Source organism: Thunnus thynnus, chromosome 2, assembly GCF_963924715.1.
Source record: "Thunnus thynnus chromosome 2, fThuThy2.1, whole genome shotgun sequence".
Taxonomy (NCBI): Eukaryota; Metazoa; Chordata; class Actinopteri; order Scombriformes; family Scombridae; genus Thunnus; species Thunnus thynnus.
The window spans coordinates 31994237-32206876 of record NC_089518.1 but is presented as its reverse complement, the minus strand read 5'-3'; the positions used below and the strand labels follow the sequence as shown (position 1 = coordinate 32206876).

The following is a 212640-nucleotide window of genomic DNA, read 5'->3' as shown; positions in this document are numbered from 1 at the left end:
AGTTAATTGCAGTTCATTAGACTTAATTGTAGTTATTTAGTTTCACCTTGCATTCACCTTGTTCACAACCGTCCCTGGCTCGAATGAAAACCAGCAGGACTCCGGAGTCCAAGGATCAAGGCTGAAATCCCCTGTTTTCACACTTCTGAAACTGAAACAAAGAAACCAATAATATTTATTAGAAGAGGGAAATACAGCATTACAAACATTTATTGTTGAGCAGTTTTAAAAAGGTATGTAGAATAAAGTTTTACTGTAAATGAACTGAAACTTAACACGTATTTGGCAATTTATATACTTTATTTAATCAGGAAGTCACATTGAGATTGAGATCTCATTTGCAAATGAGACCTGAGTACATAATTTTAAAAAATATATATAAAATAAAAATATTATAAAATAAATATATTGATAATGGTAATGACATAGCACTATAAAATATTAATAAAATAGCATAGATTTAAATATACATTCATATAGACAACATCATGACAAATTATAAATAAGTGCATTCTAAAATAACCTTGGTGTTGGTATAAAAAGGAATAAAAATACAAGCATATTATGAAAAACAGTCAAAAAAAATCAATCGACCCTCTAACCAAATGTTTTAATTGCCCTATCAATTTCATTGTGTCAAGTTTCAGTCTACAGTAAATTATTCCAGACAAATGGGATAAAATATCTGAAGGCTGTCTTTCCAAAGTTAGTATTTACCGCAGGAACATATAGTGTCAGCCAGTCCTGAGAACAAGTGGAATGTCTTGGACACTGGAGAGACAATAAATAAGGTGGTAGTTTTTGAAGTAGTCCTTTATAAATGAATAGATAAAAGCATTGATTTTGCCTTACAGAGAGGGAGGGCCAGCCCACCTTCTGATACAAGACACAATGATGGGTGCCATATGGGTCATGAGTAATAAATCTAAGAGCTGAGTGATAAACAGCATCCAGATGTTTAAGATTAGAGATAGGAGCATGTCTATAAATACATATGTTAGATATGGACATAGATATAGACATGCTACAATATGTTAGATTATATCAGATAATGAGTAAGCAGGTATATTATTTACGTCATTAGCAAATAATGGTTTGATTAAATACTGGATTCTGAGTTCTGACTCACATTGTTTAATAAAATGACTTTCACACAGCATGAGCTGTTGAGACACAGTAAATCTTTGAAAAGATACTAAAACACAGTTAAAACACAAAACACAGAGGAGACATTGTGTTCTATGACATTGCACAGCTTACTGAGCCTCAGGTGAACACCAACAGCAATTATTTTGCAGAGGGCTTCTGAATTATGTGAGACGAAGCAGTGAAGAGCCTCACAGCTAATGACAAGTTTGACCTTTTGGGGTGAGGAAAAAAGACCCGAGTTGTCGTTTTTGCAGGCAGTATTTTGAAGTCAGGCAGGAGCAGATGGGAACATGCAAAAATACGCAGGCACACACACACACACACACACACACACACACACACACACACACACAAAGTCAGTGTTTAACTTTAATTATCTACATTAAGATGGAAAGATGAGGCTATTAAATTGAGCTTTCTGTTTGGACTGCCGGGTGCAGGGATGCTGGTGGAATGAAAATGGAAGTGGCCCTGCTCATGCTATCAAGAAAGAGCATTCGAAATATGATGTTAATGTGGAACATTCACTATATAATGGCATTAGCCAGTTCACATTGTCTAAATAATTTGCATTGTTGTTGTTTTCTCACAGAGATTCTAACATATTTATAGAAGTGCATGAGCCATTATGGCTGTTTGCTATGACCATATCCATTTTTGAAGACTATTGCAACACAAAACAGAAATTCATACCCGCATTAGTTTGGAGGAAGTTTTTACAGAACTAATTTAAAGTTCTATGGATCAATAGCACCAATGGGCTCATAATCTGACTTATAGATTATGAATTTGAAATTGTTTGCCATTCCCATGGAACCCATTATTGTGCTTCACTGGAATTCAGAAAGGCAATTTCAACATCTAATGCAGTAAAGTTCTCAACCTCTAATAGGTTAAAACAGAGTTATAGGGGCCATAATGTATCTGGCCATTTTGTGTTCATGGTAACAGTCTCAGGAGGATGATTTGAACAGATGTTTTAAGACCAGGTGAGCACCTTGATCTCACTAGTCATCTGAGACCACAGTGCCAAAAACGTTTCCTTCCTAAATTTTCATCATGTCCAGCGATTTCACATGCCAGAGGATTTCACAGTCATTGTTCAGACTATTGCTTTTGGATTTGTGAAGAAACACTTTGAAGGGCTCAAGAGGCAGACAAATTGTACAAAGGCTCACTTTAAAAACATTTACCCGAAAGGTTGTCGTTTTTAGAGTTCAAATTTTAAGTTTGACAATTCTTGTTGACATGTACATGTTCATTTTTTTAATCAGTAAAAAGTCTGTTGTATTTAATGTGGCTGCCACAGCTCAGCTCTTAGACTGTGGTAAGGATGGGATACACACAGGTAACCTGAAAAATTAAATAAAAGAGTTTACAATAAATTAGTCGCAAAATAATACAAAGTGATAGGAAGGTTTCATCTCTAAGCATCACACAGTGGCCAATATCCTGAAAGTCTGGTCATTTATTTGATAATAAACCATTCAGAATGATTTGTATCAGTTTGAGATCAACTGTGTGAGATTAAGAGGATGATATTTTTTTTCTGATTTTTGCATTTAGAATTTTTGTACTGTTTTGCTATTAAAAATATTTTGTTATACGTTTCTGTATTTCAGGATAGAAACAGTCTATTCTTGGAGTTTTTGGTATAGTCTGAAAACAGACCTCTGTAGTTGCGAAGTATAAAAGGAACAATGGGTCCTTTTCATGATATTTTCATGTCACGGTCAGAAAAGCACAGGTGTAAACAATTAAATTAATGATGGTTTAATTCTATTGAGTTGCTTCAGTTTCAGGGTCCTGGTATTGTGCTTGCGGGCCCACTGTAACAACATGATTGCTTACTGGGACACTTGAATACAACAGAGCTATTGTTAATGATATTAGTAACACTTGTGCTTTTCTCACTATAACAAGTACAAAATTTCTGCAATGAAATGTCCTAAATGTGTCAAGGGCGACTCTCCTGTTGATTGATAATTGAATCACACCTGTGGCAGGCGATTTGTCAGTTAAATGTGTCACTTGCTTGCTGTGCAGTCTGAAGGTTAGTTGGATCAAAATGTTACAATGACAACTGAGGATTTTGGAGAATTTCCTCATAGCACTATAAACTGTGTTACCCTGTTAAAACTGTTGAATAAATTTAATAGTCAATGGATTGGTTCCTTGGTTTCGGTTAGGATTTACAACACACTCCATGAACTAAATCACACAGAGAGAAATCTCTAACAGATATTTTCTTAATACAATGCTACAGTTTCCAGATTAAATCTTTTTAAAGTGAATTGGCTGTAAAATATAGAGAATTGGTTGTTTCAAATTCACAGAATTCTGCTATATATTTGGATTCATACTGAAAAACTAAAAAATTCAGAAATGTCAAGAGGAGTACAGTAAAATATGACATAGTTTGGATAAAAAACTTCCCACATCTAAAACACTACAAACTCTTACATACCACCCACAGACATTTCAGGGCTGACACCACGCAGGCAACCGTTATCATCTTCAACAGTCTGTTGTCAAGCTGAGAAACAAGAAACAAAGTGGAGCTCATCTTTGTCTATAATGATTTTGCCCAGTGACCTTGACAGAGTGCAAACAGTACATTTTCATGTGCAGTGTTGCCCTTGGCTCTTTTCAATCTTCTGGCTTTGGCTCTGCAGTGTTGACCCTTTTAGCTGTGCTCAATTTCTTGGTTACAAGATGGTTTCAATACCAACAAAGAGTGGGTGTTTTCTTTTCAAGTGAGAGATTTTGCATGAAATGCCCTGGCTGTCTTTCTGCCTTGCACTGGTCCACTGGTCTTTACAGATTTTCAGTTTCACCCAGGAGCTACAGGGGGAATCAACACTGATGTTATGTTTGGGATCACATCAAAAAGAGCGCTCTCTCCACATCATAGCCGTTGGGAAACTGCTGGCCTCTTCTTGCATATGTTCAGACCTTCTCATTTTATCACCATTTTGCCTGCACTGCCCACTTCATTTTGAATTCTCCAGCACTGCTACAAAAGCAGTAAAGCTGATAACTTCTGAGACCCTAACTCTCATGCTGAGGAGAAAATGTATTACATCTCTGAAAGCTGATAGTGTCAAAAATGATTCCTCTTACCTTATGCCAACTGGGAGTTTCCCACTTGTTTTACTAAAATTATTTTTTAGGTCTTTTGGGAAGTGACTCTTGGATAAATAGGACTGCACAGGCATTTTGCAATTTTGTCAATTGTACAAATGAAACAAAAACTATAGGTATTTGAAATATTTTTTTTATTAAAGTTTTGTTCTGGGAAAGAAATATTTAAAAAAAAAAGATCAACTCAGGAACAGTAAATTCATCTTTTTGGACATCTGCCAAATAATGTTGGGTTTTGCACCTGTTGCACTCATGCATACAGGATGTGGATGTGAACTATGTTGCCCACATAACTGTTATTTGCTGAAGTGGCCATGCATGCAAATAAAAGACTTAACACACCAACACACCCGCATTTAATTCTTTGTGCTTGTGCACAGTTGGGGATACAAAACAGCGACTATTACAACCATGGTATTATTCTTGACTATCAAGTCAGGCAAGTAAGACTCACTGCTCAAACAGTATTATCAAAAAAAAAAAAAAAAAAAACTGGTAAAAAGTTTCCGGACAGAAACCGTCAAATAACAGTGATTGACCGTACCACAAAGTTACATGTAATAAATTGTAAAAATACAGAGCAAATTTTACAGTCAAAATGAATTAAATCAGAGTATATTATTGTTGATAGATGTGCATTAAACTGCTGGAAAACTGACATATTGTCAAAAAGCCCCTCCTACTCTGCTGTATGGGCATATGTGACAGTCTTTGAAAAGTATGATAAACATTTTTCAAAAATGACACTCACAGTGTAATCATACCAGTGTCAGTATGTTATCTTGAAAAAATTGTAAAAAACAAAAACCCAAGCTTTCTGTCACATTTACACTATTAGACATTTTAAGAATTTCAACATTTTTTACACATTTGTTGTTTAAATATAGGCTTGAAGACGTACAAATGTCACAAATTACTGCAAAAATCCATCCAAAGTAATTCATACAAACTGCAAATCTCTATTTACACCATTCAGCTTTCATTTTGAAAATGTCAAGATGCTCAAGAACTCAAACTACATTACAAGTTGCCTTATAAAGCAAATCACATTTAGTGTTGAGCTGACATTTGAAGGGTTTACATCATATATGTTCCTAATATTTTTTCCACTCCATTAACATACATAAGGGCAGCAAAATATTAGGAACACTTTTCAATATATAAACATGAAGTATAATTATCACCTTTCTAACAAACAAAACAAACAAAAACTGAAAATGTATAAGCTTCGTAAAAGTCAAATTTATGTCAGAGCTGTTGGACTGCATTAGATTGCACAGGTGTACCTACTGGAGTGGCCATTGAGTGTACATAAGTGTTAAAAAACTAAATAGTAAAATTATAATACAGTTGACTACTGTAAAGAATCATTTTCTATAACGTTTTAGTACATGTTTAACCACACATCACATATGTCAGACTCAGGGAGGTGTTACTCTATTTTTTTCGTGGCATAGTGGTGATGTACTTTAAAGGATAAGGCCAGTGTACATTTATACTTATGGCCTATGACAAGCGCAAAACCTACATATTACTACTACTGCATTTCAGCTATGGCCTAAATAGCTACCATCAGAAATGCCTCATATTATGTAACTAATTGAACTCTGTATCTAACTCTGTATCTGTAACTGTATTCCAGAAGCCTCTGAAAACAAGTCACAGACCTATATTTTTTCTTTATTCTGCATAATTTTTCATTACACTTTTCTGGAAAACAAATTCATGAAGTGTCATTGTAATGAGAAATTATGCAGACCAAAGCAAAACTGCAAGTCTGTGACTTGTTTTAATTTTACAATAACATGGAGTTCATTACATGATATGAGGTATTTCTGGTGGTGGCTAGATGGACCTTAGTTGCTAGTAGTAGAAAAGCATTGCGGTTTTTGCTCTTTTCACAGGCTATGTTTACTATAGGTAAAATACAAAATTACACCGGCTTTATCCTTTAAAGTGATATTGAATCTTATAATAATGGATATTATTTGATACCAGAGATATTTTTTCCCACTCTCAGAGCAATCGTATGGTGTCAGAAGACTTATTCATCTATGACTATGCCAAACTCAGATTAAAAACAGTCCACTCTTTCCATACCTTGATTGCCATGGTCATCTGCTGTAGATCTCCACAAGCACAGTCTTTCTACATGACCTGAAAGCACAAAATAAATAATATATATGTATAAATACTAAGGAAAGGTGCTACATTGTTTCCTTACCTATCTCCTTTGGCATACAATACACAGGACCATCCTTTACAAGAGGAAATAAGATATTGTTGTCCCACAATTCTTCGCTCAAAAAATATTTATAAAGATGACAGCAGTTACACCTGACATTGCATACCATTAGTTTAAGGAGCGCAGAACAATTTCCCCACCAGCTCTGGAGGGCAAATTGCACACATTTATGTGCAAATCAGTTTTCACTTCTTGTGGATGTTGTATGTGGTGTTCTGTTTGAATACACAATAAAACACATAATATTATAAATATCAGTTGATAATGTCATCTCTTTTTTGTAAATGATCTCTTCATATGCTTATAACACAACAAGCCATCAGTCCCTGCATTCAGTTGGTTTCTTGTAAAATTATTCTAACATACTAGAGCAAATTGATGAATGAAATAATAGAATAAATAGAATAAAAAACTCATTCCAAATCTACAAAACACTTTGAATCCCCATCTCATGTGGGATATAATTTATTTACAACATATTTGACAAAATATATACATTTTTTGTTATATATATGATTTGTTATATATATATGATCTAAAAATACTACTAAAAGTACTACTTTAAGCTCATACTTCACTTTGTACAAAATGTGTTATATCCAGATTTTTAATACCAAATATTAATAATTAGGTTATGTAGGTAATAGATATCCCAACCAGCACCGTAGTCCAGAAGACGGCAGTAATGCACCCCAACACTGTAAATTCTAACATGTTCAGTTTACTTGAAAAAAGTTTGGAAACCAATTGCCTCACTTTTACCCAGCAAACTTCAAAGCCAAATTAAAGTTAAATTAATAACCAACTAAAAGTTAGTTGGACATATTGTTTTCGAGTAGGTTTACTCTTAGATTTCATGTAAGATTATTGAATGATTGCAAGTAAGTTTAGGACCTTAATTTTGGACCTTAAGTTATCTCCACCTACTGTTCATTATTTCAAGTGATAACTTAGACTCTCAGAGTAAGTTCATTTGAATAATAGTATTTCTGTGAACTAGTGCCACCTCTATTTTCACAACAATTAACCACTGAAAGTAAACTCAACGTTTTGTTCAAAATCTAGTAAACTTGCCATGTTATTTCTAGTAAGGCATACTATTTGCTTTTACATTGCAGCATTTAAAAACTCTCTACTCAATAAACGTGTCATTGCTAAAATAATTTTGTTTACCGCTAGTATTTGTACTGTTTGGATTGAAGGAAATCATTTTGTTTGCGACAACTGGGTGATCAATTCACCAAAGTGAATAGGGGATGATAGCTCTAAAACATAGCTCTTCACTGAAATACCTGTGTGAAGTGATTGCATGAAAGCTTGGTTGAATTATTACTGATTACATGGCTTTGTGCACCTCTATGAGCTAGTAGTTGTTTTTTTTTAACCATGACAACAATTGTGCCCCAACCTTAACCACATGGTTATTGTAACCATGATGATGATGGTCCGCTACTCTTAAAGGAGCAGTAATTTTAATTCTAATCAAATCTTAAAGGATAAGGCTGCCAATTTGGTCCATATTCTTCTTATTGTCATCAAATCTCATATGCAGAGCCAAACCAACAATTAACTGATCTACTTACAAGTATTGATAGTGTATCCAAAGCCTGATACATCTTACTCTGTGCTAAAAACTATCTAAAAACACCTAAAAACTATTAAAAACATGTCAGTGAGCTGCACCACTGTACTGGGTGACATGTTCCTGTGCCACAAAGAGTATGGGCACATTAGTTTGTTTGGAAACGGCTCCAAAGACAAGTAACAACGATCACGTTTTCATTCTCTGGAGATTAGTTCTGTGTAAGAACTACTCTGGGTAGCGTACAGCTTCCTAGCTTGTTGTGCTACATATCACAACCTGTTGACGTACTACAATTTTAATTTCTCTTTTAACCATTTCTAAACAAACTACTGTAACTGTAATCTTTATGGCGAAGGAACATGTCACCCAGTGCAACAGTGTGGCTCATTGACATGTTTTTGGACAACAACAATGAAAAATATAGAAAATCCTTTAACCATATCGTATCACATCATAAAACATTTATTGTTCAACAGGGATTTGTAACTTTTTTTGAAAGCACAGACAAATAATGTGGTCCTGTTGATTGGGGTGTAAGATCAGAAAACTCATCTGTTGTTGATGGGGGTGTATGGGCCATTTTGGTGGACTTGTTGGTTTGGACTTTCATGCAGATGACACACTCTTTTACCTTTCTGTTCGCTTGATGATCCCTGTGCTGCTGACATCCCTGGTAGTTGCAGTTAGATATTATAGAGTTGTCTACTGTTGGATAAGGATAAAGCAGAGATTATGGTTGTTGGGGAAAGGGCCATGGGAAGAAACTCATCTCATATATTAACTGCACATTTTCAAAATACTACATCAATTAAACCCCCTCAAGAAATGAAGCATAACAACCCTTTTCATCAGCTCCTTCTTCAAGTACTCCTTTTGTTCATTTTTCTTCTTTTTCTACTGTAGTTGTCCCTCTTCTCAATCTTGTATTTTACTTTGTGCTTTTCTACTTGTGCTTTTTTCCTGATGCTTCTTTGTCTTCTTTTTCCTGCTTCGTTTTTGTTCTTATTCTTTTTTTTCTCTGTAACATTTAAATGTCTTATGTTTATTAATTTCATTTTCTATATTTACCTGCTTATTTTCATGTTTAACTTTTTAGCTTCTATGCCTCTTTCTATGTCCCTTTCATTTCCTTTGTGCATCGCCACCAAAAGTACGAAGAGACAACTTTAGATGAAGACTTAGATTTAAACAGGAAATGTCTGCAGCTAAAGACAGTTTTGCATCTATCATTTTGAGATATATGACTACCCATCAGCTTGTAAATGCAAGAGAAATCATGAGTTTATTCGATTTTTTCCAGATTTGTCAGGTTTATTGCTCGAGGCAGATGTACCACACTCTCACTACACGTTCATTCTATATACTTATCAATGTCAAATTGCATTACAAACTGAAGAGACTGAAAGGACAGATGGCCTCTTTAATGTATATCTTACATCTAATGTAGATCTGCTTTCAAACCTATCCCATGATCTAGCCTCTAGCTGCTTCCCTCAAAATGTACTGGAGGGGGGGTCTAGCAATAGCTCAAAGAGTGTAACAAATACGGCATGATTCCTTATGCTAAGAATTTATCTAGCAAGTACAAAAAGGATAACTTTAACAAAAATTGCAAAGTTAAGAGAAAGTCAGTCCATTCTGGAATGTAGGATCAGGATGTGGGTTTATGTCATTGTGAAGTTTTTTTTTTTTACGGTTTAAGACTTAAGTGCTGTTTTCAACATAATGTAGTCTTCTTTCAGAAAATATGCATTACAACTGTTGCCAGATGAGCTGTCCTTCATTTACGAAATGCTTCTTGTCTGAAACTGTAACTTTTTGAACTAAGCTTTTTTCTTCTTGAAGTATATTGAATTCCAGATTCAGTAAATTATGTTCCATGGGCAATTAGGCATATTATTGCACCTATTATGGTACATACAAGCTTCCAAAAAGCACTGTGCAAGCAAATAATTGTTCATAAAGCACAGACTGAATGTTTCAGCTCCAGAAACTAATCCATCAAAACTGACATTCTTGTACCCTGAAGCTCCTAGGATAAAGAAAGATTTGTCAACATCTTACAAAGTTGGCAAGTTTACTAGATTTTAAATTGAAGTGCATATGGCTGTTTTCCACTCTCCCACACAGCCCATGTTGATGAAGAAGAGGTGCGAGGAAGACAATCTTAGTGTCAAGGTAAAAAAAAAAAAAATTGCAGAATGTTTAACTTTTGCGTAATGTCTTTTAGTTATTGTTCAATTCATTGTATATTGCTGCATTCATGTTAGCTAGCTAACATTAGCTACGTTACGTTATCGACGTTACTCAGGCCTCGACCACTGCCATTTTCATTTAGCAGGCTAAGCGTGTTTCTTCAGTGCTCCAAGAGTTTTTCCTAATTAGAGAATTTCAAGGCAACCGACTCTGTCAATTTCCAGATCGCCTTCGTCAAAATCAGGGTCTCCACAGATTCTTAAAACATCTTAAAATATATGTCAAGTAAATTGAACATGTTAGAATTTACAGTGTGTTAAATAAACAAATAAGGAGAAAGATGATGGAAAAATATTTAATTAAGTTGCCATAGAAACAAAAGATTGTGCACTTGACATAAACCGAAACATGACTATTTAGATATCTTTAAGTTGTGTTAATTAAAACAACAAGAAACAAATACATATAAATATAGTCACAAGACAAGACATACCTGTACTGTAGTATGTCATGATGTGTAAAATTGAGTCATCATACATTCACCATATGCTTTAACTCCTGCTGTGATAATGCCAGTGCTTCCTCTAAATGTATGATAAATACAGTCAAATCCTCAGCTCAAGGGATGAATGTGCCACTGTATAATTTCTCAATCCGGTAAATGGCTGTTGCTTCAACAGGCTGACAGAATGGAGAACACCACTCTGAAAAGACGACTGAAATCTAAGAGATGTGAATTATGGTTGTTGTGTAGATTACATCTCAGGTTTGCAGGCACAAAAAACATGCAAACAAAACATCTCCTACAGCTCCATATACATGCTGTACACACATACACACACACACATACACACACACACATGCATTCAACTCTGTTATTTCTTCAACATGAAAAAAGGCTAAGGGTCCACAGACAAACGGGAAGATGTATAAAAAGAAACCAATGTTGTTCTAACCAGGGAGTCTTAACTCTGGGCAATGTGCGATGTAACAGGGCTAAGCAGGGGCTTTGCACAGTGATCCTCATGGTGTGTGGCTTTATGAGAGGGCAGATGGTACCACTCAAGCAGGAAGTGATTGACATAATGACATGGCCTTCCGTGGAAACTGGGTGTATGTGCGTACTGAGTGAGTGTATGTCTGCCTGTGTCTAAAGATACATCTTTAAAGTGCATTCAACAGAAATATCGCTTCTCTTTTTCATTAAACCCTGTTACTCATGTGTGTGTGTGTGTGTGTGTGCATATTCAGGAATTGCTCTCTGTTTTGTCTGCATGTCAACACATCAAGTGGTAGCTGAGGCAAAGGCCAGTCTCGTCGCACTGATCACGCATGAATAACCGCGTACACTTTGAACTTCAGCAGGTTTTATCTCACCATACAGATAAATAACTTGAGCCCTCACCTCAGTTCTGCTAGCAGGCTCCATATCTAACCACCTAAATGTCTGTGCGTCATCTGAAAGATAACAGAGGAAACAAAAGCAGGGCTTCTCCACTACCATCTCTTTCAGCCAGTTATGAAAAATGAAGGTAATTATTTTCTTCTATTCTGGGGAGAACCTTAAAAACTGCTGGGGAAAAAACCCTCATTTAGAGGTCTCATGCAGAGAAGCACGGCTATAATGTCTACAGTGACGTGATTTGTTATGATGTCGGTACCGAAGTGGGGTAGACACAGTAGTGGAGAGGTGAGCCAATTTTCATACGTGATCACATCAAGAGGGAGGCTGGGGTTACACAGGGTGGCCTGCAACCATACAGTCACGTGTTTAATCTCGGCAATGAACAAAGTGTGTCCATCGGCATCTACATTTATCCTGTGCAAGTGCACTTGAGCATGATTGAGAATCTCCTCGCTCACTCACAGTGAACCATTCTGGAAAAGAGCATCAGTTTAATGTCTAAAATTCACATCTGAAGGGTGAGACACGCTTTGCTCTTGTAATCTGGTTATAATTATCTGTTAAATATAGTAATTGTCTGTGGATCCTGCTTAAATAAAGAGCATATTAGATGTGCATATTAGCACATTAGAGTAACATGTATTCTTATGTATTTGTTTCTTTAAAAATATATTTCAAACTATAAGAGCATGTAAGAGCCCATTCTATAGCTAAAGCTGCTATGTAATGTTGACGAGCAAGTGCCACGATAGTAAAATAACACTGAATACGATGACAACTGAGGTTTTGTCTTTTGATTTGTTAAAAAAGTTGGAAAAATACGAACAAGATCTTTCTGGACTTAAGTTATTTATTCTTTTTAACTTTTTGTAAGTGGCTTGCAACAACGCTACTACTTATTCAGTCACATCTATTAACATAGCGGCTTTTTAAAAAGTCTTAGCATGTATCAACACCTAACAAGCAACAAGTGAGAAGAGAAAAAAAAACATCACATTTGCAAAACAAAGAATCTTTACAAAAAGAAATACTTCTGAATGAGTTTTAAGTGGAATTTCTTGTCCAGTTTGTTGCATAGTATGAGGAGAGTGGATGCAGGAGGAGGGTGTGTTTCTATTGTCCTTCTTTGTCACCAAGATAAGAGCTAAACTAATCTAGTAGCTGATCTCAACCAGTCAGCCCAACAAAGACACAACCCGCAAGCAGAGTGGTCAGATCATGTGTGTCAAATGCTGCGTTGAGCTCTAAATTAATTAAAAATACACAATAACCTGCAGATCCTATTTGAAGGGGGCCATTGGGACCCTCAGGAGAGCAATGCTGGGAGTTGTGAAACATAAAAGACATTGTTCTTGTGGTGCAAGTGTTCAGAAATGCTTCAAATCTAACCAAAAAAAAAAAAAGAAAGAAAAAACTATTAAATGTTCCTGCTTCTTGAAAGGCTAAGAAAATATGTCATTCCATTGCATCTCTGTTGCGAAATAAGTTTAAAACTAAAGTTTTATTTAAGAAACAATTCTCCTCGCTTGAAAGACAGAGAAAAGATGGGTTTGAAGCCTCTTTCTTTAACACTTTGATTTCTGATCTTGAAGCCATTACCTTTGTAACATGAAACCTTATGGATAAAGACTTAAAATCACTAATTCATCATTTTACATCATGCGCCAGAGTTGGCATCTTTTCTCTCTCTCCTCCAGCACACTGTGAATGGTGCAGTTTAATTTATAAGTCATTTTATTCATAAATTCTTGGTCAGTTTGCTTCCTTTCTTTGCCGTCTCACAATTTAAAAGTCTGGTAGAACTGCCTTTTTACTTGTTCCTATTGAGTGCATACAGCGGGTCAGAGTCGAATAAAAGAGCTGTTATGTACTTTCCTCCTTCTATTTGGAGCTTCCTGCATAATTATTTAAAGTGGGATCACAAGGGGTCACAATTTAAAAACCTTGTAAAGGCAAACCCTTAATAAATGGTGTCTTCTTTTGTGCTATAGGCTATTGGTTTCATTTAGAATGTGTAATGTTTATCTGCACTTGGTCTTTTCATCTCATTGGGATTCCTGGATACATGAAGGCTGAGTAATAAAATAATAAAAATTCAATTATAATCTCTAAAGAGGCTATAGCAGTTTGATTACATTTGTGCTTGGCCTCTGTATATTGTCATTTCATGGTCTTCTGATGCTCGTTTACCTACCTATCAATATTGGCAAGAATTTTAGAGCAGGAATCATTCTCATAAAAAAGTGTCAAGCGTGTTTTCTTTTATTTTTACTGTTCGGTATGCGTTTGTAAGAGTTGCATTTGCAGTCAAAACTTCCTCAGCCTTTCCATCACAGAGCAGTGCTCGAATATTTAACATCCCGATTAATCCGACTTTCCTGCAGGTTCACGAAGATGTAACCCATATGCTTAGCAGTGACACGTTTCTATTCTATCACCTTGCGTTTCCCCTTCCCTCCCTCTGAAGGCCTACAGTAGGCTCTAGGAGGAGTGGGGATGTGAGGAGAGTCGGCTGTTGCATGCTGAGTGATGACGATACCGACATAACTAAACCCACCTACAGTTCATTTAAATGCCCGCGCACGGCTCTCTCCCAGCTCGTCACTGTGTCTCCCATTGCTCTGTATTTATAAGGCGCCCCGGTGCGCAGAAAGGCACAAGCATGCCTCGTCTCTAGAGAGGCAGAGCGCGTCGCTGTGACTTGGAGACGTTTTTTTTTTTGGATGAAAGACTTGTGCAGCCGCTGCTGAGGAAGAGACGCGGGGAGCGCAGGAGTTTTATCCCAAGTTCACTGCAGCAGGTCGTTTTGACAGCGACCTCGTTCTCAGGGGTGAGTTTCTTATCCGTTTTTTGATTCACTATGCTCCCTTTTCTTTCTCATTTATTTCTGTGGGAAATTAGGCTGCGCATTCCGCTGGTGGATGGACATGTAGAACAGCTGAGAATGGATGGAGCGATGCTGAACTAATGTACAAACCTGTGGCTAAAACAGGATATATATTTTATTTAAAAATGAAAACTCGTTTGCACACAAAGATAGGAGTTTACAGCCTTATTGGCGATGTTCTTATTTTTATTTTTGCCAAAAAAGTGTCTCCAGAACTTGTTGCTGTGGGAAATACCCATTCAATTCAAGCTCGGCAGGAACATCTTGTGCATTTTTGTCGAGTACATTGATGCTCAAAGAAAGCAGAACAGTAAAACGACGTAAAATTACTTGTACTTGCGTGCGTGTTTGTTAAGTCATATTGGTTCTTTAAATGTGGACATTTATCGTGTAATTCAAAAAAGTATTTGTATTTTTTTTGTTAAATGTATGTTCTAATTGTTTTAAAGGATTGGTAACGCGTAGTTCTGCTGCTACTTATTCATTCGCTATTTGTGGACTTCTCAAGGAAATTCTTGTTCTCAGTCAGGGATTTAATGCAAAAATGTGTCACCATTTGGTTGATCTGTGTGAATTTCGTTGCCGTAGTGGAGGTGGAGATTTGAAAGCTGTTCTCCAAATCCGTTTTGTTGATGTTGCATACTGAGTGATGACGATAGTCGATATCCACCTGTTTGTTTTCTTGTTGGCCGGATTAACCAGTCAGTGGGACCAGTAAACCTGTTAAAATTTGACCCATTGACTGTCCATCTTCATCTCCTGCCTCTTGTTTTCTGTGCGTCGTGTATATACGCTGTCGCCCCCAAGTTCCCATAAGGGCACAAAGACTATACATGTTTCATAATGATGTATGAATAGCAATCAGCTGGAATAATCCTACTTGGCCCTGAGCTGGTTTGTGGTAGTTTTATTAAACTTAATATAGAAATAATTTGCAATGTGATCACAATGTAAACTATAAAAATGAAGCTCTTAAAACTAGATTTTGACTCAGGGCCCCTCTACAAAAATACATCATATCCAACGTAAGATTTAGTGCTTTGACATGCAGCTAACGTGAGACTTTTAGGGCCCCTGGGGGGGATCTGAGGTCCCTGGACATTTGCCCACTTTGTCTGGTTGATAATCCAGAATTTCATGTTATATTCTTATCCTCAGTACAGAAATATGTGTCTGAGTTTTGCATCCACAGAAAGGACCAGTTGAACTGGAAGAAACCAAATGTTTTAAAATGAATGCAAATTACAAGCTCTGTGCACAAACATTTAGAAAAACTTAAAAATGTGTCAAAACTTAACAAAAAGAGAAAAAAGGAACAAATCAGAAAATAAACTGCTAATCAATGGATAGGTAACAAGGAGTTTCTGACGACTGGTAGACGAACACATTTCTAATGATTACTGATGATGATGAGTATCTGCACTGCACTTGCTTGATAAATAGTTCGTTAAGCTCTTATTCAGGTGCGAAATGGTAGCCTATATAAACAATAACCGATTACTTTATATGGTTTGCAGTTATAATTTATAATATAACAACACGATAATGAATCATTCCACCCAAGTGACAAGTATCTGCTGAGTCTTTACTGGGATTGCAGCATTTGTTCATGAATGACACAAGCCAGACACTGCAGCATTCTCAAAAAAAAAGTTTTAATCTACATATTCAGCATATTTACATCAATATTCAAATCGGTTATTGGTAATTTCTTACCTTAGTAGGGTGCAGCTACAAAGGGTGAGGATTAAAGGGCCGCCCATTTAAGTTATTCCTGTGCCCCAGGACAGTTCAGTCAATATTTATGAACAAGCGTCACTCTTTTCCTACAGCCATAAAGACCTGAATGTGTGATTTCACTGATATGCAAAATAAGGGAATGCATTGAAAGTGAATGTGGAGTTAAATTGGTTTACCTATAAGACTTTTATGCTTGTGCCCAATACAAGAATATGTACATTTACTACAGTTTACAAAGTGAGCGCTTTACTTATTGGGCTCTGGAGGAACTTATACGTCCAAGTTACATTATACGTTCAAGGGCATTCCCGATGATTTCTGGAAGTTGTAAAGAATGGTGAGAGTTTAAAGAAAACATTCACTGAAGTGCTGCAAAGCAACAGAAATAACAAAAAGCGGAGAGTGAAGGCAGGCAGCATTAAGAGCCTGTTGTAAAGACGGAGCGCTGACCTTGGTGCTGAATTATTCCCGCTATACACCGCGTGCCTGCCCTCGCGTACTGACTGCAGGGCACGAGCACAGCAGCTTCATACACTGTACATTGCAGGCGACGTCACCCACGCGACCACTTGCAACGATTTCAAAGTAACAAGCTCGTTGTAGCTTTGCATCAAAGGAAGCCAAACGCATTGTTGAGCGTCTGGCAGACGTGACCGGAGCGCTTCCTTTTGTTCGCGAAGTTCATATGAAGTGCAGAGACAAAATCACAGGGTGATTGAACGAGATTCAAGCAACACGCGGAGAGAGAAGGGTCGGCTTTATACACACGCCCTCTTCTTTTTCCACTCAAAAGTTGAATTAAGACCAATGGTGGAAGAAGTATTCAGATCAATAAAAGTACCAATACAGCAATATAAAAATACTTCATTACAAGTAAAAGTCCTGCATGACAAATCCTACTTAAGTAAAAGTACACGAGTATTAGCAGCAAAATGTACTTAAAGTATCAAAGTAAAAGTACTCATTTCGTCTCTCTGACTGATATATTATTATATATGACATCTTAAGATTATTAAAATACTGAAGCATCAATTTATAAGCAGCATGTTACTGTTGTTGCTGCTGGACGTCAAAAGCCAAAAAGGTTGGAAATCACTGGTTCAATCTTTAACAATGTGTTGTATTTTAAAAGCTTGTTATATTATGCATTGTGTCAAATCTTCATCTGAAAAGTAGCTAAAACTATCAAATAAATGTAGTGGAGTAGAAAGTACAATATTTCCATCTGAAATGTAGTGGAGTGGAGGTATTAAGTAGCATAAAATGGAACTACTCAAGTAAAGTACAAGTACCTCAAAATTGTACTTAAAGCTGGAGAACGGGACTTATGTCTCCCCCTTCTGGCACTGAGAGAAATTACAAAAACACTGCAGACAGGTGCTTACGTCATAGGCTCTGCCATAGCTTACTGTGCTGCTACTGTAGCGGCTGTAAAACAGTGGATAAAATGTTGTGAGTGTCACACAACCCCCACAAAATGATGCGTTTCACTGTCAGAATTTGATCTATTCAGTCTGATAACATTCGGAAAGTCTAAAAGAGCTGCACGATTAAATTATTTTATCTCCATTCAAGTTAGCAGAGAGTTAACTGGAAGTCTTTAGTGCGTATGCCCTTCCCATAGAGCATGTGTAGTATGCGTTTTTCCGGCCAGCTTGGGAATGTCAAGCCCGACACCAGATTAAAGACTCCAGTACACTGTGAAATACAGATAAATTTATCTGGTGGTGATAGGTTTAATCATCATTGTGTGAACTCGTTTGGCAAGGGCTTGAAAGCAATGGATGTTCATTTATATGCAAAAGTTCCACACTGCAGGTTTAAGTACACTTGAGTAAATGTACTTATTTACTTTCCACCATTGGCAAAGACACATGCAAACATAATTTGTGCATTGCATACATACAAAGAGCACTTCAACACTTAAACTGAAAGTGTTGACATTTCTTCTGAGTGCACCTCAGCATTGCGTTCATATGAAATATTCAGTGTCTGCTCTTATAAGCCCTGTTTATGCTAAATGTAACAAGCAAATCTGCATCATCTCTGTGCACACTATTTATGGAAAAAACAGTGAAGGGAGTATTACTGATCCTGTAGCTTAGTCAAAATAGTAATGCCACACTATAAAAATACTCCATTACAAGTAAAAGTCCTGCTTCAAAATATAGTTTAAGTAAAAGTACCCCTGTGAATGATATGTTATTGCATTATTGGATCATTGTTAGTGATGCACTGACATGTAAGCATGCAGTGTTAACAACTGTTGGGGAGTTATCATATTTCCTAAATTAGTCACATGTGATTTCTACGTAGAATCTTATTTTTAAAAGTCACCACTGCAGTCAAATACATGTAGTGGAGTAAAAACTATAACAATTTCCTCTTAGATGTAGTTAAGTGAACATGTAAAGTAGCTTAAAATTGAAATACGACAAAATGTACCATAAACTTTTCCAAATGCAGTGTACCTGCTCACAATAACTGTCATCATGTACTAGCTAATGCGGTATTTGCCTTTGCCAAATATTACAGTTAGAATTTGTTTGAAGTTGTATTTAGTTTATGATACAAGACTAGGATCACGGAGGTACAAGCAGCTCTGATCAGTTGGATAATAGATTTTTCATGTCCATGACAAAATTTTGCATCAATAGCTCAATAGAACTTAACGACCTGTGTAATATTACCTTCTAAAAACACTCTGCTTTAATGACTCATGTACCCTCTTTGACTTACGTTAAATCAACACACTGTAAACAAATAATGCAGTCAAGGTAATTTCCTCCAAAACTGATAGAACCTCTGTTTCCCCTCCTCCCTCTTCTTTTCTTGCTTTGCAGAAACATCCCTGGGGACACACATACACGCACAGTCACACGCAAGCACAGTCACACACAGGCACCATGCAGGAGTCAGAGCCTACAGTGTGCCAGCTGCAGCCCAACATCATCTCAGTACGTCTTTTCAAGAGGAAGGTTGGTGGTTTGGGTTTTCTGGTGAAGCAGAGGGTGTCCAAGCCGCCTGTCATCGTGTCAGACCTCATCCGTGGCGGCGCAGCTGAGGAGTGTGGCCTGGTGCAAGTTGGAGACATTGTCTTGGCTGTCAACAACAAGCCCCTGGTGGACCTGTCCTACGAAAGGGCCCTTGAGACGCTGAAGAACGTGTCACCTGAGAGCCATGCTGTGCTCATCCTCCGTGGGCCTGAGGGTTTCACCACCCACTTGGAGACCACCCTGTCTGGAGATGGCCGTCAACGCACAGTGAGGGTCACACGACCCGCCTTCCCACCTTCAAAGTCCTATGAGCACTGCTCCCCTCTCAGCCCATTTAGCCATGGGCAGCAGCAGCAGGTCAACAAGGAGCCCCAGCTTAGGGCCATTGAGAACCTGTCCTCTCCGTCCATCACCCAGTCCCTCCTGCAGAGGGGAGGCATGCAGGCCCAGGACCCCCTGCTGATGAGGGACGGGGGCCGTGGAGCTCTCCTGTGCAATGGGCTTGAGGAGAACAATGAGCTGCTGAAGGAGATCGAACCAGTGCTGCGCCTCATCAAAAATAGCAAAAAGGAGATCAATGGAGAAGGCCAGAGGAATGTGGGAAGAAGGGATGCAGAGATTCAAGTGGCCTGGTAATTTGTGATGTGATACTCCCTTATTGATCCCCTAGTTAAAGTGTCTTTGTTCCCCTCCTTAGTGCAGCTCTGCGTTAGAGCCCAGGTAGAATTAGAATCAGGATTTAGGTCAAGGACTCTTCAGCAAGGTGGTTATTGGCTAATATAAGAGCTTGCACCTGGCCCTCTGATTGAAAGACAGTCTCCCTACTCACTTTACCATCCTGCTGTCCCTAAACTACCTGGCCCAGCTGTGTTTCATTGGCTGTTAGAGACAGGCTCTCATCCATCTAATATGACTCAGTATACAGTGCCAAGTAATTTCTGTCTGCACGCTGGTCTCTACCAAAGCTTAATTAAGGATGATATCACTCACAACATTCGTCACAACCATTTCATTTGCTATTGTTTGATTACTTGAACAGATACTTTATATTTTTGTGTAACTTCTTAATTTAAGGACATTTTGCTACACTTCAAACGTAAATACTTAATAATAAATAGTGCTGCATCAGTTTATATATTACTGCGACATAGAAGACCAAATTACCATACTGCAACACTGTATAGGAATATTTTTATTGTCTTTCGAGAAAGCAAAAGGTCTTCCAATTAGTTCCTCTTGATTGAAGAGGAGTGTGAAATACCTCTGTATCCTTAAAGCTCCTTTTGAACATTTAATGAAATGTTTACCTCAGACTGCTTTTAATTTGTTTTAAGTGTTTAATCTGGACGAGTTTTTCATAAGGCTACACAGTCCAAGCCAATATTCTATCCCTGACTCTGTCTAAATGGTCTGCACAGTGTACTGTTGATATTGGCGTCTCTGTTATCTTCTATTGTACTCCCATGACCAATTGAAATCAAATTGAGGCTACAGTCTCTTTGAATCAATATCTCATTCTTGACCAATCCATGCACATCCTCCTCTCTTTCATAATACTGTTTGAGTTATTCATTACTTTCTAGGGAGATGTGTGCTTAAAAAAAAACCCTCAAAGCATACGAATGGTGAAGTCTTGCCATTATGGCTCCACTTAATGGGGCCACCCATGTACCCAGGAATGGAGTTTTAGATATATTTTAGTCTATAGACCATCTAAAAACATGCTGACATTTGGTCAGCACTGGGAAAGAGTCTGCTAACTTAATTTTATCTTCTGTTTTAGCTATGGAGGAAGGCTTTCTGGAGCATTCTAAATAGAAAATAATGAAAAAGGTTATTGTGAAAAGAATGGCCAATAATATCTTTTATCTCTGGGCACATATGCGCAATAACATCTCTCAAATTCTGTCTTGATGACTATTTGCTTGAAATAGAATGGCACATTAAAAAGGATTGCTTGTTTGCAGAGCAGAATCGGTTACATACAATTTCACAATTTAGCATGAGGCTGATGATGCTCCACGTCAGAATCTGAGTTAATGACAAATGACACATGCAACTTCTGCTGTTTTTTCTGCGTATCTGAACTCTACCTCATGCAAATTGTGGAATTGTAGAGATACAGTGTGAAAGGGAGAAGGGATGCCTGTGAGGATTTGCAATTAGCATGGACACGTGCTCATGAGAAAGATGGGGGGGTAGTGTGAATGGTAGTGCGATATGTGTGTGGGCGTTTTCAATTGGGGGAATGCAAACTTGAAATCACACGCCGATGAGTTTGCCGTATTTATTCATGTCTCATGTGGTTTGCCACAGCAGCAGCACAGGGATCTCCCCTCCCCCCTTCTCATTTAGTCTCTCAAGATCGAATAAATGTGGAAGGTGGAAGAGCAGGAATTTCTTGCTCCCAACAAGCCAGAACTTCAGTAATCTTGATTCATCATTTGTTTGCACAACCACAACTGTTTGTTTTAAGTATCAAACCATATGTTCTTACTTTTGAGATAAGGCCAAACAAGTCATCTTGTGACAAGAAACCTAAATGTAGTTCAATTTCCTGGATGAACGGAGAACATAGTACTGTAGCATTTATTTGCAGAGAATGTAAACCCAGTGTGTAAAATGTGGTTATGGAAGTAATAAATTATGGCTGCTACAAACCAATTTATCTGACAAATAAATCAAAAAAATAAAACCAACTGCACCTCTTCTCAGAACGATTATGTGGTGAGAATTTGCAAACCTACATGTAGGAATGTAAGTTGCACAACTGCAAAACTGCATCAGGTACAAGGAATTGACTGGTAAGCCACAGTAATGTTAGCTAAGATCTGTTTATTCACATACACAATGTCCTGCACAGAGAATATGCCTACTTGGGTGTGTCGCGCATGAATACCTGTTGGGCAAATCTGTGTTTAATTTTATCTGCATAGAAGGAGGAAAGGCATCTTGTGTGTGCATGATTTAGCTGGGATTTCAAAGTGAAAGGAAAGAGTAGTTTTGGACCAGATTTACTTACACACCTGACAGAAAATTGTGTATGATTTCTAGGGACCTTGGCGTGGGAAACGGCACAGCCCCCCAGCTGGCATCAGATAACGACAGCACGCTGGAAAACATGCCGCTGGAGCTCCACAATGCTGACGCTTACAAGGTAAAATGAAGCAAATGCTCAACCCTATTCATAACTTAGAGAGATCTTTTTGTTACTCTTACTCTCCTAAAGATCCTTAATCCTTTTTTCTGTTGGTGTATGTCAGTTTACAAGCAGGCCTCTGAAGTGAATTTCTGCAGCTGTGTAATGCATGTACATCCATGGCTGCCTTTGTGTCTTTTTATCTTTACCCTTGTACCATAATCCCACACTATTGGCCCATTCCATGCTTTCAGAAACTGAGCACGCACATTTGTGTTGCTTCTTTGCTCATAGTAATACAGCTTTTGCTTACGATCCTATCACCTAGGCATTAGATCCTTCCGGGAGCAAGCTGTATTAAATCCAGCTTATGCCTTCCACATAGAAGGGCCTGATCACAGGTCTGAGTGTCTGTGACATGGATTGCGTTGTAATCTGCACATGGTCTGCGTTATCCACCCACTTGTGACGTAGCTTGAGTCTCCATCAATGGGACCGGATGGGGCAAAATAATTCCAGGAGGCCGAATGAATGCATGCAGCTGCTGATCCCTCTCTCCATCAAATGTGGCCCCTCTTGAAATGATCCAGCCCCTCAGACCTGCAGGGAAGAGAGTGTTAATGTGCACGCTTGTGAGAACGTCTGTGTAAGTGTGTTGGAAAGAGGGAGGGACGGGGGATGTGGATGAGGCATGCTTGACGGCATTTAGAGAAGCTATACTATATATGTATGATGTGATAAGAAGCCAGCCATATGTCCTTCTTGGAAGTGTGTGCCCAGACTATGGAAGCCTGTGTGTCTATGTGCTTCTGAGAAGGTGTGTTTGGGAAGTGGAATCACTATCTGTGTCCAGTATGAATGTGCACTGACTCATGCAGCAGGAAGTTCCCTCGCTAAGTGCTAATGCTAACTTTGATGGCTCATTGCTAAGTGTTTAATTTGATTAACTCAAGCCAGACGCTCAAGTTCTTTTTTTTATTTTTAAATGTACGAGTGAAAAGGTTTCAGAAATTTTTAGATCGCTTAATACAGGAATTTCAAGTGACAAGTCTATGGCCTGAAAATTAGTTTTCTCGTTTTGGTGAAGGATTGTCCATGTCCCTCCAGCTTGAGCTTCTGCTCCTGCTTGATTTAATGTTTAATAAGCCCGTTGCAAAGGAGAGGTGGCAGAATGTTCTGTCAAATTTCACTAGCTCATAAGTTCTGGAGACACCTTTGATGATCCATTGAAAGCAGAGAATTCTTTTTTACACGCTATGGCTTAATCATCACTGAATAAGGCACCGATTGTCAGACCATAAATTTACTTGTCTTAAAATCCATGACTAAACCATATAAATATTTAATGAATAACATCTCTTTCCATTTCTCAGGCTGTCATTCTCACTTTGTTCTTTTTCTTTTTTCCTCACTTACCCCCCTGTCTTACTCTCATCATCTCTATTTCCCATCAGAAGTTTTAATTGATGGATGAATGAGAGACTTCATTGCATAACTGCATTTACCAGAAAGACTTTGGTGATTAAGCCTCGTTATGAAATTATCTTCATCAGATTAGCTCAATTATCTTTGTCTGTAGCTTCATGGATGCTCTCTTCTGTTACATCCACACCTTATTCTTGACATTGGGGCCTGGAGATTGACATGTGATGGGATTTACACATGCTGTGAATTGTTTATGTGGTCCAGCAGCTTGCCTGGGTAACATGCAGAGCATGGGCAAGGACTGTCCCATTAAAACAGGCTGGATTTACGTTGTGCACAAGCAAACAAAGTAACAAAGAACAGCTATAGACCTCCTCCTGTATTAGCTGAAGATTATTTTTATGCTCTCTGATGACCATCATGAATAAATTAGTCCCCCTAGAAATCATAGAAAAAAGATGCTCCATATAACTACAGAATTATCCTGATTATTGTTACATTTTTTAGGTTTCTTCAGTATCAAAGTAATCCAGTGATTATTGTCTGTACATTGTTGGGTACACTGCAAACAGGAACTTCTAATATCTAATTCAGCATACTTTTAATGGGGCCATTTGCCAGAAATGTAAACAGATGTAGGCTGAAAAACAAGGTTCAAATTGCCCATAGATAACAAACTGAAAAGGATTTTTTTTTTTTTTACCTTTATCTAAACATATGGTGCAACCACAGGATATACTGTTGAATATCACTTTGTTCCAAGGATGCTTGGATTTTGGTTTTATGTTATTTACATTATTACAGGCTAAAAGTTCTGGTTTTACTTCCTAAATTTACTAAATTGGTCATGCAAAGTCTGACCTGGTCTTTATGTAAAATGTTTAATGGGCAGAAAAGATGTTCAAGTCCGACATTTAAAATTTACATTAGTGCACATGTATAAAACATTTACAGGTTGTTCATATAAAAGGCTTTCTCTGAAACCAGCTTGTGGCATTCAAGTTACTTTCTTAAATGTAAATACCAAAGCTATAGCTTCCAGCCAGTGAGCAATAAGCATAATATTCAAATAATACACAATTGCTCTGATTTTTATGTCAACAAGCCTTGATTCTCTGCATCTGATTTTCTTTGCCTGTTCAACTGAGAGTCTCTTTATGCTACAATGATCTTTCTTCCTGTCCACAACATTTATTTGAAAGAGGTGATTGAACCAGAGTTGCAAAACATCAGGTAAAAAGGACTGGAATGACCTACATGGAGCTGAATTTGCATCTACAGTATCAACAGATATGTACATATGTGAATAAGGGAATGAACTGCAACAATCAACTATATGACAAAGAAATGGGGAGTTTGTTTAGTAGTTTTGTTGTGAATGTTGATATATATTGATTATGAAATTGAGTTAAAATGAATCTGAATTTCAGTTGTTCAGTAATAAGTAGGCCCTTTAGAAGCAAATGGATTAGTGGCCATAGGAAGACTATGAATTATGATGGGAGATGGCGTGGCTTCAAGTTTCAGCTGTATCTGTGATTTTGCAATGGGGGTGAAATGCGTATGCATGTGTGTGTGTGTATGAGAGTGTCTTTGTGGCTGTATCTTATTGTGTGTATATGTGTTTATATGAGTTAAGTTGTTTTTTTCTGTTGTTCTTGTGATAGCTCTGAAAGTGATGAAATACATATTTTATGTTGATCAAAGAAAATTTATGATGCAAAGAAATTCCACATCACTGAAAAAGGGATTAAGAATAGTTCATTTGAATATTTGGAGTTCAAGAAATAAAACACAGGACATTTCAGAAATTCTTATCGAACAGAATGTACATACACATAAAGAAACACATTTAGATTCAACAATAAACAGTTCTTTATTGAACATAGCTGGGTGTAATACTTACAGACAAGATAGGAATGCAAATGGAGGTGGAGTAGCAATTTATGTTCAGAGCCAAATACCAGTAAGAGTTAGGGGGGATCTAAGAAGTATAGATTTGAAGTAATCTGCCTACAAATTCAACTGCCTCATCTAAAGCCAGTATTTATTGGGTGCTGTTATAGACCACCAAATGCAATGATAATGTATCTGGATCAAATATGTGAAATGTTAGATAGAGTATGTGATATAAATAATGAGATTTACTTACTGGGAATTCAAGGTGTTGTGGTCTTGTAATTTGTCACAAGTTATTACCAAGCCAACAAGAATATATTGCAGAGCTGATGGTTCACAATCATTGACTTGCATTGATCTAATTTTTACAAATGTTGGGTTGTGCTCAAAAGCAATCATAATAATCATAATCTAATTGCAATTGGAAGGAGGACTAAAGTTCCAAAATCTGGTCAGGAAATAATATTAAAGAGGATGTTTGAATATTTTAACGAAAATGATTACTATGATGAAGTAAGAAATATTGAATTTGAAAAAGTTTGCATGGGTGCAATAGAGAAATTATTATGAATGAGTAAGGAAAAGCCTTCAGATGTTGATAGCCATGATGTGAAGCCACTGAAACCGGTAGCAGCATTGATTGCTCTGCTTACTTCTTACATCATTACTTTAAGTTTAGAAAAATGTGTTTGTCCTTGGAAATGGAAATGTAAAATAGCCAAGATTGTTCCACTAGCCAAGAATGGCGCAGAACCATTCTCAGGTAAAAATAGTCAACCAATAAGCCTACTTCCCGTTTTGAGGAAAATTAAAGAAAGAACAGTATATGAACAAATCCAAAAGTATTTCTTTAAAAAATTTAAATACGGTGTATTAGCATGTGTATAAAAAGGGGCACTCTACGAATACGGTATTAACTCAGATGACTGGATGAAAGAAACTGATAAGAAAAAAGTTGTTGGTGCTATATTCTTGGTTTTGAGTGCAGCATTTGACATACTTGATCATGAAATTGTTATTGAATAAGTTGAACTGTTATGGCTTTGACACATCTGCTGCTGAATGGATCAAAAGTTATCTCATCAACAGGAAATATACTGTAATATAATGGTAGTTATTCTGGGGTAAGAGCAGTGAGTTGTGGAGTGCCTCAAGGAGGTTATTTAGGGCCGCTTTTGTTTTCCATTTTTACAAATGATTTACCTTTAATTTTGAATTATGGCACCATTGCGATGTATGCAGATGATTCCACAATATACAAATCAACACAGACATCTGGAGAACTTGGTAGGGTTTTAAATGAGGAATTAAAGTTAATAGAAGAATGGGTAGTGGAAAATAAATGGGTTTTTAATGTAGAAAAGACAAAATGTATGGTATTTATTTCAAAATATGCATTAAAAGTTGCACCAATTTCATACTTAACTATATGAAATATAGTTACTGAACAAGTAACAGACGTTAAGTTATTAGGGATCACTGTTGATAGTAAAACGTCTTGGAACAGCCAAATTGATCAAATGGGTGGTGAAAAACACTGTAGAAAATTCTAGCTATTTAACCAAATGATTAGTGCAAACATTAGTGTTATCACAGTTAGATTATTGTTCAGTGATTTAGTCCAACACAACAGAAAGTAATTTGAACAGGTTACATGTAGCTCAAAACACAGCAACTCACATCGCTATTGACTGCCCATATCAAACAAGAGTAAGTACAATGAATAATAATTTGGCTTGGTTAAGTGTAAAAAGCAGTTTGCATTATTCTCTAGTGTGTTTTATAAGAAATATCATCATAACTAAAACCCCAGAAATACTTAAGTGACCTATCATTTTTTTCAGATGGACATCATTATTCTACTCGGCAGTCATCAGAGGGTCATTTTCTGTTGTCTCAGTGTAGTACAAGTTTAAAACAGAGAACAGTCAATTATCAAGCAATGGTGGCATGGAATTCATTACCAAGATTTTTGACTCCAGAAAGTAATACAACATGTTTTAACAAAAAGTTTTGATTGTATTTGTTTACACAAGGAATAGAGTAGAACATTATATGACCTTTTGTTTTTCTGTTCTGAAAGATGTGATATGGATGTTGAAAAATGTCCATTCCACTTTTATTTGAGATTTAGTGGATTAAGTTGTTAAATGATTTCTTTTTTCAATTATTTAAGAGATGAAATTATTATATAGAACTACTGTATGTATTACACAGGCTTTGAGTTGGTGTTTGTTGTTGTGTGTCTTAGTGGTTGCGTTATGTATTTTGAGTCTTATTGTGACTATGAATGTTACAGATGTGTATTGATGTATCTTTTTTTTGTTGAAGTATTGTTAAAAAAAAATACTAAAGGGGACCACAGAAGGAGTAGCTACTGTTACAATACAGTAGCTAATGGGGTTTTAAACAAACAAATAATCCTCAGTGATAACAATGTGTCATATCTGAGCCGCACAGTGGGGATTACTGCTGTTGGAGCATGAACACACCGGATCTAAGCTCTTTACTTTTTGTGTGTACCAAGTCAATTTCAATTCAAACCCCCCCAATCCTCTGTACTGTTTGAGAGGAAAGGAAATGACAATGTGACTCAACTGCCTTGACACTGTTGGTATTCATTTTTCTAGAGAGCATGATGATTGTGTCACTGTTGTTCAAAAGCTGCTCCACCCCACGATTAACAATACCGTGGGAGATGATGAAAGAGCCTTCAAGGTGTGGGATTGATTACTCTGATCTTTGGCAATCACTTGGTGCCTCTCTCTTGGAACGCTTACAGTTAGCTGTGGGGTTAAATTGCAGGCATTCATGAGTCAATAGCTACAGTATTGGAAAACCCAGTGAGCCAAGAGCTAGCTTGCCATCAACCTGCTGTTAAATGCTGATTGCCTTTATTATGGAGTGAGAAATTAAACAAAAATTAAGGAAGAAGAGAATATGTGTGGTTTCTGTGCAGAAGTCTGTGTAAGAGGGACTTAAGCACAATGGCAACTGATTTGCAGTGAGAAGAAAGAGCTAGGAGTTCACAATGGTTGTAAAAGTGCCGCTAAAATGCTTCCAGATATTTCTGATGTTATTTCTTTCCTAAGCGTTGCCAATCAATTTCTATCATGGCACTCAAATCCACTTCCCCCAGTTAGAGGGCTGCATCTCTTTTCATCTTACCACAGTGTGACTTCCAGTCATAAACAACTTGAGAGAGAGCTTGAGTCAATGATGGCTCAGGGGTCAGAAACCATTAGCAGATACAGCACAGTGCCCCGAAGTCATGACTCATGTTTAAATGTCCCTGTACTCTTTTCAGCCCCCAGCCAAGGGCAGGACCTCACCCACCAAGTCACTGCAGAATGGAAGCCCCTCCAAATGCCCCCGCTTCATAAAGATCAAGAACTGGGAGACTGGCACTGTCTACAGCGATGTACTCCACCACAGTTCTGGCAAGGTAAGGCATATCAAAATCTGTCCAATTAATGGATGGATAAAGAGGTCTGCTGCAGCATTAACATTTGTCGCTGAGGCAACCATTCTGACAAGGGTTGTGAAAGATTTTTATGTCGTGACTCAAGTCAGAAAATAACCAGGGCTCCTATGCCAGTGTTGAATCTGTAAGAAGGCAATGAGGTGCTATTGTTTCTTCATGTCATCGCACCCCTTACTAAATTGGACAGGATTAAAACTACTGGCACCAAGTGACCAGAAGAATAGAAACACCTGCATGATGCAATTGTAATGCAATGCAATACAACAGCCCTGCAATAAATAAATAAAACTTTTTTAGAAAAACCTTAAAATTCAGTTTAGACTGCTTTAGTTATTTGTGTGTTGACTCAATTCTATGATGAGTTTTGAGGCTGCAATTACAAGATTCACTACAAGATAAGAAACTACAACCTCAAATCAGATCATAGGGTACAAAAAAAAACATGTAAAAACAACAATTCATTGTTTTACTTGGGGTTATGTGCCAAACTATTTCTTGGCTGGGACCAGTTGCCAGGCAACCAGTGGATATTCCAGGAAGTTACTGGTCCTAGCCAGTAAGAGGAAGAAATAGTCCGTCACATAACCCTACATAACCGTACATTTTTTTTGTACTGAGATGAGATTAAATGTGTCAATTTGTGAGCTTTACAAATAGTTTTGTTGCTGCCGGACAGAGCCAGACTAGCTGTTTCCTCCAGTTTCCAGTCTTTATGCTAAGCTAAGCTAACTGGCTGCTGGCTGTAGCTTCATATTTAATACACAGATATAAGCGTGTCGATCTTGATCTCATCTAATCTTCCGCTAGAAAGTGAAAAAGAGTATTTCCTAAAATGTCGAACAATTCCTTTAATATTTAAAAATGGCTGTAAACCATTTAGAGATTTAAAACTAGGTTTACACCAAGACCAAGCAGAAAAGTACAAAGAATTTGACCTGGTTAAGTTGTTGTTGACGTATTATAGAGTAAATAATCTAAATGTTGTACCAGATAGCCAAAGTAGATGCGTCACAATAAAAGTCAGTAGTCACTGATATATACATACTACACAGGTTAACTAACACATTTGACAGATATTATATCTGCAGCTTTAATAGTATCTTAAAGCCACTGATGAACATAAAATTCAGTGTATTGATTGACTGAACAAACATTTAGCCTGCAGACTTACCAACAGATAATTTGCAAGTCAATTAGATTGAAGAATAATAGCGCAGCATGGTGTGCTTTCTCTCTGCTTCTTACAAGCTACGCATACTGTACATTAGAGAGCTTTTGCCTGAACTGTTAGTGATTCAGCTTGTTACTATTTAGCCAGTAAGCAGGGGGTCCGGAAATCTCGGTAAAGCTAATAAAAATAAAAAAATAAAGTAATCCTCAGAAATAAAACAACAGATCACTGATTTTCTGTGTGGGGACAGGTCACATACAATGACTCAACATTTTCAGTAAACTCAAAGGTGATGTTTGGTGGATATTTTTATCTAAATTGCCTGATATTAATGAGTTCATACATCTATAGAATGACTTGCTCAACAAAAGTGAAGTTACTAATCCTTTTATTCTGTCCTCTAGCTGTCAGGACTCAAAAATGTCCTGGAAGCTAAATAGGATAATTTCCTAATTCTTTGTTTAAAAGACCAGACAGACACAATCACATGCAAAGATTCAGCTGCTCTGCCCTTGCAGTTTTACATGTTCATGCAGCCAAATTTTCCTACTCTAGCCAGTAAGCTGGTCTACCGAGCACAAGGTAAGCCTCACTGTTTAAGCATTCATCCCCCAAAACACTGCAGCCATTCGTTAGCACCAAACAGCAGCCTAATTGCTTTGGTGACTTATCGGACAGGCTGTTGTGCGCATCCCAATGAATGGCCTGTAATAGCATCTTCAGATTTATTATATATCACACACGCTGCTGTATTCAAGGATGATCTGTCTTTTTCGAAAAGGACAGCTGGCTGGCATGAATGCCCAGAGCGGTATGATGAGCGGACGTGCTGGAGCACGAGTGATTCCTTTGTTTTATTTTTAACACTCTCTGCTCTACTCATCCATTTCCCCCCTTTTTAGTCATCACGTCTCACTCCCCTTGTTTTTCTGTCTCATCTTTGTTGCTCTCTCTTGTTGTCAATCCATTTTCTCTGTAATGACCCTTTTATTTTTAACTTTGTTTTCTTGAGCATTTTCTCATGTTCTCAATTTCGTTTTCCATTTTTACTTTGTTTTGACTGGCTGTGATAGCATGTTTGTTGTCTAGCTCAACAGATTTTTTTTTTTTTTTGTCAAGTTAGGGTTGAATGGGCTGGAAGGGACACGGAGGGAAGTTTATTTTGGATGCTGTCGGTCCACGCCTGAGTGTTTGGACAGTGAGCAAGTGGGTGGTTCAGTGTAACAAGCCAATTTTAGCAGCGCTGGGGTCATTGTCAAATTTCCTCCTTGACTGCACGCTTGCGCTATCGTTTCTGTCTTCCTCTCTTGCTCACTCATTCGATCTCTCTAAGCTGGTGAAGGCATATACGACAAACCAAAGTGACAGCTGACATCAACTCTAATCACATTAAACTGACCACACAAGGTTCAGCTATGAGCAATTTTCTCTTTGCATCTGTCTGTTTTCTTGTTTTCTGTCTTTCCTCCTCGCTCTTTCTGTCTTCCTGTTTCACTTAATGGAAGGATACCAATCTGTGACTCACTGACTTACTCATTCATTAACATGCATGCCAGCCATGTGTGAGCAATATAATGAAAGGAATTGTGAAATAGTCGTGATCTTTAGTATGCATTTAAGGTCTGGAAATTATAATAGAAGTTGACCTTTTACTTGAACCAAGTACAACATATTATGATATAAATGGAACATTGAGTTGGTATATTTGGAAACCAAAATTGGATCAATTGCCTTTTCGCCTTGCAGATTGAAAGATGGGGTTCCAATGGGCAAAAGAAATGTAGTTTACAGAAAAGTTGAAGTTAAAAGAGGATGAAAAACAAGTGTAAAAAATTGATTGGAAAAAGGGTTTTCCTTTAAAATATTCAATTTGTGTAATGTATCATTTAAGCATTTCCTAGGTCTTTTTCAAACAGATCCAAGGCAGTCAGTCTAAAAAATGAATAGAAGATGTGATAGCTCTTCCCATTGTAAATTAAAAGAATGCCATGCTTCTCTCATATCACAGTCAATCAACACCGTGATGGATGCAAAAACTCTCTGTCTCTCCTGAGTGAACAGGAGTCCTGTAGCCCAGTAAATATGTTGAAGAATTCTTTGTCCAGTAAAACAAATGAACACCTTTGTTCTGTGCTGTCCAAGGAGCTCACATGGTACTTTCTATTGTGTCATTCATTGCTCAAAACTACATTTTGTGGATGTTTGCAGAGAACTCTACCATATGCCACAATCTCCTGGTTCTCCAATTGCATTTTGGCACTGGAGAAAAAAAAACAACGAGCAGAAAACCCTACCTCATCTGTCATTTTATTTGTATTTTCAGATGCCAATCTGCACCGAAAACGTGTGCATTGGCTCTGTGATGGTGCCCAACCAGCATGCCCGCAAGCCAGATGAGGTGAGAACCAAAGAGGAGCTTCTTCCACTGGCCACTGACTTCATAGACCAGTACTACACCTCCATCAAAAGGTAAGCACAGCCTGCTGCGTCCTCCAACACCTGCAGAATGAGTTAAACCTTAATGGGTAGACCTAAAAAACAACATGTTTTTGGCTGGGTAACAGTAGGCTGCCTGCAGTGAAACAGAAAAGGGTAAAGAAAATGGAGATCATTTTAGTATTATTGGTGTCACATTATTAGATATGAGCCACATAGCCTTTGTAGCTCTCGCCACTGACTGAACCTTTTGGATTAGCATTAGGTTAGCTACTTAGCCTGCTGCTCCACTGGCTCATCTATCTTATTTGCTAAAGGTAGCTTGCTTGAAAAGTTAAAAAGCTCAACAAGTCTTCCTGAATAAGTTAAACAAGTCATAGAAATTTAAAATATCTCTTATTTTAACAGCATTTAGCAGCCCTCTGTTAACTAACATTTCTTCTGACCAAAATGTAGCTTTTTGTCTAAAGTAAAATTTTCTTATGGCAGACATTGACTAATAACATAGATATGATTCTTTTCCATCTAATGTGTCATTAAGCCATGCCTCTTAGTGCTAGCATGCACATCACCAGGGCTCTGGCACCTGGACATGCAAACAGGATGTAGTTTATTAGTTAGTTATTAGTTATACCTGTGTATAACAGCACAGGTGTATCCTGTTAATATTTGTTGTGAAAAAGGAGTACAAGTTCATTTTAACCTTCATGTAGCGTATTTACTTATTTTCTGCAGTTGATATTAGTTGATTAAGGGCAGCTGCATGAAAATTAGGTGGTACAAAATTTTTGTCCTTACAAAATGGCACTACTTACATATAACACCTCTTGTACTGTGCTTTTCTGAATGTCATCTTATTCTCTTGTTCTTCTGTACCTGTCCTGCCCACAGGTATGGCTCTAAAGCCCATGTGGACAGACTGGAGGAAGTGACCAAGGAGATTGAAGCTTCAGGAACTTACCAACTGAAAGACACAGAACTGATTTATGGAGCCAAACATGCCTGGAGGAATGCTGCCCGATGTGTAGGGAGGATCCAGTGGTCCAAACTACAGGTAATAAACAGAATACCTAAAATCGCTGCATGCTGCTGTTAATGCCACTGTTTATGTGCTGTTTTTGACAATTTGGAAAGTAATGTTGATGGGTGTCAAACTGGATTCTGCAATTCTTAACTGCATTTCATTTGTTACAGTCCTATGTCAGCTTAAACAAAGATAGACATATTTATTTTATTTAATACACTTCACCTTGCATGAAAATGGCTCTGAGTTTTCATTTTCACATTTGTTTTCTAGGTTTTTGATGCTAGAGACTGCACAACAGCTCATGGAATGTACAACTATATCTGTAACCACATCAAGTACGCCACCAACAAAGGCAACCTGAGGTAAAAACAAACAAACAAACAAACAAACACCCACACTGCTCAATTCTTTACACAAGACTTCTTTTGTTTTGCGTTTTTTTCCATTTGTTCAATTCTACTCATGTTCCTCTTACTACACTTGTTCCATCCCCCATCTGTCACTGTATCTCATCACCCCTCTCCATCTCTTACTACCCTGACTTGACCCACTGTCCCATCTGTCAGTGCGTGCTCCGTCTCTTAACGCTGTATCTGACACTATCTGCAGCCTGTGTATCTGTCAGTGTCTCAGCACCAATCATTGCCCCATTGGAGAGGCGGCAGACCTTGCTAACAAGCAGTCATTTGTCAGACCTGCACAGTGCTCGCTCACTCTCTACCAAGTCTTAATCACATGTGACACTTCATATTTACTTCATGGATAGCCTCTGACTCATTACTAGTCTTTGACTGGCCTTCTGAAGGACAGCTCAGACGCACATGTTGATAAGAGCTCTTCAAGTTTGGCTTGCTTGAACATTAATAAACATGCAGCGCTATTTGTGACATGGTGCAGTAGTTTTGGAAAGGTTTTGCTTATTCAGAATCACGTCAGCTTTTCTGAATGTTCCCAAAATATAAATGTAATTCGAGAGAAGCTCAAAATTAAACTAAGAGACCATGAGTCAGTTGTTTTGTTTTGTGGTGGATTTCGTGGGAAAAATGATGTTATGTCTACAGTACAGTAAATATTTGTTACAACTGAGAGATCATGTAAAAAAAAAGGTATATTTTTATTATATTTTCCTTTAAATGGGTTGCAAGTGAAATAAAAGACCATTCATTTTGTAAATTGTTAGATATTATAATATCACAGTACTTTCTTACTTTCTTTTAACACACTTTTTATAAAGAGTTATCACTTCATCAACAATTGATTAATGCTTTATAGATAGTTTTAAGTGATTAATAAGAAGATAAGTTGGGTTGTGAAAAATCTCTCTGGTTGGTGCTTTTCCTGTCTGTTTGGTAATTCTGCAGTTGTAAATGTTAATAAAGGGTTTAATCATCAAGTTCACAGTCAGAAGTGTTAGTAAGTTGTTGATAAATGTCTTTTTTTTTTCCAGATCGTCTGCAGCCCTTTTCTAGAAATAAATGGTCAAGCAATATAACTAGTCAAAGGGAGTAACCCATACTTAACAATGACTTATAACTGAAAAATAAAGCATTAGTAAATGATTAATTTACTATTAACAAAGCCATTACATCTTATAACTCCTTTTTAAAGGATGCCATATTGGAAAGTGGCATCAATATCACACTACTGCTGTACAAGAATGTGAATTATCAGTTATGATTTAATAAACATTTTAATATTGTTCAGTAAAATATAATAACTTACATCCTTTGCTATTCACTTTCTCATGTTTGAATCAGCACACGTTGCCTGTCATCATACATCGTTGGTCAAAAATATTTGACTTGAAGATGGTTGACGTAACAAAGTGATGTAACTGCTTCAGGGTTATCTGGACATGTATTCTATTTTGATTTACTGAGTATAACATTTTCTATTTTTCTTGACATTGATTACCCCAGTCACCAGTTATCACATGATACGTTACCCTAAAGAGCACAACTTAAAGTGAAACTTGTCATTTCTTGTACATACAGTCAAGTTTGATTGTAGAGACTGTGATTATTGATTTCACTATTTACACTAGTTTCCAAAGCCGAGCTGAGAGATTGACTCCCGCAGATGTAGACTGCTAGCACAACTGGCCCAGATTCACACCAGCTGCTCTCCCTCCTCAGCGACTTACAACCAGCTTAGCAGTATTAACACTTTTGCTCGGTCATAGCATTAAAACACTACTAGGATGTAGAGCAGACCAAAGGTAGATAAGCTGCGGCCATGCTATGAGTCCTTTGACATAACATAATTAAAAATGCCTTGGAGCAAAATTACACGCACAGTGCTAACCATCTGTAAGCAATCGTTGCTATTGATATAAAAATTTCCGTGGCACAGTTCAGATATCTAACAGTGTTTTCACCAATGTGTTGCAACATGAGATTATTCCTAAAATGATTGCTGCTGTGCTCTGCTGCTCTAAATGATACATTATTGACATACTAACCCATTTTTTCGTTTGTTTGTTTTTTGCAGGTCAGCCATTACCATATTTCCTCAGAGGACAGATGGCAAACATGACTTTCGAGTGTGGAACTGTCAGCTGATTCGTTATGCAGGCTACAAACAGCCTGATGGACAGATCCTGGGAGACCCTGCTAATGTTGAGTTTACTGAGGTACACATGAAGATCTGAAAAAATATACTTTGGAAGAAACGTCTTATTTGCACTCAGCTCACATGTTGCTTTTGGTTACTAGATTTGCATGCAGCTGGGGTGGAAGGCTCCGAAGGGTCGTTTTGATGTCCTGCCCCTCCTGCTGCAAGCCAATGGAAATGACCCTGAGCTGTTTGAGATCCCTGAAGACCTCATCCTGGAGGTGCCGATCACACACCCAAAGTGAGTTATGCCTTCCTACTTAAGCGTGCATAAAATACAGTGAATCTGGCAAAACAAGAACAGTGGGGGCTGCAAAAAAAACAACAAAAAAAAAAACCATCCACCTACCCACACATCTCTTAACAACACTTTTTAAACAATGGGGTACTTTTAAGCTAAGAAGTCTGATTGGGTTACCATCACATTCCAACTGCGCTGATTATTCCCATAAAGCACAGCTAGCCATGTTTTATCTGTTGCTATGCCAGCTTTTGTGGTAACTATGGGGCTCGTTAGTGAGGTTTCAAGCTTTCTCCTGTTTTTTTTTTTTTTTACTCTTATGTGTTTGCTTTACTTTTAAGAAAACTTTTCAGACAATATTCTTACATCTGTATACACTGTACAAAAGCCATAATGCCCTTGAGATCTTGAGCATTAAGCTGCTGAATCACTGTAAAACCCATAATCACATTAAAGAACTGGGTATTACCGCTACACTATTTTTCACACATACAGACACAGATGCACACACAGAGCTATCACTCCATCACTACACATTACAGAGAGCATTTCAGAATCCCTCGACAAACTGATCTCCCTGCCAGACACCCCCAAAACTGGCATCTCTTGCTCCAGACACTACATCAACTGGCCCTCAGCTCTGGTAGCAACTTGGCACAGTCCGCGGCCGCCGACTGTGCCTCATCATTACATGAGATTAGGCTCAGCTCTGCAAATAATACACCAAAAGCAATGTTATCAGTCCCAATAGGGGGTGTGGTGGGAGGTAGATTGAGGTCCTGCCTGCTCTGTCCAGAAGTAAATAGCTGTTAAAAGTGGTTTATTTGTGTTAATGTTGATTTTGGCCGCACTCCTTTTTTACAATATGTGTTTCATGGATTAATACCTCTACTCCTAAAGACAGCAACAAATTGTTTATACTTTATGATTGTGTAAATTGCCAATGGTGGAAATTTACATGACCTCAGTGGGATGCTGACATCATTTCCCTGTGTGCTCTGCCCAGGTATGAGTGGTTTAAGGACCTGGACCTGAAGTGGTACGGTCTCCCCGCGGTCTCTAGCATGCTGCTGGAGATTGGTGGCTTGGAGTTCACTGGCTGCCCCTTCAGTGGCTGGTACATGGGCACCGAGATTGGCGTGAGGGACTTCTGCGACAGCTCACGCTACAATATTCTGGAGGTTAGTGTTTTGTGCCAAAGCACAGAGTCATGCTCCACTGGGAAAACGGGAAAAAAAATCAGAGGCACAGACTGTCTGAAGCCTTGCAGAGCAGAGAGGAGCATGTGTTGTGTCACCAAATGACCTAATCAGAATGCTATTCTTCTTCTAATTGTAAACACAGAGGAGAACGCTGATTAACAGCACTTATCAAGAAATGAAGTGTCATTGTGCCTTGTCACAAGCTAACATTAATTAAACAGTGCCAATTTTAATATTTGCATAAATATGTATTTGTTCATGAATTTAGAAGGGCGAATGAAATCGTGAGCTCTTCTGTAGCACCTAACGCCTAAATCTCAAAATTCTGTTTGAGCAAATAAAGTCCTTCATAACTTGCCATATAACTAGGTCATTCAGACCAATTGCCACCTTTGCATGCATCATGTTCAGACAAGTAAAATCTCAGCTAAAACCAGAGGTCCTATTATGAAGAGCACTTCAGGACACATGCGTGCCAGCTTTGATGGATTTGTCTTACAACTGAAGTACAGACACTGCACTTGCAGTTGATGATGAGGGCTATTTGCTTGTGCACTGTTCTTTGGGCTTTGTTCCGTAACATAATTGCATGAATCATAGCTCTTAACTTGAGCCACTGAGGCACAAAAATGACAACTTCATTGGATGAAAGACTGAAAGTACCGAGGGTAAACTTTAAGATATGCTGCCACAGAGGTTTAAGATCATATTGGTGCACTTTTAACAAATTTAAGTTTTTTTTCTTTTTAAAACAATTAACTACTACTATGAGTTAGCACCTGTTGAAAGCATAAAACACACTGTACTTGAATGTCACACTTGATTTGGAAACATCAGTTCATTCTGGGTTTTTTTTACATTTGGCATTACCTCAGTTGTAAAATAACCGAAGCCCAGAATATATGATGGAGGCATTTTCATCATATTGCGTTTTAAAATATACTTCTCAAGTTCAAGATGTTAAAAAAAAAAATCTGTTTGAGTCCATATTTAGTCACAAGTCAAAATTAGGACTGGAGTTGGATTTAATCAGGTATGGTGACATACTGACACATAGTTTCCTATTGACACTGTCATAATTTATTTATTTATTTATCTATATTATATAGGAGGTTGCAATCAAGATGTCCTTAGACACCAGGAAGACCTCCTCCCTATGGAAAGACCAGGCATTGGTGGAGATTAACATTGCCGTTCTCTACAGCTTCCAGGTAGGTGCATATTTATGCATATTCTTCAAGTAAAGGAATACAGCACCAAAAACAGTTATTTTGAATATCAAACTTTTTGAATAGCAAACACAGATTTTAACGCTATGTAGTGGTGGGGGTGGTGAACAATTGGTTGGTTGTTACTTCTGAGGATGGCAGCAGATTGACAGCGGTTACAAGTGACCAAGTTTCACTCCATAGAAACATGTGAGATCATTTCTGTGGCTTAGTATGCTTCTCCTCTGTTCATTTGTGTGCTCACTATATTACAAATATTACTTTTTTCCCAAAACTTGGCTAAATTCACATGCTTATGTTTGGGTCTACCACAGTTAGCTGTTTTCTTTTTGCCACTCATGAGACACAACCAATGTAAGCATAGATAGATTTCAGTGCAGTAGCCTAAACCTACTGTAGAAACCTGCAATTTGTAGTGCCTTCATATTTTTCTGTTGGTGCCCCCCTATTTTAGACGTGCAAAGTGACCATAGTAGACCATCACTCAGCCACAGAGTCCTTCATGAAACACATGGAGAATGAGTATCGGGTGCGAGGAGGCTGTCCTGGGGACTGGGTGTGGATTGTGCCTCCCATGTCGGGAAGTATCACTCCGGTTTTCCACCAAGAAATGCTCAACTACCGCCTAACCCCATCCTTTGAGTACCAGGTATATGTATATGGGATGCTGTGTTTTTTTAGACGTGCACTCGTGTTTACAAACTGTTTGGATGCCAAGTTATGTTGAGGATGTCATTGAGGGAAATTAAAAATACTTGTGGTTGAAATAGACAAGACAGGAAAGTGTGTACAGCAAGTAGTGATTTGCAGCTTCTCCATACTGTACCGATTAACTCCTGTAATGCGCTGAATATCACAGATAATATCTCAGTATCTTGGAGTGGATTTAAACCTTAAACAAAGACAACCTCTGAACTCTAATTTCTTTTCTCATATGCAAAAGCCTGATCCTTGGAATACCCATGTGTGGAAAGGAGTCAATGGGACGCCCACAAAGAAAAGAGCCATCGGATTCAAGAAGCTTGCCAAGTGAGTGTGCACTCATACAGATATATTACGTGAAAACACAGCGCTTTGTTCTGATAAACGAGTTTCTTTTTTTCTTCTCCCTGCACTGATAGATTCAAGGGTAAATTATGGCCTTAAATGTCAAGGATAACATAGGGTGTGTATATGATAATCTAGAGCCAAACAAGTAATCAGTTTTCTGACAAAAGTTAGACAAATGGGAATAAAGCTAGTGTGCTCTGCAGTGAAATTCATCCAATCAACCCCTCAGGGAGTAATCAGAGCCTTGTCAGTGTTTTGCTTTTGTAAGCATGCATTTGTACGCGTGTGTGTTCTGCTATTAATGTAATTGCCTCGAGGATATGACAAGCTAGGTAATCACAATTGTCATCCATCCGCTACCTTGGCATAATGTGGGCTGCCTGCTGAAGTGAACCATGCTACCCTTCATTGCTTGTTTAAGTGGCTCCATAACAGATATTTTATCAGACAGACGTGTCGGCATGAGGGAGTCTTCCAGTCATGGCAGGGAACTGGAGGTTGCGAGCTGTGCCCTCAAATCACTAGTCCTTGATTGATTCAATTTCTTGTGTTTTTCTGTGCATCTTACTCTCCCTGCCCCTCTCTTCCAATTTGCAGGGCTGTGAAGTTTTCAGCCAAGCTCATGGGCCAAGCCATGGCGAAGAGGGTAAAAGCCACCATACTGTTTGCCACGGAGACAGGCAAATCGCAAGATTACGCCAAAACTCTGTGTGAAATCTTCAAGCACGCCTTCGATGCAAAGGTACGCTTGCTCCTACCTTGCATCATCTTATCCTAAAGTTGAACACAAGCTTATGTGTCAGTGTATCAACGTCTAGCGAAAAGGAATTCACAGACATCCTTCCTATATCACCCCTTTCTTGTTCCCTGGCTGACAAAGCCAAAGCAGATGCCAGCTGAGTATAGGCGACAAGAGGGTTGAAGAGAAAAGTGTGTCCTTTGTCACATTTTCTTCTTCTCTCATGCAGTAAAGTGCCGTGGGTCAGAGGCAAGATTTAACCACTGAAGCGTTGAGCAGTGCGGTAGTTTAAGACAAGATCCTGAAGCACCCCTGGCTGTGCAAATCTGTTAAGAAAAAAAAAAGACAGAAGAAAACACGCTGCTCTCAATCATACACTGTGTGCTTTTCCTCTAGGACATGTCTTATTTTCCCTTCCTGTTTTCCCTGTGTGATCAATCATACAAGAAGAGATTCATGCATGCAAGTGTGTGGATGTGTGTGCCATCGAGAGTGGGTGTGTGTAGATGGATCGCAGGGCAGATGCAAACACCCGGGGCAAATCTTCGTTGTCGTGGGGCTAAAGCCTGTTTTCTCTTCACGCCTTTGGTTGTGTGTCTTTGTGCGTGTGTGTGTATGTGAAATGCAACTGCAACCCGTGGCAGACAAACACCATCATGTTGAGTGGTATGCATCATGAATGCTCGTTGTGTGGCAGCAGCATATTATCATCTCGTTAGAGGCGAGGACAGAGTGGTCATTACAACCTCCTTCTCTGCCAACGGCTGTGTGTTCAGCCTTAATTTACACGCTCAAGTCAGTTGTCGTGTGGAGTGTGTGTCTAGGAAACAAGAGCGAGATAAAGACTACACCATGTCAGTGGAGGCTAAGATTCACTCAGCGTAATGCTGTTTTTTCCCCCTGATATCTGCAGGTCATGTCCATGGACGAATATGATGTGGTGGACCTGGAGCATGAGACACTGGTGTTAGTGGTGACCAGCACATTTGGCAACGGTGATCCACCTGAAAATGGAGAGGTATACACCTTATATATCAACAACTTATTGAGCACAGGACAGATGCACAGATTACTAAACGCACTTCTTACTTACTGTAGAAATTTGGAGCTGCCTTAATGGAGATGCGCCACCCAACATCCAACACAGAAGATAGAAAGTGAGTTTAGTCTTTTGCATGTCAGTTTCCATCTTTTTCATTCGCGTCTATATGTCACCTTTCTAATCTCCCTGCTTACATTTGCTTTCCAGGAGCTACAAGGTCCGTTTCAACAGCGTGTCGTCCTACTCTGACACTCGCAAGTCCTCAAGCGACGAGCCAGAGGCAAAGGTCAACTTTGAGAGCACCGGACCTCTCGCCAATGTCAGGTACACAAAACCAAACCAGATCAAATCAAATAGTCAGAAGAGGAGATTCTGAGATTATGTTTGTTTGTCTAACAATGCCAAAAAAGTATCTCATTAAGCAATGATTGGAGGATTTGCAGGTTAGAAGAGGTCTAGATGTCAACATGTCAACAAAATCAACATGTAGTTAGGACCTTCTTTACATTGAGTCAAAGTTATTATAGTCATTACAGTAATGCTACTGAAACAATGGTTATATGTCATCTTAATGTCTGAAAAACATTCCAAATTAAGCTGTTTTAACCAAGACATCTGTCATATGTCTTTTAATTTGAAAATCACAAAAATCAATGTCTACTGGGACAAAAACATCTCACCAGTCAGTCACATATAATTTTAGTGTTGAAGTATTGGATAATGAATCATAAAAATGGATATATAGACATAGGAGACATAGGAGACTACAGATGGGGTACAATAATAATTCGAGTACTCAAATGTAAGTCATGTAGATTCTCAGATTACTTTTTTTTGTGGTCTTTGAGTTTCTTATATATTGTTACATTTTTGGCACAGTGACAGAAAAAAAGCCTGCCCACCTATAAAGTTTGCTTGATATAAATGTGATTGTTTCGAAAAACAGAGCCTTGCCTTGCCTTGCATTTGGAAGCAGTTATCGACAAAACACTTGGCAGCTCAAGCCATATTTCAACAGCTTCGTACGTGGGCAACAAAAGTAATTACACAAGTCTGCAGTTGTAGAGTAAGTTTTTGCAACTAGTGCAAAAAGGTGGATGGCAAAGTAAGGTAACACGTTTTATAAGTAACTTTACCTGCATAACTATCATCACTGATTAAAGACTGTAAACATTTCCCAAGTAGTCTTTCCTGATCTTATTTCTTACAAAAACAATGATTTAAAATGCAATAGATGTCAACTTTTATTGATCCTTTCACAAGCCTTATATCATGCTATCATCATACTATTTTCTTTTTAATCTTCTCACAGTACCTCCACTGTAGGAAAGTGGAATCAACTGCTTATAAAACTCAGTTGGGATGACAAATCTTACTGCAGTGGACAGTTTGTTGATCTGTTGAAGAAGAAGAGAGCACAGAGATTTTGCTCATACTTAAACCTGATGTGGGTTGACTGCTTCACAGCGAAACAGTGGAAGGATGACTTGTCTGCTCTTAGAAAAGTGATCTATTTCATGTTTACACCTATCTAAAAGTATTCGTAAAACCCGTCGACTGTTTTTGAATGTTTGGAGCTTTTTGAGAGGGAGGAAAGGCCAAGGTTCTGATGTGGGCTTTGGTGACTGTGGTCTGTGAATGTGTATGTTTATGTTTATCTTTTTTAACACTACCTGCCTTTCTATCTCTGTCTCTCTCTCTCTCAAATGCGTGTCTCTGTTTAGGTTCTCAGTGTTTGGCCTTGGCTCCAGGGCCTACCCACACTTCTGCGCCTTTGCCCACGCTGTGGACACGCTTTTTGAAGAGCTGGGGGGGGAGCGCATCCTACGCATGGGAGAAGGAGATGAGCTGTGTGGCCAGGAGGAGTCCTTCAGAACTTGGGCCAAGAAGGTTTTTAAGGTCGGTTTCTTTGAGCTCGGTTTTAATTCATTTTGTTGGTCATAATGGTATGGTGTGCTGTGAATGTCATCAAGTGTTTGGTCTCTTCTTCGCTGTGAAACCACAACAACATGAATTAAATCAGAAAACCATCTTACCCCTTTCATTCAACATTCAAACATTCAAGGTAAAAAGGCATTTTTCTACACATGACCTTAAGATGGTGGAGGCAATCCTACTTAGAGTATATAGGGTCCTTTCTCAGATCCTTAGTTATTCCTGTCCAATGCTCAACTGCTGTTGTAGGTGTGGAGGGAGGTTTTGAATAATGGTTGTGATCTTTCCCATGGCTGTGTTGTTACATGTCAAGGCTGCCTGTGACGTGTTCTGCGTTGGCGATGATGTGAACATTGAGAAGGCCAACGACTCCTTGATCAGCAATGACCGTAGCTGGAAAAAGAGCAAGTTCCGCTTGACATACACGGCTGAGGCCCCGGCCCTCACAGAAGGTAAACAATGATCCTGTAGAAACTGAGCGACAAACTATCAATGGTGTGGTATTCAGGAGGCAATAAGTACTAATATAGCAGCAGAGGGATTGTAAAGTTATTGATGATGATGAGTGACTCATCCATCACTTCACCTGCTGCTTCGTTTTCTTGAGTCTGAAGTGGACAAATGTCTCTCTTACCTGATGTGCATAAATCAATGTGATAAATTATAACACACATGAAAGGCACAATTTGTGATCGAAACAGAAAAAAGGGTCTCTAAACTCTCTCAGTTTCTAAAAGTACATGGAACCAAGCACAACAATTCATAGAGAGCGGAGGAACAAACCCCTTTGCTGGGTTAGTTCTGGACTTTTATACATCTAACATATGTGTTGTTGTCTGTATTTTTCATCTATACAAACAAAATGTTTTTAACAGTCAAATGCACTGATCACTGCATAGGACAGTGATCTCGTTAGAGATGCAAGATAGGTTTTAAAAGCAGTTTTGACTTCATTTTTCTATTAGTTATAGGATATGGAATGAACTATTTTTAAAAAAGATACACAGTAGTAAATAATTTAGGAAATATGTTATTTGCTTTCTGGCAGAGAGTTAGATGAAAAGATCAATACCATTCTGAGTATGGAGCAAGAGATGGGAGAGGATTAGCTTAGCTTAGCATGAAGACTGGAAGCAGAGGCAAACAGCTAGTTCTATTCAAAATTAAAAAATCTGTCTACCAGCACCTCTGAAGCTCGCTAGTTCAGATGATGTATCTTGTTTTGTTTCATTCATACACAAACAAAAATGTAAAAACAACAAACTGTGGTTTTAGAGGGAACCGCATCCATCTGCTCAGTGCTTCTATGTAGCGTCTCTTCTGGTTGCCTGGCAACCTCACTGTGATAACAAGACTCTGGGAAGTCATTTTACCTGGATGTTGTACACAAGAAATAGTTACACCTTGTAACTCCCCCTAAAACTGCGAAACCATCCAATGTTTCCTCCTGTCTCCTGTCACTAGCGACTGGCATCGATCTTTTCATCTAATTCTCCAAAAGAAAGCGAATTAGCGTATTTCCCCAAAAATGTCAGACTGAAACTACTATTTCAGACCATTCCCAAAATAATGTAAATCTATTTATGATATGTATGTAAAGTAATTTTGTATGTGTCTGCCAACAGCATTATATAGCATTCACAAGAAGAGGGTTTATGGAGCAAAGATGCTAGAATCTCAAAACTTACAAAGTCCCAAATCCAAGTAAGTATGTACTGACACACGAAAATTTTGTCACACATTTTTCTGTTTTGGTTTACTTGTGAGATAATATTAAAATGATCACAACTCCTTCACTCTATTTACTGTGTGAACTAACTGGAACAGGCTGAAAATGGTGCAGCATTGTTCCCTAAATCTCTGATTTATTTTACAGTCGCTCCACCATATTTGTGCGGCTCCACACAAACAACCACGACAGCCTGAGCTACCAGCCTGGTGACCATCTGGGCATCTTCCCTGGCAACCACGAGGACCTGGTGACAGCTCTCATAGATAAACTGGAGGATGCTCCACCTGTCAATCAAATTGTTAAAGTGGAGTTCCTGGAGGAGAGGAACACTGCCCTGGGTGGGTGATGCAATTAGCGACGTCATGCTACTTTACGAATACAGTAGGCGTATGATCAGGAGCTTTGCAGGCTGAAGTCTGGGCAGGATGTCAGAATCAAAACATGAATTAGAAACAGTCTCTCTTGCCTCAGCAACCATGAAGTAACACTTTAGCGAGGTGTCTTTGCCCAGAAATTGTTCAGTGAAGCCACATATTGGCAAACAGTTATGGTGACACTGGATGACTTGAGTGTGATTTTCCACAGTGAAAGTTGTTTCTTAAACACAGTATGTGTGCTCAGTCAAAATTTACCATGACATACTGGATAATGGCTTATTAAACTCCGTGCCTACCTCTGGAAAATGCTTTCTCCTGCTATCATACCAGATCATCTACATGGATAATCTTTTATGTTTTCATATTCTGCTCTTTTATACTGACCTTTGACCTTTTGTTTTGGTTTTCCTGACAAAACAGTGTTCCACTATGTTCACCAGCTGGTCACTAGCTTTATCTGTCTGCCATATGTTGCTGGGTAGGTCACATACAGTAGAATTATTTCTCTTTATTTCTCTTTATTTAAACTGGAAAATCATTGAGGGCAAAGCTCTCATTTACAATGATGTCAAGCGAGAAAGATGACAATCAATAAAACAAACATATAAATACAATTAATAAATGGAGTAACAACAAAATCAGTTAAAAACAGGTATAAGAAGAAGTTAAAAGGTTTGAAGTATTTTGCTGCTCTAGTGGCGTCAGAAACCAGGGTTGATAAAAAACCAAAAAATTAGCTAAAAGATGCTTAAACACTCCTTTGAGCTGAGGGGAACTGCAGAGTCAGGTGATAATTATCTGTAAGCTTTATCTGCAATTTCTTTGAAGTTCCACATAGTCAGTTGCTCCATTGTTAATTTTTAAAAATAGATTAATGGAGCTTTGACCTTCCTCTCTACTGCAGGTGTCATCAGTAACTGGACAGATGAGACTCGTATCCCTCCCTGCACCATCTTCCAGATCTTCCAGTACTTCCTGGACATCACCACCCCACCGAGCCCTGTGCTACTGCAGCAGTTTGCTGCTCTGGCAACCAATGACAAACACAAAAAGAAACTAGAGATCCTCAGTAAGGTAAATTCACTTCGGCATTACCATTAACTCTGACCTTTAGAATTATTGAGCTGCTGCTGCACTGAGCGCTTAGCATGGTCCGTGACCAGATGCATAAGAGATATGCGGTTTGATGTGCGTGGGCTATGTCCAAAAATATGCTCTCTTTTTTTTCTTTTGAGAGCCAAACGTATGTAGACATTTTTTTTCACTATTTATTAGGACACTGTTCATAGCACAGTTCTATAAAAAGTCACATTGTGTTTAAGGCATAACAGTAACATACACATTCATCTTTAATCAAAATACGGTGGATAGTTTTCTCTGTCTGAAAGCCCAGCTGATGCACTTTGCACTGATGGAAATATGTACAGTAGGAGTAAACTGGCGCCAAATTAGAGCCGTTGATCGCTCTAACCCAGAGCCATTCCCCCTTGCAGTGCCTCCCACAATTCACTCTCCATTTTTGTCAATGTGTGGAAAAGGCTGGCTGAGGCCAGGCAGTGACTCATATGCTTATACATCGAATCATTGTCACTGAAGCAAGAGGGAAAAGATGGAAGCCTTCTGAATTCAGAAAAGGAAACGTTACTGTAGAATCAGCACTGCAGTACTGGATCAATTTTTATTTTTATATGAACCAAATCTGAAGCTCCTTTTAGTGCTAAAGCCAGTTTTTTTTCAAGATTCTCATGAAAAGCATTAGAGACCAGTCAAGCTGTCATGTCTGTTTGTTTAATGCATTCTGTTTTTCAAAAGCATGAAAGAAGAAACTGATTAAACAAAAATGACGGTATTACAAACGTGTATTTATTAACAATATCTCAAGCAAACTAATGATACATGTCTTTAAAAAGTCCCACAACCCCATCTGTATATCAAGGTCAAACAACCGTAGGCCAAAGTGCTCTTGCTGTTAAAATTTTGCTAATTGTACATGAGGGGCTTCAAACAGTGCCTCAGGCTCAGAAAGGAGACCACACCAGGTTCCTTAATGGGCACAGTGTCGCTCATTAGCAGCTTGAGAACAAAGCAAAAGTTGGGAACATATCAAAGTTTTTTTTTTTAGCATGGTGGCAGTGCTCTAAATTAATCACATCCAAATGTCAGTGATGACACACTAAAACAGTTGGGCAGTGAATGGCGAATGGCTCTGCTTGTGGCTACCTCCTGCTCTCGAGTCAGAATTGTTTACAGATCTAAAAAAGGAAACCATCCACTATTTTCTTCTGTTATTGTGGCAGTTACTTCCATTTCTCAATTAGCACAGCAACAATTCTACAACTTCCCAAGTCGAAATTTAAATCCAACAAACATCCACCTGTACATTTATCCTAAACATTCCTCTCCGACCTTCTAGGGCTTGCAGGAGTATGAGGAGTGGAAGTGGTACAATAATCCCACGATGGTGGAGGTGCTGGAGGAATTCCCCTCAATCCAGATGCCCTCCACTTTGCTGCTCACCCAGCTGCCCCTGCTGCAGCCTCGTTACTACTCCATCAGCTCCTCCCCAGAGCTGTACCCAGGAGAGATCCACCTCACCGTGGCTGTGGTCTCTTACCGTGCCAGAGGTAAGGACCTGCTCATTTGGTGATCTTTTTCAGTTCAAGAACTGCTCCAGCCACGCTGAGCAAGAGCTAGTATCTCTTTAAGGATTTACAGGGAGTTTAGGTGTAGCTGCAGTATCACAATCATCTCTGCTATCTGGAAGAAAAAACCTTAAGTGCTCCCATTAGGCTTATTCTGGCAATTCTGTTTGGTTTAAATAGCAATTTTCTTGACATTTCAATAAAAAAAATGCTAAATAAACTCAATCACATCCAGAGGTTTCTAATAAAATGTATTTGGATCATAAGTTAGTTCTCAAAAAAGTACAAATTCTGTGTATATATTTTCTTTTAGTTCAATGCATGTTATGGATGAAAGGCACTGTGCTGCAGCTCTTTCAAGGTTGCTGCAAAGACTCGAGAAGTCAAATGACTCAGCGTCTCTGAAAACCCTCCGATGGCTCAAAGAAAATTGATTGGAAGTTATCTTGGAAAGCCGGTCTGCTTCACAAGGCAGCTGGACCACGACTGTAATTACAAGAAACATAGATTTAGAAACACCTCAGGAAGACTCTGTGTCTCTCAACTGATTCTATTTAGAGATATGGATACAAACACAAATGAGAGGAAATATTACAAGCATATCTAGGTGACAGTATATAAAACGCAGTAGCAATTCAGGTTTTAGTGTTAATTGTGGTACATGTGTAGTACGCTCTTATATCTCCGCCTTCGCAATTAGCATACATACTCCCACCTTCTCAAGTATTTAGCAAGCATTACCAAATGCCTCGCACTACCTCTTCTCTCTCACATGTGTAATGCGTACTTGAGCAAATATGTTACTATGAGTCTATATAAGCAACAGTCGAATTACAGTAATTTTTCTTTACAGAGAGAGAGAGGGAAATGGCCTTAGAATTGGAAAACATGTTAGAGCCACTCGTCTCCTGTTTGTTTTTGCACTTAAAGAGAGTGGGAGGAGGAGGAGAGGAGAGAAAAAGGTAAAGTGCTTGCTTGGTAATCACCCCTTTCAGATGGAGAGGGACCTATCCACCATGGAGTGTGTTCATCGTGGCTCAACAGGATAGAGAAGGGGGAGATGGTGCCATGTTTTGTCCGAAGGTGAATATCACAATGTTTCTCCAAGGAATTTTGTAGGAGATGAATCTCTGCTGTGGCATGCAAATGATTAATTGTAGGATATTTTTTACTTCATTTATACTTCTTAATTTATTTTCTATTGCATTGTTTTAGTGCACCATCATTCCAGCTTCCCAAAGACCACCATGCACCTTGTATCCTGGTGGGTCCAGGTACAGGTATCGCCCCGTTCAGAAGCTTCTGGCAAAAGAGACTATATGACCTTGAACACAAAGGTTGGTATGTGTTTTTTATAACAAGGTTTGGGCTTTGCAGTGAATTTTCACTGCTGCACATGAACCTGCAGACAGAATCCTCAATTTGCTGATCATCAGAAGATCTAGGACAAGCTGATGCACTTATCCTCCCCTTAAATTGCTGTCATATGCTTTTCTCAGTAATGATGGAATTTGGATCTAATCCATGTCAGATTTGGATAATAAATTTAGATAATAAATCTGGTGTACGAGTGTGTGTGTGAGCATTAGAAACATTGTAATGCGCTTTTGATAAAAAAAGAGTGCTGTATTGCTCCAGATGAGCAGGTTGGCTCCTTGCATGGCAGCCTCTGCTATCAGTGTATGAATGTGTGTGTGAATGGGTGAAAGCGCTATATAAATGCAGTCTATTCAATAGACAAAACAGCAGCCCACAACTTCTACATCTGTAAAATAACTCTGCCTGTCTCCTTCAGGGATCGAGTCATGGCCCATGATCCTGGTATTTGGCTGTCGGCAGTCTGAGATGGACCACATCTACAAGGAGGAGACCATCCAGGCCAAGAACAAACAAGTGTTCAAGGAGCTCTACACGGCCTATTCCCGAGAACCCGGCAAACCAAAGGTACAAGCAAACTAAACCGTTCATAACTCTGGATGACTCAGCTTGTCACAACTCTCTTTGGACTGCTGTGTGGGTTTGAAATGAAATTACAGCACAGAAAGGGCTGAATAAAAACTGCTGTGGTTATATTCTGAAATGTACACTCACTCCAACTGATGTGAGGACTTTATACTGTAGTTTTTTTTAGGTAATACTGTATGTATTACATTTACTGTTTTACAGTCTCGTAACATTTATGTATCTGCTTCGTTTGCTGTTCTGAATGATTCTTGTATTATGATTGATTGTATTACCTTTGCAATGATGCTTAATAACTTAGTCTATAAAGAACAGAATGTAGAAAATATGATTTTCCATTCTTGATTTTTATTTAGTCCTTTGGCACAACAGATTTTAAGCCTGCAGTTTGCAGATTCTACTTCATTTTATTATCAATAATCTCCTTTCCCACATTGTTTCCTTTTCGCACATTTGACTTCTTCATGCACATCCTCATCATTCTTCCTGTGCCTTTATTTCAGAAATATGTACAGGATGTACTGCGTGAGCAGCTGTCAGAGACGGTGTACCAGTGCCTGAGAGAGGAGGGAGGACACATCTACGTGTGTGGGGATGTTACAATGGCCGGAGATGTTCTCAAGACTGTCCAGCAAATTATCAAGCAGCAGGGCAACATGAGCCTGGAGGATGCTGGCTTCTTCATCAGCAAGCTTCGGGTAAGGAAGAGGAGCAAGCAGTGTAATTCACTGTCCAAGATTGTCACCATTATGTTCCTCTAAACCCCACTGAACAGCTTGGAGTGACGGTAGTGTCAGGGAAGTGAAAGTCACTTGTTTGAGCCCTAGATGAGTTGTGAAAATGGCAGTGCCCTTGAGAGATACAGTCAACCCTAGTCGAACACGTAAAGCTCTTCAGCGACCAACAGCAGAAGACTTTGGTTCTACTGAGCAGCTTCTTCACATGCATGTGTCTAACTGAGTGCTGAGCATGAAGCTGTTGAAAAACAGAAGGCAATGTTGAGTCAGCGTTTCCTGAAATACAGTAATAAAGGTTAAAAAAACACCGCCCACTGGCTTATTTTCATCCGTGAACTCAATGGTAAAAGGCTAAAAAATAATGAAACACGACACCAAGCACACTATTAACACACTTACCTTTGTAGTGTACAAATGGACTGGATGGATGTTTTTAAAAACTGTTTGTTGCAGACATGGACTGTCAGTATATCTAAGACGTCACAATGCAAAATCTCAGCATGCAGCAGTACACAAAGAAAATGAATATGACAAAAAATGAAAATACATTTTTAATCCTGCATATCATGTGATGATATTAGTTGGTATGCAGCATATACAGGGTTTGTACAGAGGAATGAGCCTAAGAAGGGAAGCTCTAAAGACAGTTGAAACATACAGAGAAAAGTGATCTATTAGCAGCGTAATTAGAAGTTTCTAAAGACCTTCTAGTAAGACCTCTGCTGTGAACTAAGAGTCCTTGATTTGTTTCTGTTTCATTCACTGTTAGACATGATCCATCTCACATATATTCTCTCCCTTCTCTCCTTCTCTTTTTAACTCTCACCGTTTTGCTGTTACCAGGATGAGAATCGCTACCATGAGGACATCTTTGGTGTCACCCTGCGCACCTATGAGGTCACCAACCGGCTTCGTTCAGAGTCCATCGCCTACATTGAGGAGAGCAAAAAGGACTCAGATGAGTAAGTGTTTTGTGTCTCCAGTTTCCAGCATTTTCCAATCAGTAGGAAATGCATTTTCAAGAGCACCATACCTCCACGGTGAAAGGGGTTATAAAAGCGCCGAAGCCTTTTTTTTTTTCCCAAGGCCAATTTGTTCTGGCGGTATAAAAATTCTTTCTGGTCGAGCTTTTAAAGTGTCAGTCAGAGGGATACAGTTGCCTGTTGTTTATCCTACAGGCAATGTGCACTCAGTAAATTTCATGACAATTTGTTTTTACCAGGTTATGAGATTTCTTATGTACAGTGTGGACATTTTGACTTCTGGGTGGCACAAAAAGAAATCAGAGTGTCATGAATTGCGCATGTTTCTCTTCCGGAAAGTAAGAATGAAAGCTACCCAGTAAATTAAGACATTTCTGCATAGAAATTGATATTTTGGCCTGATGATGGTGGTAAAAGAAAGGTCAAGAGGTCACCAGACACCTTTAAATTCAGTATTATTAGTTGTTGGGACACAATATCTACAGAAAAATTCACATCTGGTCAGTAGTTCTTTGCTTAAATGTTTAGATGGGCTGACTGACAGATTGAATAGCACCTCATGCATCCGATGAATGCAGAAAATACTTACATTCATTTATTCTTTCCTTCATTCATACATCTTTTTTTTCTCCCTCTCTTTCATTGGTGCATTCATTCACTCGTTCATTGTCTGTCTTTGAGTGGATTTTTATGAGGCATGGCTTCTACACACAATACACAAAAACAGGATCATTCAGTTGTCTCGTCTGCAACATCGCTGAACTGTGTGGGATGCTTAAGATCTATGATGTGTTTTCTTGTTTATTCATCTTTTTTTTTTTTATACCAGAGATCCCTCTTTGCCACTCAAATCTCAAATTTGCCAGCTGGTTAGCTCATGTTTTAGTAAAAAAAAAAAAAAGGAAGTGCACAGCCCATTGATATTTATCTTAACCGTCAGAGCAGCTCAATCTCCAAAAGACATTTGTATAAATCCGACTCCAATCTGCAACCTGTAGTTGTTGGCGACGACAATGTGTTATCGACCCTAGTTTCAGATGAAAACAGAGTGGGTAACCATAGAAACCCATAGAGAAGGGGCCTTTAAACTAACAGGATTAGAGTGAAAGCGAGTGGCTCTGCTCCATTTCTGTTTTTGTTTCCGTCGTTATTTGTGCATATTCAAGATTAGACACTTCATATACCCTTGCCATGAGAGCAAAACAAGGGCCCTACATAGCCACTATGGCTCATTAAGCACCAACATAATGCATCACAGACGATGGTTCCTGTGTGGATTGTCACTTGAATTTCACATTTGGCCATCAAAGCCGCTGCTCGCTGGATGAGTAATGACTGTAACATCTCTGTTTCTATGTCTCTGTCGCTCTGTCTGTCTGTCTGTCTTTCTGTCTCTCCCTCTGTCTTCTCTCTCAGGGTTTTTTGCTCATAGGTCTATGAACCAGTCTGGAGGACACAGCAACGCTGGTTAAAGAATACTGTGCCAATTTTTGTACTGTAAAAAAAAAAAAATGTGTTTCTTTCTTCTTCTTTTTTTTTTTATACCACTTTAATGTTTCTGTTGGGCTCTGCGATTTGTCTGTAGCAAGTTGGAAATGTTCTGTTCTCTGAGAATCTGTTTTGCTTGTTGATGATACTTCCAAAAATTATAATTGACCATTTTGATTCATAATGTGTGCACCTAGTGTAATGACCTGCCTCATTGTGAATGCATGACCAAGACAAGAATATACTCAAGAAATATAATATACTCTGTGTTATTGTTACAGTTAAAAGGCTTTTATTGAGGTTTTATATTTGCAAAGAAAACGAGTGGCATTGATAACAAACTCACAGACCTTTACGATGAATGAAATGAGTTGACGGTATTGTTTCAGAGAGAGAATCAGGCCTGGTCAAATCTGTTCGGGCTGTCTTTTTAGCGATATGAAAGGCTGTAGTTTCAGACAAAGTTAGAAAAGGAGCGAGAAGTAAAAGATGTACAGGCATGCAGATAGAAAAAAACTGAAAGACACATTCGCTGCCGTGTTGACGGATCGCCCTGAATTATGAAAACAGCGATTCTGTCACAGCCTCAATAAACATATTATCTAGCTGTTCACTGGCAATCCATCAAAATGTATCAGCCTTTGTGCCAGCTCTCTTTTTTAGTGGCCTGTCCATTCTCTCATATCATTATAATCATGTGTGTTCCAGCTGGAGCTTGCCTGGCCCAAAACAGCTGCATAGGAATGTGGAGAACAGTTAATAAATGGGGAAATCTCCACCTGAGTCAGTACCTGGTAAAATGATTTCTATTCATTAGCTAATAAAAACAGCGTGGCTCTTACACTTAATATTCAATTATAGATGTGTTGACTATAATCAAAGAAAACTGATTTGTGTTTGATGCCTAAATCATATAATCATGGTGGAGGGGAATTGTTTTGTACGATGATTTTTTTTTTTTAACTAGAAATTTAAATGATTAATGGTTAACAAGTTAAAGGAATAGTTCAACATTTTGGGAAATATGCTTATTTGCTTTCTTGCTGAGAGTATACTCAGAGAATACAATACAATACAAGAATACTAATTTCATGTTTTAACAGTAAATATGAAGCTTTAGTTTAGCATAAAGACTGAGAACAAGAGGATCAACAGTTTCTTGGCCAGGAGCAAGAAGTCCAGTTATGCTAAACTAAGCTAAACTAAGCTAAGCTGGCTGTAGCTTCATATTTCACATTGGAGTGCTATCAATGTTCTTTCTTTTGGCAAGAAAATGGATAAACGTTTTCCCCAAAATGTCAAACTAATACTTTAAAAATGAAGCAAGTATCTCTGTAACAAAATATTGTTTAATGGAAGCAAAAAAACCTGTTGCTGCCCAAATCCAATTTGATGGCTGTCACCAACTTGGCCCAATCATATCAATTATCATAACTTCTCCACCTCTTGCCTTACATTAACTCTGCCTCTACCTACATACATTCAGTCTCTCATGTGTCTCTGCATGACTCTGTGCAACCCCGCGGCTCACACGCCACCCTTTCACTGTGACCTGACAACAGTTTGTGTAGCATCAGTGTGCAAGCATGCATGTGCCATAGAAATCATAAATGTGTTCATCTCTATGTGAGTGGGCGTAAACATGCATGTGCTCAGGTGTGCTCTGCACAGTGGCTAAATAGGTTTTTAATCTGCCTGTCATCTGTTACCTTTCGAACTTGTCAGGTTTTAAAAATAAGCATGAATTTGTTGCTCTATGAGTCACACAAGCCTGCAAATTCAATATTACAGATGATGTTTTGGTGACAGAAAACTGCCCACATGGCTTTTAGTTTTGCAGCAGTTCAGTTCTACTGTTATGTTGTAGTGAATTTTTTTTTTTTTTTTTTTTTTTTTCAAATTCAAAGACAAGATGCAATCACGCTGCCGTTGTGGTCATTCGCTGCTTTCCAATGAGTCAAGGTTGTAATTTGAATTTTGGTGCAGGGGTCACATATGTTTGTTGATCAACCACTCTGCAGTAAGCTGTGGCTTTTTCTTGTCAGCTTCTGAGTCTTGTTTGTTCCCTTTCTTCGTCTTTGATTCAAATTAAAGATAAATGTCAGCATGATTAACAGATTTCAATGTGATTTTCAAACGTCCCTAACAGCTGCCGAGAACCTTTTTTGTTTGTTTCTTTCTTTGTTTTCTTTGTTTATGTTTTGTTTTTTTCTGAGTCAACTGTTTCTTACTGCCGGGAGAAAATGGGCGATTCCCATTGTCCCCATTGTTATTCATTCTGGATGAATGTCTCCTCTGTACAATTTGTTTAAACAGATTTCGTTTAATTGGAATGAGAGCCGTCAAGAAAAATGTCTGTGATGTAATATGTGCAACAGGAAAACAATTGATACAAGATATAGCTTCTATATATAGCTTCTATATATATATATATTCAAAGACAAAGTATAAAATATAAAGAGTACCACTTGGATCTTTTCTAAGAATGTATTTTGATTATGTAAATGAGCACTATGATTCTGCTTGATTTAAAAAGAACAAAAAAAGGCCTACTCTGTGGTGTCTCTCATATCCTTTAGGTATGGGGATGAAAACAGCAGCATTAAATAAATGCATGGTGATCTCCTGTCTCCTGTTCATATTTAAAAAGCTCTGTCTATTTACCAGCACTGTGTCAGTCAGTGAGACTGTATTGTGAGGTTGTCCAGCCATTTTCACGGGGCTTCGGATGGTAAAAGAAAAAAAAAAACATTCTTGAGGGTTTCTTTTTCTGTGTTTGCATATCGCTGCTGCTATGAACAACTTTGATCCAATCAGCCTCTGCTATAATGACCTTTGTTGTGTAATTGATTGAGGATATTCCATTTTAATGCATCAACTGCAAGGACTTTGCATTTACTTACAAATAAAGAGAAGCATTTACAGAATATGTCAACACTGTTGCTTGGTTGTTTTTCTTTATATGAGAGAGAAGAATGACTGGAAAGGTTTTTTTCTTGCAGCAGGAGTTGTTAAATGTCGAAGCATTTTAGTTTGAGGGTCAGGTTTAGCTGTTGATATAGCTTTTCCCCTGAAAAACAGTCGCAGCAAACAAGCCTTTTTGCTTCCTCTCTTCTTCCTGCTTGTGTAAGTGCTGGTCGTCATGACTCTGAGAGCCGGCACTCCTACTGAGATGTCTCTCGGCACCATGGCAACCTGTCAACAAAACAAGCCATCCAAACTTTACACAAGGACTCTGATTGGTGACTGGCTGTTGTGTAGTGGAGCAGTGGCCTCTCCAATTAGCCTTAAGACACGATCCTCATTGTTGAAGTTTGACCCTCCTATCGAGCAAGATCGGTTGCACAAATATACCTGCCGGTCAAATGCAGTGCTGTGATTTCACTCACAGCTTTAATAGTCTACCAATCGCCTTGGATTTGAAAACTAACAAAGGCGAAATTAGAGTGTACTTTCTGCATCAAGACAAGAACAATATCACATTACTCAGCTGGATACATGGTATTGAAGCAATGGTTCATGGGAAGAAGTTGGCCAAGGAGACGCTGCTGCCTTCTGTGCTGGAAGACGATGACGCAGAGACAGAAAATGAGAAGCTGCAGCTGGGGGAGGTAGGAGGTCGACCATCCAGCCAACTCTGAAAACTCTTTAGCAAGGAAAGCGTGAACAACCAGGTAGGAGAGGGGGAGACATGCAGGAAGGAAATTTTTATGGAGCCTGAATTTAAATGAGACATAGGAGAGGGAGCTTTTTTAAGACCAGCAGGGCTTTATTTGGCTTCAGAAATGAGGCTCTTAACCACAACATCACCTCTACGCACGTCTGAGCACCTTCCTTGCTCAGGGCAATGCAATACAGGCTCAAAAAATACAGGTTAAAGACCTGCTATTTCCTTTTTATGGATTGCTCTTTTGACCTGTGTACTCTTGAATTTATTTAACGGAGGATTACTGAGATTCTCACCCTGAAAGTGAGTTTTAATTACACTTTAATGTAGTGTAATCACAGGGTTGCGTGCTCTATGGCAAGTGTGAGGAATAAAGTGTAAAAGCAGCACAGATTCATATACAAAAAACACAAAAAAACTCTACGGATGCAACTTGTCCATATAAAAAGTGCCCTGGAACATGTTTAATTCCACTCAAATGTCAAATAACAGTATTTTAAAGGGGTCTGATCTGTCCTGAAAATAACAATATATTTGTATGGTAAGCGTGACTGAGACATGTGGTGAATAAGCCTTGAGATACAGGGTGAGAAAGACAAGCGAAAAACAGCCTCCGGGACAAGAGGTTAAAGGGAGGTGGGAAGAAAGGAGTGGGAGGGAAGTGAAGAAGTTGCAAAGACTAGAAAGACAGAAAGATAAGTTAAAATAGTCTATTCACATTAATAGACTCAGTTAAAGGTATCAGCTTTATTCTCCTGGAAGCAAACCCATCAAATCTCCTCACTCGGTCTGCCAGCAACAGCCAGCTTCGACTGGTCATGATGTCTTACTTTCTCATTCTCCATCCAGCAAAGAGCAAACCTGACAGAGGTTGACATGCGTGGGCTAAAGGACCAACGCCGCAGCCCTGACGGGAACGTGCTAGACGGAGGTGAAAAAGAGGTTGAAGAGGAGGAAGAGACCGAAGAGGAGGAGCTGGGAAGAGAGGAGTGTGTGATCTCTGATGAAGACTATGACACAGATTTGGAGCTCGGAGGTATAGTTGTTTTTAGATAGAAAAGCAGAGAGGAATAGGGTGGGAAAGTCATTACATGTTATTATAAAAGGTGTGATGTTCCCTCTTATACGGGGAAATGGCTTGGTTTGAAATAATCCATTTCATCCTCTGTAATTATCTGTCTAAAATTTTATAGGCTTCAACGGCACAAAGTCGTTTAATTTGAATCTTAATTTGATCAGAACATGCATTGATCAGGCAAAGCCTCCTCCTGTCACCCCCGTCTGTTAATCTGTTTTCCCTTTTGCCTTCTTCCATCTTCTCAGGCTCTAAATGATTTCAGAAAAGAAAAAAAAAAAAAGAAAAAAAGCAAAACAGAAACTCCTACACGCACCCGCCCACACATGTGGAGCCCTGTTCTGCATCTTAATGATTCCATCTCAGTCTTTGTGTCAGGCTTCCTTTTCACCACAAGTGAAAACCATCTGGTATGAATGAGCTCCCCTGACAGGGCGAAATCAGCCACGAGGGACTTTTCAATATCACACTCAAAAGGTCCTCCTTCGGGGGAAAGTACCACATGTCTCCTTTCTCAAAGAGGTATTGATAGAGAACAATTCCAGCAGACACCATAGTGTCTTTATTTATGTTGCAGATAAGGAGGAGGCATATGACCCCACAGGGCAGACGAGCTACGTGGAGGCGTGTGAAATGTTACAGGTGGTGCCTGCCTCTTACTTCCTGCAGCACATGCAAAACAGCGAGTTGTCCATGATGCATCGAGGTCTGGGGCCTCAGGTACTGTAATCATAAGTTAGACTGTGTGTCTCGGCTTTCTCGGCTGATTTAATAGTGTGCAAGAACAGTGCTTCTCTTCACTTCTTTCACTTGTTAGATCAGTGCTCACCTGGGGGAAAGTACTCAAATTGAACCTGCCTTCCTGCAAAAAAGATCTGCAAATGTTTGAACATCTCTGTGGAAATGTGCTCACACTGGCTACCACATGCGATTTAAAGTTCCATATGAGTCTGAGCAAAAGTTAAACATGTTTCTCAATAATATTAGACCCTAATGCTGTTTCAGATCAGCCCAGACCTTTGCTCACTAAATGACTTATTAATTCAAAGTCACATTCTCCTCAAGGGGAAGTAGGTGGATCATGAGAAAGTCTGAGTATAGCTGTGTTAAGTCCAACGCAGCTGAGCTTCAAGGAGTTTTCAGTCCTCTCCTAGAAAATAGAGCATGTATGTACATACCTATGCAGTACACGTAACATATAAAAATGCATGAGACAATCTTCTTACTAGTATGTGTTCAAGTGGAGAGCCTTTCACGTCTTTAAATAGAAGAAAGGTTGCTGGTATTGATTTACACTTATGAAAGAGTTCAATATGTTGCCAATGTATTCAGTAAATATGTTTTTTTTTTTACAGCTTTAATTAGGTTTAATTATTTGGTTCTACTGAGCTTCAGACACAATGTCAATATTGTGGCTACATGTTTGAGCTCTCATATAATCCAAAATGTACATATATATAAGCTAAGATGCTTAGTGCAGGTTAAACTAAGGCTTCAAGTAATATGTACCTTATTAAAAGGTGCAATATGTAAGAATCAGAAAATTCCTTCTCATTAATGACACTGGTGGCCGTTAAGTGAGCTGCAGTTGGCATCCTGTTGCTTGCACTCACATGTGTACTTGCACTCTGTCAGCGTGAGCTAGCAGCAGTGCTAACATTAGCCAGCTAAAACCACAATATGTCACATACTTTGCATGTTGGCAGGTATGTGTTATAGGCAACCTTTCCAAGAAAGTCGGAAAGGTCTAATTTTTTAAGTTACCATACAATCCGTTCACTCATTGGCAAGAGAAAGCGATTAATACATGTAAATTGTTTTGCGATTCTTACATGTAGCACCTTTAAGTTCATAATTTCAGTATAATGCTTTATTTACTTTTACTATACAGTATACCCCAGAAAAACACAAATGAGACATATGTTAACATGGATATCTCTTACACTTTCACACTTAAACATTGCAGCTTAATTGTAGGCCAGCAGTCAATAACAATTTTTTTTAACAGTTAATCGATGTAAAATCGCTGAAAGTACATCCTCTTCAAATGTGAAAATGCATGGCCCGGAGCTCTTATCAACGCAGTTTGTCATTTGTACAGGCTTCCACTGTTCCATAAACGCTGTAAATAAGAGTTGTAAAAGTAAATCCATTCCTTAACAAGCCATTTCCTGAGGTTTCGGCTTCAGTAATGTCATTCAGACAGACTGAATTGGATTTTAAATAAGTTGTCATCTGTTGATCACAGAGAGTAGAGTAGTGAAGTAATTAAGTGTAGCTGCTGAAGGTTATTTATTTAATGTCCTGCAGACTGATAGGCTTCCTCCAATCTTACTGAAAGATACCATGCTTGCAATTAAACACACACACACACACACACACACAAAGAGGAGAGCAACCCCATCATAGGTTGCTCTCCTCTTTTTTTTTTTAAAGACCAAGTTAACATAAGGCTTCATGCACTCAACTTTCTCATTACCTGTGCTAGAAACTATAATTTTCATGTTCTGTGAGCTTCATTTCTGACCCACGCCTCCACACAGCTCCATTCTGCTTCATTTGTCTCAAACAGGTTTAATATTCCTCTCTCTCTGCCTCTCTCTCTCTCTCTCTCTCTCTCTCTCTCTATCTGCCCATCCGCATCAGTACATCTACTCTTTTAACTGGAATGCAGATAAGAAAATACACTGCAGTGAACAAACAGAAGAATTTCACTTTGTGGGTGGGGGGGGTTGGAGGGTTGTGTGTTTGCAGGGCACCAAAGCACTGGCGGTTCCCCTGGTAACCAACACTTCAATACTGAGGCTGAATCTGCGAGATAATTGGATGGAAGGAATGGGCGGAGCTGCTATCGCTGAGATGTTAAAGGAAAATTGTTACATTACAGGTGGTTTTACGGGCACTCAAGCATGCACACATTTTCTTTTCCTCTTCCTTCGCTCCGTCTCACGTCCTTTCTAGCAAAAGTGCCACCCCCCCCCGCTCCCACTCATACGCCACTCTCACCCCAATTATATGCCACAGCGCATGGTTTAACATCTGTTAAATATTTGTTAAATGTCAGGCATATGTGCAGTTCAGGAACCTATGGGAAGATCTATGGAGAATGAGTCCTGTGAGTCATGTCGGCTCTTTTGGGCTGACATTATTTTTAACATCCTTTGTTATGCACCACTATTCAACTTTCAGTGGTAATCCAATTTTATGAATATATAACAGATTAGTTGCCAATGTAGCAGCAGACATTAGCCAACACAAAATTTTAAAAGGAGAATAAACACACAACAAATGAGAACTCTAAAAGGTTTGAATTTAGTTATTTTTTTATATCATTAAAACAAGAGTGGTTAGTAACTTGACAATATTCAAGATAATAAACTAAAATAGAAATAATGTGATAATAACAAATAGTTAAAATTCCAAAGATGTATTATTCAAGAGTCAAAAAGCCTCGGGGAAAGAACTTTTGAACTGCTCAGGTTTGCAATTAAGTTGTCTATGTTTTACCTCAGAGTGCATTTGCTCAAAAAGGGGAGATGGTGCGTGACAGTTATCTCAACAATATTCAGAGTCTTTTGATACTTCTGAACTTTAGATTGAAGGAAGAAGGGGAGGGAGGGATTGACTCTTTCAATCACTAAAACAACCTCTTCCACAGTCAGGATACCAAATGTTTCAAATCAAATATTTGGACTCTGTTTGAAATACACCTGCATATTGTACTTTTGACAGGTTTCTTTTCCACCATGCACCACCGTTGACCCATTGTATATTTGTGTGTTCATCCCAGAGGTGGACCTATCAGACAACAGGCTTGGGGATTATGGCGCCAAAGCCATAGCCGGGATGCTTAAGGAGAACAGCACCCTGGTTAGCCTCAACCTATCAGGAAATCATTTCACAGACCAGGCTGCTGAGCACCTCAGTCCAGCCCTCATCACCAACACCAAGCTACGGTGTCTCGACCTCAGCTACAACGCTCTGGGAGAGCGTGCAGGTAGAACAGCAATTAGCTCTACATAGCAAAGGTCTAATACTCTCTGTAAGGCCTTTGCCTTTTGAAGAATTACACAGTGTCTATGGCTTCCATTTTTATTAAGTTGATATTAAAGATTTACACTGATACATATTTTCACACGTTTTCCATTAGTAGTGCCAGATAACTGAACTTCAGGACCCAGGTATTATATGTCGCGCCCACTAAAGTAATGTGAGGAATGAGAACATTAGTTTGTCCAGTGTCTCACTTGATGCTTTACGACAGGCAGTTTGCTTTGCTTTGCCCTTCAATTTCATTTTGGCGATGTGAAAAATAAAGTCCTGCGGATGATGTCAAACTTCTGATAGTGGTTTTTCTCCCATTCAGCCACAGGAGCTTTAGTGAGATCAGCGATTGATGTTGAGCGATAAGGTCTCGCTCATAGTTAGTGTCCCAATTCATCCCAGAGGTGTTGAATGGGGTTGAGGTCAAGGCTCCAAACTGGGAAAACCATTCCTTAATGTGCATTGGGAACAAAAAGGGACAAAGTTGGAAGCTCACTATTATCTAAAATATAATTGTGTGCTGTAGCATCAAAATTTTCCTTGGAACTAAAGAACCTATAGCCCAAACTATGAAAAACAGCACTAGAACAATAACACAAATACGACATAAAGAAACTGTCCACATACTTTTGGCCATATGGTATAAATTAGAGTGTGAATAAAGTAATTTCCAAAGAACTCACACTCGTTTTTTTTTAACTTAACTTTAACTCATACAGTAAACTACTTCCAAATTTGAGATTAGAGTCATCAGTTAATTGTCATGACATCATTGCTTAAAACCAAAACTATAGTTCTTTTTAGCATGTGAATAAATGACCATTTTAAACCTACATAATAGTCGTTAAAAGCAGCAGTAAGTGTGAATGCAAAGTCATCTTTCCTGCCTGGTTAAATAATATAAAAATAATAAATAAATGAATATAAAGCCCTATAAAATGACCAATTAGTCTGGAGAGTGCAGATATGGTTAACATTATGATTATATGAAATTACTGGTATCAACTATTATTAGATTTTTTTGGACCTATACCATAAAATCCATTCTGATAAAACCAGTAACAGTTTGCTTTATTGTTGTAGTCTTATTTCTAAGCAAAGGACAGCAGCCAGCAGCAGACTGTGGCATTCAAAGGTCAAGAACATTCACCTTCATTAAAACCTCTTTCAATTATCATGTGGATGAGCTCTGTGACAGGCACCTTGTGGAAGAATGGCAGATCAGGATGCACTGAGCATATGATATAGGTAATTGAAAATAAATCTGTCTGTGGAAACGGGGACACCGCCGTGTCTCAGTGCCATGCGCGTGGCTATAATTCATCCCCGCATATTCGATTCTGTTTTCTCCCCTGCTGAAATATCAAAGGACATCCTCGTGATTTTGAGTGCACTCTTCCGTATAGTAGATCCCTGAGAGAAAGTATACCAGTCAAACACTGACATTCATGCTTTGGTGTTATTGCTTTTTCACCCAAGCACAGTTAAAGTGTCTTTTTCTATGATTACGACGTACCGCTGAGTGCCACACACTTCCTTATCCTCGTGATAAAGTGGGTGAGATGATGATGGGGATCTTTCTCTAGAGTCCTTACTCACTAATGCTTTTAGGTCATGAAAACCAACAAAAATACATTTCTATGCAAGTTGAGACAGATGAGATGACTTTATGCGTTTGATTTTTTTAAAAAAAGTTTCACAAAAACTCTCCAACTCTTACAAAATGATGATAATAATGATTTATAGAGGTTTTAAATAAATCGTGGTAAATGTTATATTGATGATTGGTTTTATAAACGATCAAAAATGGAATAATAACTTTTATTTGACAGGCTGCCATGACATTTTCTTTTTTTTTTTACCCATCCTAAGGGCGAATCCTCGGGGAGTCTGTGTCAGAAAACACAGGGTTGCGATCATTAAGTCTGGCCTGGAACTGCATTCGAGGTAGAGGAGCTGCGATGTTGGCCAACGGTCTCGGGGTAATACACCTGGAAATCAATATTTGAATACTATATTCATTTTTAACTCATGCAAGACAAAAGAAGATCTAGATAATACAGCAAAGGGTTATTAGGCCAGGACACTTCTTAGCTCTTGGTATCATATTAAGCCTTGAGATGAAGAACCACAACATTGAATTTGTGCATAAAATCATAAATCAGTTATACAGTAATCAGTGAGGTTGGATGTTGGGTGATAAGGCTTGTATAAGACCAGTTCATCTGACAAGTATTAGACCAGTCACGTCCTTTCACGCCATCCTGGAAAAACCACTTCTTTATGGACCCTCCTTTTTGCATCATCATGTTCTCAATGTTCTTAATGTCACTCATTTGTTTTTTTATCTTTTCAATGTGAAGCTCTTTGAGCTGTGTTCTTTTTTTGTATAAAAGGTACTTTACAAATAAAGCTATTATTATTATTATTATTATTATTATTATTATTATGTTGAAAGAGGAAAGGGACTTTTCTCAAACTGCTGCCACAAAGTTGGAAGGATGCTGTTGTTTTTGAAATATACTTGCATGTTACCTACAAACATTTAATAAATGGTTTATAACACACCACAATGTCTAGAAATAGATAATGAATGACAATAGAGTAAATTACAGTTGTAATAATATAAAAGATGTTTTCATATTAATAAACACTGACTTATCACTGCTTTATAGTGTGTTATAAACCATTTTTAAATGTCTGTATACTGCTTATATATGCTAAATAGGGGGACTTAAAATGCTACCAGACTTAGTACACTATAGTACATGAACACATACTTTTGGCCATATAGTATACATAGCACTAACTGGCTATGTTCAACATTTGGAACAAGCCAGAAGGATTTCAGAAACCATTATTGGAAAGTTAGCATTGTGACTATAAAAACAAAATAATGATATATTCCACTGATGCAGTTTTGAATGTGAAAACAAAACCTGTAGATCCAATTTAAGAATCCAGCTATGCAGGCTGATAACTGTTGATAGAAGAAGATATTTCATAACCCTTGCTAACTTGCTTATCCTGTTTAGAGAAGCAGCCCCCTGGTCTGGTATTCATCAAGCATCTCACAGCAGCACAGACGCACAGACGGTGCAGCAGCAGTTTTTCTTTCCATATCTTAATGACCAAGATGGTCAAGGGGACCCTGATCAGTAAGATGCACTGACAGGTTTGATTGATTCAGGTCCTGAGAAGCTTATTACCTCAGGATCTACACTGCTCTCTCACTTTAAATGAAGGTGTTCTTTTGGTCCCGACTTGATCTCGTTAGAGAACTTGTTGAAGTTTGACTTGTTATTGCATTTGAGATAGTTAAGCATCTGTTTCTAAATCTTGCTTTTGCCAAAGATACATTTATTTTTGTGTGTTTTTTTTTTTTTTTTGTAGGGAAACATTTTCCTTAGAAGTGTGGATCTTTCATATAACGGCTTTGGGAAAGATGGAGCCATTGCTTTAGGACAGGCTCTTAAAGAGAACAATACTTTGGAGGAGTTGAATGTGAGGTATGTGATGTTATCTTGGTATCTGATAATCAGGTTAGTTTACAGTAAATGAGTTAAAAGGGGGGCAGAGTTCGGTTTAGATCATTCTCTCATGAATTAGACACTGCTTTTTTCCTTGTTTGGTAATCCTGTGAGGCAATATAATAAAAGAAAAACATTCTTATATGATTCCCGGAGAGATTAAATTGCACTACCAGATTTGTAGCTTTACCAATAAATCTTAAGAAGTGGTAATTTTTTCTTTAAAGGGAGGCCGCCGGTATGAAGTTCAAGGGAGCCGGTTTTATCTGCCTCTTGTTTAGGCAAAAAAACGCTCGCCTCACAAATTCCAAGACATTTGTGCTACATGGATGAATAATGCCATTTAAAAAATAACACTTTATGATTGCTTCCCTCACACTCCAACACACTTTTTTTTTTTTTTTTTGTTTTCTGCTTTTGTGTCTCGCCACAGTAACAATCGAATACCCCCTGATGGAGCCATCCGCCTCGCCACGGGCCTCAAAGTAAACAAGACAATCAAATCCCTGAATGTAAGCTGTTGAAAAGAGATTGGTTCTAACTTCAGAAACAATGGGGGGGCATCAGTGGATAAAATGGGATAAATAAATGGATCACTGTACTTTGTTTTAATGTCAAAGCCCAAGCATAGCTCTGAGGGACTCCTCTCAACTGAGAGAAAAAAAAAAGTTACTGATTGAAAAAAACTTCTGATGAAGACGCTAAATTAATTTTTGAGCATTTGATTTTGATTACATGTGTAGACCTGAGCTGAAAATGTGGTTCGGGTGTGTGTGATTGGATATGCAAGTTTGAAATCTTAAGGATCCCCTCCAGACATGTATTAAGACATATATTACCATTTTTACAATGTTAATTATATTTTTTTCCACAAAAAAGTATAATTACCACTTTAAAAACTTTTCAATGGCATCAACTTCTTCTCCTTCCTTAAAAACTCCAGAATCTATGAATATGCAAATCATTTCAAGATGTCTCCTACTTCACTGTAAAGTCCATACTCAGTGTATGTGCACTGGAAGCTTCAAGATTCCCCGTCACACTCATGTAAGTTGAATGTTGGACCGAGATTGGCTTTCAAACTAGCTGTGATGTTACAAATCCTGCTCATAGGCTCACCCCTTCGAATAAGATTTCCAATGAGCGCAGAGAAAATTTCCACTTTCAGCAGATGAATTAGAAAACAGCCTCCAACTGTCAAACCTCATTCTGCACAGTCAAGCTCAAACATTCAACTGTAGGAACGAGAAGAAAAATATACTTTTGAGTGGAGGGGGACTTTAATATGGGCAAATTATCCCAAATGATCAGTTAATAACAATAAAAGTTCCAAGATTTAACCTCCTACCTTATTTTATTACAAGCAAAGCCAAAAATACAACAAAGAACACTCTGTGGTATTATTGCCATATCTCTCATTACTCATTTGTCTTTGGCCAGATGGGTAGGAACCCTATCCAGAATGCTGGGTGCTACGGGATCCTCAAGTCTGTACAGGAAAACCCAGATTCAGCCATGGAGGAATTAAACTTTTCTGTGAGTCACACATGTTCCACCTCTATGAGAATTACAAAAATCTTCTCCTTTATACATGGAGGCAAATTTACTCACCTGCTTCTCTGTGTATAAATCTCTCTAGGACATCACAGTGAACCAGGATTTTGAAGACTTGTATTCGACGGTGAAAGAAATATTCCCCGCACTTACAGTAAATCACGGGGGCAGAATTGGCACATTCAGAAAAGCAAAAGCCTGAAAAGTGTTACTGTAATTGCTGTACTTTTATGCCAGAGAAGATGGAAGAAGTCTTGTCAAAGCCCTGTGGACGTCTTCATCGACGGATATTTTTTTTTAAAAGATGTCATCAAAAAATGAGAGCATATGCCCTGGAATGACATGTATTTAGAAGAAATGCAACTTGTTAAATACCCAATCAATTGAAAATAAAGATAATTCAGAGGGAGACTGTTCATCTCCAAAGGAAACAGTACACAGCATGTGTGCGGCGCTTGAAATATGGTGTTGCTGGAGTCATTAAATACAGGCATACAATACAGGTATTGAGTATGATTCTTTTAGGTATGATCTGATTTGATGTTATATAATGTCAGTGGGTAGAATGATGGAGAGGATCAGAGAGCACTGCATTGTGTATGAAAAGAAGTGAAAGTGGGTTGCACAAAAAGCATTTAAGTACTGCATGACTAGTCTAATAGAAAAACCAGCTTCTAAAGAATGGCCCACTATTAGATAAGAGACGTGTTTACAGTAGCAGGTTTAAATAAGTTCCAGACCTGTACAGTACACACCAAAATATCACCTCCACCCCATTTTACTTTATTTTACTTATTGCAACACCAAGATATCCCTGCAATACAGATTTATAACTTTGTTGTGGTATTTGTATAGCATCTTACATTTTATGACTTGGTTACTAAGTCAAGTCAGACTAATTTTATTTACAGTATATTGCCCAGAATCACAAACCACTAATTTGCCTTGAAGGGCTTTATAATCTATATAGGATACACTCTATCTATCTTTAGACCCTTAATTTATGATATTTATGTAACTGATTTATTGTAATTTATTCAAGTACTGTATTTAAGTACAATGTTTAGGTGCTTTCTTAGAATATTTAAGTTTTTGTGAAACTTTTTATGTCAAAAGAAGGGTTTTCAGGGGAAAATATTCTACTTTTCTTTGACCAACTTCCTTTATCTGATGCCTGTAGTTGCTATTTTCTTTGTGGACAAAAATTTTAATATTATAATTTAATGAGCAGCTGGACCAGCTGCTACACTATAATTACACGTTAATGTGATAATTTGATTAATAATTGAGTTCAGTAATCTAATTTAACTGTAAAAGCTAAATGTGTCAGTCCACATTATGACTACTTTTATATTTTGCTCTTAATTAGGCTATTACATTATTTTAAGTAAATAAAGTTCTTCTAAAATATTGAATACACGACTGAGAACACTATAAACTCAAATTGAAACAGTTTTTAAAGCAGGACCAGTCATGCAGTCATGAGTGACCTGGTGCCTGTTGGTTTATGATGCTTTAATTGTGTTATTTTTTGTAAAGTGTTTGTGTATTGTGAGTACTTTCTTGTTGAGTTTTGTGCTTTAATATACATATACGTATTGTTGAGTTTTGAGCTTCAATGTACGCATATGTATTGTTGATGTTTGTGTTGTGTGCTTTAATGTAGCCTATGTATATGTATTGTTGAGTCTTGTGCAGTTTCATTTGTATTTTGCTGTTGGGTTTTGTATATTTTACAGGTCCATCTAGGGACAGGCATTACAAACTAGCTTAAACTATAAATGCTATGGTATGTGGCATTAGTTCATGCTATATACTGGTGCCTATACAAATAAACATTAAACAAATTAAAATAAATAAATACAGGTATTTTTTTGGTAGAAGAGATCAAATAAAAGGTAATCAACACGACACTCAATCAAGTGTTTGTTTTAGGCACACTCAACTAATCAGGTCTGATCGATTGCGCGTATTGATCACTGCGTATACGTGCTGCGTCACTGAGTCACGTGTGTTTTTTTAAATATCCGGCGGGCCAAGCTGGTGTAATGAGATAAGCAACTTCACAGATAACTGAGCTAAACATTAACCACCAGACCAGTATAATAACGTGTCGAAAGACGTTTTCACTATACAGAGAAACATGGCGACGACAAGCTCCGTGTGGCCCAAAGGACAGATGTTGTACAGGTGTTCTGTGAACCTGCAACAAGCGACCAGGTAAGGACGTGTTTTTGTTTTTTTGCTGTGTGACGTTACATGATTTACCTGAAAGCTTCAGTGAGTTGCCAGTTGAACATTTTGACATCTAACAGTAGCTCATTTTCCCAAACGTTGACATATAATTGAGCCTACTTAGTTCAATTAAACTCCCAGATTACGACATAACTTTTCACGTTTGCTAAGGTTAAATGAAACTTTCCCCACTTTTTAACTGTTGTTTTTCCTCCAGCATTTTGTTTACTTGGTGTCTTTGTGTGTTCTCCTTTTTCTACTCAAAATATGGCTAATTATATTCGCCAAATTTCAACTCAACTCAATTTGTGTGTGTGTGTGTGTGTATTAGGCTACATTATGTTTTATATATAATACATATTGTTTTGCAATACCTTTATGTACAGTAAGAGACTGTACAGTCATTATTAACAAAACAATAAAGCAGTTTTACACACCTGCTATAATCATTTGCTGGACTACTGAACTTTGTCCTGTGAAGCTATACTAAATGTAACTACAACTTGTTAACAATTTATCGGTGCCTTCACAATGTAGGGGAGAACGGGGTAACATGAACCACTTTTTACATTTGATGATTTTACTGCAAAATGAAAGTGTATTTGTTTCAAATAATAGTTAATATATATATATACCTCAGGTTGTTGTGTGGCCATGGAAATTAAAACAAGTTATCTAGCCTAATTATTATGGTTTTAGAACAATGACCCATCATAAAAAAGTTAGTCCTATGGCACAATTTACTCCAAGGTAGGGGTAAAATGAGCATGGGGATGGGGTAAATTGAGCGCTCTATGGGTAAATAGTGTTACCATTAAATACTGATATATAAAAATTACACAAAATCAAACAAATTTGAGATCATTTTGAACTTTATTAATACCATCAATTTAACAAAGGCAAAATTATATGTTTGTGTCCTGTTGTTCAACATGTTTCCTAAACACTTTCAGTAAAGATTAAACTGTGATCTTTGTGTGTTAGCCACAGAAAGAATGTGTGTGTAAATGTGCTTTTATGTATACAGACAGGTGACAAATTAAAGGAAAAACTGGTCCAGGTCTGAATGCTTGACCCCTACAGTGATGGGTTCTGGTGGCTCTGTTATGCTTTGGGGGGCATTTTGCTGGCATGGTTTGGGTCCACTTGGCCCCTTACGGGGAAGGGTCACTGCTAATCAATACAAAGTTGTTGTGAGTGATCACCTTTATCCTATGATCAAACATTTCTACCTTGATGGGAGTGGTCTCTTCCAGGATGACTGTAATGGAAATTTAAGATGAATTCACAGAGAGCAAGTTGTCTTTCAGAGTTTTATTGCAATATCCAGAATACATATTTGCAAGTCCAGATCTCCCAGTTTGCTAGGCTGAAGAGATATTGAATCAAGTTCAGTGTTAGTACTTGCATATACAGCCACATGCATCACAATCATCACCCTATCAGTCACCCTATCAGTTTTTAATTAGTTTTAATTAGTTTCTTTCGGTCTCTGCTGAGAATTAAGAGTTGAAGGCCAAATCCCTATTTGCCTTTCCTCCCTGGACATTCCCTCTAAAGTTACAGTGACCGAGTCCCACACCTCACCTTTGATAGTACCTGTTAGGAACATTTTCACACGGGAAGCAGAGATCATAAAGTCTTACAATGAGCTTTTGACTATAAGGCAGTGTAACATAATCTTAAGACAATAACATAAGTGTAGCCTATATATTTCCATTTCAATGACAATGCCCCCATTCAACGGGCACGAGGGGGTCACTGAATGGTTTGATGAGTATGAAAATGATGTGAATCATATACTATGGCCTTCACAGTCACCAGATCTCAACCTATTTGAACACCTATCGGAGATTTTGAACTGATGTGTTAGACAGCGCTCTCCACCACCATCATCAAAACACCAAATGAGGGAATATCTTTTGGATGAATGGTGTTCATCCCTCTAAAAGAGTTCAGAGACTTGTAGAATCAATGCCAAGGTGTATTGATGCTGTTCTGGTGACCCAACACCTTACTAAGATACTTTATGTTGGCTTTTCCTTTAATTTGCCACCTGTCTGTGTTATGGAATTTTCCATCTTTCGAGGTTACAAATTGGGTTACATTGGGTCAAGCTTGGCTTTGAGGTCACACTGTAATTCTTAATCAGAGATTAAGATATCTTCTCTTTGAGACTTCAGCTGTCTGTGATGTTTTGGGGAAGGTAGAAACCTCTCTGATAGAGAGTATATCAGCATGTCCATGGTTACCAAGGTCAGAGGAGACTTCCCTAAACAACACATATAGGTGGAAGACGCAGTCAGAAGCTTAAACCAAAACTGCTGAAATTACATGCAATGTGACTTAAACAGTCACGGGTAAAGTGCAGTCCCTTGTTTAGAAACTAGTGAACCAATCAGACCAATTTTGTAATACTTGTATTAATGATCAAACATTAACATGAACAGGGTCTCTAGTCTCTAGAATATAAGAAAATAATTTTGGGGGGTAAATTGAGCTATTGACTGAACTTGCCCCAACGTCACTGGCACGTTTTACCCCACTACCTCCATTTTGACAAAACTGTTTCACACAGTGGCTCAGATCCACAGTTATGCGAAGTTTATAACCTTGTTTTATAGCTCACACTGACTTAAATTAACATGTAATAATGTCCAAAACGTACAACTTTTTTTAATTGAGATACAAGTATGATAACTTTAGTAACATGATGAATTCACTTGGCATGACAAATGTTCTTGAGTCCAAGATGGATCGAGTAATGTGAACTATACTTTCTTAATTTGTGATCACATGATTACTTTTGCTTATATTTACCTATATAAAGGGGGGTGGCTCATTTTACCCACTGGCTCTATTTACCCTGTTCTCCCCTACTTTATGCATCTCCTGTGTGGCTGTGTTCAAAAACAAGTTTTTTGGTTTGAAAACTGCTTGTTTGTTTTTTGAGAGGGTACCAGGGGAAAAGTTTTTCTAATTATAGTTCCCAATTAAAGCCACTGGCCCATGAGGTTATTAAAAGAGAGTCCCCACTGACCTTGAAAGTTTCTGGGTTTAAGAATAATAAAAGAAAGCCTTTGGAACTTTGAATTAACATATGGCAGTGAAAGTACTTAACTTTAAGAAAATAAGTGTGATAGCAGTATAGCTCTTTTATCCATAAGTGCGTCTATACCTGCCCGTCTAATACTGTGAAAAAATAATTTTGACATTAAAGAGGTTTTAAATGGTTTCAGCAGGATTTGTTTTGACTTGACAATATTATGATTTATAAAAATCTATGCATGGCTTTCAAATGTCCTTGAATTTGAATTTGATGTCCTGCTGAGTGTAGGAGCCCTGTTTAACACTGCATATTATGAATAGACATATACATTTGCAGTTTTTATGTCTTAAAAAAATGTCTTAAAATGCAATAGTTTGCATTTGTCTTTTTCACTCATGTTTTTTTAAGACATGCTTTTTTTTAATTTATTGAAATAGCAATAACACTTTTGGCATGTTTTTTTTTTTGTTTGTTTTTTAAATTTCGAGCCATAAGTAGGGCTACAACCAACAAGTATTTTCATTATCGATTAATCTGCCAATTATTTTCTCAATTAATCAATTAGTTGCTTGGCCTATAAAATGTCCAAAAATGGTGAAAAATGGTGTCATTGTTTCCTAAAGCCCAAGATGCAACCTTAAATGTCTTTTTTTTTTTGTACCGACCAACAGTCAACAGCTCAAAGATATTCAGATTACTATCATAAAAGACTTAATAAAACAGAAAATATTCAAATTTAAGAAGTTGTAACCTGAAATATTAACATTTTTTTCTTAAAAAATGACTCAAAACAATTAATCTATTAGTGAAGTACTTGGTGATTAATTTTCTGTAAATCGACTAATTGATTTCTTGACTAATCCTTCCAGCTCTAAGTCAGTTTTACCTTAATGTGGTAGGATTATCATTTGGAATAGTCCATGTTTGCTTTTATGCTATTATTACAGTCTTACCCAGTTTATTTTCCTTGGAAGAGCTCCAGAAAGTGCAGCCTGAACATATTCAAGTCTCATTTCTGTGCTCTTTGATTTTGAGAGACAGTTATTCGTGTTCAAATACTGATTGGATCATCTTAGATTGTAACAATAGTTCTTAAAGTGAGTGATATCCCCCTTTTATCCACTCCAGAGTGGGTGAAAGGAGGTTTGATGCCACGGCATTCAGCCCCCTCACTCATACAGTATGCATGTTTTTCATATCAAAGGATATTAGCATGACTATCTTTTAGCCCATATGTCACGAACATCTCCGTGTTCCTTTTAAGTTTTTCTTTTTTTACATCGACAACTTCTCTGTCTTATGTTGTTGCTTTGAGCCTTTGTGAAACTTTCTTTCATCTCGTTTCTGTGTAGGAGGTTTTCAGAGAGCGGTGACAAAGGCTGGTTCCGTTCCTTATTTGTGCACAAAGACGATGCCAGGAAAGATGCCCACTCCAACCTGCTGTCAAAGAAAGAGACCAGCAACCTGTATAAAATTCAATGTAGGCATAAGGCTTTTTACTTACTCACAAATGAAGATTTATTTCCTTTTGAGCACAGGGTCAAATCCAAGTGGATATGATACAGTTACAGCACATTATAATTAAATGGCTGAATCTCAACAGTACATCATCCAGAAAAAGAGTTAAACAAATCATGTTGATCAAATTAAATCCACACTGACCTCAGTGGCTGCAGAGAAAACTGACAGTAACATGAGAGGCAAGCCCAGCACTGAGCTGTTTTCAAGTCATTTTATATCATACATGCACCACATTTAGGCAGCAACAAGTTACTCTGAGATATTATAATGTTTAAAGTCTTCAAAGTTCTGTAAGCGACATCCAAACAATTTGTCTGGTATTCTTTGAGTGTCTGCTGATAACTGTGTCTGTCTCTTGTAGTGAAATCTATCATTTTCCGCAGCTTTGATCTTTTTTTTTTGTGGCGTACATCACACCATGTAGGGATTTCAATTTGAACACTCTATCAGCCGTAGCCTATAACCTATTGAAAGCAAATCAGTTTTGTGTATAGAAGTCTTTGCTGAATCGGAGTGTGAAATTACTTTGTTGAAAAATTTGATTGTTGCTTGTATTTTAAAAAAAAACATCAATTTCTGATAAGTATGCTTCTCTTTTTCAGTTCACAACGTCAAACCGGAGTGCCTGGAAGCATACAACAGTCTGGAGTGAGTGTCTCCTCTGCACTGCTATTTTCACTGCTTTGAAAACATCCCCTGCTTTTACCTAAGCCAATCAGGGGGACGTTTCATTCCTTTTTCATGTTTGATTGGAATATATTTCCATTAAATGTGGTGGACAGATAAGATATGCTCTGAGTCAAGGAGCAGCTAATTAGATTTTGTTGATGATACTGTTCTGGGATTTCCCCCCCATTAACAAGATGGACTTTGTTCCAGATTGTAATGGTACTCTCGCAGAATCATAAGATTAATTTTGCGTAAAATTGAATAGGAATAATGTCTTTGGATGTATTAGAAAGTTGGATAAGTGGGCTTTATGATCTCTGGGTGCCCTCTAGTTGGTCTTGTTGGTGTAGAGAGAGGATATAATAAGTGTAGGCACTTGCATAGAATCAGTGTTAATGTGAAGTGTTTGTCTTTTCCTTTGTGCTGACTTTAGGGCAGAGGTGCAAAACAAGCTTCATCGTGACCAGGACTACCCATGTGAGGTTGTAGGAAGCTGGAATACCTGGTATGGAGAACAGGATCAAGCAGGTACAGTATGCAGCAGTGCATCAGCAAACAGAAAATATGATGAGAAGATGATGAAAAGAGAACTGTGTGAGGGGGACTGGAGTCATTTTTCTGTCTCAAGGCCTCACGAACGACACAACTTCATTTGATTGGCTGCAGTTCGGCTGTAAATTCTTTGGCAGATGATCATAGAAAAATGTACAGACACTATCACCTGATTCATCACCAACACATCTCCTTCTACATATGATAATGTACAGTGTATAGCACTCATTTAAAGCATCAAGTGACAGAAAAAAGTAATCACAGGGTGACGGAGATACTGTATCTCTTGGTTGTGTGGGTGGCATCAGTCCTTACGTGGTGCTAAAGTGACATCTGCTGTTCTGTTTTTGCAGTGCATCTATGGCGATACAGAGGAGGCTACCCAGCCTTGACTGAATGCCTGCAAAAGTTGAACAATAACAAGGTACGTTCTTTCTAAATATTTTTCGTCATCATATAGGAAAATCAAAACAATAGAAAGACCAAAGAAAAAGCTGATATTTAAAATGCAACTTGTACTGATCTGAGTTTCATCTCGTTGTTGTACAGTCAAGAGCAGTAGTACAGCACTGTTTAGCATGTTTTTGCGAATTCTTTATACATTATCATGTTTTTTCATCCTAACATTTTTTTTTCTCTCTTCAGGAATATTTAGAGTTTCGAAAAGAGAGAGCAAAGATGTTGGTTTCAAGGCGGAATCAACTTCTCCTAGAGTTCAGTTTCTGGAATGAACCTCTGCCCAGACAAGGGCCAAACATCTATGAAATGCGCAGCTATTACCTCAAGGTAGCTACAATTCACGTCATAAAATTACTTTCTTGCACATATTTAGATTTTACTCCATAGATGTCGATGAGTTCTAAGAGACTTTACACAGTCAGTCAGCCTTGATCCTTCCGCTCTTTGAACAGGCTGAATTCCTGGAGCTTGTTGTTGTAACGCTCTGAATGGATTTTTGTCAGTTGGATAATATCACTGTTAGTACAGTGTTGGTGATACGGTTACATACGCATCACTTCCATTTTATTTATTTTCAAAATGTCATGTATTTGCATACTTTTGGGTTGCCTGTTGACACTAACAAGTAAAGCAGTTTTCCTTATCTCTCTTTATCAACAAGATATTTTAGCTGTTAGATGAGCCACTGACAGGATGCATTTTTGACTGATGTATTTATGGGAAACAGTATTGTGCAGTGCACAGTAATGCCAAGAGGTTAGCTATTGTGTCTGGTACAATCATACCATTTAAAAGGCACTTATATCACACATGTTGCAAGTTTTATTATTTTGCCCCTCCTAAAACTGTCGGTGTGATTTACACTTCCTCACTTCACAGTTGACTTGTTGTGTTGTGAGCTGTTTGTAAATTCAAAGGTTTACCTAATAAAATGGTACAACCATAGCTATGATAAGATCTGTGTGCAACCAACACCAAAGTTCTTCCCGCATGCGGGTTCATGTGGCACATTGAGTTGTGTTAAATAAACAGCTTTTAAATTTGTAGTAAAACCGGTTTAACTGTGCTGGTTCATAACGTAGCTCTTACACTGATAAGGCTGTTTGTACATGCAAAAGATGTTTCTTGTGTGAGGAGGTAATGGAGCTATTTAGAGTCATGTTTTAGGTTGAAACTGTGTTAATGATTTACCTTCTCACATCTATCTCAGCCAGGAACCATGATCGAATGGGGCAATCACTGGTAAGGCTTGACGAGCTTAATTTACTTGAAATATACCTAAATCATATCAGTGGTCAAAAAGATTCCCACAAACAGGACAAGCATCAAGTATTACATGTGTTCATTATATCCGTGAAAATAACATCTCTTAAAACAGGGCGAGGGCAATCGAATACAGACAGGAAAACAACGAGGCAGTGGGCGGGTTCTTCTCACAGATTGGTGACCTGTATGTGGTTCATCACTTGTGGGGTGAGTATATACATATGTACCGTACATCATGTCAAAGATATTGTTTGTTGGTTTTTTTTTTGGAAATGGGCAAGGGGAATCTTCAGTACCTTTCTTAAGCAGAATAGTAGGTAAACAAGTTCAGACAGCATATGTATTTGTGAAAAATGGGATCATTATAACCTGAAACATATATACTATATTGCTGAGTTTTGTGCTTTAATGTATGAATATGTATGGTTGTGTTTTGTGCAGTTGCATGATGTATTTTATTGTTGAGCTTTATGTATTTTAAAGACCCATCAAGGAATGGGCATTGCAAACCTTAGGCAATAGATGCTATGGTATGTGGCATTAGTTCATGCTATATACTTTTCCATATACAAATACATAAATAAAATTGGTGGATAGTGAAGTTATGTGAGGCCTTATTTAAAATGCATGTAATGTGTTAGGAGGTTGACCATTAGAAGGATGTGAAGGAGAAACACAGCATTTATTTTCCCCTCAGGTTAGTGACTACAGGTTTCCATGTTGCAGGAATTCACTTTCTCAGAAAAGTAAATGTGAAACCCAAACGAGACCATTCATTGTTGTTTAGCAATATGCAGTCATGTAAATCTGAGTTTCAGTGATGTCCTAATCAAGTCTAGAGGGCAACATGGTGAATTTTTTGTTCCATTATTTGGAGTATATCACAAGGTACATTTATCTAAATTTACCTACCTCTGAAAGATGTAGATGTTGACATATGGTACAGGATCGGCAGAATGACTAGCCTTAAACAATAGCCCCTGACCCACAAAATATGCATATTAAATATCCCTTGTATAGTGAAATAACAATATAAAGCCTTACCAGTTAGATGTAGATGGTTGAATTTAATCACTGTAATTTTGAGGGAATTTATATAACCTTTTTAAACTATTGAGAAAAATCACAGCTGTTAAACGAAGACAGCCTGTGGTGGAGTTAGCGTCACAAAAGGTAAAAAGAGGTAAAAATCGCAGTAGTCAGAATAATTGTTGCTATGTCTTTAACCCAGTAAGATTGTTTCTGTTTACAGTGACCTTACCTCTGAATTATTTATACCCTTTCATTCTTTCTAAATATTTTTTTTTTCCTTATTTTTTGGAGACTGACACAAATTTATCCACAAATAATGTCATGTGTGGTTTGGTTACTTGTGTTTATAGCTTACGAAAACCTCAAGTCCCGGGATCAAACGAGGAATTCTGCATGGCTGAAGGACGGATGGGCTGTAAATGTGCATCATACAGGTAGGAGAGACGCACACACACACATATTCCCAAGTAAAATTCTAGTCATAGCTTTAGCCAATTTAGCAAATAGGTGCTGCATACCTCACAAAATGTCAACTGCAAGCATCCTATAAAATACAGGAGTTCCTCTCAAAGGTTATGCAGGTGATAGTCCAAGAGAGTGATCTGTAACTGATCTGGTTGCAGTGCTAAAACAATTTCTAATCTTAAAATAATTTCTTCTAAAATAGATAGCGAAGTAGAAATTTAGATAATAGTAAATGACAGCCTTAATTTTAACCACATTTTCTCCAACGATTATGGTAATGTCCCTGTGTTTGTGCTACATTTCCATAAGTTACAAATTGTGCACTTTTTTATTAATGCAAAGGTTTTGTCAGTTTTTTCATACACTGAAATTTGAGTGGCATAGCGAGGGAGTATGTTTTTCACTTAAAAACTTTAAGTTACACATTTTACCAAACTTACCAACATGTGAAAGTAAAGTACAACATACTTTTAAAATTCTGATAAGAAACAGTGCAGACAGGCAACGTGTGAGCTTAAAATATGAGGTTTATTGTCTTAACACTCCCTGTGAAGTCTATTAAGCAACAGTTGAGAGCACAGGGAGCAATCATTACAGATCCCCCCTCAGGGATTGTAGAGAACAGAGTCCACAGGTGGATACTGAGGAGGTGGAGGGAGCAAACAAAAATGCATTCAGCAAGAGCAATGATGCGGCAGCAGAGTGAGCAGGTAAGAACAGGGATATATACATTATGAGTTAGCTTATTAGAAAGGAGCTTATATATCCAAGAAATGGTGTTGCAGTGCCATCCATGTTTTTATTTATTGAGTTTTATTCTGGACTCAGTTTCAGCTCATAACAATATATTTATGGATAGAAAAATGTTTAGGCAACGTGAAGGTTTTTATCTGAGACTGTAAAAGATGGTAAGTTTAATGAAAACTGTGAACCTGATGAAAATGGATAATTGATTAATTTAATCGTACATGATAGAGACCTTTACAAATCATATCTTAATTGGGTAAAGTTACAAGTTATGTTTATTTCCTTTTTAACGAGGAAAGGTTAATGTTCAACTTTGTTTTTCTCTGTCTGTCCTCAGTGCCTTTGATCAGAAGCATGGAGTCTAGGATAATGATTCCCACCAAGAGTTCACCATTACAATGAGAAGATGACTGAAACTGTGAACATCTGAATGACCAGAACTCATTCACCTACTGCCAAGAAAAACATGGAATGAAGATTGGTCTTACTGATTGTAGATTTTTGTATCTGCTGGATGATCTTGTACCACCAAGTATGTAAACAAAAACATTCAGATTCTATATTTGCACAGCAGCCAGTCAGTCAAAGGTCAAATATGTGGGAAGAAAAGACTAAGTAAGACAATGAAAAGCAAAATGATATGTAGTATTACACTATAGAGTGAAATGTACATTATGATTTTGAAGAGCTGAGTGCGGAATGTTTCATGCTTTTTGTTTTTTATCATGAATTACGGTAAGAGACTGTTTATTTGTTTTTTCACAATGAAGAGATAGTCTCCACCCAGCTTTTTTATGATTGTACTTTTATGCCTGGATATGAATCACACTGAAGGTGATCACACTGAGCTTCACATCTGTGAATGTGAAACAACTGTTTAATGAAATAAAGCTTGTCAGGCTAACCCAGGCTTTGTAGTCCACAATCATTACAATTTCTCATCATTTCACTGATTAAAATGTACAGTAAGCTGAGTCAATAGCCAACCAAGAGTAAATTTGAAACTTCCAGTATGAAGTGGTCAGTCATTTAAAAATAAAAGTTGAATAATACACATCATCATAATCATTGCAATGTTTGGCATATACATATAATTACAACTAAAGCAAGGGAAGTTGTTTAGTGGGTAAAAAGGTTTTGAGCCTTCCACGTGATAGTCAAACTGTGAAGTGCTCAAACTGATAACAACAAGAAAATATGATAAACGTCATAGGACATTCATTTGACTGACTAGAACAAGTGGTATGTGGGAAGTGCAGTTTAGGTCTGTGTGTCCTTCAAAGACAAGAAAACACATGCAACATGAGCTGAGATTCTGTTTTATATCTGTTCTGTGTAAATATGTTCGCGTCGAAACATTAAACCCAAATTTCTGAACGTCTCATGACAAAACCGTGCGCTTTAATATACTGCTATAAAAGCTTCTGGGAATATTTTCCACATTATTTTGGAACCTGGCTGCAGGGATTTCTTCCAATTCATCTACATGAGCATCAGAGGTCAGGCACTGATGTAGAGTGATAAGGCCTGGCTTGAAGTTCATCCCAAAGCTGCTGGTTGAGGTCGAGATCAAGGCCCTGTGCAGGTCAGTCAAGTTCTTCCACATCATACTGGGAAAACATTTTTTTATTGTTGTCATGTTGAAACAGGAAAGGGCCTTCCCCAAACTGTTTCCAAAAAGTTTGAAGCTCACTATTGTCTAAAACTGTGGTTCCCAACCCGGAGGGCAGGACCCCCACAAGGGATAAAATTAGTCTTCAAATGTTTCCCTTTTTCTAGTTAAATGTTGCATAATTTTACTTTTCAGCCTAAAAAAAACTGTTCACAACTCAGATTTTATCCCTGTGTCAATGGGTTGCAAGTAGACATACAAATATAGCTCCAACATATCATTGTATGTTATTTATAGCATCAAAAGTTGAACAAGTGGTACCATGAGAGCTTCAAACCATTCAGTCATTCTTTTGTCTGACTTTCATTTGTTCGGTGTTACACTATATTTGGTGACCCATCGGATTCTGTGACCTGCAGTGTTGGAAGAAGTACTCAGATCCTTTTACCTAAGTAAAAATATCAATACTACAATGTAAAAACACTTAATTACAGGAAAAAACCCTGCATTTAAAATCCTACGTGAGTAAAGGTACAGAAGTATTACCAGCTAAATTTACTTAAAGTACTAATGTAAAAGTACTAATTTTATAATAATATATCAGTACTTTTTACATAATACTTTAGTTAGGATCTTAAATGCAGGAATTTTACTTATAATGGAGTATTTTTACATTGTGGTATTGATGCTTTTACTTAAATAAAGGATCTGAGTACTTCCTCCAACACTACAGGTCAGTGATGGGTCACCAAATACGGTGCAACACCGGAACTTGATTTTTTTTTTTTTTTTTTGCTTGCTGGCGCCTTTACACCTCACCACCACAACCACATGTATGAGACATTTAACATCATACGCCTGTAGCTTTAAGAGGGGGAGGCGTGTCATTTTCTGAGGCTGTCCCTTTTTATTTGAATATACAGTGGTTCAGCAAGACCGGAGTCGGATTGCGTCGGATGTTTTTCGTTTTGCGAGACGAGCACGGCGGGACGCGGTTGTTTGTGTCGTCTGTAATGCTCATCATCCAAGCCTATAATTAACATTTGAATGCAATCACTCAGCTAGGAAGGCGTTTTCTCCACCGCATGCACATACACAGGAGACTGCACGGCTCGCAACCGAGAATATGGACTTGCACATATTGGACCACAGGCTACGGGTCACCAGCATATCCAAGAATGGGCTGGTGAATTTCACACACCCCCTGATAAAACTGATATTCCTCCGGAACAGGACACGGTAAGAAACCTCATTGGTCCGGGTCAGATGTTTGTCTTGCTCGGTATGAATCAGTCGGATGTATGAGATTACCTACAGCGCCTCTTCATTCACTGGGTGGTTGAGCCACTATTTGGTTGTTTGCCTGTGCATGCCCGACTCTGCCACCATGAATTAAAGGCAATGTATGTAGCTGAAAGGAATTAAAGTAGTTTATGACAGATATTAAAACATCAGGGAATCTGCATATGAGTCTAAATGCTTGGGGAATACAATCAAACAATGAAGATATGATTGCATCCATTATGTTTCCCAATAAACTAGGTTGCACAAAAATCTGCAGCAGTTTAGTCAGCACAGTCTATATGTTCAAATGCGTTTGTTTTGTAGTCAGGAAAATGTATGCATGCTGCTTCCATCATCAAACAGGATCAGGTCAGCATTAATCAAAAAGCTTATAAAGTATGAAGTGCCCTTTCACTCTTTTCTCCAGCACAAACTTGCCCTCTTCCATCCAAAGCAAACATCTAGCTTGCAAGTTGACCGGATTTCATGTCGGAATTTAGTACCAGATTTCAGTTAATCCCTGGATATCCTCCTATTGTTATGTAATTGTTTATTGCTCTCTGGCTGCCCCACATATGCATGGCTAGAAGAAGAGCTCAACATCTGTCTTCAAGCTGCCCCGTGATGAAGGCCCGGGCAGTGGCTCAGCTACTGCTACCATGTCAAGTTAGAAATAAGTTGTAAGCAAATATCAGGGGAGATTTTCCTCCTCCTGATCGCCTTTGTGCTCTGTGACGTCTGAAGCACAGATATCACGCTGTGTCCTCGAGGATTTGCTTATCGTAAGCATCCTACATGTATCAGCTACAGAGCAGCCCTTCAATAATCAGTTTACCAGGCAGCAGCACTTGCCCCATGTCTGCATGCGTGGGCCGTGACCCTGGAAAACACGTCCGTATTTTGTCACTTAAAACTGACAAAATGATTTAAATATATGTTCTTCTGTCAGATGCTTCACATCTGTTCACACCTAGCCGCACCTATCAGCACTCATCTGTCTCACAGCATTGGGCAATACAGTATTTTTACATGTCCATACCGGTTACACGGTGTCATGATGACTTACACCACCTTAGACACCACTAAGTAAACAACTTGTCACCGTGAATAATACACAATTGCATCAGTACCTATAGTACAGGCTGACAGGTTCATAATGAGTAATCCTCAATGATCGCAAAACTGTCTCCAGATCCACAGTCAGTCTGTAATTTATTTCATTTCAAAGGTATGAGCCTACATGATAATTCTAACAGGCTCTGTTAAGCGTGCAGCGTCTGAAAAGAAAATAGGCTGAACCCAGAACGAACTAGAAAAAGCATGCAGGCTGCACTTCTCGGATTAGCAGGCCTGTCTGTTTTTCAGCGTGTTCTCGTGCATGCTTTGGAGTTGTGTTATCATACTGTGGCGTGGACGTGTTTTGCTTAGTTTTTCCTGTTCTTTTTCTGTAGCAGGGATTGGTCAAACTATAGGCGATGCAGAATGGGGAGTGGTGCAGAAGTTTGAGTTCATGGCAACCCAAAACAATCGTGGAGCAAAAACAAGCCCGATTGCCTGGGTTGGTTTTAGCCATCTCCCCCCCTTTTCAGGCCCCAGCTATTCATTAGAGAACAACTCCCAGAGAATGAGCACAAAGTGATTCAAAAGCAATCCTGAGCAGAATTTTAAGGAGGTAATCACTTTTTTAGAAGCCAGGGTTATCCCAAATTGTTAAAAGGTAGATTTTCCTCCAACATCATCAATACAACTAAAGTAATAAGCGTGAGACATCTGTGTCTCAGAGGAAGACAGTGCTCAGAAGACTGTCTTCGCCTTATCAGGAAATGAAGACCTTTCTTTGATGAGGCACAGCATGCCTACTGTTAGCTACACTGTTAATCTGTAAAGGTCAGCAGTGTTGGTCCGTATTCAGACTAAAGGTCATCTAAATGTAAAGCTATGAGAAAAGTCAAATATTCTCAAAAGTGAGGACATTTGATTCAGGGTCAGGACTTGTATCTTCAGTAGATGTGTCACACTAAACCCGAGGATGAAAATATATCATCACACGATGGGCTGAAAAATACTGATAGATGTTAGGAGTTTCTAGTCTTGTGCTGTTGTTTGCAGTCTGTGGGTGTGGTAACGATCAAAGCCCAGTATCAGCCCGATATATCAGTCCCACTGTACCGTGGATGCAACCCTGCAGGCTCCACACAGTCCTCTTTTTTTTTTTTTTTTTCTCCTCAGCGGCTCACTAACGAGAGCATGGGTTGGAACAATGCCTCAACTGAGCCAGAAACCCAGTAGGGAGTTTTCCACTTGTCTGCCTCAGTGATCTGTCAAGGTTGGGGCTCTCGCTCCCCTCGTTTATACAAGGCTGCCCCCTTCTTCTAATAACAAGCTGGGATTTGAATAAAAAAAAGAAAAACCCTTCCCCATTGTTCTGAAAAAAGAGGCGCCTGTGAGAAAGCTATAGGTCGGTTTGTAGCAAGCTGCGAAGGTAGCAGACAGTTTGTTCGTCTACTGACGATGGTCCCAAGATCGCTCGAGGCTCACTGCTCACACTTGCAACAACATCACTTTGCTTCGCTCTTATCATGTTTCCTCAGCTGGAGCATCAGTTGCAGACACTCCACCACCACCACCACCACCACCCCTCACTGCCGCTACCACCCGTTGCTTTGTCCAGCTGGATCAAAGTCCAGACTTCTGTGTGCTTGGTTTTCATCTCTCCCCCCCCCTCCCCCCTCCACTGCTTCCTCACTACCTGTTGCTTCTCTTTTGGTTATTTTCCAACTCCTTCTCTTCATGTTCCTTCATGCTTCAATAGAAGGAGCTTGTTTTTCTTTATCGCCAGTGATAACACAGGCTAGGCCGTTGTTAAAAAAGTGCTGTACAAACATGTAAGGCTGCCACTATTGATTCATATTTGATTACTCAATGAATCATTCAGTAAATAAAATGTTGGACAGTATAGAAAAATGCCCTTGGCAAGTTCCCAGAGCCCAAGGTAGTGTCTTCAAATTACTTGTTTTGCTCATCTAACAGTCCAAAACTGAAGATTTGAGGGAAGATATTTAACTTACAGTGATATAAAATCACATTAGAGAAGCTGTAGCTGGTGAATGTTCTGTAATTGTGCTTGATAAAATGTTGATTCAATGATTATGAAGGATGTTGTCAGTTTAATTTTCTGTTGACCGTCGTGTGGAGTAGGGGCGAGGAAAAAATCCAGGACTCTTCCAAGTTCAAGTTCAGCTGAAACTAATATGAGGCTTGTGGATTTTGTGGATACCCAACAGTATGAAGAAGAGGAATGATTACAGCAACCAATAACTACATATGGCATGTTTGCATTGTGGCATGTTATTCATATAGACTTGGATAAAAAACTGTCCTTAAAACCTTTTATCTGCATTTACTCTACTTAGTCGTGCATCTCAGTGTGTTGTTTTTGTTACAAGAGAAGACTACACTCATTTAATTTCCGGTAAAGGAAGTAAATTGATTTTGCATTTCTGCAGTTAGACGTATCAAGTTTTAGTTTCTGTTCATTTCATAAAAAAATCCAGGGGTGTAGCAGTTGTAGGTAAAAGCAATCTTCTTTAGCCTGTTAGAGTTATGAAGTGGGCTGAATAGCATTTGCAAAGAGAATATTTGGCAAATGAATTTTCTTTTGTGCTTGTCAGTATTTAAAATGAACTGATACTTCGATGAGGCCTCTTTTCTGTCTTATATGTAGCTCACAAACAGGAAATCAAACAAGTACAGTTCTCTGACAGTTGCATTTCCCTCAAGCTGCTTGACAGCATACAACCAATGTGGTGGTTTACTTGCAGGTGTAACAAAACCTAAGCCTGCACTGTCCTCTCCACAAACACACCATATGCGATAAAAAGCTCCAAGCTCCGAGATAAAGCACCTGGTCGTTCTCACTTGCAAGATAGATGCTTGGCATGCACTACCTGCAGGAAACTGCAAGCAAGGGAAGGTGAAAGGTCAACGGGAAATGAGGGGGGTATTATAACACAATGGGGTGGCTGAGCTTGCTAGCACAGCTGGTTGCTGGTGTTACAGTGTTCTCTCTTTGTCTCTCTGTGGGGTGATTGTCCCATCCCATGGCAGGGATTACATTTTGCTGAGTCAAGAGTTTGGCGGTCTCACTCAGGCTTCTACTGTAATAGCCTCAGCTGACTGATAAGCAGAGGAAGAGGAAGGTGTACCTCCAGTGAGACATTTTAAGAAAACAGGAATATGTTGTACTTCCTTTTTAGGGATTCAAAGAAAACAAGGAGAGGTCATCCATGTAGCAATGGAGTTATCTGAACTTGAACAAGTTTACTGCAAGTCAGATGTTTTCTTTTTTTGCTTTAAGCAACAAATGTAGGTAGTTTGCAAGATGCTTGCACACAATACTTGGTGGACATCCCCTCTGAAAGCTTTAATTCCGTCTTTTACGACTTTACTGAGATGGATATCCAAAGAAAAGTCAGATATTTGCCTTTGAAGCTGCACTAGGCTCTGAATATTACAGTACCCTACACATGATGAACCCCAGCCACTACTGCCATGGTGGATCAGAGCTTGCTCCCAATGTGGGCCATAGTTGCTAAATTTAGGGCTGGGCGATATGACGAAAATCTCATATCCTGATATAGCCTAGGTCATTTCATACCCTGATAAAGACACCTATCCCAGTATAGCACATTTTAATTCAATGAATAAATACTTGCTCCGTGTCCAGAGTTGACGACGACTAAACTCGTTATATTTCCGTAATTGCAATAAAAGCTTTGAGTAATTTATCAATGTAATCCACGCAAAAGATGGACAGAATCCAAATGACAAAAAATATTGCCGTAAAGAGTGTGATTTGCGTCACGATATAAACAATAGAGCATAATATGAAATGATAGACATTTTCTCTCGTCACACGATATATATCATCATATCGCACAGCCCTAGCTAAATTCATCCAGAATTCAACCAGAATCCTAAAGTGAACCTCTTTTAAACTTCTAAATGTTTTATTAGGTTTCTACAAAGTGTAATCTTTAGCTTCAGCTTGTTGATAGCAACACACAATAGAATTTTAATGTCAGCAGTTGAATGCTTCTTACCAAAGTGCTCCTTGGGAGTTGCAGTTTACTTTTCTCCCTATGTTTTTATAGGCTATATGCAGGCTTGTATGTTTGAATTTTTATCAAAGAACACAGTTGCTCATCCTTTATACTGATGCCTAAACTGTGAGAATTTCATGCCCATCCAAGTCTTGGAAGTACTCCCATCATCTAGCATCAACTTCAAACTTCCAGCTATATTATACGCTAACAAGAGTCTTGACAGTGGTAGGAAACCTGCTTAGAAAGTGACAGAGCAAGTCTGGCTCCTGGTTTACACAGTAATCTGCAGCTCACCTAATATATCAATATATTCCAGCTGCCTTGTTTTTGCTGTTACACTACTAAAGATATATCTTTGGATGTAAAACAAGAAGAATTTTCATGTCCAGAAACTTGGACATAGTATTGAAGTGTGTTGGCCTCAAAAGCTGATATGATAAATGAAAATCTGTGCTTCACTGCCCGGTTCTCTCCTCAAACCATACCAAATCCCATGGGCCTATTTACTTTTTTTTCCCTTTTTACCCCTGCTGTCCTGCTACCCTTTTTCAACATTTCACAAAGGCAACATTCAATGGAACTGAACACTGCTGCCAGACCGAGAAACAGCCTTTGAAAGAAAATGCTTTTGGCTCCAAGCCTGATGAAGATGCAAATATAACAACTATCCAAAGAGAGAAAGTACAGTAAATTATAATAATCTGATATAAGGGTTCTGTTTTGTAGAGAGAAATTCTGAGATCCAATTAAGAAGGGTGATCTTTCCCTCTGTTATCTTTGTAAATTTTTAACCCCAAAGGTACATATCAGCTGGCAAAAACTGCCCTTTTCAAATATTTAACCCAAGTAGCTCTCTTTTTAGAACAAGTTAGAGGAAAACCACGAAAGGTAACATTTTAAAGATCACAGACTCAAAGCCTGCAAAATGCAGACCACAGTAGTATCTGTGCATAGACATGTGAGCAAGTTATAAACTTGTTTTTCATTATAGATGAAAATGCCCATCCAAGGGAATTCAGGGGCTCATGTCTCATCACATTTAGAGTGGTGTTGCCCGGTTTTCCTAACTGAAGCAGTGCCCCACTTTGGTTTGTTACCCACCATTTGCTATAGACAAAGGATAGATGCTGGCATAATGCTGAGCTTGTGCTTGTGGTAATTGAGTGACAGCCAGCACGGAACCCTGTGCACATTTCAGAGAACCCCCGTTTACTTGATTCCTGGTAGCTGTTATTATGAAAATCTGAACCTTTTTGTTGAATGCAAATGAATAACCGTGTTCTTCCTCTCTCTTTCTCCTTCCTCTCTCTTCCTTATCTCCTGCTTTCATGTTCTCTCATTTGCCAACCACATGCCTCCCTCCATCTGTGCTTCCTCTCCTGTTTTCAGATGCAAGTTTTTCAGCTTGACAGAGACGCCAGAGAACTACACAGTCGTCCTTGATGAGGAAGGATTCAAAGGTAAAACACCCATGTGCACACATATCTTTCATCACTGTTATCAGGCAGGGGTTTGTCCTCCCAAACTGTGATTGCCATCACAACACTATGTCCATGTCCCAACTGGCCACTGTACACTGCAAAGTGTACACTATGTATGAATCTTCATAGTAAACTGTGTGGCAACATGTATACAATTTTGTACGAACAGAAAATCATGCAATATGTTATTGTTGTGGGAATTTTCTTTCAGAAAGAGGCACATGGAGACATAAAGAAAGCATTAAACATTGTTACTTGTTGAAGCAGTTGTAGACACTGTATAATCCATCACATCATCAGTAACAATTATACAAATGTCCAAACACAAACAAAAATACAATCATCTTGTATTTTTGGAGAAAAAGTATGTTGTTCAGCTGGCCCTTTCTCTAAAGATTGTGAAACCGAACTAGACAGCTTTATACCTCTCTAGAAGCAAAGCTAAAAACAGTCTGGTCCCTAAATGGACACTTCCACAAACCGCTACACCTTCTTACAAACAAGTATGGTCTCTAAAACAGTAGGCTTAAGACAAAGATATCTCTAGCTAACCCCAGAGGTCAGCAAGCAATCCTCAGATAGAAACAGGGTCAAGAGTTCAACTAGCCTAGGAGTAGGATTTCTTCACCGACATGTATCCCCAAAATGACAATGACATTGACTCTTTAGTTTGAAAACATTTGTAACATATATACAAAAGATTTATAAAATGATAACCTATTATTCAGTTTTCTTTCACATTATCAAACCACAACTTTGTTCACCCAGTCATTTTTCTGTGTGAACACACTATTGTACATACTCAAAACATGGTTAAAACTAGTCTTGAATTGGGTAACAGGATGGGACAGACTATTGTTAACTTAATTTCTTCCTCTTTCCCCTCACAGACCTCATGAGGTAGGATGGGTGTACACACACAGGCGAGGGCACTGAAAGCTTTGAATCACTCCTCAATGAGAGATTTAACCTGTTTGATTAAATTACTTCTGGTGTTTTTCTGGTGATATACATGGGAAACTGGAAATTACTCTTTAACACCAGTGAGTGAGCATTCTGTCCAAAGAAAACTGGACTCACCTTAGGACTGGGCAGTATATCGATATTATATTGATAGATTTTGATATGTCATAAGTGTTGTCTTTTCCTGATTTTAAAGGCTGCATTACAGTAAAGTGATGTCATTTTCTGAACTTACCAGACTGTTCTAGCTGTTTTTTATTATTTGCATTTACCCAATGAGTCATTATATCCACATTACTGATGATTATTTATAAGAAATCTCATTGTGTAAATAGTTTGTAAAAGCACCAATGGTCATCCCTAAAGTATTGTCGCAATTGAGGTATTTGGTCAAAAATATTGTGTTATTTGATTTTGTCCATACTGCCTAGCCCTAACTCACCATTAGACCTGTTATCCCTCTCATCCCTTTGATGTAAAATATCACAGACAGAGGAAGGTGGTGGATATGAGTGCTATCTGTATGCAGTTTAGCTCATGCTGCTATTCAGGTCCTCCAACTTATAAAGGTCAAGTGCAGATTTTAGGGAAAACAGTTTCGCTTCTTTTCTTTTGTGTAGAAAGTTCAAGTTGCACTTGTGGTTAAAAAACTTAATTAAACAATTTATAAGGACTTGAGTGCACAAGATAGTGTCAAATCACAAATATACGTAAGCAGTGCTAGGACATCATGCTTTGGAAGGCTGAAAGTCAGCAATGGTTGGGGCGGCTGAGATTGTCACTGAAAACTAAAATGAGAACAGCTGGTCTACCTTAAATGGTAAATTGCTGCCTATATAGCGCTTTTATCCAAAGTGCTTTACAATGTTTCTGCTGCTCACTCACCCATTCATACACACACTCACACACTGATGGTGGCAAGCTACCACGCAGAGTGCTGGCACAACTATCAGGAGCAATTTGGGGTTCAGTAACTTGCCCGAAGACACTTCGACATGTGGACAGGAGGAGTCGGGGATCGAAACATTAGCGTTTGTTTAGTGGACACCGCTCTACCTCATGAGCCACAGCCGCCACTTAATTGTCAGTCCGCCTTAAATGAGCCTGGTCAGGTTGACGCTAACTTCGGGGCTACATGACGTGTTGCTGTCTTTTCAACCGCTGAACTGCTGACAGGCGTTTTCATTATTTTAACTTAAACAGTATGCAGTGTAGGGTGCCCAATAGCCAGCAGTAAATTTAGATAAGGCTTAGCCTGTTCGCCAGTAGTTGCTGACCAAAAAAAAAATGTTTTTGTTGAAGGTTCAACTTTTTCAGTGATAATTTTGGGAAAACTAAGCTTCCCCAAGCCTCTTAATAGTGCCGCCTAGGCAAAAAACAGCACTTTGGATATTTGCCAATATTTTTGAAATTGTTAGTATATTGTGAACAATCAGACCAGTCAGAAAGATAATGGATCGATTATTTAATGATTGAAATATTTGTTAGTTTCTATCAGTGTTGCCTGTAGAACTCACCCTTCTCTCCCCCTTTACACTCTTGGGACAGTCAGCAATCTATCCATCTGTGTACATTTTATAGTCTCATCCTTTTACCATCCAGCCATTTTCATCTAGTCCTTTTACACAGATGTAGTTGTTAAAGGCATATATTGCCTCTGGGTGCTCCGTTTCTCTCTCTGTCTCCTTCACTCTCCTTCTAACTGAGTGCCTATTTTAAGAGGTGAAAGCTGGTGTAGCAAAGCCACAAGGGGCTTCTGTGACAAATTGTGCCAACCAGAACAGTGGCCTTTTGAAGGGGAGTAAAGCAAAAGAAAAAGAAGTATTCACTGCAGAAGGAAGACACCATTTGGTAATGTTTTTAGTTCATGGAATGGACCATAACAAAAAGTTTTGTGTCTCCTCTGAAGGTTTCCAAGACTTTAAATGAAGATGCATCTCAACCGAACAAGGGAACCTTTCCCTCCTACTCAATATTTAGAAGTTCTTCGCTCTGCAGTCGAGCAGTGTATGAAGAGCTAGGAAGCTATTAATGTATCTATCATTTAGACTTGTTATGTAAGAGTAAGGCTGTGACGGTATGGATTTTTTCTTACTACACTGAAAAAGCAACATATTCCAGCAGTTTGGCAGGGAGAACATTTAGTTTCTCTAGATACCATCAGTTGCAGTCGCAGACTGTTTTGTGCACGATGCATTTGAGCTATGCATTACTTTTCGTGGTGAGATTGTGGTATGTTTTCAATGTTGTGTTATAGAATTTGGGGAACTCTGAAACATGGCAACCAAGATCAAAGTTGAAATAATTTGAACTTTGAGTGGTATGCCACGCCAAGGAAAGTACATCCACCTACCTGGGGGCCACCACTCTCCCCATAAGAAAACAATGGCACAGCCAGCACAGAGCGGTTTTATTGCAGATCATGCGTGGGCACCTTTTAGACGATCAGAGGCAGAGCGATGGGCCCATCCACACTCAAGCCTTGTTTCTACTCACATGAGACACCACGTGCACAGGGGTGTTTATGTTCAACGCATTGTACGTTGCAGTATTCTCCAAAACTCCAGGGGGCGTACAAACAAAATATTCTGTGAATAGGCAAGAAGTCAACGAGTGTTACCGGAACTCAGTGGTGCCACTTGTGCGCATCCCGTCCCATCATCCTTTTAATAAAGAAAACTGTAATTATAATGAGGCTGCCCCATAAAACACCATATGATAAGGCAAACAAAGCACACTGCCAGTTACTCTGGTTTGTAACAATTGATTAACCCCCGCAGAACAAAGTCAAACCAAAACCAGAAATGATAATGAATATAAAACTGTGAATACACCATGTTAGTGAAATGAGTAATGGTAACTGATATAAAACAGTGAATGCGTCATGATTGTGAAACGAATACTGATATGGCACTCATTCTACTAATTCTAAGCAGTAGATATGATACTGTATATATAGTATGGAAGTGAGATAAAGCTCCACTAAATAAATGGCATCTTCTTTGTTACCATTTCCAGTCTTTGTTTACTTTCTCGGTCTGTCGTCCTTTGAACATGTCCATCTTGAAATGAAAAATGCAGCACACATCTAGTTAAGCTAGGTTTATGCTCAACGCACTGTCCCTGGCACGACGGTGCGCACGCCAAAAGTGATACCTTTGAATCTTTTGTGTCGAATGCAAAGGCTTCACAAGTTGTCGTGGCACTCTGTCGTGCACCTCTGAATGTCTGTAACTAGGCACGTGCTGCCAGTTAGGACGAATGCAGAGACCCAATGCCAGCTACTGTGAATATCACGCAACCGGCGACTGTGGCGGGTTCACTGACCTTTCCGTTTCCTGTAACTTTCACCAACAACAAAAAAAATTGAAATACAAATATTTTGCGGTGATGACGGTAACGAGCTCAGCCCTGCGGTAGGCATCACATGACTGCGGTGTCGCAGTAATGTAGTTATTGTCACAGTCCTCTGTAAGGGACACTGATAAAATTTTCTGGTGTCTCTAAGTTATCACCCTAGTATCACATCCTTCCAGCTTCTTGTTTACTTCCTGGATAGACACCTGTTTCCAAGGTAGCTGCCAGCTTCAACCCGGGTCTTGTTTTGGGACGAAGAGTGAAATATCCTGCTTTTCCATTTTGGCTCAGAGACTCAGGATGTTACCACCATGTCTGACCACTGTATGAACTTTGACTTTTAACCCCCCCACCCTTACCACCTACTAGGAGCCACGCGTATGTGTGTGCGCACACTAATGCACCGCTATCAGGTCACACTCCACGTCCTGGCACGTTGTGGTGGTGTAGGTGCTGTAGGACTCTCCTGGGCATAACTTTTACCCGTGACACTGTGCGATATAAATAGCAGGGACGTTTTAGGTCTCCACGCCAAAGGAAGAAACAGGGGCTGGGGCGAGAGGAAGTGAGTGTGCGTTATACTGAGCAGTAAACAACAGGAAGCAGTCACTTAAAGCTGCCTTATAGTTTACACCTTTATCAACATGAAGGTACATCACACTTATATCACAATACATTACCTATAAAGTTCTGATTAGGTGCAGGTGTTAAACAAAACATTGTAAACACTTCATGAAAAGGGGCTTTGACTTTGAAGTTACATAATCAGTTTAAAAGCTCCTTTTGCTTTGAACCAGTAGTGTGGCAATGTGACAGCCCCCTTTATACGGTGCATCTGTCACATCTTGGTTGATTTCAGCTTCCTCTTCACTTGTGCGGTTTTGTCTGTGTTTAACAAATTCTGTCAGGCTTTTATCAAGGGCGTTCCGCTTGATAAATGTATAAAGATATAAATTAATCATTTTGCAATTTTTTATTTTATTTTTTTAACCTTTGACACTGCAATTCTGGCACTGATGATTTGGCTTCTTTGCAGTTCTGTTGTCTTGTTTGGCATTGATACTCGCATAATGTAAACTTGCTACCGGCAATGTACGTAGTGTTGATTTTTAAAGTCTTTTTTTCATTCATTAATTCCTTTTCATTTCATTATTTATTTTTTCAATCAGTGTACCCTTCCGACACAAAATATAATCTGCAAATGCACTGTACACATTCTATCATTAAAACAGAGCAGGGAGAAGCCAAATCTTCTTTATTAGCTGCCTTCCATTTTCTCAAAACAAGTAATATAAATGTTCTACCAGAGATGCATCTGCCAACACTTCCAACCAAATGACCAATAGCAGAAGACTTAAAACATGAACACTGCTCGCTAAGCTCATATTGTCCAATGACTTGGTCTGTATACATTTTCTTAAAATGAACAAGAGTCCATAGTAATATATGAATTTTGAAATGATTCCCCATCCACAGTTTTGACTCCACACACTGAAATTACACAACTGCTTGAATGTAGTACGTGCATACTAAGTTTTAAAAGGAAATTTCCTTGTGATCATAATCAACTGTTTGTTAAACAAACCAGTCTTGTATATTTACAGGCAATAATCTGCTTTTGGCTGTATACATAACTAACAAAGTTTTATATTCAACAAAATATTTCAGTTTCATTACTCTTGTCTTGATAAACAGTCTTTTGGTTTGTTCCCTTGAATCATTCCACCTTATTTATAATATATATAAGCTGCTCCACACCTCTTCACAAATACAACATTTGAAGTGCCTTATAATCCAACATATACTTTGCTTTGTTTGGCCACTTTTGTCTTTTTTATAAGCTACGTGAGGTTTCCAAGAAAGCTTACAGTCTATGATTCTACTCCAAATATAGATTTCAGATACTGGATGGATTCTGTATAAACTCCATCTGTAGGTATTATGACATCATCCTCCTTTTTTGATTCCCAAAAACCATAAATTTGGTTTTACTCAAAGTGAACAATTTATTTGCATCAAACTACATTTTAAGTTTAACCAACAATGTAATACATATTTTTTACATCCTCATGTATTTAGCAGTTTCAGGTATTCTGTATCAATCAATACAGTGAGCTCCTCCTCATGGGGATATCCCTTTGTTTTCTGAAGTGCTTATTTTATTATGTGAGGCAGATGGAATAAATGTATCCAGCAACTACTGATTTGGTGATTTGCACGTCAAACAACATCTGGACCTCTAAGATAAAGGGTTACCCCAACGAAATAGTTGCACTTCCATAAAATTATGAGACTTGCGAGAGATACATAAAAAAAGGCCACTATATCCTGACTTTTAGTCCCTGACCTCCATGTCTGTAAAATGCCCCATCTATGAAACTTCATTGCTTCAGTTTACAAAGCAGGTTTTCTGTCAAATATTTGAAATCTCAAGTCACAACACAAGATGACCCTGATGACATTTTGGGGTTATTTTCTCAGACTTTGGAAAGCTCCTTCCAGAGTCACAGAGGACATTATGTTGCGTTTTTTGGATACTGAGTAGTACAGGCCATGAAGAGTAAACTGGCTTCTAAGTGCAAAAAAATGGAGTGGATTGCCCCTTTAAAACTGGGCTAAATTTAGTTAAAAAGTTAAGACATCTAGGTTACATATAACCGTTCCTTCAACAGTATCTAAATGACTACATTTTGCATCTGCACATTGAAATGCAGTCACTGAAATGTCACTTTTCAAATCAAGTCAAACATTTACCCCAGCTCTAATACAGACACCCAGACATTTTTTTTTTTTCACATAAGCATATAGACATGCATACTGTGCATATGCTGACTGACTGACTGACCATCCTTCCTCTTCCTGACCCCATCCAGAGCTCCAGCCCTCCGAGCACCTCCAGGTAGAAAGCTCCATCTGGCTGCCCCTCAATGTCGTCTCCAACGGCAACGCCTCCAGCAGCTCACAGGCTGTGGGCGTAACCAAGATCGCAAAGTCGGTCATCGCCCCGCTGGCTCAGCAACATGTCTCTGTCTTTATGCTCTCCACTTATCAAACCGACTTCATCCTGGTGAGTCCCATCTATTTTATGGATTTTACTTTTTAGAACACTTTATTCCACTCCGGTCTAATCAGTACTGACAAGTATCTTTATAAAAATGGAGGAGGCACTCTAAACTATTCACTGTTGTATAATTAAGAGATATATGGAGCAATTTCTCAAACTCTCTAAATGTAGTAAAACTCTTGAACTCTAATCTCACAAAGAAGCCTTTTACCCACTGAGCACTGCCAGACAAAGGAAGCCACACTCTCTGCGTTTTGTCCACTCACCAATTTTGTAGATAAGGAATTAATACCCGACAGAGCTGAGAGCACTAAAAGTTAGTTGATGTATTACATGGAAAAGTGTTAAGTGGGCAAAAATAAATAACACCTTGACAGACGTTTGTGTCAGCAAGTATATTAATGGTCGGCATGTTGTGTGAGTTCCAGTATGAAAAAGTAAGCAGTCTTCCCATCAATACTTATGTCCCACTTTTTGTGTGTGTGTGCGTAGGTGAGAGAGAAAGACTTGTCTATAGTCGTGACCACTCTGGAAGAGGAGTTTAATATCTACAGAGAGGTGGGAGGAGAGTCTGTCCCAGTGCACTGTCAGGATGTTGCCAATGGCCTCCAGAAGAACGGCAAAGAAGGTAGAGGTCACAGTCCTGTTCAGTATGAATTCACTTACGTCTTTTGGTATTTTTGGTAAATCTTACACATTTAAAATAACATCATGTGGCTTAAATTAGACTTGTGACAGTGTGTAGAGGTGAGATGACGTACATTGAAAACAACTCAAGTAAATGTGCAAAAACAGCTCATCTGAAGACAAAAGTAAAAAAAAAAACATTTTCTTGAGAAATTTGTCACGCATACATCCCACCTTACGCAATAAGAGACCTGACAGTTTTAGATGCTGTCATTTCTCATAAAGAATATGAGTCATTTTCCTGTAGATGACTGGCACTGTGCCTAAAAAGGTAGGGGTTACCTTTCTGTAACACTACACAGCTCAATTTTGAATATAAGGCACCAACATCATGGCTTAAATATGAATATTTTGTGTATACATTTATTAAATAATACAGTATTAGATGCACAACTGCTGCTGCCTTCTTAAAGGTACCCTGTGGAGTTTTTGACCACTTGTAGCGCTATGGGGCAATTTTTTTCATGAATTGGTCCCTGTTGTCTGTCTTGTGTGCACGTGAGGACATGGCTGATGCAATACATATTCTTGCCAATGCTTTCGCTCTGTTTCACTAATCTACATGTAGTGGTTACGCAACTGTTTTATGAGGAATAAATGCACATTTGTTAGACCTTAAGGATACACAGTGGGTTTTGGTGAGTGACACTGAATGTAAACAGAAAGTTTGTTTACAAGAAAAGTCCACAGGGCACCATTAAGTCAGCATTGTGATAAGATTCACATTTAATTATCATTTCAAATGCACAAGAAAATAAAAGCTGTTTAATAAACCACTTTAGAAACGAAACTGTGCATGAGACAGTTTTAAGTTGTAAGAAACATTACTGCCACATCAGGTAAGCATGTGTTTTTTCCCACAGAAAGTATGATTCTACATGCAGCAAGCAAACTAAATCCCATTCATCAAAACGTCAGTCAAGTCCCCCCAAATTTCAAATTCACCTGCTTTAAGATAAAAAAAAAAAACCCAATCAAAACGCATGTCGCAAAAAGTGAACAGCATGTGAGCAGCTAGGGAAAGCTATGCTATGCTTCGCATTCTGTGTAAAATAAGCAGCAGCATTCTGTCGCCTCAACTCATGCTCTGTAATCAAGCTGCAGACATAAACAAGAGATTCAGCCTATTGATTCATTAATGCAGCTTGTGTGAGCGCTGAGAACACTGTTCTTCTTTGATGTTACTGTTTTCCAACTCAGCAGTGCTGCCACAGTGTTGCAGTATGTAAGAAATAAGAGGCCATCGGGAACAGTTATTAGGCCTATCTGTCAAAAGTTGACATGAAACTTGGAAGACTTAAGTGCCTTTTTTTCAGAGTAACCCTGATAAGAGAAAAGAGGTTCAAAGCAAACTTTAATGCAGTCTCAAAGTCTACAAAATATACCTGCGTAACATAGAATTACTGATGTTAAATAACCAAAACGTACCAAGTACATAAAAAGTATAAAGTTACTTTAACAACTGTGCCTGTAAGTGGTTAATTAATATTTCAGCTCGGCTTTTTCCAACAATCAGCCCTGACGGGCATAATGAAGAGTGAAATGAAATATGTATTTATAGCAAGAGGAACCACTGGACAAGGACACCTGCTGTACTTAACAAAGCCAGTGTTTGCCTACTTAAACAAACTTTGCAATGCATGACATATAATGAAATAATGAAACAATGAAACAGGCCGGGTCCACAGAAGCTTTCAAACATAAACAAATGTTTAAACTGCAGTTAGTTTGTCCTTTTACAGGAAGTTATTTTTACATCACCACGAAGTACAGAACATGCTGTACAATGAGAGCGGTACTTTCAATCATCCTGCAAAGTGTGTCCACCCTTTCAGAGTCTTCCATATCTCTGCATCTCCAACATGACATGTGGGCACAGTTGTGACCTAAATGCAACACAGGTTTCACTAGTTTCATCTGCAAGACTGAAGATTTAAAATAAAGTTGCATAAACTTGGAAGACAACAATAGAGCAGGAGGGGTATTATCAGTGAGAATATGGTACAAACCATGCTAATTGAACCTCTTTTTAAGAGCCAATGATTCATTTAATCATGAAACATGGATATTAATTGTCAAATGCAATTTAAATGCACTGACTAGACTTTTATTTACAATTTAACTAGCCAAATTCAACCACAAAATATGCTTTACATAAAACTTAACTTGTAAAACTGTGCAGTCAGTTAAAATGCGAGGAGATTCACAAATATGAGTAAATTTACATAAAAAATTGTTCAGTTTCAAGATTTCAGCTTTACTTTAAAACCATCATAGGTAAAGCCAAAAGCTTGCAACTGCAACAATGCCTCTGTCCTTTTTTAAAGGATAGGTTCACAGTTACTCAGGTCTGTCCTAAAACAATAGTCAGGTGCCCAAATGAACTTTGACACATGTTTTTTCTTGCTGTAATCCTGTTGTACTGACCATTAAGAGATCCCTTCATAATGCACTTTCAATGTATAAGAGGTGGGGGACAAAATCCATATCCCTCCATCTGTGCAAAAATGTATTTAAAACTTTATTTGAAGGTATAAGGCTTCAGCCATCCAAATTAATCAAATCAGGTCAATATCTTCTCAAGTTACTCTTTTTAGAGCCACATTTCCTCTTTTGTTAAGGTCCTTCCGCTGCAGCTGTACAGGAGAACACTGTCCATTGAGACACAAAGAGGGATTTTTTTTAACTAACTAACTAACAACTGTGGAACATATCCATTTTATTTGACTAACTAACACTGCTGAAGTCTCATATTATCTTCAGATAAACTTTAAATACCTGACTATTGTTTTAAGACAAAAAAAACTGAACCTATCCTTTAAAGTAAAGTAAAGTTCTCCTGTATGAGTTAAATTGGGCACATGACTTGTAATATCAGAAAATATGGGGATCTTCATCTGCACTAAGAAGTACATCTGGGCGGTACATTTTTAGAAATGCCTGAAAAGATATTTTTTTAATAGAAAAATACAAGAAAAATGTAGTGTTATAACATATGTACAGTACTTCTATTTGTTTTTTATGGTAGTTCAGCTGTTCCCACAAACCAACACTGTCCTTTCTCCTCCCAGCCATCCAGCCTACAGTTCACCCAGTGCTGATCCCCCAGAACCAATTCTGTGTCATGTCTCTGGACCCGGACACCCTGCCATCTATCGCCACCACACTAATTGACGTCCTCTTCTATTCCAGCAGGTGACGTTTCCTCGCACCACTGCAGTTCTTGTTTGAAACACAAGATGGCAGCACATGACCCAGACTAAACAGCAGCTCACTTGCTTGTGATGGTTTTTACACGGCAGATATCAACACAGGAAATTATTACACATCAGTTGATCTGCACTAATACGATTTAATATGATGTTTTTCATTATTGATACTATTTTTAAATTCACAAAATTACACTTATAAGCTCCACATGGAAGTGGAAGTGTGAAAATTGCGCTTTAAATTCTCAGTTCTAGTTCCTATTCTCAAGAATTATTCTTGAGTCTTACCGAATGTGTTTCTGTCTCTCTAGTCCCAAAGAGGATGTGCAGTCATCTCCTAGCCAGGACCTGGACTGCGTCAAGTTTTTCTCCTTCTCCCTCATCGATGGTTACATCTCACTGGTGATGGACACCGAGGCTCAGAGACAGTAAGGATTCTAACCGACTTTCTCACACTGACCCAGACCACATCTGACACATTAGTGAAGATGCTTATATGTGAAGGATGTACTGTATCTATTTCAGATAACTCGTTATCTCCCATGGTAGAGTGAATGTTGTAATCCAGCCTTTATCCTGGATCAGTATCAGGGCAAATCAAGTGTGCGAGTGATGACAAATATCCAGAAAAGAACTTCCTGTGCATTAAGGATGTCTGAGTAAAAAAAAAAAAAAAAAGCGAATGCTTGATACCACAGATTGTAGTGGCATGACTGTAGCGCCACAAGATGATGCCACAGTTAATTGTATTTAGCCATAATAATCATAACATTACCAAACGCATGGTTTTTGGCATTATCAGGTGTTAGTTTACGAAGATTGATTTAGCAAAGCAAGTTGTGTGAACCATAATAAACCTAAGTAGCTGTTACTGAAGCTAGTTTTGGAAGTTGGAAGATTGTAAAAACACATGATCATAATCAGGTGTATGATCACTGAACTGTTCAGCTCCATGTCAAAAGCAGTACAGAGTTGAAAACTTTTTTTTTTTTTTTAAGTTCTATTTAAACAGAATAGTTTTACATTTACTACAATTGACTAAAATTAACTTTCATCCTGTTTTTGGTGGGTTAGTGCTTTGTGGGGGTCATGCTGTTCCATCATCTTTGCATTTGCAGGCTTATGCAAATACTGTAAGAGGGTTTTCCCCTGTCTGTCACATACGGTTGTGAACGGGTGCACTCGGTTGCTTGGAAATCAGGGGTTGATCTTTGTGTTTTAGGTTTCCTGCTGATCTTCTCTTCACCAGCTCCTCTGGAGAGCTGTGGAGGATGGTGCGGATAGGGGGTCAACCACTGGGCTTTGGTAAGACCACTTCCTTTTAAAGGCCTCAAAATGTGGTAGTTTACTCTATATACTGTACGGGGGTCGTACTTCTGTTCGGGTCCTTTGATGTCAGACTGGTGCCACTAATCAGATCAGAAATCTTTATAGGTTAACTTCTGGTGACACAAAACAGATTCAGAGTCTTCTTCAGCGCCTATTTATCATCTATAAACCCTTGATGTGATTAACCGTCTTCGTGAGATTAAAACGGGCAGACCAGCAGTTTGAAACACTGTAACGCTATGTGAAATCAAATTCCTCAATGTGTCAGTTGGACTTCAAAAAGCCTCTAAAAATATAGTTTTACAAGTTTCAATTTTTCTGCGATGTAATTGCAGTTGTATTTATTTTTTTGTGATTTTTTTTTTTTTTTTTGTCGCAGTACAAGCAAAAAAATGTTTCATAGTCATTTCAATTTTCTTACTTTTTTGTAGTTTATAGCATAGTTAATTCACATGCATGTTGACTCTTGAATTGATGCAGAGTTATATAAAAGGCGGAACACAAGATGAGCAAATGATTGTGATTCTTGATTCAGAGGTGTGTGTGTAATTTCAGTGTATTTCTCCTCCACTCTTTCTTTGTTCAGATGAATGTGGGATTGTTGCCCAGATATCTCAGCCTCTCGCCGACAGTGACATTTCCGCCTATTACATAAGCACCTTCAGCTTCGACCATGCTCTGGTGAGTCTCACATCTTCATGACATTGCACTTGTAGATAACCGGCGGCTATCAGTGGAATAGTGACGCATCCTAACGTCAGTGCACCAAAATTAAAATTAGTCTAAACTTGCAACTCGATGCGTATATTTGTGACTCTAAAATGTATTACACCTAACTCAGATATTTATCTCAGACTTTATCTGCCTAAAATTAACTCCCACATGAGGTTAAGACAGAGTTTATGTCACATCAGCAGCACTCCTCTGAGGTTTATTCAGCAAGAATGTCAAAGCAGGGGATTGAAATTCATTTTAAGGGTGTTTTTACTGATCCGAGTTTGTCTGTAGATTTGATACAAATAGTATAAGGCGTACGTTATGAATGCATAACTGTGCAAGTATGTGATTTTAATAATCATATGATGCAGGTATGAATTTATACAGCATTTATGACTACACCCTGATATCTTGACCTGACAAGATTATTTTTTAAAAAAGCATTTCTATCAATGTGTTTTGACTCTTTGTCTAAAACATTCTTGTTTGAGTTTCAAATTTGCCCAAACAAATTCTGAAAGTCATACATTTGCCCTTTAATTTGATGTCCAAATCGGTGTGTAACCCTTCTGTTGATGTGTCAAGATACATTTGTCATTTGTAATCTGGTTATTACAATGTTTTTACAGAATAGAGAAGATTTGTTCAAAAGCTTAGGCAAAAATGAAGACTTCTTCATCGTAGTCTTCTCCCAGATGTTATTATGTATTAGGTTAGTATAAGCATTTTAAAAACATAGGCTAAGAGAAGCAATTAAACTAACTTGGTAAAGCCATGTCAGTGTTTTTGTGGTGTGCAAAAATTTACAAATTTACAACATATGTGATACTGAAACACAGCAGTTTTTGTGTGGTTTTATTATCTTAGTATTGGTTGGTACTTCCTATTTAGCACAAAATGACTGTTTTGATAAATATATCTGTATCTGTATCTCTCTGCCAACTTAGTCAGTAACCCCTGCCATGTGTGTTATCTTGAAAATTACCAAGAAATGTTTATATAGGTAATGTGTTCGCTGTTACCCAGAAACTTATCATAGACTATCTGATCTCCATCTCTTTGCATCACAATGTGACGTATTGGAATAACCTTATAGTCTGATTATAGTCTGTTCAATCCGTCCTCATCACCAGACACTGAGTAAAGATGAATAAAATAAAAGATGAACAAAGTTAAATTTAGTCATGATGTTGAATCATTGGGTATTTCACATCCATTCATTCATCCGTTTTTTTGTTTTGTTTTGGTTGGGTTTTTTTTTACACTACTGCTTTTTTGGGCAACTGTCTAAATGTTTCGGAGATGAATGTGTAACTCACTTTCATAATTGTATTACACCACCCAGGATGTCATTAAAGGGGCCATATTATACCCCTTTTCCACACGTTAACACAGTTCCATGGAGTTTTAATAAAAATGTATCAGATATGCTTTGGTCAAGATACCACAAGGATCAAACACCACAGCAGCCTTCTCATCCTGTCTAAACAGCCCTGTTCAGAACAGCAGGTTTGAGTGTAAATAAACATAGATTATGCTGTGATTCAATTGCAATAAATGGATCAAAAGGATGCCGAAATAACTACATCATAATGTCGATTTGTAAAAAGTCTGAATTCATCCTTTGTCAGGTCTGTCCGCAAGACATATATATATATATATCTACTCACTGTGTAACTTTAAAATTATATAAACTCACTGGCATTTAAGATGTTTAATATTGACAGCAGCTGAGGCGGTGTGTGACTCGGGTGTTAGCTAGGTAGCTAGGAAGCGAAATTGAAGATGAATCCACTTAATCTCAAAACTTTACAAAACAAACTCCTACTGCCGTTAAACTGCTCCGGATCAGAGCAGAATCGGGTGTTTTATTCTTCCAGAGCTCGCCGGGGAGCTCGCCGGGGCTCAGCAACCGTCTGTCAGCAAGCTAGCAGTGGCTCTGTCCCCCAGTCCAGCCCCGTGATACGCACAAATTTTCCCCCTTAAGCTTAGTATAGTTGTAAACTGCCTACATTTAACCACAGAGAGGCCTGATAATAACAACCACCATTGATAAAAATTAAATCATCGTTGTGCTTCTGCTTTCGCAGTTCTGAGAAATACATTTAAACTTTAAGTTAAATTTAAAAATAAGTTAAATTTAAACATAAGTTTTTGGGACAAACTTGCACAGCTAAAAGAGGAAGAATGAAAAGTCATTTACAAAGGGCTTGACTCAGTAGTCATAATAACAGAAATAGTTGAGGACATTTTCTCACACAGCAGAACAAAGCTATGTCACTACAACATGTGAAAGAACATGTGCATATGGGATGATGGGAAGCCAATGACATGTTCATATTCCCAGGAATTAGTCAGAACCGTTTTATTTTCAGTCAAGTTGGGTGTAAATTCCAGTTAAAACCAATGGATTTCCTAGAAACTACTGTTTGTAGGATACTGTTCCTTCTACACAAAACAGAACTGTATTTATTTTAAATAGTGAGATTTTGGCAGTCGGAAATCAGTATTTTATTGTTTTGAGTGTGTTGGTTTATCGGATTTTTGACTTATGCTTCACATTCAACTTGAACGGACAAACAGGTGTACAGCAGTTACCTGATCTTGCAACGTTCTAACAAAGACTATCAGTTCTTAAGCCGCACAACAAACAAGTTGCGAAAACTTTCGACTGCATTCAAATCTCAGAAAAAGGAAAAAAATGATGGACGTGTAAATAGGCAACTGTTTGCTAACACGTTCATAACACTGTTTGCATACTGTTTGTCCATATTAACTATATAAGGCCATAATATGTTAGTTTTGTGTTTAGAACTTGATCTGCTTACCACAAGTGGCCAAAAATCAATGAATACTGCTTTAACTTTTGCTTCTGTACTATTTTCTAGGTCCCTGAGGAGGATATAGTGAGTGTGACAGACATGCTTCAGCATCAGAGGAAAGAACCAGCCACCAGTTGATATCTGAAGTCCCATCTGAGCTGGATGAGCAGCTCAATATGGCCCCCCCTCCCCGCCCCCCTCCTTCACTCCAGCTCCAGTGGCCAGGGGTGGCAAGGCAGCAGGAAGGGAGGCTAACTCTGTGCCTAGACTAGCACTGCATCGCCAGCAGTATTAACTAATACGAACTTGCCATGAACACCAGAAGCGCTTCCCTACGGTGTGCACAAACAGTTTGTCTGTGAGGCCTCCTGTCTTACCTATCCAAGGCAGGATGCACTGAGTCCTAGGGGGCCCGCAGGCTCACACGTGCACATCCAAATGCACAATCACTCCTTAACGCAAACGCACACATACACACACACACACACACACACACACACACACACACTTGCACATTCGAATTCACAAGCACAAAGTCGGACTAATTTTGTGGTGTATGGCCAAAAGTTGAGTTGTTTGTAACATGATTTTGCTACATACAGCAGAACATATTCATACATTTCACCAGTACTATAAACACACAGTCTTCCAGTAATGTTTATGTCATAACGTGTCTGATCAGCCCTTTCACATCAAAGGCCGTTCGTAAGAATTCTAATTTTACTTTTTGTGAAACTGAAGGTGTGAAGTTTAAAATGTGAGGCAGGTTTTAGTTTTCACGCAAAAGGCGACTGATTGCAACTTATTTTTTGACAATAGGGCTCACACATTTTGGTTTGAAAAGAATGTGCAGGTAGTATATTAAAACTACTACAAATGCTGTCAAGCATAACAGTAGGCTTGATAAGTGTTGTTTGAAAGGTCAGCATTTTGTAACCATAACATTACCCAAGGTCAATAACACTATGTCTTATTTTTTTTTTGTTATTTGCACAATAAACTTTTACTTTAGCTATTAGCTTATCACGTAGATGTTTTCTTTGGTACAACTACATTTTGTACAATTTGAAGTAAAAGTATGCTGTAAACATTTGTAATTTTTGTGCTGCTTCATTCAATAAAAAGTATTGAAAATACGGGCTTTTTGTTGACTGGTTGGCATGACTGAGTTGGATTATTCAAACAAATGTTGACTACCTCGGGAAAGGCAAAATTACGTCTTGAAATCAGTCATATCTCACTCATGACTCAAATACATGAAGTTAGGATGACTATTTCTGGCTTTGACAGCAAGGAACAAATGATTGATGATGATTATCATTTTAATACCATTGATTTTCCAAGAGCCATCCACCCACCTCAAAGTTGTGGGTTAGGGTGGGGCATAACAAGCACTGTTTAAATGGAAGTAATAGTAATTCTCTCCACCCCAGAAAGAGATAAAAGGGGGCTTATGTCATAAGTTATTCCTTAAATCTGGAAACTTTGGCCTGGCCAAAAATAATAACTTGATTTCTTTGGGTGGATTCAACTGAAGATTTAACAAACCTGTCACATTTCTTCAGCATCATCTGTCAGCAGCAAAACAAAAGGGGAACCAGAATGGGACCTTGGGGTACATGAGGAAAACTGTGCACCTGATCTGGAAAAACTCCTGTCAGAAAGGTAAGAAAAAACCCAATCCAGTGTTTACAACTCAAAAATTAACAGTGTCAGAGTGCATTCACCTGTTTGAAGATTGACCAATGAAATTTTTAAGCAGAAGCTAGCAGAATGTTGAGGAGAATAGTGGACTGTTTCAAACTTGCCACCGCATCAGCAACTTTTGGAAATAAATTTAAAAAGGACGTCAGAAGAACCAAAGGTTTTCCAGTGTAACTGGCAGCGGATACTGTAGGCGAGATTTTGAGGGGATCGTCAGTGAAAGAGAATATTTTATAATTGTGGTCGGGTGGAAAATGATGATGGTATCACAAATGACGAAGAGGTGATAATGTACCCGATAATATCAAACCCACTCATTCATATTAGTGTTTCCCCCCATGTTTGAAAGATACAAGGTTTATAGTGAAATTATAATTTAATGTTTTATACTTTATCTTTGTATTTTGCACTGGTGGGTGACTTCTTTTAATCTGTGTTTGTTGTTCGTAAACCTTATTAGCAAGATATTATCTTCAGTTTGCATTTTGTGCTGACACTGCAGATGCTCATTAAGCATTTAAGTCACACCTCTGCCGAAAGACTTTAAAAAAAAAAAAGACACTCATAACATGAATGATGCAAAAAGAAGTCATTGTGGAATGTTGTTCCTTGTTGTGTCAGTGTGGGTGGGTATAGCAAAATAGTATATATGGGCCAGTTCACCAGTAAAGGTGCAACTTGCAGTTTTTACGCGGTTTGTTCATCAAGAACCACTGAGAGTAAAGTGTATCGGTTAGTGTCGCTATGGATTACAAACTCAACGGACTACTAAAGTGCTATGGTAAATATTTTTTGGAATATTTAGCAATACATTCAAAAAATTGTCATAACTGTACTGTTATTTGATGTATCTCTTACAGCATCTTTTTACTCATCAGCTTAGTTAGAATTTCCACTAAGTTATACCACATCTAATAACAAATCAAATTTTACCATCTCTTTGTGAATGATTGTTACAGGCAAGTTTTTGCACACGTGCATTTATTTCTTTTAGCAGTAGTGGTAATGTGCAGGCCTTTATATCTGCATACCAGTGGAAGGAAGGTTCTCCTCAGCTGAATGTTGACCTGTACGTTTTCCAGCATAACCTTTACACTAGGAGTTAACTAAGCCTGGCCTACCTTATACCCTTAAGAGTAGCTTTGTCTAAGGAATTCTTTCTGAAAATACTTCCAGTGATGTTTCAGATTCACTGGGAATACAGACAGAGTTAAGACAAGCAAGCTGAATTATTGTTATTTTAAGTAATATTGCTCTTTCTGTTTTATGTTTTGATTGACAACTTGACAAACCAATGAATTTACACCAGATTGGTGATTTAAGCTCTCCCCTATCTAAGACAAAGGTTCCCAACAAAGTAATGTCTGCTTGTGACCTCTAGTCACAGATAGCATTTCTTTTTTTTTTTTTTTTTTTTTTTTTTTTTTTTTTACCAGCTGTGATAAGTGTAACCATATCCTTCTTTAATTTGAATCAATTTTTGAGGTAAAATTGTCTAGGAATTCACAGGAAAAAGTCAAAGATTAGAGGAAAATCTGAAAAATTAAACATAATTTGGTGCATCGTGAATCTTGACAGTTATTAACTATCCATATGTTCTTTTCTTAGTGCTTTTCTTGGTCTCGATGCTCCAGTGGAGGTCAGTATTTCCTGCTCCTACTCCCAGCAGCTGTGGGGACTTCGAAAACACAAAGGGTCTTACAAACCTACTGAAACTTGAAGCAAAGGAACTACTGGATGAATATGTAAGTATCACACAGTGATTCTGTCATGTTTCTTGGTATGATATATTTCCTGTACGACTTGTTGCATAGTTTGCTTTAATCATCTACAACACTTATATTTTATTGTAGCTGGTGCAGACTTATTCAGAATACATATTTCAAGTTTAAAGTGTCTAAGTGTTTAATACCACACGGCTAGGCTGGTGGGGGGGGAAAAAAGAGAAGAAGTCATACTTCTATTTCTGGAAAATTAATTTACGATCCTCTTTTTCTTACAGACAAAAAAATTTTTTGACAACACGAATGTGTCGGTTCCAGACGACGCTCCTGATGCCTCAATATCTGGCACAAACATTCCTGAGAAGCTGCAGGACGTCTACATCAAGACCATCAGTTTTTATCTGCACATTTCCAAGGTAGAGGAATACCAGAAAAATGTTTGGCTTAATCCAGAACCTGTTGGAACCTCCCTGAGACTAGTCAAGCTCAGACTCCCCCACTATGTAGAAAAAATAACGACTTTACTCCAAACCATCGAGCCGGAAGTCCCTCTGCCCCCAACACCAACCCCACCGCAGCTGTCCCACGGTCACGACTATCCAAAAAAAGTGTATGGATATGGTGTCATAGTCAGACTGAACGAGTGGCTTATTCAAGTGTCGCCGGTGCTGGAGGAGGTAAAGGGAATGTGTAACAAATAGACAGCAAGGATTCAACGCATTGAAAAGTGGGCACTCAACCTCTTGTACGTATGAAGATTGTCAGTTTACTGGTCACAAGGACATCAATTCAATTGTTATTGGTTTATTTATATATTTATTGAATATGTATTTATATATGTATGTATGTATTTACTTTATTTAAAGTGAGTGCATTTTATTTATACATTTTATACATTTTATTTATACAACGTACAGTGAACATGTCAGGAAAACATGAAAGCATGAAAAATGAAAGCTTGTGAGGAGACTGGTTCCCTCCATTCTCGCTGGGCCTTGTTTCCCAAAACCAACATGTATTTTTGTGTTTGTTATATTATTTATTTCAGTCCACTGTTAATTTAATACGTTTTTAAGTTCATCTGTTAATTATTTATACAAGTACCATTGCAGTTTCATTTCAGTTTCACAAAGTAATCATCTGTTAAAAGGTGTTAGCCTCACTCTGATGATGATGATGATGTGTGTGTGTGTGTGTGTGTGTGTTTAGTTTAGTTTTTTGTAGTAACAGTTGTTTTCACCATCGTCTGCAAAATGAGTAATAGAGAGAGCAGTATTAGGTCCTCTAGACATTCAAGACACCAGACGCATTAAGCAACATTTTGGTAAATGTGGTGCACTCCTGGATGTGTGTGTAAAGAAATTTCACACCAATTCTTTGTTTATTATTTTGTATTGTTTGATGCTTTTTTATTATTATTTATTTATATGTGAAAGATTTGCTTTTTTATTTACATGTTTACATTTATATTAATTTACATTTATGATGTTGAAACATGCTCAAAAAAGACCGACAGCAATGGAAGTGTGACTTATAATGACTCTGTCGTACATCCAGTTGGACACTATAAAGTATTTGAAACAATGACCTCAGCCTCTGTTGTGAAGTCTGTTTTTTGTCAGTTCAACTAATACTTCTAAAGACTAATGTATGATACTGTGCTAAACTTAATAACGTGATTTAGATTGTGTAATATTCTGTTTTATTTTTATTTCCTTTGTTAGAAAAAGCCAAAAGTTGTCATGGTGACAACAAAAGCAAAGTCTTTATTGAACTTTTATGCAATAGATAACTGGTTTTGAAACTTACTGCATTCTTATTATGTAATATAGAGTCAATCAAACCAGTTAGAAGGGATTTTTGGAGGCTTAAACTGGATTGAACCAGGTTGGCGGTAAGGATATTCTCAATATGTGATTTGCGTCACACAGGAAGTATTGCAACAAGGGTAATCAGAGAGGGAGTGAATCATAACGTAAATATGTCATGACACCAATGTGTGATAAATAATTGTAGTATATTAAAGAACGTTATTTGTCAGTAAAAGTTTAACCTGAAATTATGTGGAAATGAGATGGTTCATCTTCGGTGTTGGGTGTAGAGTATCACTCATACAAAATACAAAACCACTGTTATATGACCCATGTCTCCTCTATCTACAAACCAAAATCAGTCTTCAAATCAAAGCTCCTACTATATGGGATCATTTGCTTTCAATTATTTGCAGAATGTCTTTTAAGAATGTGTCGGAAAAGTATTCAAACGCACAAAAGTCAACCCTCAGAACAGTCAAGTTAAACACACATAATCTTCATCAGTAATTCGTGCGCATTTCCTTACATGAAAGTGACAAGCAAGGTGCTGACCTGTCAAAGAAACCTCAATCTTGTTTTTTTCATCAAAGGATATAGCTAAGTTAGAGATAGAAGTTTCACACGCCCCTTTGAGAAGTATGCAAATATAAAAATGATCTTGGTGCGATTAGGATTACATTACGATGAGAATCTGTCCTTGTGTCGTATTTGAGAACTTGAGCGGAGTCACATTTCAGAATGAAACACAGGGCAGGTAGAGTATATCACACAACTCACTTTCTTCATTCATTATTCGTCACTGTGTGTCAGAAGCCATTTCAAGTTCATTTGAATCATATATGTAAAAAGTTGTAACTATGCACTTGCATTTGCAGGTTTTCTGAAACTGGGATGTGCCTGGATGATGATTTTACTGCAAAGCTCGAATGCGGTACATGCACCAAAGAAACAAGCTGTCACTCATTCATCATGCAGGCTGAAAGAGTTGACAGCCCTCACCAAAAAAGAAGTTGAAGACAGCCTGACAAGCTTTGTAAGTAATTTAACATTGTGTGTCTGTATAGTATGTCTAAAGGTAGTTTGTGTGTTGCAGTCAAAGTCCTCATCACACCTGAGTTTCTGCTTCAGATTTAGAAATTTTCAGTGTCAGTACAAGTGCAGAATGATCAGCTCAGAGAATGCTTTCTCTCAAAGCCACTTCTGTGAGGCAGCTCTCAATTACTGTGCAGATATACCAGCAGTGGAGGAAGGAGTCTTTTTTCAGTCAAAAGCAGCACAATGTAAAAGCACTATTTGAGAATTAATAGTCCATGAAATGCTTAAGCAGAAGCACCTCTTTAGTTACTTTCTACCACTGTATGCAGGACTGGATTGCTTGTCTTGGACAGACCTTGCATAACGTTGTGTTCACTGAAAACCATGTATTTCTTCATTAGCTGATTTTAAAATTACAATTAGACAAACTGAAGAATTAAGTAGTCCTTAATGTGTTAAGAAAATTCTTCTGATTCTTAAGCAAAATAAACAATAAAAACCCATTGGATTTTCTGAAAAGTCATTGTCACGTTGCTGTTTTTCTTAGTGAAGAGCTACAAAGATACATGATTTTCACACAAGGCAACAATAAATATTAAAGTTATGATTGGTGTAATTGCAGTGTTACTGATAGCAGTTGTACGACCTAATTTGTGGTGTAATAATTTGGTGCACTGCTGAGTTAAATTGTTGCCAGTGGATTTAATATTTATTGAATATTGTGTAACTGACATTATCTTTTCGCACCTACTCCCCAAATTTGTCTTGGTGTCAATGACACATGGACATGCACCACATCCTAGTACACATTTATTGGGTGTGGTTGTAGATGCACTATGAGATCACCCTTCAGAGAAAGAGTTTGACAAATTTGTAATGCAGTGAGATTACAGACAGCTTGTTATTGATGAATGTTATGAGGAAAGGAAATCTTTCAGTTAAGTTCACTATTTCCTCCCTTCCAGGACCAAGCCAATGGGAAGCACCTTGGCACTTGGTCCTCAGGATTCCCTGAGCTTCAGGTCCACCATAACTCCCCTGCCCATTGGGCAAAAGTTCAGTGCAGCCTCCTCTTCATGGCCCAAGCCCTGGAGAAGCTCCTGGAAGACCAGCGGGACAACCTGAATCCCAATGATTTATCACTTCACAAGAAGCTCAAGGACACCATCTCCAGAGTCAACATGCTCACAGCTTGTGTGAAGGAATTTCACGGAGGGGAATGCTCCCAGAAGCCCTCTCCACCCGAACTGCCCGAGCATGCGTTTAAAAGGAAGCAGTGGGGTCACACTCTTTTGGTGGCATCCAGGGATTATCTGAAATGGCTTGAGCATCAGATCGGGGTCCAAATTTCAAAGGTAAAAGGAACAAATAAGATAAACCATAAGTTCCTTAAGGCAGGGTCTCAGAAATACTTGGAGGGGATTGGACACGTCCTGTAATTCATCTCAGATGGTGATGCAGTTCATGGCAGCTTTTTTTAATTGTTAAATGTTTTTTCAAGACAGGTAAATGCTTATTTGTAATGTATAATAGTTGATTAAATCACTTTATAAATCACTTAAATTAATTTTTCAACTGTTTATGTTAGGCATTTTGGAAAATATGATTAAGAGATAGATGAGAAGATTCACTTTCATATTTTTCTGGTAAATGTTGGGCTACCAGCAGCTGGTTAGCTTTAGCCTAGCATGAAGACTGAAAACAGGTGGAAAGAGTTAGTCTGGCTCTGTCCAAATTTAACATGTTATATCTTGTTTGTTTAAATGAATGTGCCTCATTATTTGTATAATATATTGTATAATGTGTTTATTCGTAATAGTGAGCTTAAGAGGTGCTGGTAAGCAGCTAAGAGCCAAGCTGGCTGTTTCCCTATTTCCACTCTTTATGCTAAGCTAAGCTAACTATGTGTAGCCTCTACCATACAAATATGAGAGTAATATCAATCTTCTCATTTAACTCACGGCATGAAAGTGAATGAGAGAATTTCCCAAAATGTCGAACTATTCCTTTAAAGGCTTTATCAGAAAATGGCTTTGTTTAATTTAACTCGATACTTTGAAGCAACTGACATTGTTCCCATGTGACAGCAATTAATCAACTTGCCAAAGAGGCAAATGAGAAGGGGTTCTAATACATTTCCTAATTACGACAGTTTTGTTTTCTCAGCCTTCAGAATGATTAATTGTTTTGCTCTGGCCATCTATCCCATGTGAGCGAGCTACGTTGCCCGAGGTAGAAAGAAAAGCTGATAAGAATCACCTCCACAGACTCACCAGTCTGGACTCCAATCACTGTGGACAGATGGACAGTGCACAGTAAGGCAGATAAGTCTGTCAGACTCCCATCAAAGTAATGCAGGAGGACAACAACACTGTACCAAGATTAATGTGGGCCTGTCCTTCCCAAATTAAGTTATTTATTCTACTAGATATGAGTTTGAAATTAGTCTTCATAACGTTGGAAATCAGCAAAGTTCCTGAGAGTTTGTATACTTTGGAAGATGTGGATGTTTTCTAATAATTATAGGACTTCCTACAGACTGTTACAGACATGTTGAAATTCATTATCAAACTTTTTTTTTTCTGACAAAATACAACTCTTTGAATGCTTTCATTGGGTCTTCTGCTCATGCATTATTGCATAGATATAATGTAATGCACATTTGCTCATTTTAAATAATAAAATGGTTGCTGATTTAAAGTTCATTTTGCTTGACCATATTGTACCATTTCCCTTTTCTCTTGTTCATTAAACCAATTGATTTTCTTCCACATGCTTTAAAATACATAGTCTTCTTTTGGCCTTTGGCGACTTTAAAAATTTTAGCATGCTTATACCGCCTTGCTTTGGACACAAACGTAATACAACCTTTCAAAAAAATAAAGGCACTATTAAACCAACTCCAAATGTTCCCAATCTTTAAGTTATGAGCCATTTCATTTCACAGTCACTTTTATTAAATAGCCATTTCATATGCATGCACTAACACAAAAGTTATGACACATTCTTTGCTGTTTTAAAATATTCAACAAAACATAAAACAGCTGTTACCTTCTTAAATCAGGTTTAAAATGAAGCCTATTTTATGGTATGAACTGGTTTGAAATGAATCCTGATGGATGAGCTGCCTGCTATGTGGACCTGATGATCATCATGGATGAATGTATGAAATGTTCTAATGCACTTATGAAGTGTAAATAATCAAATCATATACAGCATTTGTCCATTCTGAGGTTGGTCTGGTGTCTTGAATGTCTCCATCTCTTTGCCATTATAATGCAAACATGTCCAAGACAACAGTTCATTTGCAAAGTCTCTTCTCCAAGCACGATAAGGTTGTCCAAACAGGGAGCCTTTATTGGCCCGCTGCTGTTCTGGTACTTCCTAAACTGGGGATGAAAGTCAAATGCTTATACAGGTAGGAGCTCTGGAGGACTCTCCCCGTAGCAGTACTTTGCTTGAGGGTTTCGGTAGGTGTTCTCATGTTGAACACTCTGCAAGAGAGAGAGAGAGAAAAATAAAAAAACAAGTTAATAAATTCAATCATTTTTTTGTTAAAACGCAAATGTAGTTTTTGCTGCTGACTGGACGTATTAAACGTATTTACATAGAAAATGAATGTGAAGCTTTTCTCACCTCAAGGGAAATGAAAACATTGATTTAGCTCAAGAAACCATGAAACACTAAATACATATATGCCTGATACTCTTATTGAAAGCAATCAACAGTAAAACGTTTTGATTCTGAGATAATATTGTCAGTTATTATCTGAGAAATCAAAGGTCAAAGCCAGTGCAGAATGAAGATCAACATATTTTCTTATCTCCTGCGAATTCACATATAACAGAAAACTAAAATGATTCATCAAGAGAAAGTCCTGCTTTTGCTGTTGTTGGGTTTTTGACATTCAGGAAATCTACAAGACAATGAGTCATTGTGATGCATAAAAGGAAACGGTGCATATCACCAGGACATCTGAATGAAATATACATAGATGAATATTATATGAGGGAAATGTTTATACTGATTGACATACTTGTGAAGAGGTCCTACACTTGGCCAGGCACAGTTCAAAATGATCCTCCACAGCGGTGAAGAGATTCTGAAAGCCTTCGGCTGCACGATTCAGGAAGCGCTCAAGGAGAGGTTGCTAGAGAGGTGAACGTAGATAAGAGGAAGCATTTGTAAAACATACAAATGCAGATTTCAATTGGTTAAACCTGGTCTTTTTTCCCGCTCATGGTCACTGTTATGTACAGACTGCAATATCAAGATTCAACTCTGAGATGTATGGTATCTGAATTCTTGCATTTCAAGATGCATCCGTTAAAATGTATGCAAGCAGAGAAGATGCAGCATGTTGACAGTTGAGCTACTTCTGATAATAATAAACCAAACCCCTAAACATCCTTGATTTGACTGATTACCTTATCAGGCTGGAGGCAGCAAGACACGCAATACTCATAGATGCTACAGCAGCCGTTGGCCAGGCAGCTTTTACAAATGTACTGTCTGGCGCTGGGAGCATTGACGTTACAGCAACCATTAACCAGCAAGTCTTTTCTCTCACAGACATAACCTGTAAGACATTAACACAGAGAAGGGGTATACAGTGATTAAAGACTACGTAACAGTATCGTAGCTGTCTGGTTTTCATCACGTCACGGTGGTGAGTAATGGCTGCATTACTCACCGAGTTCGTCTGTGATCAGTGTCTTGCCCTGGATGGAGTTTCTACACTGAGTGATCTGTCGGCTGCTGTTGCCAAGGTTAAAACGGACTTTCCAGGGGATGCGATGGTCTGAATCTCTAACCTCCAAAAGCGTGCGGTCCCTTATGGTGCGCTCTTCCTGTAAAGTCCACACAATAGCAGGTCATGAAACACTAATAAGAGCAACTTTTTAAACAGCTTTCAGAACAGGGTCGGGCAATATCATGACATATTAAGTTTACAATAGAGAAGGGCTGATTTTCCATTGATATTTTCCATTATTAGTGCTGATACAGATATTAGTGCTTAACAAAAGAAGACAAATTTCCCATGTTACATGTCGTCTTAACAAAGTAGATGTGCGTGAACTTTGCCGAAATAAAGTCTAAAAGTCTGGCAACTTTTAAATGACATTTAAATCAGGTAGAGCTGGAAAGATTAGTTGATTATTTCATAAGCTGATGGATGAAAACAATTTTGGCAGTATTGATAATTGACTGATCATTTAAAGACTTTTCAAGGCAAACAGTTCACTAGTTCCAACTTATGAAATGTGAATATTTGATGGTTTCTCTATGATAGAAAAGTCAACACATTTGGGTTTTTGGACTGTTGATTGGACAAAAGACATTTCAATAGGTCAATACGGACAGACATGTTTTTAAACTATTTTATGACGTTTTATAGACCAATCTTATTCTTAATCTTAATCTTAGTTGCGGGAACCATCACTATTCAATGCCAGCATTTGGGACCAGAGAGTTTATGATACTGTATACAGGTTTCAATCTGTGTCAAAAAAAAAAGGTTTGACACCCCATCCAACAACAAATTTTTTGCTATATCATTTCTATGACAGTAGGTACCCCTTTTTGAGCCATTTATTGGAAATACTGAAAGTAAAGGAGTACTACTGCTTTGTGACAATAACCGGATTTACAGTTTTTTTTGCAACGCTATAATAAAGTACCTTGATTTGACAGGTGATATATTGCATCAACCAATAACAGACATCACCATTTGGTTATCTGTAAATGGTCTCTTGAATTTCCAAACAACTGAAACTCTTTTGCAATAAAATGTAAGATTTTATCCATATTGCCCACCCCTGGTTCAGAAGATATTACCCTTGCCTTAGTGGACTGAGTTTCTGTACCTGTTTGAGTGTGCTGGTGAGAAAGTAGATAAGAGACAGTCCAAAGACTACTCCCAGCACCCAGCGCTTTCTCAATAACCGCCGGAGCACCATCATGGCATGGCTTTCTAGAGGAGATGCCGGGGGGGACGGTGACAGTCCAAAACATCAAACCTCCACGGGTCTCAATTCCCTGACTGACGTATTAGTCAACAATATGAAATGATGTCTTTAAGATGATAAGTGACTCAAAAAAAATGTAGTTTTTCGCTTTGTAAACTAACACTGACTGACGTTAGCTGTGTCAAAACACAAATAACGTTACACAACTACAAACTACTAGAGACGTTTTATTCTCAGAGTCCAGACAGCCACACTAGCTAACCCATGTTGCAGGCTTAAAAAACAAACAATTAAGCAAAACAGACAATGGCAATTATAACAGTCGATATGAATATTGCTCTCACACAGCTGGAAGCAGTTTACAGATGTGCATACGGGCTAACGGTGTCTCATTATAAAAGCCTGCTTTGTTAGCCTGCTAGCTGGCTGACGTTAGCATTAGCAAGCTGTCTTAGGCTAACACTCATTATTTAAAAAATAACTACTACAATTATGTCATCGCAAAGACGTATGTGATGACGCAGTTTCGTCCTCCTTTCAACAAAACGATTCGGTAATAGCCGACGTTCCGTTTAATAACATGCAGCTGCGGTTATTTCTCCAAGGAAATCTGACATCCACCAGCAAAACAAAACTCCAACACGGATGTGGTAAGGTGGAGAGGACGCTGATTGGTCAGGCGTGACGTCACACCGGAAGTTTTTACGAGTAGGACCGCAGGAGCGTCTTTTAACAGCAACAGCAAAACAGCTCAAGCTAGCTAACCTTAAACAAAAAAAATGAAACACGCCGAAGGAGAATTCACTGAACTAATTCAGGTAAAGTCGTCTGCACGGTTATGTAGTTGAAACGCACAAAACACACATGGAGCAGAGTAGCTAAAAGATGTGAGCTATATATATATATATATGTATAAGCCCGGCGTCTCTGACAGTCAGACACTGAGGTTGGTGATGTGTGTTTGCAGGTCTGAACCATGTGGTGATGAGCGGTATGCCATGCAGAGGAGACACAGCAGCAACACGGATGGCATGCCCTCTGAAAGGTGGGGAAAAGGAGCTTTCAGAAACTGCCTTCGAAAGCCTTTTATTAGTGCATTGTTTTCATATACTGCATGGTGAAATGTATGTCGGCTCCCTTGTCTTCAAACATACACTCTGGGGCTGTTTGTATGGTTTTTGCAAGGCCCTTTAATTTCGGTCAAAAACAAATCTTAAAGCCCAACTGAAATTAAATTGCATTTTTTTTTCTCCTACAGTATAAATATCTGCACTGTTCTATTCTCATTTGAGAGAAAAAACCCCAAACCACACCAAAAAAACCAAAAGATATACATTTATAAGTTTTTGGTTTTATGACAGCGCCCCCTTATTTTGCATTCACTTGATGGTTAGATACCCATCTATGTGGCCAACGACTTTATTTCGATTCAGCAAAATTAAATCTTGCATAAAGCGATAATGTGTTGTTCTGTCATCGAGCATCCTGCTACACAACACAAGAGCCACAGACACTGAACAACAGCACACTTGAGCTTTCCTGCTTAAGTCTCCTTATCTCACTTAGAAGCATGAACACACTTTTTGTCCTGACCTAACAAACATTCACTGGTGAAAAGTGCACGGCTAATATCAGTGTGCAGGGTAGATGGCATAGAAGCTGCTCAGCACATTAGTACATTAAACAGCATGTAAACATACCTGCAAATGTACAGCATACAGTTATATTAAGACAGTAGTGTCCTTCTAACATTGTGGCAGTTTTGGGGAAGCCCTATCCTGTTTAAACTGGACAATGACCTTGTGCACCAAGCCAGACTCATAAACAATTTGATTTCCCAGTTTGGTGTAGATGAACTTGATTGGCCTGCATAGAGCCTTGACCTCATCCAACACCGTTTGGATGATGCTCTTGTGGCTGAATGGGAGCAAATCCCTTTTGCCAGGTTCTAAAATCTGATGGAAAGCCTTTCCAGAGGAGTGGAGGCTGTCCCATATAGAGAAATAAATAAAGCATAGCCATCTTCCGGACAAATGATCCTCTCTCTTTTCTTCCCAATCAGGAGCCGTAGCCAAACTCTGGGATCGGAGAGCAGCTTGGATGAAGGTGGTGTGTTTGACTGCCTGAAGCCCGACTCGCCCGCTTCACCCCAGCAGCTCTTCTCCGGCTTAGTGGGTGTCCCCTCTGGTTCTGTCTCCTCTGCCCAGTTCCAGGCAGCCGGCTTAGTCCTGGGCTCTCCCCCTGAAGTTTTTATCCAGATGACGGCATCATCCAGGGAAGAAGGTGGCCCCCACCGCTCGGAGGGTGGACCCTTCCTCCCTCGCCCGCCTCAGCACCACCATCACCACCACCACCACTTCCACCACCAGCCCCTGCAGCACAGGACCTCCTCTCTGCTCCAGCAGGCCACGACAGCAGCTGGCTCGGAGAGGCACGGCTCCAGGGAGGAGGCTCAGGAGGACCCGTCCACCCCGGCCCCCGCTCTGTCTGAGCTGAAGGCAGTAGTCACCTGGCTACAGAGGGGCTTCCCCTTCATACTCATTCTGTTGGCTAAAGTCTGCTTCCAGCATAAACTTGGTAAACCAGCTTGTGTAGCAACGGTTAAGGACATATGAAACAATTATTATTAAGGTGTGGTGTACTGATGATGTCGCATCTCTCTCTGTGGCAGGTATTGCTGTGTGTGTGGGGATGGCCAGCACATTTGCCTATGCCAATTCCACGTTCAGGCACCAAGTTTCATTACGGGTAAACGACTATATGAACTTACACGGACTGAATGGATGAAGACAACATTGTACCGCACTATTAGACACTAATTGAGACATGCAAAACAGAAGCACAGACATAAAAAACACGTACACCAGATAAAATACATCAATCACTGACACAAAAGACATGCATGCAAGAAAGCAAGTGGTGACAGTGGACAGAAAGGTACACAGCACACAAGAAAACCAGTTCAAATGATCTGATTCCAGCTTCTCAAATGTGAATAATGTCTGTTTTTTTTAGTCTTCTATGATAATTAATTGAATATCTTTGGACTGTTGGTCAGGACCAAAGAAGACATTTGAGGATGTCACCTTGATCTTTGGGAATCAAGGAAATAATCCATCCAATAATTTATTATCATATACTGATGGCAATCGCTGAAAAAATGTGATATAATAAATAATTCTAGGCCATATCATGAAAATATATCGTGAAATTATTAAATGCCCCAGAGTGTAACTGTGACTATGGCATGTACACACAAGCTCAGAGTCAGACAGACTAATAATGCTTCATATTCTATTTATTTTCTGGTTTTATATAAAAAAAAAACTGTATTATTTTATTATTGTAATGATGCTTAAATAGTACTGAGCGTGTGTGCGTTATGTCTCCAGGAGGATCGCTCTGTATTCGTCGCTCTGTGGATCGTCATGTTCCTCGCAGGGAACATCGTGTACATCTACTACACATTCAATCACGAGGAGCTGCACAACAGGTAGAGTACCAGCAGGTATCTGTATAGTAGCTGTGTGTTTCTGTGGCTGCCATCCTTTTATGCTGGATTTACTTTGAATTATTTTTCCATTTCATTTTGTGTTGTGTAAGCCATTTTATTTTTTTTTTTACTTCCATTTCCTGTAGGGAGTGTTCCTGTTCTTGTCTGGTCTTGTCCTGTGAGTATTTTTTGTTGTTTTTGTTTTTATTCCACAGAGCTTTTTTTTTTATATTATGTTATACATTTGCCTGGCTGTTCTTTCTCATTCTGCCAATTCTCAGTGATAGCACCTGAGCTAACACAACAACAGGTCATCTTGATATATATATATATTTTTTTTCTTCCTCTTCTAGCCTCATATTTGCCAAGCCCAACCTCAACAGCTTTGACTTCTTTGATCTAATCTGGGCGGTTGGCATCACAGACTTTGTCCTTAAATACTTCACCATCGGGCTGAAATGCTTTGTCCTCTTTCTGCCTAAGATTCTCCTGGCCTTCAAATCCAGGGTAAGAAATCCACATTTGTGTCTCTGACCTGTGTTAAATGTACAGAAAACGTGACTTTTATCAATATCCCCATTTTTGACATCTTTTTTCAAGGGGTACACTTTAAGTGAGTGTAAGTCTAATAGTGTATACAGCTCTATGAACCACACATTTAATGATCTAGACATACAGTTATAATGGCTTGGTAATTGATTATGTAAAAAGGAACTTTCCAAACCTCATTTAATCTATATTAGGATAACTCCTGTGACAGTAACTCTTCAACTTCTTGCAGCTGCTTCACAGTAAAAGCTTTTAACACTATAAAAGCCTGCAGGGTTGGATTTGTCCTTTTAAACACATCAGCGTGTAGACCAGAAACATGTTGTACGGCATGCTCGAGAGGTGTCTAATCTGACTTTTTTATAAAGTGCTATATGAATGCTTATCCCTAATATGTTGTAAACAATGAATGAGTTACAGAAAGTTCACGTTCAAAGTTAAGAAACTTGATTAATCATTAACAAAAAAAAAAAAAAAAAAGCATTTGCCAAACTATGATGAAATATTCCACTGAGTGAAGAAAGTGCTAAAGGGTCACAGTGTGAAACTGTTTTGTATTCATAAGGTTTTAAACGGTACTCCTTAGGTGAACATGCGCATGTGGGTGTCTGCGTGCTCGGTTGGTCTAGCCCTAGGCAGCAGAATATAACTGCAGACACACATACACACACACACACACACTTCCATTTCCATACAGGTGCAGCTCATATTCCTGGTATGTGTTTGTGTGTTAGACGCAGGGGGGGGACAGAGGTTACAAAGTATTAGGATTAAATTTTCCACTGATAAACAGACCTGCAGGCCTATCAGAACCACGGCAGCCAGCAACTGAGCTCATTTGCCCTCGAGGGAGATGGAAGGATGAGGTCATCTCTCCCTGGAGCTGGACCATTACCTGTACCCTCCGCTCACTCTCACACACACACACACACACACACACACACACACTAACATACACAAATACGCTACATGTACATACAGAATTCGACAGCTTTGATTGGGATCCTCCAGATCATATCATCTTCTTCTCTTAGTTCACAGAGGCCAAACAGTCCTCTTTATTCTGAACTCTATGAATTTACATATGATAATCAACCCATCGAGTTCATTGCACTAATGAACCAACATAATCACTGCAGTCGGTGCAAGTCTGCACTAGTGATTGCAGGCATGTACACAGAAGTTGAGCAACGGTTTCATTTTGAAGGCTTAGACTGCTAATGTCTTCTGTCTGTGTGTGTGTGTGTGTGTGTGTATTGTCATCCTTGCGTGCGAAGTGTGTATGTATTTTCATTGTTGTGTAAGAGATGTGTTTTGGAAAATGGAGTAGTTCCTAAATTTGGTTTTCTCAATATGAAATCTGTGGTTTATTTTTTGCCCTGCTGGTGTAGCTCTACGTGTCTGTTGGGTTTGCGTCAAGAGAGATTTAATATAAAAAAAGCACGAGACGCATGAGTCAAAAGTCAAGAAAAACTGCAAGTAATGGTTGGTCAATTTGTATTTTGTTGTTTTGGAACTTTGACCCTGTTTAACATAGACATCTGGCATCATAACAGTATAAAAAGAACAAAAAAAATCACCAAAAGCATGATATGTCCCCCTATTTTTTATTAAAGAAAATGATTTTAAAGATGTCACAGCACTGACCACACTGAACGACAAGTCATTTCTGGGTTGAGCAGCAATTGAAAACCAAAGATATCCGCCATCCACCTGTCCTCAAAGTAAATAAATAGTGAGATTGTGTTTATATATGTCTGTTTCTCTGTTCAGTGCTGAATAAACAGATCAGACAAAAAAAAATAGAAACCATATAAGCCGGAAACTGTTGAAACAGGGCCTGCAGTGACGCTTACTCAAACTCCTTGGCTTGTGTCCAAAACCTGAGATTTGACAGTTTTTGCGTGGGCGTGATGGGCACTGTGGGATACGAGGCTGAGGGGACAATAGGGAAGATGAATTAGCCGCTAGCAGAGGTCTTCCTCCCCTACCAACTTGGCTGCTTGTGGCTCTTTACCCACAGTCATCAATCTTTGTCAGCTAACATCCAGGAAGTCATTATGCAAGCTGGGATGCCACGGGGGCCATCGAGGAATCGAGTTCGCCTTCATTTCAATCGCCTCTGTTTTTTTTTAACCGTCCCCAGTTCACCTAACACACTTGGTGGCAGTCAGGACTTGTTTAGAGTTTCATTTCTTCTCTGTGATTACTGAGGAGAGGTGAGGTCTTTTTTAAAAGGAAGCTAGCAAGCCCCCGTAGGGCTGGGCTTAATGTGGGCACTGGGTAGCAGGTGGAAAGAGCTGCTGCCACTTTCTCTTGCAGTGTGGGGGAAATTGCCTGTACCGCTGTGAAACTGTGGAGCTCTGGACACTGGCCATGTTTGTGCTGGAGGCATGCTGTTTTAAGCTTTTAATACCGCACTGCTCTTGACTAGATAGAAGAGTGCCCTGAAGCTCTTGAGCTCTTTCTGCTTTTTTGGACAAGTTTGGACATACTGTCTCAATTTAGTTATTTTTTTTTCCCTTTCAATTCAAACTTGGATCCTTTCTGTCGCTTCCTCCTCAAAAGCGCTGCTATTATAAATATAAAAATATTGATTTCTTACTCATAGTCGCTGCCATCTGCATATGGGTTTAGACAAAAAATGTAAATCTTCTCCCTAACTGGTGTCTTGATTTTGTGTGTTTGTCCAGGGAAAGTTCTACCTGCTGATTGAGGAGCTCAGCCAGCTGTTTCGGGCTCTGGTGCCCATCCAGCTGTGGTACAAGTACATCATGGGAGAAGACCCCTCTAACAGTTACTTCTTGGGTGCCACACTCATAATCATCTACAGCCTCTGCAAGGTAATTATTGTATAGTTGCAAAACATTTAGTTTTATTCTTACATTTTAGTTGAACTTCCTATCCAGAACAACTTACCATCAGTGTAGATGTACTAGGTTTCAGTTCCTACATCAGTAACATTGCAAACAACCATCAAAAAAAGGCTTAAAATCTGAATAATAGTGCTACTGAAAGCTTGAAGCCTCACCTCAGGCTGTTGTTCATTGTTTCCTTCATATAAAAGGGTCGGATGTATAATCAGATCATATAAAAGTGGCGGATAACAACATATTCTTAAGGCATCAAGTGTACACCAACAGAAGGGGGTTCAGGGGGCTGCGTCCAATAATTTCTGTGTACAATGAGTACAACACTATAAATGCGTTCCAAGAAAGACTGTCTGAAAATGTCTACTGTTAAATAATTAATCACTTCTCACCCCTCGCTTTGACGGCCAGCTTTTCACCCTGTTTTAAGTGTGGCCTGTTGAACAACTATAAACGCTTTTACCTTCCAACGTGGTAGTATGACACATCGTACAAACTAGTTGTTTTTTTTAGCATACCCCAGCCCCAGTCCTCCACTAGTGACCAAAGGTCTCTCAAGAGGAAAGTTCATTGAGTGTGAGTTGGCGTCCTGTTTAGCTCAAATCACAGAGGTGCCTAAGAATAGCGTCACAGAGCTGCTAGCATGGCTGTAGACTAGTCTCGTCATTTTGTAAATTCCCTCCAAATTAATTTTGTTTAGTATTTTTAGGTTGGGAAATGCCCTTTCTTGGCCATAGGGCGTTGTATTGCTTTATAGCGGGGACTTTTATCTGAACTGGTCTCTGAGTGTACAGATGGTGCGTTGAGAGGAAGAGCGAAGGGGATGAGGAACCCAACAATTAAGAGTTCACGGCGAGGTCGGTTACCGAGCAGTGAAATGAAGGAACTTGAAAAGTTTTTGACTCATTTTTGTTTTGAGCCATGATTATTTCTCGAGTCAGTCATGATTTCGAGTGGGGAGCTGAAATAGTAAAACCGATAGATGATGCAATTATGAATTACATTTACACAATAAGGTGGTCACCGTCATGTGTTCTGCACTGCGAGTTGACAGTTACAGTCTCAACTTCTTTTAACACACCAATGATTCACCGGATGTAGAAGATGTCAACGATGAGTTTGTTCAGCTGAATTGGGTGGACAGTTTCCTGGGTGTGCGTGGCAAGATGCAGTACTATAGTGCTGATGTACGTCAGTTGTTGATTCATTGTTGATTCATTGTTGTCATGCTGTTTTATCACACAAGAGGACAGACAAAGGTTAGCGAAACAGACTTGTTGCAGTTTGAATCTTCAAAACAGGAAGCTTTACGATAGCTTTATTCCAATTGAAATCAACAGGTGACAGATTACATGCATTGATGTGTCCTGTTTTCCAGTTTATTATTTGGTTTTATGATACATTTTGATTAAATTTCCATTTAAAATTTGCTACACAAAAATTCTGTCCAGTCTAGTTTTTAGCCATGCATGGGTGAAGGGATGGCGATGTTGGTCGATCCACCACTTAGGTACAGACAGAAATATCTCAATGACTATTGGATATGTAACTATTATATTTTGTACAGACATTTATGGTCCCCAATGGATGAATCCAATGGACTTTGATGATGAGGTTTCCTCTAGCACCATCATATGATTATTTGTGGTTTTGTTTGAATTGTCTCCACAACTATCGGATGTATTGCTTTCAGATTTGGTGAAGCTTTTCATGTTCCCCTCGGGATGAATTGTAATAACTTTGTGATCACCTAATTTTTCCTCAAGCGCCATATTCCAGTCAGGCTTTTATTTGCTCCAATACTTTGGTTTATGACCACATACGTGCAAAACTAATGACATTCCCATCAGCCTCAGCTTTACTTTGTCTCTAGTGCTAATTACCAAATGTTGACATGCTAAACTAAGAAGGAGAGCATGGTAAACATTAAACCTGCTAAACATCAGCATGTTAGCGTTGTCACTGCGGGCATGCTAGCATGCTGATGTTAGCATTTAGCTCAAAGCAACACTGTGCCTAACAGCAGCCTCATAGACAGCCTTAGTCTTGTCAAAAGATCAGATCTAAGAGAACTGACAGACTAAACACATGAGAAGCACGCCAGATAAAGTCAGAACAGCTAAATAAGAAGTCTGGTAGGCAGTTGTTATTGTCAATATCATAAAAAGCTAATTGTACTGGGTTGTTTTCTTATTGCAGTCCTTCGACATCTGTGGACGTGTGTCTGCCATACGCAAGGCCCTGGTCATGTTCTGCAGCTCCCAGGTCAGATTCACACCAATCCTACTTGTTTCACTTTTCAGTAAAACACACACAGATATGCTCAGCTTTGAGTTTTTTTCATGCACGACTTAGAATACATTTAATCATTTTGACTGTCATTCTTTTTGTCTCCTCCAGAGTTATGGAGTGAGGGCAGGCAGTCAGCAGTGCAGCGAGGCGGGCGATGTCTGTGCTATTTGTCAGGCTGATTTCAGAGACCCCATAGCCCTTCTCTGTCAGGTAAGGACTCAGTCAACTAGTCAGAAGAGTAAAGAGTAACTAGGTTGAAAAGCAGTGTTTCACTGCCCTCTCTAGTTGAAAATGAAAAAATAGAAGGAAGTGTGTTGCAGCTGTAACCACACCCAACAGTGATGTCACAGTGCACTGATACGCCCAAAGTACGCTTCAACATCACTGCAGTGAGGTGAGAAGTTAATCCACCGGAAGTTGGTTAAAAACAAGGATTTTCAACTGATTTTAACTTGCTTAAGTTTTAAGTATAAACAGGAAAGGAAACCACTGTTTAAACAGTTTGCTGTTTACTTGCCTTTTCTTTACTACTGCTGTTATTATTTGAAAATATCATACCTAAGTCGTCCTTTTTAAGGGAGGTAAAAGATCTACATCAGTTACTGAACAACACCCTTTGACACAGGAAACTCTTGCAGGATGGAAAGTGTAAACATCAAGAATCCAGATCTCAGGGAGATAGGTTAGTTGTTCATGTATTGCTTCTCTGCCTGCAATTGATAACGATGACGTTATGTTCTTCTGCAGCACGTGTTCTGCGAGGACTGCCTGTGTTTGTGGTTTGACCGGGAGAGAACGTGCCCCCTGTGTCGTTCTACCGTCATCGAGACCCTGCGCTGCTGGAAGGACGGCACCACCTCAGCTCACTTCCAGATCTACTAAACTGACATTTCAAACACCACCCAGGAAGATGTGGTCGTGCTGTAATGCAAGTTAGACGATAGCGTGTGTCTTTCTCTCTTTATATCAAGTGTGGTAGTGCTATAAGTCAGGGTGAGTCTAATTTATTGCAGCAGCAAACGGTTTGTGGCAAGCGTTTGAAAAGACCAGAACAGAACATCTCTTAATCACATTTCAATCGGCCGCGGTAGCCACATGCTGTACATCAACCAAATTATAGACACCTAATAGAACTTTAGATGATCCAATAAGATTGATCCTCACAGTCATGACAATAGTCTCGATATTGTGTATATGTAGACTTTTAGGCACTGTTGTAAACTGTGAACAACACATCATTTTTCACTTGACACTGGGTCAAAAAAAAGCCCCTTTGATTTAGTTTGATAATGTAAATAATAACAGCACTCGCACTGTATCTGTGGGAAATTTTGCACCAAATTATGATTTGAGCAGGTCTGTATGTTCTCTATGTACTTTTTAGTCTGAGGTTGGTATGTGGTTTAATTTTATCTGATATTTTAAAATTTGCAATATTTGAAATTGAAATGAAACTTAATGAAAGTGAAAACTGTAACTGAAAAAAATCAAATCAAGCATTTGTACTTTCTGTCGGTAACAGTTCCTGGTTGGCGAATTATAAGGTTATTTGCATATTGAGTAATGAACATATGGTGTGTGATTTTCTTTTTTTTTTTTTTTTTTTTTTTTTAAATTTAATTTCTTTAGAATGTAAACAGTACATAAAACAAGTGTTTCGGGCTCCAGGGAGTAACATTTTATGGATTTGTATCGTGTGGACAGTAACTGTGGTGTGGATCATGAATGGCAGGAGCTCAAATCTGATAGTCCATGTTGCAAATTTGATTTCATTGTCATTCCTTGTGAATATTGTTTATATAAGTAATTAATTCTTGAGTTGCATAATAGACAGTATGACTTTCATGCAAAATGCACAGTGCAGAGCAGAAATTTTTCCGTTTCAAATTAAAGCACTTTAGCTGACTTTATCAAGCAGTTTGTCTTTATTTCAGAAAAAGCTTTTCATTCTTTTTTACCTCTAAAAATCCATATGAAATATTGAAGTATAAATAAAACACATATTATAAAAGACAGTCTCAGTATTTCCGCTCACAGTACACAATATCAGAGAAAGCTTATTTCCAGAAGTCACAGACAGCATAACAGCATAGCTTCCTATGCACAGGTCCTTTATCTTGTTTATGATGAAAGCCACTTAACACTGCCCGAACAGATAACGCCAAAGCACAGGGAAGTGTGTAAACATCATCTAAACACTGTAAAAAAAAAACATCTATAAAAACATTCATCCTCTCATTATGTACATTACAGTTACAGTATAGCTTATGTAAAGAAAAGTACAGTGCATTATGAAACCCCAAACCGGTATATCTCAAGATTGCTGCACAAATTACAGCCTAGATACATTTGATTTGAAGGTTTGATCAGTTTAACCCCTTTGTCAGTGATGCGTTCATTCCGTGGGAGGTGAGGATTCAAATGAGTCCTATTAGTAAGCTTTTCCCTCCACTGTATCAGGGGAGGATTACATCACCGTTTTGTTAGTGGCATGACAGAATCAGAGAGTCACGCAGGGGCAGGACGGGCTGCTGGGTTTCAGTGTGTCAGCTCGTTTGGAGACTCGGTAGTGCATCCACATTTGGGCCTTAGTAAGTCTTTGTGACACATGGAGTTAGTCAGACAAACAGTTCCGACCGGGAAAAAAACACATTTAACCCCTCTTCCTTCGGTCTTTCACTCGTTGCACAATTTATCCGCAGCATCCGACTCTCCTGCATCCACTGCTTTTTAGTGCAAATGATGTGAGCCCGTCTCTTTTCTTCACACACGGTCCTAAAGGCACCATCTAAATCAGATAGAAATATGCAGATGAGGTTTCATAAAAGTAACAGATTTATAAAAAAAATCATGACCGCAATTAATAATGTGTAATCAGCACTCTCAGAGTCTAAAAAAAATACATCATTGTCCACATAGTTTCTATACTGTTAATGTAGTTAACTGCGTGCATTAAGCATCCACCTCACTCATTCAAATATATATGTATATTTTTTTTATCCCAAACGTTTTAACCAGGAAATCATGCGTCTCTTATGCAACAGAAACCATGGCCAATGTATAGATTTAGAACATTTTAAGATAAACAGAACAGCAAAGAAAAAAGACAGGAGTTACAGATGAAAACCACAACATTGGCCACTCCAAACTTCCTCATGAAATATTTATTGAATGTGATTGATCGCCATAGTAGAGTCATTTAAAACTTTGGGAAGTGAAAAGTAGTCGAGTATCAAACTATAGGTAATTGAAGGGAAAAATGTAGTTTGCAGGCTGCATAACATGTTTCATAACAAATAAAACAAAATAAGTGGTTACATTAACAACTGTTGGGCACCTGGAGTTCATGTTGTGTTGAATTAAATGTATATGAAACACTCTTTTAAAACACATTTACATTTTTTGCCAGTTTTTCCAAAAAAGGACAAACAACATAAAACTCACAGATGGGCGCCGAAGAAAAAACTTGTGTCTAAAGTACCTGCAGGGTTAACAGGTGAATCTGCAATTCTATTTAAAATTGTCGTATAAAATTAATCCCGCGCTTTCTGGTGTTCAAAGTTATTTTAACACGGCGCAGGAAATATATGTAACTGCTATTTGATCAGCATTGGGCAATTTCCCTTATAAAAGTATGCGGTCATAGCTAACTCACATCAATAACACTACGCTCGCGCAGGTGACGTGACACTATTTACTCACCTGTTGCTGCTGTTGCCGCTTCGCGCCCTACAAGTGTCTCCTCGTGACGAAGAGCACGAGCACGGTGAGGCGGATTGCGGTGCACAGGAAGCTCTTAAAGTGACCTCTCGCGGTCACCACCACCGACCCCCTGTCCCCGCAGCTGTAACCGCCGTCCGTCTCCCCGGCCGACCAGCTGCTCTCCAGCTGGTCCCCGATCCTCCGCAGACGCGACGCGAGCACCTGAGTCACGGAGCACGGCGAGGGTCTGCGGGCGCTGCAGCTGGAGTCTCCCGGCAGGAGCAGAGGCTGCTCTATCGGCAGCCAACACATCTTCTCTCACTCAACGACCAGCTGTGTGTTCTTGACTCTTTTCTCTTGAAGTCTTGGGGATATATGACCCTCCTTCTCTTCCCTCATCAAACCTTAAGTGTGTTTGCCCTCCCTCTCTTTCCCTCTCTCCCTCTCTCGCTACTGTATTATTCATCACAGTGTCACATGGTGTGGGGTTTACATCATCTTTTCCCAAAAGAGAGATGCAATTGTTAACTGAATCTCTCATGTCTGGTTTGATCTGAGGAGTCTTTTGTTGTTCTGGCACATTGTGTTCTTTTGTCTGTTTTTAAATTTTTATTTTGTATTATTATCAAATATGACAATCCCATCGACATGGAACATTACGTGTCTTTCTTAATAGTCACAACAATTACCAATAGTGGTCGCAAAAACTGAGAACTGCCGCGTCCATAATAAAACTGCGGAATTAAAAACATGCGGAACTTATGTACCGCAGCGTCGTGTCCCTCCTCGGACTGTTTATAGAGGAGGACGTTGTGCTTGTTTTGCGCCGGTGCCGAACTGTGGCTTCCCTCGATAGTTTTACACAAGAAAAACATGCAAGATACACCGCTTTCTAACACTGTCATGTTGTATTTTGTCAGCGATGTTTGAAAAAATATGGCCGACGAACTTGCTGCGTTCAGGGAGTGTTGGAAACGAGAATTAACGAGTAAAAAAGAGGAGCAGCGACTTGTTTCTGCTGCTTCCCCCTCCAGGAGTACTCCTGGTCAGTCTGGTCACAGAGACTCGAAAAATAGATATTTTGAAGACTTAAAAAATCCCAGCAAAGGGCAGAGTGAGGCCTGCAGTCCTTCAAAATCAGCTGGTTGCACTGAGGATGAGGGACGTGTTGGTGGAGGAAGTGGGGAGGCTGAAGCAGAGTCAGAGGATCAACCTGAGTATGTGTCCATTGCACGTAGTTTGCTGGATGGGAGGACTAGTCCATTGCTGGACAGGATTCAGGAAGAGAGGAGCAGGAGGAAGAGACAGTATCATAATATGACAGATGTCTGCAGGGCGTCCCTGCAACAGCAACAGCAGCCTCAGAGAAAGGCCAAGAAAGACAAGGAGCTGGTGGAGCAACTCATTCAGGATCTGGTATGATAATGATAATGATAATGATGAAGAGGATGGACAGTAGATATTATCGGCTGATATCGGCCTATCACAGATATAGTGATATTGGTGTGGATGTTGTCCGATATGTGCCGATATTTTTTTTATATTATATAGGCAGCATTTTATGTATGTTTGATCCTTTTTCTTAACTCAGGTTTAATATATATTTACATATGTTTTTTTGTTGTATGTTTTTAATTAAAAGTTATTTGTAATTACTAAATTCCCAGGGAAGTTTACTTTTTTAGTTCACTGATTTCATTTTCCCATTTCATGTCTCCATTAAGTGTTTTTTAATAACCACATTTGAGGTATCATTGCAAAAAATGTGTGTTTATGTATAAGATTATCGGCCGATAGCCTATATCAATATGGGAATTTTTTTACTCCCTAATCTTGGTATCGGCATCAGCTCCAAAAATCCAGTATCGGTCAGGCCTTAGACGGTACCATCATCATAATCAGCTCAATGAATGATGTCTGTTTTTTATTATCATCTCTGTTGCAGAATGAGGTGAATGACATTCCCTTCTTTGATATTGAGTTGCCATATGAGTTGGCCCTGAAGATATTCCAGTATCTCAACTGTACCGAGCTAGGTCGATGTGCCCAGGTAAGTGGATGTGGTAAAACTACTCTAGTGTGTCTGCAAAAAGCAAAGAATAAGCCTCACCTCAAATCGATTGCCATAGATTCACCTTATTTTGTACATGATAAGGTATTAAACTAACAGCTCTAGATCAGCGGTTCCCAACTTTGCAGCGGTGTGGGGGGGGGGGGGGGGGGGGGGGGTGATTTATGAGTAAAAGTAAAAAGTAGGTAAAAGTAATTTTGCAAACTTTTCCCTATTATCTGTTTTTTCTTCTAAAATACTGGATCTTTCTAACTCTTCAGCCCTCTAGAAGTTGTCAGATATTTTCTTGATTAATTGTTTGGTCTTTAGGATAACTCACAATTTCCAAAAGCCCCAGTCAACATCTTCAGATCGCTTGTTTTTTTCCTTTCAATAGTCTAAAGTTCAAAGATATTAAATTTGCTATCACATAAAATAAGAAAAGCGGCAAATCCTCACATTTGAGAAGCTGGAACCAGACAATGTTTGGCATTTTTGCTTGAAAAATTACATCAATAATTAACTGTTGGAACCACTGCTTTAGACCAACAGTTTCAGGCTGCACAAATGAGTTTTGATAGAAATATTCTTGTGCAAATTAAACGACAAATAAAAACTCCTAAATAGCAGAAAACCTGCACTACAGCAATAAAAAAATACTTTTATTGTCTCTCTTATCCCTTTAGTATCCTTTCCTGTAAAGTGATCACACTGTGTGCAGCTTGCTGATAATCATGTTTGAGAGTTCTTTTGTAGTGAAGTCCTTTAAATTTAATTTACCACACATTTCCCCCCGACATGCAGAATTGCTTAGAGCAGCTTTAATACCAAATGTAATCTTAAACTGGTATAGATTAATAAATGACATTCTGTGCGGCAGACTTACTGCACATGTTGCACGGAGTCCATTTGGCAGCCAGCCGGGCTCGTTAAGCACAAACAAATTAAGTGATGCAAGCTTGTAATGTATGCTGACTCAATCCTCACAGTTACACTGTCCAATCTCCTCCCAGGTGAGCAGGGCATGGAGAGTCCTTGCAGAGGACAGCGTTCTGTGGTTCAAGATGTGTGTGGGGGAAGGCTACCATCAGGATGCCAGCGTGGCTGACTCCCCCTGCTGGAAGAGCACGCTGAGAGACTGCAGGAACTCGGCCAAAACTGTGCGCTCCAACTGGAAGGTGGGCATGATCGGTGATGTGACTGTGGTGAATCAGAATCACTAAGTTCCCTAAAATACAGTGCCTGTATATCAGGTTTTTCTGGGTAAAAATTGGTGCAGTACAATGGAAAAACAAAATTGGATCTTAACATAATGGCAGGTCTAAATTCTCACAATGGAAAATGCTATCTTCTTCTTATCAAATTAGTGATCTGCCTGCCAGTTGTAAGGTAACATATTTGTAATATGGGTTAAACACTTATTTTCCGTCTAGAATCGAGTGGGATCCATCAGTCAGCTGCAGTTCGAGCTGGGGAAGGTGTTGTGTGACGTCAGCTCCTGTGACAACTTTGTCTTGGCCGGGTGAGTTTTCTGACATCTGATGTTTACTGAATGAAGCTGTTAACTGCTATCGTCCTCTGAATTCATCTGTTTTCTGTGTCATTCTTTGGTTTTATGTCTCCTGATAATAAATGTCGGCATATTAATAACACTTGTGATTGATGACTAGATGTTTAATGAAAAATATGTCACATTTATATATATATCCATGACAACCACAAGGTAGGTTGTTCTGAGAAAGTATGAATTTTAAGTTTCTAGCAGCTGCAAAAGTGGTAATAATTGATAAAAAAAAAGTTAGTGTAGAAGCATTTGGATCAACACACAAAGAAAATTGCAGCAGCTGCAGAAATACATCTATCAACACAAAGTTGAGAGGAAAACCTTCGGGTCTCGTGCAAGAAGCGCTTGTACAAACAGATTTGTTCTAAAAACGGAGGTATGAGTGATTTAAGAACATTAAGAATTTTTTTCTTAACTACGAACGAAATTTACGACCACGAGTCATGAATAGATCATCTCTGCCTTTCTTCTCTGGGGAGAAACACTTGTTTGACTTACAATTAAAACGTCCTAATCTGAATTATTTTGAGTTTAAATATGATACCAAAATTAACAAAAATGTAACATATAAATAACACAAACTTGATGCAAAATTTATGTTCCGTTAACCATATTTTCATCATCATGGCTGCCAATTTATTTAAAAGGTTTTTAGATTTGTCATATTTTGTTGCAGTGTTTTTACTCTTTGGGATCTTTGCAGAACTTGGAGCCTTATATGGTAATTCTAAGGGTGTGGAATACGCTACTGATCACATCTCATGAGCACCGTTAAGAGAGTTTGTTGAATTCCACCTTGTCTTATTTGTGCAAGAACAAATATAAGAGAAGAAAAAAAACATTGATGCACGAGGCCCATTCATTCGGTACAGTGTCCAGTGTTTGATTCACACACATTATTATTTTAAACAGAGTTTCTTGAATATTCCTTCCAAGGGATAAAATATGCAAAAATCCTGTTTCCAAGTTTTTTTACTTAAAAAAAAACAACTTCTATTATAGGGTTTAATGAAACACTGTTGTCCTAAATAATCTGTTAAATTGGAAAAAGTATTGAATTGAAAAAAATATTTTTGACAGGCAGATCTTTATTTCTCAAAAAGTAAGATTGTCAGGTAAGGATAGAGCGATATTTGTGAACATGGTCATGAGTAACCTTCTCCAAACACCTTATTTGGTTACAAACCCCAATTTAAACATTTCCAGATGTCTGGAGAAGGACAGTTTTTTAAGCTATAAGCTTGTCAACGTTTTCAGGCAACAGTTGAGACATCAGAAAGTGTCAGTAGATGACGGTTGTCTGGTTTTTTTTATGCAAACAAAAGTTAGCACCTTATGGGAGTCCACAATGTATACGGTCACATTTTACTCTCCCACAACATATTGTTACACCCTTACTAAAGGCAACAGTTGGTGAGGGAGGGGTATAGAGATGTGCTGTATGCGCTCTGAAACGACAGAGCTGAGACAGTGATAGATTGTGAGGGCCCAGACCGACCTGATGGACCGCCCGTGAGGAGGTGTGCAGGGTCTCTAGGGGAATACTGTGATTAGATTCCCATCAGTCCCGCTGCGTCTCACTGGAGACAACGGTGTGTTTGTATGTTTTCATGTGAGCAGACGTAGGACACATTGTGCCAAAACAGTCTAGAGATGAAATAAAGCACTTTGCAACATGTGAGCATACTCTTAAATCCTTCTTTTTATATATATATATATACCATAGCTATTAACAAATTTACAACATCAATACTTTTCCCATTATTGGTTCTTTAGGGGTAATTCAGCTAAGTGAAAGTATTTGGATTTGTTTAACTAGAAAAGAATCAATAGCAATTAAGAGAAATCAAGAATGATTCAATTGCATCCACAAAATCTTATTAGAAAACAACTGGAATGAGATTTTGGCTCATGGGAGGCAACAGGAGACATTGTCTCATTAACCCGACATGTCTTGGAGTCGCACGGTTGACATACAGGCCGAGTCTGGTGAGACCTCGCATGAAGATCGCAGTAATCAGTGCACAAAAGTTTTCTGTACGCAAAAGTTTGAACAAATTACTTGGATGAGATTCAGCATCATCATCCTGTCGATAGTTGGCACTGAGGAGATGTACTAATTAAGTGAAAGTGCGTATTTCTATTGTTTACTTCCTGCCAAACCCTGCTATGGCAAACACACACACACACACACACACACACACACACACACACACACACACACAGGCACAAGCACATGTACACCCTCTGTCACACTCACTGTCACTGTGTCACACACTCTCGCTGCGAGGCGGATACTTGCTCAGACATGATGGTATCTGTGGAGGTGGTAACGCTAGCAGTTTGTCGTCTCCTGCAGCGAGAGCTCACTGACTCGGGCGAAGAAGAGCAAAGGGAAAGAGAGAGGGGGGGCGGGGGGGAGGTCGAGAACAGAACAGAAGCCTGTTGAGTTCAAGGGGGTGACTTTGTTGTTACTTGTGTCTGGGAGATAAAGACAGTGTTTTCTCACTAAAGGGGGAAAAAACACAGGATGAGGTGATGTTATACCAGAGCAGGAGAAGGTCACGGTCTAGCCTGCTGAATGGTGCAGGATACAATTTGATTGTGAGGGTGCAACATGTAGTATTTTTAAGATTGATCACATATTTTATGAGGCAATCATATAATTAATGCAAACTTGAAGAGACTGGTGACCTCTGTTGACCTCTGTTGACCTCTGCTGGTTTGCCGCGTTGTAAAAGAGTCTGTTGGTTTGCTTGAAGGCAGAGAAAGCGGCTGCTCTGTGGCCATCAGGTGAACAGTTCAGCTCACACAAATGAAAACAGAGTAAAAACGTTTTGTTTTTTGTAATATCAAGTCGAGGAAAAGAGCGAGGCTGATGGAAGAATCCCAGTTCTTTTAAGCTTTATCTTCATTTTAAAGAGAGAGAGAGAAAAACAATGTCTAAAGAAGCAATGATTGTCTTTGCAACAAGAGTAAAGCTGCAACTAATGTGATTATATTCATTATCGATTATCTGCTGATTATGTTCCCGATTGATCGACTGATTGTTTTGTCTGTAAAACGTCACAGTTCTCCAGGGCCGAAGGTGACGTCTTCAAATGTCTTGTTTTGTCCGACCAACAGTCCAGAACCAAAAGATATTCAGTTAACTATCATGTATGACGAAGAAACATATTAAATCATCACCTTTTTAGAAGCTGAAACCAGCAAAGTTTTTGCGTTTTAGTTTAAAATATGACCGAAACGATTATTCATTTATCAAAATAGCTGCCGATTAATTTTCTGTTAATCAAGTAATCAATTAATCGACCAATACTTTCAGCTCAAGACAGGACTTTTGAGAAACAAGGCTATTAATGTGAGGTAGAAGGTTCCAGTTGTCTAAACTTCTGCTGAAACCGATTGTCGATTACTCAGTTTGTCAATCGACAGGAAATTAATTTGTCGTTGTCATGCAAAATGCACACGTTCCCTGGTTACAGCTTCTCAAACCTGATAGTTTGCTACATTTCTCTGTTTTATATTATTGCAAATTTGGACTGTTGGTTAAACAAAACAACATGCTATAACATGAATACCTCACATTGACTTTTAGGAAATTGTGAGTGGCTTTTTTTAAAACTTTTATTTAACTTTTGATTAACCAATATGGCAATAATTATCAGTTACAGACCTGATCTCAACTATGGTCTTAACTGTTAACAGTAATAATACCAAGGTGGTATATATTCATGTGTAAAGCTGCTAAATGTTGCAACATTAAAGAAAATGAAAAATCCCTGCATTAAGTTACCGTTCTGTCATCTGTATAATTCATATAATTTCCTCTAAAAACATCTTTGTAATTGAGTGAATGAAGTCATACACTCAATATTTTATAACTGTACAGGAGTTCCCAGAACTGTAGAGATTTAAAGTGGGTGCATTGATGGGATAACCTTCACTTCCTGCCGTAGATCACTGTCCCTACAAGCCACTGATAGTAAAGGGTAAAATATTCACCCCTGTAATCCTCAAAAGATCATGTAACAAAGATATTAGCGAATAAAATAACAACAAGTCAGCAAAGGATGAAAGTGTGAGAGGGAGAAATGATTCAGCAGGGAGAGGGTGACACCTGACAGATTTCTCAGCCTGTGATGGAAAATGGACAACAATTCTGCTATTAAATTTGAAAGCCTTTTATTTCTTCTATGTGTGTAAATGTGACCTGTGCTTGTATGTACATCAGGTACACATCTGGTGATGTCAGGCTGTGGGATACGCTGCATTGGGACTCGGCAGCCTCCTACCTGAAGGCCAACGGTCTGTCGGCTAACACGAACCCCAGACCTCATGTTACTCATGTCCAAGTCAACAGCACAGTGGCTGCGGCTGCTTATGAAGATGGTAGGTGTGTGCACTTTCTGATGATAGAAAGGCATCAGAGTCATAAACATATTCATTATATTTCCTTATGTTATAGCCATGTTAGTGTCAGTCTGGACTAAAATATCTCATGACTATTTGATGGATTGCTGTGACATTCATGATCCTCAGAGGATGATTCTTATTGACTTTGGTGATCCTCTGACTTTTCCTCTAGCGCATCCAGCAGGTTGACATTTTTGGCTTTTAGTGAAATGTCTTCAGAAATATTGGACTATTCATCCAGTGCCATCATCTGGTCTAAATTTAATTTTTTCCAATACTGTGTGTTATGACCAAAACTAACGACATTCCCAACTGTACTTCGTTAGCATGCTAAGGTTAGCATTTAGCTCAAAACACCACCGTGCCCAAGTACAGCCTCACAGAACTGCTAGCATAGCTGTGTGTCTTGTTAAATAATCAAAATATGAATGTGGGTAATATCTAGTCTCTGAAATGATCTGAATAAAGCCTGCCTAGCTGGTTAGATGCACAACTACATCTTTTCCTCTGCTCTGCATTCTGAGTAGGGATTAAATCAGTACAGGTATTAAGGACTCAGTTACTGTGTTTCACTGTCATGGGTATAGGCTGTGTGGACCTGTGGAGCACAGAGACAGGCGGAGAGCCCATCCACCACTACCAGATTCCAGGGAGGATCCAGGCCCTGGCCCTGAGCCCCGACAGTCCCGTCCTGGGCTCTGCTGCTGGGTCAGATGTTCGACTCGACCGCGCCGATGATCGCGGCTACTGGAGGACGCTCTGCCAGGTTCAGCTACCCAAGACTGTAAGTCAGACAGTTTGATTCCTGTTGTGACGTTATAGGTTCTGGCTAGAAAGTGTACTAGGATATTCCTACTATTTAAGTAAAGTAAAGTGTGCCTCCATCTGTTCTGTATGACAGGTAGAGAGCCTGGTTTTGGTGCCAGGCAGGAAGCAGCAGTGCCCGCTGGCGGTCCTGGCAGCAGGAGAGGCCGTGTACCTGTTGGACCCTCTGGAGGAGGAGCCAAGGACGCTTCACTCAGTCTACGATCATCCCGTCACCTGTCTGGATGCTTCCGACTCCAATGTTGCATTCGGGGTGAAGCGCACTGGCTGGGCCATGCACGACGGAGGCAACAAGGTGGGTTTAGTTTCTCTGTACCGTTTCTATGAAATATTAACATGTGAGTGTTTTATCGACGTCTATTAGTGTTCAGAAAATTGCAGTGACATTGATAGACTTGTCCTCATACACAAGAGCATGTTAATTGGCTTCTCTTGACCCATCTCCTGCAGTAGAGTAAGACTTTTATATATTATAACGGTGTTTCTCAAACTTTTCTGGCCTGTTGCACCGTTTTGATCCCTTTCTTATAATCCTAGCAAATAGAGAATTGTCAGGTTGTCTTGTGAATTTGTACATTTCCTTTTATAAAAACAAATTAGTCTTGGGGGGGAAAAAAAAAAATTCGAGCCCTCACGTTTCTCTTTGTGCACCTCAAGGTTTAAGAACTCTGAATTAAACCTCTGGAAGTCCAGAAAACAAAATATTTGTGTCCACGACAACAAATAAAACTTGCAAAGAAGGGCACGCCCCGGTAGCTAACTGGTTAAAATACATGCCATATAACTAAAACGTCCGTGGTTCGAATCCAGCTGCAGATCTTTGTTGCACGTCACCCTCCATCACTCCCTTCAATTCCTGTCATCTCTGCACTGTCCCTATAATAAAGGCATAAAATGCCCCCAAAAATATATGAAATAAAATAGATTCGTAAAAAGGAGACGCAAATTGTTATGATGCACAGTGTAATAATAATAATAATAATACCCATGTAATGTTAATATTACTCTCATCTGCTAATTTATGCAGTAATTTAAGCTGAAAGTCTAAACCATATTTTTTACCATAGCTAGGAAACTAGCAATGTTATTTGAATGCTAATTGAACCACATGCTGCCATCCATTCACATATTGTGATGATGATGATCTATTCTATCTAGTCTATTGTGAATAGCACTCTAGTATGTTTACGAAATAACTATCTAGTGTTTGCGTGTTAATGGAATTGATGGAGCTGTATCAAGGCCTCTTTTGTGCTCAGTGTCATTGAAGCATCCGAGGATGACAAACAAATCTAAACAAAACCTCCTTGAATGCTGACAAACTAGACTGTAAAACCCTGGAAGTCTCTTCTAGTCGTATTGTAAGAGAAACGCTACCAACACCTTCCAAAATTGAAATGGAAGGTTTCCAATAGAGTTAACGAGGTCACTTGTACTCTCAACAGGTGCATAATGAAGAAATGGGAGATTATACAAGGTGAATAATGTGGTTTTCTCAAATGAAATGAAACATGTTTTCTTTTAGGAATACAATTGATTGAGGGGAGAGAAGCGAGAACAGAGTTTTTGATTTACAGCTGAAATACTCGTCTTACCTGTTGTCCTTGAAATGGAATAAAACTTTTTGGAGAACAGACGTCTCCTGCCTTTTAGTGTGTTTAGTTTGAATTTTAGATGCATCGCAAACAAAGATTGTTCTCGGTGTAAAAGTAAACTGGTTCTCTCGGCAGTGTGATCACTATTACTCTCTGTCCCTCTAGACCCTTGAGACCCATCAGAAATGAAAAGTATGTGTCTGTAGGGGATTTATTTATAGTAGAAATAGCTAGCCTAAATAGCGACAAGTCCTCGGTGGGCTCTGCCCTTAATTACTATAGTCTCTATGTGTACTTTGATCAACTGTTGGTCCCCAAGATGCATCTGTTTGCTTCTAATAATACTACGTTTCTAAGGCCCCTGTGCGCCTAATTGACTCTTAGACTTTACTTACAAAGTCCAAACAGCCATGAGACAAAGTATTCTGTCGGGATCAGCAAGCACCTACAGAGCAGTCATCACACTTTTCAAGTGAACTTTGTCAACTTGGCTTTCACCGATGTGCAAAGATAAAACAGAAAGCTGCATAAAAAAGTAATTATATATTTTTTTAACATAAAAAACTGATGTGGTTTACCTTTTAGAGACCGGACAAGTGGTAGCTTCAGAGCAGCAAAGTAGCACCTGAGCAGGCTTTGTGTCTGTGCAGCAATCTGTGATTGAAAGGTCTTTGGCAAAGCTGCTCCACTGACATCACCCCTATTAGAAAAGCACAGATGATACACTTTTAGCACGGCTCTCACCAACTCAGTGGCAGCACTAAAGCACCACACAGTGGAGCAAGGAGAGAGTAGCAGGGAGGGATGTCAGCCTTACCGCATCATAACACAAAGATGTTGCAATGCAAAGGCAAAAAAAAAAGGCGAGTTAGTTAATCTGTATCTGCTGTGGAATATTTCTTGTTCATAAACAATATTAGGGAAATAAATAGGTATTCCATATAAAAAAGTTTTAATAAAATATAATAATAAAAACATGTGAAAAGTAGCAGTTTTGTGATGTTTATATGAATAAATTTAAGATGAAACACAGCTCATCTTCCAGCTGAAATAATATTGTTTGTCTCCATCATTTAACAGCCGTGTCTTTCCTAGTCATTTTAAATTGGATTCATTTTAATTGCAGCACAGACGCACCAAAAGTCTCTCTAACTTTCCTGTTTCCATAGCGAGCTCAGTCCAAACTCCCCGTCTAAATTATGCCAACTCATGATTAGCATACCTCTCTCGGTAATTAAAAAATATTTTACAAATTTAATTAATCTGTCTGTCACTCTCGTCACGCTTCGAACAGCAATTTCATACTGTGAAGAAGTCAAAACATGAATCGGCTGCAACAGTTAGTGATGCCAAACATGTTTTAAGAAAACATATGCTTCATTAAAAATCTGTCACAAATGCATGGAGGTGGCATCCGAGGAAGTCTACTCAAACTTCTCACTCTGCAGAGGAGTGAAACATTTTTCATTTGCGGCATTTTAATTAAGATGAACTCAACCGCATTACCGTGTTTTTTTTGTCTACTTGAGTTAGACTCTGTAGTGATCACTGAGTTTGCTGCAGTTTTGTCACAAAGTCTGATAACTTAAAAGCACAAAAGCCGTTTTGTGTCCATGATATAGAAGATTCTGTCTCATATTTTGGCATTTGATATCGTTCAGCTCGTGGATTTGTCTTTTTAGCCTTACCCGTTTTTGTCAGTGTCGTCAGTGGGGCCTGTGTGTAATTGTGTGGTCGAAGCCAGTCTCCAGATCCTCATTACTACTCGTCTCCTTCTTGCCAGTGGACCAGGGGCACCCAGGCATCCACCCAGCTTGTGGTTGGGCATTCAACATAAGCTGGCATCTCCACTGGCAAGCTATCCATCCATTGCAGTGGACCCACCACAGAGCACAAGTGCTGTCAGAAAACCTGTCAGCCTCTCATTGCGTTAGGTTCAGAGGGCTGGATGGTTGCATGCAAAGATGAATTAATGGTTTGATGTATGTATGTATTGATGTATGTATGAAAAACGAAGGATGGTTTGAAGTATTGCCGTGGATCAAGATCAGGGTGTCAGTAACATAATGTAAAACAACCCTTTCTGGGTCAGCAATATTATCCAGATAACTCCTCTTTGAACAAGACTCAGCAGGTAGTTTCAGTCATGCAGCTCATATGGGAGGGAATATTATGTGAGTAAGTAGCAAGGTCAACACAGCAGTGATCGGGGAGTGATGATGTTAAAATCACTCCCATGTGAACGTAGAGTCAAAGCCTACAGGGGGTGGACATGGGGTTATTAAACGCTGGGAGAACGCTACATAAACCACAGCAGCAGTCGTAGCAGCAAGCGATCACTGCGGTTAAAGTGGAGTTTTCAGGTGAACAGTGCAGCCTCAATGCACGTCCCTCTTGCTAAGGATGAGTTGAATATATGTATGAATGACTGGAATTATTGTCTCAGTCAGTCCATCCATTCATGGACGGATGTAAAATGACTTGTTTTGTATTTTACTCAACCATATAATCAAGATATCTCAGTAAAATCAATTATTTTAATGTCGCAGCAACCAGCAAGTCTGTCACATGCGAGTGCAGCAGTGACTGACTGCACAAGGTCGCACGTTTTGTTACTTTTTCAGCCGCGTGGCACAGAACGTTATATGAATAGTTGATATTTGGCGTCAACAGAAGGTTCTGACCTTGTCACTCCCTTCAAGCACACAAAGCACAGCAGAGACTGCAGAGTGATGACAAAAACATCCCCCGAAAACCACATTAAATACAAAGCCTAACACCAGCCGTTAGGTAGAATCTATTATTTGTGGGTATCTCCTTGGGGCCGTTCCCCTGCTAGGCACCTAATTATACCACAAGACTGCCTCCGATCCAGAATGCAACACTCTCAAACACTTATCATAGCATCTTAAACATCCAGATAATGCTGTTCAGGAAGTTAAAATACCGATACATGGTTTCAGAGTTTTAGTTGTATCAGTGGATGATTACTTGAATTACTTAAATTGGTTTATTAGTTTGGTCAACAGCTTCTAACCACAAACCACTAATGAGCAAAGAAACACAACTTAACTGGTGTTTGTGACTAGTTTTGCTTCTTTTTCGTTCACGGAGATCCCTGTACAGCTCTACAAATACATGTCATAATACAAGGGCGGTATATTTGAAAATGAAAGTAGTATGTATAGGTGTTAGAAAGTGTTTTCTGAAGTGTGGGAAGCAACCGTAAATAAGCATCTCAGTGGAGTTATTGTAAGAAAGTTTGACACTCTGTTCTGCCCTGTTGGATTAGTCAGAAATATCAAACACCATCAAACCACAAAGCCGCCATTATTGTGCATCTGGTCGGCTAATCTCTGTTTGCTCACATGGTGTCTCCAACCAAATGTAGCTATGAATCCATATTTGTTTCAAATGTGGGTGTTTGTGAATGAAAAGACTGGGGAATTGGCCAACAGTTTGTAAGATTTCATTCAAACTAATCCCAAACAGGTGATTTACCCTCCTGCAGACAGTTGGCCCCGCATGGCACATGGTCTCCCATTCCTAGTCTATGATATGACATTCAAGATTAATCAAAAACCAAACCAGATTCAGCCAAATGTGTTCCACCGTAAGGGTAATGGCAACATAAAATATTTTCTCAAAAGTGCTGCAATAATTGCCAATTTTTTTAATCTTTTTAAAAGCTATAAATTAAATTAACCTTCCCAGTACGAGCCACCATTAGAGGTTCCTTTTGTCTGCGAGTCTCAGCGGGTCTCCAGCGAGTGCATTAACTTAACAACTCCTCTACAGTCCCGCTCATGATTATTCCTGCTCAAAACACACTGCTGAACTCTCTAAACAGACCCTAACATCATCACAGAACGGCTCATTTGCCTCCCTCAGCGATATTTCTTCATTTTAGTGGGCGAGGTAGACAGATATTTATTAAAAAAATATCTTCCTGAAACTGTAATGATTCATCGAGAACAGCAGGCTGAACCTAATTTCTGTGCCATCCTCCCTCTTTCTACACTCGTCCCCCCCCCCCTCTCTCTCTCTCCTCCATTGTCCAAATCCTATCAAGCTGTCATTTCAAAGTCCGGTGTGATTTGGGCTTTGCCCCGGGGTGGTGCACAATTAAAGCTCTGCTTGGCCCAAATAAGGGACACACAAAAACTGCTGGCAGCCTCTCAAGGCTTACATCATTCAGCTCTTTTTTTTTTCCTTCAAACTTTATCTTTGTGGCTCTCTCTCTCTCTCTCTCTCTCTCTCTCTCTCTTTCTCTCCCTCTCCCTCCTTGGTTTAATTTCTTTATCGTTTTAATTATTCAAAGAAAATTGTGCGTGGCAGTTATCCTGTTTGTTCTCATTTGGATGAGAAAACACCAGCTACTAATTGACCAATTAGGCCAGCTCCAGATGACATCATCGTAACTTGTATGAAGAAAGTTTGCTGCAGCCACCGAGCCTGAGGCAGTGGTGTGCATCTTGGTCATGTAGTATGTAGTATGCCCATAGGTTGATTTATTTATGTTTTTTCCCCTCCAGCTTTAACATTTAAGTGCTGCTATGATTTTAATTAACTGGCATGGCTGCAGCTAGTTGTGTTTGTCTATTATACAATTATTATATATTAATTAATATCAAATTCAATTTCCTGAAATTGTCCTCATACTTTCTTACTGCACTTTGCATCATACTACACCAAACTAATGAACTAAAGTGTAGTGTGTTCAATATTTCATAACATGGATGCATATGTGTTATGTTATGTTATCACGTTTCAGATCCACGTCTACAGCGTAGAGACGGGAAAACCGACAGTTTGCGTCGGCAACTCACCGGGAGATTTCACTTGCATCAATCTGAGAGACAGCCCCCCTCACCTGCTGGTGTGTGGCAACAAAGATAGGAGGTAGGACGCACTTTCACACACATATTGTGCATAAGAACAGAATCACCCAATGCTGACGCTCTCGATTTATTTGAACATCACAATTTTATGTCTTTGGCTCCATCGCTTGAAACTGAGCAAATAACTGAAAGGAGAGCCTGTTACTTAGTTTTCCCACAATGACACTTGATGAAGAATGCAACACTGAGGCTATTTGCACTGGGAACCAGGTGTTAAGAAAGTGTGTGACTCCATTCAATAAAAGCTTGATGAAAAGAGAAGATAGAGGCATTGAAATACTTCTATTCTTTGTCTTAAATAGAGATGTTGTCTGTCTCTCTCCTCCATTACCTGAGATGGTAAAGAAGAAGAAGAGAATCTCTCCTTCTTTATCCCATCCATCCATACATGTACTCACACATGGGCGTACACACACACTTCCCACATCGCTAACCTGGCTCTCCAGATGAGGAAAAAGACACACAAAAGAGCCATTCTCATCTATTCTCCACTTGTTAGCGGGTGCTGCGGTGCATGAGCTGGCAGGAAACGAAAAATCCCTGGCGCGTCCTCATCCAAAGCTGCCCCCGCTGTTTCTATTCAGCACCAATCCATCTGGCTGTTAAGTAGTTGGCTTAAATCGAATGACAGACCACATCATATTGTTTATGTCCTGTTGTTTTCTCTTTTTACTAGTGATGAATCGTAGCAACCGTACAAAAAAACCCCAAAATGCTCAGTTTTTGTCAAGTGCCAAAAGAAAATGTTCAACATTGTTTTGTTTCTGAAAGAAATAATTCAACAGCAGCTTTTGAATGAAGCATTCAAATGCTTGTTTTCTTGCCAAAGCATTGGTAAGAGTCTTTATCCAATTCTTTTCTGCTTTACTTTTGGTCTTTGCTTTCTGGTAGATGTGTAGTTTTGTTCAGACACACACACACACACATACCCCCCAGCTTGGCTCTTCCACTTTGGCCCCAGCTGATGCAGCGCACAGTAGAGAACAAATGGAAATGGGGGAGACTGAGGGACAGTCCGCAATCTTGGCTCTAAAACAGAGTGGCTGAAGGCCAAAGCCTAATGCATCCCTTCTTTTCCTCCAAATGAGTTTTGTCCTTCTGTTTTTTGCGAGATCCAGGGAGCAAATGAGGGGTCTTGGTAAGGGCTGTCTGGAAGAATGCCACATCTGTACAAATGGGAAAAACGTGGGCAAAGAGCAAAACTGGATAGAGTAAGAGTGAGGGAAGAAACAGTGAGTGCCATACCTGTGGCTATTGGTCACTTTGCATTACGCAGGGCTACACTTTTTGAGTCCAGCCTCAAGACCACTTTGCTGACATTACTTGACTTTTACCTGCTTATTTAAAAACTTCAAGCGTGTTCAAGGTGATTTGTAGCCATGCTATAGCGGTGTGGCTCTAGGGACGGCAGTGATGGTCAGTCAGATGGTTGGTTGTCTGTCTGCCACTGTTCGATGGATTGCCATGGGATTTTGTATATATATTAATGGTCCCCAGAGGATGATTCTCTGAATTTTCCTCTAGTGCCACCACAACAGTTTTGGTTTTTAGTGAAATGTCTCAACCAACTGGATGGATTGCCAGGAAATTGAGTACAGATATCCATGGTGCCCAGTGGATGAATTCTTATAATTTTGACTTTTCATCTAGTGCCTTCAGCAGGTTGAATTTTTCACGTCTACAGAGAAATATCTCAATATGGATGGCACTAAATTTGTTACAGATGTTCATGGTTCCCAGATGATGAATCCCACCTGACTTTTGAGATTGATATTTGTGATTTTGAGTGAAATGTCTTGACAACTATTGGATTGATTGCAGTGAAATTTGGTACAGACATTAATGTCCCCCTCAGGATGAATTATTTGTTGTTGATGAATTGATCCCTTAACTTTTCACCTAGCATCATCGTGTTAAAATTAATGTGAGGATGTCATTTGTGGACTTCAGTTCTGCATTTAATACAGTCATCCCCCATAAACCGGTCAGTAAACTGAACACTCTGGGCCTTGGTTCCTCTCTGTGCTCATGGGTCATGAACTTCCTTAGAGATCAACCACAGCAAGTCAGAGTTAGTAAGCACGTCTCCACCCATCATCCACAAAAACAAAAGAGATGATCATAGACTACGGAAGAACTAAGGACAGAGTACACCTTCCCCTTCACATACATGGAGAAGTAGTGGAAAGTGTGTAAAACCTTAAGTTCCTTGGAGTCACCACATCAAAACAACAAAGACTCTTCTTCCTCAGGAAGCTGAAAGAGGCCAAACTCACACAGAAACTGCTGCTGAACTTCTACAGTTGCACAGTTGAAACCATCCTGACAAACTGTGCCACAGTGCGGTAAGCCAGCTGCACAGCTGCTGAGCAAATAGAACCTGCATAACGCGGTGAAGGCAGCCCAGCGCGTTGTCGGGATGGCGCTCCCATGACTGGACACCATCTATGCCAGCAGACTTGGAAAGAAGGCAAGCAGCATAATCAGAGACACCACACTCCCCGGCCACTCCCTGCTTGACCCACTGCCGTCCGGCAAACGGTTCAGGACAATAAAAACCAGAACAGACTGAGGAACAGCTTTTACCCCAGAGATGTGGCTTTCATCACAACCCTCCCACACAACAGTGAAAAAGACACACACACATGCACACACACATACCCAAAGACTAACAAACCTGCACTAAAGTCACTTTTGCACTGCTGCTAGATCCTGGTGCTGCTTTTATTTATTAATTTGTTGTGTTATTTGTTGTTAGTTAATTGTCTTGCTTTTTCTTATTTAATTACCAGAGATAAGCCAGAGTTTTATCGTACTTCATTCATTCATTCATTAAAATTTGTTCAATAGTTTGGTTTACTTTCTCATCAGACTTAGCTGTATTTTGTGTCTAGTGCTACTTAGCTAATTTTAGCATGCTAACGCGCAAATATCAGCAAGTTAGTGTTGCCATGTGATGCATGTTAGCATTTAGCTCAACCCACCACTTTTTTTTATCCTTTTCATGTACACTGTTTTTACATCTGTTGTGGGATTTTTTTCTGGCTTCATGGTTTTATCTTCGCCTTATTTGCAATAGAGAAATATACAGTTAGTCTGAAGTGTCTGTAGAGCAGAAAACCTAGAACAAAACATAACACTCTTGTCATAGTGTGCTGAATTGGTCAAAATGTATTATTCTCAACCCTTAATGTGTCCATTAGTCTGAAAAATCAAACTTCAATCAAGCTGAAGACCACTTGTGATCATCAAATCACTGGTTTGCACCAAACATCCTCCTCTGTCTATAATGAGTAATGTCTTGTCTAACCCTCAGAAGCTAACTCTTCAGGAGTTTTCCAAGCCTCCCCCACACTTCTCTTATTAGGCAGAGCTCCTCCTGATTAATGAAGAGGAGTCTGGCTACTGACAGCTCACTGAAGACAGAGCTACCTCCAACATTAGATTTATGGTTCCCTACGGTCGACCAGTAATGTTCAGTCCTCATTGTTAAAACGTGTGCTCCCATCACGTAATGCCACTAAACAGGCAAAACTAACTGCAGACAACAAGTCCACTGTGCCAAATTACACATTTAACTCTGATTCTTTTAAAAAAAAAAAAATTGGAAGTGGAAATGAAATCTGTCTGAGTCCCTAAAGTAAATTTGATTATGGTAATGAAGTCTTGGAGGAAGGTTGAGTCTGGATGGAGTCATGTGCTGGATGCTTTCAGCTGCAATAAAGCCACAATGACAACAGATGGAGCTGAGGGTCCCTTGGGCTCGTGATGCTCATGAAACCCACCAAGCAAAAATCCTGCTCATATTGCCTCTTATTTGCAAAAAAAATACTGGTATAATATTAATAATAATGAATGAGAGCATTAATACTCATATCAAAGTAGGATTTATAAATCACTTTAACACAAAAATAAATCTCTGAGTACAAATAATTAACACATAGATTATAAATAATGATACAGTGAAACAAACCTACACATTAGATTGAGAGGTGGGCAAACTCAAAAACAGTACATCAAATTAAGTCTTTACTTGATTGACTGTATTAAAAAAAAAAAAGTCAGTTTTGTGCCACTTTGTGAATTATATGAAGATAGTTTCTGTCTATTTTCATGTAAGTTCTTTTGTGGAGGTACGACTAATGTTCTGTACTACACAACAACATTTACATTGCTTCTTTTTATAACTCACATACATAATATACATAACAATGTGTTTTGTATGTATGTATATCTACAGCTCTAAAGTTATAGTGAGCAAGTTAAATAGCTCAGACACTTTGGATGTTCTGCATTATTATCATAGCTTTATCATAGCGCATACAGTGCTATTTTTAATACTGTTTAAATTCATTTTGTCTGTCACAGTATGTTTGCTTACCTGTTGTTATCATTCATATTTATATTCTTCGGTGTTTAAAATAACCTGATTTATCTGCTCTAATTTATAATCTATTGTACAGGTTTTGTTTTTTTTCCTTTTCTTCGTATCTGCTGGTATAAAAAAAAACAATTGAGCCGTCATCAAATTATCTAATACACCAAAGGTTCCACATTTAATTGGTTTTGGGTTTGTATTTGTTACATTTATATTGTTACCACACCTAAACATTTTCCTTTATTATCAATTTATGTATTACTTAAATGATAAACTTTGCCTAGTGTTTGATAGTAGAAATAATGTTGGTTGAGCCCGGGGCAAATAAAGCAGGAACTAAAGCACGCGACGGCAACATCTGCGTCAGTTTTTATTTATCTTTGGTCTCTCGGCTGGATGTAGAAAAGTTCTCTTTTTCTTGAAAGTTGTGAATAGTGTCCTTTTTGTCTGTAAATGAATGCACTCTTTCATGTACTCTCTCTTGTGTGGTCTTGGTATGAGTCCTACGTCTCTGTTAGCAGGAAGTGAAATCCAGATTTACCATGCTCCGCTGGAAATAAGTGATGCTATTGTATTGGCTTCAGTTATTATTCTAAGTCACTCTGGAGTGTTGGATAAATCCACAAAAAGGATATTCAAATTTAAAACTTAAAATCACCTTGTTACATTAAAACAAACATGTTTCTTTGTCGACCAACCTAATTAATATGAAGCGAGACTTTCTCAATTACTTTCTTAGTGTAATAACAACATTTGTTGTTCTCTGATTCAGGGTGAGGGTGTTTGACCTACGAAGCGGCTCCTCTGTGGCATCTCTGTACGCCCACCACTTGGGCGTCACCTCGGTGCAGGCGGACGATTGGAAGATCGTGAGCGGCGGAGAGGAAGGATTAGTGTGCGTGTGGGAGACAAGGATGGGAGCTAAACTGTGGGAGATGCACAACAGGTGGGAGGATATACAAACTGTCAGCAACACTTCAAAAAGTTGCATGTCTGTTGTCTATCAGATTTCAAAGATGGCACATCTTTTTTGTTTTTTTTTGTCGCTGGGCTCCCGCTGTTTGTTAGTAACACATGTGGTATGTGTCTCTGAGATGAGTGTTAATTAAATTATTGAAAGTCCCAAAGATAAGACAGGTGAATGATGTGTTTATTTCATCACAACACTGAGAAAGTTCTCCCATTTTGTAATTACAAATGTGTTTTTTTAAATCTTTACATGGACTTCAAGAACTATTTGTAGAGAAAGACTGACACACACAAGTAAAAAATATGCGAGTAACAATGTAACTTATGTTTATGTGTATGTTTTTATATGTAAAGGGTTGTTTTCTGTCTTGGTTGCAGGCATCCTGTAAGGCATATACATTTCAACACCAGCACCCTGGTAACGGCCAACATCCCTGATGACAAGTCGCCGCGGGGGGCCTGCATCACAGACGATGACCTTACAGCTCACCGCAGGTCACTTAACTCCCTCCCACACTCTTCTTCTTCTTCTTTTTTTTGACCTGGATCACTCCTCCACACCCAACCCCGCCAAGCTTAGAGAGTCTCTGACTCAGAAATAAGATGGTTTCATACAAGCAAATTCAACCTTGTAATATTGTCAAAAGGAAATATATCATTGCTATTGTTAAAATAATTAGATAATAGCCTTGTTCTTACAAATTGGATAGTTGTTACGACATCTCATGCTACTTATATCACTTATCTCCCTGACAACTTGTTGCATGTGCACCCTTAATGGTTACAGGCTGCTTTGTAGGTGCAAATAAAAATTCCAAATAAATGGATTAATTCAGGAAGTTTTTAAATAATCCCACTTCCTATGTTAGATAAAGGTGCATTATGCTTTTCAACTGATTTAGAATGATCCATCTGTGCTTCATCCCCCACTCTTGCATCCAATGTAAACATTTGCTCAGTAAAGTGAAATAAGCAAGATGCTGACATGAATGTTTTCTTACTTCAGACACAGGGGAGTCATCTGCCATTACGACTTCTCTGAGGACGCGTCCTCCCAAGATCACATCCTGCCCATTTGCCGGTCTGATTACACCGAGTCTTACGGCTACAACTACAACATCGGCCTAACGGTGCCGTACGACCGGCTGTCCGGTTCCCATCCATCCCACTGAGGTGAAGTTTCCCATGCTGCAATTAGATACAGCGTATAGCTGAATGGACAGTAGAAACTTTTCACCCTTGATAAGTTTGATTCTCCAAACGGTGTCCTTTTATTTAATCATTTTATTCTCTTAGTTTCAAATCAACCTTTTTGTAAATGTAATATATGTAGGCAGTACATTATCTGCAGCTGTTGTATAGATTTTTTAATTTACAACGTTGAATTCAGCTGCCCAGATGTTACACAGACTGTAAAGATTAATGACTTTTTTAAATTGATGTTTGGCTTCCTGGATTTGAATCAGTGTCGCTGTGCAACACCACAGCAATAAAACATGTCATATTTCTACCTCATTTATGAAATGTTTTCTGTTTCTCTATAAAAAAAACAAACATCTTAAACATGCAATTGTTTTATCATAATGACTTCAATTTATTTTGTTCATTAATATAATTCAGTGCAAAGTCTGTAATAATTCATCTTTGGGAAAGTATTTATATACTTGCAGTCAAAAGAGAGTTCATCATTCTTGGTGGCTGACTTTTCAGAGTAGAACAACAGTATTTGATTACACAAAGTCTCAGAGGAACAGATAAATTAAACCTGCAACTATTCTGGAGCTGCAGAGGAATGGTATGTGCCTGTAATCTCATGCTTTGGATGTTGGCCATAACAGATGACCCATAAATGCCAGAGCAGTCACTGAGCATGACTGACTTCAAATCATCTGTCAACCTTCTGGACCAAAAGCACAAAGAAACCTTTACATTACACGCTGATTATATACAGATTTGTAAAACAGCTTAGTTTTAGAAGACAGAAAATCAGATAGAGGTAGTGTGTTAGTTTTAAATATGATAAAAAATTAATAGTACTGTGACAAAAGAGAGGGGAAATTAATCTCTTTGGAATGTGTTTGAAAAATGAATTAACTACAGAAGTGACTCAAGTATTAGAACACCTCCACTGTCTTTCAAAGCCTTGAACTGCAGGAGCAGCAGGCGGTCTTTGTAAGTTGTATAAAAATGTACATATATGACTATTTCTCATTCTCTGTCCAAAAATATTAGTGCATACCCAATATCAAAAGGGGCTCCATTCCATTTAAGGACTGGAAAGGTTCTGCTAAAAACAGCAGCAACATAAAACATTTCTTCAAAAGAACTCCTTCATGAGCTTGATTTCCCACAACGCATTGTTATAGTGTCTACATCCAAGAAGCGGATATGCATCCTGGTCTCCATCTCAAGGCCTTTTAAAATCTGTGGGCAGAAAAACATAATTGTGTCAAGCATTTGTAAAATTTGGGGGGGGGGGGGGGGGGAGTGTTTCAAATATTTTTTTTTGGTAAACATAAAGTTGGAATGGTGCAAACCTCTTCAAAATGCTCAAATGTAATTCCTTCATAAATTTCATCCGGGCCCTGAAATGATAAAGAGATCAATTAATCTGTTACTTTGCGGTGGATTTGCAGATCTGTGAGAATTCATTTTAACAGTTTAGTTGTTGTTAAGTTCTATTACCATGTGAGGCACATTTGTGCTCGCCACTTCCAACATGGCAGCGTCTGCTATCGCCCTGGCAGCTTCTTGCCCGATGGCTCCGCTTTTTGACAGAAGCTCCGTCACCACCTTGGATGAGAACAACATTTTCACTCATTGGGGTTTTAACAGCATAAATCTTAAAGCCACACAAGACAACTTCACAGGGTGACAGTTCCAGATAACATCTGGGAATTTAGGTTTATTTTTCTTACCTCTGGCTGTTAAGTAAGGTAACTCCAGTGAACTACTGCATGCACAGTATATCATGTGCATTTTTAGCTACTGAACTGGTTTTGATAATTTGATACTAAAGGTTATCAAGAAAACCTGTAATAGAGTTCTCACTCACTATTTAGAAAACCATTTCATTCAGTCTTTGTGAAAGGAAAAATTACTTTAAACTCTTGTTTTACCTAATTTTTCATCAGTCATTATGATTACATAATTCTTTACTAGTATAAAAGCCAATAAAATCTAACATGTGATCTATCCAACTTGACCAGACATCTAATAAAACTGCATCCGAAAAAAAACAGAAAAAGAAAATGCTGTTGGTTTAAACCTGAATAATCTCTGTCTGCATTATGTTGCAACATTCTCTTTCAAATGGAAAAACTAATTTTGAGGAAGCAAGATGCTCTATTTTTAAACCAAGATGTTCTAAAATCTAAGTTCATCGGAAACTTTCATGACTGACACACCTTAAGAGTTACTCATGTGTCTCATATTGACATGCTCCATGTGATGTTTCCATTAGTGCACTACAAAGGGCAAACCAGCTCACTAAGCGGTATTAATTTGGGCTTACTTTACTGTAAATGGGTGGGCTAACTTTATGCATTTCACATTCACAGAACAACAAAACATAGAGCATATCAGCTTATTATTGTATGTGTATTGTCAGTCAACTGCTGGTAATACATCTGGATAACATTTAAAGCCCCTGCATCCCCATGATCCAACCACACGTATGTCTTCGCTTATTTTGGCTGATTCCTCAGGACTGTATGGGCATGTACAGACTGTTGATGATGTCATTCCCAGAATAGCTCCGCCATACATCATCCTGAGCAACATGATCAGTAAGAATAACTGGAAATGTGTGGGTGTACAAGGCCTTTAAAAGTTATTGCTTATAGTACATATAGTACATGTGCCGTTTGTACTGTATGTATGTTTGTACTGTATCTTTTGTTTGTAATAAGGTCCAGTCATTTGATGCATTAAAAGAAAATGTTATGTGGAAATTAAGTATGATGAAATGTGAGGTGAATTTGCTTCACTTCAACACCAAAATTCCTAACTCAAGGTTGCTTACCAGCTTTTTCTGGAGCTCCAACTGCTGAGAAGGACCATAAGATGCAGTTGAAGGCTCTGAAAAAAAGCCAGTAAGTGGACCTTGAGTTGAGATGTTTTTGTCAAACTGCCGTTTTCAAGGTCAAGAATTAACTTTAATTTGCATACATTTCAAATTTGATTATATTTTCAGTTGTCATTTTCTGTGGGTGCAGAACTGAAGCAGACAGCAGGGCTTCATTTGGGCAAACAAGATGTGTCTAAATCAAAGGAAGGGCATAGCAACCTTCTCACTTTTGCAATTTTGTAATACTGGTAGATAAATATAATACTTTCAGATAAAACTCCTGCCATGTGCAGCTTTAAATAAATGAGTGCATATCCCATACTACAAAAAAAACATCATCTATACTCCACATTGAGGCCTTCATGGTTATGCCGTCTTACCTTCCTGTACTCCTCCAGAGTGATGATGCCATCATTGTCTGTGTCATGCATGTTGAATAGAACTGGGAAAACAGAGGAGAGGAAGTTAGTGTTTGGTCGAATCTCTAAGAAACTCTCCATCATCAGCTCTAAGAACACACACTTACTAACACACCAGAGGAAGCTATGATTAGGGGAATGTTTGCCCAGATGTAGAGATAAGAGAGAGTTATATAGGACATAATGGCGGCTCACTTTCAGGCCCTATCAGCCACTGCTGAATGTTAACACTGAGGCAAGGAAACACCCTTACAATGCCACCACTTTCATTTACAGGATTCAGTCTCATGACAATCCTTTATGTCCTGCAGCAGCAACAATAAAAAAAAAAAAAATCACTTTCTTAGGCAATGTGCAAAGACATTTTGACTATATTGCTTCAATGTCCAATGTCCCTCAAGAGTAAATAGAATGTCAGCTTTAATGTCAAACTGTCTTGGAAATGGCTCATTTTTTTTCTCTTCTCTTTCTTCAATTCATCAGTATGACAGGAGGGACAGCTGTGTTGACATATGGTTACCCAAAATAATAACAACAACAACAACAAAAAAAAAATCAAATATGTGGGAAAACAACATTGTGACACAACAGGTGACAACTGAGACACACAGCTCAGATAAATGGTTTGTTGTGAAGCCGAGCAGGATTGGCCATGATCAATCCTTAGAAAGGAGACAGATATGGTTGTAGTGTCGTTTGGTAATTGTCTCCTGTAAAAAAATAAATAAATAAATGAATAAAAAAACTTGTGCTTTGGGGTTTTGTGCCACAATGTTTTTCTACAGAGAAAATAAATTCAAATTCGCACAATGTCTATACAAAATTTCATGGTCATCTATCCAGCAGTCGTTGAGAGATTACACAAAAAAAGCAAAACACAAATGTGAACCTCGTGTTGGCGCTACACAGAAAATTCCTCCACTAAAAGACTAGAATCCAAATCAGCTTAAGATATTTTACATTTTTAAGACGGGCCATGGCTACGATTACAGACACACCCTCGTGTTCATAAGTTATCTGGCTACATAGTTACTACACATGGCTGGATTAACCTGCTAGGAGGCCTCGAGACAAATTGTGCACTCAAGGGAGCTACTGAAGTGAAAGTGATAGTGACTAAATAATAAATAATGCAGGGCTCCTCTTCAGGCTCCTGTCATTCCAATTATTGATCATTAATGATGATGCCGTGCTTAAATGGTGTATTTTCGCTGATCGGATTTTAAACCAAGTGCCTTAAGTGACTCTCTTGGGTACCAGGTCCTGTGTCAATTGTTTATTTGCCCAGTTGTAAATCCAGCCTCTCTAACAAGTGTTTCCCTTGGAAGTGCACTTTGGCATGAAAGCGGCACTCTTTCCCTAGGGTTTGTAAAATGAATTCTGGGAAATGTAAGAAATCACAAATCATACAAGGCAGGTTGAGGAGAAGAAGAAAATGTAAATTATTGGGTCATGATTTTGTGGTTTCAAATGTTTCCATACTTGTGACAGTTCAGAGTTTTGAAGCTTCTGTTCTGGACGCGTTCCCAACTAAGCCATGAATACCTACGAGCCTCTCCAATACCTCTCCAAGCTGACATTCGGTGAGGAATCCAGCACTCACTTATGCAGCTATGCATCACCACACTGTTTCTGGCATGTTGGTGGCGACTGAAATGAGATACTCACCAATTGGATACCTAGACTGGGTGGTGCACCTCTTTCCTGGTGTTTTGTAATCGTAACACATAAAAAGGACGACGCAGGAGAGAGTAAAGCTTCGGTGGTGGTGATCCTAGACTAACAGTTTCCTGACTTGTAATATTATTATTAAAATGGATTGCAGTTTCTTACAGTGAAGCTTCTCCTTTCTCATAGCTTCCCTCTCCTCGTCCGTCGTCTTCAGGGTCGGAGGGCGGAAGTGGGACATGACCATGAGGAACTGCTCGAAGCTAATCTCCATGAGGGAGCCCTCCTCCGCCTCCTCCTTATGCTGGTTCCTGAGTTGCAGGCAGAAGAAATCAAAATTTAGGCGTTAAAATTCAACCAATTTTGCTTTTTGCCTGCTTAAAAATCTGACATTTTGATCATGGGATTCTATGGGTGCATTCACGATTACGGTTAGATTTTCTTGAGTCCGAAAAGTGGAAGTGACCACTAATATATTTTTGCATATGGTCCCTTTATGTTGACACTGTGTACATGACTTGTGTGCTTGAGGACAACAGTCACATGGACTCACAGATAGCTTGTTTACTGGACAGTCTACATTGTGGTTTGCCCTTTTAAATGCTATCCAAAGCAGGAACTGCAGCTTTTAAAACATCAACAAATGTTTATTAGCTCATAACCACAAGATCTTGATTTTTATGTTCTTTCCTTTAGCTAATTGATGGATGGCTGATTTTGTTTTTACAAACTGCACCACAGACCTAAATAGATGATATCAGCAATTGATGCATCCAAGTTAATTTCAACCTCCCATGTTTGACTGGCATTGTTTTCATCTGACTAAACAAACAGAAGTAAAGCAGTAGAAACACAAGTTTGATTAAACTACTCTAAACATTCCTAAGATTAATGCATCTCTACGTTTGTAATGTTAATAAAATCCTTTGAAATTCAGTAACAGTGCCTGACTGCACATAGTAAATGGAAGAAGACAGCCATATTTAATGCCTTAAAATGAGGATTTAACTTATTAGGCATCATAATTTGACAAATTATAAAACTGAACACAAAATATGGGAAGTGAATTTCATTGCTGCTCATTACAGCCTGTGTTTATGCAGCTGTGGTCAGGAAAGAACCTCCATCATATCAACAGCAAATACAGGACGATATCTAATGTTTGATGGAATAGCTCAACATTTTGGGAAATATGCATATTTACTTTCGTGCTGGGGGTCAGACAAGAAAATTGATACCATTCATGTCTGTATGGAAAATATCAAGATACAAGCAGAAGCCGGTTAGCTTAGCAGAAAGACTGAAAATGTGGAAACAGCTAGCCTACTAGCCTAGCTCTGTCCAATGGTAACAAAATCCTTCTATCAGCACCTCTAAAGCTCATTAATTAACATGTAATGTCTTGTTTAATATGCACAAAAACTGAAGTGTAATAAGTTTTTACTAAAACATTAAGTACTTGTTAGCTAGCAGTGCCTGGCCTTAAAGCATTTGTTTATGCACTTTGGTCAGGAAGGAATCTCCATCATACCAGTTAAAAGCTGACACACATCTTGGATAATTATGGATGTTTGAAGACTTACTTTTCACAAATCATATAATAGAGGTTTGCTTTTGAGAGTGTCTTGAATATATTCAAAATCATACCAAGATAGTGCTGATAAAAGCAACTGAAATGACCATTTACCAGCAGTTTGAGGTGTAATTTAACTGTTCCCACCTTTTATCGAAGAAGGCTTCAATAATTTGCTTTCTTATTGGATTGTTGGCGAGCGCTGGTATGCTGTCCAAGTTCTCTCTGCTGCAGTGCGACAAGAGAAATACCATTATCATTAAACAGACACTACAGTACCAGCATGCTTTAATGACACTGAATGTGAATTGTGGGAAGTAACAGAATCTCTCTCAGAAGGTAAACTGTCAGGAAAAATACCTGCCATGTGCAGCATTTGTACCTTGTTCCTTTTTTAAAGGAAAGGAACTTGTGACCTATCACTGCCAACGTGCCACTTTGGCAGTTTTGTGTGTGTGTTTATACATGAATGAATGTGTGTATGTGTACAGTATGTGTGCCTGAATGCGTCGACATATTGTATTTGCCTAATGCTTGCGGGTGTGCATTAGTTCAGCCTGCGTATGTCACCATATGTGCTTGTTTATGCCTGTGCCAAAGATACCACAAATACCCACAATTCAACATTCATAGTAGACATGTAGGTACTATTTCATTTTCAGCTGTGACCAACTGAAAAGGCTGAATGGTTTCCATTCAAACCAAATGCAGTTTCACAGCAAAGATTTGCCATTTTTAACATTTTACCTTATCGTCTCTTCGTTTTTACTCAGTTGCTGGAATCTTTTGTGAAGGTTCTGAATCTGCTCCAAAGAAACTACAAATGAAAAAACACCAACAACATGAAAGTATGTTCATCACAGCTAATCACAGCTTCCTCTGGTATGCATACACCCATAATCACACCACACCTATCAACACGTCTCTTGCACTCCTTTGATTGACTATAAGGCATATCTAACATGCAGTTAAATGATAATAAACAGAAGTTTACAATCACTGCCTTTCTTTATTTTCTTTTAATTGTAACATACTGGATTATGATTAAACTGTGAAACTTGCAGCTCTACTATCAGTCTAATGGCTAAGCAAACAATGGGATTGTCTTTTCATGCCATTTCAAAAGGGTTCCTTGAATCATTAACTCACTGTGTGGACTACTGGCCACACAATGAAAGGTTTAAACATGATTATCCGGCTCTGCCTAGTCCCATATCTGCACAGGCTTTGCATTTTCAATTGTTTCCGTAAACACTTGTGTTTATTTTGACCACTATTTCCTCTCCTCCTGTAGCTGCTGAATGGGATGTTTGCAGTAGCAGCTGAGTGTGAAGTGAAGAAAAAGGTGACAGTCTTATGCAGGAACAAGTTTGTTGGTTGTCATGGGCGGTGTGACAATTACGTGAAAACACAACGGGCAATTGGTTTTCAGTAAGTTCAATAGATGCAGATGGAACACACAATTAACTATAATTACATGGGCCAATTAGCCAATTACAAAAGAAAAAAACAACAGAAAGCTGATGTCAATGCAATACCAGCAAGTGTATAGGACCTGTTAGTGCAATTAAAGATTTCATCATAGGATCCAGAACATAGGAGTCCATAAAATCTCCCACTCAGCCCAGAGAGAAGGGGGTCAAAGCCCCACCTTGGGGAAGTGAAGGCAATAAAACAGTTCAAAGTCTCACCAACACAGTAACAATAAATTTGCGCTCTGAATGGGATGCAACCCTTATCCCTACTGCTCTGACTGTGCATGCCACTGCATGCAAAGGTTACACATTAGGAGATCTACACACTTCTGTTTGTTTCATTTCTGTATTGAACTTAGTATCCTTTGTGAGGAAGGAAAGAATGGGGGGGTTATCACAACGGATAAGGACAAGTGTGTTCAGATTATATCACACCAGTTGGACCAGTATAACACTTAGGAATCCAACCTGTTTGACAAATATAAACACAAAATAAATGCGGACACAAAATCAGATCAGTTATAGGAAAGGTTGCTTGTGTGATTTATGAAGTTAGTCGTACTATCCAGGCTATATATTCAGGATTAATAAAAAACGAGTGAATACGCTAAATCATGAATGCTCACATTTGAAGCTGTATTTGTTCAACAGGCGACGTCTTGCGTGATTGTTTGTTACTTCCTTGTTTACTGATCTCAACAGCATTGGCTATGTAAATATGTATTAATACGCATAGAAACTTTGGACACATGGAAATCTGATCATCGCACCAGTCATGTAAATCTCCTTTTATTCCCGTCATGACCCTAATTTGTCGCCACTTGTACACCTGATTTCACACTAACACTGCCGCATCCAAAAACAACTTTTATTATTATTTTTTTTTTTACGTTCTTATATTTCAGTTTTTACATTTAAAAAAAAACTACTCACATCCTGTTTTATCCGCCAGGTCCTGGTATTTATGCCTGGTGTGCGTCTTGGTTTGTGAAGCTCCCATCGCTGCTGTTCCACCGTGCGTCAGAGCGCAAAATCTGGTTCGACTGGCTCAACTTTTGAGAGCTGCTGCTGCTTTATCGCGGTATCGGCAGGTCAATGCAACTGTAGTCTACTGGCGTCTTAAGACACATCTGGCATCCTCAAGGTCCTAAATCCGCACAGCCTACGGATAAATAACCTGCTGTCTTCTTGTTTCTTGTCGGTTTCCTGCAGTAAATCACGGTTAGTATTATGCATCACATCATTCTGAGTAAAAATAGTCAGAGAGAAGCTAGAAAAAAACTTGAAGCGCTTTATTTTGTTAAGTTTCCTCAAAGCTCAGAGTTTCAAGTGTCCTTATTGGTTCCTCTTTTGTTTTTTTTTTCCATTAACAGCTCATCAACACCGATGAACCAATGACATCCTACATGTTTCACTTGTAAATATACAGAAAAAAAAAAATTAAGATACTCTAGAAATCTGAAAGTTAAACTTTCAAGTGCATCAAACTTGAATAAAAGATAGGGAAGGTAAAAGTAAAGTCAATTTACAACATATTTTTTTTCTTCATAGTCTTTTGTGTGGCACGGTAACTGTGGGAGCAGGCTATATGCTGGGGGGCTTGTTTGACTGGTGCTGGGAGCGAGGAGGTGTGGACAGGAGTTAGGGAGCATTCCTTGGTTTTTAGGTGAGGGGAGATTTACAGCACCTGGATACCCATCCTTAATTTACTCCTCCACTTAATCGTTTACTTCATTTTTGTTGAATTTCCATACTTTTTTCCAAACTCAACTTCATTACCAGAGAGAAGATTTTTGTCCCCATGTCGTCCAAGTGATGCATTTCACTCCATAGATTGCACTAGATAGTAATACTATACTAACACTATACATTGTAGTATTTAAACATGTGTGGTCATGATGATTATTGGTACAACAGTACCAAAATGTCTCTTTTTCCTCACAATCTTATGGACCTGGAAATATTAAAATACATTTTCCAGATGCGTGTGGAACATGACTGAATTGCTACACAAGTGATCGGTTATTTTTGGAAATACTGTAAACTTGCTGTCTTTTACAAAAAACCTTCACTTGTAACACATGTCCTAACACTGAGTATGTGAAGTAAAACAACAGATAAGTGGACTGTGAATTGAGAATGGGTGACCAGTAATGGTTTTAACCCAAGTCGGCAGGGTATTTGGACACAGCATCTTTGCTACATGGGCATGGCTTGGTGGTTGTTTTGGTCTGTGGCAGGAGCCTGGTCTTGGTTCCCAGAGCCAGGTGTCAGTCTGTGATAAAGCTCCTGCACCGTGCCGAGAGTTTCGGCCATGTCTTCGGGGTATCGTGTCTGCAGTTCTTCGTTGGCAATGTAGTGGGTGTCGGCGAACTCGGAGAAATAGCGACCCACTTCCGGGTGGCCGATCTCCAGGGGGGCTGAGTGGGGCTCCAGGTTCTCTGGGGGACAACAGTGAAGTAGTGTGACATTCTAATAAGAGATACATGTACTGTAAATTTAAATGTATGAACTGAAGTGGGAAAAAAGAAGAGGAAATTAACCCAGAACAGTGCCAGCCATAATCAATATATTATCAGGTCAAACACACGTATAGACATGTTTAGTTTATTAAGAAGTTATCATTTATAGCTTCACAGCTTCATGTCTTATCACTTCCTGTAAAGCATGTTGAGCAACAGATGCGAGCGATCGATACAAATCCTCCTCGGGGATCATTATAGAGTAGAGCCTGCAGGTGAATGTTAAGGTGGTGAAAGGAGCAACATTAATGCATACCAACAATGAAAGCAGTGTAGCATCAGCACTCTGAGCAACATGGTGAGCAGGTTAGACACAAGGTAATAAATATATAAGTCTGTCTATTAGCCAGAAGCTTTCATGAGCCAGAACATTTTCTGCCAAAAACAATGATGCAGCACCACTTCAGCTGTCTGCCTGATGAACTACCTTGTAGGCTTTGCTTAATTTATGGTAATTATGACATTAATCAGTACATCTGTGTGTGTAATATTCTTTATTTTAAAATCAAGATCATCTTTTAAAAGAGAGAACAAATGATTTTTACTTACCCTTTTACTTGTTTTAGTAGGCAATATTAAATTCTCCAAAATCAAAAAAAGATCCAAAGGAACTAAATTTCAGACCTGTTGCGCTTACCTTGTACTTGTAATGAATAATTTTGAATTTTAAAAGATAAAGTTGTCTCCCTAATTGATGGCAAACTAGACCCCCTGTAGTTTGCTTTTCAAGCTGGTAAAAGGTGTGGAGGATGCAAAACTCTTCATCCTCACAGAGTGTATAAACACCTTGAGACACACAAATCTTAAATCTGTATTTTTTTTAACAGACAGAATCCAGCAGGTTTTAGTGAATCAACATATATCCAATGCCAGGGTTTCAAATACGGGCTCACCCCAAGGTTGTGTCCTGGTCCACCTGCTTTTTATTATGTGCACAGATAGCTGCAGGACTTCTCAAGAGGGCAGCTATCTTGTGAAATTCTCTGATGACACCACCGTATTGTCTCTCCCTAAGGACTCGGAGTCAGATCATGGTTGTGCCCTGCCTGCCTTTGTTAAATGGCGTGATGATAACTTCCTTAACATGTCAAAAACTAAAGGAACTAATCATTGATTTTAGGAAAAATAGTGACAAACCAAAAGCTTGCATTATACATGGCGAGGATGTTAAAATCGTGTTCGACTCTCAACTCAAATTTGACGTGAACACAGAGTCCGTTCATTCATTGAAAGTCTTGTAACTTTCTAATTTATTTGCTAGTTTAATGGGTTATCTGTGAAGGACAAGAATAGCCTAAACAGTATTGTTAAGGTCTGCTCAAAGATAATTGGAGTCCAGCAAATAGACATGTGCTCCCTTTGGGAGAAATATGTGGCCCAGAAAGTAAAAGGAATTATCAACTGATCTAACCATGTCCTGTCCAGTCACTGTAACGCCCTCAGGCTGACATTATAATGTGCCCCTTAGGAAAACAAAGTGCTCCTTTAAGTCCTTCCTTCCTTCTGCTATCAGGCTGCTAAATGCCGCCAGTCATTTGAAATGAATGACACATTGTTTTTAACTTATGTGAACTTTAACAGGTAAGCCTGCGTTTACAGGGCGAGCTGAGTGTGCCAGACTGTTGCTGGATATACTTCATTCCTGAAACTTATGTTTATTACTTTGTTTTGTTTGCTTTTTGTCTGGTTCCTCGTCTGAGCCTGCATATGCAGGACAAACCAAGGGTGCCAGAGTGTGTTCGCTGCTCCTGTTCCTTGTAACCCATGTGCTGATCTGTTGTCTCTGACAGGTTGCTGCTTGCCTCTGAGTTTATCTTGTGTGTGGTCTGGATAGGCTGTAGAACTGAATTGCCCTTCTGGGATAAATAAATTTGCCTGAATCTGAAATATGTTCAGATTTTATACAATTTCTGCAATTCAAATTAAAGAGACACAACATATTTGGCATTAAATATAAACTACAAAAAAAAAAAAAAAAAAAGAAAGGGGGCATTGCTCGTTGTAGTGAAGATGGTGAACTTCAACAACAAATATGATTGATTCATTTTTCTGTATTGGGCCATTTCGCTTGATGCATTCCTAGTCATTGCCTAGAGGGTGCAATGATACATTCTTTCTCAATGTCATTTATAAAAAAGATTTAACATATTTATGATGAACTTTTTTTATTATTATTTTTTTTAATTTCATGTCATCTCACAACCTCTAAACACCCATTCAGCGGAAAGACATTTATCATCACAATGCTGGTGTGTGTGTGATCCATACCCTGTGCTGCGTAGCGACATGTTCCGTCCTGAACAAGGACGTTGTAGAAGGGCTGGTTGGCACCGTTGGACAGCTGGTGGACCCTCATGGTGGTGATCCACTCCTGGCTCATGGTGCACTTAGGGTCCCAGCCGTAGATCACACAGTTATAACCTGACCTGTTGAAGGAAATGGAACAGGACGGACACACTTGTGTAATCTTAAAATACAGAAAGATTGCAGAGGGATGCCTTCAAGCTGGAGTGTTTGTGTCCCTCTTCTGGCAGTGAGAGTAAAGGGGGGCGCTTGGCTGTGATTGCCTGACAGAGGCATGCAGCGCAGTCTCATGTGCACCCAGAATGACAGGCACACAGAGAGGGCCAGTAAAAACAGATATGTTTAGACCATCCAGCCCAAAAACATATTTTTTGATGGTCCACTGGCCCATCGGGATTTGTCGCAGTATGCCCGATGGCCAGTACTGGCTGTAACCGACTGTTGCTGCTGTTAAACAGTGGATAAATTGTTTTGAGTGTCAAATAACCCCTGTGAAATGACTCATTTCACTATGAGAATTTGATCCATTCAGTCCTATAACATTTGGAAAATCTGGAAGAGCTGCACAATGGCCCAATGGCCAGCTACTGTGAAATACAAAGAGATTTATCTGGTGGTGATAGGCTTAATCAGCAATGTGTGAACTCATTTGATAAGGGCTTGAATGTAACAGACATTCATTTATATGTAAAAGTTCCGCACTGCAGGTTTAAGTTAATAGAGAAGATATTATGGAGGAGCATTGGTGTACCGCATGTTAGTATGACCCACCTCTTGTGTTTCATGATGAGGCCAACTGAATACTGGACCTCCAGGTGTTCTGGAGCGCTACGCCTCTTCACTTCAGGTGCCACAGGATGTTTCTTATGTTGGATATGCTCCAGCGTGTGCTGCACCAAGTAACCCACTGCCCCGTGCTGGGAGGGATCCAACGCCTGAATGTGCTGCAGGATGTCTAGCACCTGGGACAGAAGATAAATATCAGTAGATGAAAATTTTGAGTATCTCTGATCTGGACAACAACACAATGTGTTACAGATTTAACTACTGAGCAAGGGCTGAATAATGTGTTTTGTATGGAATGATTAAAAAGGTCCAATAAATGAAACTGAGCCTCACTGGATGTCAACAAACAACTATTTGCTATATAAAGATAAAGCGGAGTAATGGCGACCTGAGCAGTGAATGAAGTCACAGTGTTCTTTGTTCTGGTGGCCACACCGGCCGCACGCACATGTTAGTGCATGTGCGTGTGTGTGTTAGTGCATGCGAGTCCCTCCATGTGCTCCACATCCGTTTCCAAGATGGTAGCCATGTCACAAACTCTCAAATTAGAGCTAAAAAGTACGCTAAAATATATTTCTGAAAACATCTGAGGCGAGAAATAGGCAATACACTAACAGAATCTTGATCCATATTTGATCAGCATTGCCTAGTTTGACAGTTTGATCTGAGTTTCGTGAGTGGTTGGCTCCGTTTCTTTTTTTTTTTTCCTTCTTTCAACTTTATTGATTAAAAGACATGTTTGTTTTGGTCTGAGATGTTGGTGCTATAGTGCGACATCTAGTGGCTGAATGTCATGTATTGCAACTTTAACACTTTGTGAATTGACTTCTATTAGAGTATTAGAAAAGAGCATCAGGCTGTGAGTCTTGACCTTTTCTGGCCAGATGCCCAGGTGGAAGTAGAGGCGTGCCTGCAGCAGCAGGTACTGCACGTTGTCTGGGTTGATAGTGAGGTAGAGGTCCAGCGAGTCTCTCAGCAGCTGATAAGATTTTTCATTGCCCTCCCTTAAAAGAAACCACACAGTGCAGGTAAAGTGATTGAAATAGAACATTATACTGATTTAATTCCAGTATCCATCCATCTATCCCTCACCAACCTCTCCAGTGGAAAATACTCTGTTGTAACAGTTTCTCTTACCCTCTTTTTCCGATGTTAAGCAGGTTTCCCACCATCCTGAGCAGCACCTCCATGGTGCTGATGGCACTGTAGTAATCTGCCGTCACCTGGTGGCCAATGAGGTACTCGCACTCCTTGGCAGTCAGCTGTTTGCCTTTACCAAAGGCATCAATGTAGACAAAGTCATATATGTCCTCGCTCCTGCAGGAAGTAAGTTTAATAAATCTAAAATGAAAATATACTTAACAGACACACATCACAAAGGTTTGGCTTCTTGTTTTGAACCCACTAACTACCTTCAAAAACCAAATAAATCCAGAATTAATAGTTTGTAAGTCATTGACTGAGGATGTGTAGGAGACTTGTGCCATGCTATATCATTTTTTAAATAGCAAATAAATTGAACAATCAAATAATTTGAGTGGTTGGTCCAAGTATGGTTAACTTATTATTCAAGCTTGGCTCAGGTACATGATGTTTAGAGGGATTTGAGACATATTCACCCTCTTGGTTTCTGGCACCAGCGCAGCAGGAAGTGATTGGGGAAGTTGACAGGTTCCAGCTGAACACCCAGCTTCCGGGCCAATGTCATATAGAGGACAGAGAGACTTATGGGGATACCTGTATGGCGTAGTAGCACCTAAATGGAAAACAAAAAGTCAATAAAGTGACATTTTCTAAAATGTCTAAATGTTTTAGAGGATTTATTTTTTTAATTTTAAAGAAAATCTGGAAAAACTTGTGATGTAAAATACACAAATTTGAGAGAAGATCCACCTGGTGGATGTAAGAGTTGAGAGGGTTGTAGTAGTCAAACTCATTGCCTTTGTACTGAAGCTGCTCATACAAGACAGAGTTTAGGGCACAGACCACCTGCCTCTGGAGCTCAAAGTCCTCCACCACAAAACAGTCACCTACAACATACACAAGAAATAGAGCTTCATAAGAATTTTGGCTCAAAGGAAAAATAAAACACTACCAGTCACACAACTTCCCATTCACTTGAATGAGACAGTGTGTGCAAACTTTTGACTGGTGCTGTAGATCTTGTGCAACTGACATCTTTGCTCAAATAAATGTACTTGTATTGTGTTTTTTTCTTGATACACTGGGAATGGGCCTAAAATGTCTAGTGCTGATGCATTTTGGAGGGGAAAAAACAAAATTCCCACAAAGACAACTCTTCACTCCAAGTTTTGCTCGTTTTGAAAGCTCACCCTGAGCGATACGTAGGCTGGGGTGAGAGGGGTTCTTGATTCGCAACATCTTCTTTACTTTTTCTGTGATCTCATCCAGCTGGGCTGAAATACTGTCCAGTGTGACATCAGCCAACGGGTTACAATACTGATCCACCAGGACAGCACCTAGAGGGGCAGGCGAGAGGAAGAAAGGGGAAGACATAAAGGTAGAGTTGCTTATTGCACAATGTATCAACTTTGAAAATAAAATTTAATTAAAAAAAAAAAAAAAATCTATCAAGTCATGCAAAATGCTGTTGACTGTAACAATAAACTATACATGGAGACATCGAGGGTTGTGGTTCCCAAAGAGGGTGGAGCAAAATTTATTCCCATATTTATTACTGTACATTTCTAAATATGCTTCACCACATACAAAAAAAGTGACATTTACACTATACTTTAATATTACTTTTTCCCCAAACGTGTCAAACATAAAGAAACAAGACGATAACAGCTGACAGTCGGCACAGTGACACAACATGCTGTTCAGCTTGTGAGTTTTCCAGGTGTACAGCAGTCAGAAATTACAACTGTCAGCGTGATTGAAGGATTTGTCACTATAACAGAGCTCAGAGAAACACTAATACATCTCAGCTCAGCGCAGGCTAAGACGACTGAACGTGAACTGACCGAAAGCTGCCTGTCCGACAGAGATATGTCACATCTGCTGGGGAAGCTCATCTTGAGACAAAAACACCCCTTCTTAGCCCAAAAAGATGTTGAATATGAAAGATTCAGTGAATGAAAACACATTTAACCAATCACCATGAAAAAAAAAACCCTACTATGAGGGGTTGCTGTGGTTTAAATAAGTTTGGGAATCACTGGTCTGAGGTAAACAGATTTAAAGTTATAGTAACATGGCACACTGCAACATGAGTTGATTGAGGTGCTTCACCTTCTAGAGCCGACTGCTGCTCAACAGGCTGTTCCAGGAAAGTCTTCAAACTCCTCAAGATGTTCTGCTGTCTCAGGAAGTAAAGGATTTTTTTTGCATAGTACTTCAAGGTCAAGCTTTTCCTAATGATGGGCAGAGAACGGGAGGGAGACATTAACGGTGCAAGGGTGAGAGACTGCGCAACACAACAAGAGCTTTTGTAATTACATCAGTCTCAGAGCGGATTAACATGATCAACAAACAATCACGTTAATGATTGCAAAACCCAGCGTGTTGCAAGTAGAGAAGTCTTACTGCGGGCGCGGCGTCGCTCTCACCTCTTATCCGAGTTGAGTATGAAGAGGAGCTCGTCTTCGCAGAAGTGCTCTGGCATCCCGAGTGACTCGATCTCTGCAAAGCTGTCTCCCAGAACCTGGCCAACGCAAGGCTGAGTTACAGATCTCTGGGTTAGTTTGGAACGCAGCGAGCTCATGTTTACTTGCACAAACATGCACCCACACAGACCAAACACTGATCCAACTAACACAAAATGCTTTCACCAGTCTCTCATATCTATAGAGCTGCAACGATTAGTCAATTCATCGATTAGTTGCCAACTTTTAAATTAATCGCCAATTATATTGATAATCGTTTTGAGTCAGTTTTGAGTCAAAAAAAAAAAATCCAAATTCTCTGATTCCAGCTTCTCATATGTGAATATTTTCTGGTTTCTTTAGGCTTCTACAGTATGAAAGTAAGCCAAATATCTTTGGGTTTTGGACTGTTGTGGACAAACCAAGACATTTGAAGACGTCACCTTGGGCTCTGAGAATCAGTGATTGATATTTTTCACCATTTCCTGACATTTTATGAACCAAACAACTAATCGATTAATCAAGAAAATAATCATTTGTTGCAGCCCTACACATCTATTTAGCCACGTCTACTAAAATAACATCTTAATAAAGTATTCCTGACAAAATTACTTACAACCTCTGTGAAGAATCTTTTGGAGATTGATTCCACAGTCCTTCTTATTTGTATACCAACTCTATGGCGTGTTTTGTATTCTTTGACCCAGTCACAGCTCTCATTCTGACGGTAAAACCTCTGCAGTCTTGGCCATCTGTTGATGAAAGCAGTCAGATAGTTATTTCAGCATCACTTTTGAGCACGCATAGAATTAGTCTGGAGGTACCTCAAGCAGCATATGACATGTTACAGTCTATGAAACAGTTTATCATCCTACTGCAGACACGGTTTTTTTCTCTTTGCAAAAAAGAAAAGCAATCATCAGAGTAATGTAGCGCTCACAGCCAAGTCAGTCCAGAGGAGGGCTTAGCTTTTGGCAAGAGCTGCACTCTCCTGCAGTTCACAGGCTTACATGTAGCACTCAAGGTCACGCAATTTCATTTTCGGCTGTTCTGGGTAAACTCGGGATTAATTTGCAACTTTTAAAGGATGTGAAGGCTAAGATTTACACGCTTTTCAGTTATCTACAGAGTAGAGGCTTGCCGTCGGCCTTGCGTGAGGATGAATATGGTGCATCAGCAGAATATCAGCCGTTGACAGCTGACTGTGAGTTCGCAGTAAACGAACCCACCTTTAAGTAGACGTGGAGCGATTTAGGGCTCTAAGCAAGGCAATGAGCAAACAGACAAGGGAAGCTCGTTTCTGTAGAAAGTGGTGAAAATACACCAGAGGCTAAAACTCCGAAGGAATACCATAGAAAAAGATGACAGCACCTGAGTTTGTACTGGTTTCCCCAGACCTTTCCCCTTCCATGGCAAACGTCGTGTAGCCGCTTGCAGCAGCATGACACGTTACAAATGTCGGCGTGCTTGAGGGCAGGGAAGCACAGGATGTGTTCGAGCAACTCGGTCGGCAGGTCGGTCAGTTTTTTAGTTTGGTGCTCGGAAATAATCCCATTTAGACTTGGATGCCCCTCTCCAGCTACAGGCGTCGCCATCTTTAATGTTTACCCCGATTACCTCATCGCTCAGGCACCGCCCCTTTATGGCGCAGGGGGCGGGGCGCATGTGGGGTAGTGCAGTGTGATTGGTTGTTTGGTCAGGAGTAAAGGGGAAGCTGTGCTGCCTTCATGTTCCCCGGAAACTTTCGTGTTGTTAAAGAAACGTACTGTACAGTTTACATTAGCCCAAATTCACAAAGAGGATTATAAATTATTCAACGGTCAAAAGAAACTCTTCATTGAAGGTACTTGACTTATTTCACATATCTAATATGGAATAAATTGTCGTAAATATTTGTTTTAGAAAAAATAGAAAACGTAACATAATATGTGCTAATCAAAATAAAATAATAATAATAATAAAAAATCCCAACACAGTTTTCAAGGATATAATGACCACATAAGATGCAGAGAAGCAGAAAATTCTCACAACTTAGAAGCTGGAACTAGGGAGTGTTTGGAATTTTTGCTTAAATCATCATCATCATCATCATCATCATCATCGTCATCATCATCATCATCGTCATCATCATCATCAGAACAGTTGCAGTTTAATATTCTACCAATTGGCTAATCGAGTAATCTTTTCAGCTCTAAATATACATCTGTCAACAAGGAGAAACTTGATTAATTTTATCTTTACTTTTTAATACGTTGTTTTATTTTGGTATCAAGTGGCCTCATCTTTAGGTTGCAGTTACAAATTAAAGTAAAGGAAGTGTACGCAAATAACGGCATGCTGTCAAAACTCAAGAGATTTTATCGTCACATGCACAGCAGCACAGCAAATGGCAACCCCATACGATGAAATTTGGCTTCCTCTAGTTCCAATTAGTGTATAATAATAAAATAAGAGAGGAGAGAAATATAAGAGAGAAACAAATTAAAATACACACAAATTTACATGATATTGCTCATTAGTGTGCACGTAAGGTAATGCTTAAGTGATAAAGAGATTAATTGTGTATCGCAGATAAATGTGATAAATACTTCTGATTAAACATAAATATTGTCTAGTAGGGAAAAGAGTGTGTGTATGTTTGATGGGGAGTGAGTAAGCTCGTAGGAGAGGAAGAGAGAGAGAGCGAGATAGAGAGAGACACACAATAATATAACAACGTGCTAAAACATTTTTTTCATCAATATCTTATCTCGATACCAAATTTCATGCTGTCTGCCCTAAAGAAATCCATTTCTAATTTTTAAATGTTGTTAAATGCGCACAACATTGTTATTACAACATTCTGGACGGCCCTTGAATGCAGCATCGCTTTCTGGACGGGATCGCCAACAAATGGTTAGCAGCAGAGAGCTAGCGCTTCGTTTCCAGCAGTGTATGCGCTACAACTTCAGTGTTTAGCACTCTCCAGAAGGGATACGTTGGACCATTAATTGATCGGACGTGTCGATGTAAACGTTAACGGATTTCACGATATAGAGACGGTAACTTTAGCGCAAGATAAGGGCAGGTTTTAGATATGTTTTGTTAGTTAGCTAACTTAGTTTCTTTAACCTAGCTATCGTTAGCTGCAAGACAAGAACAGTAAGTTACATTGTGTTTATCAGCTCATACTAAGTGTACAGTTTTACTTAAGTTACAACAACTACTTTATAAACACTAGCAAGTGTGTATGAGACGTTCATAAAGCAAGGGAATGCTAGGAAAGTTTGATATACATTTTTAATAGAACTTGTTTGTAAGCATCTATCAATCGATAGCTGAACGATAACGTAAAGCTGGATAGTCAGATGCACAGCTGGGCATATCTTTTGACATGTATGCCAAATGACTCATCTGCGATAGATAGAATGCCTTGACAGTGTACCCAATGCGTAGGAATTAACGACTTCGGATAGTTGAATAGTTAGTTTATTAGCTATTCGCCATGGCAAGTGCCTTAGCAGCGAAGATGGGCTTTAACTCACTGATGAGGAAACAAGCAAAGAACTTCAACGTCAGAATCTGCACAATGGAGTCAGACATGGAGTTCAGCTGCGAGGTGTGTATTTGTGTCTGTGTATGAGAGAGAGACGCGTGATTTCATTCAACTTATTTCAAAAGGTATCGCTTTTGCATAACCACAACACCATGTCCGTGTCAGTTATCCTACTGATTGCGGCACCAGGCGTCACGCACAGTAACGCAACTACTGAAGTCTTCTTCGCTTGACAAAAATCTGTAACGACGTATTGAATTTGGCTGCAGTTTCTAAAGGCGGCAACGGTGATGATAGTTATTTATATGATTTGTGAGAGTTTCATTTTTTGACGGTAGATGGCAGCAAGGACTTATGAACACACACAATAGTGTAACAGTGAGTTTATTCTATACACCATCTAATAGTATCTGTTATAATTTATCTCTGTCTTATGCGACAGTGAAATCTGGGAAATTTTAGTCAATGACAAAGCCAAATGCATTATGGGATTTGCTGACAGTGTGGATCATCCTGCAGTGTCAGTTAAAAATAAACAAACCCAAAAACCTCCTCATTCATGTTGGTTTCATTCTGTACGTGGTATATATATTCTTAGCTCTCATGCAGTGTTTTTGGTTGACCATATGACTTGGATGATGGGAAGCATCAAAATTACTTACAGGCACCATCTCTGTACTTAAAGGGGAGGAACCCAGCCAAAGTTTGCAGTTGGTAATTACATAGAAAGGCATAATGTTAGTCGCAGGTTTCTATTTTCTGTGCTGGGATGATAATTGTATCAATTATGGGTTTTGTAAATAGCACTTAACGGGGGAAAGGTCATATAAACAACACGTTTCTTCAGCCTTGCATGTGATATTTTTGATGGCCCTCCTTGCTGCTGCATGGTAGAGCTGATACACTCATTCCTCTCAGTTTTTTTTTTTCATGCCAACCTTGAAGGCGTTTGACAGTAGCCTGCACCCTGAGTTAGCTCGGAGGCTAGAGATGAAAGCTATTTAAATTGGATATGTGTGCCTGATATGCCTCCCACATAGCTCTCAGCTGGATGGGGAGAACATGTATGGCTCCCTGTTATGGCTGTAAATATTTAACCTTATAAAGAATTAAGTGCTTCTATTCTCATTCATACACATTTGGGGCAGCCAGTGAATGAATATTATTGTCAATATTCATCTCTAGCAGACTGAACTTGCATAGTACTTTTTTTTTTTTTTTTAGGGATATTTGATCTTTTTCATTTGTTGCAGAATAACACATCAGCCAGGAGTAACAGATTCTCATAATTCAGCATTTGTTGTTTTTTTTTTCTCTTTCAAAAAGATTGTATAAAAATTTGATGTGTTGCAGAACAAATGGAAGGGAAAAGACCTCTTTGACTTGGTGTGCCGAACTCTGGGACTGAGGGAGACGTGGTTCTTCGGGCTCCAGTACAACATCAAGGACACGGTTGCTTGGCTGAAGATGGAAAAGAAGGTGAGTTCTTCTCACATCATGCTGATCTTATTAACAGCTGTGAGCAAGGGGAAAAAAAAATATAGAGATGGTAATAGCCATGAAAAGGGAACACACCCCCTCCCCCCCCCCCCTCTGTGCAAATGTTGATTTCCTTGCTCCAATATTGCAGGTTCTGGATCAGGAAGTACCGAAAGAAGAACCAATCACCCTTCACTTCCTGGCTAAGTTCTACCCAGAAAATGCTGAAGAGGAGCTAGTGCAAGATATCACACAGCATCTCTTCTTCCTACAGGTAACTGCACTGTGTTTTATACATTGACTTCTATCGTGTTTCTCATCTGCATGTTTCCCCAAAAGTTCTGTTTGTCCAATACTTTTGTTTAATCCTAATCTAATCTAAAATGGTGAACATGCTAAACTTTATACCTATTTAACACCAGCATGTTGAAATAGCCATTATTAGCATTTAGCTTAAATCCCTGCTACGCCTAAGTACAGGCTCAGGGAGCTGCTAGCACAGCTGTAGACTCAGTAGTCTGGTTTTAACCTCTTTCCTTTATCGTAGTCTTCCCAGAGGGATGCTGTGTCGAATGCTTTAAAAGAAGACATTGTCATAAGTGTGTGCCATCTTTCTGAGGAACTAGATGTCTTAAAATGACTTGCTTTAAAAATAATTGAAAAAAAACAGGTTGATCTTAAACACTGAAAGACTTCTTTGAACTGCTCTGTACATGCAGGATTACCCATTTCACCCTCGCACACCAGGCGTTTGGCTCCTCATCTGCAGTTTCTTTACTATTCTGATCCATCGCCAACAGGGGGCACGATTGAGTTTCTGTCAAGTTGTTGAGCGCAGCACTCTGTAATACACTTTTTTCATTGTCCCGGTCTGATTGTGTGCAGCCATGTGGAATCAATGCACAACATATTACCGCTGCCCTTTCTCTCCACTTAATACTCTCCGGGGAATTCCTGCAGAGCCTGCTGCACCGTTCTCCTCCTCCATCCGCAAGAGATGAGATTTGTAACTGTGCTCCCATCGTCCAATGCCACCAGCCACATTTATCAATTACCAATTAGGCTTTAAGGGCTCAGTTATTGGCCCAGTTAATGACATATTCTCCCAGGGATGCTCGTCCCTCATAGCAATCCCCCATCATATCCAGCCACTGTGCTGGTTTAGTTATATGGCTTTAGAGAGCAGTGTGCTTGTGATCGACAACAATTTGGATAGGGGCACTTATCTACTTAAAGCGTATAAAAAGTCTCTCTGTGTCCTTAATCCGTTACGGGGTAGTTGAAGCAATTTATTTATTTCGATGGGGAAACCAAAAAAAAAAAAAAGATTACAGCCGACAAATTACTCAACAGTAGAAGCGGTGCGCAGCTACAAGAGAGAGAAGAATACGAATGTGTTGCGTCTCACGCCGCCTGTCTCCTTATTACTTTGCTCTCATTAATTCCCATAATGTCGGGAGCAGGCCTCTGTTCAGATAGTGTCACAGGCATGACAGCTGGATTAGCGCTTATCAGAAATGATCACCGACCCGGATACAAACACACACACACATCTCACACGACTCACACAAACAGACACACGCACCTCTTCGTCAGTGCAATCTTCGCAACAACACGCTCTCATTTGTAAACCAGATTGCAGCCTCAGCCTCTTAGCGCACCCCCCCCCTCCCACCCCCCCTGCGATTAAGGGCTGTCACCTCTCACTCCACACCTTTTGTTAGTTCAAAACAAGGGAAGACAGCATGACTGGCTTTGCAAATGATAAGGTTTGAAGCATTAAATCGCCCACTTTAAACAGCCGAAGCACTCCTCTAACCTTACAATCCTCCATATGCAAGTTATGCAAGTTTGTGATTCGATTAGTTTGACAGGTGACGGGACTCGGATAGCGACGCCAGGCGAGAAGAGGTGTGGAGGGAGGTTATCTGGAGGGAGCTTGTTAAAGAGGATCACCACACATATATTAAGGATTCATGTTATGACTGTGATCCATGACAGTTAAGTCAACACTTGTAAACACGAGCCGCTCTTCCCTACAGGTATAAACCGGAGACTTTAAACCTTGAATTCGTCACTGATTGACTGGAGCGAACTCAGTGAAAGAACCATCTATCCTGGGGCGCTGAAATAACACGGATTATAAAAAAAAAAACGGGTGGTGTTTTTTTGTTTAATGATGATTTGGAGCTCTTCTAGGACTCGTGTGTTCTGCCATGTCATTCCGCTCCGCTGAGCGACTAGCGAGCTAATATTCTTGGAGAAGCTTAATGATCATATGAAACACAGTTGGCTTAGGTACATAGTTCCTGGCTCCCCGTCTAATAGGTCCCCATGTGGCTATGATTCGTAAGTCTTACAATATTTATTTGGCACAGTCGCTCCTGTTTCCAGACAGTCTCTGAAATGAAAAAAAAAAAAAGTAGCAGTGCGCTGCAGCAGCAGTGGTAGATGGGAGTTTGTTTACCTGGTTTGAAGCATATAATAACTTGATTTTGTGGAAAATTGGTACATGAACATTGTGTTTAGTTGTAGATGTTTCTGCTATTTGTCAAATTGGAACAGAGGGAATAAAGTACTTTCTGTCAAAAGGGCAGTTGTCAGTCAGTTAGCCTGCACTGTCTCTCTCCTCTCAGAGGTATCGAGTCTTTCATTCATTGTGTTTGAGTCAAGCGAGACCACCTTTCAATCTGATCCAGCTCCATCATCTCTCAAGAATGATTCTGCCCCTCATATGGAAATCAATAGAAAAGTAGATGCAATATTCAAAACCGCTTTACTGATTTATAATGTAGATGTTAGTTTAGTCCTCCTGGAAATGTATTCAGTGCAGTTACAACAGTGAAAAGCCTCTCTTAGTGAAAAGCTTCGGTAAACGGCACAGAATCTACATTAGCTGCACGGTTAATTCTGAATTGATTTTTATGTTTGAAAGGTTAGGAGAAAGGAAGAGGGCTTCGGTAGTCAGGATGTGACACGCATGACAATATTTGATATCGCCTCAAAGTTGATTATATTTGATAACTCCTCAGGTGAAGGCGAAGATCCTCGAGGAGGAGATTCACTGTCCACCCGAAGCCTCTGTGCTGCTCGCCTCCTATGCCGTCCATGCCAAGGTAAGCGCTCTTCTCGGAACTTAAAAGTTTTCATTCTTGGTTATTTTTCCAAAAAAGATCGGTACAGTCATTCATCCATCGAGCCACCTTGAATCGATGGTCTGATAAGAGAGAGGTCACTAGAGAAAACTAAACGGTATAACCAGCGGAGCTCAGCATGGATTCATTTTGGTGACATTACTTTTTATATATGTTTCCTCTTGCTAGTGTCATCAGGAGACATACTGTAGCATTTCACATGTTTGTTCATCATCTGAAGGATATTATATTATAGCACAAATCTCTCTTAAACAGTTCAGAGAGACTGCATGCTTTCATCACCAGCAGGCTTGATTATTATCTTCTCATATCTGCCCCCCTCCTCCAAAAAAGTCATAAATCAGCTACAATAGATCCAGATCTATGTCGTCTGTGTCCTGATAAGAACCCAAAGAGCACACATCACACCTTCGGTTCCTAGTTTTGGTATCGATTTTTTAAATTATTTCGCTATCTTACAAAACACTACACAGTCTCGCACGAGGCTACATGTCTGAAATGCTGTCAATATGCAAATCAGGACTTCAGGTGCTCTGGAAGCTTTTGCAAAACTCTTCTAAAAAGGCCAAATGAACAGCTTTACCGAGGCGCTGTGCAGCATCTGCAGGTATGCTCGCTTTGTACCAGAATTTTCCAGTTTTTCTCGCTTTCAGTCCTCACAGTCGAGGCAATGCGGACATCTAGCCAAGATAACCCCTACGGGTGAGTGAACAAATCCTGCTGGTTAGGATTTGTGAGCGAGTCTGGAGGTTTGCATGCCGATGTTCTCCCTCCCCAACTGAAAATTGATCTTTTTCTGTCTGGCTTTTTGCCGTGAAGACGTTTTCAGGTTGTTTTCACACCACCATTTACACTCTATTTCTGTTATTTTACTCCTTTTTGACATGTTATTTTAAATTTGTGTCTACATTGTTTTTTTTAATGTTTTTATGTTTGATTCTTTATGTATCAGGGTGTGAAAGGTGCTGTATAAACATTTTATTTGATGTATTGGTTGAGGATCAAACATTATGGAAATCACTCCACAGGGAGAAAAAAAAAAAAAAACCCTCCCTTAATAAACCTCAAGCGATCTCAAGTCGTTTTGGTTGAAGGATCCCATCTCCCTGAAATCCCCAGGAAGAAGATACAGAGAGTGAGGTGCAGCTTTTTGACAGACTGACAGCCAGGCTCTAGTGAGACTGGAGCTCTACCTCAAAGATTTGGCCTAGAGCCCTGAGAGACTCTCGCCTCTCCCATGCCAATTTAACAGGCGTAGGTTAACAGAGACTGTGGATAAAGAAAAAATCAGCAAATCAGCTCGAGATTTGTGCTCTTTGCTGTCAGCGCCCTGGATCTGGAAACCGCCAAAAAATACAGGGCCGCAATCTGTTTTCATTTAATCAGCAGTCCGCTTTGATTAGAGCCAATATAAGTGAATTTGAGTCGCAAAGGGTAGACTAGAGGTACTTGTTTAGCAATACAGTTGCTCAGAGGTTTTTTTGGCACTTTTTTCCCTTCTCCTTTTCTCATCATGAGTTGTTTTTTGTGCAAAACCACAGCGTAGACCGAGAAGTAGAGCATGTCACACAGTGGGATCTACTTTGGTACCCTTGGCTCATCTTTAATCATGATTATGCCAGCCTGAAGATAGCAATAAGGAGCGAGTAAAGGCGTATTCCAAGACAGTTTTAATGTTTTTTTTGTCTGATAATGTGAATCATAGCCCTGTTCAGGTACGGACAGTCGCATACAGAGTCTGTGTGTGTGTATCAGTTTCCAGTCAGAGCAGAAGGCGGTGTATAATTCACAGCAAATGCAGCAGGAAGCCATAAAAGCCACCGTAGTGGAGGAATTTTATGTTTGATAACATAATCAATCATTTCCTCGTATTGTGCGATATTTAACGCTATAAATGTTCAGTCACATCATATCTCTGAAATACTACTGATATATTTATGACATGTTTTTCACCAAGAAAAATGTGTTGTTTACTTGAAGCTACTATTTTGTACATCTATGTTTTGCCTTAATCATGACTTGCACTGTCTGGCATCAGTTCTACCTAAACTAAATACAAGCTGTCTCCTTTACACTTTCCAAATAAAATGTGGTAAATGTTAAAGGAATGTAACTTTAAAAATTCAAACATGCCTGACAGACCTCTGATGCCATTTTTAAGTAATTGTCCTGGTGGAAAATGAGTGTTTTGATAAGTTACAGTTGACTTTTTAAATATTTCACATTGCTTTCCACATGTTTTCCACCAACTTTCTCCAAATACACCAAATAAACAAATTCCCAAAATGTCAGAAATGCCTTTAATAATGTATGAAATGTTCTAAATCCTCAGATTTAACAACCAAGCTAACCTCTCTGTGTGTATTCCTGTGCGTACTCTGTGAGCCAACAGTCCAGCCTCACTGGGTCCGCAGAGGGGTTTCAGTACCTCCTGTTTTATATTCTGAGTGGGTGCAGGACTACAAGGAGGTGTTGACAGGGAATTGCAAGAAACAACTTCTCTGGAAAAATGCAGAGGGAGTAACTCTGGCACAGAGGAGGAGTGAGGTTGGCTCTCTCTCTCAGCCCCAGTGCTGCTAGGGGGCGGGCAGATGCGTGTCCAACGGAGTGGAGAAGAATATAACAAACAAAAAGGCATGAATGACACCAGTGGGAATCATTGTGTTTTACAGGTGGCTATAACAAGACTTCTACCTAAACTAGGTTTTAAACATTTGAATGAGGCAGCCTTTACGCCACAGTACTTTTGTAGCTGAACACATTCTAATCTGTGTTTTTTTCTTTTTTTCACCTCACATCATGTCACAACTGTGGGAACAGTAAAAAAAATTTGATGCATATGCTATTTAATAATGATAAGAATTGCAATTTGTCAGTGTTGACATGAGAGTAAGTAAATCTTGCTTCACTCCACTAACTCAATGATGTTGATGCCCACCACAGCTCGGGTGAGCCAGGATTAACATGGAGGATAATGAGACACAGCGACGGAAAGAAAATGATACTGACAAACTGACTGGTAGCTAGGGAGATGCTTGAATTCAGTCAAAATGTCATGGTAGCTGAAAAGCGTTTGAAATCATTGGGAAACATGTAGTAAAAAAAAACAAACAGCCAATATCTTTTGCTGCTTCTGTTTTGACATATTATTACCTTCTTTTACCTCATATTGGTGTCATAAAGTCCCATTTTAACCTAGACTACACAACAATAATGCCTTTCTTGGGTTAGAGTCAATGTATTTCATGGCTAGATATGGGAAACCTGTATTTCTCACTATTGTACTGTAAATGAATTTCATTCAAAGTGACTCAACCGTGTGAGAAATGCATTCCTAAATTTAGACGGCGGCTCTATTGACCAGAATATATCCATTAGTCAGTGGTTACTGTCGTGCCGCTGGTGATAATTGTGAAGTGAAAACATTGACACCCGGCTGTCCTCTGAGAATCACTTGCTGCTGTTAGTTTGGGGTTGTTTGAAATAATTGGAAGAAAGGTGTGTAATCAGAAAGTATCTGAGAGCACTGTCAAAATGCCACCCTGTCTCTCCCCGAGCTGAAGCTCAATTGATGCCATAATGCCTCCATAAGACTATATGTCATCAATTATGTAGCTGTTACAAACAAACAGGTGAGGAACTTGGGGAGTAGAAGCTGTGAGGATGGGAAACTGAAGGGAAGGATCTAATTAAACCCGTCCTCAGCTTCCTTACTCTGTTGGCCATTGCGCTGGTTTTCCAGGCTTTCCAGTCTGTATGTTGTGGTAATTAAATTCAGACCACTTCAGTTGTGTTCGCTGACCGTGGTTCACGATGATACAATACAATAAAAACACATAATAGAAATAGGAATATAAACATAAGTAAGCAACACAGCCTATAGACACACGTTACTAGATTAAGAGCGGACAAGTGGTTAAAAGCTTGTACTTTTTTTTTCAAATTGTTAGAAAACCACAATTGTTGATGTGCTGCAAAATGTGTTGTGATCTCTTGTCACTGTTTGAGAACTTAATGATGTGTTTTGCTCCAAACACAAAGTCATGTGACGTCTCAAAATACATGGGTTTTTGGTTTTGGTGTCTGAAGTTCTGGGCCAATTTTGTTGTCTCTGCTCCTTCAGATAACTGGTCAGCCGAAGGTGAAGTTGCAATGAAATTTTGAGTGTAAGCTCTTTTTCAAGGATCCCCTTAAAAACTGAAAAATGGTAAAAAAAAAAAAACGAGGCAATTCACTGAAGATGTCATGAATCTCATACATAAAGGTTATAAATATGAAGACTCACAGATAAAGTTAGATTTTCACCGTAATGTTTACTACGTTCAAGGTAGTAGTTACTCAATAAAATAACTAGGTGACAAATTATTTAAATAGCATGAAATTTTGTAGCTCCTAATCACTGTGTAGAGGATTGAAGTGTCTTAATTTCGACACTAATTTGTATCTTGAATACCCCAGTGCTCTGACAGTGCTGTGGAAAATATGAAAGGGTGATTAATATATAAATATTGCCTACCTCAGTTACCTTCTAATTTCAACCACGAAATTAACAATAATAAATAAATCACAACACCAAGGAAATATACAACTGGATTTAATAATGGAATTTAAAAAGCATGCACAGAGCATGCAGCAGCACAGTCATAGCCCACTTTTTAAATTGTAGCTACGGTACATGTATAATTCATGTGCTTCCACCATTTTTACTGTAGCCCGAAGGAAATTCCCCGTCTGCCAATCAGTCATGCATAATCCACCCATGTCTCTCTTCAAACATGTGTCACACCCATAGAGTGCAAGCTGACTCAAGGGGTGACAGATTTTAGAAATTATTTATTCTGAAAGAATAAATGAAAAAAATGAAAAAGAAGGGAGTCGGCTGGTCCTCAGTGGCTTCTCACTGATTCAGGTGTTGACGGCCAACTGAACTTGGTTGGAACAATACAAATGACAAAGTAAAACAATAACAATATACTATTATAATCACAGTGTTATATCAAAATATGGTAATAACCATGCATTCACTTGATATTTCCATTTAAAAATCAATAGGCTAATAAAATAACAATAATCATCATTCTATTATCTACAATTCTTATCATTACCAGTATAAAACAATTATCTTATTCCTTTATACCTTCAGTCACACAACATTTGTATTAACAATATAATCTCTAGCATTCATCCTCTTTGTTTACATATGACGTATTACAACCAACAACGATAAACTACAGTGGAATCAGGCAAACGTTACATTTGACTCCCTTTAACATGTTTTGACAGGTGCGATTTGACAACAACCACTCATCATCGACACCAAGCTAGCACAACTTTTGCTTACAAACTACTGTACATATGTTACAATTCATAACAGTACACTAAATAGAAAGCCTACATTACTGACAAACTGTATAAATGGTTATTTCACATGTACCCACCTGAAAGAATAAATGAAAAACGCAATAGTGAGTTTAGCGGCTTTACTGGTTCAGGTGTTAACCACCGACTGAAGAATGCAGCGCAAGCCCACAGCTGATATACCACAGGAGATCACTTCCCTTTTATATTCAAAATAGAAATGCTTGAAATTGAATGGGGGGGTGTCTGTAAACATGCAAGATAAAGTGCTGTGCAAACATATAAAATAACACATTTAAGTAAGTGGGCAATTACATATAAATATCCTGTGTGCCACACACATGCATGATATAATTTGTATCTCAGCTCTGTGATAATAAGCGATCAGTCTCAGTCCTCTCAGCGATATCTCTAATAGCATCATTTACACTGTCTCATAACAACTGGGCCACTGGGTGTGTGGTGAACGTTAATGACCTGATGGTAGACCAGCCTCCATTCATTCTCCACAACACCCTCATCTTACCGCTGCTGTGGTTTCATCTTATGAACAGCTCCCAGGAGAAACATCGTCTGGCCTTTTATTAGAAGGAAGGTGGATAGTGGCAATAATTTTGTAGTGATTTTAATCCTTTTGGCACTTTCACTTGATTTTTACAGTACGGAGACTACGATCCCAACGTTCACAAACCTGGCTTCTTGGCTGAGGAGGAACTGCTGCCAAAGAGAGTGAGTGACAGTCGGGTTTACCTCAGCTCCTTAGCTTATGTTATTGTCATTGTCACCAGCAGTGAACATATTTTCATCCTTGTATTTTTTATCTAGTCCTGTACCTGCATTATGATATGTAGCTGGCAGTATGCACTGCGTTTTGGTGCATGCATTCTTGTATATTCATGTCTGTCTCTCTCCATTTCAGGTGATTAACTTGTACCAGATGACTGCAGAAATGTGGGAGGAGAGAATCACAGCGTGTTACGCAGAGCACAGGGGCAGGACGAGGTAAAAACTGATGCACTGAACTGAACCACTGTGATCAGCACAGTTTTTGCAGTTGTTTTTGATTAACATAGAACATTTTTAAGACTTGGTTTCACAAGAAATTTTGAATGCATAGTGAGACGTATTTATAAATTTGTGTCTGTAGGGATTTGTACAACAGGGGGATTGTATTTGTTTTTTTGTAATTAATTTAATTCACAGGTCACACAGATCCATAGGTAAGGAGGAAAGATATCATAGCAAGAAGGACTAGAAAAATAATGTTGCTGTAATTGCTTTCATAACTTTCATAAAGAGAATGACAGAGAATAAAAACCAGTTGCTCTGTTGTTGCACTTTGCTCCGTCGCTAAGCAAATGGATAGGGAGTAAGTGTGAGGGATGTGGAGTATGTTGAAACCGCTGTGGGTGGGACGTTTTGGGCTGGAAATTGAGTTCTGAAAGCCAGAAACCTCAGTACTTGGCAAAAGTGATAATTCAGTCACTGATCAATAACCATTTCAAACCCAGCTAAGGGAGAGGAGTCGGTGGTTTACTTAACTTTAGCATTTGAAACGTTTACTAAGATATCAGAGCGGTGGAGACACAGGAGGGAGGTCGCTGGTGAGATACGAGAAACTAGTTTGATACTGATACCAAAACAGTACTTTGGGAAATATGATCATGTTTTTCTACAAATCCAGAAGTCTTCAATGTTCTTTAAACCTAAGCAGTTGCAGAAGAACTTTGCAGAAGTAAAACAGTCTAAATGTTCTTTTGAATCAGGAAAAACATCTGATCAAAGAAGAAGTAAATGACACTGTGCTTCCATGTGCTTGGGCAAGGATAGTTCAGAGTAGATTCATGACAGCACAGCTTAATACCCACTGCAGGGCCTTATTAAAGTTCAACACATTATTTAACATGAGTACAAGGCTTCCACTGGACTGTGCACCCAACGTTTGTCACGTTCCACCATGTATATTGATCCAGACCAACCACTTAATGTCAACTGTCACCATTCATACAGTTAAAAGTTTATTTTGTCTGTATTTCTTTAATTAACTGTTTTTTTTGTTGGAATAAGATCATCTCCTTTTACAGCTTGGTTAGATTAGATTTGCTTGATTAGTCCAAAGCAATAATTCAAGCTTAACTATTTCTTCTGACTCTAAAGTTAGAACGTGTTCAGCGGCCAACCTAGTTAAGATTTGTTTACTTGGCATAAAACTCTCCCGCCTGTTAAAACTTTGATGAAGCTTAAATCATCAATTTCTAACCACCCATATCAAACAGCCGCTTATTAAAAGTTTAGGCGCCAACATGTCCTGATTTTTCCTCAGCCATCAAAGTATGCAAATATTTGGTTTTTTGCTGAGTTGACCCTAAAATCACAACAGATCTGCCAACCAGGCTGCAGAAAGAGAGAAAGAAGAAGAAAACTCGGTGCATTTGTTTTCTCCATTATCACAGTATTTCGAGTCTTGGAGGCATCAGAATAAGTCTTCTTTCCACCGAGCATGACCTCTAAAGCCTGTTAAGGAATTATAGTTGTGTTTTGTGTCAGCGCCGTGTTTATGTGTCAACCTCGTAAGAGCTGTGTGGCGGAGTTTTTATAGATCACACGACATGACAGATGCTACACAAAAAAAAAGCAGAAGAAACAAGGTCTGATCTCCTTTTTTTTTTTTCCCCCCCTCCCTTATTCCTCCCACCCTCCTTCCCTCTCTCCTCCATTCCCTTGGATCCCTCTCAATCTCTTTGTCTTTCTGTCTGGCTTTGAACCAGGGATGAAGCTGAGATGGAGTATTTAAAAATAGCTCAGGACCTGGACATGTATGGCGTCAATTACTTTTTAATCAGGGTGAGCCGATGCTTCTTTGCTATATCTTTACAAAGTAAGTCCATAGCCCCTTTTACACAGTTATTCCACCTAACCGTTCTGCATGGTATGAACACGAAGGAAGTACTCCTACCCAAACATTTTTTGGGGGGGGGGGGTCATTGTTCTTCCACCATTTAGCCGGCAGCAGAGGTAGTCACATTGTGTAAAAGGGTCAGCCGGCATGGCGGGACTACACACACTAGACGCCGACGCTGTTGTGTTACACGTCACGCCTCTGATTCTGGAAGGCCGGCGTGCTGTCTAAAGTCACACATGGGGGTGGCGATATGCCGGCTTTGTTTGGTTCAGTGTAAAAAAGCAAAGCCGGCATAATGACGGGTTTTCTTTATGGCAATATAGTGAGATTTCTGTATAAAAAGGGCTAATATGAGAGATTAGAAGGTGTTACAATGTCACCATGGTGATATGAAATGAAATGGGAGCAATAGCTGGCTCTTCTATTCTAAATTATGTCTTAGTTGAATCTATTATTTGTATCTTGAGCATTTTTAAATGAATTTGGGATAAATAAAAGGCTGCTATTGGCACTGAATTTCTTTCAAGTGAGTCATAAGGGAAAAAAACAAACCTGTAACAACTCTAACAGAAATTCACTAGAGGTGGCTCCGGCCTTGATCAATGCATTCTCTAAAAGGCCAAGACATTTTGAAATACCACCAACAAGTCAAATGCAGCTTAAGTAATTCACAGTAGCATTACCGTTCAAGTAAACAAGCCCAGACTGCACATACACGTTGCGAACCGGTTGTTGTTCAGTTCAGCTCTAACAAACCGTTTTGGAAAGCAGAGCCAGCGTATCACAACCTCTGTCAAACGCTGGTACAAATGAATGTTGGCTGGTAGTGCGGTCCCACAGCTGCTCATGAGTGTCCCTTAACAGACGGGTAGTAAAAAAAAAAAAAAAAAAAAAAAAAAAGCTTTGTTTACTTTGCCAATGTGGTTTAGAATAAAAAGGGAACAGATCTTCTTTTGGGAGTGGACGCCTTGGGCCTGCACATCTACGAGCCGGACAACAGACTGACACCTAAGTGCTCCTTCCCTTGGAACGAGATCCGAAACATCTCCTACAGCGACAAAGAGGTCAGAGAATTTTCTGTTTGTGATGAAGATTATGTATACATATGTAGTATATGCATTTGCCATATCTTGAGATATACAGTAAATATCAATATGGGAAAATGTCCTTAAAGGGGACTTATAATGCGTATTTCCAGGACTGTATTTGTATTCTTGGGCTCTACTAGAATATTTATAATAGCTTCCAGAAGCTGCCCTTCAGCTCCAGAGGCTGTGTAAACAAACAGCAGTAGTACAATTTCACTACATGATATGTTCCCCTTTAATAAAACTGTTAGTTTCAACCAGATTTCAACCATATTGCCCTGTCCTCTGTGAACGTGTGGCTTTTTCTTTTGTGTTTTGACGGAAAGTTTTGGGTTCTTGTGTCGTAATTATTTAGTTTACCATCAAACCTCTGGACAAGAAAACCAACGTTTTCAAGTTCAACTCTTCACGGCTGAGAGTCAACAAGTTGGTGAGTTCGGTTAAAAGTTAAAAGTGGTTTTGGCTGTGGTTAGGAAATATTACTCTACTCAACATCATGTTCCATAAATAATAAAAAGGGAAGGAAAATACTGAAAGCGGCTGCTGAATTTGAGTTTTTAAATGTACCAAGCTTTTTTGGCAGATCATTGATAAAAGCTCCTTTTCCTGTTTTTTTTGTCTCTCTTGTGCAGATCCTCCAGCTGTGCATAGGGAACCATGACTTGTTTATGCGACGGCGGCGGGTGGACTCCCTTGAAGTGCAGCAGATGAAGGCCCAGGCCAGAGAGGAGAGGGCCAGGAAACAGGTAAGGTATAGCGGAGAACGAGAGAAGAAGAAGGGACATGGGTGCGCAAAATTCATTCTTTCCAAACCCGCTCATGTTATTTCACACTTTAAGAAAACATGTCTTTGATTTAGTGACTTTTATATAGTCTCATATCTCTGTTCCACGTCTTACAACGGAGGGAACACAACCCTCCTTCTATCTTTCTAACTCCTCTTTCTTTGTCCATATTTCCACTCGTTCGTCTCTCCCACCACATCGTCTTCTTCTCTTTGCTCACACCCCACCCGCCTGTGCCGTACAGGTGGAGAGGCAGCGCTTGCAGCAGGAGAAGCAGCTGAGGGAGGAGGCAGAAAGGGCCAGAGATGAGCTGGAGAGGAGGCTGATGCAGCTGCAGGATGAAGCTCACATGGCCAATGAGGCCTTGGTAAGATTCGATTGGTTAGCTGAAACCAAAATTTCTTGGTTAAGTCACATATCCTGGAGGTTTCATAACAAAGTATTTTTTTTCTAATTCAGTGCTTTTCACACCATCCTCCTGCCTCTTCATTTCATCTCCCCCCGGTCTTTCTTTTTTTGTCATTTACTTCTTCTTCCCCTCTCACTGTCGCCTCTCTTCCCTCTATTAATTGCACCGTCTGTATTCTCGCACATCCCTCCCTCTACACCCATATTCCCTCTTTTCTCCTCTCGCTCTGCACATATTCTCATCTGTCCTTTCATCTCTTTCTCTGCTCCATTTCCCTATCCCCCTTTTCCCGTCTTCAACTTTTCTTGTCACTTTTTCCCCTTCTTATGTTCTCCTACCCTTCCTCCCTCCTCCCGCTCCTCTCCAGCTGCGTTCAGAGCAGACGGCAGACCTGCTGGCTGAAAAGGCCCAGATCGCAGAGGAGGAGGCCAAGCTGCTGGCCCAGAAAGCTGCCGAGGCTGAGACAGAGATGCAACGCATCAAAGTGACTGCCATCCGTGGCCAGGAGGAGCGGCGGCTCATGGAGCAGAAGATGCTTGAGGCAGAGATGCTGGCCCTCAAGATGGCCGAGGAGTCAGAAAGGAGGTGAGGACAGGAGGAAGGAGGACCGGGTGGCTGAATGTAGAGTGCACACTCATCTGAATAATCCAGCTTTGGTCACTATGTGGCTTTTTTCTCTGTCGACACTTATCTTTCTCATACCCAAATTCTTTCTCAACATATTTTAGATCCTTAAATAACTTATTCTCACATCCTACTTTCCAAGAGTTTCCAGTCCCCAGTATTGTTGAATTACTACACTGTTTTAACGTCAAGGCGCACAAATGCACCACTGCACATCTGTTTGCTCAGCAGCACAAAAGCACAGAGCAAGGTTACTCAGCTGCGTTCAAGTAGCTCGATCAAAGAACGAGAACTTTTAACTTGTTTAAAATCATTTCATTTCAAAAGCTTTGTTCTTGCACCACGGCTGGAAAGCAGGTAATCACACAGTTACAGCCACACGCAGAGGAAGAAAAGGGAGAAAGCTTTTGTTCAGCTCCCCCCCTCTAGGTCTGAGGCACAGCAGTTAATCTGTGCTAGTTAATTGTTAGTAGTATCGATTGATGTTTGGACTCACTATCAAGTATCTCTTTAACAACACACACAGCTCCACGGCGCTGTGACTGACTGATCTGCGTTTTATCCGTGTGTATAAAGCAAATCTGTCATTTTCTTTTTTTTTATACTTCCTGGAGTGGTTCATATCAAGTACTTAGAATATCCGCTGTTGACGTTTTTATTGCTTTGAAGGTCAGATGGATAAGGAGATCGAGACTTGAGGAAGCATTTTGTAAAGCTTGATAAATACCTCAGAACTTAGGTCATTTTCATAAGAAAACAGTATACATAGATACCGAGAACATCACTTCACAGCCTCTACTTTACAATTTATTAGGCAATCATCTCAAACAGGCACCATTAACCACTTGCCGGTAACTGCAATTTCTGGATGAGCACTTTCTGAACCAGAGAAATTTAAACCCGTGGCACTCAACATGTAAATGACTATGTCCACTCAAGCCCTCGAGGCACATAGCACCCCCACATCAACGAGGAAGTGCCGAACGTTCAGGCACACAATCAAAAGAAACGTAATCACCTGCATATAACATTCTTACACCTCTGCGTGCAAACCGGATGATGGAATAATGCAGTCAGAAATGATTGTCCGCCGGGGTGAAACATTGATCACCCGGGTAATAACGAAGTGACACTCCCGGTTCATCGAGTACTGAAGTACTAATTATGGTGTAATAATTTTGGAATCAATTTAGGTAATTCTGTTTCCTTTTGAAGGACTTGGGGGTGAATTAAAGTATTAACTGCATTTGTCTGTCTCCGTTTTGTCCCTCAGGGCCAAGGAGGCTGAGCAGCTGAAACAAGACCTGCAGGAGGCCAGAGAGTCGGAGCGCAGGGCAAAGCACAAGCTGTTAGAGATTACCAGCAGGGCTGTCTATACGGTAATGGAACTCACACACACACACACACACACGCACACACACACACACACACACACACAAATACTTCAAACATATCGGTGTTTGTACTCTCATACACTTAAAACACACAGGTACATAAGCCAATTAACAAAGTCAGATGTAAATGTTGAAGAACAAACGGGTGAACTGAATTGATTAGACGACGGCAGGAAATAAATAAATGAAAATGTTGCTAACTGAAAGTCATTCATCAAGTGAAACAACCTAATATTTGCTTGTTCCAGCTCCTCTATTATAAGGAGTTGCTTATTTATTGGTTTATTGAATATGGACAGTGCACATTAATAAACATTACTGCAAATGTAATGTAATTTACATTTACCAAGAATGTTATTTTTCATCCGTAGTCCCTGGACATATCTTGTATTTTTATGTTTAATATTCAAGTAATATGACCAGCAATAAAAATGATTCACTTTTTATCATTGGTCAGCATACTTTAGACTTGATAAATTATGCATTTATTGCTTCTTTTAGATTTTAAAGACAAAGATACATGGATTAATTGAAAGTAAATCAAAAGATGAATAATCATTAGCAGTTGTTAGTTACATGCCTACATAATTAATGGGTATATGCCCTGGAAAACCCTCATATGATACACAGGTACATTTACAAACAAGCATAAAACCAATAAACTCGGTACACATATTATGTAGTACATGGATACACTCCTAACAGGGAGGAACTATACATGCAGAAAAAATCTATTTGCTGTTTTGACTGTTTTACCTTGACTGCAACACACACATGCACACACACACACACACACACATTCAATTGTACTGTAGCAAACCCCCAAAGCCATACTGAACTTGCATAAGAACATGTAGCACATAAGGCAGCCTACGCAAGAGCTTCCAACATGCTAAAAACCCACACACTACGCATTCATCTGTTTACACACACACACACACACTTACTCTCACACACACACATATATATCGAGATGCTGGCCATCGAAGTACTACACTCTTATCAGCTAATGAATGAAGAGTCAAACACACAAACACACACTCTGGTGCACATACAGTAACTCGACCGTACACTTATACGCTCACGAGTGACAAATCTACACAAACACAAGCACACACTGTTCTCCGTTCCTGTTTCCGTCGGCCATCGTCGAATCGCCCTCTGTTCTCCGCCAGACTGTGTTTATGTCGAATGTGCCTTATAGTCAGATATCTGCCCTGTAGCTTGGATTCACATGCCAACCAATGGATTTACATTTATATTGTGTATTAGGTCCACTTCTTATCCAGCACAGTCCTGAGGTGGCATGTGGCCAATGCATTTCAGATATTTGCTCAGCATCTGAAAGTGTATATTTGGTGTGTTTGTGGTCTGTGACCATCAAAATGTTTCTTTTTTTCCCCTTTTTCTCCATTTTAACTGCTATCTCTATCTACATTATGTCCATGTATCCTACTTGCACACATCTTCCCACTCCTATGTATATCCATACCTTTCTTTTCTTCTTCTTTCTTTGTCTTTCTCCATCACTCCCTCTTTATTCTGTCCTATTTTCCCTAGTTTCTCTCTTTTTAGCTGTCATTTAATCAACATCTCTTCCCGCCCCGTAATCTCACCTTCCATCTTCCCTCTTAGTCCCCAGGACTGCCGGCTGACAGCATGCCTCCTGACTTGAGCTTCAGCAGAGAGAACCTCAGCTTTGACTTTAAAGATACTGACATGAAACGCCTCTCCATGGAGATCGAAAAGGAGAAGTGAGTGTCCGGTTCGACTCCGCTGCTGATGCTGCCTGATATTTTTTCGGGTCGCAGCAAATTTGCATTGTACACGTTCCGCTTAAAGTATGTGGTTTTTCCTGATTACGGTGGTTTAGTGATTTAATTATTAATCAGCAGAAGGGGTTGATGAATATTCCTTTCAGAGAGGAATTTTAAATCACCTTTAAAATGTGTCTGCAAAAGCTTGATGCAGTATTGTACTTAGTTAGTATGCACACTTTAATTCAGGGGTTCAGGGGGGAAATTGACCCTCATTAGCTGTCACTGCCGGCATTTCTTCCTTGCTGTCAGTGATTGCAGACAGGCAAAACTATCTTTTGACAAAAATGACCCCGGCTTTTGAAGTTGAATAATTAATAACCTGGGTCTCAGGTATCATGTTTGTTAATGAAGAGAATCAGCTTTTTAAAACGGAGTCAAGTAAGCTGAGAGACGACGGGTTCGGTATCGGCGGTTAGCTGCTCACGGAGTCGCAAATTTGTCACTTTTGTACGTTTGGTGCGCCGATTTAAAAATGTTCAGACAAGGTGCTGAAAAGGGAAATCTGCTAAATTGCCTCCAAACTTTCAATTTGTCCAACATTTAGGGTCGAGTACATGGAAAAGAGCAAACACCTGCAGGAGCAGCTGAACGAGCTGAAGACGGAGATCGAAAGCCTGAAGCTTAAAGAGAGGGAGACTCCTCTGGACGTCATTCACAACCAGAACACCGAGCAGGGGACCAGCAAGCACAGCAACTTTAAAAAGGTAGCTACCAGTTCAGCTACTTGCATGATGGATACACCTTGTACACATGCCACAAGACACTCCTCACATGTTCCTTCAACATACAAATAACATGCACCATTCTCCCCATTCATGCTTCATCTACTCACACAAACATATATTCACCTTTCACAGTTACCTTAGCAGCTTATATGCATAATATTTGCCAGCATGTCATGTTAACAGGACAGAAATCTGATTACATCTACCCCATTAAGATGATTTGACATCAGATTTAAATATGTCCCTAATGCATTTTAGTCACATTGCTTTTCAGCTATTTAACAGCTGTCTCCTCAGCTCGAGACACATGCAGTGGTGAAGCGTAAACGGAGTCTTATTACTGATCTTACATCATCGTCCTCGGATAACTGCCTATCAGAAAATTTGATAGTCCTCTCGCGTACGACAGCCACGCCTCACCATCATATTATTTTAAGGCAGGGAATTGATTCTCAGAGCATCACTTAATAGCAACTGTCTCCACTTGGCCCTGGGTTCATTTTTCAGCCTGGAGTTTCTTCTTTGATGGAGCCCACTGGGGGGAGTGGGAGCAATCATTCATTTTCTACTGTGACCTCTGAAAGTGCACAGTGATTACCGGTCTTAAAAATCTCGCAGAGCGACTGAGAGGGAAATCTGTGTGTTTGTATGCAATTTATGTCGACTCCATCTTTAAGAATAGCTTATTCGTCTCACCCAAGTGCCTGAAAATGCTGTCCTTTTCATCGCATCATGGCTTAGTGATTATATGAAATTGCTATGACAAAAAAGCGAAAAAAAAAAAAAAGTGACAGACTCCCTCAGCTTGAGGCATTTTTCAAAATTGATTGGTCAGAGGCAATGGAGTTATTATAAAAAGTAGATTCTATTTCCACTGTCCTCTGATGAACCGGCAGATTAGACTCATTCTCCTTTATCACCCCACTCCAGTATCTTTCTAATTTCAATAAAAGTATCAAATGAAAGTGTGAGCTATGTTCTCAGCACATTGTATTGCAAAAAAAAAAAAATCCCACATCTCCTTCATTCTTGCCTCGCCCTTGTAAAAAAATACTTGTTAAGTGAGAGCTAATTGATTTAGCTCGGTGATTAGTCATTTGGATGGATGACGTGCAGGGGGGAGAAGGCGCTAAGTTAAAAGTGTTGGTTTAATTGAATCAGAGGCGGCCGGCATTCGTCTTGCTAGCGAGGGAAGGAGCGTCAGAAGCGAGGAGGGAAGAGGAAAAGTGAGTGAGTGAACTAAGTCAGCTTTGCCAAAAAGAGGTGCAAAGTTTAAGGTCAAACTGAGGTTGACCAAAAAATGTTCAAAGGAGAAGTTTAATAAAGGCTGAGTCACAGAGAAGTGCCGAGGATGCGCCGTAAAGTCGGCGACCAGAGAGAGGCAGGATGAGAGGAAGACGGCGGGGAAAGGAGAGCAGAGGAAAATGTGGAACGAAGCACAGATCTCTGAGCCGGGAGCATCAGGACCGGCTGCACCTCCGTGCAAAGTTTTCTCCATCCAGACTCCCTCTCCCCCCTCTGGATGATTAATGAACGGCCCCTTAACACGGCCCAGCGCCTAGGCGCTTGTAGCAGGCCACAGGTTCTGCTCTGTTAGCACCGGCCTTGCTAGATGAGCTCATTCTCTACAACTGAATCGCAACACAAGAGCTGCAGTGTGAAGCTCTGTGTGAAGTTTTTACTGCGAGGAAATTCTTATTTTTATACATATTGCAGTCCATCCAGACTTTGTGAAGTGGCACACAAAGGAGGTCAACCATCAGGGTTACTCTCATTGTGCTCCACTGCATATCAAAACAACATACAGACAGATTTCTTCTCTTGAAATAGCTCGCTGTTGTGCCATTCACAACGTTAATACCCCGAGACATTGAATAAAGAATTCTTGTTCTTTCCAGCATGGAGACTGTGGGCAGTGTAGAATACAATCCTGGAGAGTCAGACATAGATAAACACACAGTCGGGCTTTCACGCTCACAAGTGTACAGGCTGCCTGTCAGCAGGGACAATAGAAGGTGATCGGTAAACATTACAGTGCAAATCCATCCCACTCCCGCACATTTTCTGTTTGGATTTACTTAAATCCTCCCATATACACCCAGAAATAAACTGGATTTCCCAAAATATCCTCCTCCATCCCAGCTCTAATATTTACTTTGGCAGTAGCTTTAACACCCTTAACAGGCAGATGTTTAAGAGAGGTAAAAAAAAGTTTGCCCAGTAGATTTAAAGTAGTGCTCACTTATGCAGTGTTAGATGAGCTAATGGTTAGCTGCACTGAAAGGGTTAAAGTACAGCCAGTGGCCTGAATTAATCCATCACCAGCTCATTTAAACCTGGAGAGAAAAACAATTAACAGCGCTTTCTCTGACTGGCATTGATCTCCCACCCATCCTGCTCTCCCTGTCTGTTTGATTGTCTCTGCAGTACTAGAGAATCTGGGCAACTTACAGATTTTTTTTGTCCATCAGGACCAGCTGTAAATTTTGAGTCTGATTTTTGTTTCAGTGGTTGATGTAAATTTAGATGAAGTGTAAAAACTGCATGCTTTCACATATCATCAGAGATTCATTACTAACAGAATAACCTTTGGGGTAAGTTTGCATAAACACACCAAACTGTTAGTTAGTTTGATAGTTAGTTAGTTTATTTTTATTTTGAACATGTAAAAATAAAAAAAAACTGATAAAAACAGAACAAGAATAACAATAAAAATGAAATTAACAATAAATCTATACAACAAACTCAATAAACAAATTCTCATAATTCTCATATCATTTTCTCAATTCCTTATCCATAAACTCATATATACAATTTATAAACAGCTATGCCAGTTCTCTTTACAACCCCAAATATCAATAAAATAAAACTTAAACAAAATACTTTCCAATTATCTTCTCTGTATAATCACTTAGTCTTCTGATTAGCAATACAAATCACATGCTCTGCTGGAATGTGCTGTGATTTTCTAGTGCCGTCTTAAATGTACTCCAGTGTTCATCAGACATGACTTGATTAAATATGCACGTGTACGTTGTCATAAAAATTACCGGTAACAAGTTAGGCAAGCTGTGTCATGCATTTATAATTGTGTGGGTATTCGTTTTTTTGCAGGTTACCATAGTTAGCAAGTGCTGTTGGTAGGTGGGACTAATTGGAAAATAAAGAAATAAAACAGCATAATCTCCAATGACTTGCAATTCAAAAATTGCCTCCTAGCTTACAAATGCCACCAATTGGCATGACCAATGAATGTATAATCCGCCAATAATCATTGTTAATTACATGAAACAATGAAGCACAGAAATGTTTGTTTTTTTTCCTTAATTTTGAAGATTCATTTTTCACAGTACATAATAAACACAAGTCAGTTATGGAGAGTAAATGAATACACTTACTCACTCAGTACTGTACTCACTGTAAGTACAATTTTGGAGTATTTGTACTTTACTCTAGAGTTGCCAGTTTATGCTACTTTCTGCTCTGACTTCACTACATTTCAGGTAAATACTGTATTTTTTACACTACATTTATCAGCTATCAACAGCTATAGTTACTAGTTTTCAGATTAAGATTTCAAATAGAAAACATATGATCAGATTATAAAATATGATGCTATATTTGTTATAGCTTAAACCACCCAGCAGTATAGTATAAAGCAATTAAAATTAGCTTCACCACAACCAGCTACAACATTAAAGTACTGCTTACATATTAATGCATCAATATTAATAATTAAAAAATGTAATAAACACTGTATAATGTGTACTTTTACTCCTGACACTTTAGGTACTCTGTGCTGATTTTTCTGGTAATAGAGTAGTTTTATAGTGTAATATTGTTACTTTTCTTTAAGTAAGTTATCTAAAGACTTCTTCCACTACTGACGGTACGTTACTGGGGAAGAATGCAAGGAATGAAACACAGACTAAACAAACACTTAATGTTTATCTCCACAATTCAGGAAATCTGAATTATGGAACACTACTGAATCCTAGTGCAATAGCAGACTCTCACAAAAGAATCCATGATTTTAGATCTCAAAAAGCAGAAAGCACCACACCACCGCATGAAAAAAACCCATCCAAGGTGTCAGAACTCGCACCCATATAATCTGATGGACCGTTGACTGCTGGGGAATTCTAATGGTGAAGTCCTGGCAAGCCTGTTGACAGTCCACACATAGGCTAGGCTAGGTTTTGCTCATCTCTCAGTCAGAAATCAAGGTCCATGTGCAGACTAAATGACCATGGCATTTGCATTGTGAATACACAGGATGGCGAAAAAGATTTGTGATGATGTCAGTAACATTAGTCTCCAATACAGATTTCCATTTGGTTACTTATTTTGCTTGCTCTCTCTACTGCAGTACGTTCTGTTCTCGTTTACTTTGAAAGCCTTATTGGGTCTTTGTTGTCGTCCCCTCCGCAGCTAACACTACAGAGCACCAAATCCAGAGTGGCCTTCTTCGAGGAACTCTAAACTACATACCTGCATAAGTGGGGATGCACAACTGCCAAGAACCTCTCATTTCTACATTCCTGGTCAGTTAAAATAATTGACCACACTACAAGGACTCCACTTCCTGGGAACCACTACGAAACACTACGGGAGGAAAAAAAAAAAAAAAAGACCAACTCCAAGGGCCTCGTGTGTACGCACAAACGAGGATGCATGCATAATACTCCTGCACTAAATCTGGGATTCATAAAAAAAATCGAGTGTGTGTTTACAGGGAGAGTGTGTGAAATACAGCGCATTCTCCATGAATATTTTTGAAGTGAACTCGGGTGTGGGCTTTATTAATGGTAAAGATTAATGGTAGACATTGCAAAAAAAAAAAAAAAACAGATGTATAATGTAGTCTATGACTGCTGCTGTTTCCACTGTGACTCTAATGAGACAGTATTTGTGGAGTTTAGAATGGTTATTATATTATGTCCAAAAGGGGTGACCTACATTATTTGATTGCCTAACTGTTTTGAAATTCAAATAGAAAGAAACCATTAAGGGATAAAGTTGAATGAATTGATTATATGTCTGATATTTCGCCCAGTCTAGTCCACATATCCTGACCCAAATATTTGATATTTAGTAGATGTATGCAGCAATACACTGTATTGTCTTTTTTTTTTCTACTTAAACACTGACCATTTTATATATTCCATTATATTCATTCCAACATTCCTCCAAATAATATATTCTTTCTTTACGTAATCACTTCATGCTGCCTTAGTTTTCTTGTTTTACGGAACATTCAGTTCAAGCAGCAGCAAATACAGGGCATTTCTCTGCCATCACGACTATAAACAGCCATTTATCGCTAATAGTAGGAGCTGATGGGCTGTGGTAGATATTAAGCTTGTTCTCAACACAAAAAAATTTGTAAGGGCTGTGTGTTTTGTGAGCAGTGTTCTCTAAATCTCAGAACGTGTGTCCATGTTTGTGCCTTTTTATGCATCTTTTTGTAGCGAATGTAGGTAAAGCGTCGTGTACATGAGGCCTTAGGAACTACGTTTACATCTTGTATACACCGAGAAGTCATGTCACATATCTCTTGCTGCCTTCAGCAGTTGAAACTTGATTAGGGTGTCCTTACGCGAGGCGCCGAGGTGCAGTATGTTCTGCTCTTGAAAGTGAAGAGTTGAACATTTGCACCGGGTGGTTCTTAGAATTTGAACTGGATGAAGGAACTGTGATTCTTAGATGTGAGCTTGTGTCACATCTACCTCTTTTTTTTTTTTTTTTTGTGAAGACAACCACTTTTTCAAAACATGAATTTGCATCTATTTTGAATTAATGTGTCTTTTTGAATTAATATGCTCTTTCCCTCTGAAAGCAATTTATTTTTTGGGAAGTATAATGTGAAGAAAATATTTTTCTTCCTTTCTGCATTTAACAAGGATAGTAAGCAGTATTTAAAATAAAACTTTGGTTGAAGTTACAGTACTTATATTTCTAGATATACATTGTTAAAGATATGTATGTTTTGCATGTAAAATACATGAATATCAGGTCTGAATTTTTGCATGTGTGTGTGTTTTTTTTTCCATCTAGAAATAGCTTTGTGTTAGTTATTTTGGCAGACTTTGATGAATGTCAGCTTTGATATTGCCAGTGCCAAGAGGCTCTTCCACCCGACCAAAACAGACATCCAATTACACCTTTGAAATGAATCAAGTGTTATGTAAGCACCCTCCATCTTGTGTCAGATCACATACCCTGTTTGCTTGAGTGACAAGGTCTTTGTGTGTGTGCTTGTGTGCTTACAGATGCGTGGGCGAGCTGGGTGTGTTGCATGCCCCGTGTACTTGTTTTGTGCCTGTGTGTGTTTTGTCCCACTGTGTTAACCCATTAATGTGAGTCCTTTACCCAGGGTGTCAGGTCCCTGAGACTGACAGCTCTCTGACAGAGTGAGTGGCGCTAAGGTCAGGGGGCTTCTCCCCAGCTCTGTCACCTCTGGGCTCAGCTGGAGAACAGCCACCCTTGGCTTGTCAGTGTTGTGACAGAGAGGCGTCTTCAGGAGCCAACTCTCCCTCGGGGCCCGGGGCTCGGAGGGACAGGGGTCGAGGGTCTTTGGGGACATTGGGCGAACTGACAGACTCGCAGATTCTCCTTCATTGCTGCCTCCACCCTCAACACTGTCCTCTGAAACAGCGAAGAGGGAATGAGATGGGAAGAATCGCATCTTTTGTCATTTATCCGTTCTCAAGGGACCACAGTTTATGTCATACTCGCACACACACACTCACACTGATGTACACACAAACACACTCGTCTTGCAGCAGGTTGGAAAAGGTTCTCAGTTTACTGCAGGGTGAGGGGAGCTGACAGAGACTGCACAGCACCTGCCAAGGGCTTGAATATAGAACAACACAATAGGATGGAAAAACCTTTGTGTCATAATCCAGAGCGAGTCTTCATTCAGAGAGCCCATTTAGGTGTCTAAAGAATGATGCGGTTTAATTGGCTAAAGTACAGTAACCTATAAACTCTCCTTACTACCCTCTTACCTGTGACTGTGTAGGCATAAACGTTGGTACCTTTAAAACCAAATTACATTTAAGTTAAGTTATTGTGGCTTCATTTGTAGCCACTTAATAAATGTTTACTGTCAGCTTTTTCTTAGGTTTAAAATTTAAATAGAAACATGTAATTATATTTCTGGTTACAGATATATTGATCATATCATTGTATTGCATTACTGTTTATCAGCAACTTAGTCTACATGTCTGGTGTCACTGATTGGCCAGTGGAGATGAATGCCTCAGTAGCGTCCCAAAGCTGGCAAATCACATGACAAGATTGACAACCTCACAACTTTAAACTTATCTAAGCACTCTGCAATGCTTTGCAATGGTGACTCTGTTTCTAAATTAGCAATATAATAACATATCTTTGGTATTTCTGTACTAATATCACTTGTTACTTACTAGCTGTCATATACTCAGTGGTGGAAAGTAACGTTTACTCAAGTACTGCACTCAAGTACGATTTTGAGGTGCTTGTACTTGAGTTTTTTCATTTGATGCTACTTTATACATCCATTCCACTACATTTCAGAGGGAAATATCACACTTTCTACTGCACTACATTTATTTGACAGCTTTACTTTTCAGATAAAAGTTTACATAAAATAACATAATGTTGAGCTTATAAATTACACTGCCTTATTGAAGATTAAACCAGTGGTTCTCAGACTTGCTGGCTTCCCCTCACATAACTGTTATAACAACTGTTTGAGGCCCAAAGAGCTAAAACTCTAATATTTCACAAAAATGTAAGGATTAAAGAAAACTAATCCAAATTTATGTATCCTCTTCTGACCCCTCTGATTTATCTCGTGACCCTTATAAAGTAGTTCAAACTAGCTCCACCTCGAGCAGTTACAACAGTAACACGCTGCTTGTGCACTGACTGTTAAAGTTAAATCAGTCACAGCCCAATTTTCTTTTTTATTTATTCATTTATTGCTATACTGATACTTTCACTTCAGTAAAGGATCTGAGTACTTCTTCCACCACTGAATATATTCCAATACTATATTGATTGATATATTTGCAATCGGGGGCATTCAATATTGTTGAGGGGGCACAGTCTCACTATGCATATATTAATGCATTAATTAATACATATTAATGGCCTTAATCATGTCAAACCAAGTTGTTACCACAAATCATCTGCCTTGGCTGATGTTTATCATCAGACTGCCCCCTATCAGTAACTATCTATAGAACTATAATTGAATGACACTTAAATTATTAAGCATTTAATTATTTACTGTTCAATATTGTATTTAATAAAAATACTGAACAAGAAAATGTTAGCGAAAATACTTAAAACTCAGAACGTTACTCAGGCTTTCAACATGTAGCTACAGTTTTTTACTTAGGCTACACTATACAACTCTTGACTCTTTGTAAAAAAGTTCATTATGTCCATCCCGTTTTTTGTAAAAAAATGTTTTTGACAAAACCAATAAGTAAGCTATAACAGCAAAGGACAATGAGCTAGCACTAATGTTGACTACTTGTTAGTTATAGTTAAAACCACTGACGCTTAAGTGCATAGCAAGCAGGAATAAAAACATGGACACAAGTAACTTTGCGTCCATTTAAGTTGTACGGGCATGATGCCTGTCAGCAAAAAGCTAATGGCTAATATATTGGCCCAGTCAATTTACCGACTGGGCTCTATGAAGAACCTTTATATATGAAGTTAAAGAGCCTTTAAATATGTGGTATATATCTTTTCTGTTTTCTGTAGCTGATCACAGGGTTGCTGATTTTGGTGTAATTCATCAGGTATGCTAGCTCAAAACACCCCCATGTGTGAGGAGACAGGAGAGGTAGCTAGTTCGGGACTACTTCTTCATTCTTCATCAGCATACAGTAGACACAAAGGTTATGAAGCTACAGTCACATCATACCCCTCTATCTTTGGTCCTTTTACTTGCTAGAATTAACCAATTATTCCTTTAAATGTTAATGGCCTCCACAACGCCTCGCTTTTGGCTTCAAGTGTTACAAAAGCTGAACCTCACGAAGGAAGTGTAATGTCACAGCTGATGCTTTACATAGCTTCTTTTTAATCTTATCCAACAGTTCAAAAATGTAATTGAATATTTTTTGATGGTGTATATGATGCACAACTCTTTTCGTTTTGGATTCCAGTTGGTCTGAATTATTTTCAGCCTGAGCAAATCCTGATGTACTTTAATATCAACTGTAAGAGAAGAATTTTGCACAGAGCAATTTATAAACCCTAAGGTCAAGATCCAACTTTGCTACAAACTGTCTGCACCCAACTTCCACTTATCGCCATAGGCACCTGAGCAATGGAGCAAGTGGAGCAAATGCATCCCCATTATTCATTTAGGGAGAAAAAGTTTTTACTACCTCACTTTTTGTCTTTTTAAAAATAAACTTATTGTCATACAGTACAGTCCCCACAATCAGGTGATTATATTTAAGCAGCCTATATCAATATCATTTTACTATTTTCATCAACTGACAAAAACAAATAATAAAAAAACTACACATTTTTGGACCACCCTTTGAGTTGGTTCAGTCGAACCTGTCTATTCGTTTGCCACAGCGTGCTTTGGCTGTCAATCACAGTCTGTCAGTCCACACAGGAATCTGACTGTCTACAAAGGTTAGAAACATGCCGTTTAGTTTAACTGCAAACACTGAATGAAAACAGAACCTAGGAAAAGATAGGCTAGCTTATGTTGAATGAACCTGCTTGGCCCGCTGACTCCACTTAAACTTTAAATTAGGTAAAAGTAGGATTGTACTGTTGCCAAAATGCCAAACCTATTTGCAAGACAACGTTAGCTCGGCTCTATTAAGTGTAACATGACTATTAACAGGGCTGCCAACTCTCACACATTGACCGTGAGACTCACACACTTGACACTTTTCACACGTTCTCACACCCCATATATAACATAACATAATAATAACATTATGTTTTTGTAAATATAAATATGAAATAGCCATTCTTCTAATAATCCTTTCCTGTCCTGATCCACCCAATTATATACTGTTCTTGATGCATTTTTGGTTTTCATAGCCCCCTCAAGCTGTTTCTTGGCTTAATCTTTTTTTCTGGGGGAGGACTGCAAGAACCCCCCCACCCACCCACTAATTATGTATCTTTCCAAGTTCGCCCGTGCTTATCACGCCCAAACTTTCCAACCACAGGGCTCCATATCTGTCACCACCTTAATGCACCAAACTATTTCCTTTCACATGCCTCATCTGCTGTGTCCTCCTGTGACATTGTGAGCTCCGCAGACTAAACCATCTATTGTGTGTTTTATCTGCATCGGCTATGGTGGAGCTCGCTGTTTCCTGTGGGTTTATCAACTGCTTCCTCAAATCTACTCCTTTATGCTAATCTCTTCCCACCCATACCTGTCCTAAAATATGCCAGCTCAGAAATCCTTTAGTCCTTTTCTTTTCAAACACCCTGGACAAATGCAACGATATATTCATCAGATGACAAATGAATATCTGACCATTTGCTCTCAATTTCCACTGTTAGATACTTATACCTGGCTTATCTATTGGGACAGACTTTCTACATTTGGACAAAGTGTGGGAATGAACATAAAGGACAGACATAGACCTCACCTATCTATAGACTGACATTGTGGATGGGAGATTAGCTGGGGAAAAAACTGAAATCTGGATATGCTAATATCACAGCTAACACGTCCCAAATTTAATCTGTTTTTTGCTTCTTTCTCCAAAATCCCTCCAGTCCAGCTTTTTGCTTCACATTCACAATTTATCCCTTGACTTTTTTGCCTGAGGAACAACCCTTGGTACCTCTTCTTGGTGATGTATTTCCTCCATGACTTGTCTGCTTTTCCCCAAGGGAGTTTACTCCATAAAGGTTGCCCTTTGTGTGACCCTGTGCATCCCCTCTCTTGTTGCACCTGCTTCATCCCTACACCTGAGTGCCGATTGTACCCGTTGGAATCACTTTGATTTGGATAAAGGAGACCTTCTGCTACATCTCGGTACATCTAATCTCACCTGTGAGCATTTAAGTACCTCTTTAAGGATAGATATGTCCTTTGATGTTTGATCTTTGGTATATATTGGCTTTATGAATCAGATTATGAGCATCAGTAACTTTAAATACCTTCTCATAATCCTGACCTTTCTTCCTCACTATATCCTCACTCAGTGCTATAAATTCCTGCTACTGAGACTTCAGCAGAAAAATTACAGTATTGCCCAATTGTTCAAAAAAAGTATCAATGTGTATGTTTTCCTGACAAGTGACAGTCATGCAAATAATACCTCTCTCAGTAAAGACACAAGTACTGTGTTGTTGTCAGTAAATCTTAATATACCATAGCAACATTTCTTTGGTGTGGCTGCATGGTCAGGAACACAATGTATGTGAATTCAACACTAGAGGCCACAGTTCACATTCTCCTTTTATAGTATATATTTAAACCATGAAAATAATACATTTTTCATCATCTTCACCAGGTGGTATTTGCACTTTCTTTTGTCAACTTACATTACAGTACCAATCAGTCTGAACATTTTTGATAGTTACAGCCCCTGTAAGGATCACTGCTGTGATTTGCAGGTCAAAATGTCTACATCTAGATTAAGTCTACTCTAAAAATGGTTGAAAAGTCATAATTTTTTGACATCTAGTTTGCATAAATACATTGTTTTAACAGCACTTCATTGGCTATATTTAAACGTGAAGCTGCTTCTAACTATATTACCATCTAGTCACCTCTCATCCAATTTATGCCCAGTTTTAATAGACATCTTTGGACCTACTTATCATCAAAACCATTCTTACGGGGGGTATATTGTTCACATAAGCCCTGATAGATGGGAGGTGCAGCCCTCTCTGTAGCTTTTCCCCTCCTACCACTCACCTTGATGGCTCAGTGATCACCTCCAGAGCCATTATAAAGCATAAGGGTAAAATTATTCAGCCTGCCATCATACCTCTAGATGCTGCCATGCAGTAGTAAACTCAGCTTTTGTGAGTCATATCTCAATACCTAGAAAATATGCTCTGACCATTTTTAATGGCGGAGCTCTGCAAAAATCAAAAACCCATCCACAATAGATGACGTGGTACACAGCCAAAGGCATTAGTAAGGTCTAAAAATACCATATGGAGATCTCAGTTCTCCAGCTTTGCTGACTGAGTTTGGTGCCAAATCATTCTTGTATGCTCTCGGCATCTGTAAATGCCTGATATTCCAGGTTTTTGCTCTGGTGTGTCAATTAACTCATTCGAAGTAACTGGGCAATCTCCATCACAGTAAATAAAATATTTCCTTCTAATATAGCATGCAAGCAACTACATTTTTTAAAATTATCATTCATGAAAATCTCTGCGGTTCTACATCATGATGAAGCAGCAAATTTATTTTTCAGAACGGGTCCTTTTGCCTACACAAGGTCTCTGAAAGGTTGAGTTTTGCCTTAAGAACCATTTAAAAAGACAGCAATTTGAAATAACATCAAAATGTACATGTGCGCACTGTACCTGCATATTCATCTGCGAGTAATAAGCACATTTTTCAGCATACTGTGCAAAATTGTCCTTCATTTACTCTGTCATTATGAAGCACTTCTTCAAGTGGCGAAATCTCCCAGTTGCCTCTGTCTGTGGGGGTTGAGGTGCAGCAGCCTGCTTGGTCCTGTGGGAATGAGTTTTATTCACAAAATATTCAGTGTGAATCCTCATGACATTACTCCTTTTTGCTTCTCTTCATGCTGGTATTTATTCGATAGTGCGTCACCTCACCTTACACATATGTTTAGTGTGATTAAATTTTTCCAGTCCCTGGGGACTCGGTGTGGTGGCAGGGGGTGTAGAGGATTTGAAAACTTGGAAGCTTTGCAGTGCTGCATCAGGTTGCTGGCGTATGTGTATTTCTCTCAAATTCTCTCATGCACCCACACTCTGACAGACTTACCCACACACATACATACACTTGCACAGAATCATAAAATCCTTCTCGGTCCTTCTAGCCAAATTAGTATCTTCTTTCATTCCAGGATGCAGATGTCTCTGAGTGAAATACCTGTGGAAAATCGCCATGATTGGGTTCATTATGTTTCCTGTAGTTAGCAAGGATGGAAATGAGTTTGGTTTTTTGGGCTGAAAAAAATAAAATTTCCCTTTTCCAAAATATCAGCTTGTTAGTCTCAAGGAAGTGCTACTGCCTGCCTGTTTCAGCGCGTCTCTGCACTGCTTGATGAAGGGCTATGAATAAATTTTCTTATGACCCTGAGATAACGATGAGCTCAATTTTAATTGTCTCAGTCCATTATAAATTACAATATGAGTGTCCACTTGTGTCTCTCATCATGATATGGATCAATCTTCAGTAATATCTGCTCTTTCTTTGTTCATCTGCACTTATTTCCTCTTTTGTCTGCTTTAACTTCTGTTCACACTGTCTGTCTTCCAGGGCCGCTGATGCATTGTGAGTCAATGATCATCATGATCATCCCATCTGGCAAGAAACTTTTCCAAGATTATTACAGAGAATGCCGGGAACTCTAGGATATTATTCTCCACTATTGACCAGCTACTTAACACTCGCCCAACCCCCGCATACAGTTCTCTGCATCAAAATGTGAAGAACTCGCATTCTTCAATAACAAAATTACCTCAATTAGAGCCAGTATTGCTGCTGATGTAAACACAGATGATCTCAGCTCATCCTGTAAAATGATGTAACCATGGGAAAATTCACCTGTATTACATTGACTGAGCTTTGCAAGACTGTCACTGAATGCAACTCCTCCACCTCATGTATTGACCCTGTGCCTACAGCATTTTTAAGTGAGTGTTCGACAGCGTTTCAAGTCATATCCTGAACATTATAAATACATCTCTTCAAACAGGCATCTTCCCAGATGCCTTCAAAACAGCTGTTGTTAATTCATTACTAAAGAAACCCAACCTAGATGGTAATACGCTGACCAGTTATAGGCGAATATCCAATCTTCCCCTCATTTGTAAGACACTTGAAAAGATACTTTCAGTGCAAATCAACTCCTTTCCTAAAGAAAACAATATCCTGGAGGGATTTCAGTCAGGCTTTAGAAGAAACCACAGCCACTGAAATTACTCTTACTAAAATAATCAGTGACTTCAGACTAAAGTCTAATGAAAATAAGGTCTCAATTCTTATCCTCGTAGACCTAAGCACAGCGTTTGATATGATTGACCATGATATCCTTATCAATCATCTTGAAAAGTGGGTTGGTCTTTCTGACTGTGTGTCAAACTGATCCAAAACATACATCAAAGGGAGAAAGGTTTACATCAGTCTTAGAGATCATGTGTCTGAGAAACATGACAACTGCTTTGGGGTTGCACAAGGGAGCTGCCTTGGTCCATTATTATTCTCACTATACATGCTGCCACTCGGCGACATCATCAGAGAGCAGCGTATGTTTCCATAGTTATGCGGATGACACACAACTGTACATCTCCGCTGAACCAAATGCTGCAGTTATAAATTACATTACTACCTGTCTTCTGGTATTAAATACATGGATGAGCAATAATTTCTTAGTTAAATGAGGTTAAACTGAAATCTTATTATCTTAATAAGATTTCTTATCTGAGGTTACAAGTCTTGATGTTATTTTAGACTAGATCTGAGCTTCAAGTCCCACATTAACAAGGTGGTAAAAATATTGTTTTTCCACCTTGGAAACATAGCTAAAGTAGAACCATTTATAAATCAAAAAGATGCTGAAAAACTGATTCATGCCTTCATTTCAAGCCGACTTGGCTTTTTACTGGCCTCCTGAAAAAAACACCAAGACTTCAACTCATTCAAAACTCTGCAGCTCGGCTATTAACCAAAACCCAGAGGAGAGAGCACATCAGTCCAGTATTAGCTGCTCTTCACTGGCTTCCTGTAACATTTAGAATTGACATGAAGGTCCTCCTCCTTATATACAAAGGTCATAATGGGCTAGGACCAAGCTACATTGCTAACTCACTTATATACTATTTGACTTCAAGAAAACTGTGATCATCTGCTGCTGGTTTATTGGAGATTCCCAGCAACAGCTGAAAGAAAATCGGGGATGCAGCCTCTGTCAATTACACCCCAAACTATGGAACACACCACCTATAGATATCATTGAAGCCAGCTTGCTAAATACTTTTAAAAGAAAGCTAAAAACTTATTACTTTAGCCATAAACTAGCTTCGACTTTCCTGATACGGCAGGAATTTTTTTTTTTCATTTTAAAAAAAAAATCTTATTTTTATTATTATTATCAAGTGGGTTTTATTTTCCATCATATGTTACATTAATGTTTTTATTTTCGTTTTATGTCTTTTTTCACTTGAAGCACTTGGTGCATGTAATTTCTTTGTTGTAAAGCACTGTGAGCTGCATTTCTTGCATGAAAGGCGCTATAGAAATATTATTATTATTATTTTCACACTTACCAGAGGTAAGGTAAAAGTGTGTCTGCTATAGAGCAGTGTATAGGTAACCAAGGCAAAGAGAATGTTAATGAGACTTTGACATTGGCCAACATGACGAGAAGTCAGCGGTGAATTATTAACGGGTGGGACACTATTTGTGAATATTTTAGACTGATGAGACCATGAATGAAACCATTTTTTTTTTCACGTCAATTGTAAAAACTCATTATGCAAACACATACCCTAAGGGGCTGCTCAGTGCACCTTTACCTTGGAATTTCTTTCGTTTTTTCCAAATTAGTCTCTCTTTACATAGCCTCCATTCTAATCTACTCATCTGGTAGAGTGACAGATGGTGCTCAGCCTTTCTCCACTGCTCACACTAATGGTCTGACCACCGGGCCACTGGTGGCTTGTTTGGGGGTGTCTGTCTTATTTTAAATCTAAATACTAGCAGAGAAAGGAAAAAAATAGCCCAGGAAAAGTCTTGAAGGTATTAATTAGATCATAAGAAGAATGCGTGTTTCCCTCCCTCATCCATCTTGACCTGTTTAACTGACCCACTTCTACGGCTACCTACCTCTCTGTTGCGGTGTTGTATATCTTGCATCGGAGGTGCTCGGGGAGAAGAGATTTGCATGACAGTTTTGTTGGTTTATTTATTTGTTTGTTTTCCTGCTGGAGGCTTTTAGCTGTCTTTGACCAGCTCTCTGTGTATTCAGTTGTTAACATCTCCTCGTCTCACCTTGCAGTTTATTTCCATCACAGACCTGCTTTGGGGAAAAACAGCTCAATTTGAGTCTCCCTTGTTTGCACACTTTGCTAGCACAGAGGTCAATAAGCCACAAAACCATGGACCAGTAAGGCACGTGCAGACATTGCAAATATTTTATGGGCGCCTGTGGACTATTTGTACTCTATATGCCTACACTTAAGCCTTTTATTTTTTACTAAGCTATATATGAACTGAACAACTCCAGGTTACGACAAAAGGGCCAATCGATGGATGGCCGAATGTTGAAGAGGTGGAGAGGCAGCAGTCTAGTGGAGGTTCTGTAATTGGCCGCTCTATTTATGATATCTACACAAGCACAGCAACAGCAGCAGCAGCAATTTAGAAGTGTCAGGGGGATGATGGTGCGACGTGCACATTTCTCTCCTCTCCACGAGGTATCTCTGTATTGATTAAATCTCTTGAGACAAGACTGTACTTGTACAGTAATCGCACACCAGGATTTTGAAGGTAGGCTTCAAGAGATTACTGGTAGAAATGACAAGGCTGAGAATTTCCAGTTGTGTCTTTTTTTTGGTGTCCAAAATTTCCCCATCTTTACATTGTTTGTGTGCTCAAGAATCATGAGTTTTATCTAATGGATGTCTGAGGGCTGAAATATTGTTAATAAAGTGAGTACAAGTGATTGACAGTGTCTGAGATTTTTTTGGTTCTTTTGAAGTCAGTGTTTTTGATCCAATGCATCTGTCAGTGGGAGTTTGGTGTGCAACAATTTAGGAATAATTAAAGCGCTGTCACCTAAAGGATTTTACAAGAAGTGTGGTGATATATATTTTTGTTACTGTCACACAAATCCCATGAAAAGACCAAATCAAACAATGATTTAATCCTCCTCTGCAGACAAAGCCTTACAAACAAAGACTTAATTGTTTCCCCAAAAACTTAAAACACATCAATAAACTACACTGTTACACTGGGTTACATGTTCCTTCATTTCCATTTAAAATGGGCACTGTAGTTTGTTTTGAATCAATCCGTTGCAATGGTGCATTACTCAGTAGTGCATCAAAAAAAAAAAAAAGCCCCCAGTGGATATAAAGTGTCCAACAAATGCATTTATTTATTCCTGTTTGAATAACCTGTCCTAAAAGCAACGGTGCCCAGCTGTTTTAGGAAAATAAAACATATAGGGTTTTTCTTTTTCTATAAAAGGAAATATATATATATGTGACCTGTTTAAAAATGCACATCTTTATTAGGAACCAATTGGCTTGGGGAGACAGGGTGGGGAAGTTGCATTATTCATTTCATTTTGTCTTTTCATGGGATTGTTGACTATAACAAAAATAGATCCTCAGCTTTAGCTTTAACGGTGGTATTTCAGTGTGAAATCAAAATGGAAAATAAGAAAGTGTTACTGAATCCAAGTATGCCAGCTTGGTTTATTTGTACTCTGGGGAATTTGGATGTAATATAGTGTTATGTAACTGGCAGCGATTGGGGCAGAATGCAGCACAGAAGGCTGTCTTGCTGTGAAGTGATGTCAGTTGCATTGTTCATTCATGTGCCTCACTCTTTTTCCAAGCTGCTATCCTTCTAACATCCCAGTGGCAGACATCCCAATATCCCTGGTTGAGCGTAAGGGATTCACACACACATTGGCAGAGGCTTCTACTCTCTCACTGTCCCTCTTTCTCTGTTTCTTAACAGCTAAAGAAACAGAACTCAAAACATTGTCGGGTCTGGAAGGGCCTATGCCTGGTCCCTATTTTTAGGCTGGCAGTGAAACGGCACATTTCAGTTCTGCTTTATGCATTTTTCCTCCTGTCTAAAATCTATACTTGTACAAGGAATCTTTTTTTTTTTCCTCATCTCTGTCTCTCTGTGATTTTTCTCCTCCTCTGCTGCTCCGTTTCTCTCTCACTCGGCCTCGTTCTCGGTGGCCACCGAAACAGAACATTAAGAAGAAGTTCAAAAGAAAAAGACATTTAGAAACTGTCATATGGCGCATTTAGCCACAGCAAAACATACGTTAACTCACCATGCTGTGAATCTAGAGCAGTATAATTAGGATCTCTTCATAGTCATTACTCAGCTCAGCAGTGGCTGTCAGTTGGTCCCATATTCTCTGCCTTATTTTCTCTTTGTCTGTTCCCTGAATCACATCACCCTACTTCCTCTCTTCCTTGTCGCAGGTTGTGGTTTGGTGACCTATTTGTTGGCATTCGGAGAGTGTAACATTTTCTGGCTTGACACCTCTTTGCTTCTCACAGATGTCATTGATTTGCATAGTTGTCTTTTTTGCTGCCACCACTGACTCAGTAAAGGACACCTTATTATCCAGTCTGTGTGGTTTCTATATAAAACTGTGTTCAGAATCGTCTCCACTGTTGCAGTTGGATTTCATGAGCCCTGACATTTGATCTGTCAAAAAGAATATGTATATAGATGGATGCTAATATTTAGTAGCCTGTATTATATATTTTTTCACTCAACTGAGCACATAATATTGTACTTTTGTTACTGCAATTTACTGTTCTGTAAACCCTGCCCTCCTTAGTTACTGTTGCTACACCTATCAAGCTTTCCATTCTGGTATGAATGCACTTTACAATGATAAACGGGGAAGATTTACCGCTCAAAATTCATACTAATTTTTGCAACAATTAGGTCCTTGATTTCATAAAGAGGAGGACAAAAGCAGGCTCGTTTCTAAATGACAGCCATTGATTTGCCAGCTAAAATGACAACTGTATGCTGGCAGATTTTAACAGCTGCAGCTAGTTAGCTAATTAGCTTAATGCTAGCGCCATAAGTCAGTAGAAAACGACATCTATGCCTGACTTTTTCATGTTCCCAGCTGACTCATTTTACAGCAACTGGCAACTACCATGGCTTGAGGCTCCCATTGACTCCCATTCAAAAAGAGTCAACTTCTCTCTAGTAATACTAAGTCAATAATTTTTTTCAACAAGTCATTATTGTGTCAATCAGTAAATTCTGGGCCTCTAATAAGTGTGCTGGTGGTCATTTTGGAAATTATTGCGCCGTTTAAAAGACTTGAAGACTTAAGTCTGCTGGGTGGGTGTTGATTGGCAGCTGTGATTGACAGTTTGCTCACTTGCTGCTCTCCCTGGCTCCAGGACTCACACTGAGTCAGACTATTGCCCCAATACTTCTACATTTAATATTACTTGATTGCAATGCCTGCACTCTTAGGACAATTTGGCTAAAGTAATGTTAGCTCAAGTAAGCACCGGTCAGGGTCCCCAGCAAACTAGCATCCGCTTCGGTCTGAGGTAGCAGGGCATGTTTCCAGAGTGTGAAAGGCAACACCTCCTTATTTGTTAGGTCCTTGTTGTAAATGGAAAAGATGGTGTGACCATTAGCTGCAACTCTGGGTCTCAAACCAGCTCCAATTTAAACCAGTGGGTGATGTCCCACCTCACTACATCCGTCTTTATATACAGTCTGTGGTTGCAGGCAAAAAGCATCTTTACCA

General features: G+C 39.1%; 11 protein-coding genes across 17 annotated transcripts; 8 read left to right on the top strand and 3 right to left on the bottom strand.

The window, feature by feature from the left end:
• The first annotated feature begins 14447 nt into the window (after positions 1-14447).
• On the top strand, positions 14448-56833 carry nos1 (nitric oxide synthase 1 (neuronal)). Its single transcript, XM_067570377.1, has 29 exons — positions 14448-14554; positions 19195-19979; positions 22402-22504; positions 29118-29255; positions 32789-32934; positions 33793-33955; positions 34199-34290; positions 36419-36560; positions 36643-36782; positions 37789-37963; positions 39094-39195; positions 39668-39862; positions 40157-40242; positions 40861-41005; positions 41916-42020; positions 42101-42159; positions 42252-42368; positions 43769-43943; positions 44293-44431; positions 45605-45683; positions 45856-46049; positions 46993-47162; positions 48502-48712; positions 49726-49813; positions 49946-50067; positions 50526-50674; positions 51196-51390; positions 52273-52391; positions 53829-56833. Exons 2-29 carry the CDS (start codon positions 19258-19260, stop codon positions 53842-53844), a joined length of 4287 nt encoding a protein of 1428 aa, XP_067426478.1. The 5' UTR covers positions 14448-14554; positions 19195-19257; the 3' UTR covers positions 53845-56833.
• Positions 56834-57183: 350 nt separating this feature from the next.
• Positions 57184-69645, top strand: lrrc74b (leucine rich repeat containing 74B). Its single transcript, XM_067570353.1, has 10 exons — positions 57184-57511; positions 58417-58603; positions 59220-59362; positions 61397-61529; positions 62433-62639; positions 64559-64668; positions 66080-66195; positions 66650-66728; positions 67657-67752; positions 67856-69645. Exons 1-10 carry the CDS (start codon positions 57266-57268, stop codon positions 67970-67972), a joined length of 1434 nt encoding a protein of 477 aa, XP_067426454.1. The 5' UTR covers positions 57184-57265; the 3' UTR covers positions 67973-69645.
• Positions 69646-69818: 173 nt separating this feature from the next.
• nipsnap1 (nipsnap homolog 1 (C. elegans)) lies at positions 69819-80693 on the top strand. Its single transcript, XM_067570365.1, has 10 exons — positions 69819-69990; positions 74407-74534; positions 75178-75223; positions 75678-75772; positions 76150-76220; positions 76442-76582; positions 77466-77497; positions 77634-77728; positions 78904-78987; positions 80103-80693. Exons 1-10 carry the CDS (start codon positions 69914-69916, stop codon positions 80165-80167), a joined length of 834 nt encoding a protein of 277 aa, XP_067426466.1. The 5' UTR covers positions 69819-69913; the 3' UTR covers positions 80168-80693.
• A 1488-nt stretch (positions 80694-82181) lies between these two features.
• castor1 (cytosolic arginine sensor for mTORC1 subunit 1) lies at positions 82182-106531 on the top strand. Its single transcript, XM_067570287.1, has 9 exons — positions 82182-82616; positions 89156-89226; positions 96441-96634; positions 97124-97259; positions 100390-100513; positions 100839-100955; positions 101750-101832; positions 102443-102537; positions 105462-106531. Exons 1-9 carry the CDS (start codon positions 82504-82506, stop codon positions 105531-105533), a joined length of 1005 nt encoding a protein of 334 aa, XP_067426388.1. The 5' UTR covers positions 82182-82503; the 3' UTR covers positions 105534-106531.
• A 4741-nt stretch (positions 106532-111272) lies between these two features.
• Positions 111273-114508, top strand: LOC137167946 (uncharacterized). Of its 2 annotated transcripts, XM_067570317.1 has the most exons (4): positions 111273-111391; positions 111513-111670; positions 112638-113027; positions 113839-114508. In XM_067570317.1, exons 1-4 carry the CDS (start codon positions 111376-111378, stop codon positions 113848-113850), a joined length of 576 nt encoding a protein of 191 aa, XP_067426418.1. In that variant the 5' UTR covers positions 111273-111375; the 3' UTR covers positions 113851-114508. The 2 variants fall into 2 exon arrangements, with proteins under 2 accessions (XP_067426418.1, XP_067426409.1); XM_067570308.1 differs by having other exon boundaries at positions 112638-114508.
• A 98-nt stretch (positions 114509-114606) lies between these two features.
• On the bottom strand, positions 114607-118275 carry spring1 (SREBF pathway regulator in golgi 1). 2 transcript variants are annotated; one of them, XM_067570340.1, is made up of 6 exons: positions 117986-118275; positions 117540-117715; positions 116366-116522; positions 116100-116251; positions 115709-115822; positions 114607-115166 (listed from the first exon to the last, which is right to left on the bottom strand). In XM_067570340.1, exons 2-6 carry the CDS (start codon positions 117633-117635, stop codon positions 115083-115085), a joined length of 603 nt encoding a protein of 200 aa, XP_067426441.1. In that variant the 5' UTR covers positions 117636-117715; positions 117986-118275; the 3' UTR covers positions 114607-115082. The 2 variants fall into 2 exon arrangements, with proteins under 2 accessions (XP_067426441.1, XP_067426430.1); XM_067570329.1 differs by having other exon boundaries at positions 117540-118275.
• Positions 118276-118334: 59 nt separating this feature from the next.
• On the top strand, positions 118335-128755 carry rnft2 (ring finger protein, transmembrane 2). Of its 2 annotated transcripts, XM_067570267.1 has the most exons (10): positions 118335-118459; positions 118609-118686; positions 119704-120218; positions 120313-120389; positions 121034-121134; positions 121488-121641; positions 124377-124526; positions 126753-126818; positions 126954-127055; positions 127593-128755. In XM_067570267.1, the coding sequence occupies exons 2-10, from the start codon at positions 118640-118642 to the stop codon at positions 127725-127727; spliced, it is 1347 nt and encodes a 448-aa protein (XP_067426368.1). In that variant the 5' UTR covers positions 118335-118459; positions 118609-118639; the 3' UTR covers positions 127728-128755. The 2 variants fall into 2 exon arrangements, with proteins under 2 accessions (XP_067426368.1, XP_067426376.1); XM_067570275.1 differs by lacking the exon at positions 118335-118459 and having other exon boundaries at positions 118595-118686.
• A 2606-nt stretch (positions 128756-131361) lies between these two features.
• On the top strand, positions 131362-152760 carry fbxw8 (F-box and WD repeat domain containing 8). The gene is made up of 11 exons (XM_067570206.1): positions 131362-131963; positions 132493-132597; positions 133611-133775; positions 134031-134119; positions 138396-138553; positions 139165-139361; positions 139479-139697; positions 145772-145899; positions 151049-151222; positions 151624-151740; positions 152252-152760. Exons 1-11 carry the CDS (start codon positions 131484-131486, stop codon positions 152415-152417), a joined length of 1998 nt encoding a protein of 665 aa, XP_067426307.1. The 5' UTR covers positions 131362-131483; the 3' UTR covers positions 152418-152760.
• Positions 152761-152815: 55 nt separating this feature from the next.
• tesca (tescalcin a) lies at positions 152816-161586 on the bottom strand. Its single transcript, XM_067570298.1, has 8 exons — positions 161383-161586; positions 159722-159791; positions 159122-159202; positions 157567-157712; positions 155695-155756; positions 153931-154038; positions 153783-153830; positions 152816-153669 (listed from the first exon to the last, which is right to left on the bottom strand). The coding sequence occupies exons 1-8, from the start codon at positions 161447-161449 to the stop codon at positions 153577-153579; spliced, it is 675 nt and encodes a 224-aa protein (XP_067426399.1). The 5' UTR covers positions 161450-161586; the 3' UTR covers positions 152816-153576.
• A 134-nt stretch (positions 161587-161720) lies between these two features.
• On the bottom strand, positions 161721-171346 carry fbxo21 (F-box protein 21). 4 transcript variants are annotated; one of them, XM_067570234.1, is made up of 12 exons: positions 171041-171345; positions 170289-170421; positions 169634-169728; positions 169317-169438; positions 168395-168541; positions 167955-168091; positions 167681-167817; positions 167199-167378; positions 166933-167065; positions 166047-166237; positions 165240-165397; positions 161721-162890 (listed from the first exon to the last, which is right to left on the bottom strand). In XM_067570234.1, the coding sequence occupies exons 1-12, from the start codon at positions 171262-171264 to the stop codon at positions 162649-162651; spliced, it is 1899 nt and encodes a 632-aa protein (XP_067426335.1). In that variant the 5' UTR covers positions 171265-171345; the 3' UTR covers positions 161721-162648. The 4 variants fall into 4 exon arrangements, with proteins under 4 accessions (XP_067426335.1, XP_067426328.1, XP_067426319.1 ...); XM_067570227.1 differs by having other exon boundaries at positions 170286-170421; positions 171041-171343; XM_067570218.1 differs by having other exon boundaries at positions 169634-169743; positions 170286-170421; positions 171041-171339.
• A 1091-nt stretch (positions 171347-172437) lies between these two features.
• Positions 172438-198965, top strand: nf2a (NF2, moesin-ezrin-radixin like (MERLIN) tumor suppressor a). The gene is made up of 16 exons (XM_067570254.1): positions 172438-173267; positions 174558-174683; positions 174835-174957; positions 177716-177799; positions 183857-183925; positions 184116-184198; positions 185965-186040; positions 187028-187162; positions 187542-187616; positions 187819-187932; positions 188216-188338; positions 188748-188965; positions 190278-190383; positions 192034-192152; positions 192763-192922; positions 197375-198965. Exons 1-16 carry the CDS (start codon positions 173154-173156, stop codon positions 197423-197425), a joined length of 1776 nt encoding a protein of 591 aa, XP_067426355.1. The 5' UTR covers positions 172438-173153; the 3' UTR covers positions 197426-198965.
• Positions 198966-212640: the final 13675 nt, after the last annotated feature.

Bases quoted from the DNA above. Each gene is read 5' to 3' on its own strand.
- nf2a (XM_067570254.1), top strand. From the start codon at position 173,154: ATGGCAAGTGCCTTAGCAGCGAAGATGGGCTTTAACTCACTGATGAGG. The intron at 184,199-185,964 runs GTAAAAACTGAT...GCTTTGAACCAG, and splicing joins GAGCACAGGGGCAGGACGAG to GGATGAAGCTGAGATGGAGT. The intron at 192,923-197,374 runs GTAGCTACCAGT...TCCCCTCCGCAG, and splicing joins AGCACAGCAACTTTAAAAAG to CTAACACTACAGAGCACCAA.
- fbxo21 (XM_067570218.1), bottom strand. From the start codon at position 171,264: ATGGCGACGCCTGTAGCTGGAGAGGGGCATCCAAGTCTAAATGGGATT. The intron at 168,092-168,394 runs GTGAGCTTTCAA...TGTATGTTGTAG, and splicing joins CAGCCTACGTATCGCTCAGG to GTGACTGTTTTGTGGTGGAG. The intron at 166,238-166,932 runs GTCAAGACTCAC...CTTCTGTCCCAG, and splicing joins TGGGCATCTGGCCAGAAAAG to GTGCTAGACATCCTGCAGCA.
- lrrc74b (XM_067570353.1), top strand. From the start codon at position 57,266: ATGCAGTGCTGTGATTTCACTCACAGCTTTAATAGTCTACCAATCGCC. The intron at 62,640-64,558 runs GTAGAACAGCAA...ACCCATCCTAAG, and splicing joins CGCTCTGGGAGAGCGTGCAG to GGCGAATCCTCGGGGAGTCT. The intron at 66,729-67,656 runs GTAAGCTGTTGA...GTCTTTGGCCAG, and splicing joins AGACAATCAAATCCCTGAAT to ATGGGTAGGAACCCTATCCA.
- tesca (XM_067570298.1), bottom strand. From the start codon at position 161,449: ATGGGAGCTTCACAAACCAAGACGCACACCAGGCATAAATACCAGGAC. The intron at 159,792-161,382 runs GTGAGTAGTTTT...TTTCATTTGTAG, and splicing joins CCTGGCGGATAAAACAGGAT to TTTCTTTGGAGCAGATTCAG. The intron at 153,831-153,930 runs GTAATAGAACTT...TTATCATTTCAG, and splicing joins GCACAAATGTGCCTCACATG to GGCCCGGATGAAATTTATGA.
- castor1 (XM_067570287.1), top strand. From the start codon at position 82,504: ATGGACTTGCACATATTGGACCACAGGCTACGGGTCACCAGCATATCC. The intron at 89,227-96,440 runs GTAAAACACCCA...GACCCCATCCAG, and splicing joins TGATGAGGAAGGATTCAAAG to AGCTCCAGCCCTCCGAGCAC. The intron at 100,956-101,749 runs GTAAGGATTCTA...TTTGTGTTTTAG, and splicing joins GACACCGAGGCTCAGAGACA to GTTTCCTGCTGATCTTCTCT.
- fbxw8 (XM_067570206.1), top strand. From the start codon at position 131,484: ATGGCCGACGAACTTGCTGCGTTCAGGGAGTGTTGGAAACGAGAATTA. The intron at 134,120-138,395 runs GTGAGTTTTCTG...TATGTACATCAG, and splicing joins GACAACTTTGTCTTGGCCGG to GTACACATCTGGTGATGTCA. The intron at 139,362-139,478 runs GTAAGTCAGACA...TCTGTATGACAG, and splicing joins AGGTTCAGCTACCCAAGACT to GTAGAGAGCCTGGTTTTGGT.
- rnft2 (XM_067570275.1), top strand. From the start codon at position 118,595: ATGTGTGTTTGCAGGTCTGAACCATGTGGTGATGAGCGGTATGCCATG. The intron at 121,642-124,376 runs GTAAGAAATCCA...GTGTTTGTCCAG, and splicing joins TCCTGGCCTTCAAATCCAGG to GGAAAGTTCTACCTGCTGAT. The intron at 124,527-126,752 runs GTAATTATTGTA...TTCTTATTGCAG, and splicing joins TCATCTACAGCCTCTGCAAG to TCCTTCGACATCTGTGGACG.
- spring1 (XM_067570329.1), bottom strand. From the start codon at position 117,635: ATGATGGTGCTCCGGCGGTTATTGAGAAAGCGCTGGGTGCTGGGAGTA. The intron at 116,523-117,539 runs GTACAGAAACTC...TGGACTTTACAG, and splicing joins TCACCAGCACACTCAAACAG to GAAGAGCGCACCATAAGGGA. The intron at 115,823-116,099 runs GTAATCAGTCAA...TCACCTCTCTAG, and splicing joins GCTGCCTCCAGCCTGATAAG to CAACCTCTCCTTGAGCGCTT.
- nipsnap1 (XM_067570365.1), top strand. From the start codon at position 69,914: ATGGCGACGACAAGCTCCGTGTGGCCCAAAGGACAGATGTTGTACAGG. The intron at 76,221-76,441 runs GTACGTTCTTTC...TTCTCTCTTCAG, and splicing joins AAAAGTTGAACAATAACAAG to GAATATTTAGAGTTTCGAAA. The intron at 78,988-80,102 runs GTAGGAGAGACG...GTCTGTCCTCAG, and splicing joins TGTAAATGTGCATCATACAG to TGCCTTTGATCAGAAGCATG.
- nos1 (XM_067570377.1), top strand. From the start codon at position 19,258: ATGCAGGAGTCAGAGCCTACAGTGTGCCAGCTGCAGCCCAACATCATC. The intron at 32,935-33,792 runs GTAAGCACAGCC...TCCTGCCCACAG, and splicing joins TACTACACCTCCATCAAAAG to GTATGGCTCTAAAGCCCATG. The intron at 40,243-40,860 runs GTGAGTGTGCAC...TCCAATTTGCAG, and splicing joins GGATTCAAGAAGCTTGCCAA to GGCTGTGAAGTTTTCAGCCA.
- LOC137167946 (XM_067570308.1), top strand. The intron at 111,671-112,637 runs GTAAGTAATTTA...CCTCCCTTCCAG, and splicing joins AAGACAGCCTGACAAGCTTT to GACCAAGCCAATGGGAAGCA.